General features: G+C 41.4%; 4 protein-coding genes and 1 non-coding gene across 42 annotated transcripts in view; 3 read left to right on the top strand and 2 right to left on the bottom strand.

The window, feature by feature from the left end:
* NOL11 (nucleolar protein 11) overlaps positions 1–16,994 on the top strand; it is a 20,112-nt gene extending 3,118 nt beyond the window's left edge. The window contains exons 2-18 of the mRNA XM_086356848.1: positions 1,144–1,257; positions 1,366–1,422; positions 2,828–2,976; positions 4,658–4,715; positions 6,330–6,474; positions 7,821–8,009; positions 9,339–9,415; positions 10,569–10,692; positions 11,200–11,288; positions 11,796–11,870; positions 12,321–12,505; positions 12,622–12,747; positions 13,030–13,260; positions 13,696–13,774; positions 14,524–14,616; positions 16,247–16,354; positions 16,500–16,994. Coding sequence (XP_086212974.1) covers positions 1,144–1,257; positions 1,366–1,422; positions 2,828–2,976; positions 4,658–4,715; positions 6,330–6,474; positions 7,821–8,009; positions 9,339–9,415; positions 10,569–10,692; positions 11,200–11,288; positions 11,796–11,870; positions 12,321–12,505; positions 12,622–12,747; positions 13,030–13,260; positions 13,696–13,774; positions 14,524–14,616; positions 16,247–16,354; positions 16,500–16,616 — 2,016 coding nt within the window. The 3' untranslated portion in view covers positions 16,617–16,994. The remainder of the gene's footprint in view (positions 1–1,143; positions 1,258–1,365; positions 1,423–2,827; positions 2,977–4,657; positions 4,716–6,329; positions 6,475–7,820; positions 8,010–9,338; positions 9,416–10,568; positions 10,693–11,199; positions 11,289–11,795; positions 11,871–12,320; positions 12,506–12,621; positions 12,748–13,029; positions 13,261–13,695; positions 13,775–14,523; positions 14,617–16,246; positions 16,355–16,499) is intronic.
* Positions 16,995–64,698: 47,704 nt separating this feature from the next.
* On the top strand, positions 64,699–197,645 carry BPTF (bromodomain PHD finger transcription factor). 38 transcript variants are annotated; one of them, XM_086356849.1, is made up of 32 exons: positions 64,699–65,547; positions 105,347–106,169; positions 120,182–120,405; positions 126,277–126,486; positions 127,040–127,228; positions 133,418–133,606; positions 137,102–137,289; positions 138,788–139,143; positions 140,294–140,425; positions 148,436–148,565; positions 148,977–149,115; positions 150,856–151,035; positions 152,082–154,392; positions 158,661–158,785; positions 159,521–159,649; positions 162,059–162,209; positions 163,169–163,292; positions 166,182–166,428; positions 166,790–166,951; positions 167,169–167,320; positions 168,193–168,301; positions 172,519–172,736; positions 175,525–175,747; positions 176,473–177,410; positions 179,007–179,089; positions 179,409–179,634; positions 181,874–182,196; positions 185,020–185,193; positions 185,969–186,161; positions 187,113–187,197; positions 190,184–190,370; positions 195,498–197,645. In XM_086356849.1, exons 1-32 carry the CDS (start codon positions 64,920–64,922, stop codon positions 195,532–195,534), a joined length of 9,585 nt encoding a protein of 3,194 aa, XP_086212975.1. In that variant the 5' UTR covers positions 64,699–64,919; the 3' UTR covers positions 195,535–197,645. The 38 variants fall into 38 exon arrangements, with proteins under 38 accessions (XP_086212975.1, XP_086212993.1, XP_086212978.1 ...); XM_086356867.1 differs by having other exon boundaries at positions 176,473–176,981; XM_086356852.1 differs by having other exon boundaries at positions 163,169–163,211.
* Positions 197,646–200,609: 2,964 nt separating this feature from the next.
* On the bottom strand, positions 200,610–205,651 carry C19H17orf58 (chromosome 19 C17orf58 homolog). Its single transcript, XM_086356890.1, has 4 exons — positions 205,495–205,651; positions 202,658–203,194; positions 202,232–202,423; positions 200,610–201,568 (listed from the first exon to the last, which is right to left on the bottom strand). Exons 1-4 carry the CDS (start codon positions 205,568–205,570, stop codon positions 201,378–201,380), a joined length of 996 nt encoding a protein of 331 aa, XP_086213016.1. The 5' UTR covers positions 205,571–205,651; the 3' UTR covers positions 200,610–201,377.
* A 20,772-nt stretch (positions 205,652–226,423) lies between these two features.
* On the bottom strand, positions 226,424–226,496 carry TRNAR-CCG (transfer RNA arginine (anticodon CCG)). The gene has a single exon. It is a non-coding gene; the product is annotated as a tRNA-Arg (tRNA).
* Positions 226,497–232,619: 6,123 nt separating this feature from the next.
* On the top strand, positions 232,620–242,475 carry KPNA2 (karyopherin subunit alpha 2). Its single transcript, XM_086356891.1, has 11 exons — positions 232,620–232,721; positions 234,314–234,411; positions 234,561–234,698; positions 236,438–236,526; positions 237,652–237,920; positions 238,083–238,177; positions 238,274–238,537; positions 238,724–238,957; positions 239,188–239,370; positions 240,496–240,645; positions 242,129–242,475. Exons 2-11 carry the CDS (start codon positions 234,337–234,339, stop codon positions 242,219–242,221), a joined length of 1,590 nt encoding a protein of 529 aa, XP_086213017.1. The 5' UTR covers positions 232,620–232,721; positions 234,314–234,336; the 3' UTR covers positions 242,222–242,475.
* Positions 242,476–288,358: the final 45,883 nt, after the last annotated feature.

Genomic DNA, 288,358 nt, shown 5'->3' on the forward strand with positions numbered 1-288,358 from the left:
CAAGGGGGGACCTGTGTCTCTTACGCCTCCTACCTTGGCAGGTGGATTCTTTACCCACTAGCCCCACTTGGGAAGCCCAGCACATAGCAACGTGGATGGACTTGGGGGCATTTTATTAAGTGAAATAAATCAGACAGAGAAAGGCAAACGCGATCTGATAGCACTAGGTTCTGAAAACTACAACAAACTAGTGATGATAACAAAAGAAGCAGACACAGATGCAGAGAGCGAACGAGAGGTGACCAGCGGGGAGAGGGAAGGGAGGAGGGCCAAATAGGGGTGGGGGGGGAAGAGAGAAAACTGTTCTGTATAAAATAAACTGCAGGGATAGATTGTACAATGTGGGAAATATAGCCAGTGTTTTATAATAACTGTAAGTGGAGTACAGCCTTTAAATTGCTAATTACTATATTGTATACCTGTAACTTATATAATATTGTGCAGCAATTATACCTCAATTTAAAAAGAAAGCTAGCTGCCTGCTTTGAAGTTTGGGGAACAGGTTGCCAACAGTTCCCTATACTGTTTTTTGATGCTTCTGTTGATACCATTGGTTTTTACCTGGCTGTCAAGGGGACCTTTTGTAGTTTTGCGTAGGAGTGGAGTGGCTGATTGGAATTGGCATTATTCCAGCTATCCTTACTTTGTTTCTCATGCCTCTGTTCCAAGAACACAATGAAATCAATTTTTTTAATGTACTAATATTGTTCATTATCAAAGTGTGTGGTTACTAATTTTGCATTTTGGAAACTAATATTTTCAATTTAACTACCTTTTAAAGTGTGGTAAAATACACATAACAAAATTTAATATCTTAATGACTACAAGTGCACAGTTCAGGTTATGCATTCACATTGTTGTACAATGTCATTACCATCCGTCTCCAGAACTCTTTTCATCTGACAACTGAAACTCTATACCCATTAAACTCCCATTAAATTTCCAATTCTGCCAACCCCAGACAACCATTATTCTACTTTCTGTTTAAGTGGAATCCATATAGTATTTGTCTTCTTATTTTTTAATTTAGGAGCTTTATTAAATGCTGTCATTCTAATGATTTCTTCTTTTGTTTCTATTGTAAATTTAGTTGCTTTAAAATCTGAAGCTGACTTTTTAAATATCGTATGTTCATTTCATTAGGTTTCTGATCAGAAACCCTTGGGGAGCTGGTCAGTGAAACAAGGGCAGATTATAACATGTCCAGCTGTGTGCAACTTTCAAACTGGCGAGTATATTATTGTACATGATAATAAGGTGAGTTTTCAAAACTATACATATAAACAAATGTTGATTTATTAACTGTTCATGTTGTATGTAAGTGGATATTGGAATGCTTTTTTAAATTGTATGTTTTAATTTAAGGTCTTGAGAATATGGAATAATGAAGACGTCAACCTGGATAAAGTATTTAAAGCAACAGTAAGTCTTTGGATCCAACATACTTATTTAGTTTATTGGTGAGATGGAATTATTTGTAATGTGGCAGTTATTAATCTTAAAGGGTCTGTGAACATGACATGAATGTTATAATCGTTTTTTCATTCTATTTATTGTACAGTATATCTTGGTAAAATGTCTCAATTTGAGTATGTTAGAAAATGTTATGTGTTATTTTCATATGATACTGAAGTAATTTAAATAATTAACGAATGACACATTTATAGTTATTTCCATGCACTTAAATGTTTGTGGTGTGTCCCTTGCAAGAACAAATGAACTTGATCCCTTTCTTGAAATAGGTAGAACAGACTCTGCACGTTTCATGCAGTTATACATTTTAAGAGTGGCACATAATGAAATGAAAAAGCACCATGATCAACTAACTGTGCCTTTTCTCCCAATGACCCTTCAGTATGTTAATTAACTTTTTCTTATAAAATGACGATCTTTAACTATGTTAATCTCAAAAGCTCATTCTGGTTTTAAGTGTCTAATTCTCAATATGCTGCTGCTAAGTCACTTCAGTCGTGTCCGACTCTGTGCGACCCCATAGACGGCAGCCCACCAGGCTCCCCCGTCCCTGGGATTCTCCAGGCAAGAACACTGGAGTGGGTTGCCATTTCCTTCTCCAGTGGATGAAAGTGAAAAGTGAAAGTGAAACTGCTCAGTCGTGTCCGACTCTTAGCGACCCCACGGACTGCAGCCTACCAGGCTCCTCTGCCCATGGGATTTTCCAGGCAAGAGTACTGGAGTGGGGTGCCATTGCCTTCTCCGAATTCTCAATATAATTGGCACATTTTAGAAGTGGTTCACAATGGAGCTGATACCGTTATAATGGCAGTTGTCACCTGGACCCTTGAAACTTCTAGCTAGCTATGTGTGCTGCCTGTTGGCTCCAGTCTTTTTGTTTACCCTGCAGTAACATGACCCTGAATTTTACACATTTTTTTTTTAATCCCCCGTATGGTGTTTTGGGCTTGCAGGTCAGTTTTTTACATCGTGCATGTATTTATGTATGGCATCGGTCTTTTTCTAACACCAGAACCACTTATAACTCTGCATTAATGATTTGGTTTGTACTTCTCTTCGCCTCCAATTTTGAGAGACCCAGCTTGTGAACTAACCTCCGGTATTTATAATGGAAAGATAAGCCAAAAATGAATACAAGTGATTACTTATGGGGGGAGCAGGGGAGAGAATGGGAGCAAAAGTTAGACTTCTAAATGTACTGTATGTTGTAGATTTGACTTTGGAACCATAAACAAAAGTGAATCAAAATGAGAATAAATCAGTACCTTAAAGATAAGCCTTCTCTAACTGTCCTTATTCTTTTAGGTGGCAATTGCATTGTAATAAAAATTTAAATGTTTTTATGTTCTTCTAGTTGTCCGCTGAGGTGTATAGAATACATTCAATACAGGGAACAGAACCCTTGGTGCTGTTCAAGGAAGGTGCAGTTCGTGGTTTAGAAGCTTTGCTTGCAGAGCCCCAGCAGAAAATTGAAACTGTTATCTCTGATGAAGAAGTGATTAAGTACGTTCCAATACTTACAATTTTTACTAAAGGAAAATGCACTCTGGGGATTCCAGACTCATAGCTTCCAATGCAGGAGGCAAGAGTTCGATCACTGGTTGGAGAACTAAGATCCCACAAACCTTGGGGCACAGCCAAAATTTTTTTTAAATAAAAAACAAACCAACAACAAAAAAAAAACTTGCTAAAAACCATCTGTAGAACCTTAGCCAGAATGACATCCTCCAAAAGCCTTTGGTGTGATAGCGATTGAGGAATCTCGGGCCAAACGAGTCCTGTCCTAATGACACAACTGGTCAGTCAGTTATTTGAACTTGAAGTGAGTAGTCCCGCAAGATTGGAATCTTCTGTCATATAGCCCTGACTGCAAGGTCAGAGCCCACTCCCTTGAAGAAATGGGCAGCTTGTTGTTAGTGGAATCACAGTAGTGCTTTGGAACCTCCTCTTTTCCCAAGTCTGGGATAAAACTGGGAAAATGACTCACTAAAATGATAGAAGGAAATGTCCTGATTTCATATCTTTCCAATCCCCATTCTTCCATCACATTTCTTGTTTAATTAACTTGCTGCCCCTCCAGGTGCACCTGATACAAACTAAGTATCTAAAACTCCAAGCAAAGACTTGTACGTAGTCAGTGAACGGTGTGGATCCTGACCAGTTATATCTTTTTTTTTTTTTTAAAGTCGTTCAGTCATGTCCGACTCTTTGTGACCCCATGGACTGTCCATGGAATTCTCTCTAGACCAGCATACTGGAGTGAGTAGCCTTTCTCTTCTCCAGGGGATCTTCCCAACCCAGGGATCAAACCCAGGTCTCCCGCATTGCGGGTGGATTCTTTACCAGCTGAGCCACAAGGGAAGCCCAAGAATACTGGAGTGGGTAGCCTATCCCCTTTCCAGTGTATCTTCCCGACCCAGGGATCCAACCAGGGTCTCCTGCATTGCAAGCAGATTCTTTACCAACTGAGCTATCAGGGAATCTTAGAACTAATGAATGCCTCTGACGTGTCAGCAACTGTATTTGGAGGAAATCTTTAGGAGAAAAGATACAGGTAAAAGGAATTATCTGGCGGTCCAGTGGTTAGGACTCCATGCTTTCACTGCCGTGGGCCCGGGTTCAATCCTTGGTGGGAAAACTAAGATCCCACAAGGCTTGCAGCACAGGCCTACCCGCCGCCACCCCCCCCCCCGCAAAAAAAAAAAAAAGATACAGGTAGAGAATCTGGGTTCTAATCCCCACTTTGCCAGATGGTTGTGCAACTTTGGTTTCAGGCTGTTACCCTCCCTGTGCTTCAGTTCCCAACGTCACTTGAAAAAGAAAGGTGAGATGCTAATATTTTCCTGATAACACCAGTCCTCAAAATGACCCTGAAAAAACGAGACAGGTCAGAAAAGTTAGAGAAAACACTGCGTCTGGTCTCATACGCCTTTAATTCATGCTATTATCTTTAAAGCTCTGGAAGCATTGGCAACTTGATTTAATCCAGGGATGATTAACAGAGGAATGCCTCCTGGGTTCCTGTGGTAGATATTTTGAAACACCGAATTAAGTGTATTCTGCTCTCTCTCTGGCTCTGGAAACTATTTAATTAAAAAAAAAAAAAAAAAAACTCTTAAATTTAGATGAAGATGTGTTTCTCTCAACTGGTCATTTGGCATTTTATAATTTTTCTTTTTTTTAGGTGGACAAAGTTTTTCATGGTATTTAGGCATCCTGTGCTAATTTTCATTACAGAAAAAGTAAGTGATATCTTTCATTCCTGGCCCATTTTGTGACATTTCAGAGTATGAGTATTAAAACTAAAATTGTTTTCTATATATAGGTCTTTAGTTTCTTTAGGTAGATATATTCCTAAGTATTTTATTCTTTCCGTTGCAATGGTGAATGGAATTGTTTCCTTAATTTCTCTTTCTGTTTTCTCATTATTAGTGTATAGGAATGCAAGGGATTTCTGTGTGTTGATTTTATATCCTGCAACTTTACTATAATCATTGATTAGTTCTAGTAATTTTCTGGTGGAGTCTTTAGGGTTTTCTATGTAGAGGATCATGTCATCTGCAAATAGAGTTTTACTTCTTCTTTTCCAATTTGGATTCCTTTTATTTCTTTTTCTGCTCTGATTGCTGTGGCCAAAACTTCCAAAACTATGTTGGATAGTAATGGTGAAAGTGGGCACCCTTGTCTTGTTCCTGACTTTAGAGGAAATGCTTTCAATTTTTCACCATTGAGGATAATGTTTGTTGTGGGTTTGTCATATATAGCTTTTATTATGTTGAGGTATGTTCCTTCTATTCCTGCTTTCTGGAGAGTTTTTATCATAAATGGGTGTTGAATTTTGTCAAAGGACACTAATAGATGGAGAAATATACCATGTTCATGGATTGGAAGAATCAATATAGTGAAAATGAGTATACTACCCAAAGCAATTTATAGATTCAATGCAATCCCTATCAAGCTACCAACAATATTCTTCACAGAGCTAGAACAAATAATTTCACAATTTGTATGGAAATACAAAAAACCTCGAATAGCCAAAGCGATCTTGAGAAAGAAAAATGGAACTGGAGGAATCAACCTACCTGACTTCAGGCTCTACTACAAAGCCGCAGTTATCAAGACAGTATGGTACTGGCACAAAGACAGAAATATAGATCAATGGAACAAAATAGAAAGCCCAGAGATAAATCCACGCACATATGGACACCTTGTCTTTGACAAAGGAGGCAAGAATATACAATGGATTAAAGACAATCTCTTTAACAAGTGGTGCTGGGAAATCTGGTCAACCACTTGTAAAAGAATGAAACTAGAACACTTTCTAACACCATATACAAAAATAAACTCAAAATGGATTAAAGATCTCAACGTAAGACCAGAAACTATAAAACTCCTAGAGGAGAACATAGGCAAAACACTCTCTGACATACATCACAGCAGGATCCTCTATGACCCACCTCCCAGAATATTGGAAATAAAAGCAAAAATAAACAAATGGGACCTAATTAAACTTAAAAGCTTCTGCACATCAAAGGAAACTATTAGCAAGGTGAAAAGACAGCCTTCAGAATGGGAGAAAATAATAGCAAATGAAAAAAAAAAAAACTAAAATTGGACTTCGGTATTTCTTTCAGAAGACTTTGATATCTTTAAAATACTAAAAAGCCTATAATGATCATTATTTCTATGCCTGAATTAAACATTTTTATAATGTCTAAGATTTAGTTGGAGAAGAGTTTAAGCATTCATTAAAGTAATTACAGTGGGATAACAACTGGTCTCAACATTTAAATATAGTTGGTAAAAATGGGAATATTTTTAAAATAAAATAACCTCTTTTTTTTTTTTTTTGGCAGCATGGAAACTACTTTGTTTATGTACAAAAGTTTAACTCACGTATCCTAAGCAAATACACACTTTTACTTGGTCAAGAAGAAAAATGTGTTATACAGAGTTTTAGTACATCTGTAGGTCGGAAATTCATCTCTCTAATGTCATTAAGTAAGTATTTCTTTAAACTTTCAGAGTTTATAAATAAAAGTATATTGCATGATAATATTTTCCTTTTAAGTTAGAGTCATTGGATTTTACAGTTTTCTATTGCAGTACTTGCCTTTCCATGCTTTTTAACAAGCATTTATGCCCTCGCTTTTTGCAGTTTGCCACGTGTAGTCATAGTTCTCTGCAAGTCAGTAGTTCTCTGCAGGTAATTTTTATGTCTTAAAATTTATCATAAGCAATAAGTAATAATAAAACACCAATAAAAAAGGGTAAATCACGTTTTATGGTAAGTCCAGGTTTTTTGATATATTGTAATTAGTACCTAAGGTGGGTACTCCCATTTTCTCTTTTCCAGCCTTACGGTATGGTGTGCCCGTCTTTGAACAGTGATGGAGACAGAAGGGCACTAACAGCAGTATTGGATCAGCCTGCATTTTACAGTTTCTGTTGTTGTTTTTATTGCTTTGGAATTTACCTTTACCTAATCCTCTAAAGTTTAATCTCAGTCTTGTATCTAGGGGGGAAAATGCCTTTGCAGTAATTCTCTCCATCCGCATCCTTTATGGCTTCTTTTGAAGTTGTTTTGAGAAGGTTAAGGGGGCAAGAAACAAGAGCAGTATTTAGGAAGCATTTCCTATTATCACAGTTTCAAATCTTTGTGAAGTTTTTCAATGTGCAGATTTTTACATTGGCTGTTAAGAAAAAGGCTCCTATCATTTGTCATGTCTAGAGGATCATTGGAATCTGCTTACTACCTTTGCTTAAGAGGGACAGGTTTTCTTAAAGTTTGGCTTATAGGACATATTTATTGTTGAACAGAAGTTTGTGACTTATGTTTCAGCTTTTGAACATTGAAGTAAAGGAGTCTGAACCAAAGGGTCATAAAATCTTCATATAACATAGCTAGAACCATGGGAAATCGCCAACAGCTGACCTGCAAAACCCAGCCAATTTTATAGGGTTTTCAGAGTGATGGAGTAATAAGAAATGTAATGTTATTTCAGAATGCTAATTAATTTCTAATAAGAGATATAGCCATTTACTGACTAGATTGTCTATATTCGTGGCTGTCTCCTCCTGTTTTAAGTTATTACGGATACTTAAAATTTTCATTTCATGGTATTATGCCATTTCTTACTGAGATTTTTACTATTTCTTCTTCCTCAACTTTAAGTTTGTAGTATAATCTTTATAGGAAACTGTAGAGTAATGCATTGTTACATTTGTTTATTTTTCTGGTTAAATCCTCTATCAAATTGGTAAAATCTTATAAACAACTTAGTACATCTAGCTATAATAGAACTATCCTTATCCAATAATGAGCAATAAATACTTGTTTTCAACAGGCTCTGATGGATGTGTATATGAAACCTTGATACCAATACATCCGAGCGAACCAGAAAAAAATCAGAGGTTAGTTCAGTCGCAGTTGCTCAAGTCTGTGGTGTCTGGCAGTGCTCGAAATGGTGTTGCACTCGCCATCCTGGATCAAGATCACATAGCAGTCCTGGGAGCACCACTGCCAGCTTCTAAGGGTAACTGAAATTCAGTCAGTTGAGAAGTCCTTTGGATTTTTTCCATCAAAGTGTACCTTTTAGTCTCCTCTTTCTTTTTCATTTATTTATTACCACCCAAAACCATTCTCTTCCCACTGTAGCCTCTTAATTCTTAAATAGGTCTTTGACTTCATCTTACCTTGATCAATTTCTCTAAAACATTTCCTCATATCACTCACTACCTGAATAGACATTTTTCCAAAGAAAAAATGCAGATAGCCAGTATGCACATGAAAAGATGCTCAGCATTGCTATCATCAGGAAATGCAAACCAAAATAGCAGTGAGATACCACCTCAGACCTGTCATCAGATAACACATGTTAGCAGGGATGTGGAGAAAAGGGAAGCCTCGTACTCTGTTGGTAAGAATGTAAATTGATGCAGCCCCTGTGGAAAACAGTACAGAATTTCTCAAAAAAGCTAAAAGTAGAACTACCATACGACCCAGCAACTCCACTCCTAGGTATATATCCAAAAAAAGCAAAAACTAGTTCAGAAAAAAACTTGGACCCAAATGTTCATAGAAGCATTATTTACAGTTGCCAAGATATGAAAGCAACCTAAGTGTCTGTCAACAGGTGAGTAGACAAAGAAGTGATACGTGTGTGTACATACATACATACACATATACACACAATGAAATACTACTCAGCCATTAAAAAGAGTGAAAATTTTGCCATTCACAGCAACGTGGATGGAATGGGAGGGCATTAATGAAATAAGTCAGACAAATACTGTATGACATCATTTAATGTGAAGTCTGAGAAGTACAACAAACTAGTGAAGATAAAGGAAGCGGAGTCACAGATAGAGAACAAACTAGTGGTTGCCTGTGGGGAAAGAGGGGCAGGCAAAACAGGGAGGGGAGTAAGAGGTACAGAGTACTGTGTGTGACATAACCTACAAGAATGTGTTGTACAACATGGGAATATAGCCAGTATTTTATAATAAATAAATAGTGAATCACTATATTGTACACCTGTAACTCATATAATATTGTACAGCAAGTATACTTCACTAGAAAATTAATTAAAAAAATTTATTTTCTTAGAGCAGTTTAATGCTCACAGCAAAATTGAGGGAAGGATACACAGACTCCCATATACCCCCTCCCTGCACGTGTCCACTTCTTACCATGAGATCTCACATCTTTGATTTTCTATCTTCGTTACTCGTTTTTATACTTACTAAAGTAAGACTTTTGTGTTTAACTATAACTTTCCGCCTTCCCCACCAACCCCACCCCCCACCCAGCATCATATACTTATACTTGGAAAACTTTGGAATTTGTATGTCTTACCTTATAGAATGCCTCTCTGTATGGAATACAAAATTTCAAACGCTGCAGACTTCAAAAGAGTTACCACAAGGGACCAGCGGACAAGTAAGTTTTTTCACCTTGGCTTTTTTTTTTTTTTAATTATTTTTGTGTTTGCTAAATATATTGTAAGGGAAGAGACCTCTACAGATCTAAATATTTGTCAGTTTTTGATTAAAATAAATTAAGAAATATTTTCTACCTACAAGATTATACTTAATTTGGCTATTGTTTTAACAGTTTCCTTACATTTGTCACTTTCAAAAGATAAATTAGAAGCTAATTTTAGATCAGGAGAGAACAATTACCTAGTTAATAAAACTTTTTAATCTCACTTTTGTTTGATCTTTTGCTTTCATATTTTGAACTATATCTAAGGGCTGTTACTTTGCCTAATAAATTAGTCTTTTAAATTACATGTTAAACATATCATGGAATTACATAAGAATACTTAAAAGAATTAAAGCTTAAGCTGACCAGACTAAATTATCTGAGGCAAGGGTCCCTGTCTTTCTTGTTCTTCATCATATCTCCAGTACCTAACAGGTGCTCAATAAGTACTGGTTGCCCAGTGAATAGATATTCACTCAAATCAAGATATAAGATACATGAAAATCAAGATGTAGGACATTGTTGATCATTGTAATTAGAGGATAAGGAGACTAGATTTCTCAGCAAAGAATGCTAATTTATATTTAAACAGAATTAACACTTCACACTTCTGCTATTTTAACAGACTTCACTTTTTTTTTCCAGACTTCACTTTTGATTTCATGTGAGCTTTTTATTCTTATACCTTTCTCATTTTTACAATTTTATAATTGAGATCATGAGATAGAAATAATATTAAATTCTACTTTTTTCTTTTTAGTACATCAGAACAGTTTGCTTATGTTATAGGAGCCTTCGTGAGTTTCACGTTAACAGATGTGTAGTAGTGACAATTCACTTGTTTTAAATATATGTATTGATCAGATTTTTATGAGTTGAAAGAAAATTTTCTCTAAATTATGCTCTATTCACACATGGGCAAAAGTAAGAGCTTTGTAAACCTACCTTAATTAATGAATTGAACGTGTGAGATTATTCTAGAAAGTTGCTTACCTTTGCCTTATCCTTTTCTGTCATATTAAGATTCCTTACCCCACAAAAATGGCTCTGTTGAATCAGATCTTAGAAAAAGGGTTTCTTATATTTTTGATAACTTCTGTTTTTGTAGCTCTGGTATTATGGGGAAAATCTGTTCATGCTACATGGAAAATTTCTAACTGTAGTTCCATTCAAGTGTGAAGTGTCGTCATTAGCAGGTGCTCTTGGAAAACTCAAACATAGTCAAGATCCAGGTAGGAACTTAAATGTTGTTTTATTAACTAAAGACCATCGTATAAACTTATAGTTTGATATGTAGGTTTTCACAGCTATCAGTTTGCATAATCTGCTCTTAATGTTGAAATTTGCCACTGTTCATTGAAATATCATTGGTCTAGGAAGCTACCTTGCAAACAGTCCACGTTGCAGATACTGCTGCAGGCTAAAGAGCTACACTGTGTTTTAAACAGCAGTGTTCTGACTTTAGGGGTAATGGGAAAGTCCTGCAGACAAAATCAGTGATGCCTTTTCCTCCCTGGTTTATCAGTAGCCTCATCTGTTGGCTTAATGTCGGTGGGCACATGGCCTTTAGGATATCATCATTTACTGATCTGTTATTGGTAGAATGAAATGGACTATAAAGCCTCTCTTGGATTGTGCCGGAGTGGTGGTTTTTTCAGCGTTCTTTGTTTGATTGATTGGCTGAGTAAATATCAATAGGTCAAAAAATTCCAGAAATTGTGTGTTTTGTATTTTCTTAGGCATTCATGCCACACCTCATTTTGTAAACTGGGAAACATCACAGGGATGTGGACTTGGATCTCAGAACTCAGAGCAGTCAAAGAGAATTGTAAGTTTGGTAGTTTAAATAGAAATCTTAGTACAAATGTTAAAAACCAGAAAAGGCTGAATTATTTTAATAATTGATATCTGTACTAGTTTCTTACAGCTTGTTCTTAATGATGGGGTGATTTGAAGCTTGAACCCTAACAGCCCTTATTAAAAAATGACATGTCATCTAGTAGTTTTTTAGGCATGTGTATAAGACCCAACTGTAAAAACAGACCAATTTGCAATTAGTAATAATACCTTCCTGAGCATAGTGATTTTATTTTATTTATTAAAAAGTGAAAACCTTAAACTCTTTAAGATATTTAAGTTAAAATTTGAAATAGACCCACTTTTCACTTTAAGAAAACTAAACCCTAAAAAAGTTTGTGATTAGAGCAAAAGTGTCCCAGTCTCTTTGGGACATTTATTTTTTCTTTTTTTTTCTTTGGGACATTTATTTTCTTCTAAATGTCTATTGGATCTTTTGTATCATTTTTGAGATCCTAATCAATTTACTGAATTCCAGTTAAGGAGAAGAAAAGTTGAAGTGAGTGTACAGCCAGAGGTTCCTGCCTCCACACAACTCTTAGCAACCATACAGGTAAATTTTAAAATATTAGAAATATGGAAAATCAATTCACAGTTAAAAGAAATGCCATGTACTTTTTATCTTTCTTCCTTTTGTGATCATTTTTAGAGCTATGGCTAACATTTGTCTGGTATGTTGAGGTTGTCAAAGTGATACTTTGACTCAACACCAAGCATTTTGTGAGTTTAATGTGATGGTGGTGGCCTCGTCGTATCTCATTCAATTTTGCATTAAATGTTTGTGATTTAGTTTCTTAGAAGTTTTGATGTCTAAATCCTTGTGGTTTTTATTTTTTTCTTTGCATTTTGTCTTTGTGCAGTAAATTGTCATATCAACTCCAGTTTCACAAGAATACGTGAATGCTGTTAGTGATTTAAGAAAATGCTGAGCTAGGAACTTTCAAGTACAGAGTGACATTTATTAATTGGTACCGTATTAAACTGTTTACTTTTGCCCTTCCAGAAAGATTCAGAAAAACATATCGAAGTAGAACTACGTAAGTTTTTGGCTACTAAGAGGACCCCTGACTTTCATACCATTATTGGGGATGTAATAATAGGACTTCTGGGAAGATGTAAAGCAGAGCCATCATTTTATCCCCGCAACTGTCTGATGCAGCTTGTCCAAACGCACGTGCTTTCTTACAGGTAAATATTTCTGTGGTTTCTACAGTTCTGATTTTCATACTCTGAAAAAGCCTTGTAAATTATTTGCAGTTGAGAGTTCCTTAATATATAAAAGTAATTCATGTTTTTGGTCCTAGCCTGTGCCCTGGCTTGATGGAGTTTGCCTTAGAAAAGACCGACGTGCAGATCCTACAACTCTGCCTACAGCAGTTCCCTGACATCCCTGAGTCAGTCACTTGCGCTTGCTTAAAAGTTTTCTTGAGGTAAGTTAGAAGCTGATGCTCCTTTTCTTTCACTGCCCACCCCCCCTTATTTTTTAGCCGCACCATGTGGCGTGAGGGATCTTAGTTCGCCAACCAGGGATGGAGTCCGTGCCTCCTGCAGCGGAAGCATGGCATCCTAATCACTGGGTCCCTACAGAATTCCCTTTCACTGCTTTTCTAGTCTATTGTATTTTTTGACTTCTAAAACTTTGACAATGAAAATTTTGCCAGTAAATTCAAGTATTTATAAAAATTATTTCCTGCTTTCAATTAACATGATAGCATTGGTGATGACACTCTTCAAGACACAGATATCAATATGGAGTCAGTTTCTGACTATATGGATCCTGTGCAAGATGGGGAAATGGAAGGACAAACTGCATTTCTTCAGAATGGCTTCAGTCCTGAGGAAGATAACTGTGACAGCTGTGCTCAGAAGTTGAAGGAGAAGCCTCAGGCCACAGCAGACGAGAGCACTTCGTGTCCCGTTACCACGAAAAGAGCAGCGCTCTTGTATCCTTTGAAACAGTTTGCCTCGTATCGTCTTTTTCCCAGGAATGTAATCAATACCAAGCAAAAACTAAGGGGTAATTAGATAGTTTAAGGTGGGTTTTTTTTCTTTCTTTTTTTTTTCAGATTCTGCTTGAAAATGGATTCCATTCAATGTTGTGTTTAAACAACTTACTTAAACCTTCTTATTTAAGAAGCTGTACTAAGATAGAAGCTTTGTCAGTTCTAAAAATTATCATATTGAATAAATACCAGTTATTTATAATAGTGAAGCATACAAGATGATCTCTAGTGATGAGAATGTTCCGTGATAGAGCTCTTCTAGATAAGTAGAACTTTTGTATCCATTTAGAAAAAATGTCACTGGGGAAGAGAGTTACTTGTAATTTCAGTTGAAAAGCCTTTATTTGTTGAAGATTTTCCTTTATTCCTAAGTAGAAATGCAGTTCTTCACTCAGCATACAGTGAGACGTTTCTTCTGCCTCATTTGAAGGACATCCCAGCACAGCACAGCACTGTGAGTGTTCTTACAGGTCATACAGGATTTTATTTCTGTTTTAAATGTTGCTGCTTAACAGTACCCAGCTTTTAGAGCATTCAAAAGGTTGTAGAGTTCTTTCATCTGAGTAAGAGGTTTCCCAGCCCTCAAGGTGAAAAATTGTGCCTAGGAGGCTAGAGTGATCTGGAGGAGGCAGAGGTTGACATGATTCGGGTGCCAAACTGGAAGTCTAGGTTCATCCATCTAAGTTACAGTTGAGTAGAAACTAAAAGGACTTCCCTGGTGGCCCAGATAGTAAAGAATACGCCTGGAATATGGAAGACCTGGGTTCGATTCCAGGGTTGGAAAGATCGCCTAGAGAAGGGAATGGCAATCCACTCCAGTATTCTTGGCTGCAGAATCCCCATGGACAGAGGAGCCAGGCGGGCTACAGTCTGTGGGGTTGCAAAGAGTCACACACGACTGAGCGACTAAGCACAGCAAGCACAGAAACTAAAAGGAATTGCCCAGAGAAGGAGTCTGTCTTCTCTGCTTATTATTTGCAAACAAAATAAGCTCTTCACCCACCTCTCCCAAACCAAATGAACTCCTCTTTGATGGCAGAAAGTGCATTCGATTTGTTTTTTGTGTCCTTGATGTCTATAGCATATTTATTTGATGTACAGTTAATTTCAGTAGCCTCTTAAAATTCTTTGCAGTCTCTTTGTTAGCTTTTTACAGAGAAAATTTTTCTGTGAAAGTGATTGTCTTTTTTTCCGTCTGCCCAGCTGTTTCTCCAGTATTTGTATTTCCTATATCTGAAGTGTAGTGAAAATGCTACAATGACTCTTCCTGGAACACACCCTCCAACCTTGAGCCAGGTGAGATAATCTTTTTACTTTGATCTGGTGCTGGGAAGAATGATAGATCTTTAGAACTTCAATTTCTGATTCTTTATTGTGACCCTTTTCAAGCATTTCCTCACCTTCATTGGGAGAGGGTGATAATAAGTATCCTCTGAATAATCTATTCCTAGTCCCTCTTAAAGATAAGTAATACTCAGAGTTGCTTTTAGTCTAGAAATTTTCTGTCTTTACACTAACTTATCTTTCTTGTATCTTTCTGACATAAATTAGATCATAAGGTGCAAGCTGTTCTGCAGTTCAGGTTTTTCATTCAGTACTACGCTTTGTGTATCTTGTGGATCAAGATATATACCTGCACACCATTTGATTTTATAGAAAATCTTAATTTGCTAGTCCCCTGTTGATCAGCGTTTAAACTGTTAACAGTTTTTTGCTATTGTAAATGAACCTTCAGTGAGCATCTTTATACAGATATTCTTGTATTGTATTATGTATTATGAGAGAACACCTATTGGGTTGATTCTCATTAGTGAAATTACTGGATAAAGGGTACGTGTATTTTTAGTTTTGAGCATGCCAGGCTGCCTTTCCGAAGTGTTGTGACAAGAGGTACTATGGCCACAAAGGTCCGAGACCTTACTCTTGGCCAGTCAGTAGGTAACAGATGGGTGTTTTAATTTGCATTTCTTTGGTAATGAGAAAGATAGACCATCAGTTCTTGCCCATTTATACTTCTTTTTCTGCACTGCCTAATCAGATTCTTTGTCCATTTTTCCATTGCATTTTCTGTCTTTTTCATTTTAACTTGTAAGTTATTTATTGTCTATTGAGATACTCATCTGTTTCTGTCAAAGTATTACAAATACTCGTTTCCTATCACTATCTTTTTACTTTCTTTAATGTCATTTCTACCGTAGATGAGTTTTTAATTTTCATGCCGTTAAAGTTGTTAAGCTTTTCCTTTGTGGCTTCTTTTTGGCCGTGTCATGTTTAAGGCCCTACCCACTCTGAGTATAAAAATAGCCACCGTGTGTTTTTCTGTAATACATTTATTTTCTTTTCCTGTGTTTAACTCTTTGATACATATAAAATTTATTTTGATGTAGAGGGTATATAGGGATCTGCTTTCCCCCCTCCCGCAAATGGATAATTGATTTCCTTAATGCTTTTTCATGAATGATATTTTCATGTTAACACCACCATTTGAAGATGTAGGATACTTAAGTAAGTATAAAGTAATTTTATTTTAGTTCTTGGCCTTTCATCTATAATACATGACACCCTATTTTTGCGTCATAATGTATGTAGTATATTTCAGAATAGGAGATGAATGGGTTCTTTTTTTATAGCTGCCAGTAGTTAAATCAAAAAAAATTTTTAAATAAAATATGCTCACTTTCCCTAGGATTAAATACTACTGTGGCTTTCTTTTTACTGACTTTATCTGATGGAAAATACACAATTATGCTTGTAAAATGGTAAATACGAAAGCAGAAAAGAGCCTTTTTAGATTGCTTAGAAATTCCTTCATCTCTAAACTAAAATGTTCAGACTTCTGTAAAGAAAGCTTATTTTTCTTATAACTGCTTGATATAATCATAGACTTTGTAAAATCTTAACTTCCCTTTTCACTGTTTATCTTCAGATTATGGATTGGATATGTCTACTTCTGGATGCTAATTTTACTGTTGTGGTAATGATACCAGAAGCAAAAAGGCTACTGTTAAGTCTTTACAAATTTGTGAAATCCCAGGTATGTTATTATTTTATATATACTGAATTCTGTTTGTAACCAAGAAGCATTATTATTAGTTTTTCTTGGAATAGCTCTAAGTAATTGTGGAGGGTTTATTTGTACAAGTTATGGTAAAAATTTATTTTGGAATTTTTTTCTTTAGATAAGCATTTGTTCCGAGCTCAACAAGATTGAAGTAAGTTTTCGTGAGCTACAGAAATTAAATCAAGAAAAGAATAATAGAGAATTATACTCAATTGAAGTGCTGGAACTCTTCTGATGTTACTAGTTTCCCTTCATGGACGTTTTATGAAGCTCTTTTTTGTGGATTCTTCCTCCTCAGCCAGGCAAGAGATGTGTTTTTTTGACTCTCTCTTCGATCACAAGACAGATGCATGTGAAAGCACCTAGACCATCACTGGCTGATGCTCTTAGGTGGGGCTTCAGGTTTCACGAGAGCCTCTTCTAGGTTATGGACATTGGCGGGGTGAGATCCTGAAACTTTTTAAAATACGGAACTGAGCTGCTTTTAAGTAAACTTATTTGTGTATTGATAAAAGTTTAATTTCTTACCACCTGTTTGAATAGTTCTTTTAATAAAAAAAATCACCATTGGAGAAACAGTAATTCTAGGAAAAATACAGTTTTATCAGAGTCAGAAGCTGTCTCGCGTCATCTGCATTCATGGGGGAGAGAAGAAGGCAGTTCCGTGGGCAGGCTGGGGAGGGGCCTGGTACACACATGCGCTTATCTCCTGCATCTTCTCCAGTTCTTTACCTAGTTGTACCACCGTACGTATCTAGGACTTGAACATTATCCCTCACATTACCTCTGTGATGAGATGCTGATTTTGGTTATATTGAATATTTTGACTTCCCTGGTGATACAGTGCAGGGGACATGGGTTTGATCCCTGGTCCAGGAAGATCCCACGTGCCACAGAGCACCTAAGCTGGTGTACCAAAGCTACTGAGCCTACGCTCTAGAGCCTGTGAGCCACAGGCTCATGCCGCAACTGCTGAAGCCCATGTGCCCTAGAGCCCACGCTCCACAGCAAGGAGAAGCCCACACTCTACAACTAGAGAAAGCCTGTGCACAGCAACAAAGACCTAACACAACCAAGATAAAATTAGTTAATTAAGTATATGTATTGAATATTTCTAGGTAGTAAAAATAGTCTTCTTCTCAAAAAGTTTTATAGTTTGGTTGACCATAGAATTTCCTGTTTTAACTCATTGAGTTTAGGAGAAACAAAAGATTGTATATAGAAGAAATAGAAAGTTTTGTTTCTTAAAAATAAGCTCAAATTTATTTTTCTTAAAAGTGAAATCACTTTTTCAAGTGATGGACTAAGTTTCCCGAAAACATTTCTGAGCTATGAAAGTCTCTTATTATTGAGTAAATCATTTTAAAACCTGTTTTAAACTGAAGAATTGCAATATAGGTGTGTATTTTTTAATACCTATAAATTCTAATGCATAAATATAAGTTCACATGTGGTTCTTGAGCCCATATTTCCAGAATCCTGATGGCTTAACTTAATTTTCAGTAGATAAGGGCTTCGTTTTAGGTCAGGCACTCTATATAAAGTTTAGTTAAAACTATTGAAGTTGAACAAACAGGGTCTCCCTAGTCTTTTTTTTTTTTTTTTTTTGAAGTCTGGTTGATTTACAATGTCGTATTAATTCCTTAGTCATTCTTAATTTCTCTTTGAATCCTGAGGGAAAAGCAGTACCAAAAATAACAGCATATATTAAGAGTTATGTTCTCTTAACATAGTGGGACCTTTTGCTCTGACAGTTTAAGTGATACAGAACTTCTCAGCAGAAATGAAAAATCCAAGTCTCTAAAATATTCATCCTCTTTTTTATGAACCATTTAAGAATTACAGACATCAAAGGAGTACGTCAAGGCTGTATATTGTCACCCTGCTTATTTAACTTCTATGCAGAGTACATCATGAGAAATGCTGGGCTGGAAGAAGCACAAACTGATATCAAGATTGCCAGAAATATCGATAACCTCAGATATGCAGATGACACCACCCTTATGGCAGAAAGTGAAGAGGAACTAAAAAGCCTCTTGATGAAGGTGAAAGAGGAGAGTGAAAAAGTTGGCTTAAAACTCAACATTCAGAAAACGAAGATCATGGCATCTGGTCCCATCACTTCATGGGAAATAGATGGGGAGACAGTGGAAACACTGTCAGACTTTATTTTCTTGGGCTCCAAAATCACTGCAGATGGTGACTGCAGCCATGAAATTAAAAGACGCTTACTCCTTGGAAGGAAAGTTATGACCAACCTAGATAGCATATTGAAAAGCAGAGACGTTACTTTGCCAACAAAGGTCCATCTAGTCGCTATGGTTCTTCCAGTGGTCACGTATGGATGTGAGAGTTGGACTGTGAAGAAAGCTGAGCGCTGAAGAATTGATGCCTTTGAACTGTGGTGTTGGAGAAGACTCTTGAGAGTCCCTTCCGCAAGGAGATCCAACCAGTCCATTCTGAAGGAGGTCAACCCTAGGATTTCTTTGGAAGGACTGATGCTAAAGCTGAAACTCCAGTACTTTGGCCACCTCATGCGAAGAGTTGACTCTTTGGAAAAGACTCTGATACTGGGAGGGGTTGGGGGCAGGAGGAGAAGGGGACGACAGAGGATGAGATGGCTGGATGGCATCACTGACTCAATGGACGTGAGTCTGAGTGAACTCCGGGAGTTGGTGAGGGACAGGGAGGCCTGGAGTGCTGCAATTCATGGGGTCGCAAAGAGTCAGACACGACTTAGTGACTGAACTGAACTGAACTGAGACATAAAATTGTGGGTTCCTGAACTTTACTTACTGATTCATGTTGATGTTTGGCAGAAACCAACACAATCTGTAAAGCAATCATCCTTCAATTAAAAAATAAATAAATTTTTACAAATAACAAAACTTTGAGCTTTAGAATAGCACATCCATTATGATTTAGAGATCGTTTTATGGTGGGGTAAGATTATTCAGGATATTCAGTTTTTAGATTCTGAGTTATTTATGATTTAACTTACAAGAACCCATAACAGATGAATCTCAAGTTAACTGAGAATTCTTTCAGTCAGAGAATACAACTGAAATTTATAGGTGGTATACTCTTCATGTCTCCTGAGTTAATTGTACTTGAAGACAGGTTCTGCAGTGAAACCTTACTTGCCTGGTCAGGGTTCAAACAAGTAGAGGCCTTTGAGTGAGAGAAAGATTTCCTCTGCCCTCAGACTTGGGTCTGTTTCGAAGGAGCTTCTGTATAGGGTCCTTATAAAGCCTTTATTATAAATAATTTGGGTTGTCAATATTATGGAAGCAAATAACCATTTTTTAAAATAAGTAGAACATTTTAATGGCTTTTAAATACTAGTTGCAAATTATCTTTAGGTTGACTAGTCTTAAGACTAAGTTTAGAAATTAAGGATTTTATAAAGAGTTTTTTTTTTAATTGAGGTATAATTGACAGGAGACTCTTACAGGCTGAGTTCTTCAAGGTGGGGACTATGTCTTACGCTTTATGCACCTCAGCAGAGGACCACTGGCACATAGTCAGTGTTCAGTAATGACTATTGAATACAGTTACTGAGTAATAGGTTCTGAGGGTTTGCAATATTTCCTTTTTCTGGCAAGTAAATCCTCTATGTTCACATTTAGGCAGTGTATCTTCTGCCCCTAGACTTTGATTTTTTTATAACTAAACTTTGCCTCGGATTTGTTTCTGATTATATATAGTACATCTGTGTAATTGTTTCTTGCCACACTGGGCAGCTTATGAAATCTTAGTTCCCTGACCAGGGATTGAACCCCAGCCCCAGCCGTGAAAGCACTGAGTCCTAACCACTGTCCTGCCAGAGAATTCCCAAGAATCATTCTTTAAACTTAAGTTCTCCATCTAGGAAATAGTTTTCTGCTGTAACGTATTAGTTTTTGAGGGGACTGTGAGCTAACAGGTTATCATTACTACGTAAAAGTAGATGCTTGTTTGATTTTTTGCCTCTTTAGCCTTCTTAGTAAGTCTCAGGTGACTGTAAACTGTAGTGGAGTCCATCCTGGATCGTGTAGAATTTTAAAACAAAGATGGACTTTTTTGCCCCATCTCTTCTAAACAATTTAATCCTCAAATAATTGCAAGAAAAACAATGAGTACTCCTGTATCCTTAGCCTGAATTTGCCTTTTGGTAACATTTTGCCATGTTATTAATAGTTTTATACTATATATTTTTTCCTTTTTTCCTCATTCGTTTGAGGGTTATTTCTGAACAGTTCAATCTCATAATTTAATCCAATAAATACTTAAGCTTAATCCTGTAAAACAAGAGCATTAATTTTACATAACCACAATGCAATACCAAATTCAGGAAATTAATGGTAATATAGTACTATTTAGAATGATTACAGGCCTCCTCCAGATTTCCACAATTGTCCCAGTAATGTCTTTTGTAATTGGACTTTCTTCTCCCTAAAATCCACTCAAGGGTCATGCATTGCATCTGGTCTCCATGTTTCTTTAATTTCCTTTAATCTAGAACAGTTCATAGATAATTGCATTTCTGAAGAACCTAGGCCAGTTATTTTATAGAATGTCCCTCAGTTTGTCTCGGTTCCACATGATTAGATTCAGATTAGACATTTCTGACAAGAACGCCACAGAGAAGGCACAGCTTCAGGAGGCGCTGGTGTGGGTTATCACTGGTGATGCTAAATTGGACCACTTAGTTAAGCTAGGGTTTTCCAGCTTGTCTCATTCTTGTAACCTAAGTATTTAATCCTGTTCTGGAATATTATTCTTCCCCAGTGATGGTTTTAAATCCGTGGGTAATTTTTGCTGGACTCGATTATTATTTTGGTGGTGGTTATGGTTGCAAATGTAAAAATTGTTTCGGCATCAATCTGAAGTGGAATGCTGTGTGCCACGTAACCACCATTCTTCTCTCTCCAGTCTACTTTCTAAATACGTAGATGGATGAGCAGATAAAAATGGATGGAAATATTCCACGGATGGAATAGTTATAATCACACTTGAGTATACAGTGTGTGATTACTTTTTTCACTTAATATTTTCATAAAAACATGTTTTTACATAGGTAACATGTTTTGATTCATAGAAGTTTCAGTCTCAAAAAACTAGAGCTGAGAAGGCTCACCAGTAAATTTAGTCGTAAACATTAAGTGTCTTAGCCAGTTCCCACATCTTTATTTTAGCAAAGCTGAAATGTGATTTTAGATTATACTCTTGCACTTCTTTTAATCATCATCAGTATAATTTGGGATGCGTTTTAAAGCACATACCCGCATCAGTGGAATTTTGGGGATCGCTTTCATTTGCTACAGACAAATTTCTTAAGGAGAAAACTACTCAAAATTCTGAACAGCTTTTTTGGAGAGACTGGAGTTATTTAAAAGAACCTCCCCAGAGCCTTTTCATCCCTAAGAAAGCAGTGTAATAACTGTCTCATTAGGTTCTCCTTTCAGTTTCAGGTCACATACTACTACCTAGATTAGCACAGCCAATAATTAGAATTGTGACTTTTGTGTATTAGATGTTTAGTGTATATATAATATTAATGCATTTCACATCCGCGTTGCTGTGACATTCTATGCTCAGTTTTAGAATATAAGCTTTTTATTTGTATTTTAACTTAGTAATAACATACATTTGTATACTTACCATTTAAATTTATGATAGATAACATATAAGCTACTATATATTTGATTATATAGCACTTACTGTGTGCCACCCATTGTTCTAAATGCTTTAGAAATATTAATTGATAATAGTCCTAAGCCCGCTTATCAGTCCCATGAAGTAGGATTTACTGTTGGGGAAATTGAGGCACAGACCAGTAAAGTTCCATTAGTCTAAGGGTGAAAAGAGTGATTTGAGTCAGAGAAAAAAAATGTAGTGGTGTTTATACAGGAAAAGTTAGAGAACTTGGACAACTTGTTAAGTGGAAAACCAAAAACCATACTGCCCTGGAGGGAGAGAAGGGAGGCTATGAGAGGTGCACATTGTTCCAAAAAGAAATTTTTCAAGTATTTTCCCTCTCTAATTCTGTACTTAGCAAGCAAATGACATTGATTTGCTTTCCTAGAAACAACTTGATATGAGAAGTGATGAGTTTCCTAGAATCCTCATAAATTAACAAATTGAAATTCTTCTCTAAAGCTGTAATTTCATGTTAACCTAATTATCCTTGGCTACTTTTCATTTCTGGATGAACTTGTTTGATTTGGGTTGTCAGCGCCAAATTTGTTATGCCTTGTTAGGATATGTTCAGACCACAGGGCTTACAATTCCTTCTGGTTCATTTGGATATTTTATTGCCTTATTGTTAAATGTCTTATGTTTTACGCTGTATATCAGTTAAGTTTGATCTTTTATTTTACTTTAAAATGAACTTGGATCCCAAGTACTCCCAAGTACATACTTGATGAAAAGACAGTCATGTCTGTCCCTTTGCGACCCCATGAACTGTAGCCTCTATGCATGGAATTCTCCAGGCAAGAATACTGGAGTGGGTTGCCATTCCCTTCTCCAGGGGATCTTCCTGACTTGGATTGAAACCAGGTCTCCTGCACTGCAAGCAGATTCTTTATCGTCTAAGCCACCAGGTTAGCCCACATACTCAATGAAAGCCTTTTGGATTTGCACAGACCATATGCACCATCCCTGTTTCATTACTAGGTTGGGCAGCAGCATATAAAAGACAATAGTTTACACTCCACAAATGAAATTTGTACCATTTCCCTCAGTTTGAGGTCTTCCCTAATAGCTCAGTTGGTAAAGAATCTGCCTACAATGCAGGAGACCCTGGTTCGATTCCTGGGTCTGGAAGATGCCCTGGAGAAGGGACAGGCTACCCACCATAGTATTCTTGGGTTTCCTTTGTGACTCAGCTGGTAAAGAATGCGCCTGCAATGCGGGAGACCTGGATTCAATCCCTAGGTTGGGAATATCCCCTGGAGAAGAGAAAGGCTACTCACTCTAATATTCTGGCCTAGAGAATTCCATGGACTTGTATAGTCCACGGGGTCGCAAAGAGTTGGACACAACTGAGCAACTTTCACTTTCACTTCATCAGTTTGATTGGTGCATGATTCTCTTGAAATCAAGAGGCTTAAGATTTCTGTAATTTTGGTGTAAAGTTTTTTATTTATACATTGCCTCTCAAAGAGAAATGAACAAGCAAGTATAACAGAAATACAAAATTGCGCCCAGGAAAGGTGGGTACAAATATGACAACTGGAAAAGTCAATGAATTTTTAATTTAAGCTCACAAAACTACCTGATTATAAGTTTTAAGCTTTTACTTTGTAAGTTCCTCCTCTTTTTCTTTCTTTCTTTGTATTGTGGAGAATTTCACACATATAAAAGTAGACCAAACTGTATAATTGAGTCCCATCATATATCACCCAGCTTCAACATTTATCAGTATTTTCCCAGTCTTGTTTCATCTGTGCCTCTAGTTACTTCCCCTTCTCATCCCAGCCATCAAATACTTTTCATCTCTATTTCAGTTATTAATTTATTTTATAAGTTATTTGAATCAGGAAAGTGATGTTTGCATATTTGTGACTGATGTCTCATGACTTTCAATCTGTAGATTTTCTTACTATCTCTCGTTTTTTTCTTTCTTGTGAAATTAGGTCATTTGTCCTATAGAATTTCCTGTCTGGCTTGTGTTGGTTATTTCCTCATAGTATCATTTTTCACATTTTCTTCTGAATTCATATTTCCTCCAAATTGGTATTTGGATATAAAAACTTTATGAGACTCTGGTTCCTTTGAATTGGTTTGACTGCACCCTGCAGCATGTGAGATCTTAGATCCCCACCAAGGATTTGAACCCATGCCCCCTTGCAGTAGAAGAGCAGAGTCTCAACCACTGGACTGCCAGGGAAGTCCCAGTGTATAATTTTAAATAAGCTATTGAACCATTTCAGGATACCATAATTATAAATTAATGTAAGTTTACTTCTATGACGGTAAGTATGTTTAAATTGATGTTTTCAAAAACTATATTCCCTACCATTTCAAAGGAAATTTTGTCTATACCTACACGTTTAATAAATGGTACTGTTTCCTGTTGTATTCTTGAAGCTGTGTATTTGTTTCTCTAACATAGTTTCTGTTGGCAGTGCCTGATTGCATTTTCTATAGGGTGGAATGTCTCTGAAATGTTTGTTTTCTTACCTGATCTCCTATTACAGATTTTTTACCTGGTCTCTTTTATAGATTTTTTTAGTCACTTTTTCTTCAAATCTCTGCTTTTCTTTTTTTTTTTTCTCTAATTCTGTAGTTTTTCTTAATATAAAGACAGAAGACCACAGGGAACCTTTAGATCTTTTTAAAAATAAGTATTGATATTTTAAGTTTTGTGCAAATATCCTGAAAGCCTGGGGAAAACAGTTAGGACCTTAGGTTCTGGCTAAAGGGCTTAGGCCTTCCTTGCTGAGCCCTGGTGCCAGGGCAAATTGGATTATTGTTCAGGAAGAGACACAGGATCGACCTGAGCTAGAAGCTGTTAGCAGATGAAATAGGAAGATGACACAGAGGACATGCTCATTAAATGATTACTGAAGGATTGGAGAAGACAGTTTGAGTGAGAAATATCTACAGGATGAAAGAAGAGTTCCCTCAAAACCAGATTCTAAGTAACGAACCAAGGCATTCATTGGTTAGACAAAGATGCTTGAAGTCTCTGGGGGCCTAGGGGAGATAAAAGGAACTTTACCTGAGAGGAGATTCCTCACCTGATCTCCCTGCAGGTGGGAAAGCCAACATCCATCTAGAGAGGCTCAGCCCATCTCCTTTCCCCACAGGCATCATGAGCAAACAGGTTGTATTGAAACCCCACAACTCTTAATTTAGACTTTTTTAGGGAATTATTAAACATAAAAGGCAGAAGAGTTGCCTTTTTTTAGTCAGAAAAGTGGGGAGAGATGTTGCCTTTATGTCCACAGATATTTATTGAGCACCTGCAAGGGGAATACAAAAAGTGGGAGAAAAAAATCCTGTGTTAAATGTGTTTACTATGCAGCGGGAGAGACCTCAAAGCAAAAGCAGATTACAATATGAGTTCCCCTGAAGGCTGTGTGAGTGATACTGACCAGCAGTGTTTCTGGAGTTCTAACCAAGAAGTCTACAGTCCAAACTTTGGCCTTGATGAATCAGTAAAATTTCCAAAAGATTTTGGGATCTGACATAAGGTTGCCAAGGTTTTTTTTTCTGCTCAGTTCACTTTAGTCGTGTCCGACTCTTTGCGACCCCATGGACTGCAGCACAACAGGCTTCCCTGTCCATCACCAACTCCCGAAGCTTACTCAAGCTCATGTCCATCGAGTCGGTGATGCCATCCAACCGTCTCATCCTCTGTTGTCCCCTTCTCCTCCTGCCTTCACTCTTTCCCAGTATCAGGGTCTTTTCCAATGAGTCAGTTCTTCACATCAGGTGGTCAAAGTATTGGAGTTTCAGCTTCAGCATCAGTCCTTCTGTTAGGGGAAGCACACTGACTGAAACCGCCCACCCTGGCCAGGCACCATAGTAACCATTTGCATGAGTTGTTTTACAACAGGAGGTCTTGGTAACGAACACGGAACTAATAAGCCATCACCAACCGGAAGAGTTCAGGAAAGGTCAAAAGGAGACACCACATGTCTGACCATCTCCCAGAATCCTCGCTGGCATCCATCTTGGCTGAACAAGGCACCACCAGGAAGGACTCTGAGTCAGAAAGATTGGCTAAAGACAACCCAGAAACTGATCCCATCACCATAAAACCCAAGACTGCGAGCCACGAGGCAGAGCTGTTCTCCTGGGTTCCCTTACCCTACTGCTCTCCACCCGGGTGCCCTTTCCCAGTAAAATCTCTCGCTTTGTCAGCACATGTGTCTCCTCAGGCAATTCATTTCCAAGTGTTAGACAAGAGCCCAGTTTCGGGCCCTGGCAGGGGGTCCCCCTTCTTGGAACACTTACAGTGAATATTCAGGACTGATTTCCTTTAGGATTGCCTGGTCTGATCTCCTTGCAGTCTAAGGGACTCTCAAGAGTCTCCTCCAACACCACAGTTCAAAAGCATCAATTCTTTGGTGCTCAGCTTTCTTTATAGTCCAACTCTCACATCCATACATGACTACTGGAAAAAACCATAGCCTTGACTAGATGGACCTTTGTTGGCAGTTTTTTCTGCTAATTAACCTTTAAGAAGTACTTGTTATGTTGCCCTAATTTTTCTTAATTCACCTCAGACCTGTGCTAACAGTCACAGGGTATCTCTGTTTTACAGTCATGGAAATGAACAGGTGTGGGCAGCAAAGGACGGACAGTTGTTGAAACACACCTCGTCCCTCCTCCCCACCTGTTTGAGCAAAAGTTGTCCAGTACTTGGTAGGTTCCAGGATTCCTCCTAGAGAGTTTTTGTTATCAATTAGGAAAATCCTCCACCAAACAGTACAGTGTATCCGGAGAAGGTCAAATACTTGAAAACATAACAATGTAAAAACATGAATATATGTTTCCCTTCAATTAAGACAAAAATTTGAGAAAAACAACTTTGATTTCTTCTATCTAAGTGACCTCAGTGATCAAAGCATTCATTTTTAACTTGTGCCAAGACATCCCACTTAGTTGGGTTTCTTTCTTTTTTTTTTTTTTTCCTGGCCATACCACACAGCTTACGGGATCGTAGTTCCCTGACCGGGGATTGAACCCACACCCCCTGCAGTGGAAGCATGGAGTCTTAACCACTGGACCGTCAGGGAAGACCCTTGGTTGGATTTCTTAATTGAAAGGCAAGTATCCTCTCACTTAACACCCTTAACAGGAGTTACTGGTTGTTAGGGCTGACTGACTGCAGAAGCAATAGAGATGCAAAATCCTCTGAATTCAGACCGGAGGATGCCAGCTTCTGTCTTTGCAAATGCTGAGCACTCATTCAGATGCAGACTATTCCACTTTTAGCTAGGAGCTGAGAAGTATTCGATTTACAGACCTTATTCTTGGTCACCCTTGGGGGTGGAAATCTCTTTGTTATTATGCACATAATTTAACACATATTCCCCTGGATTTAGCCTCAATCTCCTGGCTGATGACCCTCAAATTCTATCTGCATCCAGCTCTGACTTTTCTACTAATTCCCAGAGTCACATTTTCATCGCCTAATTAACATCTCAGATACCTCAAGTTTAAGATATTCAAAATAGAACTCTTGGCTTCCCTCTACATCTGCTCCCCCTGCCTGGACCTCCTGGGGACTTGGAAGCGCCCCCTCCCTCCATTTCCACTGCAGCCATCTTTCCGCATCTCCATTTCCTCTCACCCTCCCCATCGCAGGTTATCTGCCCACTTGCCCTCTGGCTTCTATCCATCCTCTCCATGGCAGTGAAGGTGATCCTACAACTAAGTCAGATGGGTTCACACTGCCCTTCACAAAGGGCAGACGTGGATGACCCTAGAAAACGTGCCACCACTTAATGTATGAAAGTGAAAGTCGCTCAGTCGGGTCTGACTCTCTGTGACTCCATGGACTATACAGTCCGTGGAATTCTCCAGGCCAGAATACTGGAGTGGGTAGCCTTTCTCTTCTCCAAGAGATCTTCCCAACCCAGGGCCAGAATGGCAAATCCATACGGACAGAAAGCAGATTAGCAGTGGCCAGAGGTGGGGGTGGGGTGGGTAGAGGGAGGAATAGAAATTCAAATTACAACGTTAAATGAATTTTACCACAATTAACAACAACAACAAAAAAAACTGTCAATGGCTTCTTAGTGCAGTCTTTAAAATCAAACTCCTTACCATAGTCCACAAAGCCCTGCATGGTGACCCCTGACTGCCCGTGCTCACATTGTGAGCCTTGCCTGCGGGCCTGCTCCGCGCAGCCTTGCCATGCCTGCCTCCACCCTCTGCTCGGGCTGCTCCCCCACCGGTGCTCTGTCGCCAGCTCCACCACGGGACTGGCTCCTTCTCCACTGTGGAGGGCCCTTATCTGCCCACCCCATCTCTGCATCAGCTCTTTGCTTCCTTCCTCACACTGATCACAGCAGTATCTACTTGTTTGCTTGTTTTTCTGTTGCCCCCATTAAACTATGTGAGCTCATGAGAACAGGACCAAGTCTGTCCTGTATTTCCAGAACCTACACAGCGCCTGGATACTGCAATCTCAAAAATTACAGAATGAATAAAAAAAACCCAGCAACTAAATTTTGAGTGTAGAATAAATGAATGAATGAAGCTCTGAATGTTAAGAATACAGGACCCTCTTTTTGAACTTTGTAATAGAGGAAAACGTGCATACTACCTATGTAAGGTCATATGGGCAGGAACTGGAGAAAGTATGTACACGTCAAGCAGGTGTTTCTCAGGAGACTAACTTGTGTTTAGGACTTGGCTAAAAGCTGCTGGTGACAGAATGTAAAATTTGGCCTGCCTCTGAGGAATGCACCACTTCAGCAGCGAGCTCCCCTCGTTTAGCACAAAGGCTCATTCAGGAAAAATTCAAGTGTTTACAGGCTTCATTTTTTTCTGCTCTCTGTCTAGATGACATGAGCTGTACTGAATGCTATGAGGAGACAAGATATTCTTACAATGAGGTAACCTAGTTTATTGACTAGAAGAATTTCATCAAAGAAAGTGTGCCTTATTGCTAGGAAAACAACTGGGTCTGTGCTGAGCAAGCAGCTTTCTCACATTCTTACCATATTTTCCCATTATGCTCTAGTTCACCCTGTGGTCTTCCATGCATTAGCTCATTTTTCCTTTTAATTAACTTCCCCAGGTGGATGTTCCCATTATTTCCACTTTGCAGATGAGGAAACTGAGATTCAGAGAGGCCAGATGACTTGGCCTAGAGTCGCAGCTTAGCTGAAGCACTAAGCCAAACATCTTCATACTCTGTTTAACTTGGAGCAAGTTATTCAGCCTCACGAAGCTCCCTTTGCTTGCTTTGTTCCAATCCAATCCCATCTACCTGGGGGATTGCTGTGCAAATTAAATGAAATGATTAATGCATAGAAAATGCCCAGCTATGGTCATAAGCCTTTAATCAGGTTTGCTATTATTGTGATTTTTTTCACTTAATGTCAGGTGATACTGCCCTTTCCAGGTAGCCTGGAGGGGAGTGAGGGCCCCTTCTCTCTGCTCTACGGCCAATTTTCCTGAAAGTCCGGAGACCTGGCCCCTGGAGATGAGGGCTGGGATCCCAGGGCCGAGGAGGCCACAAACACGGGTCCTTCCAGCCTCTCCTTACATGCTCTTCGTACCACACACGTGCTCACACACATACACATGCTCAGTACAACGGAATTTTCAGCTTGGACTAGAGAAGGGAATGTACACTGAGACCCGCAATAGCCAGAAAACTAATTCAGCCTGGCTCCGTTCCCAGGGCCAGAAGGTCCCGGGTGTCGTCCACACCAGAGTCCACACCCAGTCGCCTCTGACCAGCCACCCGGCCGCTCGGCTCTTCTCCAGGAACCACCCTCTCTCAGGGCAGGGTGTGTCTTGGCAAGACTCAAAGGGCAGGGGGTGAAAGGGCCCAGAGAAGAGAGGAAAAAAGAAAGCCCTCTCCCTGGCCCCCCACCCCCTGCCCCTCAAGATGAGCCCCTGGGACCTCAGCATTTCAGCCAAGGCTGGAGACAGAAACTGCAACGATAACGGAAAATTAAAGCAATTCTGGAGATGTAAGCAGCCCCTCAAACCCTTCTCCTCATTGTAGGTGAATGAGAATTGTCTCTGTTCTCTACTTTGTGCAGCCACAACAACCAGGTATCTTTATAAACTTTCATGTTCCCCAAAGCCTTGAGCCGCTTAATAAAGAGCAGCTGATCTTTATGCACTTGCATGCTTTTATCCCTGCAGAACACTCGCTGCCCTGTGCCCTGGGTGCTGCCCCTCGCAGTTACTGTGTACCCTGTTCTTTCACAGAAAATGGACTCAGTGATTTTATTTTTCCCTTTGGAAATCTCCAGTGAAGAGAGTAACTCTGTAGCGTTTAGATTGCTTAAAAACTGGTTCACAAAATTTTTAAAATTTTCAAGAGATATTCCCATCATGCACCTGAATTTACAATGTAACACTGTCTTCTTACTGAGTATTCCCTTGTAAAGGAATCAGTGTTTAATTACAAAAGTGAGTGGAAAGTATGAATGATTGCCCCCTCCTGACTGATACTGTTTTGCTTTAAGACCAACATATGATCTCAAGATAATTTTAATTCAGCATGTTTAAAAATATAATTTAGGTTTTCACTACCAAATACATTGCAAGGGTGTAATAAAGAGGGGGGGGCTTCCCTGGTGGTCCAATGCCTAAGATTTCACACTCCCAGCGCAGGGGACTGGATTCGTTTCCTGGTTGGGGAACTAGATCCCACATGCCTCCATTAAGACCTGGCACAGCCAAATAAATAAATAGAAATAAATATTTTAAAAAATTAAAAATAATAGAGGGAAGTGTAACCTATAAACTGAGAGACATGAAAGATGTATCAATTTAAACAAACAAACCTAAACAATATATGATGCTTATGAAACAGAAGGTTGATTTCTGATTCGATACTTGAAAATAAAAGGACTTACTTTTTTAAATTAAAAAAATTTTTTTTTTATTCTTGGCTGCAATGTGTCTTCATTGATGTGTCCTAGGGATCACATGTGCTGAAGATCATAAACTTACCGAGCTCATTCTGCAGGATGTGGGTCTCATCCCAGCATTCTTTTATTGTTTGGGGGTCTGTCTCACACTTCTGCTGTATGGCTTTGTTGCTAAGCAAGCCTGTTGGTTTTATGGTTAAGCAAACCTGCTTTCTTAAGTAATCATTAACTTACAGGAGTCTCCTGTACTTTTTCTACTTATAATCCCCTAGTGGTATTAACTGTTTAAGCACCTACTCTGTCCCTATCGCCTTGAGGAATGTAGACACTAAAAAACTCAATGAAGAAGCACGCAGGATGAGTCGAGTGACTGGTCCAGGGTAACTAACCCAACTCCAGGGCTGCATGGGGCCGGGCTGCCTCCATGGAGCCCACCCCATGAGACGGGTACTCTGAGAGACTGAAGCTCTCAGAGTCTCAGAGGGGACTCTGAGAGAATGAAGTAAATGTCAGTAAAAGAATGTATCTGTAGGGTGACGATCAAGCCACATCTCACAGGTTTCCAGGGTTAAGAGACAGCTCTGGTCCCTTGAACCACTGTGCTCAGTATGTCTTTGGAACATCACTGGAATAGGACTGTCCTTGGAACTTTGCTAGGCGTCATTCCTGCCATTGGCAGGATTCAGAGGATGATTGGCAATGTCATAAATGGTTTCAGCTTTGTCACAAAGGGGTCATCTGTGCCGCAGTGCCCTAGGGGTGCCCACCTTCATGCTACAGGCCCTCTCTGAATTCACCAAGGACAGCCTTGGCAAACTGCTGGTGGGACTGAGGATCAAATGGTTCCAAGGTGTTCTGCATGGAGGACTCTCCCAGTGGGCATTCACCCAGGCCCTTAGGCTGGAAGGAGTCATGGAACACAGATAGAGGAAACTCAAAGGCTGTGAATTTCTTTGCTGAAATTCCTTTTCTCATAGGAGTACCTTTTTCTTTCATTGCCAACAAATTTCCTTCTCACTGAGCTAGGAATAGCGGGAGGTTGGGCCAGGGGAGAGAACCTACAGGCATTGCTGATGCAATAAAGGCAGGTCCAGGATAGATGCTCTGAGGACCCCAACATGAGGGTGCTGGGCTGGGCCAAGGGCTCACAGGAATGCGGTCAAGACCACTGTGACTCCATTAGGAAGAAACAGTTTTGTGTTCATGGAGTTTGTGACTGATACCAGGGAACTGGCCTAGGTGTTGGAGGTGAGGACTAATGTGGAGTCAGCTGTAAGAAAGAAGGAACCACAGAAGATAAATTGCATCAAAAGTACGAATGGATCTGGGATTACTCCACCATCTTCACCTTACAATGTCTCCCCTGGTGCTTTCAGTTCAGTTCAATCACTTAGCCGTGTCTGACTTTTTGAGACCCCATGGACTGCACCATGCCACACTTCTCTGTCCATCAACAACTCCTGGAGCTTGCTCAAACTCATGTCCATCAAGTTGATGATGCCATCCAATGATCTCATCCTCTGTCATCCCCTTCTCCTCCTGCCTTCAATCTTGACCAGCATCAGGGTCTTTTCCAATGAGTCAGTTCTTTGCATCAGGTGGTCAAAGTATTGGAGTTTCAGCTTCAGCATCAGTCCTTCCAATGAATATTCAGGACTGATTTCCTTTAGGATTGACTGGTTTGATCTCCTTGCAGTTCAAGAGACTCTCAAGAGTCTTCTCCAACACCATAGTTCAAAAGCATCAATTCTTTGGTGCTCAGCTTTCTTTATAGTCCAACTCTCACATCCATACCTGACTACTGAAAAAACTATACTTTGACTAGACGGAGCTTTGTTGGCAAAGTAATGTCTCTGCTTTTTAATATGCTGTCTAGGTTGGTCATAGCTTTTCTTCCAAGGAGCAAGCGTCTTTTAATTTCATGGCTGCAGTCACCATCTGCAGTGATTTGGGAGCCCAAGAAAATAAAGTCTCTCACTGTTTCCATTGTTTCCTCATCTATTAGCCATAAAGTGATGCGACCAGATGCCATGATCTTAGTTATTTGAATATTGAGTTTTAAGCCAGCTTTTTCACTCTATTCTTTGACTTTCATCAAGAGGCTCTTTAGTTCTTCTTCACTTTCTGCCATAAGGGTGGTGTCATCTGATATCTATTGGAGAAGGAAATGGCAACCCACTCCAGTGTTCTTGCCTGGAGAATCCCAGGGACAGAGGAGCCTAGTGGCTGCCGTCTATGGGGTCGCACAGAGCCGGACACGACTGAAGCGACTTAGCAGCAGCATCTGATATCTGACGTTATTGATATTTCTCCCGGCAATCTTGATTCCAGCTTCTGCTTCATCCAGCCTGGCATTTCTCACGATGTACTCTGCATATAAGTTAAATAAGCAGGGTGACAATATACAGCTTTGATACTCTCCTTTCCTGATTTGGAACCAAAGAAATTCCTGATTTGGAATGCAAAGAAATAGACGAAAACAATAGAATGGGAAGGACTAGAGAGCTCTTCAAGAACATTAGAGATACCAAGGGAACATTTCATGAAAAATGGGGACAATAAAGAACAGAAACGGTATGGACCTAACAGAAGCAGAAGATATTAAAAAGAGCTGGCAAGAATACACAGAAGAACTATACAAAAAAGATCTTAATGGCCCAGATAACCACGATGGTGTGATCACTCACCTGGAGCCAGATATCCTACAGTGCTATGACCAACCTAGACAGCATATTAAAAAGCAGAGACATTACTTTGCCAACAAAAGTCCATCTAGTTAAAGCTATGGTTTTTTCAGTGGTCATGTATGGATGTGAGAGTTGGACTATAGAGAAAGCTGAGCACCAAAGAATTGATGCTTTTGAACTATGGTGTTGGAGAAGACTCTTGAGAGTCTCTTGGACTGCAAGGAGTTCAAACCAGTCAATCCTAAAGGAAATCAGTCCTGAATATTCATTGGAAGGACTGATGCTGAAGCTGAAATTCTAATACTTTGACCACCTGATGCAAAGAACTGACTCATTGGAAAAGACCCTGATGCTGGTCAAGATTGAAGGCGGGAGGAGAAGGGGATGACAGAGGATGAGATCGTTGGATGGCATCACCAACTTGATGGACTTGAGTTTGAGTAAGGTCCAGGAGTTGGTGATCGACAGGGAAGCCTGGCGTGCTGCAGTCCCTGGGGTCTCAAAGAGTCAGACACGACTGAGTGACTGAACTGAACTGACTTCTTTGCATTGATCACCGAGGAAGGCTTTCTTATCTCTCCTTTCTGTTCTTTGAAACTCTGCATTCAGATGGGTATGTCTTTTCTTTTCTCCTTTGCCTTTAGCTTCTCTTCTTTTCTCAGCCATTTGTAAGGCCTCCTCAGACAACCATTTTGCCTTTTGTATTTCTTTTTCTTGGGGATGGTCTTGATCACTGCCTCCTGTACAATGTCAGGAACCTCCATCCATAGTTCTTCAGGCACTCTATCAGATCTAATCCCTTGAATCTATTTTTCACTTCCACTGTATAATCGTAAGGGATTTGATTTAGGTCATACCTGAATGGTCTAGAGGTTTTCCCTACTTTCTTCAGTTTAAGTTTGAATTTGGCAATAAGGAGTTCATGAACTCTGGGAGTTGGTGATGGACAGGGAGGCCTGGAGTGCTGTGATTCATGGGGTTGCAAGGAGTCAGACACGACTGAGTGACTGACTGAACTAAACTGAACTGATCTGAGCCACAGTCAGCTCCCAGTCTTGTTTTTGCTGACGGTATAGCACTTCTCCATCTTCAACTACAAAGAACATAGTCAATCTGATTTCGGTGTTGACCATCTGGTGATGTCCCTGTGTAGAGTCTTCTCTTGTGTTGTTGGAAGAGGGTGTTTGCTATGACCAGTGCGTTCTCTTGGCAAAACTCTGTTAGCCTTTGTCCTGCTTCATTCTGTACTCCAAGGCCAAACTTGCCTATTACTCCAGGTATCTCTTGACTCCCTACTTTTGCATTCCAGTCCCCTATGATGAAAAGGACATCTTTTTTTGGTGTTAGTTCTAGAAGGTCTTGTAGGTCATCATAGAACTGTTCAACTTCAGCTCCAGATTGAGCCAGACCTGCCTTTGAGTGTTTGAGTGTCTCCTGCGGGAGCACGGGTCAGCAGTGGCCTGTCATGGGGACAGGGGCTCTGGCTGCAGCAGACCTGGGTCACCCAGTGTGTGGCATAAGCCCTCTTAGAGGAGGTTGCCCCGCCATAGAGCCGCTGAGCAGACGACCCACAAACTGCAGAACAATTATACCAAAGAAATTCTCGCATTTTTAAGAAAGTTCTAGGACCCGCAACAGATTTCCCAACCTGGGCACCCAGCAAACAGACTGAGAACTCTCTAGGGAACTTGACTTCGGAGGCTAGCGGGAGACTGAGCCAGACTTGCCTGTGAATGTCCAGGAGTCTAAGTGGAGATGTTGGTGGGTCAACTTGGCCTCAGGCCAAACAACAGGCACAGCCCCTCCCATCAACGGAAAATTGGATTAAAGATTTACTGTGCATGGCCCCACCTATCAGAACAAGACCCAGTTTCCCCCACAGTCAGTCCCTCCCATCAGGAAGCTTCCATAAGCCTCTTATCCTTTTCCATCAGAGGACAGACAAATGAAAACCACAATCACAGAAAACTAACCAAACTGATCACAGCCTTGTCTAACTCAATGAAACGGTGAGCCACCATGTAGGGCCACCCAAGATGGACGGGTCATGGAGAGTTCTGACAAAACGTGGTCCACTGGAAAAGGGAATGGCAATCCACTTCAGTATTCTTGCCTTAAGAACCTTGGTGCCTTACCTGTCTTCTATTCGGGTGAATAAGTCAAGTGCCTGTTGATTGGAATTTTCTGGTGTTTTTTTAAGAGAGTTTTCTTCTTGGGCTTGCAGGATCTTAGTTCTCCCATGAGGGATCGAACCTGGGCCCTTGGCAGTGAAAGCGCAGCGTCTTAACTGCAGGACCACCAAGGAATTCCCGGGATCTGCTGGTACTGCGAGGCCATTTTTCATTTAATCCACTTGTATGATTTGGAAGTCCTCTAAATCCTGTTCAAAGCATAGTCAGCAGGTTGTCAGTGGCAGCAACCCCTAGGGAGTTGGAAATGGAGAACTGCAGTCCTCACTTCTCTCCTGACCTGTATACAGACTCAGAATCTGCATTTTTAACAAGACTCTCAAAATATAGTGGACAGGTTTCTTCAGGGAGACCCTATGTGATTTAACATTGGCATTTTCATATGCAGTTGTTGTATAGTCTCTCTGGAGGACAGTTTATCAATATGCACCCAAAACCTTAACCTGTGGATATCTTTAACAGTTGCATTTCTAAGAACTTATCAGATACATATACAAAGACCTATGTGAAAAGGATGGTCATCATAGTGTTTGTTACTTACAGTAGCAACACACACACACACACACACACAAGCTAATAGCCAATAATAGAGGAGTAATAATTCATAAGAAGACATTCTATAGACCCATTAAAAATCATGTTGTATAATATCCAAATATTTTCCTATTTGGCTAGGAAAATACATATGATACATTGAGTAAAAATAAACAGGCTTCAAAACAATTTATGTAATGTGATACTGTTTATCCAAAGAAAAACTATACATGGAAAAATACTTGATTATCTCTCTTTTGTTTTTTTGTTTTAAACTTTTTATTGGAGTATAGTTGATTCACAGTGTTGTATTAGTTTCTGTCATACAGCAAGGTGAATCAGTTATATGTGTGTATATATATATCTCCACTCTGTTTTTTTTAAATCCACTCTTTTTTAGATTCTTTTCCCAATTAAGGATTATCTTTGTGCACTTCTGTTTTCTAAATATTCTGCAATGAACAGTCATGTCCTGCCATAAGATGCGATGGAAAAACACGAACAAACTTTTTGGCCAACCGAATAATGAAGAAAAGCACTATTCTCTTTAAAAAAAATAAAGGCAAAGGGAAGGAGTACAGTGTATGACAAGGAAAACTATTCCATTGACCTGGGAAACAAAAGAAAATGAGAACATGTTTCCTTTGGATGGTTGTCAATTTCCTGACATTGTTTGGATACTATGTCATGTTGGGGGCTGACTTGCGTCCCCAAGAAGACTTGTTGACACCTTAACCTCCAGTACCCTGAACATGATTTGGAATAGAAGTCTTTGGAGGTATATGAGATTAAGGTGAGGTCATACTGGATGGGCCCTAAATTCAATCACAAGTGTCCATAGAAGAAGAGACACAGATACGCATGGAGGAGGCCGTGCGAAGATTAGGTGTGTATGGAGTGGTGCGTCTACAAGCCAAGCAATGTCTAGGATTGCCAGCAACCTCTAGATGCTGAAAGAGGCATGGAAGGGTCCTCCCCTAGAGCTTTTCAGCACAGGCCTGCCAACACCTTGATTTTGCATTTCTGGCCTCCAGACCGATCAGGGAATAGTTTCTCTTAAAACTCAGACCTGACTCTGGCTGCCTGTCTTGAACACCAGTAATTCAACAGATGTTTGCTGTTGATCATGACCCTCACAGGGCTCCAGGTCTTTTCTCCAATGCCAGACCCAAGCCCACTGGGCTTCCTCTAACCTCAGGTTGCCTTTGGGAGCTTTGTTTTTGTTGTTCAGTTACCAAGTCGTGTCTGACTCTTTGCAACTCCATGGACTGCAACACGCCAGGCTTCCCTGTCCCTCACCATCTCCCAGAGTTTTCCCAAATTCATGTCCATTGAATCGGTGTTGCCATCCAGCCATCTCATCCTCTGTTGCCCTCTTCTCCTCCTTCCCTCAATCCTTCCCCACATCAGGGTCTTTTCCAATGAGTAGGCTGTTCACATCATGTGGCCAAAGTATTGGAGCTTTAGCTTCAGCATCTGTCCTTCCAACGAGTATTCAGGGTTGATTTCCTTTAAGATTAACTGGTTTGATCTACTTGCTGTCCAAGGGACTCTGAAGAGCCTTCTTCAGCACCGCAATTTGAAAGCATCAGTTCTTCAGCGCTCTGCCTTCTTTATGGTCCAGATGAACTGGCAAGGTGGCCAGCCCTTCCGCTGCTGCTGCTGCTGCTGCTGCTAAGTCGCTTCAGTCGTGTCCGACTCTGTGTGACCCCATAGGGATTCTCCAGGCAAGAACGCTGGAGTGGGTTGCCATTTCCTTCTCCAGTGCATGAAAGTGAAAAGTGAAAGTGACGTCACTCAGTCCTATCCGACTCTTCGTGACCCCATGGACTGCAGCCTACCAGGCTCCTTTGCCCATGGGATTTTCCAGGCAAGAGTACTGGAGTAGGGTGCCATTGCCTTCTCCTCCAAAATCATAAAGAAACCTAAACCCTAAATGCATGTGTTTGAGGGTTTGATCCTTGGGTCAAGGTGATCCTCTAGAGGAAAACATGGCAACCCACTCCAGTATTCTTGCCTGGAGAATCCCATGGGCAGAAAAGCCTGGTGGGCTACAGTCCATGGGGTGGCAAAGAGTTGGACATGACTGAAGCGACTTAGCACGGAACTAGGAGTTTATGGTTTAGGTGGCCAATTTATTAGGTCTCCTTAAATATTAGTCTCTGAGGGACTTCGCTGGTGGTCCAGTGGCTAAAACTGTGTGCTCCCAATGCAGAGGGCCCAGGTTCATTCCCTGAATTCCCTAGATTCTGCCTGCCTCAACTAAGAGTTCGCATGCTGCAACTAAAGATACCACAGGCCACAACAAAGAGTGAAGAGCCCGGATGCGGAAACTAAGACTGGGCACAACCGAAGAAATAAGTAAATTTTAAAAATATTTTAAAAATAAGTGTTAGTCTCTGAAACTAGATTAAAGTAGATTCTTAGCCGGAAATAAGCCATGGAGGCTAAACACTTTCTTTGTACAAGAAAAAGATGCCCCATGCAGCCTTGTCAGAAGCACAGGCATCTGTGTTGAGAGACCTGCTTGGGCCTTGATTTTCTCTCAGATCTATCTATCCATGCAGACACTTCTGTGACACACGAGGCCAGAACAAAAGCCTGGGACATCCCTGGAGGTCCAGTGGTTAATACTTCGCCTTCCAATGCGGGGGGTGAGGGTTCAATTCCTGGTCAGGAAACTAAGATCCCACACGCCTTATGGGCACAAAACCAAAATGTCAAACAGAAGCAGCACTGTAACAAATTCAAGAAAACTTTAAAAATGGCCCACATTAAAAAAAAAAAAAAAAAGCTTAAAGACAAAAGAACAGAGCCTGGAGCTCTAATTCCTTCTGAGCAGAGATACTGGGGCCTGTGGGGACCAGGCCCAGGGTCCTGGCTTCCTGACTTAGACACTTTAAACTCAGCTACAGAGGAGACTGAGTGGCCTCGTGGAGGCGTGGGGCCTGCCCGGGATCTCTGAGTGGCCCCAGGCAGAGAGCAGGCACTGGCTGGGCTGTGTGGGTTCTGTGGCACCCTCACAAGCCCTCAGCATTTCCGAGACAGCCCTGAGGTATCTGGGACCTGGTTCCAGTGAAGCTGGGGAGCACAGTGGCATCAGACAAACTGGGGTCCGCTGCGAGGGTCAGGTAAGGGGCGAGTCCCCATCCAGGGCTGATGGTGTCTGGATACAAGACAAACCTTGGGAGTACTGCTCACCGCTCTAAGCACTGACAGCTGGAGGGAGTGGCTTGGGGGATTTGCACGCTCACCATAATCTGCAGTGAGCCGACTCTCTGGAAAAGACCCTGATGCTGGGAAAGACTGAGGGCAGGAGGAAAAGGGGGCGACAGAGGATGAGATGGCTGGATGGCATCATCGACTTAATGGACACGAGTTTGAGCTAACACTGGGAGATAGTGAAGGACACCGGAGCCTGGCGTGCTGCAGTCCATGGGGTCACAAAGGGTCAGACACGACTGACCGACGGAACAACAACCATAATGTCCATTTGTCCTCCAAAAAGCCACGCAAGAAGTGTAATTTTTCCCAGGTAGCTCTCAAGACAAGCTGGCTCCCGGCTCCTTCCAACCCACTTGCTGTGCCCAAATCCCTGCTAGATAGAAATTTCAGAGCATCACTGGCTCCAGGGATTCTAGGAGACATATGTTCCTGTTAGACTAAAGCCCTATACCTGGGGAGTTACCCACTCTCTCTGAGCCTCAGTTTTTCCATTGATAAAATGGAGATATCCATTTCAGTTCACTCAGTCATGTCCCACTCTTTGTGACGCCATAGACTGCAGCACTCCAGGCTTCCCCTGTTCATTTCTTAAGGTTACCGAGAGAATCAAGTAAAAGGACTGTGTATTTTGTCAATTCTAAGACATTCTTTTTTTCATATATTATCTCTGAAGTTGAGATGCATCTTATATTCAATATACTTTATATAAAACCAACCCTTTGACTTCGCCAATTTCCCACCTCTAGAAGACCCAGTAGCGGCCCCTGCTGCCGCCACCTGCACATTTCACGCTGCCTCCGTTTCTAGAGCCACCGCTCTATCCCCAACTCAAGGACACAGAAATAAAGGGGGCGGGATCTCCAGCCCCTGACCCTCCTTGTCACCTCCCGTCTTGTCAGATTCTAAAGCTCATCTTACCTGAACCCACCTGACGAGGAGACAACCCCACAGGGACAGCAGAGAAGACAAACAGCTGGTGTCCGCATCTGTGTGTGTGTTAGTCGCTGAATCATGTCTGACTCTTTGCGACCCCCTGGGCTGTAGCCCGCCAGGCTCTTCTTGTCCATGGAATTCTCCAGGCAAGAATACTGGAGTGGGTTGCCATTTCCTTCTCCAGGGGATCTCCCCCACCCAGGGATCAAACCTAGGTCTCCCATGTTGAGGGCAGATTCTTTACCATCTGAGCCACCAGGGAAGCCCGACTCCATCTGAGCCCAGGACAGCATCCATCCATGCTGGCACCATATGGACCTAGAGTGTCCTCCTTACTCTGGATTTGACCTTCGCGTTATGGTATAAACCCACAGGCCAACCCTGCCCACAGATGTCCCCGATGCATCTACTAGCCTGACTCTAGGCTCCCAGGGTCTTGCTTGTTGAACCCATGGATCTTGTCTCCTTTGGGCAGTGCGAGTCAGTCCCAGCTCCTGACCTCCAACCTGTCTCTTTCATACATGGCGGCACCTCCAGCTGCCCATGTAGCTATAAGTCACCCAAGATCTTACCCTTAGGCATAGCCAGCTTTCTTTTGGATGCTCCAGTTCAAGCCACCATGCTTTCTGGTTCCTTCCCCTGGTTGAGCCCAACCTACTCTCCAGGGCTTTCAACAAGTTCTTCATTCTTCAGGACTCTTCCTTAGCACAGCAAAGCACTTAGTGTTCCTGGCCTCCACCCAGAAAATGCCAACTATAACCCCAAGTCATTGAGACAAGCAGAGAAAAAAGAAACTGCCCACACACCTTTCCATTACCCTCCAGGGGAGCCCTGCCGTCCCTGCTTGAGAATCACCAGAACAAAGAGAAACTATAAATGTAACATAATACTTTAAAAAAAAAAAAAAAAAAAAACACCTTTCCCAAGGCAGGAAAGATCCCCTCAGGTTCAGTATTCCAGGGTAATTTGTGTGGGCCAGACAGCATTTCTCTGCCCTTCCAGATCATTCTTCATCATTCTCCATCCTGCTCTCTGCCTCGAGGCTGACCTACATGGACCAAACAGATGGGCTCCTAGGACGCTGGCTACTGGTCGGGAGAGCCCTGGACAAGAGACCAGGGGAGGAAAAAGACTAAGATCGTCTTTTTTGTTGTTTTTCTTCTTTTTTTAGCCACACTGCAAGGTATGAGGGATTTTAGTTCCCCTACCAGGGATTGACCTTTGCCCCCAGCATTGGAAGCTCAGAGTCTTAACCACTGGACAGCCAGTGAAGACCCAGAAACAGGAAGATCAGAGTCATTTATTTCCTCGGCTCCCTCCCTAAGAGCTTGCCTTGCTCTGGCTGTCCCTCCAGGGAAGGTTCCTCACAGGACAACTTTCTGTACACAATTGTGCTTCCAGCTTCCGGGCATCTTTCATCTCGTCCCATCAGCCCAGAGGAAGTAACAGCTGGACTCTTTCCAGCCCGGGAGTACTGGGCTGCTCCTCGTGGTGTCCCTACATCCCGCCCAGCCTCGAGTAGACAGTCTGTCAGACCCCCTTGCACGGTGCTAATTTGAGCGTGCCACCTGCTTCCTGTACTCTCAGGCACTGTGTTTCTTGGCACCACCCCATCCTCAGGCTACAAATGGGGTCACAAGAAGACTAACATTCGTTTGGGTTCCACATTTACCGCTGCTGAGGAGGAAGGGCCTCCAGCCGCTTCTGTCTCACGGGGGTCTTTCCGAGCATCCTCAGACTGTGTGTGTGTGCGCTCATGCTCACCAGCAAGTGCTATCTGCTTCCTCAAGGAGTCTGCTCTTTTCTCCACCCTGTTTTTACTGACACCCACCGCCAGTGAAAAAGGTGTGGAGTCTCTTCTTGCCATGCTGTCTGATACCCACAGTCAAGATGGGCCCCGCCAACTCCACAAAATGCCCCAACCACAGCCTCCCCTTGGCACCACCCCTCCCATGGTATACCTATCGGGTTTCTACCAGAGAAGCAGAACCAGTAGGAAAGGTGTATAAAGAAATCTACTGCCAGGAATCAGCTTAGCTCTGATAAGGAGCAGGAGCTGCTGTTACAATCCACAGACAAGTTTCTGTCCTTAGGGGCCTTTCAACTGATTAAATGCAGCCCACCCAGATTATCAAGGATAATCTCAATTACTTAAACTCAATAATCACATCTACAAAATACCTTTGCAGGAGCACCTACATGAGTGTTTGGCTAAATAACTGGGTACTACAGCTTAGCCAGGTTGAGAGGTGGAAATAACCATCATGCAAGAATACCACCAGGACTTCCCAGTGGCTCAGTGGTCAAGAATCTGCCTGCAGCGCAGGAGACTCAGGTTCAATCCCTGGGTCAGGAAGATCCCCTGCAGAAGGAAATGGCAACCCACTCCAGTATTTTTGCCTGGGAAATCCCATGGACAGAGGAGCCTGGCGGGGCTACAGTCCGTGGGATGGCAAAGTCAGACACAACTGAGCAACCAAACGACAACAATGAATACCACCACCATCGATGAGCAGAAGGCCAAAGCTACCTCATGTTCTCTGACAAATTCAGCAGGCCGAAGCGTGCTGTCTTCCATGATAAGCGCACACAGACGTGGGGAGCAAGGCCACTCTCCATACTTCACCAACACGCTTTGTCACATGGACATGATGAGAGGGAACATGATTGCATCTGGTCCTATGTCTTATACACTTTATACTGGAAAAAGCTCTGCTAGATTTCTTCATATGGAGCCTAAAAACTGAGACAGTTCAAGCCAGGGATCCTGGGTTCCAGGTGGCTTGGTCAGGGACGACATGGGTAAGTGTGACAAGCACGACCTCCACATCCTACCACCTGAAGCTCACTCAGGTGCCAGGTTTGTCTGCCTGAAGCTGTCGTCCTCCAGGAGTCATTCTTTCCCAGTAGATAACTCGGGCAACGAGACTCCAGGCAGATGTACACGCCCTGGCATCCCTGCATTCCAAGCCCCCAGGGCGCCCACCACAAAGGGGAAAGAAAGCTGGAAAGGAACTCCAAATGAAAATATCACAGAAAAAGCGAGACTTGTGAACAAGTGTTGCTGCTGCTGCTGCTGCTAAGTCACTTCAGTCGTGTCTGACTCTGTGCGACCCCACAGACAGAAGCCCACCAGCCTCCCCGTCCCTGGGATTCTCCAGGCAAGAACACTGGAGTGGGTTGCCATTTCCTTCTCCAATGCATGAAAGTGAAAAGTGAAAGTGAAGTCGCTTAGTCGTGTCCGACTCTGAGCGACCCCATGGACTGCAGCCTACCAGGCTCCTCCGTCCATGGGATTTTGTAGGCAAAAGTACTGGAACGGGGTGCCATTGCCTTCTCCGGAACACGTGTTAGCCAATGAGTTTTTCTGTAAATATTTATTTATTTGGCTGGGTCTTAGTTGTGGCAGGCGGGGTCTGTAGTTGCAGCCTCTGAACTCTTAACTGTGGCGTGTGGGATCTAGTTTCCTGGCCAGGAATCGAATCGAAGTCCCCTGTAACGAGAACGCCAAGTCTTAGCCACTGAACCAGTAGGGAAGTCCCTTAGCCAATAAGTTGTTTGTTTTTGTTTTTTTTTAAGTTTCTATATTTATTTGAATGTGTTGGGTCTTAGTTGTGGCATGTAGGATCTAGTTCCCCGACAAGGGAGTAAACCAGGGTCCTCCACATTGGGAGCATGGAGTCCCAACCACAGGACCACCAGGAAGTCCTGCCAATACGTATTTTTAATCAGAGAAGAAATAATGGTGATAAGAGGGGCTATGCAACCATCGAGAAAGCAGTTTATGATGAAATGGCAAATGCTAAGGAGGACCTAAAACCAGCATGCTGTGCACAGTTGGTCGCTTCAGTCGTGTCCGACTCTTTGTAACCGCATCAACAGTACCCCACCAGGCTCCTCTATCCATGGGATTTCTCAGGCAAGAATACTGGTGTAGGGTGCCCATGCTCTCCTCTAGGGAATCTTCCTAACTCAGGGATAATGGGCTGCAAAGAAAGAGCAGAATTCTTGCAAAATAACCATGAACCAGTGGTGTCAATCCATTAAAATGTCCTTCTGCTCAACTCTCAAGCAGGGCTCCTTCTGGGAGATACCCCCAGGCCCACCCCCTGCACCCTGCCTCTCTTCTGGAGGGGTGAATGCATTCTCTCCCATCTGTTCATGGCTTAAGGGCTTAAGGAGTGCCTCTCACACCTTGAATCTTCACTTAGAATCATCATACCTAAAAACCGCTATAAAAAGATATATAATCAAGAGCTTGCAAACACACACACATACACACACATACATTAATCACATTCTTGCATATACAATTATTGTTTTTTTCTGGACGAAAGCCCAAAAAGCTGTTTGCCTTTTGGGAGAGGGGGAGGTGGTAAGGAGGAAAGATTTTACTTTTCACTTCACTTTTATCTGCAAGCTTTGAATTTTCAAACATGTTGAAATTTCTTAAAATGTAAAACGAAAATGTCCTAATATAGTATAGTTTAATTAATGTAACTTAATTTAGTGCTTGCTATAGTAGAAACACTTGCCACAGTTTTCTAAGAAGGAAAAGTAAAATACATAGGAATTGAGAAGAAAGAAGTACATATAAGTTATGAAAAACAACAGCTGGGACAACAAGGAGTTCTCCAGTGATCCAGTGGTTAGGACTCGGTGCTTTCAGTGCCATGGCCTGGGTTCAAACCCCTGGTTGGGGAACTGAGATCCGGCAAGTTGCAAGGTGCAGCCAAAAACAATAATTTTTTTTTTAATTGGGAAAATAGAAATGCCCTACATGACTAGGTTAGTTTAGAGAGCAATCTAGAAAAGATGTTTCAAACACTTTTAGTAAAACTTTTTATCCCTTGGGCTATGCATTATTAGTCAGGACTTCTTTAGTTGCCAGTGACAGAAATCCAACACAGACTGGCTGAAACAAAAGGAATTTATCCAAAGGAGCTGATTCTGGATCCAGAAGCTCAAAGCAGGGCCCTCGGGATCTGAGCTCCTTGACCGTCCCTGACTCTGCCTTTGTTCTCTGGTAGCCTTCCTCCCTTCCCTGTCCTGGAGAAGCCCTGCCAGTGCTATGCTAAGGAGAGCTGCATATCTCTAGTCCTACGAGACTCCCATTATCCACAACAATTCCCTAGAAGGACAGTAATCAGTCTGCCTAGGTCATATGCCCATCGCTGAGAAGCCTAACATTCGGGTATTGTTGTTCAGTTGCTAGATTGTGTCCGACTCTTTGCGACCTGATGAAGTGCAGCATTGCAGAGTTCCCTATCCTTCACTATCTCCTAGAGTTTGCTCAAACTCATGTCCATTGAGTCCGTGATGCCATCCAACCATCTCATCCTCTACTGCCCCCTTCTCCTCCTGCCCTCAATCTTTCCCAGCATCAGGGTCATTGCCAATGAGTTGGCTCTTTGCGTCAGATAGCCAAATATTGGAGCTTCAGCGTCAGTCCTTCCAGTGAACATACGTTCAGGTTTGGGATATTCTAATTGACAAAAACTTTGCTATGTGGTGGAGAAGGCAATGGCACCCCACTCCAGTACTCTTGCCTGGAAAATCCCGTGGGCGGAGGAGCCTGGTAGGCTGCAACCCATGGGGTTGCTCAGAGTCGGACACAACTGAGCGACTTCACTTTCACTTTTCACTTTCATGCACTGGAGAAGGAAATGGCAACCCACTCCAGTGTTCTTGCCTGGAGAATCCCAGGGACGGGGGAGCCTGGTGGGCTGCCATCTCTGGAGTCACACAGAGTCAGACACGACTGAAATGACATAGCAGCAGCAGCAGCAGCATGTTATGTGGTGACCGGACTGGTTCATTTCTTCTCAGACACAGGAGAAGACTACATTTCTCTTTCACTATCTTCCAGAGTTTGCTCAAATTCATGTCCATTGAGTTGGTAATGCTATCTAGCCATCTCATTCTCGGCTGACCCCTTCTCCTTTGACTTCAATTTTTCCCAACACAGAGTCTTTTCCAATGAATCAGCTCTTTGCATGAGGTGGCCAAAGTATTGGAGCTTTAGCTTCAGCATCAGTCCTTCCAATGAATATTCAGGACTGATTTCCTTTAGGATTGACTGTTTGATCTCCTTGCAGTCCAAGGGACTCTCAAGAATCTTCTCCAGCACCACAGTTTGAAAGCATCAATTCTTTGGTGCTCAGCCTTCTTTCTTCATGGTCCAACTTTCACATCTGTATGTGACTAACATCTGTACATGACTATTGGAAAATCCATAGCTTTGACGGTACAGACCTTTGTTGGCAAAGTGATGTCTTTGCTTTTTAATACACTGTCCAGGTTTATCATAGCTTTCCTTCCAAGAAACAAGTAGCTTTTAATTTCATGGCTGTAGTCACTGTCCACAGTGATTTTGGAGCCCAAGAGAATAAAATCCATGACTCCGTTCACTTTTCCACTTCTATTTGTCATGAAGTGATGGGACCAGATGCCATAATCTTCGTTTTTTGAATGTTGAGTTTTAAGCCAGCTTTTTCACTGTCTTCTTTCACCCACATCAAAAGATCTTTAATTTCTCTTCACTTTCTGCCATTAGAGTTCTATCACCAAAAAATAAAAGCTGACTGTGCTAAACCACTTGAGATTTGTGTTTTGTCGTTACCAATCTCCCATGAACAAATTGGCTCAAACACCCACCCCTGGGACAGGACGGGTGGGGACTTTTGCTTAAAAGCACATGACAACTCTACAGTGGAGGAGGGCATGCTCCCGGTGGAGAAGGATGAATGTCAGACAAAAACAGGAATAGATGAACACCTCAACCCAGTTATCTCACATTTGGGAATTTGTCCCTAGAAATCCAAGAGGAAACTAAAGTAATTTAAATAAGAATGTTTATTGCAGAATTTGGGGGTTGCTTTCTTTTTGGCTGCATAGCTTTCAGGATCTTAGGTCCCCAAACAGGGATCGAACTCAGGTCCCAGCAGTGAAAAGAGGCATCCTAACCACTGGATCACCAAGGAATTTCCAATTAATTTGTTTTAAGCCATCGAATCTATGGTGTTCCTGCAGCAATAGGAAGTTCATCTCTTCCCCCCAGGTGAGTGCTGTGTGGCTCCTCAGCACTTTGCACACAAAGACCTCTGTGTGCTCAGAGCCCAGCAGTTCCCAGCCAGGAGTGAGTGTCAGAACCACCTGGTAACTCTAATGTATGTGTTTGTTAATTTATAATTATGGAACATTCTGAGAACAAAAATATGTCAAAAGTCTAACAAACAGCCATGCACGTACTGGAGTGGGTAGCTGTTCCCTTCTCCAGGGGATCTTCCCAACCCAGGGATCAAACCCCGGTCTCCTGCATTGCAGGCAGATTCTTTACCAGCTGAGCCACCAGGGAAGCCCCCATGTACATTTACCACTTAAGAAACAAAAATCGAGAGCCGGGGCGCGCGGGGCTGGCGGGCGCGCGGGGGCGGCGGGCGCGGCGCTGCCAATCGCAGACAAAGGCCGCCCCAAAAAAAAAAAAAAAGAAACAAAAATCACCATATTCAGTTTATCGTTCCTACCACCCTTCCCAAATTGAAAAAAAAATGTGCAATAATTACCAATGTACCTAAGATTCTATATCTGTCTGATCACATATCTATCCATCTCCCCACCTGTCTATTCATCCATCAACCCATCTTATTTTTTATGCATGTCAAGTGTTACAAACATCCATATACTTCATCATATATGTCGTGTGTTTGCTTATGAATTTTACATTTAAAATTTTAGCTCAAACATATACAATGGAATGCATGAATATTAAATATACCCTTTGATGACCTTAACAAAGCATGTACCCATATAACCCAAACCGCTCTGGAAATGCAGAATATCACCACTCAGTCCCTTTTTCATTCAGTCCCTTCCTCATCTCCCCAGAGGTAAAAATCTATTGTGATTATTTTTTCTTACCATAGATTTATCTGCCCTAGAACTTAACAAAATTTCAGTGAAATGGCGTGTCTTTTGTATCTGGCTTCCTTTGCTTAACTTAATATTTTGGGGATTTGTTTATATTGTTACATGGATCAGCAGTTGTCCCTTTTTTACTGTAAATAGTAATCCATTGTTTGGATTACTAAACAAGAAAATCCACCAGTTTTTTAAAGTCAGTCTCCTGGACACCTGAACTATTAATATGTTCAGTTTTTGCCTATTGCAATGAAAGCTTCCATAAATGTTTTTGTACAACTGTGTGTCTGTGTGTGGTCACGTGTTTTCACTTCTCTTGGGTAAATACATAGGAATAAATTCGCTGGGTTTGAGGTCAGGTATGTGTTTAATCTTATGAGAATCTGTCACACATTTCCCCAACATCGTTGTGCTGTTTTAAACTCTCACCAAAAATATACTGGAGGAAAAAAAAAATGTACGAGAGCTCTGGTTACGCTACTAACTTCTTCAACATTTGGTGTTTTCAGTCTTGAATTTTAGCCATTTTGGTGGGAGTATAGACGTATCTCATTGTGATTTTAACATGTATTTCCCAGATGACTAAATGTCGGAGAGTACTTTTTCATGTACGTTTTGGCCATTCATATGTTTTCCCCTGTGGAATGTCTTTTAAAATCCTTGGCCTATTTTAAAAATTGAATTTAAAAAATATATAATTTATTTATTTTTGGCTGTGCTGGGTCTTCATCGCTGCGTGGGCTTTTCTCTAGTTGTGGCAAGTGGGGGCTACTCTCCAGGTACAGTGCAAAGCTTCTCATCGTGGTGGCTTTTCTTGTGTAGCACAGGCTCTAGGCTCTCAGGTTTCAATAGTTGCGGCATGTGGGTTCAGCGGGTTCAGATCCCGGGCTCTAGAACACAGCCTCGATAGTTGTGCCGTACCAGCTTCATAGCTCCAGGGCGTGCCAAACCCATGTCTCCTGAATTGGCAGACAGATTTTTTTCTCACTAGTGAGCCACCAGGGAAGCCCTATTATTGAGTTTTAAGAGTTCTTTGAATGTTCAAGATACCTCCTCTGTCAGATATATATTTTGAGAATAATTTTCACTCAGTCTGTGGCTCATCTATTCATTTTCTTAATGATGTATTTTTTTTAATGATGTATTTTGATGAGCAAAAGTTTTAAATTTGGATCAGTCTAATTTGTCTCTCTTTTATGGTTATTGCTTTCTGTGTCCTAAGAAACTTTTGCCTACACTCAAGTGATGAAAATATTTTCCTGTTTTCTTCTAGAAGCTTTATAGTTTTAGCTTTCATATTTAAGTTTAGGGTTCTTCTTGAGTAATTTTTGTGTATGGAGTGAGGTAAGTGGCGGGGAGCGGGGGGTGGGGGGGTTGCTCCCCAGGTGGCTCAGTGGTAAAGAATTGCCTGCCAGTGCAGGAGACTCAGGAGACGTGGGTTCAATCCCTGGGTCGGGAAGATCCCTGGGAGTAGGAAATGGTAACCCACCCCAGTATCCTTGCCTGGGAAATCCCATGGACAGAGGAGCCTGACAGGCTACAGTCCATAGGGTTGCAGGATAGTCAGACACAACTGAGCGACTATATTCACACGAGATAAGGGGTAGAGGTTTGCTTGTTTTCTCACCTGGAATGGATGTCCAGTTTTCCAGTAACATTTGTTGGAAACATTTTCCTTTCCCCACAGGATTGTTTTGGTGTTTTTGTTGAAAATCAAATAACCACATACATGTCTATTTGTGGCAGGAATTCTGTTTTTTTCTAAAGCTCTTCCGGTGACTCTGACGTACATCCCTAGGGTGCAAGCCTTTGGGGTCCTAAGCATTTGCTGGTGAGATGATTGGTTATTTAGAAGTTTCAAGAAATGGAAGCTGTGGTAGTTGTGTGCCTGTGTATTCTGGACCTAAGAATGTGCTGAACTGTCCGCAGATTTTACAGTGAAGGTGGGTGCTACAGTCATGTTTCCCTGTGGCAGGGAGCAGGGAGAGTTCTCTAGAGCTTGACTGATGTGTTCCACCATAAACCCAGAAGAAGGGTCCAGTGTAGAGGGCGAAGTCACCCACGTAGTCAGGGTATCCCCTTCGTCCACCATGATGATGTGATGCCCATGGGCATTAAAGGGCCTGCAGAGGGTATATTAGCCCTCAGGACCATTGCTGTCTATCCCTAGCCACAGTACCTGTGACCTCAAGAGTTCAGGGTTTCAGGGACAGTTTCCAGACTGCAGGGCCACCAAAAGTTCTTTTTTTTTCTTTTAAACCAACTCCTTTTTTAAAAAATTAATTTTATTTATTTATTTAGGCTGTGCTGGGTCTTTGTTGCTGTGCATGCGGGCTTTTCTCTAGTTGCAGTGCTTGGGCTTCTCATTGCACTGGTTTCCCTTGTTGTGGCTCCCGGGCTCTAGAGCACAGGCTCAGTAGTTGTGGCACATGGGGTCAGTTGTCCGAGGCATGTGGGACCCTCCCGGATCAGGGATTGAACCCGTGTCTCCTGCACTGCAGGCGGACGCTATCTCTGAGCCACCAGGGAAGCCCCACCAAAAGCTCTTCTGGACCATGTGCAGGATTGTGAATGACCATCAGCGGCGTGCTGAGTAGTGTCTCATCTGATCCCAGCAGGTTCCCGCTGCCTGGGCACCGATGGCGATTCAAGCGGAAGAGGACCCTGTGCATTTGTTGCCTTACCTTTGGGGAGACTAGGATCTCAGCCAGCTGTATGGTGGTCTTACAGAATTGTTTAGACCACCAGCAGCAAACCTGGAGTGGCTGCAAAGTTCTCAGGCCGTGGGGCTGTGGGCGTAGGACTTCCCTGCCTTCCCCAGCTCTTGCGACAGGATATCTGCTAAACAGTTTTATTCAGCTGGCCAATGTGAGAATCCCAGCCTTTGAAGACTGTGATGAGGCGTGAGAAGAGCCGAGTGTGTCTCAGGCACGCCTGGCTGTCAGGTGAAGGACACCCCTCCTTGAAGGCCACATGGCTGCCTAGCAGTTCCATCTTCCCCACAAGGTCACTGATGTTAGCCATCATGGATTTCTTGACATGGGGTCACAAGGGAGGAAGTCACTTAGGCTGGGGAGTCCTTGAAACAGGCTGGAACGGTTGGCTTTGAGGATGTCAGGCCAGGGTAATTTCAGGAAAGCCAAAGTAAAGTTAAAAACAAAAAGTTGTTAATCCCTGAAACCAAATACACAGCGAGGCTGGTACCTGAGGAAACTCCTCTCTTTTTAGAGGTCAAAAAAGGTGGCAAAGTATGGATGAACCACTTAGATTCTTGAGTCCCAAGAAACCCTAGATTCTAGAACTGTATGGTGGAGGATGTCCCCAACCCAGAAGCCGGGATCCTTTGCCCAGGATACACTGCCCAGAATGAACGTGACCCGGAATATCGGTCCGGGTCACAGCACCTCAGTTCTGGAGATCGGCCTGGAGGTGGCGCCCTTGCTGTTGGTCTGGAACTGCTGGACCAAGGCTTCTGCAGGTCTGGCCGAAGGATGATGTCAGGAATTCCCTGGTGGTCCAGTGGTTAGGAGTTTGAGCTTCCACTGTAGGGCGTATGCGTTCGATCCCTGGTTGGAGAAGTAAGATTTCACATGCTACTCAGTGCAGCTAAAAAAAAAAAAAAAAAAAAAGAATGAGGATACCACCCAACAGAAGAGGATGCCCAGAAACCTAGGCTGGACCTTTTCATCACCTCCTGAAGAGAGCAGGGGCATTGCCCAAGCCTAAGTCCACTGCTGTGTCTTCAAACTGCTCAAGGCTTAGCTTGAAATCTAACTCCCATTCCCTCAAATCCAGAATGATATAGACTTTAAGTACTACACTCCAGTTTCTTCATAAACGTTTGAATGTAGCTTTCCCACAAATCCTTCCGTGACACATCTGAAACATTCTTCTGGTCAAAACGCGCTTTGGGTGTTTCCAGGGCAAAGACACGTCTGACCTCTACTAAGGGAAGCGTTGCAAGTGGGACCAGGTTGAGTAGCCAGTGGTACTTTAGTCACCCCGTGCCCAGGAGCCTGGCCAGCCCCCTCCTCAGTTATGTTGAGCCCCAGTCCCCCGGTGGCTCAGATTGTAGAGAGTATGCCTGCAATGCAGGAGACCCAGGTTTAACCCCAGGGTCAAGAAGACCCCCTGGAGAAGGGCATGGCTACCCACTCCAGTATTCTTGCCTGGAGAATTCCATGTATGGAGGAACCTGGCAGACTATAATCCACAGGGTTGCAAAGAGTCAGACACAGCTGAGCAACTAACACTGCTACTATTACCAGTCCCCCAGTGGAGGGATCAGGTAGAAGACAGAAATACAGGTGGTCTGAGACCTCTTGCTACATTCCAGGTTCTGTTCATTCATTTTGGGGCCACAGTCCTAGTCAGGGGACTCAGTCTATACAAATGGGTTGAGGCATGTCTGTAAGACTAGCTTTTATTCTCTCCCTCTGTGACCTGGGTCTAGTTTTCTAAACATGGTAGAAGGTAGAGAATCAGTAAAGCAAGGTTCTGTCCTGGATGGTGGCAGCTTTAAAACTACAGTAGCCCTGGCTGAGGGCAGAGCCTCTGAAATTAGGTGCATTGTGGCCATGGCTACCCTTGAGATCAATCCAGTTAGTGTGTGTGTGGGGTGTGTGTGTGTGTGTGTGTGTGCGTGTGTGTGTTCCCAGAGCAGGGCAAAGCAGATCCTCTCCTTCCAGCCTCAGTTCTCAATCCATGGATGCACTCTCCTAGCCAAGGTGTGAGAGGCTTCCCCACCACCAGCCTCTTATTTATTTCATGCCCTCAGCATCAGCTAGCAAATGAGTCCCATGTTTCATTTACCACGTTCCTTCCCGCCCCCCAAAAAAGGTCATTTGTTTTACGATCAAGCTAACATACATTCACTTTTGAGTAAAGCAAATAAATGTTTAATAAAATTCTGAATCTCCTAAGACGTTGGCTTTATAGCCTCCTGGCCGGGAAGGCGGCATTTGTGAGGGCGAGAAGATAATGAAATGGCTGAAATTACTGAGGGTAACTTGTAATTGATCAGGAAATAAAAATTTTCCATCCCTGTGTTGCTTGGTGAAAATGACCTGTTAAGAAGACTAAATGGAGCTTTGAAAAACCTGTGCTTTTTTTTCACTTTCTGTTTACCAGGGCTGTTCAGGGAGCAGTGAGGGGCAAAAGGAGTAACTCCTATGATAGAAACCCAGTTCAGGAAAAAAAAAAAAAAAATCATGTGTAGCTTTCTCCTGCAAACTAAATTCATTTTCTACTGCCAGGCCAGCAGGGGCTGTGAATTCTTGAATGGGATGCCTGTGGTGGGGAAGGGCAGAGGCAACTCTGGATAACTGTCCTGACAAGCTAAGAAAAATGACATTGGGTGTGGTTGAAGGTTGGTAGCTAGCTGCTTCGAGGATAAATGTTTCCAGTGACTTCCGAGGACTCAGGAATAAAGGAATAAAAATCACCCTGAATATCTGAACGCATAAAAGCTATTTTCAGGAAATGCAATGCTACCTTGAAACATATGTCTCTTCCCAGTTTGTTTTATTCTTACCGTTTTGGGTTGTTGTTGTTTTTTAATCCTCTCTTTCTCTTCCTTCAGAATGAGGTAGGTAATTGATTTCTTTATCAAGATGCCGGGTGATACATTTTTCACGGCTTTCAGGGAGCACAGAAAATCTAAAACCATTGTCTGGCAGATGCAGCTTTCAGCTGCAATCATCTTTATCATCAGGTAAGCCTGCTGGCATATGTTTTTCAAATTTTATTCAGAAGCGTTGTCTTTTACTGGTCAAGTAACATTCTTTGTGATTGCGTTATCCAAAAATAAAAAAGAATTTTTAGCAATGATCGAAATAAAGCTTGTTAGATCATTTTAATGGTAATGAATTGGTTCCTGAAGATTTGATTAAAGAGGAAACTAGGTCAATTTAAGCAGAGTCCAAATGAGGCAGAAGGAAAGTCCATAGAGGGGAGGGAAAAAAGGAAGTTGTGGAACCACAGATACACTAAAAGAGAAAATTTAGAGTATAAAAATTAACCTTGCATATTTTCTCTGGAGCTGTACATAGGTAAATGTTAGAAAAGGGACTAGAAACCTTACTAATTGATAATAATAGTATTCACTGAGAGTAACTTTGTTGCTGAAAGGGTAAGGAGAACTAATTAAAGAAGACAAAGCATTATCTATACATATTTTTTCCCATTCCTTGTACCAATTATTTACTTTAAAAAAATTCACAGAGGCTTCCCTGGTGGCTCAGTGGGAAGGAATCTGCATGCCAGTGCATGAGACACAGGTTTGATCCCTGATTCAGGCAGATCCCACATGCCTCAGAGCAGCTAAGCCCATGAGCCACAACTACTGAGCCTGTGCTCTAGAGCCGGGGAGCCGCAGCTTCTGAAGCCCACGCACCCTAGGGCCCGTGCTCCACAACAAGAGAAGCCACCTCAGTGAGAAGCCCATGCACCGCGACTCGAGAAAAGCCCTCGCAGCAACTAAGACCCAGCAGAGCCAAAAATAAATCATTAAAAAAAATTTTTTTTTTAATTTTTTTGGCTGAGTTATGCAGCATGTGGGATCTTAATCTCCAACCAGAGATTGAACCTGGTCCCCTGCATTGGGAGCATAGAGTCTTAGCCACTGGACTACCAGGGAAGTCCCCAACCATTTTAACCATCTTTCAAGTGAAGAGTTCATTGGCATTAGGTACATTCACACAGTTGTGCGATCATCATCCCCGTCTCTCTCTAGAGCTTTATTATCGTTACAAACTGGAGCTCTGTCCCCACGAGACACTAACTTTCAATTTTGCTCCTCCTATAGCCCCTGACAACCACCATCCCACTTTCTGTCTCTACGAATCCGACTGTTCTAGGGAACTGAATAGCAGTTATCCTTTTGTGTCTGGCTTGTTTCACGTGGCACGTCTTCAAAGTTCATCCATGTTCCAGCATTTGTCAGCATCTCCTTCCTTTAAAAGACTGACTAATGTTCCATTGTATGGATATATCCATTCATTAGCTGATGGACATTGGGTTATTTTTACTTTTGGACAATTATGTTTGACTGCAAACATCTGTGTACATGTTTTTGCATGAACATGTTTTCAGTTCTCTTGGCTATAGACCTAGGGGTCAAATTGCCGGGTCATATGGCAACTCACGTTTAACCTTCTGAGGAGCTGCCAATGTCTTTTCACAGGGCTGCACCTTTTTACACTCTCACCAACAATATATAAGGGTTCTAATTTTCCCACATCCACCAATACTTGTTGTTTTCCTTTTTTTTTAAATAAAAATTTCAGCCATCCTAGTGGATCTCATTGTGATTTAGATTTGAATTTTATAATGTTTTGTTTAAATCAGGTTGTGTTGTGGTTGTTCAGTTGCTAAGTCGTGCCTGACCCTGCAACCCCATGGACTGTACCCCACCGGGCTCCTCTGTCCTCTACCATCTCCCAGTGTTTGCTCAGATTCATGTCCACTGAGCTGGTGATACTATCTAACCATCTCATCCTCTGCCACCCCCTTCTCCTTTTGCCTTTTATCTTTTCCCAGCATCAGGGTCTTTTCTAATGAGTCAGCTCTTTGCATCAGGTGGTCAAAGTACTAGAGCTTCAGCTTCAGCAACAGTCCTTCCAATGAATATTCAGGGTTGATTTCTTTAGGATTGCTGATTTGATCAGAACATATTAATTCTTTTCTCGTATAACTAATAAAATGACTAACAAAATAAGTGCATTGAATGTAAAGAACAAAACCTATCTAAGGCATTGTTACTGCAAACAGGAGATTATTCACTTAGGTAAAAGATTTTATGGGTTAAGTCAGAGAAGGGCTCAGGGCTGATGTAAACTACAGAGTTCTTCCTTGGGAGATGATGGGATGATAGAGAGTCAACCTCCGTGTACTTCAGTGATAATAATCAAAAACAGACTTTCTGGGAACTCATGTGACCAGGCCCTGTATTAAATGCTTTGTGTGTATTTTTTTCATTTAGTCCTTAAACCATCCTATGCAATAAGTACTATTTTTGTTTCACAGCTGAGAAAACTACAGCTTAGAGAAGTAAAAGAAAATGCAAATTACACTGTTATGTCGTGGCCTCAGGGCTGAATCCAGGCCCGACCAACTCCTGAGTATTAACACTGGACGATTCTGCGTGACTTTGCATGCACTTCTCAGTGTTCTTCTATTAACAGAATAATAAATAATTATAGGATCATAACGATTACTATTATTCCTAAGCTTCATTGTTTGCCAAGTTGTAGGCACTGTACTGGGCTCCTCGTGTGCATTCTTTTATTTAATACTCATAACCACCCTGAGATGGGTACAGTGGGGTTATCATCCCCATTTTACCTATGACAAATAGAGATCAAGAAACCTGCCCCAGATTAGAGTTGCCCCTACACATTTAGTCTTGTTACTGTTTCCCCAACATGCTGGGTAGACTCTGTCCAGAACATTCTTCGGATCTTCAGCAGATGGCTTCTTTAGTGTTCAGATTAGAACTAAAATGTTGCCTCCCCACAGAAGCCTTTTCCACCCCGCCCAAAGTAGTACTGCGTATACTTCAGGCATACAGTAGGTGCTCTGTAAATACTGAGTAAGTTAAGGCATCCATGGACCTTCTCACATCCCTAGATTTGCTTTCCTTGTTCCCGGAGTCCAGTTAGCTAGTCTGCCTGGATCAAATCCTTCCTCCCTCCCTCCCAGCCCCTGAGACGTCACCTTCCCTGAGCACATACAAGACCACCAGTCCTCACCCATCAAGATGTTCCAGTCCCTTCAATCCTGTAATAATCCTTCACTCTTAAACTACAACTGATTCTCCTCCTGCACATTCAACAACAAATCTCTCGTCTCTACTCCATTCTGCTTGGGTACGTTGGGAGGAGATACATAAGTGCATTTCTACTCTCGGGGTGTGCTTCCCCCGCTTGCAGGTGGAACAAATGTGTAAACAAGTAAATATTAAATCAACACAGTGGGAGAAATGCAAAGGAGAGACACACGTGATGACTTGGGCAACGCATACAACCAGAAATAAAGAGATACACACGCAAGGCTCAGGAGGCTCAGTGCAGCACACCTAGGCAAGCAACAGTGTGGCCCTGAACTAATCAAAATTCATCAGCAGCATATTTAAAAAGATGTAGAGTGGTGCTGGCTTCGCGTCCTGGCTTCATCATGCACTGGCTGTGGGCAAATGACATAGCCTCTGGGCTCCAATTCCTACCTAAGGAAAAGAATATCTGCTCCACAGAGGTGCTTTAATATAGAGGATTAAATGAGATAATATCTCAAAATGTATATGTTCCATCAATGATAATTTTAAGTTACTGTTGAAAAACATTTTAATACAGAAAACCCTTTTAGCACAAAGACATTCACGAAGTGTTATTTGTAATAGGAAAAAAATGGAAGAAAATTCAGAATCTTCTTGGAATATTACGAAGCCATTAAACTGTGAAAGTGTACTGTAGAATTACAGATACAAAAGCCCTAGACAGGGACTGCCCTGGAGGCCCAGTGGTTAAAACTCTGTGCCTCCCCTTCAGGGGGCACAGGTTTGATCCCTTGGTCAGGGAGCCAAGATCCCACAAGTTGCATGGCAAAAAAAAAAAAAAAAAGACAAAATTGTGTATGTGGTGTCATCTTGGCTATGTAATTATATTCCAAAAGTCCCCTGGCATCTCCAGCTTGTGGGTTTAACTCGTACCCAAATTTCTCTGCCTCATTGCCCCCACCTGCTCCTGCAGACCTTTGCAAATGTTCTAGGGGCCCTAGGGAGTAGCTAGACCAGGTCTGCTTTCCCCAGCCACTCCAGTATTCATAAGATGTCTACACTTATAGACCTAGTCATTCTTTCCAGACCTTCTCTGTTTACAGTGGGCATACCTCCATGGTGGGGTGGGGGTACCAACCACCACGTTTGCCTGGACCTGAGAGATTTCCTGGGATGCAAGACTCTTAAGTGTTAAAATTGGGAAAGTCCTTGGCAAATTGGGATAAGTTTGTGACCCCATCTTGTTGGTGATCCCACTTTGGTGACCCCAACTCAATGCCCAGAATACTTCCAAAGGTGCAAGCATTTTATTTAGGTGCCCAAATGACATTTGTTTTCTCAGCTGGAGCCAGGCTGTGTTCCTCCCTAAATGAGGACTGACGGTGAGCAGAATATTTGTGTTTAAATTCAGAGGATTTTTATCTCTGGTACTAGGGAAGTAAGTAAACTAATCAAATGATCGCTTGAGGTGATCAGAGCACAAGTTTGGACAAGAGATGATGGCTTGGAAAACATGAGCTTCTTGGGTGGTGACTGAAGTCACAGAAGTCAGGGAGAGTGTCCAGGCAATGTGTAAGTAGGACAGAAGCCTGAGGATAATGCCATTGGAGCCAGGAGGTGGAAGGAGATAAGTCCACAAAAGAAACCGAGGAGAGTGGTCAACGCAGTCAAGGAAAAGTTAGATTTGAGGTTCGCAAGTCTGGGACACAGTCCTCAATCAGCGCTTAGCTTCCATTTGGCTATGCCTCACTCCAAAGCTGGTACTGACTGAACATTTGCTACATCATCGAATAGACTTCTCTTCCATCTCTGAAATGCAAATGATTTTCCAAGGTCTATATGAGGTGTTCTTTTTTTTCTCTGCCCTGTCTTTCATAGTTTAATTTATCCTTGGGGAAGCTGTTTTCATCTCAGTGAGGCTGGCTCCCAAATTATACCTCCAGTTTCAACCTCGCGAGAGCTTGGGTCCACGTTTCAAACTGTCTCCGAGATATTTCCACCTCATTTTCCCACCAGTAAGCCAAATCCAGCCTCCTAAATAAGAAGCATCACAGGATCATAATCATAGATGCTAGCATTGGAAAGAACCATAGAGACGGTCTAATCCAGACCTGCTGAACCAGGGAGCTATGACACACACCAGTGCACAGTGAATGAGGTCTGGATGGTGGGGGACGGGGATGTTCATCCTCCCAGTCCCTACAGTGACTGGAGCCTCTGGACTCCTGTTCACTACAGCCTCATCCTCTGATGGTGTTACATGGGGCTGGCGGGTGGGGGTGGGGGTTGTTTCTGAGACTGAGCAAGAGGCCATCATTGATGGCCAGATGCAGGGCACATCATTACCTAGATAGAGATGCTGGAGGAGTTCGTGTCCCAGGTCCCCAAGAAGCAATCTGGCAGGTAGGAAGCTGTGAATAAGTGAGTGTGTGTGGTGGGGATTCTGGTGCTCACAGCTCAGAAACTCCATCTTCACATACTTCTATGTTGGATAATTTTGTCTATTTGTGGCTGATGTGCCACAAATGATGTCCAAACTGTGAAGTGACTATTGTAAAAGTGTCTGTGTCCTGTAAGTGGGGGCTTCATCATTGTTTTGAAATACTAGCTATGAACAAGTCTGATTGGATCGAAAATCCACAAGAAATTTTATCAGCACGTTTGTCAATGAAAGAAAAGGGAGAGCATTAAACATAACTTCAATATAATTTCTACTGTTGGAAATGAGTGGTTATAGAAGATGGTTTAAATTTCTTTGTATCACCTACTGCTGCAGTTTCTTGTCATTTAATGAGATCACTGTTCAAGAGTCTCAACCAGGAATGAGCTATTTAAAACACAAAGCTGAGAATATGAAATTAGATACCAGGATTCAAGTTTCTCATTTAACAAAAATATTTTTTTGTAAAGTGTTAACAAATTCTCTATTTATTGTTTTCTCCAGTATTCTTGGGCTTTCCTTGTGGCTCAGCTAGTAAAGAATCTGCCTGCAATGCGGGAGACTTGGGTTTGATCCCTGGGTTGGGAAGATCCCCTGGAGAAGGGAAAGGCTCCCCACTCCAGTATTCTGGCCTGGAGAATTCCATGGACTGTATAGTAAATGGGGTCAAAAAGAGTCGGACACAACTGAGCGACTTTCACTTGTGAATGCTATATTTTCAATTTTCATTATAATATTTTATCACACTCATTAAGCCCTTCTAATTTTCAGTGAGTGCTGTAATGTGAAAGGGTTGTAAAGCACAGATCTAATCCAGCCCCCTTAACTTGTATATGAGGAAACTGGGGCCCAGTCAGGGTGACTTGTATAAGGTCACAGAGCTAATGTCTTCCTTCCTAAACCAGCTCCTGGGCTGACTTTCTGAGTCTTAACTGCAGGTCTGTAATACATCATTCTCCAAGTTACCCAAGTCCAAGTTAAAGCACGTTCACTTCTCTGTGTTGTATCTCACCCAACCTACAGTCCCTCTCAGATGGAATTAGCCCACTTTGTGGGAGCTGACATACCAGCTACTTGCCACATTGGCCTTCAATTTGTAAAAACAGTATCTATACTGCAAAGCATGGTAAAGTGAAGCGTGATAAAATGAGATATTCCTGTATTCCCATTTTACCACCGCTCCTCTCTCAAGTCACATCCATGGCTTTATGGAAACTCCCGTGACTAGGTGACTAAGCAAGACATTTGAACTTGGTGTAACAGATGGTATCAGCTGGGAGTGGACTGCTAAAGTGTTCTAGCTGCAGTTGGAGGTGGTCTTGAAAATGGTCCTGGAAGTGGCATAAGCTGTGAGCTGTACTCTTGGGTTCTCTTTTCCTTGAGAAAGACTATACCAATTCATGGGCCCGGTGGGTAGGGACTTAGGCTGGTGACAAGGCAGTCTGGGAGAGAGGATATAGACATAGATAAACCTTTTAAAATAGACTTAGGAAGTGAGGGTAATTGCATCCTATATGAATATTTATCAAAATGTCTCCACTGCTAAAGAAGCCCTAATAAATTAGTGAACAAGATGACTGATCAGGTGGATGAAGCTCTTTCCTAGTCAACCCTAGCCTGCTTATTGGAGTCACGAGCTCATCACATGCTTCTCGACAAGGAGTATCTGACCGTTCCCACTGCAGAATGCCCGTTTTATTAATAGAAGGAATCACTATCATGTATTAATTCTATCATGGTAGGTACAGTGAGTCAACCTCATTGGAAAGGGGTCTACACTGAATTTCTTTTTTTCCCCCCTACCAGCTATGCTTTTACCATCCTCGTCTTAAATGGGTTTACTGAATACCTTATTCACCACCATGGTATCTTATACATTATGGCATCTGTCTTAGTTCAGACTGTTATCACAAATTACCATAGGCTGGGTGGCTTATTAACCACAGAAATCTATTTCTCACTATCTGGAAGCAGGAAGTCTGGGATCAGGATGCCAGTGTGTTTGGGTTCTAGCGAGAGCCCCCTTTCAGTCTGCAGACTACCTGTTTCTCATTATATCCTCACACGCAGAGATGGTGTGTGAGATGCTCTGCTCACACACAGAGCAGAGATGGGAAGCAGGCTCTATCATAATCTTATGAGGGCAATATTCCCATTCATGAGGGCTCCACCCTCACAGTCTCGCCTAATCCCAATTACCTCTCAAAGACACCATATCCTAATATATCACACTCGCGGGGAGGATTTCACCTTGCGAATTTTGTGGAGACACAGACATTTAGTCCATAACAGCATCTGACTAAGGAACTAACTTTACAGTGAAGTAAGAAACTGGCTGTCTGATCAGATTCACTGACCCCACTGTGAACCCCAACAACCAGAAGCATCTGACTTTAGGAAACCGTGGAATGACAGAGAATGCATGCCTACTGAAGCAGCTGGAAGCTAAGAGCCTGAGAGCTAGGATTCTATTTACAATAGTCCCTGGGTATCCTCAGGAAATTGGTTCTAGGACAGCTCTCCCCACACCCTCCCACCCCCAAATAACAAAATCCAAGCATGCTCAAGTCTTTATATAAAATGGCATAGTATTTCATATAACCGACACGCCTTCTCCCATATACTTTACATCATCTCTAGATCACTTATAATAATGAGAATCTATCTTAAAATATGTTTCCTCTGCAATTAGATTGTAGGCTCTGAAGGCTGTCACCATTTTAAATATCTTTGTATTTAAGTACCTAGCATTGTACTTAAAAAAAATTTATTTTTGGCTGTGCTGGGTCTTGGTTGCTGCAAGAGCGGGGGCTTCTCTCTAGTTGTGGTGTGTGGGCTTCTCATTGTGGTGACTTCTCTTGTTGCAGAGCACGGGCCCTAGGGTGCCCGGGCCTCAGCAGTTGTGGTGCACGGGCTTAGGAGCCCCAAGGCATGAGATCTTCCTGGACCAGCCATAGACCTGTGTCCCCTGTATTTTTTTTTAATAATTTATTTTGACGTTCTCTAGCTGTGGTAAGTGGGGGCTGCTCTTCATTTCAGCTCACGGGCTTCTCATTACTGGCTTCTCTTGTGGAGCTAGGCAGAGGGGCTTCATTAATTGCAGCATGTGGGCTCAGTAGTTTTGGTGCATGGGCTTAGCTATACCGTGGTTTCTAGAATCTTCCTAGACCAGGGATTGAACCCATGTCCTCTGCATTAGCAGGGGGATTCTCTTCCACTGTACCACCAGGAAAGTCCCTAGCACTGTACTTATTTATTTTACAAATGTAGTCTTTATTTTTGATTGTGCTGAATCTTCCTTGCTTTCCTGTGGGTTTCTCTAGTCCTAGCACTGTACTTTAAATAGTGCAGGATACAGGTTGCAGACTTGTAGGTTCTGGGCTATAGATGAACTGCATTCATTTTGATTAATCTGAAGTATATTTTTTTCATTGACAGTTGTCAACATTTAAAAACCAAAAGATTCGTGTGCAATGCACATGTGTAGCTTCTCTTAAAAAAATCTGAAGATCTGACCATTTCAGGCCACATTCCCAAAGCTGCCCTCTTCAAACAAAGGCACTTCCATCTGTGAAAAATCCACACCTTGCTTACTTGATTTACTTTCATTAATTACATGGTTTCTGAAGGCATATAAGTTTGCCACCCTTGTCGCTCAATGGAACTATTAATAAATTGAATAAGTGAATTTGGCCATTAATGCTTGTATGTTCATTTTCATTTCACGTATGCATTCTATCCTTCTAACTCCACTGTAATACTTCACTTGGTGGACAGAATCCTGTTAACTGTTAACACAAATCCTGTTAACACAAATCACTTCTTTGTGGTCACATGTTTCAATAAATATTAATACATTATAAAATACAGTCTGGGTCTTAGCCCCAGACCACTGCAAGTTGTCTCCCTGTTTTGGTCCCTGGTGGGTGGTGGTTTTAGTCGCTAAGTCGTGTCAAGCTCTTTGTGAGCCCATGGCCTGTAACCTGCCCGGCTCCTCTGTCCATGGGTTTCTCCAGGCAAGAATACTGGAGTGGGTTGCCATTTCCTTCTCCAGGGGAGTCTTCCTGACCCAGGGATCAAACCCGGGTCTCCTGCATTGCGGGCAGTCTTTACCAACTGAGCTACGAGAGAAGCCCAGCTTTGGTCCCGGGATGCCTAAAATTTCATCCTCATGATTCGTCCCCTGGGTTTAGCCGAGACTTTGTTACTTGTCAGGTAGAGATTAAAATTATCTCCCTATAACTCAAACATCCAACATTTTAAAGTAGGTATAAGGACAGAAGTTATCCTTTCTACAGCAAGGAAGAAATTAGAAAGCTCTTTCTGAGGTGGTCGAGTTTCTAGCTGGGACACTGGCAAAGGTGGAGGAGGCTGGAATATGGTTGCTTTCTGAAGTTTATCAAAGGCTTTTTGGGAGGGGATTTTATCCCGAGTCTCAGAGCGACCCTCCCTCAGGGTCTGGCAGCTTAGGGCGGGGCTTCTAGCACAGCGCCCCCTCCAACCCCTCCCCACCCCAGCAGCTGTCATTGGGATCAATTCCTGGACCCTCACGAGCCAAGCGTTCGGAGTTTCACAGTTCTGGGGGCTCGTCTCACAGTCCCCAGGTAACTTCCCTCCGTTGCTGGCTCTCACCTTGTCCCTTCTGTCGCTGGAGTTGCACAGCCCCTCGCCCCGCCCCGCCGCGGCGCGATACCCTCTGGCTCTCTCAGCATCATTTCCCCCAAGGGGACAAGACGGGGACAAATTTGGGGCTTCCCTGCCCTCGTCTCCTAGCCGGGGAAGAGGACACGCGGGAAGGACGCCCCGTGAGTTTAGACTCCCGAGGCCTTCGACACGGGGCACTTCGCGAGGGAGCGCCCCTCTCCTCACAGCCGCCGGCGGCCGCGGTCTAGCCAAGCCGCGCGGAGGCGCCCCGGGCTCCCCGCCCCCGACCCGGCGCTCCCGCACTCCCCCTAGCGGCCGCCGCGCGGCCTCGCTCCGTCCCAGGCTCGTCGGCGGCGCAGCTCACGTGACCGCGCTCCGGGCCTGCGGCCGCTGTCGGTTCCCCCAGTCACCGAGCGAGAGGGAAGAAACAAGATGGCGGCTGAAGGCGATCCGGAGTGGGGCCCCAGCAATTCGGATTGAGCCTTCTCCCTCCACCCGCTTCCGCCGGCCGGGCCCCTCCCGCCCGGCCCCGCGGGCCTCCCCACCCGGCCCCGGCGCCCCCCACCGCCACCCCTCCGCCCGCCCCTCCCCCCTCCGCTTTCCCTTCTCCCCCCCGCCTCAGCTCCGACATGAGGGGCCGGCGGGGCAGGCCGCCCAAGCAGCCCGCGGCTCCCGCTGCGGAGCGCTGCGCCCCGGCCCCGCCGCCGCCGCCGCCGCCGCCGCCCACGTCCGGACCCATCGGGGGGCTCCGCTCGCGGCACCGCGGCAGCAGCCGGGGCAGGTGGGCCGCCGCCCAGGCTGAGGTGGCGCCCAAGACGCGGCTGAGCTCGCCCAGGGGGGGCAGCAGTAGCCGGAGGAAGCCGCCGCCGCCGCCGCCGCCGCCGGCCCCCCCCAGCACCAGCGCCCCGGGCCGGGGGGGGCGAGGAGGCGGGGGCGGCAGGACAGGGGGCGGGGGCGGCGGCGGCCACCTGGCCCGGACCACCCCGGCCCGGAGGGCCGTCAACAAAGTGGTGTACGATGACCACGAGAGCGAAGAGGAGGAGGAGGAGGAGGACATGGTCTCGGAGGAGGAGGAGGAGGAGGAGGACGGCGACGCCGAGGAGACCCAGGATTCCGAGGACGAGGAGGAGGATGAGATGGAGGAGGACGACGATGACTCCGACTATCCGGAGGAGATGGAAGACGACGACGACGACGACGCCAGTTACTGCACGGAAAGCAGCTTCAGGAGCCATAGCACCTACAGCAGCACTCCAGGTACCCACCCAGCCCGGTTGCTGTAGACTTCTTCCCCACCTCCTCCCCCCTCCCTCCCCCTGGCTCACTCCCTCTCTGGTCTCCCCCCACCCCCACCTCCCCCCAGTCCCCAAACGGAGGGGAAATGCGACGGCCCATCAAGTGGCAAAAAACTAGATTTACAAGAGGAAAGAGGCGCATTGTTCAAAATGGAGATTGCATTGTTGCAGTTCGCAGGCCACACGCTCGCTCGCTCGCTCGCTCCCCTCAACCCCCTCTTTTTCCTCTTAAAAATGTGTGCCAGTGCAGTGTCTCCACCGGGCATAGTTGAAACTTTGGCACACACATATCCATTGCATTCATTTTTCTTCCCTTGTTTTGGTTTGGTTTTTTGGAATGAAAGAAGCTTCTTGTTTTTGCAAACCTCTTTGCATTTCTAATGTGGTTTCTTTTAGATTTTTCGTCTATAATCGGTTCCTAAAAAAAGGGAATGGAGGACTCAGACAGATTGTGCCATACAAACACACACACACACAACATGCTTCTCTTCACACCCCGAGCTGTGTGGTTTTAAAACTGTCTTAAAGAAATGGATCAGTTGGGTTAGTAGGGGAGCCTTATCTGGTCCTGTGTGTGTTTTTATTCTTGAGTGCTGATGGGCTTGTGCAACAGTTGCTGGTGAATGGCTGATTAAAAAGCAAAGAAGAAAAACCAAAGAAAACCAAAACAAATTTGCTATTTTATCTGATTCCAATATCATTTTGGTAAAATGCAAAATAAGAGACCGCAGGAACTTGCGTCTTAACTAATTTGATCCCTTTGCCTGAGAAATGCAGTTTCCTGTCACCTGTTGCAGAGACGTATGGTTGATCATGCAGACGTAATTGCTGAAGATGAACTTTTGGACCAACTTCCAAGTCACACAACAGAAGTATAGGGAAATTTAATGCAAAATGACTTTTTCTTTTCATTCTGTTTCTGAGGGTAATAAGTCCTCCCTGATTTCTCCATGGTGACTCCTGTTTTCTCACAGAGCTTCTCTACGCTGGTGCTGAGATACATTTTGTTTATTTAAAAAACACACATACACACAATGGCTGCTGTGTATTAAATTCGTAGTTGCAGTTTACTGAATTGTGAAAAAAAAAATCATAATTTATAGCAGTAACCTACAAGGTCTTTTCCTTTGTATTTTTTTAAAATCTGAACTAAATTAGAATCCAGTTTTCAGAGCATTTCCGAATTAAAGTTCATGAAGGAATAGAGTCTTACAGTGATAAAGGTGTGTCATTTGTTTTTAAAAGAGACTGGACCAGCCCTCAAATAAAAACTTCAACAAAGACAAAAAAAAGAGAGAGACTGGAATAGAAGTGGTTAAATGTAAATGTGCCTTTTTTTTTTTTTTTAATAAGTGTTTAAATACTCATTGGAGGAGTATGAGTATTAAGTCAGATGTAAGCCCATTTAGCTTGTCCTCCCAGCAAAGGAAAAAGGTAATTTCTTTTGCCTGACAGTAATATCTGCCTGTCTTTGGGGTGGAGTGAGGGAGAGCTGGCAGGAGAATGAAGAGAATCAATCAGATGTCAAGTGTGTATGTCTTGTATGTGGAAAGGACTACACATCATTCTTGCCAACTTACTTTTAGTGCATCTTTTATAGTAATGATTTCTACCTTCTGAAATCACATGTGGTCTTTTCTACCAGGAGCCCAGAACTGAAAGACTTGTGGAGAGTAAATTATACTATTGGAGGAAGTTTTCTCAGATTAGACAGAGCTAAGGCGTTTTGGCAGGGTGGTTCAGCTAACTTTAACTCCTCTTTGAAGGCTTAGCAAGTAATATTTAGGGTTGAGAGTGGTGTATATGCTGTTAAACTACAATTTTGTGGTTAGGTTTCCTTTTTTAAAAAGATCCTTATATCTTTAAGTACTTCCATGATATTTTGTTTTTTCCAATGACATTCATAGTCTACCTTGTGTATGCTTCACCTTGATGTGAAATTAAGGGTTATATATCCTTATACTAATCTTCCAGCTCCTGTAGTCCCTAGAGCAGTGCCTCGAGCACACTGCAGGTGCTCATCGAAGGTTGGTTGGACAAATGATTGTTAGTAGGTGAGAACTTGTAATAGATGAAGTTGTGCTGATTCTCCATTGGGTACCATGATTCCTAAATATTTTGGATGTGGGAAGCTAAAAAATTGGCCTAATTAGATTTTGATAGTTTGACCAGTTTATAGTAGCAGAGTTAGTGTGTTTTGAGCTGCTGTTTCATATTGCTTGCCAGGCATTTTCCTTTCTTTATTAGATGTGGTGTTAACTTGTTAGATGTTTTACTTTTGAAACATTATTTCTCAAGATTATGGTGAAAGAGATGATACATTTTACATCCTGAACTTTTAGAATATGTCCACTTGCTTGGAATAACAATTCATGATAGTGAGTTGTTTAGGCTAAGCCCTTGTTTCATTTGTTTTATTCGGTGTACTTCTAGATAAATGTGTATATGTGTGTATATGCTTTGGAAGGAAAAATGGTCTAGAACTGGTTTAAGATATCCCAGAAGTTCATAAATAAATACATTTGGTGGATTCGAATCCACCTATGTTGTCAAGACTGAAAAGAGGAATATACTTTCCTGGTAATTTAGAGTAAGTTGATTAAGTCTTGTAAACTAGAATGTTGGCTTAAGTACTAACATAAGAATAAGAAATTATACTTGATATACTTATATACTTAGTATAAGAAATTACTCATTCATCTGTTCATATATTGAGTACTTCGTAGGTAATATACCTGTTGATGCAAGGACATTGGTTGATGTTACTAGATTAGTTTTCTAAAACCAAAGATTTAAACAAGTTTTCAGTGGTGGTGAAATGTTTTCTTCTTAATGAAGAAAAAATTTAAATGGGTATGTAAGGTCCTCACATGAAAGACGTTACTATAGGGATGGCAACTTGTTAATAAAAATTTGAAATCATCTAGTTTTGCTTAAGTTTAAAGCATTTGGTTGCATAAGGCTTTTAGTATTTTTATTGTTAAAAGTTAGAATTATTTCAGACAGTAGGTTTTATGACATACTTTTGAGGTACATTGAGAAGAATTGTATAGAAAATGTTTTGCATAGGCATTTGGTAAAATTCTGACAGTAGCTTGAAATCAAGTGTTTGCTAATTCAAGAAAGTTAAGTCAGACTTTAAAACAGAGCCGTTCTTGCATTTAACTTGTGTGGGACTTATGAGAATACTTAGCTGTTAATTTTGAAATTCGGAACTTCTGGTGACTTCAGAAAATAGAAGCCCTGGTGTTGTCCTGGGAGAATTAGTGATTTATGTCCTCTAAGATTGTGACAGTTGAGATGGGTGGCACAGGTGCCATGAATGCACTGTCGATTTATCTGAAGAAGAATTTGTTACCCGTTCGACGATATTTATTCCCACCAGTTTCAAGCAAATATCTTTTCAGTATGCTTGGGATTCCTGATTGCTACCAGTGAGATAGATACAAAGTACTGTGGAGAGTTAAAGGAGGGCGGGCTCATAAGCTATATGGGGGAGTTGGTATGGATGTCTGCTTCCGGGATGGGCATGTGGCTAGTGAGGATGGGGATGTGGCCAGTGTGGATGGACATGTAGCTAGTGAGGATGGACAGAGGCAGGGAGGGAGTAGCATAAACCAGGGCACTGACTTTCAAGTGTGGGCAGTCTTAAGTAACCTCCTCTAGCAAGAGCCTGAGTATATGAATAAGAAACTGTTGGGCGGTAGTTAGAGAACCGGGCTACAGCATTTTTCCTCTCTCCCTCATCTGTTGGGTAAGGATTGGGCTAGATCAGTGGTCCTCAGTCATTTTTCATTTCTGGACCACCTGAGGGATGTGCTATATTCCTATCAGCACTATGCAAGGAGCGTGAAACAAAAGCACATTAAATCACGGATACTATTAAATCGCTGATTTAGCCAGCTCTTCCCCCTCTGCAAATTGAGAAAATTAATGGAGAGGTGACACCGGAAGCCCTTTCTTTTCTCTCCAGTCTATTTCAGATCTATTTCACTTGTGGTTATTGAGGATCAGTCAGAAGATATAGAAACAAGTGGATATGATTTCAGTGGGATGTCAGGAAATTTAGCGTTGCTTCTGTTCTGATTGAAAGAAGGCAGATAACTGGTGGGGATGTGGATGGGTTTTATAGCCCTGGATGGAAACATTAGTCCAGGAGGTACTTCAGAATTCTCCAAGCCTGGACAGCATCAGAAGTGTAGACAGAGGACTTCATCAGATAGGCCTCTGTAAGAATGGCAGCGTTTTCAATAGCAACAGGTATTCAGGATTATAAGAGGAATTAGTAAGATCTGTTTGCAGGTATCAGTACTTGAAGAGGTTAAACATGAGAATTAAAGAAAATGAGGGCCCCAGAGAGTTATTACAAAGTTGGACGACGTGATCTGTGAGTGGTAGAGAGGTATGTCCAAGGTATGCAGGGATAGATGGTCTTGTGTACCACCCAGGCCCAGAACTCTGCTGGGGTATGAGTGGAAGTGGAGCTGGGTATTGAAATGTGTGTGTGCAACAGGACTGGGGATACTAAGGCCAGGAGCTCTGGTTTCTTTCCTCAGGTCCACCGTTTCTTCCTCTTCAGGACACTGCGTCCTCCCTGTGACTGCAGATTCTTGGAGTGGGGATGTGGGGGGTGAGAAGGTGGTGGGGGTAATGGGAGACCAGTAGTCTGGGTAACAAAGACAGGGGCAGATCCTAGCAGATACCGTCTTTGCACTGGGTAGATCCCTCGTTCCCTGCTCCTTAGCGCACTCTGAGGATCTCTTCCTAGAAGTCCTGCCAGAGTACTGATGATCACCTTGATCTCTCTCCTCTGAATGCCTGCTTGTGGCACTTAGAGCCTCATCTTCATAATTTAGCACTAGCTTAGCACTGACCCTTATTTTTCTATTTTTTTTTTCATGCTTTCAGTCCTTTAAAATGATAACCCTCAGGAGGTAGAACATTTCTTAAAAAGAAAAAACTTACAGAATGCACTTGAAAAGATTGAAAGTAAAATCATACAGATGGAGTTAAAGTGCATATAGCTAAAGATAATGTTTTAATTGTTTTGTCTACTGGTATATATCAAATTCTTTTATGTATTTTTCTAGATACTAAGTTACATTACTCAAATGTTTTTTGATTGCTGAATGATTTTAAAAAATAGTAACAGTAAGAGCTAACATTTATTGGACATGTGAATTGCTGAATTATTTTCAACTAATATTGAATAAAAGTTGCATTTAAAAATACAAAAACATTTTAAAAGTTGCACTTTTTTTTTTAAATTTTGATTTTCTTCCTTTGGCTGCCACGAGTCTTAGCTGCAGCATACAGACTTCTGTGGCTACGGTGCAAAGGCTTAGTTGCTCCAAGGCATGTTTGATCTTGGACCCCTGATCAGGGATTGAACCTCTGTCTCCTGCATTCAAAGGCAGACTCTTAACCACTGAACCACCAGGGGAATCCCTAAAGGTTGCATTTTTAAAATAGCAGTTTTATTGAGATACAGAATACATAGCATAAAATTCACCTTTTAAAACAAAGGTATTATTCAGTGGTTTTTAATGTGTTCACGGAGTTGTGAATGTATCACCCCTACCTAATTCCAGAATATTTTTATCACCCCAACAAGAAACAGTGACAGTCACAGCAGTCACTCCTTGTTCTCTGCCTCCCCTGCTCCATCTCCTGGCAACCACTACTTTCATTTTCTGTTGATTTGTCTCTCATGGAAATTTCTTATGAAAAAAAATCATACAATATATAACTTCTTTCATTTAGATTAATGGTTTCAAGGTGCATGGATCTTGGAGCATGTAACAGTACTATATTTAAATAATATGCCTTTATATGGATATACCACTTTTTGTTCATCCATTCATCACTCCATGGGCATCTGAATTGTTTCCACTTTTTGGCTATAGTGAGTAACACTGCTGCTAATGTTCATGTATAGGTTTTTGTCTGGACAAGATGTGTTCATTTCTCTTGGGTATATCCTAGGAATGTTATAGCTGGACTAATTACAAATACTTTTTTTTGATACAAATACAATTTAAATAGAATCACTTTAACCAGACTTACTTTTTTTGTTTGGAATTGTTTTGAAACAGTTCTCTTAGGATGAATGAGAGCTAGTTTGTTTGTAAGTCTTCCAAAATATCTGTGATTTTTGCATTGCTTTTGGTCAGCTTGGAGAATTTATTCCAGATTTGTCAGAGAAGGAGCAGTGTAAGTGGAGTCATATTTTCACACCGTCAGTGTGAGCACGTGTGGCAGGCTTTGGAGACACCCACGTGTGTAAATAAACTCACTACGAAGTCTTAGGCTATCTTGATACATGAGAATCTCAGGATTCTAGGTAAATCTTTTATGAATGTCAAGGATCTAGAGAGGTGGCATGTAGCATAGAGATTAAAGCGTGAAGGACCTGGAACCCATCCTCATGGATGAATGAATGAACGTATGAATCCGGGCTCTGTGATGATGGGCATTTTGCTCAAGTCTTTGTACCTCACTTTCCTCTTTTGTAAAATACCGTAGTACTGGATTCAGTGTGTTGTGAGAGCCGAATGGCTTAATGTGTGTGAAACGCCTAGAACAGTGCCTGGTACTGGGTAAAGATTCAATAAATAGTAGCTATTCTTGTCTGTTGATGTGTTCCTGAATTGTAAGCTGAGATTCTGTGAAAATAGAGGAACCTTACCTACAGTGTAGCAAGGTAGTATTTTATTCTGTAGGAAAACTGTCAGTTGACTCACAGGGTAGAAAAATATTTTGAAGACCACATTTAAGTAAAAGTGCACGTTAAACTAGAGCTTTATCCCCCCCTCCTTTAAAAAGGTTATTAAACGTTTAACTTCCCCATTCAGAACATTTAGTTTACCCAACATCGGATTTATTCTAGAACTATAATAAAAAATACATTGGCTTCTGATATTTACCGTTAAAATAGAAAAAGTGCTCTTGATAATATCAGCTCTCTGGTAGTTCCTTCTCCAAGACATCTTCCTCTGCCTTTTCCTTAAACCCCAGTTTTCCAGGTTTTCAAACCAGCCCCTGGCCCTCTCACTATGTCCCTCCTTCCCCTGAGATCTCATCTGTTCTCAAGTTGTTTTTAAAAATTGCAGTGAAAAATTGTAAAACAGTGCAGTTTTATTCCTTTGGGAAAATACACATAATATAAAGATGAAAATGAAAATTATCTATAATCCCACCACCAAAGATACCCATTGGACGTGTGTGTGTGCATGTTTAATTCCATTTACTGCAACATGTTCTTAGTAATATTTTTTAGAAGTTATGACTAAGATGAAATAAACTGATTGTTTTCCCTTGATATACAGCAAACTTTTCCCATGTCTTGGTTTCTTCTTCTCTTTTTAGCCATGCCACACAGTCAGTCTGTGGGATCATAGTTCCCTGACTAGGGAGTGGACCTGGTCCCGGCAGTGAACACTAGCCTGCTGCACTGCCGGGGGGTTTCCTGAAACTTTTTTGTGCTGCTTTCTCTGTTGATTCTGTTTCTTGGGTCCTACCGCCCCCTTGGTTTACTTGTCTGTTTCAGCACAATCTCTAGTTGCTTCCTAGGAGTGGGTGCATGATAAATAAACTTGTTTTTTTTTAAAATCATTATGTATCTGAAAATGCCCTTTTCAGTTCTAATCCTTGGTAAAGAATTTGGCAGGGGGTAGGGTTCTAAATTTAAAAAAGCACTTTCACTGAAAGGTTTGCTTTGGTGTGCTCCAGCATCGAGGATTGCTGTTGTGAGGTGAAGGGCCATCCTGATTACCTCATGTCTGACCTGTTTTTATCCCTCCAAAATCACTGTGGACGGTGACTGGAGCCACAAAATTAAAAGACGTTTGCTCCTTGGAAGAAAAGTTATGACAAACGTAGACAGTGTATTAAAAAGCAGAGACATCACTTTGCCGACAGAGTTCTGTATAGTCAAAGCTATGATTTTTTCAGTAGTTTATGTACGGATATAAGAGTTGGACCATAAAGAAGGCTGAGCACTGAAGAATTAATACTTTTGAATTGTGGTGCTGGAGAAGACTCTTGAGAGTCCCTTGGACGGCAAGGAGATCAAACCAGTCAATCCTAAAGGAAATCGACCCTGAATACTCATTGGAAGGACTGATGCTGGAGCTGAAGCTCCAATACTTTGGCTACCTGATGCGGTGAGCTGACTCATTTGAAAAGACCCTGATGCTGGGAAAGATTGAAGGCAGGAGGAGAAGGGGGCGACAGGATGAGATGGTTGGATGGCATCACCGACTCAATAGATACGAGTTTGAGCAAACTCCAGGAGATAGTGAAGGACAGGGAAGCCTGGCGTGCTGCAGTCTGTGGGGTTGCAAAGAGTCAGACAAAACTTAAGTGACCGAACAGCAACAAAGCTTTTAGGCTCTTTTCATGGTCCCCAGTACTCTGAAGTTAAAGGGACTGCATATCCCTTGATGTGGCTCTTTTTCACTCATTCTGCCCGGGTACTTGGTGGGCCCTTTTAATCTGCAGACTCATACTCTTTAGTTCTGAGAAAATGTCTTTATTATTTGCTAATTTTCCCCCAAATTTGATCTGTTCTTTTGTTGAACTTCTCTTTAGTTAGATGTTAGGAATTTTAGACTGTTCATGTAAAATTTCTTATCTTTTTCAATTCTTTTTATCTGGTTGTCAATTTGGTCTGCTTTCTGGGAGATTTTCTCTTCTGAGCTTTCTATTAAATCAGTTTTTATTTCAGCTGTCAGATGTTTAATTTCTAAAAACTATTTTCTGTGTTCCTTTGCATCCTGTTTGTTTACACAGTATCTTTTGTTTCTCATTATTGATAATTTAAAAAAAATACTAAAGTGCAACTTATATATAGTAAGTTCACCATTTTTAGTGTACAGTTTTGACTCTTTAGGTTTTAGCAAATAAATAGTCATGTAACCACTACTACCATGAAATACAGAACAGTTCCATCACCTCACCTAAACTGTGCTCCAGTAGTCAACTCCTCTCCCTCACCCCAGGCCACACTGATCTATTTTCTGTCCCTGCAGTTTTGCCTTTCCCTGAATATCATATAAATAGGATTACAACCTATCTAGCTTTCTGAGTCTGGCTTCTTTTACCGAGTATAATGCATTTGAGGTTTATCCAAGATATGGCTTGTGTCTTGGTCATTCCTTTTTGTTGCCAACTAGGTATTTCATTATATGAATATACCACAGTTGGTTTATCCATTCACCCATTTAAGAACATTTGAGTTGTTAAAGGAGATCAGCCCTGGGTGTTCTTTGGAAGGACTGATGCTAAAGCTGAAACTCCAGTACTTTGGCCACCTCATGTGAAGAGTTGACTCATTGGAAGACTCTGATGCTGGGAGGGATTGGGGGCAGGAGGAGAAGGGGACGACAGAGGATGAGATGGCTGGATGGCATCACCGACTCGATGGATGTGAGTCTGAGTGAACTCTGGGAGATGGTGATGGACAGGGAGGCCTGGAGTGCTGCGATTCATGGGGTCGCAGAGAATCGGACACGACTGAGCGACTGAACTGAACTGAGTTGTTTTTAGGTTTTGGAGATTATAAATAAAACTGCTCTAAACATTCACTTAGAGGTTTTTGTGTAAACGTAAGTTTTCCTTTTTTACGGGTAAAGAGGAGTGGAATCACAGGGTTGTATGCTAAGCGTATTTTAACTTCCTAAGAAACTGCCAAACTGTTTTCTTTTTTAAAAATAATTTTTATTTATTTATTTTTGGCAGTGCTGGGCCTTCGTTACTGCTCTAGCTTTTCCTCCAGTCGCGGTGAGCGGGCGCTGCTCTTGTTCTGGAGCACAGGCTCTAGCTCAGACTTCAGTTGTTGCGGCACTCGGGCTCAGTAGCTGCAGCTCTTGAAGTCTAGAGCACAGGCTCAGGAAGTTGTGGTGCGTGGACCTAGCTGCTCTGTGGCATGTGGGATCCTCCCAGGTCAGGAATTGAACCCGTGTCCCCAGCAATGACAGGCAGACTCTTGACCACTTAGCCACCAGGGAAGCCCCAAACTCTTTTCTAGTTAAGCATTTCCAGTTAAACATTTTGCATCCTCACCAGCAATGGATGAAGGTTCTAGCCATTCTAATAGGTGTATAGTGGTATGTTTCAGGGCTTCCCTGGTGGCTCAGACGGTAAAGAATCCGCCTGCAGTGCGGGAGACCTGAGTTCAATCCCTTGGTTGTGAAGATCTGCTGGAGGAGGGCATGGCAACCCACTTCAGTATTCTTGCCTGGAAAATCCCCATGGACAGAGGAGCCTGATGGGCTACAGTCCATGGGGTCACAGAGTTATATTTCATTATGGTTTTAATTTGCATTTCCCTAATGGTAATGCTGAGCATCTTTTCACGTGCTTCTTTGCTGTGAAGAAAATCATTGGTGAAGTGTCTGCTGAAATATTTTGCCGTTTTTCACTGAGTGGTTTTCTTGTTACTAAATTTCGAAAGTTCAGCTAACATAATAATTATTTATGCTATATAGTTTCCCGAAGCTCTTTTCCTTTTTTCAGAGCATTTTCTTCGTGGATGCAACATCCCCACTTAACTAAGGACATTTATTATAGTTTTTTTTGTGTTGGGTGGAGGTCAACTGCACCTCGTGAGTTGTAGGATATTAGTTTCCCAACCAGGGATCGAACCTGGGCCCGTGGCAGTGAAGTGCCAAGTCTTAACCCCTGGACCACCAGGGAATTCTCTATTATAGGATTTTTTTTTTCCACTTTGTTTCTTTTGTTTCATCAGCCTCCGTTTTTATGTTTTAGTTTTTTCCTCTTTGACATTGGAGGCTTCTTTTCAAATGCCTCTTGACCCTCAGCTGTTCACATTTAGGAGTGAAGCGCTGGGTACACACTTTGTGGGTGCCCATGGCTTGACAGTTGGTGGGTTTCACTGTGAAGTAATGGGGCGCTGGGATCCCAGATATCAATGTTTTTGTTTTTGTGTATTTGTTTTCTCTTTCACACTTCTATTATTCTCATATGAATCTGTTTTTTGGTTTTTTTTTCCCTTTTTTGCCTGTGCCACGAAGCATGTATGATCCTAGTTCCCTGAACAGGGATCGAACCTGTGCCCCCTGCATTGGTAGCGACAAGTTTTAACGACTGGATTGCAAGCAAAGTCCTCTATTTGGTTTCTTAAGGGAAGGTTTCTTCCATCTTTTACTGGGATCTGGAAGTAGGGGTCTGAGGGTGAGTGCCAAGTACCCTGGGAAGCTGGGGGTCAGGTGGCTAGAGTTCACGGTTAGAGTAGGCACCCTTCACTAAATTTCCCTGTTAAAAACCTGAGCAATCTTTTTTTTAAATTGTGGTATAATTGATATAAGGGCTTCCCAGGTGGTACAGTGGTAAAGAATCTGCCTGCCAATGCAGGAGATGCAGGTTGGGTCCCTAGGTCAGGAAGATCCCCTGGAGTAGGAAGTGGCAACCCACTCCAGTTGCCTGAAACATTCCATGGACAGAGGAGCCTGGTGGACTGAGCATACACATGCCCATAATTGATATATAACTTAATTTTAGTTGCAGGTATACAACATAATGATTTGGTATTTCTATATATTGCCAAATGATCGCCACAGTAAGTCTAGTTAACATCTGTCAACATATCAATACATAGTTACACAACATGTTTTTCTCTTGTGATGAGAAATTTTGAGATCTACTCTGTTGCTGCTGCTGCTAAGTCACTTCAGTCGTGTCCGACTCTGTGCGACCCCATAGACGGCAGCCCACCAGGCTCCCCCATCCCTGGGATTCTCCAGGCAAGACCACTGGAGTGGGTTGCCATTTCCTTCTGCAATGCATGAAAGTGAAAAGTGAAAGTGAAGTCGCTCAGTCGAGTCCAACTCTTAGCGACCCCATGGACTGCAGCCTACTAGGCTCCTCCACCCATGGGATTTTCCAGGCAAGAGTACTGGAGTGGAGTGCCATTGCCTTCTCCTATCTCCTCTGTTAGCAGCTTTTAAATATACAATACATACACTACATACGCTTTCTTAAGCATAGTTACCATGTTGTACCATACACGTCTGTGACTTACTTGTAACTGCAAGCTTGTGTCTTTTGACTCATCTTCACCCATTTTGCCCACCCACTATCCCCTGCCTCTGGTAACCATCAGTCTGTTCTCTGTATCTATGAGCTTGTTTGTTGGCTTGTTTTTTAGTTTCCACATATAAGTGAGATCATACTGTATTTGTCTTTTTCTGTCTGACTTTATTTCACTTGGCATAATGTCTTCAGGGTCTGTCCATGTTGTCACAAATGGCAGGATTTCCTTCTTTTTTATGCCTGAATAATATTCCATATTGTGTGTGTGTACACCACATTTTCTGTGTCCATTCATCCATCAATGGACATAAAAGCTATTTCATGTCTCGATTATAAATAAAACTGCTGTAAACATTTACTTATAGCTAAAGAATAATGTTGCAGTGGACATGGAGGTGTAGATATCTTTTTGAGACAGTGATTTCTTTTTCTTGGGATGTATACTCAGAAGTGGAATTGCTGGATCATATGGTAATTCTACTTTTAATTTTTTGAGGAACTTTCATACTGTTTTCCATAGTGGCCTCACCAAGTTATATTCCCACCAGCAGTGGACAAGGGTTTCCTTTTTACCATATCCTTACCAACACTTGTTACTTCTTATCTTTTTGATAATAGCCACAATGACAGGTGTGAGGCGATGTCTCACTGTGGTTCTTTTCTCTTTGTTCTGGTATGTTTTTATCTTTTGTACTTCTTTGTTGTCAATTTACCAAGTGTTGAGAAGAAAAGGATAGTAGTTCATGTTACATATTAATTGTGTGTAAAGTGAAGTCACATTAAGTATTTCTCTACAAAACAGTTTAAAAATAGCTTAACCTAATACTTACTCAGAGTGCAAGGTAATGTGTTAAAAACCTTCATGACACCCAGTGATGGATAAATCGGCCCCTATTCCCAGGAGTTCTCAAGAGTGAATAATAACACAGTACATAAATATAAAATAACATAGGGCAGGCCATGGTAAATGCTGTAAGAAAAACAAATTAGGGAGAGAAGTCATATTCTATTTGGGAGGTCAGAAATGGGGTCAAGAGCAAGGTTAAATTTGAGATATGTCTCGAAAGTTGGGTAGGATTTCTCCAGGTGGAGATGGAACAGGAAGAGAAAAGGGAGCTGAAAGGTACCAGATGAGAGGAACGTGCACATTCAGACAAGACTGCAGATAAGTGGAGTTTATATTTTGGTCCAACTTCAATAAATGCCAGTTTGAGGAAATTGTACTTAGTAGGCAGTGGGGAGTCATTGAATGTTTTAAAGCTGGAATGTGTCATGATAAAGCTGAGCTTTTTGAAAAAGTAATCTGGCTTTGGTGTATAAAATTTTGGGGGAACAGGAGGGGGCTGATATAAAATAAGGTTCTGTCCTAAGGCTTTACCAAATAGTTAAGCTCTACTGTACAGTCATTCCTTAGTATCTGTGGGTGGTCGGCTCTAGGACCGACCCCTCACCATGATACTGAAGTCTGCTGGTGCCCAAGACTCCAGTCCTCCGATGCCGAACTCCTGGATATGGAGGGTTGAGTGTGTTTGCTGTGATTACTCGTAGTGACTAAACCTTTACCCTAATCTTAGTTCACATTCCTGATTTTTTTTTTAAGGCTTTATATGTATTCCTGATGTATTATAAATATTATATAACATGCGTGCGTGCTCAGTCGCTCAGTCATGTCCGATTCTTTGCAGTCCCATGGACTGTAGCCCACCAGGCTCCTCTGATCATGGAATTTTCCAGGCAGAAATACTGGAGTGGGTTGCCATTTCCTACTCCAAGGGATCTTTCCAACCCAGGGATTGATCCCACGTCTCCTGCATTATTCAGGCAGGTTCTTTACCACTAAGCCGCCTGGGAAGCCTCATTTATATATAACATGTATAGATACTTTATAATAAAAAATGCATTTTCACTGGCAGTGTATGAAAGTGTCTATTTCACCAGCACTGGTTATTTATAAACCAGCTTTGCATTCAGTGGGTTAAAAGCTCTCATTTGCATTTTTTTTTTTTTTAATATTACTCATAAAATCTAATACCTCTGTGGCCTCTGACACCCACATCTCTGAAGTCATGGTTTCCTTCCTGTGTTTTAACTCATGGATGAGTGACTCCTTCTTGAACCCCTCTTGGAAGTCCTATAGGCACATCTAATTCCACATGTTCCAAATAGAGTTCATGCTTTAATGACTGCTCCCGACCTCCCATTTCCTTCTCAGTTAATAATGGCACTGCCCACTGAATTGCCCAAGTCAGAAGTGAGGAAGTGACAGATTCCTCCCTGTGCCTCACCCTCCATTTGCAGGCTTGTCACCAGCTCTTGTTCAGTTTACATCTTATGTCTCTTTTAAATATCTTTCAGTTCTCTTGTCCATCCGTGCTAATGGTAACCTGAATCAGGCCTTCTTTATCCTGTACTTGGTCTCTCAAGGAACCAGCCTGCCTGCCTGGTCTCCTTTTTTCCATTCATCTCTCGTTTCCATCTTCCAGGTACATACTGCTCTGCTCTGAGACAAAGCTGACCATGTTATGCCCTTTCTTATAAATCTTCTGTGGGAAAATGAGTATGTGTGTTAGTGTATGTGGATAGTTCTGACTTGACTTTTGCTTCCTCTGCCGGCCTCATGTTCTGTTGCTTCGCTGAATTGTTCATTTATTTAAAAAATACCTGTTGAGAACCTGCTGTGTTCCAAGCACTCTGTGAGATAAAGCCGCAAACAAAGCAGATGTGGCCCCTGCCCTGAATCCACAGGGGAAGGTAGCCAGTGTATCAGTGAGAGAAGTGCTTCCAGAGGGGGCGAGTAACAGTGACTTTGTGGTGTGTGTGTATGGGGGGCTGTCACAAAAGCCTCCTTAAAGAGGTGACAGTTGAGTTCAGAATTGAAGCAGCTGGGGTAGGGGAAGGGAAAGAGGACTCTAGGCCATATGATCATTGCATGAAATAGACTGGAGGGAAAACCATGAAGGATCAGAGTGATGTGATCAGATGAGTGTTCTTCCCCCCCCCCCCCCCGCCCCCGGCTATAGGCTAGAGGATGAATTGGAGTTGGATAAGAATTAATGAAGGAAATTAGGCAGCTGAAATAAACCAGGTGATAGATTTTGTACCTTGGAGAGAAATATTAAAAAAAATACTCGGTTGGCCAAAAAGTTCATTTGGTTTTTTTCATAACATCGTACAGAAAGACCCAGACAAACTTTTTGGCCAACCCAGTAATTTAGGACTTAGAATGACACATCTCGGTGATAGACGGGTTAGATGGGGTATGGTCAAAGTTGACTTGACTTCTAAATCTCCTTTGTTTTTTTGTTCACAACTTATTTCTCTTCACCTTAAATTTGACTGTCAAGCAGTACTGAATTTCTCTGTAAAAGTTCCCCTCACACTGTGCTTCTGTGCTGTGCTCAGTTGCTCAGTATGTCTTGACTCTTTGTGACCCCGTGGACAGTAGCCCGCCAGGCTCCTCAGTCTGTGGAATTTTCCAGGCAAGAATACTGGAGTGGATTGCCATTTCCTACTCCAGGGGATCTTCCTGACCCGGGAATTGAACTTGTATGTCTTGTGTCTCGTGCGTTAGCAGGCAGATTCTTTACCATTGCACCCCCCAGGAAGGCCTCCCCTCACACACCTTCCAGTTACTCACTGCTGTGATGGTTCACTCCCAGTCAGCCATCCATAGCCTACCCAGCTTGCCTTCTCTGGTCACCATTCCCTTGTCCTTAGGCGGGACTGAGTTCTTTTATCTCTCCCCTACCCCCCCAGGACTGTATGCATTTATATATTGTTCAGTTTCCAAGTATTTGAGGGTTTTCAGAGGTGTCTTTCTTTCTGTTACTTTTTTCTAACTTAATTTCATTGTGTTCATATGACTGTACTTTTGTAAAGCATCTTTAAAGGTTTGTTTTGTGCCCCCAAATGTTGTTTGTCTAGGTGAATGTTCCAAGTGTACTTAGAAAGAAGGTGCATTCTTCTGCTGGTTGGTAGAGTGTTCCTGAAGAGTCAGGTTAGGCTGGTTGCAGTGTAAAGGTCTTCTGTATCCTTGCTAATTTTCCACCGGCCTGTTCTGTTGATTACCAAGAGAGAAATGTTGACGTCTACAATTACTGTCACAGATTTGCCTATTTCTCTCTGGAATTCTGTTAAGTTTTCATGTATTAATATTTTGAGGTTCTGTTATTAAGTCCATAAACATTTAGGGAGGATTATTCAATCCCTTCATCATTACACCTTTTTTTTTTTTTTTTTTTTTAAGTATTTATTTATTTGGCTACACGAGGTCTTAGTTGCAGCACGACAACTCTTAGTTGGGACATGTGGGATCCAGTTCCCTGAGAGGGATTGAACCCAGGCCCCCTGCATTAGGAGCACAGAGCTTAGCCACTGGACCACCAGGGAAGTCCCCATCATTTTATCTATATTTGTTAAGACATTCTGCTGAAATGGACTGTAATTATGTGGCTGTCTCCTTGGTTAGAGCCTGCGTTAGAGCAGGGAGGGTCTCATTCATCTCTCGCCTCTCAGCACCACCTCTGTCTCTAGTATGCAGTAGGCAGCACCGGTAATTGTTGAATTGCGTGTTTAAAAAAAAAAACCTGGATTCTTTTCACTCTTAGTTTTGCCCTGTCCAGTATGGCAGCCACTAGCCATGTGGGGCTATTTAAATTAAGTAAAATTCAGACTTCAGTTCTTCATTGGCACTAGCTACATTTCCCATGCCCAGGAGCACGGGATGTAGAACATTTGGGTCATTTCTTACCATCACAGAAAGTTCCCTTGGGCTGAGTGGTTTGTTGTAGTCGGTCTGCTTCTGCTAGACTGTGGGAGTTTATCCCTTTTCTTCTGGCTTTGTATTTGCTCTGAATCCTGCGTGGCCTGGGTTAGCCCCCGCACTCTGACTGTGGTTCTCTGTTAAGCCTGTCAGCAAAGCATTATTTGTCCATGTGATGGTGTTGAATTTCTGGAGTGAGATTTGGACTCGTCTTTGGGAAGATGGCATCATTTGTTGTTCTTTCTGGGAGGGAAAGAGGAGAGACAGTCAGCTAACCTTTAGTTTTAAAAAAATCTGTCATGGTCCTGAGAAAATTAAGTGAAGTCATAGATGTAAGAAGGGAAAAAAGAATTAAAATTCTTCAGAGATTTTTAGATGAGACATTTAGTTTGACAACTAAGAGAATTCCGTATTGTAAAAGTCTGAAAGTTGGTTTGTGAACTGAGTACTGAGAGGTCATCTCAGTTTGCTGCTGCTGCTGCTGCTGCTGCTGCTGCTGCTAAGTCGCTTCAGTCATGTCTGACTCTGTGTGACCCCATAGACGGCAGCCCACCAGGCTCCCCCATCCCTGGGATTCTCCAGGCAAGAACGCTGGAGTGGGTTGCCATTTCCTTCTCCAGTGCATGAAAGTAAAAAGTGAAAGTGAAGTCACTCAGTCGTGTCCGACTCTTAGTGACCCCATGGACTGCAGCCCACCAGGCTACATCCATGGGATTTTCCAGGCAAGAGTACTGGAGTAGGGTGCCATTGCCTTCAGTTGTCTGAGTTCTGTATAAAACCTCTTTCTCAGGAGTCTCTGGACAAATGACTTAACTACTTTAATAGTTTTCAAGGAAAAGACATCACTTTTGGGGTGGGATTCTTTTGTTATTAAAGTGATGTTAAATTGCAATTATGGAGCCTCAGCACATTTGCCAAGAAACCTGATGCTTAGACTCTTCTGTCCTCATGGATGTGCCCTAGAATTCATTCACTTGGGAGACTGCCTGGCCGAGTGATTCATGCTGAATGACTGTGTTCAGTAGGTGCACTTTCTGCGTTTTACTGTCATGGCTTCCTCCTTGATTTCAGTATGCTAACGTTGCCTCCTTTGAGGTCTGTTTATAGTATATCCTATTTATGGAACTTAAAAAGCATTTCAGAAACGCACACATTAATCTGTGAGGAATTTCTCATCTTGTCCTTTTTCCTTCTAATGCTTGCATGGCTATATCAAGACTTGTCTGAGGAGATAGTCTGGCATTTAAAATAGCTAATAAAATGTTAAACTTTCCTATCAGTGCAGTTTTCCCTGTTCTTCTAGACATCAGAATTCTTTCACACACTCCTTGAAGTCTTAATAAATTACCCTTTTCTCCAACTTAGGACCATAATCTGCTTTCAAAGTATTATTCAAATAATAAAAAAATTGAAAAATGATTTTACTGTAATTTCAGATACATATTTGAGCTTTTTAGTTTGAATTATCTGGGTGAAATACCTCAGATTTCTGATTCTCTGTAAACTTGGAAGATTGCCTTTATCCAGATATATTATTGTCCTTAATTATAAATAACTTGAGTTATAAATCCTCCCTGCGTTTTAGGAGAAACCTAACCGTGGGAGATTGTGTATGGCAGGGGTCACAAACTTGAATGCTGCAGAGTCCAAGTGAATTAAAGATGTGAAGTGGCCTTTTTTTTCCCCTTTACTAATAGTGCATAATTGCAATTGGTGTTAAAGTTTATTTGCCTTGAAAAGCTAGCCCTTTGGAATTTTAGGCCCTTTTTGCTTTTACAGACAGTGCTGTTCTAAATGTGCTAGAGATGTATCTTTAGTCACCCAGACTGGTGTTTCTATAAGGTAGATCCCTAAGATAAGATTGTTGGGTCGCATTTAATAGGCTGAGCCAGGTTATACTCTCATTACCTATTTGTTTTTAGACCTTCCCCAATCTGTGTTTATGTGGCTTTTAAGTGGATTTTTTCTGGAACTTACCGAAGTTTACTCAGATCTTTAGCAGGTGTTCTTGGATATAGACTAGGCCCAAAGTCCTTTCCTCATCAATTTATTGGTAAATATACTTACTTGTAATACGAGAGCCTGAGGTTTAGCTCCTGAACTATGTCTCTGACAGTTATCTGACCAAGTGGGAATGGAATTCTTTATTGCTCCTTAGCTTGAATTTGACCTTCTAGAAGCCATTCCTCTGTGACTAGATGATCCTAGTGGGCAAGGAATTGGCAAACTTTCTCTTATAAAGTGCTGGATAGTAAATATTGTGGTCTTTGTGGGCTAGACTGTTTCTGCTGTAACTACTCAACCCTGCCATTGTAGCATGATAACAACTGGAGACGAGCATGGCTGTGTTTGAATAAAACTTTATTTATAAAAACAGCCTTTGGCTGGCCAGTTTGCCAACCCCTTTCTGAGCTCTTGAGGTCCATTCATCTGTGATTTGGATAACTAGGTTAGGAAAAGACCTTTGAATTTTTAAAATACCAGTTGAAAGTCTAGTAAGAACTTCAGTTTTTAATTTTTACTTTTTATCAGGAAAGAACTACAGAAAACTTAGAAGACTCAGAAGATAGCACTAATAGTTTGGTCACTCCTTACATAACCAGCTTTGTGTGGATGTGTGTGTATTTATATGAGGAATACTTATTTGTGCATAGAAATGTACCTTTTAAAAAAAACAAAAACTAGATAATGCATAATCTTTTCCCTTATCCCATGAGATCTTAGTATGTCTTTAAATAATGTGTCTATGAAAATGTCTGCTCTCATGGAGTCATGGATTTTAAAGATCAGTTTTGTATTTAGCCACCTCTTTTCTGATTGTTTCTAATAGCTTATTTGTTGGGTTGGATTTTCCAGGAATAAAGTTGCATCATTTTCAAAAGTGAATCATGTGCATACATCTGCTATTCTTATGTTTATTTCTCCTTTTTTTTTTCCTTTTCAAATTGCATTACCTACCATCTCCAAAGCAATGTTAAATACTAGTTGAAATGAGAAGCATCTTCGTGTTCTTTCTAAATTCAATGAGACTGATGCTAATATTTCACTGTTAATTGTTACGCTATGACTTTTTTGCCTTTTGCTGTAAGCATATAGGGATATTTCATTTTGGTTTTGAATTTAAGTGCATTGTTGCTTGTGTAATGTGCTTGCAGTTTCTTCTGGTCTGTGGCTTGTGTTTCTTTCTTTTAACTGTCTAATCCATGAGCACATTTTGTCTCTCCATTAATTCAAGTCTTTGATCTCTTTCATCACTGTTTTTTTTTGTTGTTCTAATCATACTGGTCCTGTTCATATTATTCCGTTGTACCTAAATCTCTCATGAGTTTTGGTGCTATTATATCTGGTGCTTATTTTTTTTAATTTGAACGTGGGGGCTTCCCTGGTGGTTCGGTAGTTAGGACTCTGTGCGTCCAACGCAGAGGGCAGGATTTGATCCCTGATTGGAAAACTAAGATGCCGCATGCCTCATGGTACGACCAGAAGAAGAAGAATTTGAATTTCCACTTATTAATTGTTATAATAAAAATATAATTGATTTTTGTGTATTGATCTTTGTGACCTTGTTAAACTCAACTGCTAGTCTGGTAGATTTTTGCGGGGGTGGCGGTTTTCTTGGGATTTTCTACATAGGTAATCATGTAGTCTGGCAAATAGAGATGGTTTTATGTTTCCTTTTCCAAGCTGAATTTTCTTTTTTTTAATTGAAGTATAATTGATGTACAATATTGTGTTAGTTTCAGGTGTGTAGCAAAGTGATTCAGTAATCAGTATATTCAGTGTATCAATTTTTTTTTCTTTTTTATTCTTTTCCATTATAGTTATTACAAGATATTGAATGCAGTTCCCTCTGCTATACAGTAAATCCTTGTTTATTTTATGTATGATGGTGTGTGTCTGTTAATCCCATACTCCCATTTATCTCTACCCCCTTTCCCCTTTGGTCAGCATACGTTTGTTTTGTATGTCTGTTAGTCTGTTTCTGTTTGGTAAACAAGTTAATTTGTATTATTTTTTTAGATTCCACATAGAAGTGGTGTTTTATAATATTTGTCTTTCTCTGACTTAACTTCACTTAGTCTGATAAATCTCTAGGTTCATCTATGCTGCTTCAAATGGCATTGTTTCTTTTCTTTTTTTTAATGGCTGAGTAAGAATACTCTGTTGTGTATATATTACCACATCTTTATCCATTCATCTCTTGGTGGCCGTTTAAGTTGCTTAAGTCTTGGCTACTATAAAAATTGGCTTCTATTTAACTTCATATGTCAGAGTATGACTAAATGTTTAAAAAATGAAATCATTTGAGATTTGTTTTATGACTCAGAATATTGTCTGTTTAGGTGACTGTTCCATATGTACAAGGAAGGAAGATTCTGCTGCTGTTGGGTAGAGTGTTCCTCAAATGTCAATTAGGTCAGGTGTGTTGATACTGTTGTTAAAGTCTTCCATATCCTTGTGGATTTTCCATCTACTTGTTCTGTTGATTACTAAGAGAGGAGTGTTGAAATTTACAAGCATTGTCACAGATTTGTTCTCTGTCTCCTTGCAGTTTTGTATGTTTATACTTCATGTATTTTGTGATTCTGTTGTTAGATTCATAAACATTTATGGTTGTTTGCCTTCTTGATTATTTGACCTCTTTATTATTATGAAATGACCTTCTTTACTCTGGTAATAGTCTTTGCTTAAAATCTACTGCTTGATATTAATATAACAAATTCAGCTTCACTCTTTTTGAATAGAGAGTTAGCATGGTATATCTTTTTCCACCCTTGTACTTTTAAGTCTACTATGTCATATTTTAAAGGGGTTCCTTGTTTGTTTTTTAATCCAGTCTTATGACAGTGAATTTAGATTATTTACATTAAATATATTTATTTTTTTCTTTTTGGCTGCACTGCAGGGCTTGTGGGATCTTAGTTCCCCAACCAGGGATTGAACACTGGCCCTCGGCAGTGAAAGGGCTGTAGTCCTAACCATTGGACCGTGGCCCGTCAGGGAATTCCCATCTTTTTTCTTTTTCTTTTGGTTCCTCTGTTTCCTCTCTTTCCTGCCTCCTTTTTGCATTAGTTGAATATTGTCCTATTTTAATTTATTAGCTTTTTGGTTATATCTGTGCTACTTTTTTAGTGGTTCCTCTAGGAATTGCAAAATACTTACCTACTTAGTTTTTTATTCCTGTAGGTAAATAAAGTGTCAGAACCACAGAGGTTCACTTATCCTAGTCCCGTCCCCAATGCTGTCACATGTATGTCTATAGTTGGCCCTTTTTATTTATGGGGGACTGATTCCCAGGACCCCTGCAGGTAATCAACATCTCCAGATGTCAAGTCCCCTGATAAGGTGGCGCAGTACAGTCGGCCTTCTGTATCAGCCTCTGTTTACACTGAAAGCCCCACTGGACGTTGTGACAGTTTTTCGCTCTCAACCATTATACGTATTTCAAAGCGCTTAAGAGTTGAAACTACCTTTTTTTGTTTGTTTTTTAATTTGTTGCTCTTCCTTTGTTCCTGAAAGTCCAGTTTTCATTCTGGTATTATTTCTGTTTGTTTTACTATTTTTACCATTTGTTTTAAAGCAGGATTTCAGGCATCAAATTCTTGTAGTTTTTCTTTATGTGAAATGTTTTAATTTTTCCTGAATTGTTGAAGGGTATTTTTGAAGGTTATAGAATTCTGGGTTGATACTTCTGTAAGCACTTTAAAGCTGTTCCACCCTTTGCACTTATTTGAATTATTGTTCTCTTGTGCGTATTGTTGTTTTCTATTGCTGTTTGTAGGTTTTCCCTCAGCTGTATGTTCTGGGATCCTTCCATACTATGGCTTGCAGGGGCCCCCTTTGCTTGATCTGGCCAGAAAGATGTGATTTCTTTGTAGTTTCTGTAATTTGAGCCTCCCTTGAGGCAGGGGCCAGAAAGGGCGGGGGGAGTAAAATCACAAACCTGGGGTTTCCCTCTTACTCTTCAGCTCCGGGGGACCCTTTCGTCAGTCTTCTGCCCGAAAGACAGGGTTTCTCTGTGTTTTTTTCTGTTCATGTTTCTTGCCACGATCCACTGTGAGCTGCTTCTATTCCAGGAGAAAAAATAGGGAAACAAGCCTCTGCTTGTTGTTGGTTGTTGCTTCCTCTAAGTTTCGACTCTCCTAGCCAGTCCTTGTGCTTTTACCCCACCCCCCACCCCGCCCCCAGCCCCCAGTGCTTTGGTGGTTGCTTCTTCTTTACTCTGTCCAGAGGTTTTAGTTGCAGCTTGGTGGAACCCTTGGCTCTAGTGAGCTTATGCCATCTTGACTTGGCTTTGGGCCACATTCTTCTTAGGAGCTGCATGGTGTTCCCTTGTGCGGAAGTACAATATAATAGTCTTTTTATTTTAGTCAGTTCCTTATTGGTGGATGTTTAAATTATTTACAGCTTCTGGCTGTTGCAAACAGTACCAAAATGAATGTATATGTACATATGTTATATGGTGAATTCTTAGAAAGGGAATTGCTGGATTAAAAAGTATGTATTATTCTGTAATTTTTCATAGATACTTAAACATAGTATGCTTCTGGATTTTACTTGCCATTTTAAAAAAGGATTTATTTATTTTCATATTTAGCTGCACTGGGTCTTTGCTGATGCTCACGAGCTTTCTCTAGTTGCAGTGAGTGGGGGGGCTTCTCTTTGTTGCAGTGCGTGGGGGGCTTTCTCTAGTTGCTGTGAGTGAGGGGCTTCTCTTCGTTGCAGTGAGTGGGGGGCTTTCTCTAGTTGCTATGCGTGGGGGGCTTCTCTTCGTTGCAGTGGGGGGGCGTCTCATAGTGGTGGCTTCTGTTGTTGCAGAGCACAGGCTGTAGGTGTGGGGTCTTCAGTAGTTGCGACGTGTGGGCTCAGGAGTTGTGGCCCAGGGGGCTTAGTTGCCCCACGGCATGTGGGATCCTCCTGGACCACGGATTGAACCAGTGTCCCCTGCATTGCAAGGTGGATTCTTAACCACTGGACCATCAGGGAAGACCTTATTTGCCATTTTTAAAATGTATTTTAAATTTTAGTTTAATAACTATGATTGGCCCATCATTTCTTTTGTGGAAGGGAAGGTGCTTCTCTTTGTTAGGTTTTGGTGTCACTGTTATCCTGGATTTTTTAAAAAGGACTTTTAAAATATTTTCCTTTTCTGCCCTCTGAAATATATTGAAAACCATCTGAGCTGTTCTACGGATAAGAGTTCACTGACTTCTTCCTCAGTTTCTCCTATCATTATTGGTTTGTTTTCTGTTTTTTTTTTTTTTTTTTCCTATTTTTGATTTAGTTTTGGTGTTCAGTAATTCTTTGACAGTTGTCCTTACACTCAGGGTTTAGACTTCATTAGCATCATTTTAATAGCTTCCGTACCTGTGATGGTTCTCGTATATCATCACCAATTTTATTTATTGTACTCAGTCCCACCTTTAAAAATTTTTTTTAATTGGAAGAAAATTGCTTTAAATGTGTTGGTTTTTGCCGTACAACAACACAGATCAGCCATGATTATACATACATCCGCTCCCTCCCTTCCTCCTACCCCACGACTCTAGGTCGTCACAGAGCACCAGGCTGGGCTCCCTGCGTACTCCCATACCGTCTCACCAGCCATCTGTTTTACACAGGGTGGTGTATTTATGCTACCTTCTCCTTTCGTCCCGCTCTTTTCTTCCCTCACTGTGTCCAGAAGTCCATTCGCTCTATCTGCATCTCCGTTCCTTCCCTGCAGTTAGGCTCATCAATACCACTTTTCTAGGTTCCATGTATATATGTCAGTATACTATGTTTATTTTTCTCTTTCTGACTTACTTCACTCTGTATTAGAGGCTCTAAATTCATCCGCCTCACTGGAACGGACTCAGATTGTTCGTTCTTTGTCATGACCGAGCAGTGTTCCCCTGTCCGTCTGTATCACATCTTCTCTGCCGTTCGCCTGTTGATGCGCATCCAGGTTGCCTCCATGTCCTGCTGTTGGAAGTGTGCTGCTGTGAACACTGGGCGCACGTGTCTTTTCCAGTTATGGTTTTCTCAGGTATATGCCCAGTAGTGGGATTGCTGGCTCATAGTTCCCACCTTTTTTTGATGAGGTTAGTTCTGGTTGGGCCCTGTAGATTGCCTCTGACTGTGCGCTTCACTGTTCCACTTCCTCTTTGTGGACACTTGAATTTATGACCTGCGTTCACCTTTCAGTCTCCTACATCCGTTAAGGTTCAAAAAAGAAGTGTCTTAAAGGCTCTTGCTACTACTCTGTTTCTGTCTGGTTCTCCTTGGAGTTTTTATAGTTGTGCTTTATGTTGTTTGATTGTGTGATGCCAGTTTATTTTGTTTATTAATTCATGCAGCAGCTAACTCAGGAATCTACCACGGGCCAAGCACTGTCATAAGTACTAGGCCTGACAAGTTCAACAAAAATTGTCCTGGCCATTGTGGCAGTTTCAGTCTAGTGGAGGCATATGTTAATTGAATGAAACTCTTAAGAGTTGAAAATGTGATAAAATACTATGAGGGAAAAGATTTGAATGAATGAGGAGCTGGCTGCTTGAAGGAGTGGGAGGGAGTATCCTAGACAGAGAGAACAGCTGTGGGGAGGCAGAAAGCTTTGCGAGGTCCAGGAGGCCAGTGTTACTGAAGCCGAAAGGAAGGGAGGGTGGCTGAGGTTGGAGCAGTCGGCAGGGCCCACCTCACGGAGGGCCTTCTGGGTCTCAGGAAGGAGTTTGGATTGTAATCCAAGTACGGTGGGGACCACTGAAAGGCTGAAAGTTGAGGACTGACACAGTTCAGTCATATTTGCTTTTTATTAAGTTGTTCATGACTTCTATATCTTCATTGTAGACTGCATCCTTTATCATTACAAAATGTTTGTTTAATTTAAGGATTTAAAAATTTTGCTTACTATGAACAAAGCTAGTGGAGGTGATGGAATTCCAGTGGAGCTATTTCAAATCCTGAAAGATGATGCTATAAAAGTGCTGCACTCAATATGTCAGCACATTTGGAAAACTCGGCAGTGGCCACAGGACTGGAAAAGGTCAGTTTTCATTCCAATCCCGAAGAAAGGCAATGCCAAAGAATGCTCAAACTACCGCACAATTGCCCTCATCTCACACGCTTGTAAAGTAATGCTCAAAATTCTCCAAGCCAGGCTTCAGCAATACGTGAACTTCAGATGTTCAGGTGGGTTTTAGAAAAGGCAGAGGAACCAGAGATCAAATTGCCAACATCCGCTGGATCATGGAAAAAGCAATAGAGTTCCAGAAAAACATCTATTTCTGTTTTATTGACTATGCCAAAGCCTTCGACTGTGGATCACAATAAACTGGAAAATTCTGAAAGAGATGGGAATACCAGACCAACTGACCTGCCTCTTGAGAAACCTATATGCAGGTCAGGAAGCAACAGTTAGAGCTGGACATGGAACAACAGACTGGTTCCAAATAGGAAAAGGAGTACGTCAAGGCTGTATATTGTCACCCTGTTTATTTAACTTCTATGCAGAGTACATCATGAGAAAGGCTGGACTGGAAGAAGCACAAGCTGGAATCAAGATTGCTGGGAGAAATATTAATAACCTCAGATATGCAGATGACACCACCCTTATGGCAGAAAGTGAAGAGGAACTAAAAAGCCTCTTGATGAAAGTGAAAGAGGAGAGTGGAAAAGTTGGCTTAAAGCTCAACATTCAGAAAACGAAGATCATGGCATCTGGTTCCATCACTTCATGGGAAATAGATGGGGAAAGAGTGGAAACAGTGTCAGACTTTATATTTTGGGGCTCCAAAATCACTGCAGATGGTGATTGCAGCCACGAAATTAGAAGACTCTTACTCCTTGGAAAGTTATGACCAACCTAGATAGCACATTCAAAAGCAGAGACTTTGCCAACAAAGGTCTGTCTAGTCAAGGTTATGGTTTTTCCAGTAGTCATGTATGGATGTCAGAGTTGGACTGTGAAGAAAGTTGAGCGCCAAAGAATTGATGCTTTTGAACTGTGGTGTTGGAGAAGACTCTCGAGAGTCCCTTGGATTGCAAGGAAATCCAACTAGTCCAGTCTAAAGGAGATCAGTCCTGGGTGTTCTTTGGAAGGAATGATGCTAAAGCTGCAACTCCAGTACTTTGGCTACCTCATGCGAAGAGTTGACTCATTGGAAAAGACTCTGATGGTGGGAGGGATTAGGGGCAGGAGGAGAAGGGGACACCAGAGGATGAGATGGCTGGATGGCATCACTGACTCGATAGACGTGAGTCTAGGTGAACTCCGGGAGTTGGTGATGGACAGGGAGGCCTGGCGTGCTGTGATTCATGGGGTCGCAGAGTCGGACACGACTGAGCGACTGAACTGACCTGAAACTTTTATGAACCCTTTTTGTTTTCATTTTCTACCTGGGACATCCTGTTGAAAATAGCTAGTAGGGGGTTGGTTGGAAATAATGTCTCTGGGGTTATGAAGAGAGGTCTGGGTAGAGAAATGCATTTAGAAGTCATTGATATTTGGGTGGTAATTGAGTCCACTGATAATTAAGGGAAAGCAGGAGAATCTGTTGAGGACTAAACTTTGGGGAATTAAGAGAGATGTGTGGCAGAGGAACACCAGTCAGGGACAGTGAATCGTTTGGCAGAAGGAAGTTTAGAAGGGTGTTGTGGCCAAATATGTCAGATGTTTTCAGAGACAGGCTGGATAAGACAGGTGACACGTTATAGCACTTTCTGTCTCACCTGTCAGTTGGTGTTGAGTTTGCAGTTAATTTAATAACCTTATTTAATCTTAGTCTATATTTAGACTATAACATGATGCTTCCTGTTAGCTTATGTATTGAAAAAAATTAAAACAAATCATTGAAGCAGTTAAAAGTAAGAAACTGTAGAACATGTTTTCTAAACACTACATAATTTCAAATATGCAGAAAAGCTGAAAGAATAGTACAGTGAACACCCAGTATACCTTTCTCTTGAATTCACCAATTTTTTAAAAAACATTTTTGCTATATTTACTTTCTCAGTCTTTAAAATTTTTCTTTTTGCTGAACTGTTTGACAGTAAATTGCAGGCATCATGACATTTCACTTCTAGATTCTGCAGCATACTCAAGACATTTAATTTAACACAGATATAATATTCCATTTCAAATTTTCCTAATTGCCCTTTACTGCTATTTTGTCTTTTTGTTTATCCAGGATTCATTCAAGGGTCATGTGTTGCTTTTAGCTGACATCTCTTTTGTTCCTTTAATCTAAAGCTGTCCTGTCACTTTTGGAGAGGGAAAGGTTCTTTTGTGACAATGACTTTTTGTTTTTTTTGGCCACGTCGTTCAGCTTGTAGGATCTTAGTTCCCTGACCAGGAATCAAACCCAGCCCCTCAGCAGAGGAAGCATGGAGTCCTAACCACTGGGTCACCGGGGAATCCCCAACAATGACATTTCTTAATTGTCTAGGCCAGTTGTCTTCAGAGCGTCTCACTGTTTGGGTTTATCTGATTGCTTGTTATAGACTCAGTTTAGATGTTTTTGGTGGGAATTCTGTGTAAGTGATGTTGTGTTTTCCTTTGCGCGTCTCAGCAGAAGGCATGTCATCAGTTTGTCCCATTATTGACAATAAGTTTGATCACTTTGTAAAGGTTGAGTCTGCCTTTTAAAGGTTCCTTTCCCTTTGAAAGGAACAGGTAATTTATGAGGTGATACTATGGTGAGAATATCCCATTGCCCATCAGGCTCTCACCCAGTGGTTTTAGCATTCATTCAGGCCTTGCCTGAATCGGTTATTACACTCGTGATTGCATAATGATTTTTTTCTGATTTTTTCATTCTTTCATATATTAGCATTTGAAGAGCTGTCCCTTCCTTTCTTTTGAGTGTTACTGTGGACTGATAGATTCTTTTTTAATTCATTGTGAAAACTTAAGAGATTTTTATGTCATAATAGTTTTTGTGCCAGATATTTAAGAAGCAAGATTCTTTGGTAATGTTACTTATAATGTTTCTGAACTGTTCTAGAAACGTTTTATTTGGAGAAGAAACTAAAGAGGTATAATACTGTGTAAAATTTTTATTTTTCAAAGGCTAAAAGAGATTAGTAAATGAATTCTTCAACTTTTGTTGAAGCCAGAATTTCACCTTTTCTACTATAGTGAAATTTCTTGACTATACAGAAAGTAGCATATTCAGAAATGGTTGAAGAACCACTGAGTTCAGTGGTAAGTCCCACTCCAGTATCCATGGGCAGAGGAGCCTGGTGGGCTACAGTCCATGGGGTTGCAGAGTCGGACCCAACTGAGCTCATAGTGGTGCTGATTTTCAGGGGCTTCCTTGGTGGCTCAGATGGTAAAGGATCCGCCTACAATGCGGAGACCTGGGTTAGATCCCTGGGTGGGTGAGATCCCCTGGAGAAGAGAATGGCTGCCCACTCCAATATTCTTGTCTGGAGAATCCCATGGACAGAGGAGCCTGGTGGGCTGCTATCCATGGAGTAGCAAAGAGCTGGACACGACTGAACAACTAAGCATTCTATGGAAGTAAACTTCTCAAATATAAGAAACTTTCCTCTGAAAATAATTAGAAAATATTTCAGGCATTCAAATAAGTTTGAAAAATAAGATAATGTACACTCTTTAACACCCTAGCCAGATTTCGTAAATACTGACATTTGCTCCGTATTTGTTCCAGTTCTGTCTATTTTAAGAGAATATTAGAGGTTAACATTCTCTCTCCTTTTCCCTTCCTTGCTCCTCCAGAGGTATTTATTTTCCTGAAGTTGGTGTGTTTTATGCTTGTCCTGTATATGTTTATGGACTTCCCTGGTGGCTCAGACGGTAAAGAGTCTGCCTTCAATGCGGGAGACCTGGGTTTGATCCCGGGTTGGGAAGATCCCCTGGAGAAGGAACTCCAGTATTCTTGCCTGGAGAATTCCACGGACAGGGAAGCCTGGCAGTTTACAGTCCATGGCGTTGCGAACAGTCGGACACGACTGAGCAACTTCCACTTCCACTTACGTATGTTTATATGCCATTATTGTTTTATGTTTAAAATTTTTACGTAGATGGTCTTTGGGTGTTTAATTAACTTGCTTGTTTCACTTTTTAAAAAGTATTCATTGTTCGTGTTGATACACCTAGTTCATTTGTTTTTAAATACTATGTAGTATTCCATTATATTTATCCATTTCCTCCTGATGAACATTTAGGTTATTTCCAGTTTTGGGGGTGCTTCTTTAGAGCGCGTATCGTGTACTCTTATCAATTCTTAAATCTATATGTAGGTGTATATTTTTATATGGGTTTCTTTATCTGAGGCTTACATCTTTATTTCAGTTTTGATAGACTCCTTATTTTGCTGGAATTTCACAGAGAATGCTGTTAGTATTTTGCAGTTGTTTTAAAGGGAGGGACTACTGAAATGTGTTTTAGCCTTGTGTTGTTAACCCAGTGGGGTAGGGTTGTGGAGTAGTCCCTAGATACATTTCCAGACCAGGGTTCTCCAAAGAACTTTCTGTGGTGATGGAAATGTTCTGTATATGTACTGTCCAGTCTGGTAAGCCACTAACCATACATGGCTATTAAGCACTTGAAATGATGCCTTTTGTTAAAATTTTTGCTTTAGATGTCCCAACTTTCTAACTCTGTCATTGATCTCCTTTAGCTGCTATTTCTGCCACCTGCACAAAGGACTCTTGTTATTTCTCTTGCCTTTTACCTGAGAGGTTGACTCCAGTGGTTTTTTAACAATAGGGGAGAAAGTCTAATGCAGTAAAGAGCATAAGCTTAAGAGACCGGTGGACTTCTCCTTTACTGTAACTCTTAGTGGCACAGACTGTTACCTTGGACCAGTCATTCAGCCTTTCTACATGCATCTTTAAAAGGAGATGATAATAATAATATCTAGTTCATGGAGTTGATGTGGAGATAATGCATTTAAATGTGTTTATTAGCACAATTCCTCTCTCTGGCGTATAGGAAGCCCTTGTGAAAGCTAGCTGCTCCTATTTTTCCTGTTATTACTAAAATGGGAGATTAGGGAATGGAGACAAAGGAGATTCACCGGAAGAGCACAAACTTGTGAGTAATAATCTTAAAGCTAGATTGAGACACTATTCCAGATCAAAGGGAGATATCTTTGTTACTTTGGACAAATTAGTTTCATAATTTTAAAAAAAGTGTGTGTTAGTTGCTCAGTGGCGTCTAACTCTTTGCAACCCCATGGACAGTAACCTGCCAAGCTCTTCTGTTGATGGAGTCCTCCAGGCACAAATACTGGAGTGATTAGCCATTACCTTCTCCAGGGGATCTTACTGACCCAGAGATCGAACCTGGGTCTCCTGCATTGCAGGCAAGATTCTTTACTGCCTGAGCCACCAGGGGAGCCCAATTTTAAGAAGATGACTAGTAAATAGATTGTTGTTCAGTTGCTAAGTCGTGTCTGACTCTTTGCGACCTCATGGACTATAGCCCACCAGGCTCCTCTGTCCATGGGATTTCCCACGCAAGAATACTGGAGTGAGTTGCAATTTCCTTCTCCAGGGAATTTTCCTGACCCAGGGACTGAACTCCAGTCTCCTGTATTGGCAGGTGACTTCTTTACCACTGAGCCACCTGGGAAGCCCGGTAAACATATTACAGATGATTTATTTTGTTGTGCCATTCATGGTTTATGTGTAACATTAGATTAAAGAATGAGACTTGATTAGATACTGAATATTAACTTCTGTTGGAAACAAACTTCACTTACCCAGTACACCAATACTGAGTGTACATCTTTCTTCCCTCAGATAGCAGTTAGAAATAGGGAGACAACATTAACATTTTTTTCCATAGAAGCACATATATATAGAGTTACGGGGTTGAAAAGTCTGAAAATATTGTAAATATCCTTCTTAGTATTAATACAGTAAAAATGTGTAAGCCAAACTGAAACATCTGCAGTGGCATCTGGATTTTAATCTTGGCCTGACTGTACCCCTGAATCTCTACCCTTTGTAGGTAGTTTTGCTTTTGGGTATCATTTGTTGAACACTTTTTTACAGTAAAACATGGTCTGTGCTCTCAAGAAGTTAACACATGAGCTGAGGACCCGTGAGTAATTGCCTGTAGTATAAACGTGCTCATGCTATAACAGAGAGCTGTACAAAGTGTCAGAGAAGCACCGGGCCCAGAGGCCCAGAAGACGGAAAGGTAACATATGATCAGGGCCTTGAAAAAGGTCTAGGATTTCTCCCAGCTTCAGCAAATGAAGGCAATATCTATTTAAAATGTATAGACAAGTTTTTAAATGAAAACAATGGGAAATTAACAAATACAGATTGTGCCAACAGTGTATATTTAAAAAACCCAGGCGTGTAGAAAAGGACCCCAAGCAACAGTTAACACTTAAGTGTTATTGACCAGTTCTTCCAGAGAGCTCAGAGAAGAGGTGTCCCCAACCCTATCAAGTAAACTTCTATTATGGAATTCAGAGGAGTGGAAAGTGTTGCCTCAGCAACTGCCAGGTTATTTAAATAGTGTACATAAAAACATAATTCTTCTTAAGGTAATAATCTGTCACATGGGCCAGAATCCTTGTTGTTCAGTCAAGAAACTCTCTCCCTTAAGCCAGTCTGTGTTGGAAATACATTGACAGATTCCTGGTCTTTGGTTCCCCTCCCCACTCCACCCCCACTCCCCATGCAGACCACTTTCCATCCTTAGCATTTTCTCTTTGTGGTCTTATTAATGTCTTTGATTAGGCTTCAGTTTCCTTTCACACCAGTCCTCTTCTAATCGTGCCTTGGGGCGGCCTCTTAGCTTTCTTGCCTTGAGTTTCCACAAAAGCTCTACTTTTTGCTTGGTAGGGGGAATATCCAATTTCAGTAAAGCCCTAATTTTCAAACTTTACTGCACATGGGAATTATCTGGGGAGAAAGATTAAAAATACAGATTACTGAGCTTCACCCGGGGTTCTGTAAATTTGAGTTGCATTTTGATACTCTACTCTTAACAGTTTCGGTTCAGTTTAACAGTTTCGGTTCAGTTCAGTTCATTCACTCAGTCGTGTGCAACTCTTTGCGACCCCATGGCTGGCAGCACACCAGGCTTCCCTGTCTATCACCAACTCCCAGAGTTTGCTCAAACTCTTGTCTGTCAATTCGGTGATGCCATCCAACCTTCCCATCTTCTGTCATTCCCTTCTCCTGCCTTCAGTCTTTCCCAGCATCAGGGTCTTTTCCAATGAGTCAGTTCTCGTCAGGGGGCCAAAGTATTGGAACTTTAGCATCAGTCCTTACGATGAATATTCAGGACTGATTTCCTTTAGGATTGACTGGTTTGATCTCCTTGCAGTCCAAGGGACTCTGAAGAGTCTTCTCCAACACCGCAGTTCAAAAGCATCAGTTCTTCGGCACTCCGCTTTCTATATGGTCCAACACTCACATCTGTACATGACTACTGGAAAAACCATAAGTCACCTTCGCAAAGAGTCGGACGTGACTGAGCGACTTGACCTTCACCTTCACCTCACTGGAAAAACCATAGCTTTGACTAGAAGGACTTTGTTGTTAAAGTAACATCTCGGCTTTTAAATATGCTGTCTAGGTTTGTCATAGCTTTTCTTCCAAGGAGCAAGTGTCTTTTAATTTCGTGGCCGCAGTCACCCTCTGCAGTGATTTTGGAGTCCCCCAAAATAAATTCTGTCACTGTTTCCACTGTTTCCCCATCTATTTGCCATGAAGTGATGGGACTGGATGCCATGATCTTAGTTTTTTGAATGTTTAGTTTTAAGCCAGCTTTTTCACTCTCCTCTTTCATTTTCATCAAGAGGCTCTTTAGTTCCTCTTTGCTTTGTGCCACAAGGATGGGGTCATCTGCATATCTGAGGTTATTGGTATTTCTCCCAGCAATCTTGATTCCAGCTTGTGCTTCATCCAGCCTAGCATTTTGCATGATGTACTCTGCATAGAAGTTAAGTAAGCAAGGTGACGATATACAGCCTTGACGTACTCTTATCCCAGTTTGGAACCAGTCCGTTGTTCCATGTCTGGTTCTAACTGTTGCTTCCTGACTTGCATACAGATTTCTCAGGAACCAGGTAAGGTGGTCTGGTATTCCCATCTCTTGAAGAATTTTCCGCAGTTTGTTGTGGTCCACACAGTCAAAGGCTTTGGCATAGTCAATGAAACAGAAGTAGATGTTTTTCTGGAACTCTCTTGCTTTTTCAGTGATCCAGTGGATGTTGGCAATTTGATCTCTGGTTTGTCTGCCTTTTCTAAATCCAGCTTGAATATCTGGAAGTTCTCGCTCAGTTCACTCAGTACTATTGAAACCTAGCTTGGAGAATTTTGAGCATTACTTTGCTAGCGTGTGAGATGAGTGCAATTGTGCAATAGTTTGAATATTCTTTGACATTGCCTTTCTTTGGGATTGGAATGAAAATTGACCTTTTCCAGTCCTGTGGCCACTGCTGAGTTTTCTGAATTTGCTGGCATACTGAGTGCAGCACTTTCACAGCATCATCTTTTAGAATTTGAAATAGCTCAACTGGAATTCCATCACCTCTTCTAGTTTCATTTGAAGTCATGCTTCCTAAGGCCCACTTGATTTCGCACTCCAGGATGTCTGGCTCTAGGTGAGTGATCACACCATCATGGTTGTCTGGGTCTTTAAGATCTTTTTTGTATAGATCTCCTGTGCTTTCTTTAACAGTGTACCATGTGATTTTGCTGTACTTCTAGTTTTAGGATGGATAGTTTCAAGGCAGCGTCTCAAACTTTATATTTTGGCCACTCTGGACAGCATGCTGTGCTGTGCTCAGTTGTGTCCAAGTCTTTGTGGCCATGGACTGTAGGCTGCCAGGTCCTCTATCCATGGGATTTCCCAGGCAAGAATACTGGAGTTGGTTACCATTTCCTCCTCCAGGAGATCTTCCTGACCTAGGGATCGAATCCACATCTCCTGCGTCTCCTGTCTTGGCAGGTGGATTCTTTACCACTGAGCCACTAGGGAAGCCCCTGTGAGGCAGGCAGGATCCAACTAGGGATGGAACCAGTGCCCCCCTCCGTGGAAGTGCAGAGTCCTAACCACTGGATGTCAGGAAATTCCTGAGAAGTGTTTTTCAGATTGTGGGCTGCATGCAGCATGTTTTAAAAGCAGAAAAAGAATGGAATAGAAGGTATTAAAATGGGATGGAAGAGAAGATATTAGTCTAAGTGAAAGTGAAAGAAAGTGAAAGTCACTCAGTCGTATCCGACTCTTTGTGACCCCATGGACTGTATAGTCCATGGAATTCTCCAGGCCAGAATGTTGGAGTGGGTAGCTGTTCCCTTCTCCAGGGGATCTTCCCAACCCAGGGATTGAACCCAGGTCTCCCACATTTCAAGTGGTTTCTTTACCAGTTGAGCCACAAGGGAAGCCCAAGAATACTGGAGTGGGTAGCCTATCCCTTCTCCAGTGGATCTTCCTGAGCCAGGAATCAAACCAGGGTCTCCTGCATTGCAGGTGGATCTTTTACCATCTGAGCTATGAGGAAAGCTAAGGAGTAGTGCTTAAAAGACTTTACTTTGGGGCTATATACTAGATTGAGATATAAAATGTATTCTTACTTTGGGTCATGGACAAAAAGTTTGCAGACTGCCCTCTCAAGGTTATGTGTATAGCCTTAACCTGACTCGTACTGACTTGCTCCCCAAAGTGGTGGTGCCACTTTAGGGTCCCGAAGATGATATATCAATGTTTCTGTTGTTATCTGTTCTTCTCAAAAGTTTGTTTGGATGGACTTTAAGATTTTTGTCTGTTGATGAGTATGAAACAGTATCTCATTGTGGTTTTACTCTGCCTTTTCCGGATAGCTAGTGAGGTTGACGTTAATCACTTTTTTCTTTAATACAGGAAAATTAATATAATTTATCTGCTAGATATTATATCAGTGTTGCAATGGTAATGAGGATAATCTTCAGTGGTATATTATAAATACATTTCCCTGAAGAGTGGAAATGACTTGACTTGCTAATACTAGTGATTGACAGTTGAGGGGCGTAAGTGGTTTAATTTTACCAGTTTTCTCTTTATACACTATGTTCTATGCTTAAACCTGAATCTTTGAATTTGGCATAATGACCTTATATTTGTATTCATACAAGACCATCAGTAGCCATTATTATTAGCATCATTTTATTGATTTGAATATTAATATTTTTATGTATTTGCATCGATAACCTGCCCAGTATTTTTCTTAAAATATTATAGTAAAAATGTATGCATATGATGTTGAAGACTCTAAAAGGATAAAAAAAACTGGCCTTTCTTCCTTCCTTTCCTCCATTTCTCCTCCCCAGGAGCAACTATGAAAAAGAGCCTTATATGACCTCTTAGATGGATATACTATATTGCTCTTCCCTCCCTTTTTTTGTTTGTTTCTAATTTCTTTTCTCAAATGACATTCTCTCATCATTTTGTAGCTGGCTTTCTCTTCTACTTAATAACATATCTTCAAGATTTTTTATTTCAACCCATATGAATATTACCTTATTCTTTTCAACTGCTATATTGGATGCTATTATCTACATGCATTGTAATTTATGATTTAAGTATTGATGTATATTTAGGTTAAACGAAAAAACCCACAAAATACACACAAACTGTTGCGTTAAGTATTTTGTAATTATTTAAGTGCATGTGTCTGTTTATCTGTAGAATAACTTCTAGGAGGTGGAATTGCTGGGTCAAAGGGCTATGCCTTCAGATAGATTTTTGCCAAATTGCCTTCTTAACAATTGAACTTATTTAAACTCTCCCAATAATACTTCAGAATGAACTGACCAGTATTTAATGTTAACTTTGAAAAGTGCTCACATTGTTCAGTATGTATATAGTAGTAGTTTGAATAGACCCTGTTTTGTGGTTTCCAGCTAGATACTGGAGTGTAGAATTTGTGAGCCTTTTTTTGCCTTTCTCCTCTTACCTCTAAACCTAATAGAAAGCAGACATACTTTAGCTTAAGATAAAGCTAAATGAACTGTTAAATCAGAATACAGTGGTTATCCAAAATCTTGTAGAATCTGTGAAAGCTGATCCTTCAAAATTAGATGTTGGACAGTGTTTCTGTTACTGTCTAATTTACTACAGAAGAGTACTATCAACAGTCTTTTTTAGGAAAAAACATTAACTGCTCTCATTGATAGTCTTTAAATAGCAATTTTCTGAGTTTCTCATTATAAAAGATTGATATACTGTGTTAAATACTGTTTTAATCAGTTGCCTTTTCTTTTGCAAGTGACAGAAAACCAACATGTTCACTTTAAGCAAGCGACTTGCTTCAAGTCACACTTGGTTTGTGTGACTGGGAAGTTTGAGTGACAGCTTCTGCCGGTACTTTTCTCCCACTCCTGCTTCTTTTTTCTTGTCTTTGTTCCCTTCTTCCACAAGGGAGGTAAAGGTGGGTTGGCCCCAGACCACCTCTGGCCACCATCTTGGAAAGAACGAGCTTCAGAGCACTTCTCACTCAGCATCTGAATATAAAACCTCAGGCAGGACTCTAGCTGGCCCGCAGTGCCAACGACCGGGAGAAGGAATACTGTGTGTGGGGACCCCATCAGAATCAGGTGGTGTAGGGGGGAGGTAAGTCTCTAAAGAGAGTGATGCTGGCAAATGCTGCCAGTAAAAGAAGCATGCCAAATCTTTCTTAGGTCTAAGAGGTGGGTGTTCAGCTGCAGAGGTGGAATAGATACCATGAACAGGTAAATTATAAGGTAACAAATGGCTCAGAGAGGCGACAAGAATTCAGAAGAGTTTGGGGGAATTAGTCTTTTGCAGGAAATGGTACCAGAGTCAGATGTTACGGTGGCCATGTTATATTCCACACCACTTGATTTCTTGCTTCATAAGGTCACTTTTATCCATCTTTTTCTTTGTTCTCACAGCCAGACTCTGAATCCAGGTCTTTATTTTCTTGGTAGTTGCAGATGCCCTGTCTCTGATCTGTTCCCCTTGTCCTTTTCATTGTACACACTGAAACCAGAGAAGACTTTCTAGAACACTCTTCTCATGTCCCTGCCCTGCTCAGAAAGCCTGTAACAACCTTCATTACTGCCTGAATAAAGTGCTGTGCAAATGCCTACACCTAACATTTAAGGATCCCTGTGTTCTGGTCCTCGAACTACTTTTGCAACCTTTGCTTCTGCAATCCTTTGCTTGGACTCTGTTTGACAGCATTTTGCATAAACAGCCGAGAGGAACACAGGCACTATCTCTATAAGCAGGTTTGACTTGTATTTCTTCTCTTGGATTTGAGGGATTCCTCTAGGCTCAGTCTTCGCTGTAATCCCTTTCAGCTTTCTCTTATTTATACTTATGCAGCTGAGACCCAAATAATTTCCAGAAGACAGTGAAATGGACTGGATTACCATCATGATGCTTATCACTAATATGATGATTCCGTGATTTAGTTGAATCTGTGAAAATTGCATCTTTGTAGTAGATGAAAATTTGCTGAGATGAAGGAGGTTTCTTTACTTACTACGTAGGGTGGGTGCTCAGTCACTAAAAGTTGTGTCTAACTCTTTGCAGTTGTGTCTAACTCTGTAGCCTGTCAGGCTCCTCCGTCCATGGGATTTCCCAGGCAAGAATACTGGAGCGGGTTGCCATTTCCTCCTCTAGGGGATCTTCCCGACCCAGGGATCGAACCTGCATCTTCTACTTGGCAGGTGGATTCTTTACCACTGAGCCACCAGGGAAACCCCTTACTATGTAGGCTCACCTGTGAAGTCTGGCCTAGGGTGATCCCTTGACCCTTTTTCTACAGAAAGTAATGGATATAGTCTTATTTGGAAAATCTTTCCAGTGAATGAATATGGGGAGTAGTGCCTTGTATAAAAGCTCTTGGCCTTTTATATCCTTTAGTATACTTTCTTCTCCTGGTGTCCTGTACCCTTTTAGTTTGTACCTAATGAGAGTTAGCTGGACCTGAGGAGAGCTTAGGAATGGGGAACAGAAGAGGCAATCAAGAGGTGACCAGCAACCCAAAGCCATGGTTACCATAAAGCTTAATTGTGAAAAATGAATTCAGTGTTAACTGATCTTGATAAAATTAATCCTTATATTTAAAAATACATTTCTTGTTCTGTAAACATCATTGGAGAGTGTAATAATAATAATGCAGGCATAGCATTTTAAGAGAAACTTGTTTCTTCCCACAAATTTTCTTATTAAAATACTTCATAGACTTTTTCAGAGGATTGACTAAATATGCATGCTTGTTATAAACTAAGCTCTCAAATGATATATATTGGTATATTTATTTACATCCATGGGTATTCCTAGGCTGGACATCGCAGCTCATCAGTTGGCAAACAGGCACCTGCTGTTGATGAATTTATGCTGACAAATTAGAGCCTGTTGTCTGTTTCTTAAGAGAACCCCCGACCTCATTTTCTCCCAGTATTGGAACTTTGCTTGCCTTCTCTCTTCCTTCTTCCTTTCTGTCTCAGCCCTAACCTTGAGCGTCACCGTGGCACTCAGGAAGAACTTCTGGCCAAGGAAAGGGCTGCGGCACCAGTGGCCTTCCTGTCTGGTTGCTGAGAGCCGTTTCTTAGTGCAGCGGGGCACCGTGCTGCGCCTGTTCTCTTGGAGATATCTTTTTTTCACTTATATTCTCGTCAGGTCTTTCACAAATACACTGTTAACTTTTTTTTTATTGTGGTTACCTGTAAACCAGTTATCCCCTCTAGGTAATTGAGAACTGAATATAATTGCAATATGTTTTTGTACTTCTAGTTTGGGATATAATGGGAAAACTTTGCATTTAGATTTTCTACAGACTTAAAGATCAGAGCTAAATCATTGCATCTTGGTGTTCTTTGAACTTGACAGTTATTAGAAAAATAGAAGTATGACATGTCTCTTTTCGGAGATATACATCCAAACAGGAAAAACGGGAAAACCCGTAGTTTGTGGAGGTTGAGGTGTTGATTTGTAACTATACCATTTCTTTCTTTACAGGTAGGCGAAAACCAAGAGTACATCGGCCTCGCTCTCCAATATTGGAAGAAAAAGACATCCCGCCCCTTGAATTTCCCAAGTCCTCTGAGGATTTAATGGTGCCTAACGAGCATATAATGAATGTTATTGCCATTTATGAGGTACTGCGGAACTTTGGCACGGTTCTAAGGTTATCTCCTTTTCGCTTCGAGGACTTCTGTGCGGCTCTGGTGAGTCAAGAGCAGTGCACACTTATGGCAGAGATGCACGTTGTGCTTTTGAAAGCAGTCTTGCGTGAAGAAGACACTTCCAATACTACCTTTGGACCCGCCGATCTGAAAGACAGCGTGAATTCCACGCTGTATTTCATTGATGGCATGACGTGGCCAGAGGTGCTGCGGGTGTACTGTGAGAGTGACAAGGAGTACCATCACGTTCTTCCTTACCAAGAAGCGGAGGACTACCCTTACGGACCAGTGGAGAACAAAATCAAAGTTCTGCAGTTCCTAGTGGATCAGTTTCTCACCACAAACATCGCCCGTGAGGAGCTGATGTCTGAAGGGGTGATCCAGTATGACGACCACTGTCGGGTCTGTCACAAACTCGGGGATTTGCTTTGCTGCGAGACCTGCTCGGCAGTGTACCATTTGGAATGCGTGAAGCCGCCGCTCGAGGAGGTGCCGGAGGATGAGTGGCAGTGTGAAGTCTGTGTAGCACATAAGGTGCCTGGTGTGACTGACTGCGTTGCTGAAATCCAAAAAAACAAACCCTATATTCGACACGAACCTATCGGATATGACAGAAGTCGGAGGAAATACTGGTTCTTAAACCGGAGACTCATAATGTGAGTAAATCTGGTCTTAGATTTTTTTGTGTGTGTATTTAAAATTAAGCCAGCTTCCTTCATGATTGATGTAGCAGAGCTGTGCTGCCGATGTGATATAAAGTTTTGTGATTTAATACGGAGTTGTATGCGTGCGTGCTAAGTCGCTTCAATATTGTCCGACGTTTTGCAACCCAGTGGACTGTATGTAGCCTGCCAGGATCCTCTGTCCATGGGATTCTCCAGGCAAGAATACTGGAGTGGATTGCCATGTCCTTCTCCAGGGGATCTTCTCCACCCAGGGATCAAACCTGTGTGTCCTACGTCTCCTGTATTGGCAGGTTGATTCTTTACCACTAGCACCATCTGGGAAGCCCAGTGAGTTGTATAGTTTAATAACTGCTAACTTGAAGGAATATGTGCATTAAAACAAGTTTTTACAATTGTAAGGACAGAAGGGTAGATGAGAAAAAGCAAAGTACACACCATTGTATTCAATACCTAGGATGGAAAAATTAATTACTTAAAATTACTTAAAGACATTAATTACTAAATGGAAGACCACATGCCACTGTGGGCCCTTCGCCCATTAGATTCCCTGCGCCGCCCCCCGGGATAGGCTCCATCCTCACTTTAGCGTTAGGATTTTCTTGCTTCTCTTTTTAGTTTTGCTGTATCTGTACGTGAAATGGAGCAGCAAGAACAAACCGGCTGTCTCAGGAAAGATCGGTGCGGTCACACTGATTGCAACCTCCCGGAAGATAAACCCAGCAAACTCATGGTCATAGTCTTGGCTTGTGCTTTCCCGAGGGTTTTCAAGAGATTGCTTCCAGGCAGGGCGGGGGGAAGAGTGGGGGAAAGTCTGGGGAAGCAGAGGGTTGAGCTCAGTGGGGGTGATGGACAGGTTTGCAGTGTGGACTTGGTTTTGGACAGCCTGTAGAGGTATGGTCAGAGAGAGCAGGCTGCTTTGTAGTTTCAGCTTCTAAAGTTTTCAGAGCCTTCTTCAAGCTCTCAGAACTAGGTCAAAGCAGAAAATTTGTCGTGGGATGAAATGAAAGAGAGGAGAGGAGAGAGGAAACTTCATCAGCATAAGGCCAGACCGGGCCAGGTAGAGAGGAGGAGCTTAGCCAGGCCCACCCTTAGTTTTTAAAAGTGAGCGAATTTCAGAGTTTTGTGCCATTGTCGTCTTGCAGTGTTGCTGCTGAGAAATCTGAACCCATTCATTGATTCTTTGTGTCTAACCAGTTTGGAGTTACCTGGAAGCTTAATGACCCTCCCCTTTGCCTTGGTGTCTCCTGCAGCTGCAGAGTGACGCGGCCTCACGTGGGTCTGTTCTGTCCATTGTGTGTGGTGGGCACTTTCAGGCTGACGGTGGAGTCAGTTCCGAGAGCTTCCCTTGAGGACTTCCTCCTCTCCTATTCCCTGTTTCATTTTTCTTGAACTGTTGTTTTAGTGAATGTTGGACTTCCTGTTTTGGCCTTCTGATTTTATCTTTTCTCTCCAGTTTTCCTCTGTGTCTTCTTTGCAGTGTGTGGGTGTGTGTGTGCACGCATGCGTGTTGCTCAGTGTGTGTATGTGTTGCTCAGTTTTTCTGGAAGATTTTTCTGAAGATTGGTCTTCAAGCCCTAGTACTTATTTTTCCTTTCCTATCATATTTTTATTTTTTAAGAGCTCTTTTGTTCTTAAAATCATCCTCGTTTTTTAAAAATAACATGAAATCCTGGTCTTTTATTTTCTGGAAATAAAAATTTCTCTTACTTTTGAAGATATTTTTGATCGTTCTTCATATATTTTTCCCCTCTGTGCGTGGTCTCTGTTTCTTCTAGTCTGCTTCTCCCTGCTGTTTGTTTCTTCCATCCTTAGATGTCTGTTAATCTTTAGTTTTTGCTCTTGATTGATTAACATTGTAGGATTCTACAGCTGATTGGAAGTTCTGAGCAAGTGGGTAGGCTGTGTCAATTTTGAGCTTAACCTTTAGGTGATTTTTCTTCATCTTTGCTCTTGGTGATCCCCAGTGTCACTCACTATCTTTAGCCCTCCTCTTGAGCTTGTCAGGTGGTCCAGAGAGGCCTTTTTGCGTGTCCTGCGTGGAGTGAAGCATGAGGGTCTGGCTGGCTGGGTGGAGACGTGGGCTGCATTTACCATGCACGGCACAGCTTGTCAGGTGGTCCAGAGAGGCCTTTTGCGTGTCCTGCGTGGAGTGGAGCGTGAGGGTCTGGCTGGCTGGGTGGAGACATGGGCTGCATTTACCATGCACGGCACATTTACTGTGTGCTTTGCTCTTTGTTCAGCTGCTCAGTTGTGTCTGATTCTTTGCGACCACGTGGACTGCAGCACGCCAGGCGTCCCTGTCCTTCACTATCTCCTGGAGTTTGCTCAGACTCATATCCATTAAGTTGATGATGCCATCCAATCATCATCCTCTGTTGCCCCCTTTTCCTCCTGCCCTTAATCATTCCCAGCATCAGGGTCTTTTTCCAGTGAGTTGGCTCTTTGCATCAGGTGGCCAAAGTATTGGAGCTTTAGCATCAGTCCTTCCAATGAATATTCCGGGTTGATTTCCTTTAGTATTGACTGGTTGGATCTCCTTGCAGCCCAAGGGACTCCCAAGGGACTTCTCCATACCGTGTGCACAGCCACTCGGTTCCTTGGTTTTCTGTACGGTACCTTTGTTCCCGGTGTCCCCCGGTCCGGAGAACCTCAGTTTTACCTCCTGTAGTAATTAAGCCTTTAGTGGCTTAAAGTGGGTAGGTAAGTGGTCTCTAGATCTGCTCCTGAAGCAGCTGTCAAGCCCTTCTCTGTTGTCGATACTCCCTCCGCATTTCAGTGTCTTCTGAGGATTGTGATTGCTGGGTCTCAGCTCCACCCTTTATATTTCAGGTTGCACTTTCTTGGCTCTGTTAAAGGCAGTTATCACTTGTCCATTTGCTTTCCTGCTTCCAGTTTTTGTTATTTTTATTTTCTCTAATCTTTTGTTTTAAAAATTTTTTTTGGAGTATAGTTGATTAACAATTTCATGTTAGTTTCAGGTGTACCACAAAGTGAATCAGTTACACGCATACAGATACCTGCTTTTTTAAAAGTTCTTTTCCCATATGTGCCATTACAGAGTATTGAGTAGAGTTCCCTTTGCTCTACTGCGGGTCCTTATTAGTTAGCTGCTGTGTGTATAGCAGTGTACATGTGTCAGTCCCAGTCTCCAGGTTACCCCCCTCACTGTTGCTCACTGGTAACCACGCATTTGTTTTCTCCATCTGTAGTGCTGTTTCTGTTTCATAGACCAGCTCATTTGTACCCTTTATTTAGATTCCATATGTAAGCGATATCATATGGTGTTTGTTGTTCTCTGACTTACTTCACTTAGCTTAAGAGTCTCTGGTTCCACCCATGTTGCTGCAAAATGGCATATTTCGTTCTTTTTAGAAAAATATGTATTTATTTGGTTGTGTCAGGTCTTAGTTGCAGCAGTTGGGATCTTCATTACATCACGTGGGATCTTTTGTTGTGGCCCATAGGCTCAGTAGCTCTGAGGCATGTGGGATTTTAGTTCTCTGACCAGGGATCAAACCCACGTCCTCTGCATTGCAAGAGAGATTCTTAACCACTGGACTACCAGGGAAGTCCTTACTTCATTTTTTTTTTAATGGCTGAGTAATATTCCATTGTATGTATGTGCCTCATCTTCTTTATCCATTCTTCTGTGAATGGGCATCTAGATTACTTCTTTTGTCCTGGCAGTTCAGTGCTGCGGTGAACACGAGGGTGCATGTATCTTTTTAAATTATGATTATCTAGTTTCTTTATTCTTTTATGTTTAGATCTTTTTTTAAAAATGCAGACACACTTTATAATTTTATTTATTTATTTGGCTGTGCTGGGTCTTCGTTGGTGCACGGGCTTTTCTCTAGTTGCAGCAAGCAGGGGTTGCTCTCTAGTTGCCGTGTGCGGGCTTCTCATTGCGGTGGCTTCTTTTGTTGTGGGTGCACGGGCTTCAGTAGCTGCTGTTCCCAGGCTCTAGATCACAGGCTCAATCATTGTGGCCCATGCATTTAGTTACTTTGAGGCATGTAAGATCCTCCAGGACCAGGGATCAAACCTGTGTCTCCTACACTAGCAAGCCAGTTCTTTACACTGAGCCACCAGGGAAGTACTCTAAGTGTACATCTTTAAAAATATTTCTTTAGCAGTTTTAAGAGGGTTTCAAGGGCCTTCCCTGGCGGCTCAGATGGTAAGAATCTGCCTGCAACACAGGAGACCTGGGTTCAGTCCCTGGGTTGGGAAGATCCCCTGGAGGACGGCATGGCAACCCGCTCCAGCGTTCTTGCCTGGAGAATCCCGTGGACTAAGGTGCCTGGTGGGCCACAGTCCATGGGGTCACAAAGAGACACGGCTGAGCGGCTCAGCACAGCACCCAGCAAGAGGGTTTCAAGGGACAGGGAATGAGACCTGCGGATTCAGTCTGTTCCTTAATCCAGACACTGATGTGAGACACAGTGTATTATGTTTTTAAATGTTATCTTGTGTTTTTTGGGTCTATCAGTTATATTAAATTTTTACATAATTTTCTTTTTTTGCCCCTGTACCTCCCACATATCTGGTTGTGGTGTTTATTGTTCCATCTTTCTCACATTATGCTATGGAAATGGTAGCATGGAAGCTCGTGTCAGCGAGGTCATTACACATGGAGAGGTAACTGTAACCACATTCTGGTGTGAGGTTTAATGCGGTCTTTCGCTCTAAATGGAGAGTCAGTGACTGCCTTTCAGGGAGCCTGGTGCTTGTACCCTCTAGACAGCACGCGGCACAGCAGTTAACGGGCCCCATTCCCCCAGTCTCCTGTGCCTTCCCATAGGGCTCAGGGTCCTCAGGATTGCTGTGAACAAGTCAGGAAGTAAGTAAGGGGTGCTTATCCTGTGCTCCTCTTCTCCCGTTGCTCTGTTGTCTTCCCCGTCCTGCCCTTGTTGTTTGTTTCCATCCCTCCACGTGACATGTGGGATTTTAGTTTTCTGACCCAGGGGGAGCCCTTGCGCCTTACAGCAGAAGCTCGGAATCCTAACCATTGGACCAGCAGGGGATTCCCTGGGATGGTTATTAATTTATGTATTATAAAATTATGTTGTTATAGCTGTACAATTCAATAATTTTAGTAAATTAACACTGAAAGCCACACATCCCAGGAAACATTTCCTTCTGAGACAAATCCACATGGTTGGTCATTCTACATTTCAGTCATCCTGAATGAAAGTTTTCTCATATCTGTCTACAGTTAATCTCACGCCCATCCTCAGCCTTAGAAAATCACTCCTCTGCTGTTTGTATAAATTTGCCTTTTCTAAACATTTCATATAAAAAATATATAATGATGTTTTTCTTCTCAGTTCTTCCACTTAGAATAATGTGTGCGTTCAGTTTTCTAATAAGCATTTACAAATATATTTTTAAAATTAATCCTCACAACAATCCAGTAATGTAGGTACTGTTCTTGTCTGCATTTCATAGATGAAAAACTAAAACTCAAGAGAAGTTAAATAAGTTGCTCTTGGACTTGCCCGAAACTCTGTGGCTATTAGGAAGTATGACCTTAAAAAAAAACTTTTTTTTTTTCCCCAGGACCTATTTTTAAGACTCTTCTTCTTTCTTGTTTCTTTTTTTTTTTTGGCCACACCATGTGGTTTGCAGGATCTTAATTCCCTGACCAGGGATTGAACCGGGCTATGGCAGTGAGAGTCCTAAGCACTGGACCGCCAGGGAGGTCCCAAGAATATTTTCAGTAACTAACTCTATACTGTAGCCTAGTTTCTAAGCCTCATCTTGAGAAGTCTGCAACTTGTGTTGTTTTAGTTGTTAAAAGCGGTGCTTAAAGAAAAATACTGTAATGGTTTTGGCTCTGTTGAGACTGGATTTTTCTGAGATCTTATAAATTTGAAACAAAGGCATTTTTAGAAAATATGACGTTAAGTGGTGTTACAAAAAAGTTGTTTCTTGATAAATCAACATCTGTATGTAAAGTGAAGTGAAGTGAAGTTGCTCAGTCGTGTCGGACTCTTTGCGGCCCCGTGGACTGTCGCCCACCAGGCTCCTCTGTCTATGGGATTCTCCAGACGAGAATACTGGAGTGGGTTGCCATTTCCTTCTCCAGGGGATCTTCCCAACCCAGGGATCAAACCCGGGTCTCTTACATTGCAGGCAGACGCTTTATCCTCTGAGCCACCAGCAACACTCAGACAAGGAGAAGAGAAGACTCATTGAATGTGGTTAAATAAAGTGCAAACCTTTGAAATTACAGGAGTCGAAGGACTCAAGAAGGTTTCTGTGGGTGGATTTGTGATACATCAATGAGATGAAATAATCTGCTTTTCTAAATTGGACACTAACATTCTTCTGTATGTATGTTTGGCTGCATTGGGTCTTAGTTGCGGCACACAGGCTCTATTGTGCGGCATGAGGGTTTCTCTCTAGCATTGGTGCGTGGGCTTAGTTGCCCTGCAGCATGTGGGGTCTAGTTCCCTGAAGAGCGATCAAACCCTCGTCTCCTGCATTGGAAGGCAGATTCTTAACTACCTGACCACCAGGGAAGTCCCAGTGTAATATGTAATAATAATAATTTATTATTATTATTTAATAATTACATATTTGGCATTGAAACTATTCACTTACATTTATTTGTTTTAAAAGCTTTAATCATAGTCCCTCAAATTTCCTTTCTTAATGATAATAAAGTACACAAAATTTAATGGAAGATTTCAGATGAATTAGGATAGTATCTTTTTTCATGTGTTGTGACATTTTGACTATTTTCTTTGTAAAGTCCGATACAAAGATTTCAGTATCATTGTTAATGAGAGTCATTCTTTGTCAATAATTTGAATAAATGTGAAAGATTTTACATCTTTTTCAAAGTTAGATCAAAACAATTTCCATTTAAGCGCCCCCTTGTGGTAGATTATATGTGGACTCCTGATGAAAAGTTTTGAAACACTGTAAATTGCTCAGGTTATGTAGAGATTTGGTGTATGCTTTCCGGGAAAGTCCAGAAGCTTAAAATGATGAATCAGTGGACCTGTTGTCCAAGGGGTTATGTCTGAAACAAAGTCTGGGGCAGTAATCACTCGTTTTTTTTTGGCTGAGGCTTGCGGGATCTCAGTTTCCCCACCCGGGAGTGAACCCTCGCCCCCTGCGGTGGAAGCGCAGTCTTAACCTCTGGACCCCCACGGAAGTCCCAGTGAACACTTTTTCACTGTAATGCTAGTATTTTATAGACATTAAGTTTTCCTATTATTGCTTTTATTTAATAGTCATTTAAAATGTTATTTGGATAGGTTAGTGAATAAAAGTTCTTACACATGAGTTTATAGTCTACCTGAAGAACCAAGATATTGAGCAAACAATTTAGAGATCAGTTCCAGTCTGATATTTAAGAGGGCCAGTCTTTCTTAAATATTGTTTTCATTCTACCAATCCTTTGCTCTGAAATTGGGGCTTTTAATAAAGTAGGAAGTACCAGATTAGATTAGCACCTTTTCCTCTCCTTTCTGGATAAAATTACCTTGAACATAGCATTTTAAAGCTCAGCATTTTTTCACTTTCCAGAACTAATATATCCTTTTTAACCTGTACAGCTTTCTACCTGTACCTCCCCATTCCAGCCATAAGCTGCCGATTTACTGGCTGACTCAGTTGCCATCAGACCTAACACGTGTAACCCTTCTGCCCATGTCCAGTTCTGCGTATCCAGCAGCCTCTTGGACAAGCCCACATAGCAGGCGCCTCAGATGCACCATGTCTGAAGCTGATGCATCACTTGCCCGCATTAGCTGCCTTTCGCTCAGTGTTACTGTCTTAGTGATGGGATCACCATCCTGCCTGCTGCTCAAGCTAGAAACCTGGAAATGGTTTCCTGTCCTGTGTTGTTTTTTTATACCTTGTAATTATCTCTTCAGTATTGGATCTCTTTCTCTGCATTCTCACTGTCAGCATCATCTCAATTACATTAGTTGAGTTGTCTCCAAACCAGTCTGTGTGTGACTCCCCATTCCCCAGTTGTGTTTTGTGTTCCATAGTTGGACTGTTTTTAAAACAGCCCCTCTGGTCAGGTCTCCTTTACCCTCAAGCTGAAAAACTTTTCAATTACATGCTTTCATTTGCCCTTAACAGAAAGTTTGTAGATCTCTAGTTTTGTATATTCTCTAACTTTGTTGTTGTTCAGTCACTAAGTCCTGTCTGACTCTCTTGTGACCCCATGGGCTGCTTCCTGCCAGGCTCCTCTGTTCATGGAATTCTCCAGACAAGAATACTGGAGTGGGTTCCCATTTCCTTCTGTAGGGAATCTTCTGACCCAGGGATTGAACCTGCGCCTCCTACATTGCAGATTCTTTACCCGTGAGCCACCGGGGAAGCCCTATTCTCTTGCTTCCCACCACCCAAAACAAAATAAATAAAAAGCACCCAGGCAAACAAAAAAACTCAAAGCCTTTCTACTAACTTATCTTTCAAGTCAGCCTATATATGCCATTTCCTAGAGCTTTCCCCCTGAAATTCTCTCCCACTTGCACCCTGAGACAACTTTAAAAAAAAAAAAAAAACCCACACTCCACTTTAATTATTTGTTTTAAGGTAGATATCATATACTTCATAAGATGATCAAAATAGTAGCAACCCTGCATACTGCACCTACTGTATGCTGTCAGTGTTTGAAGCACTTTACATTTTTAATTTATTTAATCCTCACAGCAGCATTTTGATATATAAATACTGTCACTCCCATTTTACAGATGGAGAAGTTGAGGCATCGCAAGGTTAAATAATTTATCCGGTATGATACTTCTAGCAAGTGGCAGAATCAGAATTCAGTCCCAGGCATTCTAACCCAGAATGTGTGCTCTTAACCTGCTTGGGCTGCCTTTGGTCTCTGAATCTTGAGCTGCATTAGTTTGCTCGGACGGCTGTAACAAAGTATAGTGAGAAATTCACATTCTAATCGTTGTGGAGGCTAGAAGTCTAAAATCAAGGTGTCTGTGGGGCTGTGCTCCCTCCAGAGGCGCTAAGAAGGAATCCTTTGTTTGCCTTTTCCATCTTCTGGTACCTGAGGTGTTCCTTGGCTTATGGTAGCACAATTCCAGTTTCTGCCAACCTCTGTGTTTTTAAGATAGGCCTTTTCTGTCAAGTGGCCCAAGATTCTTCCAGCCTTTTCCCATTACCCAGTTCCTAAGCTGCTTCCACATTTTTAGGTATTTGTTCCAGCAGGACTTTGATTTCCCAGTATCCAGATCTGTTTTGGTTCCCTAGGGCTGCCGTAACCTATTGACATAAGTTGAGTTGTTTAAAGCAACAGGAATTTATTCTGTCACGATTCTGGGGCTGAGAGTTTGAAATCCACGTCAGCAGGATTGTTTCTTTCGCCTTTCTCCTAGCTTCTGGGTGGTTGCTGGCTGCCCTTGGCATTTCCCAGCTTACAGACTGGCACATCACTCAGATTTCTGCCTCTATCTTCACATCACCTTCTCCATGTGTCTCTTCGAATCTTCTCCTCTTTCAAGGATAGCAGTCATTTGATTTAGGGCTCACCCAAATCCAGGATGATTTCATCTCAAGATCCCTAGATAATTACAGGTGCAAAGACTGTATTTCCAAATAAGGTCACGTTCTGTGGTCTCAGGTGGACACGCATCTCTGTGGGGTACTAGTCAACCCACCACACTAGCGTTCCTTACTCTTAGTTTCTGTGGGTTTGTTTAGAAATGAAACTCAAAATTTAACTGTTAGTCATTAACCTCTTATCTTGCCTAAGTAGAAGCCAAACAGACTTTAAAACACAGGCATAGAATCTGGAAACTTGTGCTTAATTTGCATTTTTGGCAAATATTTTCGTTCCAGCCTGTCCTTCCCCACCAGCCTGTGAGCTCCTTGAGCTGATCAGTGACTTCACGGAAGCTGGGCCAGTTTAGGGGTGCAGAAGGAGCATTGCAGAGACAGAGCTTCTGTAGAAAACAGGTTATAACCCCATAAACAGATACACCTACAAATTGATGTATATTCCTACAGGAAAGCTGTTGTCACCTTTACAATTAGAAGAAATAATCTTGGTTATTTAAATTGTGTAAATGTGCCCAAGTACATCAGTATTAAAACAACTTTTCTTTGAAAGCATTTGCCATTATTGTTCATTCAGTTTTACTACTTTATGCTTTTGATGAATTTATCCTCCCTACAGCCTCAAGAAGAAAAAAAAAAAAAAAAGTGTTGAGTATTATCTTTGATGAGCAGAATAAAAAATAGGGCTATTTTTAGCAGGACATTGACAAAGTGTACATTTAGGGGAAGAATATCAGTGTAGTGAAAACTGGAAAACGTGCTGTGTGAGAAATGATTAAAGTATTTTATCATTTAAGATACAAAGGAAAGAAAAAAGTGGTAAAATTATAGATGTGAAAGAGTTGAAGGACTGTGTGGAGGAGGTGTTAGATTCATTTCAGAGAATTCTAGCAGAATGGGTTGATGGAAATACTAGGTATGTGTGTCTTCTCTTAAAAGGGAAAAAGCTTTTTAATAGCGGTTTCAATCTAGAATGGACTGCCACTGTTACAAAGTTGTGAATTCTCTCTTAAGATGAAAATTAAGTGTTCTCTGTTAAGATGGAAACTCTGCAAATGCCGGCATGGGCTGATTTAGTCATCCGATAGGGACCCTTTGAGTAGCTTGTGAGTTGCTTAAGTTTGTTCTCATCTCATTCTTATGCTCGTAAATTGTATTTCTACCCCCAGAATGTTTTTATGTAGACTATTTTTCTTGTTCCATTGAAATTTGTAGATATTTCTGTATCGAGAAAAAAGCAAACAGGTAAGAAAAAAATTTGATAACAGAGGAATAAAATTTATAACAGAGGAAAACTCCTTCAGATTGGTTTCTTAGAAAATGATTAGGTTGTCCCGTAACTCTTGTGCTTGGTCCAAGCTTGCTGTGTCCTTTCTGATTTGATGTGTGTGCGTGCTAAGTCACTCATTCGTGTCTGACTCTCTGCAACCCCATGGACTGTAAGCCACTAGGCTTCTCTGTCCATGGGATTTCCCAGGCAAAAATACTGGAGCAGGTAACCATTTCCAACTCCACAGGCTCTTCCTGACCCAGGGATTGAACCTGTGTCTCCTGCTTTGGCAGGTGAATTCTTACCACTGAGCCACCTGAGAATGTTTTTGTTATGGTATTGCCTTTGGAAAGCTTTTTATTTATTTATTTTTGGCTATGTCCCATGGCTTGTGTGCACCTAGTTCCCCAACCAGGGATTCAACCTGGGTCCTCAGCAGTGGAAGCACAGGGTCCTAGTGACTGGACCACCAGGGCATTCCCTGTTAATCTTTTCGTTAGCAGATTCTGACATCTTTAGCATTTTAAATTGCAGTAGACCATTGTTTTCATTCAGTCATAAGAAGTCAGTAAAAATACCTATTGTAAAGTAAAATCCAGAGCAGCTTAAAAAAATGATTTTCAGAGATTTTTGTGAAAAGCCTCTATCAGAGATATAGATCCTATGTCGGTAGATGCCTATTTGAAAAAGCAAAGCTAGGTAACGGGGACCCTTTATTAAACCTTTTTTCTTAAAAATTTTTGTTAAGTTTGATATCCTTTTATTTATCCATGATTTAATATATCCTTTCTTCAAAACTATTGAATGTCTCATTCCTGGAGTTCTACATTTTAATTTATTTACTACCTTACCTTATTATTGTTACTACTAGTAACAATAATATTTTCTATTTATTGGTCATTATGGCTCAGACAATAAAGAATCCGTCTGCAGTGCAGAAGACACAAGAGACTTGGATTTGATTCCTGGGTCGGGAAGATCCCCTGAAGTAGGAAATGGCAATCCACTCAAGTATTCTTGCCTTGAAAATTCCATGGATGGAGGAGCCTGGCGATGTACAGTCCATGGGGTTGCAAAGAGTCGGACACGACTGAGCCACTAACACTGCACTTGTCAATGATGTTCCAGGCACTATAACACTTAACTCTAATAAGATGCCTTATCAGAATACCTTTATTTGCTTTATAATATCTCACAGTGACCCTCAAGACAGGTCCTGTTATCCCCATGTGCCAGTGAGGTGAATAAAACGGCTCAGACACTCAGAGAGGTTGTGTCTTGTCCACGTTCACATATCATAAGCGACTGAGCTCATTTAAAGCCAGATCTTTCTTAAAGTCCTCTTTTTTCAGCTCCATCAGTTTGCCTTTGAGCAAGTAGAAAAGTTAGACTTGTTCTTGTCAGCTACTTCATACATACTCCTGATTAAAAAAAATTTTTTAATTGAAGCATGATTGCTTTACAATATTGTGTCGGTTTCCGCGTACATCAACATGAATCAGCCACGAGTGTCCATATGTCCCCTTCCTCCTGAACCCCGCTCCCATCTCCCTCTCCATCCCACCCCTGTAGGCCGTCACAGCACTGAGTTGAGCTCCCTGTGTGACACAGCAGATTCCCACTTGCTGTCTGTCTTGCATCTGGTAATTATGTGTTTCTGTGCTATTCTTTCAATTCGTCCCACCCTCAATGAACTTATACAGAAATTGTGGTACGTATATACAATGGAATATTGCTCAGCTATAAAAAAGGAGCACATTTGAGTCAGTCCTAATGAGGTGGATGAACCTAGAGCCTATTATACAGAGTAAATAAGTCAGAAAGAGAAAGACAAGTATTGTATATTAATGCATGCCTATGGAATCCTGAATTCTTTTGAATGAGAGAAGAACTACCATCACATATGTTTCTTAAAAGTCTGGCGCTAGACATTAATTTGCCTTGTGTTTTTAATCAGTGACTATTCGTGTGCAAGTGTCTGCCTCCATTGCAAGTGAATGGCATCTTTAGAAAGATTTAAGCAGGACAGGAAGCTGCTCTGGTCTTTTCCAGTTTGAGCTTTGATTGTCCACAGGCAAGGAAAGCGATGAGATGTTGTCACTCAATTGAGATGATTCCTTCAAGGACCAAAATTTAACAAAGCATTTCCACCATTTTGGTGGAAATGTTTCTAAACTGTAGTATAACATGATCCTGCTCTGTACCTGTCAGGTACTGAACAGAGTTTAAATATTTCTGTTTAAAGTTCTCTGCATGCTATTGTTACAAGTGATGGTCTTAATGTTGATTGAAGTGTCACCAAGACCATCCTCCACCAAGTACTCACACACTCTGAGTTTTAAGGTCCTATTTCTGAGTGTCATGTTTTTAGAAATCTTTCTTTGTTGCTGTATTCTTCTCTTCCCACTACTACAAGCTACATTTATCTACATTTACTATATTTTATCCTAAGCTGTTGTGGGCTAGGTTCGGTTCAGTTCAGTTGGTCAATCATGTCCAACTCTTTGTGACCCCATGGACCTCCCTGTCCATCGCCAACTCCCGGAATTTACTCAAACTCATGTCCATTGAGTCGGTGATGCCATCCAGCCATCTCATCCTCTGTCGTCCCCTTCTCCTCCTGCCCCCAATCCCTCCCAGCATCAGGGTCTTTTCCAATGAGTCAGTTCTTCACATCAGGTGGCCAAAGTATTGGAGCTTCAGCTTCAGCATCAGTCCTTCCAATGAATATTCAGGACTGATTTCCTTTAGGATGGGCTGATTGGATCTCCTTGCAGTCCAGGGGACTCTCAAAAGAGTTCTCCAACACCACAGTTCAAAAGCATCAATTCTTCGGCGCTCAGCTTTCTTTATAGTCCAACTCTCACATCCATACATGACCACTGGAAAAACCATAGCTTTGACTAAATGGACCTTTGTTGGCAAAGGAATGTCTCTGCTTTTTAATATGCTGTCTATGTTGGGCTAGGACATCAAAATAGAAGTTCAAGTAAAATGAGTACCTTGAATTTGAATGAAACTTGACGATCTCTTGTGAATAAGTGTTAATAAATTGAACTTTAGTGTGCAGTCTTTGTGTTATGTATTTTAACTTTCACTGAATAGATAAAATTGTCAGATAAGTGCCATTATGTCTAACATATAAAGTGTTTTTGTGCTTTTTCTTAAACAGAGAAGAAGATACAGAAAATGAAAATGAAAAGAAAATTTGGTACTACAGCACAAAGGTCCAACTTGCAGAATTAATTGACTGTCTAGACAAAGATTACTGGGAGGCAGAGCTCTGCAAAATTCTAGAAGAAATGCGTGAAGAAATCCACCGGCACATGGACATAACTGAAGACCTGACCAATAAAGCTCGGGGTAGTAACAAATCCTTTCTGGCGGCAGCTAATGGTGAGTGGGAAATTCTTCTCATTTTACTTTTTGTTAGATTTTACTTTTTGAGATAAACTCTAGGTATGAAATAACTACAAAATTTAAAAATGTATTAAAATTTTCAAGTATGACTATTTTACTTTAATTCTTTATAATATTTTCCCAATAGAACCTTGTTCATCCTAATTTAAATTAGAGACCCTGTACATTTTAGTGTTTGGTACCGTGTCTTACTCGTTACTGATATTCCACAAATTATATTTGTTTTTTAATTCACAAATTTTATTAATAAACCTTTTAGGGAGTCCTGTTTTTAATTATGAGAAATGGTGTTCCTTTAAAATTTACTCTTTGGCTTCTTTTTTTTTTTTTTTTAACTCTCAATTTTAGAATAATTTTAGAGTTACAGAAAAGTTGCTAAGATAGCATGGAGGGTTTTTCGCATACCCTGCGGTAGACTTCCCTTATTATCAGCATCTTACATCCTGGCTCAGCTGGTGAAGAATCTGCCTGCAATGCAGGAGACCTGGGTTTGATCCCTGGGTTGGGAAGATCCCCTGGAGAAGGGAAAGGCTACCCACTCCAGTATTCTGGCCTGGAAAATTCCATGGACTGTATAGTTCACGGGATCGCAGAGAGTCAGACACAACTGAGCGACTTTCACATTAGTGTGGTGTGTTTGTCATCACTAATGAACCATTGTTGATATATTTAATAACTTATATCTATACTTTATTCAGATTTCCTCAGTTCTTATCTAACGTCCTTTTTCTGTCTCATGATCCCTTCCAGGACACCACACTCTATTTAGTCATCCTGTCTCTCTAGGATGTCACAGGTTTTCAGATTTTCCTTATTATTGATGACCTGGACAGGTTTTGAGGATTGCTGGCCAGGGACTTAAAAGAGTGCCCTCAACATGGATTTGTCTTGTGTTCTTCTTAGAGTTAGCCTTGTGTTGTGTATTTGGGGAGGAAGACCACAAAGATGAAGTGCCCTCCTCGTCATCTTATCCAGAGTACCTGCCACCAGCATGATTTATCACCAGTGATATTAACTTGGGTCATCTGATTGAGGCAGTATTTGTCTGGTTTCTCTCTTGTAAAATTACTCCTCCCACCCATACTATGGTTTAGGGGAGAGAGTCACTGTGCATAGCCCACTTAGGCCATCGGGAATCACAGTCCACCTCCTTGAGGGAGCATTGATCTACATACGTTATCTGGATTCCTGCACAGATTTGTGTATTCTTATTTATTTATTCAGTCGTGTATATCAGGACTCATGGATATATATTTTACACTTTGCGTCATATTTTGATTGCTGCTGCTGCTGCTAAGTCGCTTCAGTCATGTCCGACTCTGTGTGACCCCAGAGACGGCAGCCCACCAGGCTCCCTCGTGCCTGGGATTCTCCAGGCAAGAACACTGGAGTGGGTTGCCATTTCCTTCTCCAATGCATGAAAGTGAAAAGTGAAGGTGAAGTCACTCAGTCGTGTCCATCTCTTTGTGACCCCATGGACTGCAGCCTACCAGGCTCCTCCATCCATGGGATTTCCAGGCAAGAGTACTGGAGTGGGGTGCCATTGCCTTCTCTGATTTTGATTACTACCTTATTTATTTTGCTGCTCAGTGTTTTTATTTTTATTCCCTGCTTTGTAACAAATAATGAATTATATGACATTTTAAAAAAGTAAATAGTACAGGGACTTCCCTGTACTTCTTCAAAAACTAGTAGATTTAGTTAACAAGAGTTATATTTATTCATATCTGGTAGTTGAAAGTATCTTTTATCATCAGATCTGGGTTTTTTTAATGTGTATTTTTTTCCATCAGATAAGTTTTACTCATCAGAATTCTTTGGGGAGGTTGATAATTGTACTAATATAATTAAGAGGATTACTTCCCCTCTTAATTTCCTTTTATGGATCCCAGCATTGCAATTGACAAATCCCTTTTTACTCTCTTGCAGTCTCAGCTTTTAGTATAGTAATAATGAGCCATGCTGTCCCCTAAAAAGCAATGTGGAATGTGTTTTTATCAGGTGTTGAATTAGAAATATTTTCTAGAGTGAACTCATCTGTGTACAAAATTATATATATAGTAGTATCATCTTAATCATGGGCTTCCCTGGTGGCTCAGTCGGTGAAGAGTACTCCTGCAGTGCAGGAGACCCAGGTTCAATCCCTGGGTCAGGAGGAATCCCCTGGAGAAGGGAATAGCTACCCACTCCAGTATTCTTGCCTGGAGAATTCCATGGACAGAGGAGCCTGGCAGCTACAGTCCATGGGGTCGAAAGAGTTGGACATGACTGAGCGAGTAACACTTCCTCATCTTAAGTAAAGAACAAAGCCAATATAGAAATGGATAATTAAAATGTTTAGTGGTCTGACTGGGGGGAATGTCAAACTGAAAATGAATTTGTGGAGGAATTGGTTACTTTCATTTGAATTACCGTGTGATGGAGCACTACACATTGGAGAATGTATGAGGTACCATGCCAAAACAGTACCTGGGTTATTGAGGTACTTAAATTCTCTTCCTCTGAATAATCAACTGGGTGAATAATCAGCTTTTATCACTAAAAAATAACTAATTAGCATAGTAGGATTATAGTTACTTTCTGTTTTATATTTTTCAAATTTCCTACAATAAGCATGTTATATTTCATGTAATTCAGCCTGTGATGTACTTTTAAAAATCAGTTAAACCTTTTGTAATAATCAGAAATAGAGCTTTGAGCATTAGGGTGCAATATATTCTTAGAGATATGTGGCCACACCTTGTGGACAGCTACCCTCTTAGTACAGCTGAATTTAATTTAAATAAGGTAAAGTGTACCTTGAATTTAATGGTGAGATCTAGACAACAAGTGACATTTTTCTTCTCTTTTTTCTCCCCCCTTCCCCTTTTTTTTGCTAAGGTACAACCAACCTGGTACTAAAGGTGGAGGGATTCACAAGAATTGAAAATTGATGGGGAAGAGAAGGGGAAACTAACATTTTTGAGTACCTACTGTGGGCCAGGTGTTCATCTAGATGTTATACAAGCCTTTAATCCTCTCAGCAACTTTCTAAGGAATGTATTGGCAATGAATTAAACATTCAGATAGAAGAATTTCCTATTAAAACACCGATCTGCCACCATTATCTTTATTTGCTCTCTCTGGGAACCAAAATCTTGGCTATAATAGTTTAGGAGCATCCAGTCCAGGTAAATACCTAAAATAATATCTAGTGGTGTTCTTTAATTGGGGGTTTTATGAGATTAAAGAAAACAGACTACTGGGCTCCTGAAATAGCCAAGAATAATTTACAGTATCTTATCAATGATCTCAGAATCCCAGCTTATCCTTATGACTTTTCTTTTTTAACCTCACAAATAGCATAAATCCTTTCACATTTTCATCTCTCTGGTTGTTATATACATATATGTCCACTTCAGGAGAGTTTAATTCAGTTTTTTGGTGGGGTTTTTTTTTTTCTGAATATTTTTTCTGTTTTTTTCCCTTCATATTTTTGAAATTGTCAAATATACAGAAAGTTAAAAGAATTATCCAGTACATAAGCCTACCATCTAGATTCTAAAATTTATTATATATTTGTAACTGTAAATAGTTTGTTTTATCATATACCCTTTTGGTGATTGTGTTTTGTAATGCTTTATTCTGCTTGTTTGAAAGAAGTTTATTTTTGGAATAAATTTTTTTTCTGAGAGGAGATGACTTTTAATATTTGGTAGGTTAATTCTATTTAATTTTGAAATATTCCTGCAAAGTATAGACTACTATACATGTTTATTGAGGATGCATATTTATTACAGATCAGATACAACCTAGACCAATTATTTCTTCTGTCACCCCCTTAATGTTTTTTTTTTCCCCTCCCCACTTTTTTGGTGTGTTTCTTTTAAGGCTGTGAGTACTGTAGGTCTTGAGCTGAAAATACAGACATATACACTGATAATTATTTGTATACTTGATCGAGTGGATAACAGGATAGACTATTAAAATTAGAACCTTTATAGAAAGGTTGACCTTTGGTCATCCTACCTGTGCTTTCTACCTAATTTAGGTGATCTGATTTATAGTTGTTTTTTTTTTAACTCTATCCTCATTATGTGGCAGGGTGGAAGTTGGTTGAATGTGTAACAGTTTGATCAGGATGGAGCTATATTTTAAAGTAAGAAATAATATGGCTCTAAGAAAAGCAGGTAATTGGTGAATAAATTTTTTTTCCAAATAAAAAGTTCTTTTCACAGTAATTGAGATACTTCCATTGTTTAGTGTATATAGCGCAAGTAAATGCATTAGGGTTAATAGGAACTGAAAGCAGTGTAGATGTATAGATAGGTAACAGGATATAAGGAAATGATGTAAAAAAAGGATCCTGGGGTGATGGTGAAGACGGAAAATATATGTATTAGAATTTCTTCTGTTTGAAATTGTCCTATAGCTGACTTAGATGTTTCTATAATCACTGACTTAGAATTCTTATAGGATTTAGGAGCAGCGAAGGTGAGAGAAAGAGAGTAAGGAATTAACTCCAGCCATCTCAAAGATAATCTTTTAAGCAGAGAGGTCAGTGTTTTTCAGTGATGACTTTACAAGGTTTTTCTAATCCTAGGAAACCTACAATTTAGGAAACACGGATGAAAATGAAGGTAGAGAACATTTAAAGAAAGGAAATGTAAACAAAGAAATTTAAAAATCCCAAAAGAGGTACCATGGGTGCCCAGCTTTGGCGTTAATGTTTCTTCTTGTTCACAAACACTATTTCTCATGGGAGTACAGTTTAGCAATTCTGAAACTGGTTTACTGTGAATAATAGGGTTAACCAAATAAATAGATAAATTGTAATGAAAGCAACTTCTGTCAGACAGTGAATTTACAAAAAAACAGCAGATCCATGCTTGAATGAACCACACACGTACTCCCCGCTACACACAGACAGATACAGAAATAATTAAGATGTATATATACGTAGGTTAATATACGTATATACATTCCCTGGGTCTGTGGTGAGGAGAGAAGCAGTGACACCCCACTAGTAAGAAGAACACATAGTGCCTAGATCACGACTTCTAAATCTCTTTCTCCAGTTTAAAAAAAGTCAAGATTCCTTGAGAGGTGGTATATTCTAGGGCTGGGACAGAGAACACCCAAGGTGAGCCTGGAGCATCTTGTAGTGTTGGAAAGTAAGGAAGGAGGGAAGGGAAGTGTGTTTAAAGGATACAGGACTCCCCTGGAAAAGCTCCCAGTGGCCAAAAGCTGGACCAGTTTGAGCAGCAAAGTAAAACACGATAGTGTTGTATTATGATGTAAAGAACGTCAGTATCCAGGGATCTGTGTTGCTGTTCCTTGTGGTCTGCACCCGTGTTATGGTCTCACTGCACCAAGGTTGAGAGGAAATTAGAGCCATTAGGCGTTAGTGACGTTCAGAAAGCTATGGGATTTCAGATAGAAATGTTTAATGGGCCTTTGTTTTCTTATTTTACGGTGGAGGACCGAAGGTTAAGTAGCCTGCCCAGCTCACGCAGTTAAGGCAGGTCTGTACTAGGTCATGGGTCTCTAGGTTTTTGTCACCGTACCACACTGCACAGACTGTGGGTCTGTGTCAGCTTACAGTTTTTCTTATATGGCAGAGGATATTACAGTAATCTGTAGCAATCTCAATTTTAAAAGACTGTTTTCTAGCTGTGAAGATAACCAAATTGGTCAAGTTCTCTTAGGTATCAAACTGTTACTGGTAATCTCGATCCTTGTTTCAGAGTTCTTAATGCGTTTAACAAATTTATCTTTTAATAGCTTGTATTGAAACTCTTAAGTAACACTTGTAGTACCTTATACTTGGTAATATAGAAACACAATTTTTTATTTGTTTTATTATAGAAGAAATTTTGGAATCCATAAGAGCCAAAAAGGGAGACATTGATATTGTTAAAAGCCCAGAAGAAATAGACAAGGACAAGAATGAGACTGAGACTAGTAACTCCAAAGATGCTGAGAAAAGCAGAGAGGAATTTGAAGACCAGATTGTTGAAAAAGACAGTGATGACAAAACACCAGATGACGTCGATCCCGAGCAAGGAAAATCTGAGGGTAAAGACATTACTTGGTTAAAAAGAATATTTCATCAGTGTTATTTAGGAAATCTCCAATTTTACTTGCAAAATGAAAATGAGGTGTTTTTTTTTTATTACAAACAACTATTTAATTTTACATTTCTAAAGAGATTAGTATATCCTTCCTCCTTATAACATGTATAACCATTGTAATGAGTTTTATATATTGGTGGATTTGCTATGATTTTATATCCACATCTCTATACTTCTTAATAAGGTACGATTTCCCTATGAGATTTGTTGGTGAAAAATCACTGTTTTTCTATCAGAATATACACTTTTGGGTGATAAAAAATGTTCCTTCTTATGTTGACTACTTAAACATTCTTAATAATACCAAATATTCTTAAATACCCTTTGGATTACCTGCTGCAAAAATATCCCAGAATCTAATTGCTTCAGTATGGCCATTGAATAGAAGCCAGGTTTTTTGGTGCTCATTCATTTTCAGTAGATGACTGAATGTGGCCATTTGTCCTCGAGCAATTTTAAAGGGTATCGTTAAAGTTTTGTTGTGCATTTTACTGTAGAGCCAACAGAAGTTGGGGATAAAGGTAACTCTGTGTCAGCAAATCTTGGCGACAACACAACAAATGCTTCTTCCGAAGAGACTGTTCCCTCTGAAGGGAGGAGTCCCATGGGGTGTGTCTCAGAAACCCACGATAGCAGCAACATGGCAGAGAAGAAGGTGGCATCTGAGCTCCCCCAGGACGTGCCAGGTACAGAGGGCAGTGTATCAATGCCTCTGTAATGGGGGGAAGTCCTTCCCTTGAGTAGTGAGAGCTGAATGTCACCTAAAACCTTAAAGTATGTGTTCATCATGCTGCTTGCTTACATCAGTGCCATCCCTGACCACTAAATTGTCACCTAACATTGGGAGTTTGACAGATGTTCCTGCATTTAGTGCTTGAAACTCATCATAATCTTCATGCTTTTTTAAAGTTCATTTAGCTGTTTTTGTTTAATAGACTTATTTGTATATTTTATCACCAGACCATAGTGGCAGATATTTTGGTTTTAAGTACTCACATGCTAATGGCTCAGTGTTGAATGATTTGACCGTTCCAGTTCTGTATGTACTAACAGATTAATTTTATGTTTGCATGTGGTCATGTAAGTTTCTTTTTAACAACATTTCAAACCATAATATTGTAATAGAAAACCATTGTCATGTATTTTGATATGAAAATGTGAGTTAACCAGTAATACTTTAAGCTTATTAAAATTAATACTCAGAGTAAGTTATATCACATCAAGAATGTTGTTATGCCTTTCCTTTTGCCTTTTTTAAAAAAGAAAAAATTTTATCATAGGAGCTTGATGTATTTTTTTTAATGTATTTTTTTAAGAAGGCAAATTAGAAAATTAGATGAGCAAAACAAGAAAATACTGGTGATCCTATGGAAAGTCAGTAATTGTAGTTAATACTGTGATGGAAACCCTGAAAGAGTTCTTTTGTAGTCCTTCTGGTGGAAATGTAGGGATGGCTTATTGTGATTTGAACTTGCAGTTCCCTGGTGACTAAGGATGTTGAACTCCTTTAGTGTGTGTGTGCATGTACGTGTGACTGTGCGCACACGTGCTTCTGTGTGTGTGTGTCGTTTGGATACCTTCTGTTTTGAAGTGCCTATCAGTTCTTTTGTTCATTTTCCATGACGTGGTTTCTTTTTTTGTCTGTGGTTATTGCATAGACTGGGCTAGGTTCAGTCCCTCTTCTCTGTCCTGACTGGAAGCAAAAGTTTCTACATTGATTTTTTAAATAATGTTGACCCAATCTCATATTCCTGGAATAAATACAACTTTGTTGTGACATATTTTTGTTCTTAAATATTGTTGCATTCCATTTTTAATATTTTAGAATTTTTGCATCAGCTTTCATGAATGAAATTGACATGTAGTTCTCCTTTTCTGATAATGTCTATGTCAGGATTTGATGCCGAGATTACATTGGCCTTATAAAATGAATTTTTATTTTACAATTTCCCACTTTTCCTTTTGTCTGCAAGGGTTTCTGTGGGTGGGTGTTGTTTATTCCTTAAATGTTTGCTAAAGTCTTTTGGTCCTGGAGTTTTCATTGTGGGAAAGTTATTGTAGATTTCATTTCTTTGGCAGATAGTGAAGTATTCATGTTTTCTGTTGATTTCTTGTGTCAATTTTCTTAAGTTTTATTTTTCTAAGAATATACCATTTCATTTAAATTTTAAATTTTACTGACATGATAACTGTTTTTAAGTGTCTATAGCATCTGTAGTGATGTTCCCTTTTTTCAATCCAGAAATTGGTTAATCATTTCATGAGACTATTAATTTTTATGAGTCTTTTAAAAAAATAACTTTGGGATTCCTTTTAATTTCTTTTCATTCTTGTGAGTTATTTCTCCCTGCCTTTTTTCCCTGTTAACCATTCTATTGAGTTACAATTGATACACAAAAAGCCGTACATATTTAATGTGTACAACTTGATGAGTTTGGAGATAAAGATGTACCTGTGAAACCATCACTGTAATCTGTGGCATAAACATCTGTCACCTCCAAAAGTTTCTCATACACTCTTTATTAAAATTTTTTCTTCTCACTTAATGGATGCTTTTATAACTTGCTGTCATCAAGGCTATACATTTCCCTCTGTATACTGCTGTAGCTTCATTTCACTAACTTTAATATGTTATTTTGTCTTTATCATTCAGTTTAAAATACTTTCTGATTTCTGTTATATATTTTTTTAATCCATTGCTTATTTATAAATCTGTTGTTTAGCACCCAGACATTTAGAGATTTGCTAGTTATATTTTTGTTATTGATTTCTGGTTTGACAAACTGGAGTCAGAGAACATTCTGTGCATGATTTAAGATTTGCTGAGGCTTGTTTTGTGGTCCCAACATTTGGTTAATATTGATAAACTATCTCCTATACACTTGAAAGAAAGTGTTACTCACTCAGTCAGGTGTTAGACACTCTGTCGTGTCACTCAGGCTCTTTGCAACACCCTGGACTGTAACCCGCCAGGCTCCTCTGTCCACGGTTCTCCAGGCAAGAATGCTGGAGTGGATTGCCATTTCCTCCTCCAATATGCACTTGAGACATATATTTTTAGTTTTGGGGTACTGTACAGAACAGTTAGGTCAGGGTTTTCAATTGTGTTGTTCATGTCTGTGTTTTTGCTATTTCCTTCCCTCTCTGCAAGATACTTTTAAGTTACTTTTTTTAATGTGTTGCCTTTTTATCTTTCAAATGTTTTTAGTTTTGCATTATATAGTTTGAGCCTGTTATTAGGTGCACATAATTTTTATTGTTGAATTAACTTTATCTTTGTGAAATACCCTTTATTGTTAATAATGTTACTAAATACAGTAGCTTTCTTTTGATTAGCATTTGTATTGGATATCTTTTCTAGAATAGAAAGATACTTAAAAATAACCTGAGAATTTAAACTCTTTAAATACATCTACTTTAGAATTTTTTAGAAATACATACATACACATAAATATATAGATATATGCGTATGTATATTTATTTATTTCCAGCTGTATTTTGTCACGTCTTGTCAGCACTGTCATTGTCTTACGCTAGATGACATTATGCAAAGGAAGAATTACAAATCTGTGATCTAAAAACTAAAGGCATGAAACATAAGAAAAATGGACAGATTTCATGATTTCAAGTTGGGTATGGTCAGTGATTAGAAAGATTTTATGTAGCTGAGACTGAAGTTTAATCTGAGGTTTGGACTGTATTTTGAGAGAGGTTTGTAGACATCACTTTAAAAAGTTAATCTCTGAATATCTATTCCTCAGATCCTCCCGCCACCGCCCTGCCCCCACCCTCCACCCCGCATCTCTACTCCAAACATTTCACTTCAGCTCATGAAAATGGTTATGTTGCCAAAAATGATGCCTTATAGCAAGTATACTGTTTATTATTCAGCATAACTCCTTTGTAGTTAACAAAAAGCTCAATTTCAGAGTTATACTTTTGTTCTGGATTTTAGATTAGAAACTTTTTATACCAGAGTGTCAATTTTTTCAGTTTATAAGAGAAGAGAGGGGCATGTCTTTCTAGTATCTTAACCTCAAATGTACTACAGAGAATTTGTATTCAAATCTATAATGCAGACAGCATTTGTTTTTATTTAAGTTATGCCTCTAGATTTAATGCCTGGGACTAAGAAGATAGTAGCAATAGATAAAACTGGCTTTATATCCATAACTATGTAAACTGCTTTGAAAATGTTTCCGTAGACATATTGGAACTCTAGCAACTATAAAGTTGAATAATAAGAACATTTTATTTAATCTGTTTCTTTTGGGATAAAGATAGTACTTTGCTTTAGGTTTTGATTTTATTATCAGGAAATTAGTGGATAGAAGAGGCTGCTGATACTGGATGCTGAACTGATGTATTATGGGTTTACCTCATTGAGTTGATTAATAATAGCTTTTGGAGGTTCTGCAGCAAAATGTTACTCTTTTGTTTCTTTTTTTTTTTTAACATGTTTGGTTTTAGTTTCTAGTCTGGTTGAAGGAGAGGACAATTGGTGGGTAATAAACCACCTTTGTGGTGTCTTAAAGCAAATGCTTGAGATTTCTTTAATCTTATAGCCTAATGAAGTAAAGTGGTCAAGAGTTCTAGAACCATTGAAAAACAAAGTCAGAATTCTAAACTGAAATGGAGGAGAACTTGGGAATTAACTTGGGACATTAACTTGGGACAAGTTAACAAAAGTGCTGTGTGTTATGAGTTACAGGAGTCCTCAGCTCATTAGCACCTTGAAAGTTTAAACAGATAAATTCTGAGCTCAGTCTTTTCAGGATCAAAATATCTGGGGATAGGATTGATTGCCTATTCTTTTATAATGTACACTCTCTGTAGGATTTTTTGGTGGGTAGTGTTAGGAAATACATATTTCAGAAAAGAAAAAGACCAATTCACGTTGACATTTCAAATTCAGATTGATGATTGCATAGTTGTTTTTTTTTAACACTTGTATCTTTTTCTTTATACTGAGTGGCTTAGTTCCTAACAACAGTAGCTTAATTATATATTTGCTTTATCCTGATTCAGATGTTACTTAATAATTATATATTATTATTACATTATAATTATCAATATACTGATATGCATTTATAACAGTAATACAAAGAAATGTTTTAAACAGCATAGAATTTCATAATACCAATGTTACTGCTCACAGTAAGATTTCGTAATGGCATTTAAGGTTTTTTCAGCTTTTCATCTTTGTACCATATTTCCAGTAAGACTGTATAGTCAAAATTCTGTATTCCAAAGTCACTTGAAATGATTTTTTTCTCTGTGCAGTTATGCCAACAACTTGATGCACAGTTAGACTTTTTTTGTTTCCATTGGTTTTCACTTTTTAGGGGTTGCATTTCTAACTAAATACAAAACATTTATGTGATTCCAAAGTCCAGCTGTGTGTAACTATATCTGTTCAGAGAATTTTCACTTTCATTCCTTCCCTCTGTAGGTAACCATGTCCTTCCTTTCCCTTATAGGTAGCCATTTTTATTAATTTTTCGTTAGTGATTTTTTTTTTTGGTATAGAAAGGAAAAATATATCCATAAATTCATATTACTCTCCTTTTCTTACATGATGTTGGCATACTCTAAGTGCTCTTATGCGTATTTCTTTATACATTTAATCTTGAGATCAGTTTGTATGTGGATATAATGATCCCCTCAGTCCTTGTTATGGTACATGGTATTTTACTGTATGTTCCATCTTTTATTCAGCCAGTACCGTATTGATGGGCATTTGCTTTTTCTGGTCTTTTGCCATTATAGTGCTACAGTGAATACCTCTGCAAATAAGCAGTGTAGTGTTTCTGCCCGTGAATTTTGGGATAGATTTATAGACGTGGGATTGCTAGGTTAAGAGTAGTCGCAACTGTAATTTTTCTGGGTATCGTCAATTCCCTTCCATCCACTTGGCACCCTTTTGCCACTCCCACAGCAGTGTGTGCAGTACCTCTTAAGCTCCTGCCTCTCTACCTGAGCATAGCATGAGACTTGAATTTTTGGCCCATTTGGTAGCTGGGAGGTAGTTTCTCCATACAGTTTTATTTTGCATTTCTTTTAGTTTTAATTAAATGAGCCTATTTCCATGTTTAAAGGCCATTTTCATTTCTTTTGTCACTGTTCATATAGTTTTCCCATTTTTCTATGAGGTTGTTGGTTTTTTCCTTCAAGACGAAGTTTAGGAACTCATAATATATTACAGATAGTCTTTGTGATACACTGTCAGTCACTTTCAGGTGACTGGTATAAAAGCTACCTTAATAGTGGCAAAATGAAATACACAAGGAGGCTCTAGATTTTTGAACTACCAGGAAACATTTAAGTTCAAGGCTTTCAGTTCATGGTAGTGTTCATTTTGGTCTTTCAGCAACTACACTCTTATTGATACTGTTAGGTTCTTAAAATTAACAATCACTTAAGCATTACCTTGTAGTTAAATTTGGGGGTATAGAATTCAGGCAGGAAAACCTTAGAGATAAGTAATCCTGTTTAATTCCATTTAGAATACTGTTTGAAGGCTTTTTGAAAAGTAAGAATATAAATTTCTGATTTTGAGGGATTTTCTGCACTAAATTACTTCTGCAGTATCTGGCACATCATAACATAAATTCTGTGAGATAGTTATATCACTTGACTCTGACAGATGGTCTTTGTACTGTGTATTGAGTTAATGCTGAGAGACTTAAAAGACACTTCACAGGGTGTTATTTACAAATTTCTTTTCATACATTGCATTATTCATACATGAGCAGCTTTTTCTTTTTAAAATCTGGCTTTGTAATGCAACCCTAAAACAATTAAATGTCTTTTCTGACAATTAGTTATTTTTGATGTGATTTCCAATTTAAAAATCAGATATTCTATTTTTCTAGAAGAACCTAACAAGACATGTGACAGCAGTAACCCTAGTGCCACCACTGCCTCCATCCAGCCTAACCTGGAGCACAGTAACAGCAGCAGTGAGCTAAGCTCTTCCCAGAGCGAGCCTGCCAAGGCAGCCGATGACCCTGAAAATGGAGAAAGAGAGTCCCATACACCTGTCTCTATTCAAGAAGAGATAGGTAAGGATACACTTCATACAGCGAAAGGAACTTTTTTTTTTTAATTTTTAATTTTTTAAAATACAAGTTTGATGGGGGTGGGAAGATTTGGATTTTCTTTCTTTTTTTTTTTTTTTTTTTTTAAGCATAAGTAACACTTGGACTCAGTGCTTTTGTTTTTAAAAAACAAACATATAGGAAAAAAAATTCATCTATTTCACACCCTCTCCCCAAAGGTAACCACCATTAATTGGAATTGTATCTTTCTCTGTGTAGTTACATTTATGTATGTATGCTTAGAAAAAACACTTTTTTTTTTTAATATATAAACGGAATCATTCTGCACGTATTGTCTGCATCTTGCTTTTTTCACTCAGTAATACATGTAGGGGTTCTTTTCATGTAATAAATTGAATTTATTCTTTTTAACTGCTGCGTGATATGCCACAGTACAGATGAACCATAATTCATTTACTGTTTCTCTATTAATGGACATCTAGGCTGTTAACAGTTTTTTCCTTATTACAACTAGTGGTGCTTTTTAACATCCTCAACATGTATCTTTGTCTACTTATGTAAGTATTTCTGGCAGTGTAGGTACAGTAAGTGGAATTGCTGGATCATATGGTAGGTACATTTTTAAAATAGTGATGGCTATTGCTTAATTGTACATTAAAAGAAATGTATACTAATAATTTACATATATATGTATTTCTTCACATTTTCACCTTTTGCATTTTGGCCAGTGGTATTTCATGAAAAAATTTGCATATCTCTGCTTACTAATGTGGTTGAATTTCTTTTCATGTGTTTGCTGAACTTTCTGTGAATTGCTTATTCATGTCTTTTGCTCACTTTTTCCTCTTGACTTTTGATATTCCCCAATGAGTTTTAGGAACGCTTTATGTATTTTGGGTATTGATTTTTTATTTTACCTCTATACTTAAATAGGCATTGCTTGTTTTGTACAGAAAGTTTTTACGTTTTTTTATGCATTTAAATCTATCTTTTTCTTTAGGATTTCTCTGGATTTTGTGTCTTGCTAAGTAAGGAAGACCATCTCTATCCCAGGAACATACATATATTTTACAGTAATTTCACCTAATACTTTATAACTTTGTCTTTAATCCTGCTGGTGTGTAATTTTGTGTATGAGATGGAAATCTATTTTAATTAAAACCTTTTCAATTGCAAGTGACCAAACTAGCTTAAACTAGCTTAAGTGAAAAGGGAATTTAATTAGCTCATGTAATTGGGAAGTCCAAGCCATCATCAGGCATAACTGGACCCCCTGGTATCAAAACTCTTTCCATTTTCCTCTTTCTGTCTCAACTTTTTGGATCTGCATATGTTTGTGTCTTAACCTCGTTCTCTCCTAATACAGACAGGCTTTTCCCAAGTGGCAGGGAAGATGGCCTCAGCGGTTTGTATTCATAAGTTTCCATGGTCTGTGACCCAAAGGCAAGGCCCCTACTTCTGCTCCAAATCAAAAGTGCTTGAGGAAGGAATTTGAGTGGCCTATTGGACATATTGTTCCCACCCTGTGGCCAGGGCAGGCAAGGTATTATGATTGATGGCTCCAGCAAAAGTATATGATTGGAGTGGGGTAGGAATGGTTTTCCAAATAAAGAGAGATGTGAAGTCAGGAAACAGTGAATATCCACAGTTCCACCCTAGCTCAGGACAAGCATGTGTATCCAAACTCAGAAGCGCTTCTGCCTAACATAATGCAAAGGTCTCACCCACAACTGAAAATTGTTTCAAAAACTTCTGTCCCCAAATTACACCTGATAACATTGTATCTAGGATTTCTGTGTATTGTGTGTACTATTTTGATTACATCTGGACGTGGCTTACCTTGATCTTACAATCCATGAGCCAGGTTATGAGTTTTAACTACCTGTAACACTCATTATCCTGATGGTGGACGGTATTCTCCAATAAACCTGGCTAGCATTTTCTGGGACATTCTCCGGGAGGATGGATATGGACAAGATGTGAGAAGAACATGGCAAGATCCCCCTGCTGGAGGCAATCCTGCTTTACCAGCCTAGGTCCACCTGTCAGGGATGGCCTGCTGGAAATTGCTGTAGGTTTGAATAATTATACATCCTGTTTGACAGGTTTGGAGTTTTTTCTGGCAGTCGTACCCCTTGTATATTGCTTGGACCCCCAGCTCGTACCTAATGCCCAGAAACTTGGCTCGGGGTACCTGAAGGTAAACCCCCTTCACTTACCCAGTTTGTCTGCCCTAGCCCTCAGGTGAGCAAAGTCTGTATAGCTCCTGCCTCTTGACATCATTAAACAAAGAGTTAGGGAGGCTAGGGTTGAGCAGCTCTGGACTCTGCCTGCAGGCTGCATCACTGTGATTCCCTCCTTTGTAACAGGGAGAATACACCTTTTTGCAGGGTGTAGTAGATAATGACCTCCACTCTTAGCCTTGTTCCCTTTCTCTGTTCCTTCAAGTGTTTCCCCCAGGGATGAATTTTCTGCCTCCTTGCCCTTATTTGCACTAAATTTAGCAAGTGGCAACAAATGGACTCTTGCCTATTGGATCCTTGGCTGTAAATTGAGTGGCTTCAGTTTAAAAAGTGCCACGCTGTTCCCTTTCTGCTTTTAGGAAGTCTGGGCTTGATTAAGTGAGGTTTAAAATGTCTTTATTGGAGAACTTCAGTGATGGTCCCAAGAAGTAGCCTCTATAGCTCAACATGACCGTGTCTTGATTTAGTCAGTGGCATTATTGTCTGCTTGGTTTTTCATTTGCGATTGCCACACTTAGTTTTTAAAAACTGAAAAAGGAAAATGAGGTCTTGTTTAACTATCTGGCCAATGGAAATCGGATAGTGATGCAATAGTTTTAGAATATATAGGAATTTTCAGCTGAAGTGAGATTCATGGAAAAGCAGAAGTTGCTCCTTGGCAGTTAAATCCATCACTTTAAAAAATTGATGTTATGAAAATATGAGAGGCCTTTACTATATTTAAAAAAAATTAATGCAGTTGATTTTCACATGTACATTGTCTGCAAACACAAATAATTACCTAGATTCCTTAGGAGAACATGCACTTTATGTTTATAAGCTTTAAAAGGTTAGGTATTTGAACAGACTTTCAGTGGAAATCTTTCTAAAATTAATTATATCCTTTTAATACAGAAATCCACATTGAATATATAAGGCAATATTTTATCAGTTTGCATTTCGAGTTATGTTTGTTCCTTGTTAACCTGTAGCAGCCCTTCCCCTTTTCTGGTAGATGACCTTTATAACAGATGACCGGGCATATTTGAATTTTCTGTAAAATAATGACTCACAGTGAAGTTCTGACATACTTTCTTTGGAGTAAAACTTTGAAGAACTAATCCATTTGCTTTGGGTATTCAAGGACTTTTTCTGTTTGTTTTCTGGATCTTAGTTGTCTACCAGATAGAATATTTGGATTAGTAAAGTATTATTACTTGTTACATATAGTCTACTTACTATTAGCAATTACTTTGGGCTTTTTGTTTGATAACAGGTGATTTCAAATCAGAGAAGTCTAATGGGGAAATAAGTGAGTCTCCTGGAGGAGGAAGAGGAGCATCTGGTTCAACTCGGATTATCACCAGGTTACGGAACCCAGACAGCAAACTGAGTCAGCTGAAGAGCCAACAGGTGGCCGCTGCAGCCCATGAAGCAAATAAATTATTTAAGGAGGGGAAAGAGGTGTGTTCTTTCTGTTTAAAACAAACATCTCTGGAATGTGAAATAATTTTTAAAATAGAAGCAGGATGTTTGTAGACATATACTTTTGAACTGTATTTTCCTGACTTCGAGAGTGTAGTGTGTAGGAAGATTAAAAGTGTTAGGTTTATATTATGATAAATGTACACCCCAGTTTCAATCCATGCCTAGAAATGCTGGACATGGATAGTATACTTTCTTATATACGGTTAGTTTTATTGTATGCAATTCTAAAGAGATAGAGGCTTCTTTTTCACATGTGGGAACAGGTAGGCTCTTTGTGGGCTTTATTAAAGGTCTGATGCTCAGATCTGACTGGAGTCACTTTAGATGAACCTGCCACTAAAGGATGGGACTTGACCTCTTGACAGCAGACAGTAGTGTGTAGAACATCATCTTAACCCTGATTCTGAATAAAAAAATTGAAGCTAAGACTCAGTATTTCTGTCCCCCAGCCAGCCATGGTGATTGAATAAGGGTCACAGTTGTGTCTTTCAGATTTGAGAATTATTTGCAGGGTAGATATTTGCAAGAATATGCAGTGTTTTTAACATCATAGAAAAGGCTTTAAAGCAGAGGTTTTCAGGCTACTTTTTCACTCTGACCCTCAGTAGGACATTTTTCATAGCCCAGTGTGCACATACGTGCTCAGTTGTGTCCAGCTCTTTATGACACCACGGACTGTAGCCCACCAGGCCCCTCTGTCAGTGGGTTTGTTCTGGAAAGAATACTAGAGTGGGTTGCCATTTCCTCCTCCTTTAGGGATTGAACCTGTGTCTCCTGCATTGCGGGTAGGTTCTTGACCGCCGAGCCACTGGGGAAGCCCTTAGCAACCTAGTACATATATTTAAAAGTTTCCTGAAATAGTATTTTACCTTACTGTGTGGGAAGCACTCTAGTATTTTCTTTTCTAGTCTATTGTATTATAGTTCATTTTTTTTAAAGCTGGATAAGGCCCACTATTGATTTCACAGGCCACTAAAGGATTGGAATCAACTATTTGAAACACTGTTTTCATATATCTATGGGCTCTTATCTAAAGCTGGAATGATAAAAGGAACAGAATAAAATACATTTTTAGGAGTGTACTTTGGAGGGGAATAGTACATGTAATGCCCTCATGCTTAAGCCTAACCCCTGTGTATTGTAAGCTTGAGATAATGACTGTTGAATGATTTATATATCACACATTGGATTTCAGGTGTATATTTGAGATATATAAAAGCACTTACTAATGTCCAACATACAACAGGCACTTTAATAAAGCTTAATTTTTTTTCTTTTTGCAGGTACATCTTGGTTGTTTAATGATAAATAATTAGCTTTCGCTTATAACTGAGCTTTTAACTTCAAAAGTGCAGTCATAAGATGTATTTTAACTTACTTTGAATGATAAATTAAAAACTGTTGAAAGACAATTGATCAGATTTATTATACATTTGACACAAATAATGGAGTCTTTTTTTATTTTCTTGGCCAGGTACTGGTAGTTAACTCTCAAGGAGAAATTTCACGGTTGAGCACCAAAAAGGAAGTGGTCATGAAGGGAAACATCAACAATTATTTCAAGTTGGGTCAAGAGGGGAAGTATCGCGTCTACCACAATCAGTACTCCACCAATTCATTTGCTTTGAATAAGCATCAGCACAGAGAAGACCATGATAAGAGAAGACATCTTGCACATAAATTCTGCCTGACTCCAGCTGGAGAGTTCAAATGGAATGGTTCTGTCCATGGGTCCAAAGTTCTTACTATATCTACCCTGAGACTGACTATCACCCAGTTGGAAAACAATATCCCTTCCTCCTTTCTTCATCCCAATTGGGCTTCGCACAGGTAAAGGAAACTAAGGTTTGTTTATTGCTGTGAATATAGTAAGTATTTATAAAATGATTATTGCAGTTGCACACTTTAAACTGTCATTTAAAAATATGTTTATATTAAAATTTTAAATAAATATTAAAAAATGTGGCTGCTCCAGGTCTTTACTGCAGCATGCAGCATGCAGCATCTTTAGTCCTGGCATGTAGGGTCTAGTTCCCTGACCAGGGATAGAACTCAGGCCCCTTGGATTGCGAGCGTAGAGCCTTGGCTGCTGGGCCACTAGGGAAATCCCTAAGCTGTCAGTATTAGTGAATTGAATGACATCAGTTTAGTCAGCAAAACACTGAGGATGTTAGGAATATGAGTGTACTTCTGTAGTTACTGAACCGAGACTTGCCTGGCAGTCCACTGGTTAAGACTCCATGCTTCTAAGGGCATGGGTTCAGTCCCTGGTCAGGGATCTATCCTGCATACCGTGCGGTATGACCAATAAATTGATTAATTAATTGATTAATTTAAAATATAAAGATAATGAACCAACACTGACATTTGGAAGATTTCTGGAAAGCAGTCTTTATTCCTGGAACCAAATGGAGTCCCAACAAAGGTGGGACATCATAGAAAGTGTAAGGATTCGGAGGACTAACTGGCCTCTGAGATTCCTCCAGTGTTCAAAATCTGTGATTCTGTGAGGTAGAAACTCCAGTAGTAGTGTGTTTTGTACTTGATTAGCCTAGAGACATACGCCTCATATATGTGCTTAGTCACTCAGTCATGTCTGACTCTCTGTGGCCCCATGGACTGTAGTCTGCCAGTCTCCTCTGTCATGGGATTTCCCAGGCAAAAATACTGGAGTGGTTAGTCACTCCCTTCTCCAGAGGATCTTCCCAACCAGGGATTGAACCCAAGTCTCCTGCATTGCAGGCAGATTGTTTACCGGCTGAGCCACCAGGGGCTCCCCTGGATAAGCCCATGGACAAAGGAGCCTGGAAGGCTACAGTCCATGGGGTCACAAAGACTTGGACATGAGTGAGCGACTAACACTTTGACATGCCTTATAAGGTAAAGTTGTCATAAATTACAACTCTGGTGCTTTTAATTTAAAGATCAACAAGATGAAATTTTGTTTTTTCCTTTTTTTCCCCCCACTTCTGAAATATAGGGCAAATTGGATCAAGGCTGTTCAGATGTGTAGCAAACCCAGAGAATTTGCATTGGCTTTAGCTATTTTGGAGTGTGCAGTTAAGCCCGTTGTGATGCTGCCGATATGGCGGGAATCTTTAGGACATACCAGGTAAGTGAATCCTGAGCCTTATGAATAATGTGTTATACCCCCTTTTGGAGTATTAGTCTATTAATAATGAAAGTCAATGTCTTTAAAAAGCCATATTAAAGATTTAACTAATCTTGACCGCAAAGAGTCGAACACAACTGAGTGACTGAACAACCTTGACCTCATTTTTCTCCTCTCTGAGGTATAACCCTGAATGAATATTAGTTCTTATTTATGATATAGGATTGTAATGAAGATCAGAAGAGATCAGGTATATACAAATGAAAAATATTTTCTAAAGTAAAAAAAACATCTTTAGGGACTTTACTGGTGGGCCAGTGGTTTAAGACTGTGCTTCCCCTGCAGGGAATTAAGATCCTGCATGCTGTAAGGCACGGCCAAAACAAAAAAGAAACTAAAACAGCAACATCAAGTGAAAGCACTTTTATTGAATAGGAAGAGTGCTCATGTTTTTTGAATATTTATTCTGGAATGTGCTGGAGATCTGATATATTTAGAAACGAGTATTTGGCCCAACATAATGTAGCTCCTAAGTAGTCTAAGAGTTACGTGACTTTAGCACCTGGCTAACAAAAAGGATAACTATTGTGATGTAACTCTACTTTGCAGCTCGAATGGATTTATTTTGTAACTTTAATTTTTAAAAGTTCTTATTATAAAAATAATATAAGCTTACAGTGAAAACCATAAATTATTATTTAATGTGATAAGTAAGACTGCTTCTGAAGAACTATGGATGGAGGTTCGTGACATTGTGCAGGAGGCACTAATCAAGACCATCCCAAAGAAAAAGAAATGCACAAGGGCAAAATGGCTGTCTAAGGAGGCCTTACAAATAGCTGTGAGAAGAAGAGAAGTGAAAGGCAAAGGAGAAAAGGAAAGATATACCCATTTGAATGCAGAGTTCCAAAGAATAGCAAGGAGAGATAAGAAAGCCTTCCTCATGGATCAGTGCAAAGAAATAGAGGAAAACAATAGAATGGGAAAGACTAGAGATCTCTTCAAGAAAATTAGGGATACCAAGGGAACATTTCATGCAAAGATGGGCACAATAAAGTACAGAAATGGTATGGATTTAACAGAAGCAGAAGATATTAAGAAGAGGTGGCAAGAATACACAGAAGAACTATACAAAAGAGATCTTAATGTCTCAGATAACCATGATGGTGTGATCACTCACCTAGAGCCAGACATACTGGAATGTGAAGTCACGTGGGCCTTAGGAAGCATCACTACGAACAAAGCTAGTGGAGGTGATGAAATTCCAGTTGAGCTATTTTAAATCCTGAAAGATGATGCTGTGAAAGTGCTGCACTCAGTATGCCAGCAAATCTGGAAAACTCAGCAGTGGCCACAGCATTGGAAAAGGTCAGTTTTCATTCCAATCCCAAAGAAAGGCAATGCCAAAGAATGCTCAAACTACCACACAATTGCACTCATCTCACACGCTAGCAAAGTAATGCTCAAAATTCTCCAAGCCAGGCTTCAGCAATACGTAAACTGTGAACTTCCAGGTGTTCAAGCTGGTTTTAGAAAAGGCAGAGGAACCAGAGATCAAATTGCCAACATCCGCTGGATCATGGAAAAAGCAAGAGAGTTCCAGAAAAACATCTATTTCTGTTTTATTGACTATGCCAAAGCCTTTGACTGTGTGGATCACAACAGACTGTGGAAAATTCCTCAAGAGATGGGAATACCAGACCACCTTACCTGCCTCCTGAGAAGTCTGTATGCAAGTCAGGAAGCAACAGTTAGAACTAGACATGGAACAACAGACTGGTTCCAGATCGAGAAAGGAGTACGTCAAGGCTATATTGTCACCCTGCTTATTTAACTTATATACAGAGTACATCATGAGAAATGCTAGGCTGGATGAAGCACAAGCTGGAATCAAGATTGCTGGGAGAGATATCAATAATCTCAGATATGCAGATGACACCACCCTTATAGCAGAAAGCGAAGAAGAACTGAAGAGCCTCTTAATGAAAGTGAGAGAGGACAGTTAAAAAGTTGGTTTAAAACTCAGCATTCAGAAAACTAAGATCATGGCCTCTGGTCCCATCACTTCATGGCAAATAGATGGGAAACAGTGACAGACTTTATTTTCTTGGCTCCAAAATCACTGCAGATGGTGACTGCAGCCATGAAATTAAAAGACGCTTGATCCTTAGAGGAAAAGTTATAACCAACCTAGATAGCATATTAAAAAGCAGAGACATTATTTTGCCAACAAAGGTCCGTCTAGTCAAAGGTGTGATTTTTCCAGTAGTCATGTATGGATGTGAGAGTTGAACTATAAAGAAAGCTGAGTACAAAGAATTGATACTTTTCAACTGTGGTGTTGGAGAAGACTCTTGAAGAGTCTCCTGGACTGCAAGGCGATCCAACCCGTCCATCCTAAAGGAAATTAGTCCTGAATATTCATTGATGGACTGATGCTGAAGCTGGAGCTCCAATACTTTGGCCACCTAATGTGAAGAACTGACTCATTGGAAAAGACCCTGATGCTGGGAAGGATTGAAGGCGGGAGGAGAAGGGGATGACAGAGGATGAGTTGGTTGGATGGCATCACCGACTCGATGGACCTGAGTTTGAGCAATCTCCGGGAGTTGGTGATGGACAGGGAAGCCTGGTGTGCTCCAGTCCATGGGGTCGCAGAGAGACACCACGGACTGAACTAAAGACTCCTCCTGCCTTCCCTGCCCCTTTGAGCCCACTCCAAAGATATAATGCTATACTTTTAAAAATATATATTTTGTGTTGCTTTTTACAGCTGTGTTTTACCTTATAATGAAAAATTTTAAAGAAAAGTAAGTATGCCTGCTAAATATTTTTTATCTGTCAAAGGTCGCTGTAAGTTTTCTGTAGTCTTCCCCACTCCTCCCCCGCCAACCTGTAATCTTACAGATACTTTTTTCCCTCTCTCCTTTCTCCCTCCTATTTTGAATGTAATTGCTGCTCCTGATATAAGCTTATACAAATGGAATGGACTTAAATTCTTCCTAGGATTAAAAATAACTTAGATACTATTACAGTTTACTAATCTTTATCAGATTATCAGGAATAAAAAAAAAGGGAGAGGTCAAAGGACAAATAACCAATATCAAGAACATTTCTGATTCTCTGTCACTGATACTGGTGATTTCAAACCTTCAGAGTCCACTGACATAGCACTCAGGCTTCCTACATCTGTAGAGAAAGCATCCTGTTGAACGCCTTGTTTTGGGTGGGAAAAGGGTTGAGAAGGAGGAGTTCCACAGGTCTCAGCCATTGGACGTAGGGCAGAGGCCAGGCTTTTAGGCACGAAAAGAATTTCTGGTTCAGTTTGAAGGATATCACTGTGCCTATCAGAGTAAGGATTTGGGCAGGACCAGATGATTTCATAAGAAAGCTTTTCAAATTTTAGGAAAACAGGTAATTCTATTTAAATTGTTCCATATGGAAAAAAGGAAATCTTGTGCATTAGTTCTGTCGGTATTATAACTTGATAAATAGGCAAATAGTTAAATGGAAAAGTAAGATCCTGTCTCACTTATTAATATTTACCATTGATTAATAATAGCAAATAGAAGTATATGCAGGAAATCTTAAAGCATTAGGAAATATACTCAGGAGTAAATTAAAAGAATAATAAATCATGACAAAATTGACTTCCTGTAGGCATGGAATGTTTGTCTGTTTTTAGGAGATTATTAATACCATGTTATCTTAAGAAGTCAGGGAAAACTTTGATTTTCTCTTTAGATGTCAGGAGGGTATTTGTTTATTAAGAAGATATGAGTTCATTATTAATTCTTGTGTTAAGTATTAAAAAATACTCAAGTAACTAGAGATAGATGAGTAATTACCCCCACCCACCCTGCTTGGTTGTAAAGATACATTTCAAACCAAACCATCATTTTTTTTATGGAACTCTTGAAGTTTTCCCATTAACATTTAGGTGGAACAAAACAAGAGAATCCCCACTGTTACTGTTAACTTTTCCTAAAAGTATTAGTTAATGCAGTTTGCCAAGAGAAGTAAAACATATAGGTAAATGTAGGGATAGTTATTTAAGTTGGTTTAATTATATACCTAATTGACTGAAAAACTGTAAAACAATATGAAAATTAAATAAGGTGGCCCCTATACTCTACAATAGGATTTATATATACGAATAGTAACCATGAGAAAAATACAGTGAGAGTTCTGAGTTAAAATAACAAATTAAAAAGTCCATTTAGTTTTGTTGCCTACTGAACTCCACCATAGCTATGGCAAAGGGATTTTTTTTCAAAGCATAAACCAATAGGGACAAGGGAAACCACAGAGAATGCAGTGCCGTGTAGCTGTGGAAGCAGTATTGCAGGTGAACAAGGGGTACCCTAACCAAGAAACGCAGATCCCAAGTCAGTGGGGAAGAACTGAGAATTTTCACCAGTCACACTACAGAACCCTTGAAAGGCACGGAAGCAGCAAGTGCAGAGCAGTCTGCTTTCTGGGCAGTGCAGCTGTTTACACCCGGTCCTGCCGGGTTCCCTGAGTGTGGAGCGTCTTCTAGCCCTTGCTGATGGCCCCACCCTGTGATTGCACCACAAGAAGCTCTTAACTTGTGAAGTGTGACCTGGAGACAAGATTATTTTTTCCTGGGGTGCTTTTTTTAATAATGACAACATTGCTCTTGCTCATGCAGCTGGTTTTATTCTTGCTACTGGGTTTTCAGGACACACATGTAGGTGCTTGTGAAACTATGAAGAAAAACAAGGAAATGATAGCACAGCACAGAAGTCAGCATAATGCCTGCCTGGGGTGGGACATTGTAGCTTAGGATGTAGTCGTTGTTGACAAGGGTATGTTTCTTAACCTGGTTACAGTTTCCGTGTTTTTAAAGATTATAATGAAGAAAATATCCAGCAATAACACAATATCTCAAACCAGGAATAAATTTAATTCAGGGCATGTGAAGAAATCATTTATATATATATATATATATATAAAGGCTACCTTGGGACTTCCTCAGCAGTCCAGCAGTTAGGACTTCACACTTCCATGGTGGGTTCAGTCCCTGGTTGGGGAACTGGGATCCACATGCCACACGGTGGCAGCACCCCCTGCCCTCAGCGCCTCCCCCACCAGAAAGAAAAGATATAAAGGGTATAATTTGAGTAAATGGAAAGAAACATCATATGCTTCCATGCAGTATACTAATTATGCTAATTTAATCTATCAAAATTAATTTTCATTTGCAATGTGAATAGTTTTCCGTTTGGAGGGTAAGGGAGACTTGACCAAAATGATGCTAGTATTTCCTCTAGAAAACTTAATGTGTAAGAAAAGGAAAACAGGTGTTACAGAAAAAGGATTAGATATTTAGAATGTGTTTTGAAGCTACAATAGTCAAAATACTTTGTCCTAGAGAAAAAGTAGAGCAATGGAATCAAACAGAGAATCCAAAAATAAACCGAAACACACATGGAAATCTACTGTGATAACTTTTCCTGTCAGACAAGGAAGGAGGGTGTGTGTGGGGAAAATATCATCCACATTCCTGCTTCAGCAAAAACATTCATCAGACAAATGAGGATTAAAAAGAAAAACAACATACTGTTAAAAACAGTAACAGAAAGCTTAAAAAGAGAGCATGGATTAATTTATATTTTTGTTGTGATACTTTCTTTTCAAACAGATATAAAACCCAGATGCCATAGATGAGTAAAGTGGATATATGTATTTAAAATTCTCAGTGGAAAAATAATATAATCAAACTCAAAAGACAGCTGAGACATTGAGGAAAAATATTTGCACCACAAATGGAAACTTTCCTTTAAAATGAAAAAGACCTTTTTTATAAATGAAATATCCATAACCTACAAGACATAGGATTTGAACAGGCATTTGGCAGCAAAATAAATGTGAAAGGCTAGTAGACATTTAAAAAAAAGGGGGGTAACTTCTCTCATAATTAAATGTAAATAAAAAACAATGGGACAGTATTTCTTCTCTCTCCGTTGGGCTAATTAGAAATTTGGTACTGACTTGAGTGAAGGTATGGGAAAGCAGGGTGACTAGAGTTGATGGCGACGTGAAGTGTGTAATTCTGCAGAGCAATTGGGCACTGTCAGCATTTTAAATACAATACTCTTTGGACTCAGCCATCCTACGAGTGGGAAACATGTTTACTAAGAAATAGGAAGACAGACGCAGCAGAGCCCCATGGACATGGGGAATAGAGTGAGGCTCATTCCGAACTTGGTGGCCCAGGGTCTCTGTGAACCGCGGACGTATGGAGGAAGCCCCTGTGCCCAGTGTGCCCCCCAGTGTGGAGCAGCCTGTGGAGGCTCAGACTACCAGCCTCCAGGGGTTTGATTCCTGGGGCCACCAGGCTGCCAGCAGTAGCCAGGATTTCTGCCCAACCACACAGAAGTGAACCCCTTCATAGCTCACCTTTCTTGCTGCTTTTTCCCATAAGGATTGTCTCAGAGGTGTTGAGAACAATAGAAACTGCTCTGGTAGAGGGAAATAGTAGGTTAGCTACAGTACTACCTCACTGGCCTGGCATCCCCAGCAAAGAAAAGCGTTTGTCTTTGGTGATGAAGATGGACCTGTTCCTCCCATGAACACCAAGACCACAGGCTGAGTGCCAGGCTTAGCTGTGTGTTCCCAGAGTGTCAGTGCACTGGTGTTCTCCCCAGACAGTGCTTCCTTTCTGGCCACCATCTGTGAAGATGGCTCAGTCACTGTGCCATACCTGGACTTTCATAGGAGTTTAAAGCTGAGCCCACAAAATCCCTGTTGAGAAATGCTGCTTGCTTGTGGCTCAGTCACTCCTGTAGTCTGGAAAGTTGAGGCTGTCTGGTTTTCCACCAAGCTGTGCCTACAGAGCTTGCCCCACTCCCTGGTTCCAGGAGTGGCTGCAAATCTATGGTATTTGAGACTAAGTTAGTCCCTGGTGAGAATTTCCTCCCTTTCCTCTTCTCCTGTCATTTGTGAGAGAATGAAGAACCTTTGCTATACTAGTTGTGTGCAGTTAACAGATTCTAGGGTCCTGTAGTTATAGGGACATGAAACTTGTTTCAAAGTGGAGATAGAAGGATTTTGGTGGAAGGATGGAGAAATAAAAAAGAATTAAATCCCCTCTTACATCTTTGTAGCACCTACCGCTCCCCCAGTTAACAAAAGAGCTCTTTCTTCTTTCCATATAGCTGTGCATTTGAAATTATCTACTTCTGGGTAGGGTATGATAAAAGCAGTTCTTCTACCACTAGGGCTTTTAGAGACAGGAGCTCCTTTGTAGATTTTGGTTAATGTTCTTTTTTATGGAAAATACTCCCATTCACAGAAATCTAGTGTAATCAACTTAAAACCTCACCACAGACTCACCCATCTCCTTACAGATAGGTGCAGTGGTATCTGATTTCCTGCCTGAAAAAAAGAGCATGGTCTATGCTGTACGCCTAATGATTATTGCCTGATTAATGTGGTCCTTCCTGCCCAACCCTTCCAGTCACCCAAAAGCAGGGTCCCTGTCTCTCTGCTAGTAGGAAGCCTAAATTCTATGTTAGTGGACCCTGTGAAGGCGCTACAGCCCCAAATGCTAAATAGAAATATTGGTTGATAAAAGTTTTGGGGCTTGTTGATCTTTTTGGGGGGAGGCAAGAAGATAATGTATCTTAGGGTTTGGAAAGATCTATGCAGTTTTCCATTGATTAAAAACTGTGTAATTGTATTTATAATATAACATCCTTTGTGTGATTATAATGTTGGTATATGCATGAAATAAATTATAAATGAGTTATTTCTTATAGAGAGGCATATGGGAAGGACAGCAGGTTTTATTTTTGCCTTTTTGTACTGTTTGATTTTCTACTATTACATAATTGTATATCTGCTTATTTTTGTGACTTTTCAGTTTTCTGGGTTGTGGAATTACAGTTAATCATTCTTTGCTTTTACCTTCCTAATCTTCAGTACTGTATTTTTATCTTTTTACTTTTTAAATGTAATTCTGTCTTTCTATTCATACATTCTTAGGTTACATAGAATGACATCAATTGAAAGAGAAGAAAAGGAGAAAGTCAAAAAAAAGGAGAAAAAACAAGAAGAGGAAGAAACAATGCAACAAGCTACATGGGTAAAATACACATTTCCAGTTAAACATCAGGTAATTTTTAGTATGATGTTATTTAAAAGTGTTAGCCATTTCTGAGACTTTGATTCTGTGACTTTGAATACTTAGTAATTTTATTTTACTTTTGATACACTCTTAATTAACATAGTTTGAATGAAGTAAATCTAGCAATTTTATAAGCATAGGTTTTTATTAGTAAAATATATGTGAGTCATCAGACCAATTTGTAGAAATTGTTATAAAATGTAAAATTGTTTTTTACATTTTTTTGTATCAGACAGGAATATTTAAGTTTCTTCAGAAATCTTTGATTCTGGGTGAAAATAAAATTGGCAAATTAATTTGCCTGACTGTTGATTTTATTTGGTAAAAATATGTAAAACCACATGTGCTTTATAAAACATTTTCATTCTTGTTTAATCAGCATGTTTTTATTTACACCAGGTTTGGAAACAAAAAGGAGAGGAATACCGAGTAACAGGATACGGTGGTTGGAGCTGGATTAGTAAAACTCATGTTTATAGGTTTGTTCCTAAATTGCCAGGCAATACCAATGTGCATTACAGAAAGTCAGTAGAAGGAGGTAAGTAACTGAAGCTGTTTTCCTGCATAATTTTTTCTGATCCACATTCTTACAAATTTGTAGTATATTGACAATATTTTGGATAAAAGTTTTTCTGAAATTCTTTCTAGAATGTGTAAAATTACTAATGTAGTTTAACAAGCTCTCATTTTTAAAATTACCTTTATTCACAGGATTTTGATACTTAGGATTCTAGCTTAAAAAGGTGAGAGAATAGAACTTGTTGAAAGAAAGAAGACCTCAGCTACTTAATTGTCTTTCTAAAATCTTAAATTCAATACTACTTAACTTCTTGAGGAATCAAATATCTGGTGACTTCAGCATTGTAACATAGAACCAAACCAGAAAGAAAGCAGTAGAGGCTTCCATAACACTGTCACGTAAAGGAGATATTAATTCAGTTTATGCCATTGGCTGATGACTTCAGAATTTAGAATCACAGAACTCTAGAGGTAAACTGTCCTTTTAGGAGACCATGTATTTTGAAACTCATGTTACATGAACAAATTATTTCATGAAGATGTTAAGGGACGTACTGACGCTCACACAGATGAAGAGTAATCGAATCCTGGCTAAAACCTGTGTCTCCTGGCTTCCGTTCCCCTTTCTGCACTCTACCTTGTCAAGTCTCCTTTGTTATCTAAGTGATTTTCAAAAGCAGATCTGTTCACTCTGCAGTATAATTTGCTGATTTATGGTGTGGTACGATTTTTGTTCGGGAAACCTGTGTTGTAGGCCAAATAAGTACACGCTTAGCTAACTGATTTGGCTTACTTGTGAATGGTTCTTGTGAAACCTAGACTGGTAGATTTTTGAAACTATTAAAGTTGTCATTGAACTACCTTTAGTAGATGCTCAATAACTATTTGCTAAATAGAAATGTTAAGTATTCACTTACTTATCTGATTATATTCGAGCTAAATGTCCATTATAATAAATTCCAAAAGATTGATTTTTTATTCTCATTTCATCGCTCTAGTTACTGTGTAGCAGTTAGAATTATGGAGAGCTTTTAATTGTGTCTGACCTGCTTTGTCCTATGTAGTGAAATCCAGATTATTGATATACAAAACATTGAGGCTTTTGCAAATTTATTTTGTATCCAATTTCCTTAGCATGGGGTTTTCTATTGTCTTAATGCTGGGCCTTTATCCAGCCAGCAGGTGCCATGTTGGTCTTGGAGCATCTTTTGAGTCTTTTCCTCCCTAATCAGTTGTCAGCAGGGGAAAAAACTTGTAGTAAATCAGATCCAAACAAGGCCACACTTTGCGTTTGTTTTTTTCTCTTTTCAGTGACACAGACTTAAATATTCTTAACCTGGGAGTCCATAGATAAACTTCAATTCTATCTAAGAATCCATTGAAATTTATTAACAAAAGCTTCTGTATGTACTTTTTCCCTAGATAGGGAATCATAGCTTTATCCAGTTCTAATATGGTTCTGTAATACAAACTATGTTAGAAACCACCGATGCAGACTTTCTGGGGTCAGTGAAGAGAGCGAAATAGTGTCCTGTGTGAAGATTCCTGACGTGCGTCTCAAGTGTAGTCTTTACTTCTATGGTTTAAGTCAGCTCAGCATGTAAGAAAGTATGTAGTATATTCGATTTTCGTTTTGTGAATTAAAAATAAGGTATAAATTGCTGGAATATACTTCATAATTTCCACTAAAGTAGGTGTATTAAAGTAAATTGCTAACATTTGACATACTTGTAATTACTATGTACTTGGTTCTTTTTAGTTAAAAATAACATGGATGAAAATATGGATGAATCGGATAGAAGGAAAAGTCCACGAAGCCCAAAAAAGATAAAAACAGAGCCTGATTCTGAGAAAGGCGAGGTAAAAGACTCTGATGCTGCAAAAGGAGCAGACCAAAGTGAAATGGACATTTCAAAGGTTACTGAGAAGAAGGATCAAGGTAAGGAGAGTCAAGTGTGGAGGGCACCTGGGGGTGATAAGAAAGCACTGGATCTAGTTGGCACAGCAGGAAAGGTACTGCTTTGTTTCTTTTCTATAACAGCATTATTGAAACATGGTTCATATGCCATATACTTCATCCACTTAGAGTGTACAGTTCACAGAGTTGTTCAGCAGTCACCACGCTCAATTTAGAGCATTCTCATCACCCCAAACAGAAACCTCATATCCACTAGCAGTTGGTCCTCTATCTTCCCTAAATCCCAATCTGCTTTCTGTCTTTATGGATTTGCCTGTGTTGGACATTCCGTATAAATGGAATCAGGTAGTATGTGCTCCTTTGTGTCTGGCTTCTTTCACTTTGCATATTTTCAGAGTTCTTCCATGTTGTGGCGTATATTAATATCAATAGTTCATTCCTTTTTATTTACACGTAATATTCTAGTGTATGAATACGTCATGTTTTGTTTATCCATTCATCAGTTGATGAACGTCTGTCTTTTTGGCTGTTAAGAATAATGGTAATAAGAACATTTGTATAGAAGTTCTTATGTGAACAAATGTCTTCATTTCTCTTGGGTAAATATGTAGGGATGGAATTGCTGAATCAAAGAAAACTGTGTTCAGCCTTTTGAGGAACTTGACTTTTGTGAACAGTTGTTTTTTAAAAACTAAAGGAGTTAGATAATGCATAAGCCTTAAGATGTTTTATAAGCCTAAAATAAATGAAATCTTACGTGAAGGTACTGGTATATGCAATAGATATCATGTACTAATTTTTTGTTGTGACATTCCATCATTTTTAGATATTGAGAATCAGAATATTTAAATATTTGGTATGTATGTGGTTTTTAACCTTTTATAAAGTTTAGCCCTGTCCATTGACCTACTTTAATCATATCAGGAACTTTTAAATATATAGCTATTTATAGTTAAGATTTTGAATAAAAGTAAGAAAAACTGGTATTTTTTTAAAATAAAAATATTATCATGAATTCCACATTTCAGGCTAAAAACTACATTTATATCAATGTCTTTGTTTCACAGATGTAAAAGAAGTTTTAGATTCTGACAATGATAAATCCTTTAAAGAAGAACCGATGGAAATAGATGATGATGTGAAAACAGAGTCCCATGTAAATTGTCAGGAAAGCTCTCAAGTAGATGTGGTCAATGTCAGTGAGGGTTTTCATCTAAGGACTAGTTATAAAAAGAAAATCAAATCATCCAAACTAGATGGACTTCTGGAAAGGAGAATTAAACAGTTTACACTGGAAGAAAAACAACGCCACGAAAAAATGAAGTTGGAGGGTGGGATTAAAGGTTCGGGAAAGACCCCTACAAGTTCTGTGAAAAGTCTGTCTGAGTCACCAGTCATAACGAAAGTAAAAGAAGGATGTCAGAGTGACTTGCTTACACAAGAACAGAGCTCTAACACAAGTAACGATAAATCCGAAGACTCAACTCGGGGATGTTCACAGAGTGATTCCTCAATTCTTGGAATCACTGACCCTGATCATACAGCAAACAAACTTTATTCAAAAGATCAAATGTTAGAGGATGTCTCCATTCAGAGTGCAGACACACACTGTCAAAAACAAAATTCTGTTCGAAATGACATGGACGAGGGTCTCTCTGACCCTGCCAGTGAAGGCCAGGAGCCCAGTAAGATGAAAACAAAAGGAACTGATTTTCTCATTGATGACCCTAAACTAGCTAGCACAGATGAAATTGGCACTTTGATCTATAAGAACAGAAAACCATTCATACAGGAAGATAATGACACCACTGTGTGTCCCTCCCAGAGCCCTTTGCTTCCATCAGTACCTAAAAGTACTGATGATAGAGATATCCCGTCTCTGTCAAAAGCAGTAGACTTTGAAGGAAAACTGGGATGTGACTCTGAATACAATAGCACTTTGGAAAATAGTTCTGATACTATGTCTGTTCAGGACAGCAGTGAAGAAGATATGATTGTTCAAAATAGCAATGAAAGTATTTCTGAACAGTTAATAACTCAAGAACAAGGTAGTGAAGGCTTTGAACCACTGAAACGTGAATTTGTTTCAGATAAGACTACTGGAAGCTGTGATGACAGGCTGCAGAGTAAGGTAAATGACGCAAATGGTAGAAAGCCAAGTCAAGATCAGAAACTAGAGGATAGACCACTTAATAAATGTATCGATCAAAACAGTCTGAAAAGTGTCACTGATAAAAAGAATAATGAAAACCGAGAGTCTGAAAAGAAAGGACAGAAAGCAAGTACCTTTCAAATAAATGGAAAAGATAATAAAGCTAAAGTATATTTGAAAGGTGAATGCTTGAGAGACATCTCTGAGAGTAAAATAGGAAGTGGTGACATTGAACCAAAGGTTAATAATATAAATAAAATTATTCCTGAAAATGATATCAAGCCTTTGACTGTTAAAGAATCTACTGTAAAGCCATTCATGAATGGTGATGTCATCATGGAAGATTTTAATGAAAAAAACAACTTGGAAACAAAATCATGTTTACTGAGGTCTTCGGATGCTGAAGGTGACTACCATGATAGCCTGGAGACACTGCCATCAACCAAAGAGTCTGAGAGTGCCCAGGCCGCCATGCCTCTGCCGTCTTGTCCAGAAGGCAGTTCATCCAATCAGGTAGAAGATATGGAAATTGACATCTCCAAAGTTAAGAAAGTTACTTCGTCCCCTGTTACTTCTGGAGAGGAATCTAACCTCAGTAATGATTTTATTGATGAAAATGGCCTGCCCACCAACAAAGATGAAAATGTCAATGGAGAACCTAAAAGAAAAACGGTCATCACAGAAGTCACCACCATGACGTCCACAGTGGCCACAGAATCAAAAACCGTAATTAAGGTAGCAAAGGGCGATAAGCAGACTGTGGTCTCTTCCACGGAAAATTGTGCCAAGTCCACTGTCACGACCACCACTACAACAGTAACCAAGCTTTCCCCGCCCTCTGCAGGCAGTGACGTGGACATCATCTCCGTGAAGGAGCAGAGCAAAACTGTGGTCACCACAACAGTGACAGACTCGCTGACCACCGCGGGAGGCACTCTGGTAACATCTATGACCGTGAGCAAAGAATATTCCACAAGAGACAAAGTGAAACTCATGAGGTTTTCAAGACCCAAAAAGACTCGTTCAGGTACAGCTCTGCCATCGTACAGAAAGTTTATCACCAAGAGCAGCAAGAAGAGCATATTTGTTTTGCCCAATGATGACCTAAAAAAATTGGCCAGAAAAGGAGGAATCCGAGAAGTCCCTTACTTTAATTACAATGCAAAACCTGCCTTGGATATATGGCCATATCCTTCTCCTAGACCAACCTTTGGTATCACTTGGAGGTATGTACTTTCAAATGCATTTGAGGGAGGGAGAAAGTTTTAGAAAAATTGTCTAATAAGAATATCTCATTTATGAGATAATAGAAACAAAACAGGGAAATATATATTTAATGGGCATGTTAGTAATGGAAATAAGATACAGAATTTTTAACTCGGCCAGCTGGTAGGTACTAAAGCTTGCTTAGGGAAAAAAAAATGTTTAAAGACTGGAAATGTAAGGGAATCTTTTAAAATGAAACTCAACTTCACTTTTCATAAGACACAAGAAATGTGTCAAACATAGTTGTTTTTGTGGTCTAACCTTCCAGATATTGCCATGTGTTTGCTTTGGGAATGAAATAATCACAGAATTAGATACTCATCAACCTTCTGGAATGTTTGTGTTTTATTGAATATTTCTATCAGATAATTCATAAAAACAGAAGACATAGGAGACATGCCTATGACTCACACAAGGTTCATCATAATGTAGAAATCTTCCTGAATGTAACTTATTTGCAATGTAAACATTTGTTTTGGAGTTCTCTGTTATTTTTGTGAAGAAAGGTAATCTGAGATTCCTTAGAGAGTTTTTTTAAACCCAGAAATAGTCTTAATTTAAAATTTTCTGGGCATTAAGCTTTGAGGATGAGTCATAAGTACAAAGAGTTGGCAGTTGTAAAATCATGTAGTTTTAAATTGGGGAAGGAGCTTAGAAATTCGTTATCTTTTTTCAGCGCGTAGTAACTTGCCTCTGGCCACAGGGGGAGTTAAGGAGCAGTGCCTGGTTTTCCTGAATCTCAGTCCAGTCCTTTATCTGCTGTATCGCATTTCACATATTTGCCCCTTGCTTTGTCCTTTTCCATGGCCTCGTCTTTTTATCTCTTCACCTTTACATCTGAAAAGGATGGAACATGAACATCAAAAACAAGGAGTTCTGTGGGACAGGCGCAGAAGCCAGGAACGGTCTTATTTGCAGTTAGTTTTCGCCTAAGATCCTGAAGTTCATGACGTCAGCAAGTTCCTGAGCAGACGCCATTTCACTTTAGGCTTCATGTCTTTGTGTCTTTAATATGGTTTCTTTAAGTTGAAATCATACTTTTTCGGTTTTCTTTATATTACAGTTAGCATTAAAAAAAGAAAGACTGTAATGAATACTCAGTATGAAGGAATTAATATGACCATAGTTGGTTTGACCAAGTTTTTTAATAACTCATCTTTTGATTTGAATTAAATATCATCACTCCATTACACATTCAATAGAGACAGCTGAAAAGTACAATTTCTCTGCAGGGCCTGCAATGAAGGATTTGCAGAATCCTGCAGGGAATCAAGGAACTCTTCATTACAGTTCATGGATTTGTAGGATTACTCTGCACTTTTCTGCTTTCTTCATTGAGAGCGGTCCCCAAATGTATCCTTGACTGTCCTGCAGGTAACTTCTTTCCCACTGGAAAAGTTACTGTGTACAAATACTTTAATTAAAGTGACCTGGCACTTGTGGAGGCCCACCTTTCTGCTCCTTTCTATTCTGAAATGGAAGGTAGGCTTGACTGGGAAGCACTGTTCTCTGAGCCAGTTCTGTTCCCATGTTGCCCAGGGCCCTTCTCTGCATGGCTGGGTGTCAGAAGCCTTGTACTGTTATGTTTTAATATGCACTGGGGGCACAGTTTGTGTCTGTTTAGTTCATTTCTCATTTTTCAATGAGAAATGAGATGGAAATACCTTCCTATACATTTGAAACAGGTATTGCCTTCAGATATATGCTAATGTCTTAATTTGCTGAGGTTGAGAGAACCATAAACCCTTCTACCTAACGGAGGCATGGGTAAAACTGTAATTATTTTTGACTTCAGAATGCATTTAAAAATATATATATATATTGCTATAAAAACCATGCATGTGAAACGCATTTTTCTACTCACACTTGAATAAAAATATGTCTGATGCTTAGAGTAGGAGCTAAGAGTGCCAAAGGCACACATGTTTGGTCTTTATTAAATTTAATGTTAAGGCTGAGCAACATTGAAAAAGTGAAACTTGTCTCATTGACTCATTAGGGCCTTTTTTTTTTCCCTCTACACTGTCCATTCCCGTACTCTCTTTTCCCCAGGCCCTTATTCTGTGTATCATGATCACTTTGACCCCATAGTGCTATTAGAAGGATCCTTCTAAAACACAGATCTATCCTGTGATTATTCTGACTAAGCTGAGCAGGCAGGTGTGTTGGGACTTCCTGGTGGGTCAGTGGTTAAGGCTGCCCATTTGCAGTGCAGGTTCCATCCCTGGTCAGGGAACTAAGATCCCACATGCTGCACAGTGCGGCCAAAAAGCTTTTAAAATAAAAATCAAGAGGACGTGTTAACTACCGCAGGGCTGGGAAGGGGAGAGTGTTTGTCACCTGTACGTCCCTTTACAACCTGTGCAGAGCTGTGTACATTTTAGAGATCTCCTTAGAGATGGTCTCTGATGTCCTTTAATTCTTCTGTTTGGTGTAGCACATTCTGGCTTCTGCCTTCCTCTCTCATGCCAGCTCCATCTCTTGCTACACCTCCACACCCCTTCCCTCCAGTCCTAGCACACCAGATGTGGTTTCTAGGAAGAAGTGTGAGCCCTCATGCACCTTCCTCCTAAGCACGTGTGTGCCCCGTTGCCTTTGGTCAGCTGCCCCCACACCCTTGTCTTTGAGACTCTAGCAAAGCTCTCATCCCCATCCCTGAGCCAAATCCGATAACCGCTTCCTTGTGCTTTCCTCTGTTAACAGCTCCTGAGGATGTAGGAAGAGATTAAAATTCATCTGTGTCCCCAGCTCCTTTTACTTATTTGAACACATAGATGACACTCAAGTGCTTTTTGGATGAATAAATGAATGAGCAGGCTCTAACGCATGGATGTGTTCCCCACCTGGTGGTGTTTCCATTGTAAAACCAGAGATACTTTCAAATTGTTTGTTGAGAGTGAGCAGAGGAGGAAGAAAGAGAAAGAGAAAAACCTCCAAATAAATATCTGATTGCTCCCGTGAGTCTGAAGTTCCCTAGGCATCTCTGTAGGGGTGTGGTCCGAAAGTGACACCTCCCCCTCGCCTACCCTATGCTTCTTAACATTTGCCCTCTAATTTAAGAGCTGTCTGTACAAGTCAGAGGGCTCACACGCTGGTAGTACAGGGAAGAAAATAATAGTACTATAGGTGGAAAAGGGAAGTTAAGAAGTAGCAGCAACTTTTTGGCTAGAGCTTTTTTTTCTCACATTGTTCATTTTTCTAACATTAAGAATGGAAAGCATTGCTTTTCAAATACAAATTGTTTTAAGATTTACCTGAACCTCCATTAGAGGAGGAAATTAATTTTGTTTCATAGTTCTTCTCTACAGTACAGTCAGTGTATTCATTTCAGTATGTGGAAATGTCAGTTAAATACCTAATGATTCAAAACCGCTAATAGAGAATTGACAGCCTAGAGCTACTTTACAATATACTGTTTTTAAGACATGATACTCATTGCAGTTGTAAATTCATTCTGGAATGCATTTTTAATATTATTTTTAAAATAATATCTAAAATGTTCGATAACTTTGTATATAGTGCTTAGGAGGAACCTGAACACAGAGATTCCCTTGTCTTCTGACTAGTAATTAATACAGTAATGTCCTTTTATTTTATTATTCATTGTATCAAAGAATTCCAAAACTATACTAATGTTGATAAAGTGATACTAGTTTTAGCAGTATTTACCGTCCAGTAGTTCCATGTTTTGCAGAACCACCATTTGAATACAAAATTTTGGTCCATCTGGAAAGCTCTTGTTGAATTTATGAGATCTTCTTTGTTTTTGTTTTGCTTTTTGAGAAAATTAAACATTTTTAGATTTGTTTCAGCAAAAATCAGTCAGTTAAGATTTTATCCTTCAGATCACTTATCACACTGCTAACATTATTTATTTCTTCATATTTATTTTCTCTCATAATTTTTCTAACACATATTTTAGAACTAGGCTAAATTTATAAAATCTGTATAAATTATTTCCATATCAGTCTTACAATGAAATGTTCTTGTTTTACAAATTTATATGGCATTTGAGGTGACTACAGCCCCTTTTTAACTTGTTAGATGCATGTCATGCCTGGGAATAAAAAAGTTCTTTTCTTAAGGGACACGTAATAACCAAAGCATTTACAAAGCCATATTATAAATATTGAAGTCACAATGAGGACAAAAGGCAGTCCTTCCGTTTAATACAGTGTGTGTATGTGTGTTTATATACATACATGGTTTTTCTGGGTTTTTCTTTCAGGTATAGACTTCAGACTGTGAAGTCCTTAGCTGGAGTGAGTCTTATGTTGCGGTTACTGTGGGCAAGTCTGAGATGGGATGACATGGCAGCTAAGGCTCCTCCAGGAGGAGGGACCACACGGACAGGTAAGGGGTTTCTTATTTTCTAACTTAAGTTTAAAAGAGAAAAATCTCTTTGATAGTTCCTTGTAAGCGTATCTGTTATTTATTAAAAGGTAGTGCTAGTATTTTTAAATGTGCTCAGTTTGCTCAGTGTCCAGCTCTTTGTGACCCCATGGACGATAGCCCACAAGGCTCTCCTCTCCATGGGATTTCCCAGGCAAGAATACTGGAGTGGGTTGCCATTTCCTTCTCCAGGGTATATTCCCAACCCAGGGATGAAGCCTGCATCTCCTGCATTGGCCAGCACTTTACCCCTGAGCCACCTGGGAAGCCCATTTTAAAAACACAGCTTTGGTAAAGTTTGGCAGCATATGCTATAAAATCTTGGGGGTAGGGGAAGGGTTTAGATTATAAGATGAATCACTAATGTGTGAGCCATTGTGAAGTTTTAGAAGTTATTTCTTATACCATACACTGGGACTCCTGGAACCCTGTGCTTGCTGCTGCTTTCCTAGGGTTTTTATTATTTTGACTGAATTTTACCACCAGGAACGAAGCTGTCCCCAAACAGCATTTTGCTCAGTTTAGAAATTTTCAGTGAGGAGGACACTCTGGTGATGGCGCTGCAGCTCTTCATTAAGCAAATGTTTCCAGAGGTTTAGTCCATGTGTGTCTTTTTTAAAGCACCAGATGTTGTACTTTTTTATTCTTTGAATATTTTGGGTGGTTATTAATACTGTGTGAATCAAATTGCCATAGAAACATCAGAAACTGAAATCACAACGACAGAAATAATTAAGAGGCGAGATGTTGGTCCTTATGGCATTCGATCTGAATATTGTATCAGGAAAATCATTTGCCCCATTGGAGTTCCAGAAGCACCAAAAGGTAAGGAGTAGAAAGAATTCTATTATTATTCACCTGTTATCCTTACCTTTTATGAATTGAAATTTGATTATAATTATTTCTTTAACTGTTTAATAGTTCATCGTCTGTAGATACTTGTGGGAGGCACCTTAAAATGCCTTTTTAACAAAAATTTATTTTTAGTTAGAGGATGATTGCTTTACAGTGTTGTGTTGGTTTCTGCTGTATGTCAGCATGAATCAGACATAGGTATACACACATCCCCTCCCTCTTGACCCTCCCTCCCACTCCATCCCACCCCTCTAGGTTGTCACAAAGCATCAGGCTGAGCTCCCTGTGCTACACAGCGACTTGCCATTAGCTGTCTGTTTTACACATGATAGTGTAAATATTTCAGTGCAACTCTCTTAGTTCATCCCACCCTCTCCTTCCCCAACGGTGTCCATAATTCTGTTCTCTATGTCAGAGTCTCCGTTTCTGCCCTGCAGTGTCGGTTTAACCCTTCATTCAACTTTTGAAAGCAATACTTTTTCATCACAGACAGTTTCATTTTTAAAATGATGTTTAAATAATAAACATAGCAAGATTCCCCTGGGCACTGTGATGTCCACAATCAACAGTGCCCAGCAGAGGAAGGTACAGATACCTCTTATAATTAAGATGTGGGGCAGTGGTTGACACCAGACCATCAGCTCCAAGATTCAAGCCTTCAAGTCTGTCTGGGTGTAGTCCTGGAGCCTGCTGCAGGATCTGACATGTAAGTGGTCAGTGAAGATGTGTGGACTCAAGGGTTCAAGCTCTTGTGTCGTACATAAGTGCTCAGTATAGAAATAACCTAACAGGCCTAAAGAGTTACTAAAGAAACACGGACAGCTACATGATAGGTACTAGGTGGCAGTTATGTAGAAGAATGGGATCCAGCCCTATTCTCAAGGAAGCAAAAGGTATGATAGTACTATACTTGAAAATCAAAACTATTAATACTAAAAAGAGTGCAGTAAGGTGTCCAGATTCAAGATCTATAATTAGACAGAAGTCAATAATTTTATTTTATATATATAGTAAAAGTGCTTAGGGAAAAATCTGTTAAGAAATGTGTAAAAAGAAAATGCTGTCTATAGGTAGAAGCTTACTATTTTATAGAAGTTAATTGTCCCCACATGTATAAATTTAATTTTTTGAAGCTTGATTGAATTAACTCAAAAGCTCATCTTGGTGAATAAATAGGAATGACTTTTTTGTTGTTTTTTTTTGTTTTTTTTTTAATTTTATTTTATTTTCAAACTCCACATAACTGCATTAGTTCTGCCAAACATCAAAATGAATCCGCCACAGGTACACATGTGTTCCCCATCCTGAACCCTCCTCCCTCCTCCCTCCCCATACCATCCCTCTGGGTCGTCCCAGTGCACCAGCCCCAAGCATCCAGCACCGCGCATCGAACCCGGACTGGCAACTCGTTTCCCACATGATATTTTACATGTTTCAGTGTCAAGGAATGACTTTTTTGAAAAGAGTACCAACGAGGCGGGTACCTGTCCTAGAAGATGATGGAATACTAGTAGAATTAAAGCAGGGCCGTCCTGGAGCACTGACGGGCAGAGGCACGCAGATGGAAGAACGTGCTCCTGGCCAGTCTCAACCTCAGCCGTCCACGCAAAGCACTGCCAGTCTTCTGAGATCACTCTTCTTTTTCACTTCGTACAGCCCAGCTCCCGCTGCTGTTTCAGTTTCCTTCTGTTGCTTGCCTGTGATTCTGCTGCTTCTCTTTTTCCTCAACATATGGGACGGTTCAGTGCTTGTCTATCCTTACTTTTCATTTTTAAAATCTTTATCATTGGAAATTATATCTATTCTTAATAGTTTCCAATCCCTCCTTTCCATTAGCAACTCTCCAGTCCCTCTTCTCGGTGCCGTGATAGGGAAATACAGATTGCCAGGGCTGCACATGTCAGAGACCCCCACAGCCCACCTGGGAGGAGAATGCCGTGCTTCTTGAAGGAAGGTGGTATCCATGCTGTGGTCTGAAGGATGATTAAGCAGCAGTCAAAGGAGGATGAAGGGAGCTAGGAATAGTGTCCAGGCAGAGGGAACAGGCTGGGTAAAGGCTCATAGGACTTTTATATCAGCGGCCAGCAAACGACGGCCCATAAGCTTTGACCCACCATCTGCTTTTGTTAGTAAAGTTTGATTGGAACACAGCCACACTTACTCGCTTACATGTATGTTGTTTTTGGCTCTTTTTATGATACAAAGGCAGTGTTGAGAAGTTGTAACAGAGACCATCTGGCCTGCATAGTCTAAAGTATTTACCATCTGTCCCTTTAAGAAAACTTTGCCAATCCTTGCTTTTCATATAAGAGAAGATGCCAGAAGTACTATAATTTTAGAAGCTATATTGCTTAGAATACTCTGGTTTCTTTTCCAAAGAAACACCTACACCTCAGAGGAAAGGCCTTCGATCAAGTGCGCTGCGGCCAAAGAGACCAGAAACGCCCAAGCAAACTGGCCCTGTTATTATCGAAACCTGGGTGGCAGAGGAAGAGCTGGAATTATGGGAGATCAGGGCATTTGCTGAAAGGTAAGGAAATGGCTTACATGTGATCAGATATTGAACATTTCTGTCACTTCAGAATTCAAGAATGAATTCTTGAATAGTTTATTCAGTATGTCCTAATTTTGATCCACATTTTGATTCTCTAGCTATGTGTAGTTTATTAAGGGCCTCTTCCTGATTTTTATGAGTTATCATCCACTTGTCAGTTGCGAAGTACCTTGATTTAATGTTTTATTTTTAAATTGAGATAATTTTATACTTTTATGACATTTAGCCAGATTTCACCTAATATTAGATTCCAGATGCCTGATAGGATACAGGCCTGCTCATTTTCTTGCACTTTGCAGATAACTGCTTTTTTTGTTTGTTCTTTCTTTTTACGTACTGAAGGTTTGTAGCCACCCTCCCTTGAGCAAGTCTGTGGGCACCGTTTCCCTGACGCCATTTGTTTACTTTGTGTCTCTGTGTCACGTTTTGGTAATTCTTAACAATACTTCGAAATTTTTCATTATTATATAATTTCTTATAATAATCTGTGATCGGTGATCTTCTTTTTTAGTTGAAGGGTAATTGCTTTACAGCGTTGTGTTGGTTTCTGCCCTGCCACAGCACGAATCAGCCATAAGTATACATACATTTCCCCTCTCCTGAACCTTACTCCCACCCCCTCCCCACTCCCCACCAGTGATCTTGGACGTTAACCACTGTACTCACCGAAGGCTCAGGTGATTATTAGCATTTTTTAACAGCAAAGTATTTTTTAAATTAAGGTATGTACGTTTTTTTAGACGTGATGCTTTTGCACACTTAATAGGCTACAGTAATAGTGTAAATATCACTTATATGCACTGGGAAATCAAAAAAATTCGTGTGACTCACTTTACTGCTATATTTATGTAATTGCGGTGGTCTGGAACCAAACCCACAATATCTCTGAGGTATGCCTGTAGTTTCTGACAAATTCCTCCTTTCTTTCCCTGCAGAGTGGAGAAAGAAAAGGCACAAGCAGTTGAGCAACAGGCTAAGGTTAGTGAACAGAAGAAGGCAGAGGACTTCAAGGCCCAAATGGAGGCTCACCTCAAACAGCAGCGATTGGCTGCCCAGCAGGTGGGGGAGTTGGTACTGTCCCACCTGGCAACGAATTGACATTTTTAGCCAAATTCATGCACGCTAAAAGCACAGTAATTATATGTTTGTGTGGTTTTGTTTTTACGTGTATCTCACACATGTATCTTAATTTCAGTACTTGAAAGTAATTCTGTGGATATACCAAGCTGTGCTTTTGCAGAAAGTGTACATATTTGAAGAACACTGAAGTCTAAGCTCTTCTTTGTTGTATTTCAATGAGTAGTTTCTTTTTTTTTTTCCTGGCTGTGTCGTGTCGTGTGACAGGATCTTAGTTTTCCAACCAGGGGTTGAACCCTCACCTCTTTCAGTGGAAGCAGAGTCTTTTTTTTTTTTTTTAACTTTTTATTTTGTATTGGGGTATGCCCGATTGACAGTTTTATGGTAGTTTCAGGTGAACAGCGAAGGGACTCAGCTGTACGTATACATGTTTCCATTCTCCCCCAAATCCCTCTCCCATCCAGGCTGCCACATAACATTGAGCAGAGTTCCATGTGGAAGCACAGAGCCTTAACCACTGGACCATTAGGAAAGTCCTGATGAGTAGCTTCTAAGGACAATTTTTCCCTGCAAAATTTTGATCTGTAAAATCTCTGTAGCCTATGAAAAAGCAAATTGTGCCTGACAACTTAGGGACCCACGTAAAAGATAATTACTGTTAAGAAGATTGTTGTTAATTATTGTTGATAATTATTGTTAAGAAGATACTATAAAAGCTTTTAGCCAAACTTGAATATATACATTTTCAGGATATAGATAAAATAGATACCATTAACTTAGTGACACAAAACTAAATTAAAAATTACATACAAAATCAGATTCTTCATTTGCTTACATTTTACCTTGTCCCTCATATTTTATAAAACATTTTTCAAGTTCTTGTATATCTTTTACTGTGGCTTACTATGGGTCATCTTTACTTAGATCACAGTTTGAGATAACAACACTTGGATCTTGTCATGTGTGTCTGTCCACTTATGGAAAGACTGGCTAGCTGTTTTGTTTTCCCTTTTATGGATGTCTTTTGTCATCCCTACGATGTAACCTGAGGTTTTGCTTTGGTGGTTGGGGTGGGCAGGGAGTCAGTTTCTATCATTTGATAACGAACTTTTCTCTGGCAATTGAAAGTCAGAACCTGAACTTGATTTATTTCCCCTGTAAGTCCCCCAGGAGCATTGTTGTCTCTGTTTCTCCCATGTGTGTCAGCTTCTGAGGTGATAGACATACATCCTGGATATAGCTTAATTGAACAGAGCAGGATATAATTAATTTATACATTACTTCAAAATCTTTATTCAGAATCTTTCTTGAAACAGGCCAGTCTTCATTTTAATATGCTTTTCAAATTTAGCAGTGAAGATGATCTTAACTTTTTTTCTTTCATGCAAAAATTAGGCAATAATGACAGCTAGAATTTAATGACAGACTTGCCTTTTTGAATATGTGTACAAACCCAGCAGATTCTGTGGACATATCAAATCTATGATTTCTTTTACCCTTGTAATTTTTTATGTAATTTTAAAAAGTTATACTTCATTTATAGTTATTACGAAATATTGGCTATATTTCCCATAGTGTACATTTCCAATATTTAAAGGCATAGACCCAGAAAATAGCTATGTGTTTAGGGGGAGGTGTTTGGTCTCCTTTTTTAAAATAAAAAATAACTAATTTAGTCAGATGAGATTTCCAAGAATCCAAAACTAAACTCCTTTTCTTCTGAGAAATGAGAAATTATGTAAAATAGCTCCCTTTATTTTCAGGCATACAGGACATGTACAAAAGTAACAGTAAAAAGACTGGGTGTGCTGTCTTTGCTGAGCTGTTTTTGATGGCAGGAAATACTTCATTGAAATTTGATCTTTGCGTGCCAGTCAGCGCCACCATATACTAGCTGTCTGACCTTAGACTAGTTTTACGAACTGAGCCTCAGTTTCCTCATCTTTAAATCATAATTTAAAGATCCAGGCATTAAATAGGATAATGAAGGTAAAGGGTCTCCCACCAGGTTTGTAGTCCATGCCATCTGTAGTTTTCACATGTGTAAACATAAGCTGTCGTGTCAGTATGCTGTCAGGAAAAGGCAGCAATCTATGGGGAAAGAAACATTGTCTTTGATAACCCTATGGTCTGAAAGATCAGATTATACCATTCTGTATAAAATACCCTTAAGGATTTTTATGTAAAAATACTTGATCTGAAGATTATAAGTCTAGAAAAATCGTTTATAATTTTCAGCTTGCTTGATTGCAGGTTTGCCAACTTGAATAGTGATATTTAAATATTGACCTGTTCTTGGGGATTTCCCTAATGGTTCAGTGTTTAAGACTCCATTCTTCCACTGCAGGGAACTTGGGTTTGATCCCTGGTCAGGGAATTAAGATTCTGTGTGTCACATGGAAAAGGCCCCCCACCCCCCCAAAAAAAATTGACTCATTCTTTATTATTGGATAAATGATCATCATGATAAAATTAAATCCTTTTACAGGCCCATCATTTGCTGTCTGTTCTAAACTCCACCACTGAGTCACACGATATCCTTGTGTCTAGTAAGATCACCCATGTCTCTTGTGTTTTCAGTCTGAAAGCTTGGAGCTTTGCACGGACTGGGAAAACATGATCATTTCAAATTTTTGTTGTGAAAAGCTACTTTTAATAAAGTTTATGTAATTTAGAGTCATAAAAGTATTGCCTTCCTCAAGAAATTAAATTCAGGTGTGAGTTTATATGAGCCCATTTTTAGAAGTAGAATATTTATAGAAGTTTGGTGCAATTTCTTAGATTAGAAGGAATTGTGACCAGACTTCTTACAGAATGGCGTTTTTATTTGAAATGATTTTTGTTCATGATTTCTCTCCCTGACTTTTCTAGAAACGATTGGAACAACAGAAGCCTACAGTGATTGCAGCTTCTACTACTTCCCCGACAAACAGCACGACTAGTACCATCTCTCCAGCACAGAAAGTCATGGTGGCCCCCATAAGTGGCTCGGTTACAACTGGAACTAAAATGGTACTAACGACTAAAGTCGGGTCTCCCGCTACAGTAACATTCCAGCAGAACAAGAACTTTCATCAAACCTTTGCCACCTGGGTTAAGCAAGGCCAGTCAAATTCAGGTACACACCTGTGGTTAAATAAAAGATTGCTTTCATTCAAGAAAAAGAAATTTCAGTCCTTTACCTACTGAAATGAAACTTTTCTTTAGAAAATTCTTTTTCTTCAGCAGCCGGTTGAGCAAACCAACTGTAACAGTAGGTTTGTTACAGATAATGTTCCTAATATTACATTAGCAAAACTCCTCTCTTACATTATTTCACTTTCAACATTTACATGGTTCACTTACTTTGAGTGGAGTGGAATGCTTTTCTTAAAAATACAAAAATGAGCCACATTTCATGCATTGGTGCCTTCCTAGAAGTCACTGCGTTGCTGGTTATTTTAAATCTGAAGCTTATCAAATGTCTTATACCCCATTAGCCACCAGCACAGCTGCCACATCTGCTACAACCATTGCCAGCACAGGTCAGACGTTCCAAATTACAGGCAATCCAGTCACTATGGCAGGAAAAGTAATTACCAAACTTCCACTTCCTGCAAACAGCAAGATTGTCGCTGTAAATGTGCCAGCAACACAAGGAGGTAAGGGAAATGTGGAGAGTTTTCACTCACATTTGCCAGATCATGCTGTTGCCATTATTTTTCATTTCCTTTTCACTGATTTCAGTCTTCGGCTCTCACATTTTATGTAGCCCACTAAAACCCCCCGCCACACCTAGTTTCTCCTCAAAAACCAAGCAGTACCTGAGGTGTTACTAAAGAAGCAGTTATTAATGACTTCTTCATCTTTTTTTTCAAGGCGTTGTTCAAGTACAGCAGAAAGTCCTGGGTATCATTCCATCAAGTACAGGTACAAGTCAGCAAACCTTTACTTCATTCCAGCCCAGGACAGCAACAGTCACCATTAGGCCCAATACCTCAGGCTCTGGAGGAACCACAACCACTTCCCAGGTAAGAGTCCTTTACAGGTTTATTTGATGTTAATAACCACATTGGTTGGAGTTTAGAATGGCCTCCTCCAGGATTAATCCAGCTCCTAATTGTTCTTTGCCTTTTACTTTATCTGTGACGAAGTATTGGTTTTTTTAAAAAATCTGTTAGTTATATTTCTAGTGAACTGTTCATTTTTAATATTTTGTTAATACCACATTAGAACAGTTTGTGACTCATAAAGATTGCTTTTCCAGGATTTTACAAAAATATTTATTAATTGAAAACAGTAGGGAACACTGGATCACCCAGGAGAATGTTCAACTAAGAAGTAGAGTGAAAAATACACTCCACAGCCCTGAAACTAGTCTATCAGCTGAGACGCATACGTATGAGATAGACCATTTCTTTGGCACTAGTATTATGAAAAAGGCTTAATGTTTTGCAGACCTGAGAACGTTCTAAACCTAACACTGAAAGTAATATGCTCCGTATGAAAGTGCTTTTGGCTTCCGATCTTGCTCCTGTGTTCTCTGGGTTACAGATAAAGATTGGAGCTCAGGGAAAATAGGACTCCTCGTTTTCCTATGAGCAACTGTGGTGGTTATAGAGCAAGCTTTCCTGGGTCTTGTTCTTTTCTTTTAGTCTGTAGGCTATTCTTGGTATCAGTGATGAGGAGTGTCGTATGATCTGATTTGAATTATATTTTCTCCCCTCAAAAGTCTGTCTGTATTCTGATGCTTCATATAATTTAATATGTAATGTCCAAGAGTGTCTGTCATTTCTATAGACATGTTTATCAATATAGAACGTTTAAAGATCTCTGTTCCTGAGTCCATCATGCTCTAGTCTTTTAAAAACATTTAATTCCTTGTCCTTTGTGTCATTTGTAGGTCATCACAGGGCCTCAGATCCGCCCTGGTATGACGGTGATTAGAACTCCACTCCAGCAGTCAACACTAGGAAAGGCAATTATTCGAACACCTGTGATGGTACAGCCAGGTATTCATCCACCCCAGCGTTATCATTTACATCTAAATAGCCAGTGTAGGAAATCTATAATATTCTGTATTTGGCACTCCACATATTAGAAAATACCAATATGAATTAAGATTTCAGAGCATACTAAATTTCTGATTTATCATGGGATGTCCCCATCGATTTTATTTCATTTCTGGCATTGTCAATAAGAGAAAAGCAGATTCAAGTATGCTTGTTTAAAATGTTCTTCAGACCTCTAGTTAATGGGATATATACATTGAAATCACTGGCATAAAGAGAATGAGCAAAGAAATCTGTCTGTGTGGTAAAGGATAGATAAAATCAAGGAAGTGGCTAAGAAGCATTTAAATGGAAAGCATGAGACAAAATTACAAAGGCAATCCCTGCCTTTTTTAATGTAAATGTTAAAGCTCCCATATTAAAAGTTGAAGCCAATAAAGACTTAGTGGAAAAACCTTTATGAGAATATACCTAAAAGCAGATTACCACAAAAGGTTTAAAAAAAAAAAAGATGGTTAAGGATACATGAAATAAAGGACAAAAAAAGGAGGGGGGGGCAGAGAGAAGACATCGATAATCCTATTAATACTGAACAAAGTCAAATTCAAAATTAAAAAAAAAAAAAAAAACCAGGACACAGAGGGTCGTTTTCTTTATTTTGGCTTAAAGCTAAAGATTGCAGTGAAGATGTAATCTTGTATCTTTAAATAAGATGTCATTGACGTATATCAAGCAAAAGCTATTTGAAATCAAGGAAGGATTAGCAGAAGCATAATAGACCAGAACCAGACTATATCAATTTTGTACCTTTAGGAATACGCATTAGTTGCAAATATTTATGAGCTGTTCCTATGAAAATGGTCTTAAAAGGAGCCATAGGTAAAACATTGATGAATTCCAAAAAGTAGAATATGTATAGGCTACGTTTTTTGTAGTGAATCTAGAAATTAATACTAAGGTATTATACTAATAACTTTTATTTGCTTGGAATTTAAAAACGTATGTTTTCAAAAGTAACTTTTATGTTAAAGAAAATGTGTCATTACAAACAGATTGCTGCTGCTACTGCTGCTAAGTCGCTTCAGTCGTGTCCGACTCTGTGCGACCCCATAGACGGCAGCCCACCAGGCTCCCCCGTCCCTGGGATTCTCCAGGCAAGAATACTGGAGTGGGTTGCCATTTCCTTCTCCTATGCATGAAAGTGAAAAGTGAACGTGAAGTCGCTCAGTCGTGTCCGACTCCTAGCGACCCCATGGACTGCAGCCTACCAGGCTCCTCCATCCATGGGATTTTCCAGGCAAGAGTACCGGAGTGGGGTGCCGTTGCCTTCTCCAACAAATGGATTATCAAATAGCAATTAAGCCAGGCTGCAAAGCTGAACTGAGAGGCAAATTCATTGATTCAACAAATATTTGAGCACCTACTCTAGGCAGTTGAAACATGTTGGTGAACAAAACAGACTCAAAAACCCATATTAAACCTTAATCAGAAGTTAGAAAAATATATAAAACGAGTCTTAAATGAAAATAGGAGGAAGTAAAATAAATACAAGTAATAATGATTATAAGGCAAAAGAGGCAAATATTAAACTCTTTTCCTTTGCAAGTCTGATCTTGACAAAAGGAAACAAAATGCTAGTTTACTAAAAGTAGGAATGAGAAAGTGCCGTAACAATAGAGTGAACTAAATCTTTTTGAATAACAAGGCATAGTTATATACTATGTTTATAAATTCCTAGTCTTTTTTAAAAAATTGTTTTGGCCATGCCACATGGTATGTGGGATCTTAGTCTCCTGACCAGGGATCAAACCCACGCCTTCCTGCAGTGGAAGCATTGGAAGCCGCTGGACCACCAGGGAAGCCCCTAAATTTCAAGTCTTAATGACTCATATCAAGGGAAGAAATTTGGAAAGTTGCCATACTACTACCTACAAAAAAGAATTCTAGACCTCATGGGTTTATAGGTAAAATTCTCTAAAATGGTTGGAAAACAATATCTTTCTTATAAGAAATAGTTTCAGGGCATAAGAGCAGGGGGTGGGTTTGATTTTTTTTTTTTCCCCCATTCATTTTACAGATTTAGCATAATTCTAGTATAAAACATGGCTTGGTATTTTTTTGAAACAGCAATCCCCTAATGCTTAAGCAAAATTTATCCCAGAGAAGAAAGTATGGTTTGTTATTTCAGTTAATACTACAATGACAATTGATGAAATTTAATATCTATTTGTGTTTAAAAATAGCTGTCAGGCAGCTAACTTAAAGGGAAGATAAAACTCATGTAAAGATGAAGAAAAGTTTATAGATGATAAGTGATAGTAGACTTGCATATGTGAATATATATAAGTGTGTCTGGTGTGTTGTTTGAAAAGCAAGGTGGCCAGTGGGGCTGGGGGGCCCAGTGAAGAGTCTTTGGAGTTGTGGTCAGAGAGATGGAGGGAGAGTGGATGTGTGCTCTGTGTGTGTGTGTCTGAGTATGTGCAGGTCAGCATATCCCTGTGGTCAGGGAGATGGAGGGAGAGTGGATGTGTGCAGTGTGTGTGTGTGTCTGTGTGTGTCTGTGTCTGAGTGTGTGCTGGTCAGCATATCCTTATTCCTACCACCATGCTCGCTAGCCTTTCCCAAAGTTGTACATTCCCAAGATGGAATAAAAAGTGTTTTAATTTTTGAATTTTCATTTCAATGATAATCTAAAAATAAATTAACACGTACATATTGGGGATCATCTGAATTACATCATATAATCAGTCAGTCCAAACCCTTTTATTCATCTGTGATTATGATGACATTGTATCAATACAAGATGATGAAATAACTTTCCACGAACTGTTCCTTGAACTTCAGTACAAGAACATAGTGTTGGGGGCCAGAAGTTCGTAAATTCAGGCGCTTGTCTACATACACTATACTATTTTTCAATTCATCTTTATGAATAAATGGATGACAGTAACCAAGAACAGTTTAGAAGAAAGAGAAAAGAAAGAAAACTTATCCTGCCAATTTTTAAAGCATATTTATAAGCCACCAGAATTCAGGAGCATGCTACCAGAGAAAACTAGCCCAGCTGAAGAATCACAGGCACTGCAATGCTGTCATACTGTTTCTGATGGCTGGAATATGTCACTTTAGTGATGGGGCTGGCAAAGGTTCAATGAAATGAGTACCCAGTGGTGGGGGGAGTATGAGTGAGTATAACCTTTCTAAAATTCAATTTAGTATTGTGTGCATACTGTGAACACAGAATCTTTGGGAGGAGTTCAATCTAAGGAAATAATTAGAAACACAAAAAAATGTATAAGCAGGGATTTCACCATGGTGTTATTTAAAAAAAAGAAAAGGGGAAAGTGTTCTAAGGGTCAAAATAGATATAATTTTATATATAATGCAGTAATATTAACCACAAATCATTAAAAGAAATATACACAGAAATATATATGTAGACACAAAAGGACAAACAGGATGCGAACATAAAACTTGAGAAATACGATGTTATTTACTAATGAATAATGAATTCAGACTTTGTAAGTATAAAACTAGCTACCAAAAATTACCATCTGATTTTTTTTTTCCAGTTTTATCAGGTTAAATGAGAAACAGTTTTTAAAGAAGATGATAGAGCTATTTCAATTAAACTTCATTCATTCTATAGATAGTTATTGAACAGTAAATATGAAAGCAGTAGTTAAGCACATTGCTGTAATATTGAGGATATAGGGGTCCTTGCCCTCTTGGTTCTCCCAGACTGGCAAGTAGCTGTAAGAAAAGCTCATTTATAAATATAATTGGCCCAGAATATTCCAGATTATATGTGTTTTATTTAAAAATTACATTAGTTAATTATGTGTTATTTTTAATTTGTATTCCTAAGGAAAGACTGCCTAATGGCATTTTTTACATATTCTCCTCCATCTTCCCTATTATCATTTTGGCTTTAGAGTCACAGGAAGAGCATTGTTTGTTTGTTTGTTTTTTGAACTCTTCTACGGAGAGCAGGAATGGGAGAGAGGTTGTCAGTGAGCTGAGTGAAAACTGACTCATTGACAGCCGGGTGGGTCCTTTGGGTATGGGTATGTGACTAAAGGCATCTGTCTGTCGGCATCCCATAAGTCTTTTTGAAAATTGAGAAAATACATTCATGCGAAGTGTTGAAAGATAAATCTCAACTCAGAGGACCACTCCGGGCACAAAAGCACTCTAATGTTTCCCTGTTTACATAGGTGCTCCTCAGCAGGTGGTGACACAGATCATCAGAGGGCAGCCTGTCTCCACTGCGATCTCTGCCCCTAGTACCGTTTCCTCCACACCTGCACAGAAAGGGTTATCTTCAGGAACATCCACTGCGAATCTGCAGCCTTCAACCTCACAGCCCCCTCGTCCCCAGCAAGGACAGGTGAAACTTACCATGGCTCAGCTCACTCAGTTAACACAGGGCCACGTAAGTAATATGACTTCCCTTTTCACTTTAGAAGTGACCTTATTTATATCTGCTGTAAGTTTTAAAACATGGACTTATTTTCAGAGGTTTAAAAATGTACTTGTTTTAAGAAATGGCTGCTTCCTAAAGTCAAAGAAAAGTACTTTTTAAAGGCAGGATGTGATACCCAACTGTCCAGAATGCTGAGATTGTGTGCTATAATAGCAAGGTGGATAACACATTGAACCACCAAAATTGTATTAGTTAACGAATTTGCTTGGGAAAAATAAATTTTGAGCACATTAAGCTGTTTTCTTGCAACACCCAGTGTTACTCTCAGTTCTTCCAGTAGTGACCCATAGGGTGAATGTGGTTGCCGTCAAAATCCTGAGAGAGAGGTTTTAAAGTTTGACAAGCTGATTTTTAAAAAATTTATATGGAAGTTCAAAGGATCCAGAATAACTCTTTAACACTTTTGAAGAAAAGGAGGATTTGCCCTATGTAGTAACCTGATATAAAGACTTTAAATTATAGTCCTTCACTAGTTAATACAGTAAGGTTCAGACACAAGGATAGGTAGACCAGCCGGCACAGAACAGTGGACGAGGACCCAGATGTGTATGTGGGCACTTGATATATGACTTGGATGGCAGTGTGGGTCATTAAAGGACAGACTTTTCAATAAAAGGTCCTGGCTTGGACCACAACCTCACTCATAAACTCAGCTCCAGGAAGATTAAAGTCCTGGCTGTGAAAGATAAGACTATAGTACTTGTTAGAAGGTAGGAAAGGCTTTCTTAAAGACAGAAAATACTCACCATAAAGGAAAAGATTTATAAATTCAACAACATTAGAAGTAAGAACTTTAGTCCATCAAACATGAAAGAGTGAAAAGAGTGAGGGGAAGGTATACATGTCGCCAGCCAAGGACCCTTCTCCAGAAATGAAGAGCTACTACTACAGATTAAGACGGGAAAAAATCCAGATAACGTGGTAGAAAATAAGAATAGACACACTTGATGAGAATAGAGGAACTCTTAAAAGTCCACAAATCCAAAAAACTGCTGAACTTTGTTAGTAATGAGGGAAATGTGTATTAAAACCATATATTAAGAGATTGGTATAAAGTAAAATGTCAGACAAAATCAAGAAAAGCAAAAACATGGAGTAGAATGAACTCTCATATACAACTGATAATAATGTAAATTGGTTTGGCCACCTTGGAAAATTCCTTAATACTTTCTAGCAAAGTTGAAGACTCAGCATGCCTCAGGTCACAGTAGGTGCCCTCCTAGGTATGTTCTCTCGAAAGGCTCTTGTTCATCTGAGCACCAGAATAATGGACACGAATATACACAGCAGCCATCGATTAGATCAGTAAAGTGGTGATGCCTTCCTACAGCAGCTGAAATGAACAAACTACCGCAATGTAGAACTACATTGTTGAGCTAAATAAAGAACAAGTAACAAACAAACATACATTATGATCTACTTGCCTGAGATTCAGAAACAGGCAGAACTAGCTACATTGTGCAGAGTTAGGGGGCTGCTGCATTGCCTTCCTGGAGGGGGCACCTAAGGGCACCCTTCATATTCTTTGTAAATAATGGTGCTCCTGAAGCCATGAGCCTGTGGCCCCGTAGAGATCTGTATACACCTCAGTGGTCACAACACGATGAAATGCAGGTACGGTATCCGCGAAGTCAGTGCTTCCCTCTAGGGCAAAAGGAAGGAGATTAAGATCAAAGCAGGTCCCATGCAGAGCTTCTTGGGTACCGGCGATGATGACCTGAATGCTGGGTTTGTAGATCTTCACTTCATAATTCTTTAAACTATGCTTTGTGTTTTATGTAGTTTTGACTGTGCACACAGGAAGTGTTTTAGAAAAGCAAGAGTGAATACAGGGCTCCTGAGTGAAAGTGCTTGGAGCTTAATAAGTGAACTTTGTAGCGTCAGTTTTGACTGTGGGAGATTTGGGGTGGATTGGTCAACACGTTTGCTTTCTAATTCTCCCTCATGCTCCTGGTGGTTGAGGATTAGTAAGTCCTGGACAGAAGTGGCAGTACACATGGAGCTGTTAGTTCCTGGTCCCCATTTTGGTGATGACTCGGACATTAGTGACCTTCCTCACGTGGTGTTTGCATCCCACGTGTAGAACGCTAAGCTTGCTGTGCTTCAGCATGCGCACACTCCATAGATCGTTTGGTACGTAGTGTAAAAACTGATAGGAGACCTGGGCTTCTCACTGTGTCTCACCTTGGACTTGCTCTCTAATTGTAGGCAAGGGACTTGAACTTACTAACTTGAGTTTCCTAATTGGTAGGAAGAGTGTAGTAATATTTTCTCTCCTTACTCCACAAAGTCACAAGTCTATTGTGAGAATCAAGTAAAGCATGTCTAAAGTATGTATGAAGATGCTTTGAACGTTATAAAATAATATGAATATAAATAAGGTGATTTAAACTCAGAATTTTGTGGAGACCTTAGTCACTTCAATGCTCTTATTTTGGAGACTGGGAGACTTAGATCCAGGTAAGTGGTGTTACTCATAGACAAATTCCTGGCTTTCCATGTGTAGAACTTGGACTGGAACTCTGGACTGTTAATTCATGTTTTTTCCACTAATACCATCAGTCTTTTAAAATAAATACTGTTCTTCTAGCTTACCTGTATTTATCTTGGTACTATTCCATAGACATTCAAATACATAGTTCCATTATTTTAAAGGATCTTTTCAACATAAAAACAGTATACTTCCAGATTGACACTTTTTGAATGCTCTTTACATGTTAGGTGTTTTTTTCTGTAGGGTGGCAATCAAGGTTTGACAGTAGTGATTCAAGGACAAGGTCAGACTACTGGGCAGTTGCAGTTGATACCTCAAGGGGTGACTATACTTCCGGGTCCAGGACAGCAGCTGATGCAAGCTGCAATGCCAAATGGTACCGTTCAGCGATTCCTCTTCACCCCACTGGCAACCACAGCTGCCACCACCAGCAGCACCACCACCACCGTCTCTACTACAGCAGCAGGTAGAACTTGGGAGTTGTCAGAAGTGCTGCTCGTTGGTGTCACAAGTTGCTGGGTGACAAAGGAGGCAAGAGGACTGGGGCTTACCTTGGGAGGATGTGCCCCAAGCTGATGAGCGTCCACAGCTGACTGGTCAGCCTCCCCAGAGCTCGACCAGGTCTCTTGCCCGGACAGACTCCGTCGCCACCCCTCCACCCCTTTAGGAAATGAGGAAAGCAGGGGGTGGTGCACAGTAGTAATGTGCCGTGGCGACTGTGCCCGCTCCTGCTCTGCCCCAGACCTGTAGTTGCTGAGTGAATCACGGACGTGCTCGCCGGGCAGATGGTCTGTCCAGCTCATAAGCTAGGACTGAGAGCTCCAAAACCGGAGCACTCTGTGAGCCTCCCCTGCAAGGTGCTGTCGTTCACTGACCCCATGCTATAGGAGAGGGATATGGGTAGCTTAGCCTGGGCCACAAGACCAGACTGATGTCCAGAGACTGCGCTTTGCTTTGGAAGCCAGCCCTCTGGAGACTTCGCAAAATGTGTGGTGGGCAGCCGTGAACATGGGGAGGGTTCCCCGATTTAGGCGAGTCCTGACCAAAGTATTTCTGGATGGAGCATTTCTAAGCCTCAGTCCTCCGTCCTGAAATGTAGAATTCTCACCTTTAGAAAATCCCCTTCAAATTCTTCTTAAACTACAGTCTTACGTTCTAGAGTCATAAGTATTTGCTCTTGCCTTTTCACAGGTACAAGTGAACAAAGACAGAGTAAATTATCATCCCCGACACAGGTGCAGCCAGCCAAAAGCCTGCCTCCAGCTCCGCCGTCGAGCGTGAGTCCTCCAGAAGCCCAGCCTCAGCCTGCGCAGCCCGCTCAACCTTCAGCTCAGCCTTCAGCTCAGCCCCAGCCCCAAACCCAGCCCCCATCCCCAGCTCAGCCTGAAACTCAGACTCAGCCTGAAGTTCAGACCCAAACAACTGTGGCCTCCCATGTCCCTCCTGAAGCACAGCCCACCCAAGCACAGTCCTCCAAACCCCAGGTTGCAGGACAGTGTCCGCCTCAGAGCAATGTCCAAGGACAGTCTCCTGCTCGCGTCCAGAGCCCACCACAGACTCGAGTACGTCCATCGACGCCATCCCAAGTGTCTCCCGGACAGCAGGCCCAGGGTCAGACTCCAGCCTCCCAACCGATTCCAATCCAGCCACATACATCTCTTCCGACACCTTCCCAGGGCCAGCCACAGTCACAACCCCAGGTACAGTCTTCAACTCAAACTCTTTCACCAGGACAAACGTTAAGTCAAGTTGCTGTTTCATCCCCGCCCCGTCCTCCGCTCCAAGTACCGCAGCCTCAGCCCCAAGTCCTGGCTGTGCCGCAGCTGCCACCACAAGTCCAGGTTCTCTCCCAGATCCAGCCGCAGGTTGTGGCTCAGATACAGGCTCAGCAAGGTGGTGTGCCCCAGCAGATCAAACTCCAGTTACCCGTTCAGATTCAGCAGAGCAGCCCTGTGCAGACTCACCACATTCAGAATGTGGTCGCAGTGCAGGCAGCCAGTGTGCAAGAGCAGTTGCAGAGGGTTCAGCAACTCAGGGATCAGCAGCAAAAGAAGAAGCAGCAACAGATAGAAATTAAGCGGGAACACACCCTCCAAGCTTCTAATCAAAGTGAAATCATTCAGAAACAGGTAAAGTTATTAAGTAAAAGCAGCATGTTCAGTAGCTTGAATGATTGTGCTGTGCATTAGACGTAGTGTTTGGTTGTGTTAGCTTGCTGTAAACGAGACACAGAAGTCATTGTCGCTTCGAGTTGGAAGCAGCACTGCATTGACCAAAACGTATCACATGACTTACAGTTTGGAACTCTGTTGTGTATAAACAGCCAGTACTTACCGGTGAAAACTACCCGTATTTTGGGAGAACTAAGATGGGAAGAATGGACATAGGAAGTTTAAGTATCTTTGAAACTTGAAGGTTTGACTAAGTTTTGAAGCCACTTGAGGCATCATGGCGATTTGTTTGAAGGTATTCGCAGTTGTCCTTCCTTAGTTTGTGTGTAGACTAAGCAGATTTTACAGACAGATTAAACTCACTTGTATTTCCAGTCATAGCTTTGTTTTAAAAAAAGAAGTGTTAAGTCCCATTACTCCATAGCAGAAATAAAAAGCAACCTTGTGCAGTAGCCTCGTAGTGAAGTTAGGCAATTTAGATGAACTAGAGTTATTCTACTTGAAGTTTCATGTATAATAAATAATATCCGACATTACTGGAGAAAGCTTTCTTTGCATCTACAGCTTGCAGTACTCTGCACTTGTCAGGAGTTTGTGTGGATTTCAAATGTTCCCAAGTCATGAGAACCCAGTTCCTGGGTCTCCCATTTACAGTCCATGAAGCTCACTCACCTTCCCTGAGCTTTATCCTCCTTAAAACTCTCTTTCCAGCCATGCAAGGCTATTGTAATGATTAAACTAGGTCATGTATGTTGAAGCACTTTTTATTTTTTATTAAAATATATTTGACATGTAGCATTGTATAAATTTAAGGTGTGTGACTTATTTGACACAGATTGTATCTTATGATTGTCATCATGGCAATAATTAACTCCTCTGTCATGTCACATAATTTCATTTCTTTTTGGTGATTGGAATAATTTAAGATCTAGTCTCTTAGCAACTTTAATGATTGTAATACTGTTGTTAGAAGCTCTCGTTAAGCAGCAGAGGGATTTTGAAGATGTATGGTAATATTCTTATAAAATTAATGTCATCTGCAGTATTTTAAAGTGCATTATTTTCCAGCTTTCAGTAGTGTATGGGCCATGAACTGAGAATTATAATGTCTCTCTTTATGCTAACTTCTGTATAAGGTGGGGATGGGCTGGAATGGGGTGATCTTTAATGCCTGGGAAGGAGAACATAACATTCAAAACATGATCATTGGAGGATGATAGCTGGGTTAAAATTACAACTGTATTCATTCTTTACTCTCAGACAAGTTAGTAAATTCTTTGTATCTCAGTATCTCATTTATAAAAATGTCCTTACCATTCAGCATTGTTACAGTGAATGAACGAGGTAATGGCAAGTGCTTCTCTCAGTGCAGGGCCCAGTACATGGTAAGCACCTGGCGCATACTGTAGCTCTAATTTTATTTGTACTATGATATAAAATCCTTAGTTTCTTTGGGAAACACATATACACGCTCAGGTTTCTACTGTTGTTACCCCTGTGCTAACTTGTAGTCGTTATAAAATACGCATTTTTGGATTTTATTCTGTCCTGAAGGTGGTGATGAAGCATAATGCTGTAATAGAACATTTAAAACAGAAAAAGACCATGACTCCAGCAGAAAGAGAAGAGAATCAAAGGTAGGGAGAAGTGTTTATACCATTACACGGGCTCTCACTGTACGTTAGTCTCTTCTCTCAAAGTGTGCGCATGAACAAACACGCACACACACACACACACACACATGCACGGGAGTTCTGAGTTTGTGTTTTATCCTGACTGGAGTTTATTAAATCAGAACACTCAGTACTAATAGATTCTTGTGACTGGTTTGAAGCACTCTTTGAAGCTCTCCAGTCCCAGAAAGTTAGTATCAACTATAGAGACATAGAAAAATTATGTCTTAAGTCTTTCAGAATAAAATGCCCAGGATTACATAGGTTGTGTATTTCTCTCTAGAATGATTGTCTGTAACCAGGTGATGAAGTATATTTTGGATAAGATAGATAAAGAAGAAAAACAGGCAGCAAAAAAACGGAAGCGAGAAGAGAGTGTGGAACAGAAACGTAGCAAACAGAATGCCAGCAAGCTCTCTGCCCTGCTCTTCAAGCACAAAGAGCAGCTCAAAGCTGAAATACTGAAAAAGAGAGCGCTGCTCGACAAAGATCTACAAATTGAAGTGCAGGTAAGAAAGTATTTTCTATCCTCCCGTGTCCAGTGTTCAGCATCAGATTTTACTCTTTTTTCCCCTTTGAAATTGTGATTAAACTTAAAATCTGAGTTTGTTTTCTAGAATTTACATTTTTGTTCCTAGAATAAGTAGTAATCAGTGGAACATGTCTTTTAAAATAAGATAGATGTTTATGTATACATGTATATTGTAATCTCTAAACTAGACACTTGGAGAGGTTTGATTAGACTTTTGATTAAAACATTTGAGGATCCTCTTGGCTGTAGTTCTTACTGTCTGCAACATAGTCTTGCCAAAAGTTGCCAGGTTTCATGAGAAAAGTAGACAGAGAAATGGTGAAATAAGGTTAAAGGAAGAATTAAGTGTGTTCATTAAATAAGGCCAGATTTCTTCCTTGACTTGTAACTGATCCTGCAGGCATGGCTAGTCCTCTGTATACTTAGAGAATTTGTTGAAAAATGAAAGATTACTCATACATATTTAAACATTTTTTTAAAAGAGAAGTAGGCTATCTAAAGCATCTCTAAAAATGTCTTGTACATTTTGAAAAGTGAGAAATATTAAATGTATTAAATTAGTAGGTCATCCTACCAATGAGCATTGCACGTAACTCTGAGACATTAGAGATCTTTGCACTGAGTCAGAAACTGGTGGTAATTCCCAGAATCACCATCATTACTCAGCATCTCTGGAAATTCTAGCTAACATGTTAAGCAAAAAAAAAAGCAAAACAGAAGATAAAATTTGTTATTGTGTATGGTATGATTATATTGAAACCCCAAAGAAAAATTATTAGAATTTAAGAGCGAGTTCAGTAAGGTAGTCACTACTAGATGAATATCGAGGTGTCACAACCATTGTCAGAGGAAACAAAAATAAAAGAGCCAATAATCTGTGGTGATCCCCCCTCAAAGATTACCATTTTAAAATAATTTCAGGATATATCTTATATATATTATTTGTAATATAGGTGTTTACATAAAACCCATTTTAATCAAAATCACACTGTAAACAGCATATATTGAACATTTTCCTGCGTTCTGCATACTATGCCGCCATTTAAAAATGCTGTTTCTACTGCAGATACCCTAGTGTACAATATTATGGTGTTGTTTCTGACACATAACAACACATGTTATGGTGTTGTTTCTGACAGTGTATTGCTAATCTAATGAGGGAGAAAAATTGTACTTAAAATATTCAGCATTATTTTAACTAATAGAATTTATTGCTAGGATGATTTCCTTTGAAGAACAGCTTTCAAATTTATGTGTACTAGTATATTTTAAAAATTATTTTTAAGCTGTTATTCTTATTGTGAAGATATGCAGTTGGTCCTTTATATCTACCTGTATATATATCATTTATGATTGCCTTCCTTGAAACAAATAGACATCATTTTTAAGAACAGTTTTAAATTTACATAGAAACTATACAGAAAGCAGACACTTCTCATATGTTAATGCTGTCATAGGAATGTTCTTGAAGGGGTGGTCAAAGTGAATACCCTTTATACTGTCTTGACAATCTTAATTTTCCTAAAATTATGTTTATAAACGTTATGTTATAAACACGTCATATTATTTAGGAAAATGAAACTCTTTTAATCATCATTTCTAAGAAGTTGTAGCGCTTAGTACCACAGGTGTGTCTATAAAATATTTCACATGGGAAAAAGTGAAGATTGTAATTTATGCAAAATTTCTTTTGAGAAAATAGCTCTCCTTCAAGTCTTAAATTCTAGACATAGAAGCACAGTACATAAGGCGTATCTGTCTCATACTCTGCTGGTCAGGCCACGTCTGGAGGGTCACATCCCGTTCATGTCCAGTATGTCCAGTCTCACTCTAAGGGGATGGAAGGAGACCAGCCGAGAAAGCAGCCAGCGTGTATGGACACTTGAAACCGCGTCCTGAGCGACGACCGCAGTGACCAGGGCAGGACCCTGGCGTGTCAGAAGGACTGTTCTTTTATACACATGCTCATCTTTCTGTCCAACCTCCTTTGAAGATAACTCGCAGCTTTCTAATTGTTGTGTAATTATCATTTTCTGTTTCTAGCTGTCTTTTGGGTTTAAGGTAAAGTAAGAACCCTCTTGTCTGGAGTTAGCAAGACTCCCTCGCCTTAGACTGAACTAGGGAACTCCTCGGACAAGGGAGGGGAAGTAAGGTCCTCTGGCCAGGGTGTTATGTAAGTCGGTTGATGGTCTGGTATTTTCTTTAATTGATGACAGGAAGAGCTCAAGAGGGACCTGAAAATTAAGAAGGAAAAAGACATGGTGCAGGCCACAGCAGTAGCTGCCACCTGCCCCGCAGCACCGCCCGCACCTCCAGCCCCTCCGCCTTCGCCTCCACCTCCGCCTCCCCCACAGCACCCGGGCCCTCTGGCCACGGCCACGACCACGCTGCCTGTGGCTTCCCAGAAAAGGAAGCGGGAAGAGGAGAGAGACTCCAACTCCAAGTCCAAGAAGAAGAAAATGATCTCTACTACCTCAAAGGAAACTAAGAAGGACACAAAGCTTTACTGTATCTGTAAAACGCCTTACGATGAATCTAAGTGAGTAGATCTTTCTGAGCTCTAGTTTATTCTCTTAAAAGTGTAGCTAAGTGTCCAGTTTTGAAGAAAATGAGGATATCAGTAGCAGTGTAAATGAAAATAGTTAAACATAAGGGTAATGATACTTCATTTGTGGTCTTGCATCTGATATTCTTAACCTTGACACTAGAATAAAAATTTATGTTTTTTTTTTCCCCCACGTGTTCATGATTCATGTTTGTCCTTCATCATATTCTTTTCTGTCAAAAATAAGCTTTCTGTTGCTCCTTTGCTTTCTCCTTTTCTCTCTGGATCAATTCCAGATCAGTCAGTAATGCTCTCTGAAGAAAGAGTGTGTTACTATCACCGCCCAAAGTTGACATCATCCTTTCTGGAATCTTCACAAGCCCATGATTACATCCAACCCTAGAGACAACCTAGATTCAAATGGTGGAAAGGGCTTTGAGTTGGAATGGTTCGGAATTTTTATCATTTAATTGCAATTAATTCTATCTTTCTGCAATAGAATACTGTAACCTAATATTTTTGTCCAAGTTCCCACTTTCTTATTGGGGACAGAAGTCAGAAAAATACAAAAAGGAGTTCTTTCACTCATTCCTCAAGAATGACACTCAAAAATTTGATAAGCACGGCAACTGGAAGCTGTTTTTGATAGTTGTGACTTGTATTTGGTTATATATACAAGATTTTAGAGACATTAATTCATAAATGTGGTTACACTTTTTTTTCTATCATTTTTATCACTCAGCTAGGTATTTAGCTTCCATTTTCAACATTCGTATGCAGGCCAACGTTTTAAAACCAAAATTAACAGCAGTATTAATTTTACAATACCCAAAAGTTTGATTATGCTAAAAAGTGTGATCATTTAGAATTAGGAATGCTTAATGTCTACTGTAAGTAGATGCCTAATCCATTTATAAAATAAAATTGTCTCTTTAGTGATGTTTAAGTTGTAACATTGGAACTATTTTAGTGATGCTGTTTAAATTATAATCCGTTTGGAAGTGCTAAATCAAAACTTTTTGTTGGTAACTTTAGCTGTGTGTTGAATTAAACGCAGATCAGTATAGGCATCTTCACTTTTCATTGTCTTACTTTATGAGAAATTAGATGTGATATAAAAAGTAGAACCCTATTAACTGATTTTCCCCATGGTTCAATACACGTGTGCCTCCCTTTAGGCAAATTATACTAAATGATTTATAGAACAAAACAACATGATATACTTTCTTTACAAAAAGCTCTGCTTATGGATTTTCCTTAAATAACAAGACACTTTGGCCTATTTAAAATATTCAGATCATAGAAATTCATTTCACACACAACTTTTAAATTGCATAAAATGCGGCACACGTACATATGTTCATTGTATTGAGATCGTTATTTTGTGGATATTTCATATTTTTTACTTTCTTTCATTATTAACATTTCAGTATACCAGGTTCATTCATTCCCTGTTCTAGCTGGGGAGAGTTTTAAGGAGTATTCTGTGAGCTCTTATACCAAACTAGGCTGGTTTGGGAATCTAGTGAGAAAGACTAAAACCTGAAATTCAAGTCCTGAGCTTACTTCCAGAACACGCAGCACACCGCCTGGTGAAGGCAGCATACAGAAACACCCCAGGGCCTCCACCTGCAGCAGTGAAAAGCATGTGAGGGTTGTAATTCAGAAGGAAAAAGGTGGTGGTAATAGGACCCACCACACAACTGTCTGTTACTCCCTGATGTTCAAAAGCAGGTTAGTTGGAAGCTTGAGGACTATTTCGATTCCTCTAGGTGAATCTGCCAAGAAATACATTGGGTAGAACCAGGGGTGTCAGCAAGGCCAGTCTCATTCCCTGCAGTTCACACTCATCCTTGCTGTGACTCTGACCAGGCATTCCTCCAGAGCACCCGTCAGCACTGAAGATACACTGTGTTTGTCATAGAGATAGTCTCCACTATGCTGTTTGGGATCTTAAACGACAAAGGCCTCGAGGTTGACTGACTGTGGTTACCCACGGTGACACACTCATATGGCCCCATCTTGTAGACCCTTTTGTTTTTAGATTAACAATCCATATATCACTCTCCACACAGTGTATCCTGGTTTTGAACTGAAGTAGTTTCTCACCAGCTAATTAACCTGGCCGCTCTCCACATTGTCACACACATTCTAACTGAAAAACTGACCCATGTCATAATCTTACTACAGATAAATTCCAATATTTATTTAGAAAACTTGGTAGACTTCCTACATGTACCTTTTTTAATTTTCTTCTTCATATCACATTTTGACCATTTTATCTTCTGCCCCTGGCTGAACTCCTGCATGTTCCTTGTAGTGTAACTTCTCCTCGGTGTTTGCGCTTTGCTTTGTTTTCAAATTTAAATCGTGAGATACATTTTCAAACCTATCTAAGAAATAGCCCCGACTTTGAAATGGCTTCTGTGGCATAGGTTTGACAGATGTAAGTCTTTGATTCTTTGGCTTTGGTTTTTGTGCCTGTGACGGTTTTACACACATTCATTAAGAGGGAGACATTACCATCGGTGTGTTGTTTATTTTTTCAAATCCCAGTGTGTTTTTTTTAAAGACCCGCATTTCACTCAACAGTGTATTTGTTGAAATGGATGTGAGCGACTTTTATGTTTCCACATTTGATACAGCGTCAAATGCTGCAGTTTGTCAGGGTTAGAATGGCTGGATTCAGGATGTTTAGCTGACTCATTGCAGAAAGTTACCCTGTAAGAACGTGAATCAGGACAGGGAAGACAGATTTACGTACCATGCAGCTCAAAATGACAACTACATTGTCATTTTCATTGTGAATGCTTTTAGGTTCTATATTGGCTGTGATCTTTGTACTAACTGGTATCATGGAGAATGTGTTGGCATCACAGAAAAGGAGGCTAAGAAAATGGATGTGTACATCTGTAATGATTGTAAACGGGCACAAGAGGGCAACAGTGAGGAATTGTACTGTATCTGCAGAACACCTTATGATGAGTCACAGTGAGTTCTGATAAGAGCATCATATTTAATAATTTAGGAAGCCAAACTGCTCTGACTGGTTACTTATTTTATTTTAAAATAAAAAGCAAGATACTTTTCTGCATATATGATACACTTACATTACAAATTCCTTTCCAATTTTTTTTTTCTCTTCTTCCCTCTTTACCTCCCCTTCAAACTTTATGCTGCTTCATAGTGAATGTTTGAGATGCATTGGGGAAAATGTGGTTTAACGGTAGACTTGATTCTTCAATATGTAATGCAGAAATTAATGAGATTAAAATAGCCTGACTTGTTTGGACTTTTATCAGTGTTTTGAAATGGTGCTTTATCGCAGGTTAGTAAAACACTAATTCGGGAATAAGCTCTGAGACTCTGTTATTAGCGTTTAGGATTTTGAACTCCCAGTTGGGTGGCCAGTACCAGCTTCCCATTTGATACGGTATTAGTTGAAAGATTTTTGTCTTTATTTTGTTTTGAGCTTTAAAGTCAATTAAATGTTCTCCTTTTTTTTTTTTTTTTTATCATATTGGTTCTCCAATTTTGACAGTGTTCTTAAACCTTTAATGCTTGTTCTTAACATCGGAAATACTAAATTAACACATTGGAATGTCAATCTTCAGAAGTATTAAAATAATTATAATACTGAAACTATTTTATATCCCAGGGTTAGAATATTTTCAGATGCATGTTTCATTATTATTTTTTTAAAGTAAATTATAAGTCATGTCATCCCATCTGTTTTGAACTCACATTTCCATTTCGGATCTTGCAGATTTTATATCGGCTGTGACCGGTGTCAGAATTGGTACCATGGGCGCTGCGTTGGCATCTTGCAGAGTGAGGCAGAGCTCATTGACGAGTACGTCTGTCCACAGTGCCAGTCAACAGAGGATGCCATGACGGTGCTCACGCCGCTCACAGAGAAAGATTATGAGGGTCTGAAGAGGGTGCTGCGTTCTTTGCAGGTGAGAAGCCACTCTCTGTGCAGCATTTAAAGATGAAGTCAACCAGCATGACCTAGGAAACACTTCTGGGGTTTGACCTTTCCAATCTTCAAGGACCTGATTATTTACCGACTCCCCACTGAAGTGCTCCACAGAACTCAGTCCTCCACATGCCATTGTCATGAGGTTTACCAGATCCACAGGCTAGCTCAGCTGTTGTTTAGCTAATGCTCATGTTTAAAATGACTGATTTTTTTTTTAGCCTAAATTTTATTTTTAAAGGAAACTACCTTACTGTTAATACCATCGATTGAAAAGCAATTTGATTAAATTCTAGTGAGATACAAATGCTTATCTAAAGCTTTGAGGCAAAGCCTTCCTTCTCTTACTAAAAATAAAAAGGAGGTGGGGGTGCCTTATACGATTGGCAAGTATTAGAGATGTATTCCAGACATAGTGCTAGGTCAACACTGTCTCCTGTGTCGTTATAATCAGAATCATTGAAAGAACTAAAGCAACAGTAGTCTCATCATGTGGTTGCATCTTACTTAACTTCATCCCTCTGCCACATCCTTCGCCCGCAGAGGTAACCATTCCCCACTTAGAACCCCTCCCACTCCAGTTTAATAGATGGGATTGCAGTGGCAGCATCACTGAGTTGGCAGGTCATCAGGTAGGGACCAGAGGACAGATTCCTTGACTTCTAAGCTAGTGCTCCACCATTCCCTCTCAAGGCAAGGTCCCAGGCCTCTGAGCACCATTATTACAGAGCATGTTCATCTGAGATCATTTGTAACTGGAGCAAAAGTCGTCCCAAGTATAAATAATTTCATCCATCAAGTTTAAAACTGACTCTCCAAGTTTAAAGGCTGACTGATACAGTAACTCAGATACAGTAACTCAGATGGGAAGCTTAGGTGAAATTTTTATTTCTACCTGACAGTAATGATGCCTTTTTTCTCATCAATATAGGCCCATAAGATGGCCTGGCCTTTCCTTGAACCAGTGGATCCTAACGACGCACCAGATTATTACGGTGTTATTAAGGAACCTATGGGTAAGTGCTTGAGTTGAACTTGAAGTTTTTTCAGAAGTCTAAGCAGCTATTTCATTTTTCATCCATGCAACTGATAAATCATGAGGCTGTGTTAAGCAGGACTGGTGGGAGTCTAAACTGGTATAGTCAGTGGTAGGATAAGTGGGGAGTACATGTTATAGTTCAAGGCTATATAGCTTTGGACCCAGCAATTTCATCCCTTAGGATTTATATATGCACACATGTTGTTCATCCCAGCAGTGTTTATAATTGCAAAAGTACTGAAAATGAAATAAATGACCATCAGGAGAGGAGAAGCCAAAAAGGATGAGCAGAATACTCTGTAGCTGTATAAGGAGTGAAATCCTTGAATAGATTGAGGTCTTTTTGAACCTCTCATCTTTCCTGTCCCCTCTTCCTCATCTTTTCCTGAAGGAGAACAAAGGTAGAAATCCAAGAAAATATGGCCTCATTGCCCAGAAAATGAAAATAGTAATAAGGAACAGCTGCAAGTGACTATATTAAGATGAACAGCTACAGGTGATGATTATATTAAAAATAGTTTATCTGCAAAAGAAGTTATAGAAGTTAGAACATACGTAAAAGCTTCCAGAACTGCCAAAAGATTCATTCTAGCTGATGAAAATATTCCAAGAGCAGCTAAGCCTTTTTGATGCATGCACTTTTTCTCTCACATTTTGGTATGTTCTTTGTGTGTGTGTGTGTGTGTGTGTGTAAATTGAAATCATATATATTTAAAAGGAAAAAATTGAGATCATGTAGTAAATGTGTCTGGCATTCATCTTCCTGTCATTAATCTTCATATATCTTCATTAATCTTCAGTAACAATTTTAATGGCTTTATATGGTCTGTAAATTGACTATGCCTTAACTTATTTAACCACAGTTCTTTTCTTGAAGAGCTAGAATGTTTTCCTTTTTTTTAATGCCAGCCAGATAAATAGCGTTTTATGTAGGAATGTACATAAAGATAATACAGGTCTCCCAAATATACTGTTGAAAGAAAAATGAAAGTTACAGAGTATTTGCTAGGTTTTAAGCCATAAGCAAGTGTGTTTTCTCGGGATACGTACATGTATTTAAAGGTGCATAGAAAATGTCTGGACAAACAGTGACTAACTTGAAAATAGTTTCTTTTAGGGGTATGAAGGAGCCAACAAGGTCAGCAGCTTTTATTTTCTTAAATGGAGTTATATATATGGATCATCATGTTTTATAACATATTTTATAAACTTGTCAGTCAGTGGCTTTGTCACATCAGCTGTGGTATAGACCCAGACTGTTTTTAATTGTATGAAGTTAAGATTATTTATTTAATCACCTCCCCCAAAATGGATTTTTTTTTGGTTGTATGCAATTTTTGCTTCTATAAATGACACTTCTTTAAAACATCTTTGTGCATCTGCATTGTTCTTGTTTGCTTTCTTAGTAAAAATTTCTAGAATCAGAATTTCTCTGTCAGAGGGTATGTATACTTTTTTAGGCTTCTGATAAGTATTTTCAAATTATGCCTCAGCAGGTTGAACCATTTTCCACTGATGGCATATATCTGTACCCTTTTCTCTGCACCCCTGAAGACACTGAGCATTATCACTCTTGAGAACATTTTTTCTTTGCATATATTTATTTCAAAATGATAGGTTTGAGGTGCAAACGCAGATGTTACAGAAATGTAGGGAGTAAAATGTAAATTACCACCACTCTCATCCTCCTTTAAACGTAGCCTGTGTTAATAGTCTGATATTAGGACTTTTAGTTTCTGCTAATTTGGACAAAAGAAGGACTCTCTGTTTTTGCCTGTCTTCAGTAACTAGTGATGTTCTTACTGTTTGAACTTTTTCTCTGTGAGCTTCCTATTTATATATTTTGCCATTTTGTTCTTGAGGTATTCATACTCTTGTCAGTGTTATTTAAGGGGTAGTTATATTCTAAGGATATTTTAAGTTTTATGGTAATTTTTGGTCATAGATAGTTTTTAACATTTTTTAATTCAAATCTATTAATCATTATGAATTCTACTTTTGGAGTTGTATTTTCAGCCTTTTTCCCTACCCCAGATATGTAAAGACTTACCTATATATTCTCCCAATACTTTTTTAAAGGAATATCAAATTAAATTGAAATCATAAAATGTCCAGACCCTACTCACATACTTTGTTACAGCTACTCAATCAGTGATTGTCTGGAACTTTAAAAAACTCTGACTATGGTGCTATCCTGGTGGGCTGTGTTAAGCATTCACTCTTCCTGTATAGCTTACATAACCTGCCCAAAATGATGTGCCCAAATTTTGTTTGGAATTTTATCAGACTGGCTCCTTTTTTACAGTTGTTCCTGTTTATACTTTTTCCCCTACCTGCATACGCTGGAACTATCAAAGATGTGTATGTGTGTGTATTAAAATATATGTATAACGTAAACTTGCCATTTTAACTACTTTTATATGCGTGGTTCAGTGATTGACTACATTCCTTTTTGTCCTTAAATTTTAATCCACCTAGGTTACTTTGGCATATAGTATGAGATAGAATTTTTCTTCAAATATAGGTAGGCAGTTGCTCCAACCCAATTTATTAATGAATTCTTCCTTTCTCTGCTTACTTGAAATGACATCCTCAACATTTGTAAAATTCATATGCTGAATACAGTCAGGTCTGTTCCTGTTTCGAATTCAGTTCCATTAATGTTTGTATCATCTTGGACAGTGCCACACTTTTCATTATCACAGTTTTATGATTTTTTTAAATTCTCATAGATTGTCTTCTCCCATTGCTTTTATTGTTCAAATATTTCTTAGATACTCTTGAGCTTTTATTTTTTGAATGAACTTCAAAATTATTTTCTCACTTCTGAAATAATTATTGAGATTTAGTTTTGAAATTGTGTTTATCTGTCAGTCCTATTCTTGTTTGTCAGAACTGCAGGCAGTATTCACATTGGAATGACCTTAAGGTTTTGAAAATCTTTTACATTTTGTGTTTTTAAGACCTTGCCACCATGGAAGAAAGAGTACAAAGAAGATATTATGAAAAGCTGACGGAATTTGTAGCAGATATGACCAAAATTTTTGATAATTGTCGTTACTACAATCCAAGTGACTCTCCTTTTTACCAGTGTGCAGAAGTTCTTGAATCATTCTTTGTACAGAAATTGAAAGGATTCAAGGCTAGCAGGTAAGCAGGGGTGTTCAGTGCTCTGAATCAGTTCAACTCCTAATGAGAAATGGCTAGATTTGTGTGTGATCTACTTAAAATTAGAGCCACTTTCTAAAATTCAAAAAACATTTATCAAATGCTTAAAGAATGTAAGATGTCTTAAATGCCACGGGGCACATACAAAGATAGCAGTAAGAGTTCTTGCTCTCACTAAGTTTACAAAAGTATAAAAATATCTGTTCTGTAGGATAGAGTAAGAGGAAGACCATAAAGAGGGGATCTTAGCACGTTCTCCTTAATTTATGTTTGTGATGTCTTTGAAATCATGAATAATTTTATTTTTCTGGATTTTTTTCCTCGGGCAAAACTAGACTTTAATTCCACAGACTTTTTCTTTGAACCTGGGAAAGTTGCTCAGTCATGTCCAACGACTCTTTGCGACCCCATAGATTATACAGTCCATGGAATTCTCCAGACCAGAATACTGGAGTGGGTAGCTGTTCCCTTCTCCAGGGGGTCTTCCCAACCCAGAGATCGAATCCAGGTCTCCCACACTGCAGGTCATTCTTTACCAGCTGAGCCACCAGGAAAGCCCCTTTGAATCTATAGTAACATATAAAAAGCATTGAACAGCTTCGTGTGGTATTCAGGTGCTTTGACCTCATCCCTTCTGTTTCTGACCTTCAGTACCTGCTCCTTCCAAGCCCATGACTTTCTTCTTCCCAACAGAGGCCCATTTTCCTTTTCTTTGAGAACGGCCACCAGTCTAGTCCTGGGATTCATTGTTCACTGTCTCCCATCCACCAGCCCACTAGTTTGATCCTTCCTAAGTAGTCAGAGGATCTACCTTCCCTGGGTAACTCTTGGCTAGGCTAGGGCCTAGGCACCTGTATTATCTAGTGAACTCCCAAGGGACTCTGCATACCAAAGTGTAAGAATCTCTAGTCATTTTTCTCTTAGGAGAATCTTCTGGGTGTTTTGTTTCTCTCCTTCTCCTGTAACAAGGTAGATTGAGACCTGTACTTTAGTCAGTGTATTTAAAGTTAAGGATAGGCACAACCCAGTCACCTTCTCAACAAAAGACTCACAAACTTTATGCAAGGCAGGATGAAAAGCAGTAGGGAGGCTTTGTGGACCACGAACCAAGAGAGTTAAAGAATCTCTAAAACCTTCCTGCTTTTACTGTTGCCTATGAACCCATTAGCTGGAAAACTTAAGTGGAAGAGGACTTACTGAATATGACAGAGTCCCCAGGAAAATAATAATAAAGGAATAAAAAGAGATAAATTCAGAGTGGTGAGAAGAGTATGGGAGAAGTCAGTCAGCTGATGAGATTTCAGCAAATCATGAAATACAGCAGACAGAAGGCCACTGACTGATGGAGGCAAGAAGGCCGCAGCCAGACTCCTGCAGCAGGCTCCTCGGCAGACGCGACAGCCTGCTGACTGGTAGGACCCCAGACAGCCTTCAACATACAGAGTCTGAAACAGGATCGAAGGCGAGAGAGTAGGAAGAGAGAAGCGTTAGCTGAAGATCTGTATCCAGGCTGCTGCTGCTGCTGCTAAGTCACTTCAGTCGTGTCCGACTCTGTGCGACCCCATAGACGGCAGCCCACCAGGCTCCCCTGTCCCTGGGATTCTCAGGCAAGAACACTGGAGTGGGTTGCCATTTCCTTCTCCAACGTATCCAGGCTAGTCACCCTCATTGACCCCTGTGCAGACCTTGTAGGAGGCCTGAAAAACTGGAAGAACACTGGATTTTTCTCCAGAGAAACAGAATAAACCATCAGCAGAGAGCTAGAGTAGACAGAAGAGAATGGGACCCAGAGGAAAATCCCCTGATCCCTGAAGGATTGGCTCCCCTTATTCTAACACTGGGGCTCTCAACAGGGTAATTTGCTTACCCTCAGCCTACAAGGGATAGTTAGCAATACCTGGAGACACTGCTGTTTGTCACACTTGGAGGTGGTAAGTGGTACTGACATCTAATAGGTAGAGGCTGGAGATGCTGCTGAACATCCCACACTTGGATCGGACATTGCAGCCTTTACAGCAAAGAATTACCCAGCTCCAGAATGTCAGTGGTGCTGAGATTGAAAACTCTGATCTAAAGCAAAGCCCACCAGTTAGTAAGCTGCATACATATGCACAGGGTTCTCCAGGCACCCATCAAGTTTGTGAACTTACTCTTAAGTGGGAACAGACAGTTACGGATAGCCAGACATGTAAGGAAAGCCTGCAGTGCCAAGGTGAAAGGTTAGGGTGTAACAACAACAAAAAAAAAGATTCCAGAGAAGTCAAAGGAGAACCTTAAAAAACAAAGCAAGCCTCTAAATCATGTCCCAAGAGAAATTTTAGAAGATACTGCATCTGTAAAATGGTGAACAGGATATTAGAAATAAAGAATAATCTGAAAAAAAAACAGTAACTAGAAATTTTACAAACTTACTGCACACATTGAATCAAGGCACTCTCAATGTAAAGAACAAAAAGACAAGGAGGTGAAAAATATGAAGAAAAAAGTGTTATGGAATATCCAGTATTCACTTAATGGAAATTTCAGAAATAACAGAGAAGACAGAGGAGAGGAAATTATCAGAGGACTACTAAGAAAAAGTTCCTGAGCTGGTGAGATGCAGACAATTTTGTATCTAAGCAAAACTGTTCGTTCAGCAAATGGTTGCTGAGCCACTGCTATGCATCAGATATTGAATATAGCGGCTTGCCATGGAGCTCTTGTTCTGTGGGGCAGGGAGGTGGAGCTGGGTGGGAGGTGTGGAGGGATGAGAATGGTTGGTAAACGTGTAAGCCAGCCAGACAAGTGGGAAGAGGTCCATTCCACGTTTCCGTAACTGGTCCATTCCACATATATCCATAACTGAAATCTCCAGATGCCAGGGATAGAAGAAGCTCTATCTGAAAGCTTCTAAGGAGATTAAAATTCCTGTAAAGTGATAGGAGTCAGACTGGTATCAGACTTTTCTCTGACGACACAGAACTCTAGAGAGTAATGGAAGAATATAATCAGTTGGAGGGAAAATGAAACCTGCGTCCAGCCAAACAGTCACACGTAGGGGCGGAATAAGTGTATTTTCAGGTCATATAAGGACTCAGAAAGAGCTTCTTTCCCTTGCGTCCTTTCTTAGCAAGTTATTTTAAGATGTGCATTAACAAAAAAAGAAGAAGCAAATCAAAAAAACGAAAGACCTTGGATTTCAAGAAAGCTAAGAGAATGACTGACCCAGAGTGGCATTTGTACAGCAGGCCCATGCAGCTGGCACTGCAAATTGAAGCAGGAGAATGGAGCACTCCCAGGAGGGATGTGTCTGGAGGGAAAAAATGATTCATACATTAGATAACTTAAGAATGTAAGTGGAGGGGGGGGTGATGAAAGGCAATCAGAAACTCCATGAAAGGAAAAAAGTTGTATAGGTTACTAAGAATGCCCTCTTAGGGAAAGAGTAGGTGCTACAGAGAAAAATATTTATATAGTCACAATAATGTAAATGGCACATTGATTTCCAACTTTTATAATCAGTCTGCAGACAAAGCGTGGAAAGATTTAAATTACTGAGAAATAAAACTTGTACTCAAGAAGGGAGAAGGGAAAATGGTTACATAAGCCGCTCAGTTCTCATTTGCCATAACAATTTAAACAATGCAAAGTTGATAAAGTAAGAAATAGCAGTGTAAGAAATCTCCCTACCCAAGAACTGAAAGTTCCAAGGAATTCTCAGGCAGCCCAGACTTTAGGTTGAAACTTACTATAAGCCCTCTGTGCTTTGTGCTTCCTACCTTACGTAGTTTACACTCCAGCTGAATTTCTGAAACTGCTTTTTTTTTTTTTAATTGAAAAGGCTTTAGTTTACCCTTTGGTGGAAGCTGGGAGATTTGAATCCCAGCCGAGTAGGGGTGGCAGCAGCTGCTGATGAGGTGGGCCTGCTACAAAAGTAGAGAATTGGGGGAAGGAGAGGAGACATAAAGGCTGGGTCTTCACAGTGAAGGGACCACTCAGAAGTGCTTGCCCCCAAGTACTTTCTATAGCTATTTAATTATATTCTAGCTTATATGATCTTTATTGAAGAACACAGAAGTCAACTGAGGACTCTGCCCAAGTCTTGCTTATGTTAAAAAAAAAATGTGAAGTGGTATTAGGGAACTTTTGTTGAGTTTAGGGCAGAATGAAACATATATGTAGCCAATCTTTGAAATTTTATTTATTTATGGATTTCCAGTGTTTCCTTTGCCATATTTTCCCCATTTTTAATTTGCAATCTCCAGCATTATTTTCGTTAACTGTTCTTTGTTACAATTCATCATTTTTATCATCCGTGTTCTTTCTTTTCTTACAGATTGTGATATCTTTAGTCTGAATTTTTAACTGGAATCAGAACTGGATGTTGGGGTCACTCTTTCTTTTATTGTACCACGTGATTACCTAATTCAGAATTGCCCCCCAGAGTTCAGATTAGTTAATATAATTTTTTAATGTTTAAAAAAAAAAAAGATGTATAGTAGTAAACAGTTTATTCTAGCAGCCATGTTGAACAATGTATTTAAGAATTGTAAACTCCTGGAAGACTGTATTTATATACACTATTGGCAATAGTACATACTTGATAACTGTACAGTAATTTGGTTTACTAACAAAAGTTGTTAATAAAACTGTGAAACTAGAAAGGAGACTTTCTGAACTTTAATAGAAAAAACTGTGATTTTAATACTGTTATTTCTCTCCTTTTAGTATTATTTTCCTTCATACTTCCCAACTCAATGTAAATAAGCACACACACGCATAGGTATCCACATCTTTTACCACAATGGTAATGCTTTTGTAAATGTTTCTATTTGTCCCTTTGGCTAAAAATGTTGTATTGGACAAATATATATATATATATTATATATATATTCCTTTTTAAAAAATATTGGCTTTTTCCACTGAATTATCATGTTTAGTGTACCATGAAAAATTTTAATATTATAGGTTACTTGTTTAATTTCTTGTTTTCATATATTTGCTTGCCAAGGGTGAATGAAAGAACATGGCTGCTTTCCCCAGACAGACTGACCTTGGCATCCACATAAAGCATCATTGTTTTAAAAAATGAAGGGTGCTTAATTGTTCCCTTTTTTCTGTATTCTGTAGGTCTCATAACAACAAACTGCAGTCTACAGCTTCTTAAAGTTCAGCGTGTTAACCTAACATAAAACACAGCAAGAATCTGGTTGTCTGAACTATTTTAAAATTAAGGAGCCAGATGTTTTTAGTCAGGTTATCCTGACAAGACTTGACCTAAACTTCGTTTTTATTGGTCATAACAGTCCAATTATATTCTTGGCCAATTTTGTCCAACGGACAAGGGAAAAGCAAAGTCAACGACACCATTATCTTGTCAAGATCAAATGGTTTTACTATTGTGGCAGAAGCGGGAAAACTTTGTTTATTGAAAAAAAAGAAAGCAAGAAAAAAAAAAAAGATAATATGGGGTCAAGTGTAACTCCATGGAAATGCCACGTCTGCTCTTCAGTGAAGAAGCTGGTTTAGAGTCTCGCAGAAAACTTTCGACTGTATTTATTTATTGTTGCAAAAAAGACGCTTTTTTATTGCTGCCCTCATTTGTCAGCTAATTATTTTTTCTTATAAAATCCAGCCCCAGTTACATGTAATCCATTCTGTATCTTATCATGATTCCTGTAGGTAAAAGTACAAGACGACCTCTAGATGTCTTTTCTTTCTATGAAAGGAGCTGCTATGTACACATGTGCACACACACACACACACACACACACAACTGGGAATCAACAATGAGTTTATTGTTCATAGTAGATAAAAATTAAGCTTGCATAAAGGTTGGGCTGAGTGTCCTGGACTACAGACTCTGTTGCCTTGAATATAACAGAACAATTTGTCATTTACTCTGCACCAGGCTAAAATGAGTAAAATCTATTTGAAGGTATCTTGTTTGTAAACATTTGTCAGATTCTAATTTTTTTTCTTTTTGTATTAAAATTCAACTATGGATGTATATGAAACAAAATAAATGGAGATCATTTTTCTCCCACAGATGGTGTCTTTGAATGTGCGCTAATGATTCTCCGTAAGCCTTTTGAGGGGAAAGGGAGGGCTACAAGGTAGAAAAATAAAAAGGCAGAAGGATCTGATTGTACCTGGATTTCTCCAGGGCAGTAGTGCTCCTAAATTTTACAATTCCCAGCCCACTGTCATCATGTCAAAGAAAAATATTCAACGGTGCTAATCCTGTTGCATCAATTGATCAGACTGATTAAAAAAAAAAAAGATAATGTGACAAAATACACGTTGCCTTCGTCTGTACGTTTTACGATACCAGGCAGACTACCCTTTACAGACTGCTACTGATATTTTATGAAGGGCATTTTTTTTTTTAATGACTTCATCCTTTCTGTATTGGTTGGTTGGTTGAGTTGTTTGGGGTTTTTTCCCACGTAAGAAAAAGTAGTGTAAGCAGTAGGGGGAAAAGGGAAACCTCAGAGGAAGGTGTAGTTTGCATGTTTTTCCTTTCAGTGTTTTAATCTTACACGTCGTATTTCTACATTGTCATAATCGCTTCTGTGAGATCTGCCATAGTTGGTTTATGCAGCTTTGCAAAAATTTTACTAGATTTTGCACTAATTCATATTAGCTTTGTCCTACCAGGTTCTGGAATTTTATCTAATAGTTGTTTTTTAAGTTTCCTCTGTTTAATATCACCCTGCTATGCAAAACCTTCCCAGACCTTAGTTTCTTAAAAGAAAGACGTTACTACAGTTCCCAATTATTTCTTATTACAGGCTCAGGTGTACAAGTTATTCTGGGTTAATGTTATCTAATGAAGCCCATTCCTTTTTGTACATAAAAATGTCACTTTTACTTACAAACTAAAAGAGACTAATTGTTCAACATTGAAAACATGGAAACAAAGTTTTTGCTTAAAATATTAACATGGAAGTAGTCAAACATAGGTTATTTTGTCCTTTTGCTTTTCAAAAAAATGTTACATATTGTATGCACTGTGCTGATGCAAGAATCCTACATTTTAATGAATTATGAAATTATTTTGCATCTCATCACGTCACAGTATTTCTGTACTATTTATTCATATATATATAGATATAGATGGGCTTAATCACTTAAAACGTTGCGGCAAGAACTTTCCTATCTGTAGGCAATAGATGGCTATGTTTTTAACAGATTGTGGCAAATTTAAACGGCAATTCTTTTTGTACGTAATAGGACATTTCATCCTAGAAAAATAAAGTAATGTTTTTGACGTTGGATTTGGTGCAGTTCCTAATGAAACAGTGGTTGGTTGGTTGGTTAATATATTTTCTGTAGATGTTGACATTGCCAAATTGTACAAAAATGGTAAATTTTGTGGGAATCCTTGGACCAGGAAGATGTTAATTTCATAAGTGTATTTAATAGTATAAAGCCTCTTGTGATTTCTATCACCATATAAATACATAGACATTTTATAGTTTTATCAATTACAGAGCTTTAGTCTTTGAAAAGTAATTTTTGGGAAAACACGCCTTCTTATATACACATAATGAGTTTCAAAAGCTGCTTTTCTATGAGTATTTGATAAGCTTCTGCTACTCAATAAAGTATATATAATACAACTATTTTGCTTTCAATAATCCAAGTGCTAGAATGCACATTTGTTATACTGTTAGGGTTTTTCTACCCAGCCTTTGGACTTGTGTGTGTGTATACATATAGATATATGTTTACTTTGCATCAACAATTTCCTTGGCTAGAAGTATTTTCAATGCTTGTTATATTTCATCAGCCAAGTTCACAATCCTTAAAACCATTTCATAAAAAGTATTTTCATAATATTGGTAAGGTTTTTTTTTCTCCTACCCAAACTCTGCAGGATTTGTATTTTAGTTAATGTCCTGTGGCAGTTAAAAAGTGAACTTTCAGAGATATTTTCTAAAGTAAAACAATTACTTTTTTATATTTCAAGTGGCCTAGAGTGTTATTAAAGAGATGCTGAGATTTGCTGTTGTTTGTAATCTACCTTCCTGGAATCTGCAAATAAAAAGTTCTTTCCCTGTTTCTGTTCATTTGTTAGGCAAACTCCCTACATCTTTGTGTTTCTGATACTACAGAGCCAGCGTGATGACCTCTTAAATCTACACACGTAGCTTCATGACTGAGGCCATTACCCATGAGGGTCAGATTTCGTCCTTAAAATGAAAATGGTGGCCTCTCAGGAACAAAGTAATGTCTTACAAGTACTTGGGGAAAGGTTTTTAGTGAATTGAACACAAAGTACTTTTGGATACTTGGAATAAGATACCACAAAAGACATTTCTTAGAAGATCACACCCCTCTTGGTCCGATTTGGACCAGATTCAACTAAAGAAATAAGTGCTATAGTTTTAAAATGATAAAGTCCACCTGAAATTGAAGTTACCTGTTGTAGACAGTGAGTCAGGTTCTGGTAGTGGTGGTTGTCCACCACTTTGCAACCCCATGGAACCCATGCCTGCCCACGCTCCTCTGTCCATGGGATATCTTAGGCAAGAATCCTAGGAGGGGTTGCCATTTCCTTCTCCAGGGAATCTTCCCAACCCAGGGATTGAACCCACGTCTGCTTGGCAGGTGGATTCTTTACCACTGAGCCACCTGGGAAGGGCCAGGTCAGTTTTTAGGTGTTTGCAAATACCTGTGTTTGATGAACCTTAAAAATTATTTTGAGAAAAACAAATAGTACCAAGTGATGTCTTTAAGAGTTAAAAGCTAGTACAAAAGTGTGTATGTTTTATGAACCTTTCCCTATCAAAAGACAAACACTTTTTTTCTGCTTGAGCTCCAACAGTTTAATTGAAGGAGGAATGTTTTGAGTTCCTCTTGAAGGCAACAGAGTATGGTGCCCAAGATCCTTTAGTCTCTGGAGCACAAACCAAGGTACTAAGAAAAATCGTATCAACAGGACAGAAGGGTTCGGAACTACAGTAAATTTGCAAGTTAAAATTTTCCATAAAATTCAAAGATTGTGTCCAAAGTACTGACTAATATTGAGATTCTTCGTAAACTTTTTTGCCTAACCTGGAATTACCAGTCTGTTCTTCACTGCCTCCCGTCCATATCCCCACACAGACCACTTTTCGACCTCACCTGAGCCTCACTTGTCTTTCACTGCAAACTTGGTCTTGAATGATTGCCTTGGTTTTAACAAGGCAGTTTTTAAAAAGTTGACATGCTTGTGCTTGCCACATTAACCATGTGACCTCTAAGTGACTTGTGTGTGATTTCAAAACCTCTCAAACTATTAACAGTCTAATCAAACCCTAACCCTCAGTCTTATATAAAAGTGATTTTTCCCCCCTCTCTTTTAAACCAGAGCTATTTATAATACTTCCCTTTATACTCTAACATCTGACCATCCAACTAATCATCTATTTGGTCACATTGTAATCTTCCCCACCATGTTTCTCCGGATCACCACTTAGCCATTTGACATTTACAAGTTTAGCTTTGGTTTTTGTGACTGGTGCTACTTCTGTCTTAATTTCTGTCCTAAAGAAAACTAATCCAGAAGCTCTTCATTCACTGCATACTATAATCTGTCAATGGTTCATGTAATAATGCAGTGGATTCCCAAGAGGCAATTCTAGGATAATTTTTAATAAGCTTGGGCAAAACTCATTCTCAGCAAACTCTCTAAAAATCCTTTAGTTAATGCTTTACCACAGAATAGTCAGAGCCTCTCGACTTTTTGCCTCATTTGGGACAAATAAGGTAACAGTATCTTATCACAGGCAGATATGTTTTAGGCTGTATAGTCACTGTGCTGTCCTGACATCCTGTGTGTACATGATGCCTCTTTGAGGCCATTACAGACTGACATAGCTTGAACTCCAGTGCATCTCCTTGGAAACCAAATGTGCTGTTTTTCTCTTCAGTGCAGTTATTTTTCTTTAGGCAGTCACCTTCAAGGATTATCAGTGTCTCTGTTCACAGTTTCAAATTAACTAAAGCACAGCTTGGTCTTCTGGGGGGAAAAAAAAAACAGTTAATGTCTTTGTGGGCTCAGGTATAAAATCAATAATAAATTCAGTTCGTGATTAAATATTTTTCAAGCTAGCTGGAAAACGTTTACGATTCACATGCTTGCAAGCCATCATTAAATACTGGTTCCAGGGTTTGGGGAGTGAGTTTGAGAAATGCTTTTTGCCCAAACCTTCTGGGGCTCAATGAGGCTAAAAAAACCAGGTGCATCCAAGATCTGATTTCACAGCAAGATTTACTGCTTTACAAACACAAACATGATACTTGGTCTTAATAGAAAAATGACATCAGATACACTCAGAATATGTTTGGCATTGGGATAGCTGCCAATATGGCAAAAAACATAGGATTTTAGAACCTGGGAGGCGGGAAAATACACTGTATCTTGTATTTTGGTACATCAGGAACACCTGTTTGCTTGACATAAGACCTTCGGTACTCTTTAAGTGGAAAACTTCAATACTTGTCTTGGGCTCCAACTTTAGTGTTTGATCTAAATGTGATCTAAATGACATTTAATACGTCTGACTAGTGCATTTACTGTTATGTACAGAATTTAAAATGTGATGGTTTTAGTATAAAATCTGGTTTGATACATGATACAAACTACTTGGAATTGTATATTTAAGATCAAGCAAATGTTTTTGTGAACTATTTCTACTGAAGAATGTATTTAAATTAAAATAATTAAAAATAAACAACATGAAGCAGTGATCTGTTAACTGGACAGGTCAGTGAGCTGAGCTTGTGTGAAGACTGGCACACCAGTTGAATAACCCCGCCATGGAGCTCAGAAGCATAACCATTTAAGAAGCCTTTTGTAAATAAGACAGTGACTTCAAGATGAGAGTTGGGACTTTCAAATAGTTCCTAAAGGGACTATGTGCCCTTTCTAAAGGAAAATCCCATTATATGATGATAAGGCCTTTCCTGTCTTGTTGCAGAATTTAAGTTTCAGATCCAGAAATGCCCAGCTGGTGTGTTTCAGATGCACTGGGCGTGAATTGCCCCTTGCACTTGCCCATCCCTTTTTCGGTTAAATCTTTTCACGTAGCTGCTGCTGCTCCTGAGTAGTCCATCTCCTGGGCGAAGGCGCCCTCTCAGGATCTGAAGCAGAGCTGTAGGGAGCTGCCTTCTCTTATGGTAGATGTGGCCCATCACAATATACCTGCTGCCTGAAAAAGGAAAAAAAAAAAAAAGCCAAAATATAAAGGTATAGTTATCTTTCAAGTGCCATGTAACAAGAAAACGTAACACCTTTAAGACATGCCTATAGCTTGAATCTACGATCTTGTTGCACTTGCTGAATCTCAGACATTCAGATCTCAAGACAACAGGTGGAAACAGCTGAGTGACCTTTACAATCAGATTCTCAGGCTGTTAGTAGCCAACACTAGGAACAAAGGTTCCACTCACAACAGTACCAGCAAGATTTTACAGAGCACATTTCTAGAAAGACGTAGGAGTAGGCATTACTCGCCCCCCGCCCCCGCAAAGACGACTATAAACAGTTTAAACAGCCCCTTAGGCATGCCTTCTGGCAACTGTGTTCGATCATTCACTCCACTTGTCAACAAATAGTGACTTGCTTTGTGCCAACGCGCGCAGTTCCCATCCTTAACCAGAGGAGCCGGGAGGGGGTGTTCGCTGATGGAATTTAAATCACAGAGTGGCCGAAGTGATACTTGTCTAAATTCTATTCATTTTAGAATACCCTTCCCCGCCCCCCCAAAAAAATGGTACTGAGATGACCGATAGGGGCCGAACTGTGGCATATACACGTTACAAAGTGGCATAAAGTGCATATTCAAAATGGTCCCTTCGGTCAGTTTCAATACCTGGCTTAAACTCTGGACATGGCTTATTGCAACTAGAGGAGTCTAGGGCTAGTATGTGGACTCGGAAGAAAAACCCGTCCGGAGTGATGTACAGGCGGTTCATCTTGTACAGCCCGTCTCGGTCCACCAGGAGAGTCACCAGCCGGATCCCTGTGCCGAGGACGTCTACATCATGCACGATTCCGTTCAACGCTGCTTTCAAAAAACAGAGTTTGGAGAAATGCATAGCGCTCACATCCTCTTTTCTCCCCCCAGTGGGTTTCTTACAAATCTCTGGGTCTTGAAAGACCGAGTGGGTGGGTTTCTCTAGGGTTTGGTTTAGGGGCCCCGGGCCACAGCCCGGCGCTCTTGGCTCGGAAAGGCTCGCTCGCCCCGTGGCCTGAGCTCGGTCGCCCGGGCCCGGGAGGAGCTGCGGGCGGGACTCACCGAACTCGCTGGCGCAATAGGACTCGCGCTCGTCCAAGTCCGCCCTGCAGGCGCGCGCACAGGGCTCGGCGCCGGGCTCGGCGTCCTCCCCCTGCAGCGTGCCGAGGTGCGGCGGCGGCGCGGGCGCGGGTTCCGGGGGCGGCGCGGCGGCGCGCGGCCGGTTGGGGTGGGCGGGGCCGGCGGGGATCTCGGCGGCGCGCGCGGAAGGCCGCACTGCGGGGAGGCGCGGGGCCCGGGCGCGCGCGCGCCGCGGGGAATCCCCCAGCGCCGGCTGGCGGCGCGGTGACGCGCGGTTCTCGGCCTGCGCCAGACGCGGGCTCGGCGGGCCGGCGGGTGCGCGCGCGGCTTCCCGGAAGCCCGCCCGGTTCTCCGCGGGCGGCGGGGGCTTCCGGCGCCTCAGGTCTGACCAGGCACGGGGAGCGGCTTCGGCCGCGCGCGGCCGCCGCGGGGCCTCGGGGACTGGCTGCGCCCGGGGTCCAGGCATCTCCGCACTCGGGCCTTCGCCCGGGTCGGGCTTCCGGCTGTGGGGCGGCGAGGCTGTAGGGAGAGAAGAGGAGAGGCCGGGGAGGCCATTAGAGGAGGAGAGGCCGGGGAGGCTGAGAGGAGAGGGCAGGGGAGGGGGCTGGTCCAGAGGAGGGGGGCAAAGAGGAGACTGTGAGGGGAGGGAAGGGGAGGGGGGAAGGGGAGAGGCCGAGAAGAAGGGAGAGAGGCCGAGAGGAGGGGAGGCGAGGTGAGGCCGGGGAGACTGAGGAAGGAGATGAGGCTGCGGAGGGGAGCGGAGGACAGGCTGACGTGGGGCGGGGGAGGGAGGAGATGGACAATGTTAACAGAGCCATACACCTGCGAGCGGGGACCTGGAAATGAAGTGAAGAGAACCGGAGGGGGGGAGGAAGGCGCCCCCCAATTAGGAGAGGAAAGACGCCCCAGCTTCTGATGAGCACGGGTTTCCTAGGCCTCACAGGAAGACCCAGATGAGGGTCTCGCCCTGTGAGAATGAGGACAACTAAGAACATTTTTCTCACCACATGGGAAAATTTCATTTTGTTAAGGACCCTGTCTAAATCAATAGCTTTTAAAATTACAACAACCTATTTGTTCTAGGACTAAACACAACTCACAACTCTGGTTAAATAACAAACTCTTTTTGCCCTTTCTTTAATATATATATAAACATCCGCCTTTCTGCTATGTACAGTTTGTTGAGAAAGTACCGAGAGCAAACCCCAGGGGGAAAGGTCTCATATTACAGGTTCTCCTAATTGTTTAAGCGCCCCTGACAACAGAACTATTTGGTTTTCCCATCCGTGTTTACACTGTCATCTTGGTCTCCGCAGAATCGAGCATTTGTGAGTGGATTTTTATCTGGCTTCTTGGACACCGCTTATTAGTAAACCACAGCTTAGAAAGACGTTTAAAGCGTGGCTGGGAGGCAGAAGCCCCCGGTTAAGTGTGACACACATCCCTTACATGTCCCCCTCCCCCCGCCCCGCATCATTTTCGTGGTAGAGAAAAAGCTCCTAAATGGCATGGCATGAAAACAAATTTTTGAAATTATTAGTGATTTTCCCCCAGCTCTGCAGGCAGGTTGTGAGCAAACTTCAGCCAGCTTAGAAGCTGGGCAACTTTCCATGCCCAGTTACACAATATCACCTCCCCCTTTTGCCTGGGTCCCGGTGCCCTCCAGGCGGGCACAAGAGCCTGTCTTTATTTTTTCTATTGTGTTAACGGCTGGTTTTCAGTATTTCTCTCCTCTGGCATCGAAATGCTTGGCCTGCCCCCTTTGCAGTTCTTGCAACACTTCATTTAAAGTAATTTATCTTGCCAAATTGACAATCTTCATTTCAAGTGATTTATCTTGCCAAATTGACAATCTCCCTTAAAATCAGCTTTCAGCCAGCAATAATCGCCGGTTACAGTTCATGTTTTTGCAGAGAGGTTGATTCTGACTCATTATGTTCAACGTTGCCCATACACAGCTGAATAAAGTTCTGGTGGATATCCAATTCCTGACTGTCAACTGTTGACCTCACAACTGCTTCCCCATTGATATCACCATCTGTTGTCATGGGAAAGATTGTCTGATATTTGGGTTAAATGCCACTGAAGTCACTCAATTTCCATGTGGAAAAATAACCCAAAGTAAATTGCCCTGCGAGGTGCGGAAGCTATTTTTCCCGGAGATAGTGAATGGAACAGAACATCTAAATAAAAGCCAAACAAAAACACCTCTCCGCAGAGAACCTCTTGTTTCTTCATTCCCAGTATTTTCCATCTCATGCATGAAACTGTGTGTATATGTTTTGTGTGTTTTAAAGACTCAGGTGTCCCAAGGCAATTGGTTGGGGCTGCAGGGAGAGGGAAGAGAGGTCCGATTTCGGCTCCCTCCGCCCCCAGCCGCGGCGGGGCGCACCCAGCGCCTGAGATCGCCGGCGGGACGCGGACCCGGGCGCAGGGCGGACCCCGAGCTCCTGGGGCGCCCGCCGCCCGCCGCGTCCCGCGAGCCCGGCCCGCAAGGCTTCCGAAAGGCGCGCCACGACCCCTTTTGACACTTTCTCTCCTCTGTGATGGAGCAACTACTTAACATGCAAAGTTTACTCCAGCCTGCCAGGCTCGCTCGAGATCATTTCAGTAGCTGAACAACTGGCTTCATTCCGAAAAGGCTGCCAAGACACACACGATCTTGGGGACACATTTTGCTCCTTTCAAACACGAACACGGACCTGGAGTCTCTGGTCAGCCCTGACCCCTTTCTCGTCCCTCCCTTCGTCGCGCGCTCTCCGCACCTCGCCCCCGGATTCCAGCCCCTCTCCCAGGGCTCAGCGTTTCATCGATCTTACCTTTTCTCTCCGCCACTGGGGCTTCGGGAGAAGATCCAACGATCAAACAGAGGAGCCAGAAAGCTCTAGCTGTCATGTTTGTAGACACGGTTCCCAGGCTCTAAAACTGAGCCTGGGCTTTTGCTCTTTCTCTCCCCCCACCCCTTCTCCACACCCCCACCCCCGTTCATGCTAATGAGGGGCAGCCTTTGGGGAAACGGGAATCACTCACTGAACAGACCATTGGAACAAAACCGAGCTGCAAGGATTTCTCCCACCTCCTAAGGGGGAAGAGCACGTGGCCTCTCAAAGTTGTCCCTGGGAACGTCTGTCCTGCGATCTGCGGGCAATGAGAACATCGAATCCGACACTTTAAACCCGTGTGGGCTTGCGGGCTGGGGCTGGGTGGAGGAGCGTGTAGGGCGGCAACACCAAAAAAGGGTGTTGAGGGGCTGAGGGACTGCGTGTGGGAGAATGAGTGATAAGGAGATTTTTCTAGATTAAGCCAACAACAAATAGGCAAATTAGAGCCTAAGACAGTTTGGGCTTGTGGAAGGGAGGAGATTCCAGGTGACAGAAAATTCATCCCAGAATGAGTCATGGATTCTGAGATGAACTAAGTCACTACATCCTGGGTTTGATTACATTATATATGTAATATTTATATTCTAGAATCAGAAAGGCCCAAACGCCCTCATAAAATATTAATAGCTTTTCTTCTCTCTCTCTCCTCCTTCCCCTAATTGAAATTGGTATCTAGTTGGCTAGATTCATCAAGTCTTTTAGCCACCAGGTGCTAGAGGATGGTGGTGGTGGTGGTTTAGTCACTAAGTCGTGCCTGACTCTTGCAACCCCATGGACTATATAGCCCACCAGGCTCCTGTGTCCATGAGATTTCCCAGGCAAGAATACTGGAGTGGGTTGGAGTGGGTTGCCATTTCCTTCTTCAGGGAGTGTTCCCAACCCAGGGATGGAACCCGCATCTCAAATCCATGTCTCCTGCATTGCAGGTGGACTCTCTACCTCTCAGCCACCAGGGACAGTGAAAAATCCTCCTCAGCTCTCTGTTGATGGCTCACCTCCTCAAGAAAGGTGGGTTTTGTGTTTTTTCTTTCTAAGAAAAACTCACTCACTACTTGGTCTGAATTCTTTTTTTTTTTTTTTTAATATTTATTTAGCTACACTGAATCTAGTTGCAGCATACAGGATCTTTTGATCTTCGTTGTGACATGTGGGTTCTCTTTTAGTTGAGGCATGTGGGATCTAGTTCCCTGACCAGGGATGGAACCTGGGCCCCCTGTATTGGGAGCTCGGAGTCCTAGCTACTGGACCACCAGGGAAGTCCCATTGGGTCTGAATTCTTGAATGGCTCTGTAAATTCATCCTGAGCTAAGAACCCTATCTCTCAGATTGAACTGAAACAGCATTCACCAAAGAGGGAAGTAAGCTCACTATAGTAAACCCACAACTTTCCCGATGTGTATCTCATTTCAACAGCTTCACATCCAAGAGGAAGGGGAAGTATGTTGAGATGAAGGCATTTTTATCTTAAGCACGTGAGCCAACAGTGAGATGCAGCTGTTTAAAAAGTTTTGCTGCATTAATATCTTATGTCTCAAAAATAATAGTGCTAATGAATGTCAGATTCACTGGTGCAGGGCGGGGTGGATATCATGTTTTCAAGAAAGACATGGACAGCTAGAAGGAAAACAGTAGGGTGCTAAGAGGGTTGGACTCCATCATGGTCAAGTTCTTTGGGAAGAACTGAGGATAGGCAGGGTAGGCAAACAAAAACACTTTTTATATTTGGGGAAAGAACTGGTAGGTAGAAGTTATGAAGTGACAGGTTTAATTTTGGTTTAAGAAAGACTATTCTAACAACTGAGATCTCCAAGAAAGGGCTGCTTTCAAGGGTTGTAACAATAAGGTCCTGGCCACTGGGGATGTCCAAAGAGAACATGATTCAGGGATACTGTAGAACAGGTTCCTAGATTAGGTGTGTTGTGGATTGAGGGGTAGAGTAGATAAATGAGCTCTAAGGAGGAGTTGCCTGTCTGGTCACAGGCTGACAATATGTTGGAGGGGGTCACTGTATCTGAAGACTGGTCCTCAAATTTCCTCAGTTTGAAACTCACTTTTGTCAACAGATCAGATTTGTGGAACCAACTCATGTTAACCAAACTCATAAAAAGCAGATGTATAAACCAGAATATTGCTTATTGTTTTGTAATAGGGAGGATATAGCAAAGGTGAGTCAGAGGTCTAATTATTAATCAGAAGTTTCCCTGTTGAGAACTAAATCAAACTGCAGTTGAAGATGGGCTCGTCTTTCCTCATTCAAGTTTTAGAGGAGCAAATTCTCTGTTTCCTCCAAAGGAGTATATCTCTTCAATCACTACAAGTCTTACGTACATCAGAGTCAGTGTTTCCAGATTCTGGCCAAGATCAAAAAAACACTGTGAACTTTGTGCTTTGGGTTTACAATTTTGGGGGTGGGGAGGGGGCAGGTGTGCCAGGTCTTAGTTGTAGCGTGCGGAATCTCCCATCTTCACTGTGGCATCTGGAATCTTTTAGTTGCATGTGTGATATCTAGTTGCAGCATCTGGGCTCTAGTTCCCAACCAGGGATTGAACCCGAGTCCCCTGAATTGGGAGCTTGGAGTCTTAGCCACTGGACCACCAGAGAAGTTCCTGGGGGTTATAATTTACAGATGTCATTAGATTCTTTTCTTCCACACACTCTTTCTTTAAGTTAAGTGGAATAAAATTAATTAGGCTTAAGCTTTCTCAGTTACAACCACATCTCAGACATAGTTGCCTGAGATTATGTTCAAGTCACCCAGATCCAATTTGGGGTGTTCCCGAAACTCTTCTGTTTCAGGAATGTTGTGAATGAATGCCCTGAAGCCCACACCCTGAAATGTAGAGGCAGAGAGCTGACCAGAAGTCTCCTGGAGGCTCCTGGGGTGGCACCAGCCTGGAAGAACTTGCCAGGGTCCAAGGCTGGGTCTTGGGCAGCACACCACTTGCAGGCGCAGAAGCCATATTCATGGTGGAAAGCGCAAAGAGCTCCAAGAGACTGAACTATGTAAGCCAGAATGCCACTTTATTAATTTACAAAAGATGACTCAGGCAGACCTGCAGTCTCGTGTCAGCCTGGCTAGCATTTTCTTTCTATAAACAAGTCACCTGCGAAGCCAAATTATCATCAGGGTGGTTGGTAATATAAACCAGGGTACAAGGATTTCGTTATATGATTGGAATGTTTAAAAGTATTGGTTTCTCACAGTGTATAATGTCCATCTCTCCATGCCCATCTTCCATGTGTCAGATGAAAGAATCTAAAACCCTAATTGCCTTCCTCTCCCCTGCCAGTCTCTGGCATTTTGAGTGTATCTTTCCGCTTTGCAAATATTTGTTGAGCATCTACTGTGTGTTGAATAATAAAGAATTTGTGCCAGGTTCCTGGTACGGAGCTTCTAACTCTTGGAATTTCCCAAGTGAAGGAAACGTCTTAATTATCCATGAGCTTCCTGGATCACACCTGAGTTTATGCTAATGAGTGGACTCTTGGAGGGCCCCTTGATAACTTAGGGCTGGAATATGACCATCAGAAACACCAGCCATGCAATTAGAGGGTTGGGACTTTGAGCCAGCCTGACCTCCAGGGAGCAGAGGCTGGAGATTGGGTTCAATCAGATGGTCAGTGTTTTAATCCATCATGCCTGCTGAATGCAGTGACAACTCAGTGGGGCTTCTTGGTCAATGACCACGCTGATGTGCTAGGGAGCGGCGCAGTCTGCTCCATGGAGAGGCAACCCCAAAGCTATGCATTTGGGACCTTTCTAGATCTTGCCCTATGTATCTCTTCATTTGATTGGTACTGCTCTGTATCCTCTCTAATGATCATAAGTTATAGCACTTTCCTGAGTTATTATAGAGAATTATCAAATCTGAGAGGAATCATGGGAACCCCCTAGGTTTGTACGCATCTGTCTGAAATAAGGGCAGTTTTGTTCTGGATCATCTGCCCTTTAATTAATGAGGTCTGCACCAACTCTGGATGGTTTCTGTCAGACCTGAATGGCAGCCCACCACTCGGTTTCAAACACCGTGTACCACGGGAATTCCCTGGCCATCCACTGGTTAGGACTTGGTGCTTTCACTGCTGGGGGCCAGGTTCAATCCCTGGTTGGGGAGCTGAGAACCCGCAAGCCTTATGGCACGGCCAAGAAAAAAAAACCCACTATGTTCCAGGCGTTTTAGAAGCCAGAAATACCCACCACCATCATCATTTTTCAAAAAGAATATAGTACTATTGCTTTGGTTCCCATTTGGTAAGGGCTTCCCTGGTGGCTCAGAATCTGCCTGCAATGCTGGTGACCTGGGTTTGATCCCTGGGTTGGGAAGATCCCCTGGAGAAGGGAATGGCAACCCACTCCAGTATTCCTTCCTGGAGAATCCTCATGGACAAAGGAGCCATGGGGTCAAAAAGAGACATAATGAGCACCTAACACTTTTCACCAGATAGACCCAGGAGGGCAGGCATTGTAGGCTGAAACAACAGCACAAGCAAAGCCATGGGGGTACAAGAGAGCATGTGAGTCTGTTGCTGCTGCTGCTAAGTCGCTTCAGTCGTGTCCGACTCTGTGTGACCCCATAGACGGCAGCCCACCAGGCTCTGCCGTCCCTGGGATTCTCCAGGCAAGAATACTGGAGTGGACTGCCATTTCCTTCTCCAATGCATGAAAGTAAAAAGTGAAAATGAAGTCACTCAGTCGTGTCCAACTCTTAGCGACCCCATGGACTGCAGCCTTCCAGGCTCCTCTGTCCATGGGATTTTCCAGGCAAGAGTACTGGAGTGGGTTGCCATTGCCTTCTCTGGCATGTGAGTCTACCCAGGCCCCAAAGCATGGCAGCTTCTTAGGAGGGAACCCTGATGGGGGACGTTGCTGAGAATCTTGATGACTATAGACGAACATTCCTCAGGCAATGGTAACTAGCTGCTTTATGTATTTAATTTTAGTTTTTGGCTGCTGCTGTGCACGTGGGATCTTAGTTCCCTGACCAGGGGTTGAACCTGGGCTATGGCAGTGAAAGCACCCAGTCCTATCCACTGGACCGCCAGGGAATTCCCTAAATAGCTGCTTTTAAATCTTTATTTTGTTTTCCTATCACTGTCCATTATTGTAATGAAAAATTTGGAAAATAAAGAGTAGATACAAGAATTACTACCATCACCCTCAACAACCACTGCAATAATCCCATGTTTTCCTTCCAGGCTCTTTCTCAGATACCATTTTCACACAGATGCCTTCAGTGGACGAACGCTATTTTGGATCCTGTGTTGTTCACATGACACCATGACAAGGGCACGTTACTATTTCACCTGTTGTGTATACAACTTTGTATTTAGCTTTTATTCGATGAAAATTAAAATACTATTGGGACTTCCCTGGTGGTCCAGAGGTTAAGACTGGCCCTTCCAAGACGGAGGCTGTAAGTCTGATCCCAGGTTGGGGTACTAAGATCTCACATGCACAGCATAGCCAGATATGTTTTTTTTTTTTTTTTACAAATTAAAATATATTACACACTCTTTGTAGATTTGCAATCTCCTAAATGCATAATATGTTCTCACTTAGACAAATCATCACTTGTACATTTTAGACTGTTTTTAATTTTTGCTGTTGTAAACGTTCTGTGCCCCATTAACAAAGGAATGAATGTATTGAGACATACTGAAATACTGCTGCTGCTACTGCTGCTGCTAAGTCGCTTCAGTCGTGTCCGACTCTGTGCAACCCCATAGACGGCAGCCTACCAGGCTCCTCCGTCCATGGGATTTTCTAGGCAAAAGTACTGGAGTGGGGTGCCATTGCCTTCTCCACTGAAATACTGTACAGCAGCATTTCTCCACCTGCCATTTTTGACATATTGAGCAAGATAATTCTTTGTTGTGCATTCTTCACCAATATCTCTGGCTTTATCTACTGAATACCAGTAGTGCCTCCCCACCTCCAGTTGTGACAACCTAAACTGTCTCCAGACATTGCCAGATGTCTCTTGGAGACAGAATTGTAAACCATATTCAGTGCTAGACAGCAATGAAAATAAATGAGCTACAACTACAAAAGCAAAATATAGATGAATCTCATAAACGTGGTATCAAGTAAAAGGAGTCTGACACAAAAGGCTATATGCTAAGGACTTCCCTGGTGGCCCAGTGGTGGAGACTCTACGCTTCCAGTGCAGGGGGCTTGGGTTTCATCTCTGATTGGGGAACTGAGATGCTACATGCCAAGATGCATGGCCAAAAAAAAAAAAAAAAACTCTTTATAGTGTAATTTCATTTAATTTCTCTACACTCACAAATAGACAAAGTTAATTTATGGTGTTAAAAGTCAGGCTGTGCTTATCCTGGGGATAGGTAATGACTAGAAAGAATATCTGAGTGGGTGGGGGGATGAGTTCTTTGGTGTTGAAGTTTTATCTATTAATTTCTCATATCTTAAATGACAAATATTACTGTTTGTATAGTAGAATCTATTGGTTATTTTTTTGTTATGCCTTCCATCCCTTTATAAAAGTCTTTAAAATCTATATTATTGCTGTTCAGTCACTCAGTAGTGTCCGACTCTTTGCGATCCCCTGGACTGCAGCATGCCAGGCTTCCCAGTCCTTCATGATCTCCCAGAGCTTGCTCAAACTCATGTCCATCGAGTCGGTGATGCCATCCAACCTTCTCATCCTCTGTCATTCCCTTCTCCTCCTGCCTTCAATGTTTCCCAGAAATCAGGGTCTTTTCCAATGAGTCGGCTCTTTGCATCACGTGGCCAAAGTATTGGGGCTTCAGCATCAGTCCTTCCAATGAATATTCGGGACTGATTTCCTTTAGGATGGACTGGTTGGATCTCCTTGCAGTCCAAGGGACTCTCAAGAGTCTTCTCCAAAAAAAAAAAAAGAGTCTTCTCCAACACCACAGTTCAAAAGCATCAATTCTTCGGCACTTAGGCACTCAGCTTTCTTTATAATCCAGCTATCACATCCATACATGACTACTGGAAAAACCATAGCCTTGACTAGACGGACCTTTGTTGGCAAAGTAATGTCTCTGCTTTAAATATGCTGTCTAGGTAGGTCATAGTTTTTCTTCCAAGGAGCAAGCGTCTTTTAGTTTCATGGCTGCTGTCATCTCTAGTGATTTTGGAGCCCAAGAAAATAAAGCCTGTCACTGTTTCTATTGTTTCCCCATCTATTTGCCATGAAGTGATGGGATCAGATGCCATGATCTTCGTTTTGTGCATGTTGAGTTTTAAGCCAGCTTTTTCACTCTCCTTTTTCACTTTCGTCAAGAGGCTCTTTAGTTCCTCTTCGCTTTCTGCCATAAGGATGATGTCATCTGCATATCTGAGGTTATTGTATATGATTAGTACATATTCATAGCAGAATAACTAGCTATAACAGATAAAAAGAGAAAAAATCAACTAAGTCCTGTTGCCTAGAAAAAACTACTCTAAATATATATTTTTTTTCTTTTAAATATTTTTATGGGTCAATTTCCAGATGTTTTTCCTACATATATGTGCACATGTAAATATTTCTTTCTATAAAAATGGGGTCATGGTATGTATATATTTTATGACATGATTTAAAATTTTTTAATGATATGGTAAGGTCTTTTCATTTCAATAAATATAAGATTCCATAATCATTTATTTTATTTTTCCTTAGCCATGCCCCAAGGCATGTGGGATCTTGTTCCCCAACCAAGGATCAAACCCGAACCTCCTAAATTGGAAGCTCAGAGTCTTATTTATTGGATGACCAGGGCTGTCCCTCCATGATCATTTTTAATGACTGAATTCCTAGACTATTATATTGCTGAGTCAAAAAATATGATAATTTCAATATTTTTGCTACATATTGCTGAATTATTCCCCAGATATGTATCAGTTTACACTGACCATCCACAGTGTAGCTCTGTAATAATATTTCTCCACACTGGAGATATCCAGTTATCATTATTTTTTACCAAATCATCATTATTTGATATCTTTGCTGTTCTGAACAGTTTGTTAAGATTTCTCTTTTTAAAAAAGTTTACAATTTTTTTTGTTAGTAATATTGCACATTTTTTTTCATAGATTTATTGGCTATTTGGATTTCTTTTGTTAATGACCTGTTCATATTCTTTGTCTATGTATTGGAATGATCAGACTTTCATTTATGATTTAAAGAACTGTTCATAGCTTCAGAATTTTCACCCTTTGTTCATTATATATATTGTAAATATCTCCTCATATAATTTTGTTTGATTTTAAGCTTTTCACTGATTTTTTTGACCATAGAACTTTTAAATTTTCTGTAGTAAAATCCATCAATCTTTTGTTTAAATTTCCCTGGTGTCTTTTTGGATCTTGCTCAGAAAGGCTTTTTTTAAATCAAAATTATATATATATTTTAGTTCAGTTCAGTTCAGTCACTCAGTCATGTCCAACGCTTTGCGACCCCATGGACTGCAGCACACCAGGCTTCCGTGTCCATCACTAACACCCGGAGTTTACTCAAACTGATGTTCATTGAGTCAGTGATGCCATCCAACCATCTCATCCTTTGTCATCCCCTTCTCCTCCTGCATCAGGGTTTTTACAAAGGAGTCAGCTCTTCGCATCAGGTGGTCAAAGTATTGGAGTTTCAGCTTCAACATCAGTCCTTCCAATAGGACTGATTTCCTTTACGACGGACTGGTTGGATCTCTCTGCAGTCCAAGGGACTCTCAAGAGTCTTCTCCAAAACCACAGTTCAAAACCATCAATTCTTCGGTGCTCAGCTTTCTTTATAGTCCAACTCTCACATCCATACCTGACTACTGGAAAAACCATAGCTTTGACTAGATGGACCTTTGTCGGCAAAGTAATGTCTCTGCTTTTTAATATGCCGTCTAGGTTGGTTACAACTTTCCTTCCAAGGAGTAAGCATCTTTTACTTTCATGGCTGCAGTCACCATCTGCAGTGATTTTGGAGCCCCAAAATATAAAGTCTGTCACTGTTTCCACTGTTTCCCCATCTATTTTCCATGAAGTGATGGGACCAGATGCCATCATCTTCCTTTTGTGCATGTTGAGTTGTAAGCCAACTTCTTCACTCTCCTCTTTCACTTTCATCAAGAGGCTCTTTAGTTCTTCTTCACTTTCTGCCATAAGGCTGAAAGTGTCATCTGCATATCTGAGGTTTTTGATATTTCTCCCACCATTGTTGATTCCAGCTTGTGCTTCAACCAGCCCAGTGTTTCTCATGATGTACTCTGCATATAAGTTAAATAAGCACGGTGACAGTATACAGTCTTGACATACTCCTTTCCCTATTTTGTACCAGTCTGTCTTTCCATGTCCAGTTCTAACTGTTGCTTCTTGACCTGCAAACAGATTTCTCAGGAGGCAGGTCAGGTGGTCTGATATTCCCATCTCTTGAGGAATTTTCCACAGTCTGTTGTGATCCACACAGTAAAAGGCTTTGACATAGTCAATAAAGAAGAAATAGATGTTTTTCTGGAACTCTCTTGCTTTTCCAATGATCCAGCAGATGTTGGCAATTTGATCTCTGGTTCCTCTGCCTTTTCTAAAACCAGCTTGAACATCTGCAAGTTCACCGTTCACGTACTGTTGAAGCCTGGCTTGGAGAATTCTGAGCATTACTTCACTAGCGTGTGAGATGAGTGCGATTGTGTGGTAGTTTGAGCATTCTTTGGCATTGCCTTTCTTTGGGATTGGAATGAAAACTGACCTTTTCCAGTCCCATGGTCACTGCTGAGTTATCCAAATTTGCTGGCATGTTGAGTGCAGCACTTTCACAGCATCATCTTTCAGGATTTGAAATAGCTCAACTGGAACTCCATCATCTCCACTAGCTTTGTTCGTAGTGATGCTTCCTAAGGCCAACTTGACTTCGAATTCCAGGATGTCTGGTTCTAGGTGAGTGATCACACCATTGTGATTATTTGGGTCATGAAGATCTTTTCTAGATGGACCTTTGTCGGCAAAGTAATGTCTCTGCTTTTTAATATAAGGTCCAGGTTGGTCATAGCTTTTCTTCCAAGGAGCAAGTGTCTTTTAATTTCGTGGCTGCAGTCCCCATCTGCAGTGATTTTGGAGCCTAAGAAAATAAAGCCTGTCACTGTTTCCATTGTTTCCCCATCTATTTGCCATGAAGTGATAGGACCGGATGCCATGATCTTTGTTTTCTGAATGTTGAACTTTAAGCCAACTTTTTCACTCTCTTTCACTTTCACCAAGAGGATCTTTAGTTCTTTGCTTTATGCCATAATGATGGTCCCGGCAATCTTGATTCTAGTTTGTGCTTCATCCAGCCCGGCATTTCGCATGATGTACTCTGCATAGAAGTTAAATAAACAGGGTGACAACATACAGCTTTGACGTACTCCTTTCCCAACTTGAAACCAGTCCATTGTGGTTCTAACCATTGCTTCTTGACCTGAATATAGATTTCTCAAGAGGCAGGTAAGGTGCTCTGGTATTCCCATCTCTTTAAGAATTTTTTACAGCTTGTTGTGACCCACACAGTCAAAGGCTTTGACATAGTCAATAAAGAAAAAGTTTTTCTGGAACTCTTTTGCTTTTTTGATGATCCAGTGGATGTTGGCATTTGACTTCTGGTTCCTCTGCCTTTTCTAAAACCAGCTTGAACATCTGGAAGTTCACAGTTCACATACCGTTGAAACCTGGCTTGGAGAATTTCGAGTATTACTTTGTTAGAGTGTGAGATGAGTGCAATTGTGTGGTAGTTTGAACATTCTTTGGCATTGCCTTTCTTTGGGATTGGAATGAAAACTGACCTTTTCCAGTCCTGTGGTCACTACTGAGTTTTCCAAATTTGCTGGTATATTGAGTGCAGCATATAAAGATCATTAACTTCTAATAAATGTAGGTCTCTTTCTGGACTTTCTTCTCTGTTATTTCATCTGTTTATTTTGGTGCCTACAATGGGACATTATTATAATGATCTTATAATATAGCTCTATTTTCAAAAATTGTTTTGACTGTTATAGTTTTTCTTTTTCCCAAGTGAACTTCAAGGTTATTCTGCTAAATTGAAAAAAAAAAAAATGACCCTGGGATTTCTCTGGCAATCCAGCAGTTAAGACCCCATGTTTCTACTGCAGAGGTCACAGGTTTGATCCTTAATCTGGGAACTAAGATTCTGCATGACTCACAGTGTGGCCAAAAAAAAATAAATAAATAACCAACACAATTTGCATTAAATTAAAATTCCACTAAATACATAGATTTGTAAAGGAATTGGCAACTGTCATGTATTATCTTTGTAGTCATGAAAATCGAATATCTCCTCATTTTTTAACCTCTTCTCTCTGTTAGAATATTATCATTTTCTTCACCTAAGCGCTAACCATCTCCTGGGTAATATAAAAAGATCTTTTTTCCTTTATATTTTCTAACTGGTTTTGGTAGGTGTATAGAAAGGGTACTGATTATACCTGATCATATATATATATATATACACTGATATATATCGATATTTACTGCTTATGTCCCAATTTGTATATATACAAAAATATTTCAAACTGTTTGCCATAGATTCCCTTGGGTTTTCTCAGGAGAAAACTGTAAAATTTTGAAGTAGTGGTATTTTGCCTCTTCCTCTCAAATATTTGTAAAACTTTCATATTGCATTGATGAGAACTTCAGTTCAGTTCAATTCAGTCGCTCAGTCATGTCTGACTCTTTGCGACCCCATGAATTGCAGCACACCAGGCCTCCCTGTCCATCACCAACTCCCAGAGTTCACTCAGACTCACGTCCATGGAGTCAGTGATGCCATCCAGCCATTTCATCCTCTGTCGTCCCCTTCTCCTCCTGCCCCCAATCCCTCTCAGCATCAGAGTCTTTTCCAATGAGTCAACTCTTCGCATGAGGTGGCCAAAGTACTGAAGTTTCAGCTTTAGCATCATTCCTTCCAAAGAAATCCCAGGGCTGATCTCCTTCAGAATGGACTGGTTGGATCTCCTTGCAGTCCAAGGGACTCTCAAGAGTCTTCTCCAACACCACAGTTCAAAAGCATCAGTTCTTCGGCGCTCAGCCTTCTGCACAGTCCAACTCTCACATCCATACATGACCACAGGAAAAACCATAGCCTTGACTAGACAAACCTTTGTTGGCAAAGTAATGTCTCTGCTTTTGAATATGCTGTCTAGGTTGGTCATAACTTTCCTTCCAAGAAGCAAGTGTCTTTTACTTTCATGGCTGCAATCACCATCCACAGTGATTTTGGAGCCCTCCAAAATAAAGTGTGACACTGTTTCCACTGTTTCCCCATCTATTTCCCATGAAGTGATGGGACCTGTGATGAGAACTTCACGAGCTATTAAATAATCTCAATCATAGTCATCGTCTTTGCATTATAAGTAGTTCTCATTTTCAGGGAACACCTCAAGTATTTCACTTTCAAATGAGTAAAATTTCACTTTAGTTCAGGGATGTCCACACCATTTCAGCTTGGAAATCTGACAGACACCCCTCTTCTTTTATTGCTTTCTTAATACTACTGATCTGATTGTGTCTTCCACGTACTTTACCTTCTCACTCGTCGTTTTTATCTCTTTATCTTTTTCCTTTTCATTCTGATTTCATTTTCAGTAACATCAACTATATGTTTGGCTGTGCCTCGAATGTATGATTTCTTAGTTCTCTGACTAGGGATAGAACCCATGCCCCCTGCTGTGGAAGCACAGAGTCTTATATACTGGACTGCCAGGGAAGTCTCCTAGTTGGTTCTTTTTCTGTTGTTCACCCTGTTGTTCTTTCAACCCAGTCTACTCCCTGCTTGTAATTTCCTGATTCACAAGAACAATTGCTTCTTGTTCTTTTTTGAAAAATATCTGTTCCTTGAAATTTTCTTTGGGATTCTTTGTCATCTTTATTTGAGGTATATCTTCCTCTGAGCATTTTTAAGGGGGAATTTAATAGAAGGAGTTCCCTGCTGGTCCACAGATTCCAGCACTTTCACTGCCAGGACCCAGGTTTACTCCCTGGTTAAGGAACTAGGATCCTGCAAGCCATGCAGCACAGCCAAAAAAAAGATAGAAAAAAGAAAGCTATTTTTTAAAAACAAATGCATTCCATTGTTTTTATATATATATAATTTTAATGTATTTATTTGTTCTTGGCTACACTGGGTCTTCATTGCTTTACATAGCCTTTCTCTAGTTGTGACAAGTGGGTGCTACTCGATGACGGTGTGCAGGCTTCTCATTGCAGAAGCCTCACTTACTGGGGCACACGGGCTGTAGGCAGATGGGCTTCAGTAGTTGCGGCTTGTGGACTCTAGGGTAGGGGCCCTGTGGTTGTAGTGCTCAGGGTTAGTTGCTCCACAGGCAGCACATGGAATCCTTTTGGACCATCGACAGAAGCGGTGTTCCCTGCATTGGCAGGCAGATTCCCATCCTCTGTGCCACCAGGGAAGTCCAAAAGACAGCTATTGAGAATAATATAATGAATACCTGCATAAGCATGGCCCAGTTTTATCAAACCTTAATAATTTTTCCATATTTGCTTCTTTTTCAATGCTTAAAAATTACAGATATCATTGGTGGTGGCCAGTCTCCTGGATGACTGGCCTCTAGTGACCCCTGCTTCTCTGTGTTCACACCTTGTGTAGTCCCCCTGCACTGTATGTCCCCTGTAGATGTAGCGGGACTGGTCTGAGTGGCCCATAGCATATGGAAGAAGTGATAATAAACGCTTCCAAGTCTAGGTTACAAAAAGACTGAACTCTCACCTCTTTCTGTTTTCATCACATAATTTTATTTCTTCTTAGCATGCCCCTCCTTCTTCACTCTCAAAATCTCATCCTTTCTCTTAGATCATTTCCCCTGAGGGAAGCCAGATGCTGTAATGTTATCAGACAGTCCAAAGAGGCCCATGGCCAGGAAGCCACTGAAGTCCTCAGCCAACAGCCAGTGAGAAGCTGAGGTCTGCCAACAGCTGGCAAGTGAACATGAAGTCAGATCCTCTCCCAGTTGAGCCTCCAGATAAGACTGCAGCCCCAGCCCAGAGCTTGACTGGTCTCCTCCTGAGGGACCTGAACCATCTGGTAAACCATTCCCAGATTCCTGGGGCAGAGGAAGTATGAGTAATAAGTGTTTATTGTTTTAAGCTGCTAAATTCTGGGGTAATTCATTTTGCAGTAGTAGGTAACTAATACAGGGTTGAAGGCCCCTTAGGCTCCTCCCTAATCCAATTTCTTTTCCTTCCCAGGGATAATCTTTATGCTGAACTGGGGGTCTCTACCATTCTCCTGAATGTTTTTCCTATTATGACTATGCTAGCTGCCACTGTAAAAAGATATCATCAATTAATGTTGAGGAGTTTAAAAAATTATAATTCTAAGTTTTGCTACATTCCATAAAATATGCACTTGTAGTTCAATAACAGAGAAGGCAATGGCACCCCACTCCAGTACTCTTGCCTGGAAAATGCCATGGATGGAGGAGCCTAGTGGGCTGCAGTCCATGGGGTCGTGAAGAGTCAGACAGGACGGAGCGACTTCACTTTCACTTTTCACTTTCATGCATTGGAGAAGGAAATGGCAACCCACTCTAGTGTTCTTGCCTGGAGAATCCCAGGGACGGGGGAGCCTGGTGGGCTGCCGTCTATGGGATCGCACAGAGTTGGACATGACTGAAGCGACTTAGCAGCAGCAGCAGTTCAATAAATGATCTCTGAAATGAATGATAATAAAGTTGGGGAACTTTTCCTTTTTTAATGTGGGAATTGCCTAGTCTAATGTTATAATGAAACGTAAAAGAAAATCTATTGTTAATAATAGCTTGCACCTACTGAACACTGTTCCAAGTATTAAATCTTTGTATAAAATATTTTTTATAAATCTTTGTACAAACATATGAGCTTTTACTTTTATTATCCCAGATTAGGGATAAGAGAAAAGTTAAGTACCTTGCCCGGGGTTATACAGCTAGTAATCAATGGATACCAAAACCATTAGCTACTATCAGTCCGTAGAAATTAAAAAGAAGGGGAAAGATACAATTAACATAAACGCAGCTGTTAGAGGCCTCCTCTGCAAATGACCATGAGGTCTAAGTGGATCATCATAACTGCCTTCTTCCATCATTTATTCTGTGCTTCTACCCTCCGTTGGGCAAGGCTCAGTGCTTGGTAGGGAGACTCAAAACTTTATTCCTGTAAGACTTGTGTTCTCGGCAGTTCTGTCGTTATTGGATTGCTGTACTTTCCCATTAACTGAGTCTTTGGGACAAGAGCACACTAAGATGTACCTCCCGTGAGTCCTTGGATTCCTCTTTCCTCCACTAAGTAGCAGAGCCATTTGCCCCTTGGTAATCACATCATTCACGGGACTGTCAGAGCTGGGGCTGCTGTAACCAAGTACCACAGCCTGAGTGGCTTATACAACAGACATTTGTTTCTCACAGTCCTGGGGCTGGAACTCTGAGATCAGGGTGTCAGTGTGGCTGGATTCTGGTGAGAGCTCTCTTCCTGGCTCACAGATGGCTGCCTTCTTGCTGTATTCTCACACGAGAGAGAGAGAGCGCAGCAGAGAGATGGAGAAAGGGCGCCAGACACTTCTCCTTCTCATAAGGACACTGATCCATCACGGGGCTCCACCCTCGTGACCTCATCTGAAAGCCTCACCTCCCCATAGGGTAACACTGTGACTTTCACCAGTCGATTTGGGGGTAACATAAATATTCAGCTCATAAAACTGACACCCCCTCCCCTTCTCCGCCTGTTGATTCAGCAGCCTGGGGGTCCCAGATGGTCAAGGGGCAGCCTCATCTCCAGTTGAATGGAGCCATAATAGTGTCTCCTGGCCTAAACATCTCTCCACTGGTCACTAGGACCTCTGGACCCACTGAGCCTCTGCCAAGGAAAGCAAAAAAAACGAAATAAATCTTCCAGTGAATCATTAGCAGTCATAGTGGGAGAAGCCACCCCTACCTCCTCTCCTTAGTTCCTGGACCGGCGCATCCTGGCAATGTCTAAGTCCAGGAATGGTAGTGCTAACAGAAGCCCTGCAAGCAAGGAAGGCAAATCCAGACCCAGAACACGTGTCTGTCCCTGTGAGGACCGGCTGCTGTCCGCACATCCCAGACTCACTGCAAACAAGAGATTATTGTTTTGCCTCTCAGGATGCGACCCTCCCCTTGAAGAAGCGCCCTCTGCTGGCCTTTCCTAAGATCTGCGGCCACGGGCATGCTCTTGTAATTGGCATCTATCAGTCTTGGTTCCTTACGCTTTTATTTGAGGAACCTTTCTCCTTTTATTTGAGGAGTTGAGATGCCTCCTGGTTTCATTGATGGAGGTGTTTGTGGTTCCGCTTCTCATCCCCCTTGTGCTTTTGTAGGATTTCTGAGAGAAGTGGAGAAAAGTGGCAACCGTACTGTAATCTGGTAAAATTTTAAAATATGACAATTCCGAATGTTGATATTATTGGATTGTATTTTAATATTAATCCTGGTGTACTTTCTGACATTCTTATATGAGTTTGGAAAATTTGGCTGGATATAATACTAATATTTATCGCTTGACCCACTCCTCACTTTGCCTGAAATTGTGTGCATGAATGCTCAGCTGTGTCCAACTCTTTGGGACCCCGTGGACTGCAGCCCGCCAGGCTCCTCTGTCCATAGAGTTTTCCAGGCAAGACTACTGGAGTGGGTTGCCATTTCCTACTCCAGGGAATCTTCCCGACCCAGGGATCAAACCTGCATCTCTTGTGTCTACTGCATTGACAGGTGGATTGCTTACCATTGAGCCACCTGGGAAGCCCTTGCCCCTGAGATTGCTTGGGGACAAAGAAAAAAATGATTAAAATGGGGACAATTAGAAAGGCCCTAATATGTTTTTCATGAGGTATATCAATAATATAGTCATACCATCCCTCTTTCTCAAGCCTCTAAGGCAATTCTTAGATGAGGAGCCAGCTCATTCTTTGTTATGGGGCTGTCCTGTGTGCTGTAAGATGGCAAGGTCACCATGTCTGCCAAGGAACCTCAGAAGGCTAGGTGAGTATTAGCTGCAATACCTGCCGCCCCAGTCTTAGTCAGTGATGGAAAAACCATCTCAGAACTGTCTCAATTGGCCATTTATGTTTGATAGTATGAGACTGGTTGATGATAAGCAATGCATCGTAAAACTTTCAGATGGAAAAGAGAATGTTTTGTGGACCATTTGTTTTTGGGTATCTGTGTGTGGCAGTTTTAAGTTGTTAGTTCTTAAAATCTTTTAAATGGCAACAACTGGACCAAAAATCTGTCAGAGAATTTTGAGACTCATTAAAACCAAATTCAATGAGAGGATAAAAAAAAAAAAAAACCAACAGTCTTCATCACCTAAAATCAACAGTGACCATGGACTATGGAAAACTCAAAATAAAATGTGCAACGTTTGCGCTGAGGAAAGGTGCCGATGTTTTGTGTGGCTAGTTGGTATGCAAGCCTCTTTTTAAGAAATTACCTCTTCCCCTTAATGGGAAGAATTGATGGGAGGGTGATTCCTCTGTGGCCCCATGAATCAACAGGAGAAAGTTGGGCCACTTGTAAGCTTTTCCCGGGAAGCTTGATTCTGGAGCAAGTGACCCTGGGATGATGAAAGCCATCAGAGGCACCTTTCGCAAGTCTAGCTGCATGGCAAGTGGCAAGGATGGCAGCAGTGGTGGCCTCTTGGCAGGTGGCTGGCCCTGGGAGTCACTGTGCTTCCAGCTTCTTCTTTTGGGGGGCCTTTGGTGTGTCCTTTGAGTCTTGCTGGCCCCCACAACTGGTCCTCCAGTTTTTCCCACCCCCGTTTAGTAAGCACCCCCCTTCCCCATGGCTTTCCAATGAGTTCTCTTTTGCTTTGCTCAGGTTGGGCTGGTTTGTTTTCATTGTTAGAAACAAGAAGGAATTAGCAAAGGAGACTGAGAAGCTGATTGGACAACTGAGAAAAAGGAGATTTTTCTGGAAGCCTGTGAAAAAACGGTTTGTTTCAGGAAGGAACTGGCCAAGAGTTTCAAACTTCAGGGCAAAGTCAAGCAAGAGAAGGAGTGAAAGATATCTCTTAAACTTGCCAATTCAGAGGTCAGTATCTGGGAGGAATGTGTCCAGCGACAGGGGAGCAAGGAGTACCTGCCAGGTGGAAGGAAGGAAACCCTGGGTGTGCAGGAGCTGCCCTGAGGCAGCTTGGCTGTGTGGAGGGAGGTGCCATGGTACCACCTGTCTGCCAGGTGCCCAGGACCAAGGGTGAGCTTTTAAAGAATAGAGAAACTGTAGAATGTTCGGGGGCTCAAAGGAAAGCCGGGAGAAGGAAACTAAAGTTATAGACAGGGTGGGGGGGTGGAATTAATGGGCTTACACCTTTTAAATGTTTACTAAGTGTGGTGGTTCAGACGGTAAAGAATCTGCTTGTCATGCAGGGGACCCAGGGATTGAACCTGGGTTGGGAAGATCCCCTGGAGAAGGGAACAGCTACCCACTCCAGTACTCTGGCCTGGAGAATTCCATGGACTGTATGGTCCATGGGGTTGCAAAGAGTCGGACACGACTGAGCGACTTTCACTTTCACATCACCAATACTCTTGCCTGGAGAATTCCATGGACAGAGGAGCCTGGGGGGCTATACAGTCCATGGGGTCGCAAAGACTTGGACCCCACTCACAGTTTGTTTTTTTCACTCTAGTATGAGACAAGTTTCCTGAGGAGAAGGGGGTTCAAAGCAAAATCAAAGGGAAGGAATGGCTTGGGACTGGAGGAGGGACATCCTCTCCATGTGAGACAAAAAAGGGAAGAAATGGGGGAGATGGTGGAGGTGAGGGAAGGCGAAAACGTCGAACTTGCATTGAATGACTTGAATCCGGGGTGTTCAGTAGGCATTGACTTCAGCTGGGATGAACTATGGTGAGTGAGTCACAAAAACACCTGCCAGAGAGAAGGCCCGGGGCTGAGACGAGAGGTTGGCGGAGGTGGGGGAGTCGAGTGAGCTCGCTGGAGGCCTGAGCAGGCCAGTCAGAAGCCCAAAGCATGGAGAGCCTGTGAGGAGTTAGTCTTGCCCAGCCCTCAGGCTGAGGGTTGTGTGTCAGAGCAATCTTGCCTTGGGACCAGGGAGACAGTGTCGCTGTCCGTTGTCCCCAGATGCTTCCCACAGGTGGAAAGTGGAGACAAGGAAATTCTAATTTTTTAAGGACCTACTGTAGCAAGGACCTAATGTGGCCACCAACTCTGAGGCACCAGGAATGGAGCTGGAAATCATGCCCTGGGCTTATTCATTTGTTAGTCTGTTCTGGCTTTTAAATTTAGCACCATCTTGCTAATCTTAAAAGGGGGCGGTGGGTGGTGGTGGTAAAGGTATCAGCTAAAATTTCCCATTGATTGTTTAGCTTTTTTTCTTGAATAAATGTTTAATTTTGGAATAATTTCAGATTTAATGTTAATAATTTCATAAAGCTTGCAAAGAGGGCTCCCATATACCCTTCAGTCAGTTTCCCCTAATGCTACCATCTTATATTACCATGTACCTTTGTCACAATTAAGAAATCAACATTGGTATAAATCACTGCAGATGGTGACTACAGCCATGAAATTAAGACACTTGCTCCTTGGAAGAAAAGCTATGACAAACATAGACAGCACATTAAAAAGCAGAGACATTACTTTGCAAACAAAGGTCCATCTAGTCAAAGCTATGGTTTTTCAGTAGTCACATATGGATCTGAGAGTTGGACTATAAAGAAAGCTGAGCACTGAAGAATTGATGCTTTTGAACTGTGGTGTTGGAGAAGACTCTTGAGAGTCCCTTAGACTGCAAGGAGATCAAACCAGTCCATCCTAAAGGAAATCAACTCTGAATATTCATTGGAAGGACTGATGCTGAGGCTGGAGCTCCAATACTTTGGCCACCTGATGAGAAGAACTGACTCATTAGAAAAGACCCTGATGCTGGGCAAGACTGAAGGCAGGAGGAAAAGGGGACGACAGAAGATGAGATGGTTGGATGGCATCACTGTCTCAATAGACATGAGTTTGAGCAAGCTCCAGGAGTTGGTGATGGACAGGGAAGCCTGGTGTGCTGCAGTCCATGGGGTTGAAAAGAGTCAGACGTGACTGAACTGAACTGATAATTGTGCGTAGCTAAATTGCAGAATCTACTCAGATTCCACTGGTTTTCCCCCTACCGTCCTTTATCTGTCTCAGGCTCAAACCCAGGATCCCCACATAGCATTTATTATTTGTTTTTTCAAAAGTAGGACTTAACTCTGTGCTATTTCTCTTGTACAAGTTTTACAAGAAGAGTTTGAACTTTTCAAGATTGTCAGCCGAACCAGTCTGGAAAGCTTAAACTCTGATTACATTTCTTTTATTACACTAATTTGCAAATCAAATACACACACACACACAAACCTTACGTTTCAACCACAGGTTGCTGTTCATTGTACTTTAAGGACAAAAACCATAAATTATATTATATTTGTATGTTTTAACAGTTTCTTATAAATTCTCCTTAGTTCTAGAAATGTTTGCAGCCAGCACAATTGGATCTGCTCACACACGCCTTGGGATAAGGATGGGGAGGCAGTTTTCCATGTGTGCCTGCCCATGATGAAATGCATTTTTAAAAGACAGAAAAAGAGATGATGCCATCTATCCAGCTAGCATTTGGTGTTTCCTAAGGCTTTTTTCTTTAAAAGATGAATATAAACTAGGCAAGAGTAAATGCTTCTCTTTTGGGCCACATCTTAGTTTTCTCTTGCAAGGTCTCAATTGCACTACAGCTGAGAATGCATTTCCGATTTGTAAATACAACAGCCGTGGAGATCGCAGCAGAGAAAGCGAAATCACGACATTTCAAAATCTACTTTTGTGCCCATCATTGCTTTTCTCTCCACCAAAACTAATCTTGGTGCGACCCAGATGGGACTCGAACCCACAATCCCCAGCTCCGGAGGCTGATGCCTTATCCATTAGGCCACTGGGTCACCACAGGATCCGGGTTCTCACACCGTCCTCTTACGTGATGCCATCATCGTGCCCCGCCCCCGCGCTTTGTGGCCTCACGTCAGGCTGCTTGCGATTTGGGAATCGCCGCCAGTGGCTGCAGCACGCGCCTGCGCCTTCGGCCTGGCCCGCCGCCCTAGCCTCTAGGCGCATGCGCATGAGCTACCTCGGCGCCGCCGCGCTGTCCTGGTACTGCTCGGCAGGCACGCCGGCGGGTCTGGGTATCTGTGGGAGGGGCGTGCTTTTCCTTAGGTTCTTTTCGGGAAGGGTCTCAGTCTTGACTGTATACTAGACGCTCTTGGGGGGAACTTTAAACAAAATTCCAATGCATGGCCTCCCCCACCCCCGTTCTAATTGTTTACCCGGGCAGGCCCAGGCCTCTGCATTTCGGCATGTCTGCCGCCTTCCTCTAGCGTGAGGTCCCCACAGCCTTCCCGTCCCTAACAGTCTCCCCCTTCTCCTTTGCCTCGTTTGTTCTATATATGTTAATTGGATAACTTTTTATGTGCTGGGAACTGTCGGGGGTTTCCAGGGTGAACAGGCTTTTCTTTAAATCTGCCCCGCTGCTCCACTCACCTACATCCATATTTCTCCCCATCTCTTCTTTCCCTCCAGATTAAAGAGAAAATAAACAAGGTCCCTACATACAAAATAATGCGAATTTTGTTTTTATCTTAAAACTAGATGTTGGATAAAGATTTAGAGATTTTATGGTTCCATGCATAATACCTTTTTGCTTGTTGCACGTAAATGTGCTGCTTTTATTTTTTTTTATACACTTCTTTCTTTTTAGACACATAATACCTGTTCACTGTAAAATTGTTTAAATAAAAAGAAATAAATAAATAAAATTGTTTAAATAGGGGTGAGCCAAGCAAAGAAAATTGAAACTGACTATAATTTTAGTGTTCAGAGTCAACCACTGTTAACATTTTGGTGTGTTTTTTTCCAATTTTATGTGTCTGTTTGTCATGTCAGTTTTACTACCTGTGGATCCTGAGTCATCCAGGAAATACTTTTCACAGACACTAGGACATTATCAGTGAATAATAACTAATCACACAGCAACGATGGTGCAGACGCGATGCTAAGTAGAACTGCCACATTATTGAGTCCAGGCAGTCAGACTAAGCTAGTAATAATAGTTAGGCTTCACCTTTGTGCAGTGGAGGGGGCGTGGTTGTTGGCTAGCTTCACTTAAGAACATCTTTGATAGTCAGTTCAGTTTAGTTCAGTCGCTCAATCATGTCCGACTCTTTGCGACCCCATGGACTGCAAAATGCCAAGCCTCCCTGTCCATCACTCAAACTCATGTCCATTGAGTCGGTGATGCCATCCAACCTTCTCCTCCTCTGTTGTCCCCCTCTCCTGTCTTCAATCTTTCCCAGCATCAGGGTCTTTTCTAATGAGTCAGTTCTTCTCATCAGGTGGCCAAAGTATTGGAGTTTCAGCTTCAACATCAGTCCTTCCAGTGAACATTCAGGACTGATTTCCTTTAGAATGGACTGGTTGGATCTCCTTGCAGTCCAAGGGACTCTCAAGGGTCTTGTCCAATACCACAGTTCAAAACCATCAATTCTTCTGCACTCAGCTTTCTTTATAGTCCACAACTCTCACACCCATACATGACCACTGAAAAAAACAGCTTTGACTAGATGGACCTTTGTTGGCAAAGTAATGTCTCTGCTTTTTAATATGTTGTCTAGTTTGGTCATAACTTTTCTTCCAAGGAGCAAGCGTCTTTTAATTTCATGGCTGCACCATCTGCGGTGATTTGAAGTCCAAGAAAATAAAGTTTGTCACTGTTTCTACTGTTTCCCCATCTATCTGCCATGAAGTGATGGGACCAGATGCCATGATCTTAGTTTTCTGAATGTTGAGTTTTAAGCCAACTTTTTCACTCTCCTCTTTCACTTTCATCAAGAGACTCTTTAGTTCTTCCTCGCTTTCTGCCGTAAGAGTGGTGTCATCTGATATCTGAGGTTTTTGATATTTCTCCCACCATTGTTGATTCCAGCTTGTGCTTCATCCAGCCCAGTGTTTCTCATGATGTACTCTGTATATAAATTAAATAAGCATGGTGACAATATACAGCATTGACGTACTCCTTTCCCTATTTTGTACCAGTCTGTTGTTCCATGTCCAGTTCTAACTGTTGCTTCCTGACCTGCATACAGATTTCTCAAGAGGCAGGTCAGGTGGTCTGGTATTGCCATCTCTTTAAGAATTTTCCACAATTTGTGGTGATCCACACAGTCAAAGGCTTTGGCATAGTCAGTAAAACAGAAGTAGATGTTTTTCTGGAACTCTTGCTTTTGTGATGATCCAACGGATGTTGGCAATTTCATCTCTGGTTCCTCTGCCTTTTCTAAATCCAGCTTGAACATCTGGAAGTTCACGGTTCACGTACTGTTGAAGCCTGGCTTGGAGAATTCTGAGCATTACTTTACTAGCATGTGAGATGAGTACAGTTGTGTGGTAATTTGATCATTCTTTGGTATTGGAATGAAAACTGACCTTTTCCAGTCCTGTGGCCACTGCTGAGTTTTCCAAATTTGCTGGCATATTGAGTGCAGCACTTTCATAGCATCATCTTTCAGGATTTGAAATAGCTCAACTGGAGTTCCACCACCTCCACTAGCTTTGTTCGTAGTGATGCTTCCTAAGGCCCACTTGACTGCATTCCAGGTTGTCTGGCTTTAGGTGAGTGATCACACCATTGTGGTTATCTGGCTCATGAAGATCTTTTTTGTATAGTTCTTCTGTGTATTCTTGCCACCTCTTCTTAATATCTTCTGCTTCTGTTAGGTCCATACCATTTCTGTCCTTTACTGTGTCCATCTTTGCATGGAATGTTCCCTTGGTATCTCTAATTTTCTTGAACAGATCTCTAGTCTTTCCCATTCTATTGTTTTCCTCTATTTCTGATCCTTCCTCTGATCATTGAGGAAGGCTTTCTTATCTCTCCTTGCTATTCTTTGGAACTCTGTATTCAAATGGGTATATCTCTCCTTTTCTCCTTTGCCTTTAGCTTCTCTTCTTTTCACAGCTATTTGTAAGGCCTCCTCAAACAACCATTTTGCCTTTTTGCATTTCTTTTTCTTAGGGATGGTCTTTATCCCTGCCTTCTGTACAATGTCATGAACCTCCGTCCATAGTTCTTCAAGCTAATCTCTGAAGATCTAATCTAATCCCCTATCAGATCTAATCCCCTGAATCTATTTCTCACTTCCACTGTATAATCGTAAGGGATTTAATTTAGGTCATACCTGAATGGTCCAGTGGTTTTCCCTACTTTCTTCAATTTAAGTCTGAATTTGGCAATAAGGCGGAGAAGGCAATGGCACCCCACTCCAGTACTCTTGCCTGGAAAATCCCATGGACGGAGGAGCCTGGTGGGTTGTAGTCCATGGGGTCGCTGAGTCGGACTGAACGACTTCCCTTTCACTTTTCACTTTCATGCATTGGAGAAGGAAATGGCAACCCACTCCAGTGTTCTTGCCTGGAGAATCCCAGGGATGGGGGAGCCTGGTGGGCTTCTGTCTATAGGGTCGTGCAGAGTTGGACACGACTGAAGTGACTTAGTAGTAGCAGTTGGCAATAAGGAGCTCATGATCTGAGCCACAGTCAGCTCCTGGTCTTGTTTTTGCTGACTGTATAGAGCTTCTCCATCTTTGTCTGCAAAGAATATAGTCAGTCTGATTTCAGTGTTGACCATCTGGTGATGTCCATGTGTAGAGTCTTCTCTTGTGTTGTTGGAAGAGGGGATACTATAAGAATTATTTTAAATCCCAACCCTTGAATACATGTTTTTAATATTTTATGTGACAAAATGGGAATTATGCATAAATCACTTCTACCAGATAAACAAAATTCAGTGCATGTCTCTTGAGGAAACATTTTGTGCGGTGTTTGAGTTGCGGGCTAAACTAGTTGCCTTTTGGATGGAACACAGTTCTTACTTGAAAGAATGACTGACGGACTATGATTATTCAGACTTGGCCACACTTGAGTTTGCTTCTCTGGTTCAGCATCATTCTCAGGCTCACATCATTATAGCACACAGTCCATTGGAAGAGAGGGGATATCTCACAAAAGTCTCAGTAAATATTTTACTGTATTCTGTTACATCTTCATCAGCAAACCAGTTCCTGTGTCTGGGGGATGGAATGGGATTGGTTTAGGCCACACTAGGCCCTCTCCTGAATCTCCATCCCAACTACAATAGGAAGATTTGAGGGGGTGGGGTCTGTGCTTTCCCAGGGCAAGGTATCTGTCAAAGGCAACTTTCACTGTTGACATTTTACTTCTCTTTCAGGTTGTTTTCAAGTGCAAGTACAGAATAGTGGTCAGAGAGCATGGATCCTGGAAGGACAGGGCCTGGGTTTGAGTCCTGTCTCTGCCATTTACTCCTGTGTGAATGTGGACAAGTTACTTAACCACCCACTCTTCTCTTCTGTGAAATGGAACAGATAATAATGCTACCTCACAGAGTTGTGGAGATTAAATGTATTCATAAAGATAAAAAACTTAGAACACTTCTGGGCACATAGTACCCAATATTTATTTGTAAGCAAAAGAAGACCCACTATAGCTAGCTTAAACAACAAAGGAAGTGTACTGGATGATGTATTTGCAAAGTCATATAATTGCAGCCTTTTGAGGTAAGGCAGGGTATTGATCAAAGTTTTCATGCTTTCTCTCCAATTGTCTTACTGGATTTCTAGGATTCGCATCTCTCAGTTGAGAACAGAGCCTGCTTTCCTACCTCTCATCATTAAACAAAAGGCATAGGCTTCCCAACTGAATGAATTTAGGTCACATGACTGCCCCTGAGCCATTCACAGTAGCCCAGAGAATGCCCTGTAGAGACTGGTTTAGAGGTGAAATCCTACCACCTTGTGCATTTAGGCGGGTAAGATTATGCTGATTGGTTATGTGGGAGTAGAATGAACCTCCATGACTGCCATTACTGCTACACAATGAGTGAGGCTGGCAAAAATGCCTGCAGGAGGGACAAAGTTCATTGTTTGAATTCATAGTAAAAAAGAAAAAGCCAATACAGCTTTTCTTAAAAATACCCTTCTCAGAATACAGAAAAGCTGCTGATAACTATCACTGATGCTTTTTTTAAATTACAAGAAAATGCAAACATTTTATTTGAAATATATAAAATATAGCATACATCATAACTATAACAATGGATGAGTTGAACACAGATTATAAATAAATAACCGCATATAAGCTCAATTGTCTTGAATTTGATGATTATGGTGTGGTAATAGAATGTCCTTATTCTTAAAACACAAGCTGAAATATTTAGGGGTAAACGGACATGATTTCTCAAACTTACTCTCAAATGGTTCAAAAAGTAATATGTAAAAGCCATGTATATATAAATAGAGATACACGCGCGCTTGTGTATACATATACATATATGTGTATACACATCAAAATAGTAAATTAACATTTAACAAATATGGATAAAGATTTGCAGTTCTTTTGTATTTGAAATGATTAAAAACAAGACTGGAGAAGCAGGCATTAATCTTTTGTTAACATAGTTCTGCCTTCTATGCAGTCTTTTATGACACAAGTTAATAACAGGAACAACTAAAAAATGCAGCACATATCTGCCTTACCCCTCCCCTCCATGATGGCCAGAGACCCCGGCCAAGTTCTGAGTCCTATCGGGAAAAATGCATAGCAATATATTTCTTTATTAAGATTTTTAAAGAGAATTATTTTGGGAATCATTTGTGGTACTTAGTTAAGGCAAACATTCAGGAAAACGACCAGCCACCACACAGCGTTAAACGCATGCAAAGAGCTAACCCTCCGACCAAGATGGACAGGGAACCGGCCCTGCGCACTGCATGCCGGGATCTGGAGTTTTTCTTCTCCGCACTGCAAGGCTCTCGGGGATCGCGCGGCCGCTCCCTTATCTCGCGATGCTATCCTATCTTCTTCTGGGCCCTCTGACCCCCTCCCCAGCTAACGTGTTTTTCAAATCCACCAATGGGCGTATAGCGTAAGCTCGAACCAGCCAATCGGAATGCGGAGCCACCGGGAAATTTAAATCGCGCCGGCCGGCTGCACGAGCCACACCGTCCTCGGGCTGACCGTGGTGGACGTTTAGAGGCAGCAGATCCCGCAGCTTGTGCGCCGCGCACCGCCTCCGGTGGACGCTTGAGCCTCCTGTGTAGGTACGAACTGAGGTCGCAGTGCAGCTGGAGCGGCAAAGGCTGGTCCGTAGGCCGCTCTCGGATTGCTGGAGGCGGGAGACGAGTCTCGGGGTAGACGCCCGGCCAGGCTTTGGCCTCTCTGGTCGATGAGGCCTCGGGGGCGTAGTTCGTTGACGAAACGGGTGTTTCACTGTGGATGCGAGTGCATGGGCTTCAGTGCCCGTGGCCTTGCGAACCGCTGCAGTCGCTTTTGAGTAAGAATTAAGAGTCAGGCCCGAGGACGAAAGCCTCGGTAGGGGGCCCGGCGCCTCTGGCTCCTCCTCCGCGGGTTCCCGCTGCTGCTTCCCTGAAATGGGGGTGGGGAAGGGGGTAGGGGAGGGGACTGGAGATGGAGGTGGCAGTTGGAAGTGCAATCTCTTAATTTGTAAGCCTTGGGTTGGCTGTGTCACAATTTCGTAAAAGAACAGAATGGAATTAAAGATAGCCACTTTGAAGGAGGACTTTTGTGATATTTTGGGAGATTGCTCTTAAGTAGGTGAGTTTGAGTGGAACGCAGCTGATACAGCCTCATTTAATGCATTCACTCAGAATTTCTGGAAATGAAAATGTGCGAGATGCTGAACTGCGTCGCAGGTGTTCAGGGTGGGCAGGAAATTTTATGAAAGTTTATACAAATTTCAGGTTTTTAAAAATTTTCAAACGTGCAGAATGTATCTGTTTTGGCCATTTAAAGCCTCGGAGCCTCGGAGAAGGCAATGGCACCCCACTCCAGTACTCCTGCCTGGAAAATCCCATGGACCGAGGAGCCTGGTGGGCTGCAGTCCATGGGGTCGCTAAGAGTCGGACATGACTGGGCGACTTCACTTTCACTTTTATGCATTGGAAAAGGAAATGGCAACCCACTCCAGTGTTCTTGCCTGGAGAATCCCAGGGACGGGGGAGCCTGGTGGGCTGCTGTCTGTGGGGTCGCACAGAGTAGGACACCACTGAAGCGACTTAGCAGCAGCAGCAGCAGAGCCTCCAGAAGATCTGAATTTGTGGCCCGTACGACATAGATTTTAACTGTAACCTTATTTCCCCTACGTTGTCTTCAGTTAACTATTCATGGATCCTATATAGAGTCTAGAGCCACGCTGTGCAGTGTGGTTGTCACCAAACGCATGTGGCTGGTCTAAACTGAGTTAATGCCGTAAGCGTAAAGTACCTGCAAGATCTCAAAGAATTAGTATGAAAAAAGAATGCAAAATAGTTCAGTAATTTTTTGATGTGTTGAAATGAGAAAATAGATATTGGAGTAAATAAAATATATTATTGAAGTTAATTTCATTTGTTCCTTTTTGCTTTTAACAATCGTGGCTACTAGGAAGCTTAAATTTATACAGCTTGCATTATATTTCTGGTGGACAGTACTGCTCCTGGAAGCCTCAGCCGTTCAGAGGGGAGGGGCCAAATATAGTTTGGCCAAAACTCCTTTTCCATAGTGCTGAAAAAGGAAGTTCCTCCTCTAGTATGGAAATACGAATTGAACGTGTATTTGGTAATTCCCTTAATGCTTATGTTATTGCCAAACAAAGTAATAAAAAGGAAATTTTTTTCTCTCCCTCATCTTGCAGCTTTCTCCCTTTGTCTCATAATCATGTCCACCAATGAGAATGCTAATTCACCAGCTCCCCGCCTTAACAGATTCAAAAACAAGGGGAAAGACAGTACAGTGAGTACCTTCTGTTGTTTTCCTAGTATTTTTTAAATGGGAAGGTATTTGGGAAGGGCGTCAAAACTTTGAGTGAATTTGAAAAATTGTCCTCACTTGGCAACTAACACTGATGTAATAGGTGAGATGATATGTTATCTTTTCTCAAGGAAATGAGGCGTCGCCGAATAGAAGTTAATGTGGAGCTAAGGAAAGCTAAGAAGGATGACCAGATGCTGAAAAGGAGAAATGTCAGCTCTTTTCCTGATGATGCTACTTCTCCACTGCAGGAAAACCGCAACAACCAGGTGAGGATATTTTAGCTTATGAATTATGGTAAACCCAGAAAATCAAAATGAGGCCTTTCTGAGATATTTAAATAACATGTCTTAGCTTTGTGGGTTTTAAGTGTCAAATGTGAAGATGTGTTTTTGTGTGCTCCTGGTCGGTAATTCTGACGGGTTATCTTTTCCCCGCCATCCTCTGTAATCTGTGGAGGCTGATTCCCAGGTTGTCTTTAGCTCTGATCTACCCTTCAAGTTTCCCTGCTTTTCCAGTTGCCAGCTTTTACTTTGAGTTGGCCATTCAAGTGTTCAGTGAAAGTTAGTATGTCCAGAACCAACTTTTTTTTCCCTGTCTTTTTCTTTCTCTTTCTCTCACTTTCCCTTTCCCCCTCCCTCTCTTTTTTTGTACTTGTCACCAGCTTTTTTCAGGTCTTTTTCCTCAGCTGTCTCTTGATTTTCTTTCTGTGCCACATACTGTTTACCTAAAAGTTTTCTTAAAATACTGCTTAAAACATCTTAGAAACTTTATGATTTTAAATCCTTTTTTAAAGGTTTTTTTGAAATTAGACCCATCTTAGAGTTCTACTCATGGAGACTTCATGATTTTATCAGAGTGAATGATTGAGTGAAAGTCACTCAGTCGTGTTCAGCTCTTTGCAACCCCATGGACTATACAGTCCATGGAAGCCAGAATACTCAAGTGGGTAGTCATGCTCTTCTCCGGGGATCTTCCCAAGCCAGGGATTGAACCCAGGTCTCCCATATTGCAGGTGGATTCTTTACCAGCTGAGCCACCAGGGAAACCCCATCCTGGATTTTTAAATTTATCTTTCATCTTTTAAAAATATTGGGCAATTTCCTGCTTTTTTCCCCCACATTATGCTTTCCTTCAGTTCTCCTCATTTTATCAGTGTTCTTTCCCCCCTACCCACACTGAATTCCACCTGTGTTCTGTTTTTCAAGTTTTATAGTCAAATCCCATCTTCTCTTTATAACACTTCTAGGTCATCCTAACAGGAAAAATGCTCCCTTCCCAGAATTCCTGTAGCACCCCATTCTGCACCACAAATGGAGAGTAAATTCTGTATGGTGCTATATACAGTGTTTTATATATATAATCATTTGTTCTATGGTTGTTCAGATTTTACATTTTCCTTGTTGTAAGGTTTTAGGGAGAATGTGATACTGTCTTTTTGAGTTAACTGTAGCTTGGTTCTCAAATACTACAGTTACCTCCAATCTGTAGTCACTACCTGTAATGTTTTTTTTTGTTTGTTTGTTTGTTTTGTTTTTTTACTTTATGTGAAGAGCCAACTCACTGGAAATGTAGTCACTACCTGTAATGTTTATGTGTGGTACACCACTGGCGAAATGCATGGATAACAGCCTTAGCTCTGCAGATTCCCCGCACATGGCCTCTGACTCGATCCCTTTTGCCCTAAAAGCATATCTGAATACAAGTGATTGAGACTAATGTAGGAATAACCTTCACAGTGCTCTAGTCCATTTTTTTAACCTATTCACAGCTACTTTTTTTAGTGACTAGATGCTGGGATACTTCATCACTTAAGACATCATTTAGTCATGACACCAAATTTGAGGATTGTTTTATATATTAAATAATGAATATTTAACAGGTGAATTTAAATGTGGGACAAACTTTTAGTAACTGATTATAAACATAGAAATGTCTTCATGTTTGGATTGCATTGTATTTAATCTTAAAAATGATAATTTGAAAATTAATTTCCCTGTTCTTGTAGGGCACTGTAAATTGGTCTGTTGATGATATTGTCAAAGGCATAAATAGCAACAATTTGGAAAGCCAGCTCCAAGCTACTCAAGCTGCTAGGTAAGTCTTGTCTTCTGTAGCATGAGTAAACTAAGAAATCAGCCTTTTTACATTTTGCGATGGCAGGTGGTGCATAGAGTAAAGGTTAAGCCAGGCCTAGGCGAATTTTCCGGAGAAGGCAATGACACCCCACTCCAGTACTCCTGCCTGGAAAATCCCATGGATGGAGGAGCCTTGTAGGCTGCAGTCCATGGGGTCGAGAAGAGTCGGACAGGACGGAGCAACTTCACTTTCACTTTTCACTTTCATGCATTGGAGAAGGAAATAGCAACCCACTCCAGTGTTCTTGCCTGGAGAATCCCAGGGATGGGGGAGCCTGGTGGGCTGCCGTCTATGGGGTCGCACAGAGTCGGACACGACTGAAGCGACTTAGCAGCAGCAGGCCAGTTTTCATTATAATCTTTGCTAATCTAAAATTTTCTGTAGTTGCCTAAAATTACATCTACCTCCAGTGATAATTTTTTGACATACTTAAGAAATGTTTTTTTGTCACTGGCATTTCAAGTCAGTGTCAGGAAAGTGGGATTAGCACACTCATTTAGAATGGTTCATCCATTTAGGAAATAAATATATTCTATTTATTAGACTCTTCCCACCCGCCATACATAACTATCTGTGACATCCATATTATAAGGGTTGATGATCTCTGCAGCCTCACAGCGGGGAGAAGCAGGTCCCATTGGCAGAAGATCAGGGAAACGTGTGTCCCCACTGCTGGCCAGAGTAATGCGGGCTAATGGACTGTGATGCTGTCGTACTGGCCAAGTGTTTAAGAAGTGGCAAGATCTAAAATAGATTTCTGCAGAGAGAAGGGTTCTGCGTCATTGGTAATATTTCAGTTTTGGAAAAAGTAGTTTAAGACACTACCTGTGGTAGCACCATGCAAACAGTCTGCTCAGTTTCTCTTAAATTCCAGGATATCTCAGCATTTAGTCTTCACTGTAAAAGGTTACTTAAAGTTCTAAACTCTTGGATTAAGATGCATTTTAAATTGTGTTTTTTATATGAACTTGTTTGGTCTCGAGTTGGCATTTTAAATTGTTGTGTTCCCCCCCCCCGCCCCCCCGTATGAACTTGTTTGGTTAATCACCTTCAACTTTTGTTTCTCTTTTTGCTTACCCATAGGAAACTGCTTTCTAGGGAAAAGCAGCCCCCTATTGACAACATAATCCGGGCTGGTTTGATTCCAAAATTTGTGTCCTTCTTGGGAAGAACTGATTGTAGTCCCATTCAGTTCGAATCTGCTTGGGCCCTCACTAACATTGCTTCTGGGACATCAGAACAGACCAAGGCTGTGGTAGACGGAGGCGCTATCCCAGCATTCATTTCTCTGTTGGCATCTCCCCATGCTCACATCAGTGAACAAGCTGTATGGGCTCTAGGAAACATTGCAGGTACTTGGATTTGAAATTGACTGAATGTCTCCAGTCATACTGAGGTTGGCAGAAGTGTCTTAGTGTATTTGTTGCATCAAGACACTGGTGTACTCAGTAACTGAAATTAATGGCGCTAGACAGGTAGTCATGGTTAACTTAGCCGCTGTCTTTTTTTTTAAGGTGATGGTTCAGTTTTCCGAGACTTGGTTATCAAGTATGGTGCAGTTGATCCGCTACTGGCACTTCTGGCTGTCCCTGATATGTCATCTCTAGCAGTAAGTTACTTACCATACGTCAACGTTTCTCACTGATTCTCATTTTTCTACCCCCCTTAGAAAACAGCACTTCATTGCGTTTTTCTTTCCCCCCAGTGTGGTTACTTACGTAATCTTACCTGGACGCTTTCAAATCTTTGTCGCAACAAGAATCCTGCACCCCCCTTAGAGGCTATTGAGCAGATTCTTCCTACTTTAGTACGTCTCCTGCATCACGATGATCCAGAAGTATTAGCTGATACCTGCTGGGCTATTTCCTACCTTACTGATGGTCCAAATGAACGGATTGAAATGGTTGTGAAAACTGGTGTTGTACCCCAACTTGTGAAGCTTTTAGGAGCTACTGAATTGCCAATTGTGGTAAGTTGATTTTCAAATGAGAATATAAAGTATAAGGAGCACAATCAGTTGGTATCAATATTGACATTGTATATTTTAGGCCATAATGAGCCTCTTACCTGTCAAAACTTTTAGGGTGTAGAGATTTTGAGTACTGCTGGAGTAGATAAAAGATAACTGCCAGCGTCAACTTTTTTTTCCTTTCAGACTCCTGCGCTCAGAGCCATAGGAAATATTGTCACTGGGACAGATGAACAAACACAGGTTGTAATAGATGCAGGAGCACTTGCCGTGTTTCCCAGCCTGCTGACAAACTCCAAAACTAATATTCAGAAGGAAGCTACGTGGACAATGTCAAACATCACAGCTGGCCGCCAGGACCAGATACAACAAGTTGTGAATCATGGATTAGTCCCATTCCTTGTTGGCCTTCTCTCAAAGGTACTATAGCCTTAGGACTTAATGGGCAGGCACTTGGTAGAGTTGTACTTCTTAAGATTCTTAATGTACTAATGCTAGGTTCTATTTAACAGTCCTTTGCTAGATAATAGTGACCTTTTTACTTTAGCTTGGATAGAACCAATTGGAAGTCTTAATCACTTTCTTCTAAAACAGTAGTTTTGGAATCTTATGGCCATTCTGAAATAAACCTGTTTCTTTATGTTAATTAGGCAGACTTTAAGACACAAAAGGAAGCCGCATGGGCTGTGAACAACTATACAAGTGGCGGAACTGTTGAGCAGATTGTGTACCTTGTTCATTGCGGCATAATAGAGCCGTTGATGAACCTCCTCACTGCAAAGGATACCAAAATTGTTCTGGTTATTCTGGATGCCGTTTCAAATATCTTTCGGGTAAGGCTTAACAAGACGGCATTTGTTTGAATTTGGACTCGATAATTGGTGTACCATTTAGATGATGGAGTGAGGGGCAGCTGAGTTTACTCAGTTAACCACAGAATCAGAAAACCTGTTTATGTGGGCCACACTCTTGATAAAAGATGTGGCAAAGGATTATGAGAGAGAGAAAGGAGATGACAGATGCATGATGTGACCTGAATTGAGGCCAGGTACGTAGATGAACGCTGTTCATACACATTTATCTTGTCAGGCATTAGTTCCCCTAATTTCATACTAAACTTTGGTGAAGTTAAATTTGAATGACCTGGTTAATTATATTTTTCTTTTGGTTCCATTCCCAATTGATCAAAGTGTGATAGCACATGGCACTTGATCGTAGTGTTTAATGGGTTTAATGGTTGCTTGGTCCCACCGAACAACTTTAAACCTCTGAGTATGGAAATTTTTACATAATCAAAGTTGAGTTTATAGTAATGATCCCTAATGTATATATCACCTAGCTTAAATAATTTGTCAACATTTGGCCTCTCTTTCTCCTCACCCTTTTATTTTGAAGCAAGTCAGTTATTTCATTTTTAAATATTTATGTCTCTCCTGAAAGTTGAGGACTTTAAAAACATAGCTAGCCATGATCATCATTTGTGTATATACCTAATAGATTCTTGATATCAACAAATAGTCCAGTTAGGGGAATTTCTTTTTACATACCTTAGGTTATTACCCTTGAACAGTGGTTCTCTTGCTTGATTTCCATACACCTTGGGATTGTCTGGGGTGCTTTTATACCAGTAATTTTCTATTCCCATCACAGACCAGTGGGCCTGGATATAGTGTTGTGTTTTAAGTTACCCAAGTGATTTTGATACACAGGAAAGGTTGAGAACTATAGTAACATCTTCATGGCTGAAAGCTACAAAAGTAGCTGCGAAGAGCGAGTACAGATCTGATTCCTTTGAATTGTTAAAAATGTGCAGTTGCATTTTATCTCATAGGGTTGTGAAGGAACTGCTAAGTGTGTGTTTCTGTCTGATATATATTGATAGTCAAACATAGACATTGTTTTCTTCATTAAAAGAGTTCATTCAAAGTTTAGTCTTCTAAACGTGGACTTTTTTTCAGGCTGCTGAGAAACTAGGTGAGACTGAGAAACTTGGTATAATGATTGAGGAATGTGGAGGTTTGGACAAAATCGAAGCTCTGCAAAACCATGAAAACGAGTCTGTGTACAAAGCGTCATTAAACTTGATTGAGAAGTATTTCTCTGTAGAGGTGAGTAAACTGGTGGTATTGATAGCTGGGAAGGTTAAGCCCCTAAGATATTTTTTCCTCATACTTTCTTAATGAGTCTTGATAAACATAGTAAAATATCAGCATAAGTATGCTATTGCATATAACATACATGTTTGTTCCTCTAATGTTTTGCTTGATAATAATACCATCTTTTAACTTGAAATATTAAAAAGTCACCAGTTTACTTTGGAATGAATAACCTCACGAATCTTAGAATGAGAGTCAGTTTGTGTAGGAGTTGGAGAAGTGGGCCAACCCCACAGCCATCCTCTGGCCTAATAGGCTGTTTTCTTCTTGACTACTGAAGAGTGACAGGTTAAGGAAATCTCTTTTTCTGTTATTGTAGTAGCATTTTAAAAAGTAACTTATTTTTGTCTGTGATGGGTCTTTGTTGCTATGCAAGGGCTTTGTCTAGTTGTAGCGAGAGGAAGCTACCCTCTAGTTGCGGTGTGCAGGCTTCTCATCACGGTGGCCTCCTGTTGCGGAGCACAGGCTCCAGGCCGTAAGGGCTTCAGTAGTTGTGGCTCGTGGGCTTCGTTGCCCCACAGCACGTGGGGTCTTCTCCGACCAGGGATCGAACCCATGTCCCTTGCGTTAGCAGGCAGATTCTTATCCACTGGACCACCATAATTATGGGAAGTCCCATAATTTTTTATTGAAGTATAGTTGATTTATAGTGTGTTTAATTACTACTATACAGTGAAGTGATTCAGTTACACATACGTATATTCTTTTCCATTATGGTTTATCATAGGATATTGAATATAATTCTTTGTTATACAGTAGGACCTTGTTAATCCATTCTGTATATAAAAATTTACATTTGCTAACCTCGACCTGCTAACGCCATCTCTTCCCCCAATCTCCTCCCACTTGGCAACCACCTGTCTGTTTTCTATGTCCATGACTATGTTTCTGTTTGGTAGATAGGTTCAATTGTGTTATATTTTAGATTCCACATATAAGTGATATGTCGCTCTGATGACTTACTTCACTTAGTATGATAACCTCTAGTTGCATCCCTGTTACAGTAGCATTTCTTAACCTCTTCAGAACCTTCCCCTCTCAGGCAAACTTCAGTAGCCCTCCCTCCACTATTTGAGTTATTAAAATATGGTTCAAGATTAAAAGTGAAATATGCAGATGAAGACCTTAAGAGTGAATACTTACAGGTGTTGTGCTAAGTGAAATGAGTCAGACAGAGTAAGACACATACCATAAGATTTCTCTTGTATGTGGGATGTTTGAGGCGGGGGAAAAACAACACGTCAGCTCATAGAACAGATGGGTGGTTGCCAGAGGTTGAGGGTGGGAGAAATGAGTAAACTTTTTTTGTTTTTGTTTTCAGCTTAAATAAATTGAGATAAAAGAGTAAAGTGTAAATATAGATTGTTAGGCAGCTACCTCTTAGAAATGTGCCAAATTTATGGGATTATATTGTTTTGTTTTTAAATATTTGCAGGAAGAGGAAGATCAAAACGTTGTGCCAGAAACTACCTCTGAAGGCTACACATTCCGAGTGCAGGACGGCTCCGCTGGGACCTTCAGCTTTTAGCTGCGCACCCGAGGTTGACGCTGTTCGTTGTGCACTATGTTTGGTATAAGTTTGTCTCACTGTTTCTCTACTAAGAACTCTTTTTAAATGTGGTTTGTTATTGTAGCACTTTTTACAACAAAACTATACTTGAACAGTTCCAAACTGTACATACTGTATGAAGCTTCTCCTCTCAATGGGTTTCTTGTTTCTATGTGGAATTTCATATCTTGCAGTGTCCTGTAAATAAAGATTAAATTCCACCCTTTTCTTTACGTCACCATGCCAATGTGTTACTTTCTAATGTAGAGCTCTCACAGGTTGCGAACGAAAGGGAGTTGAACTGAACCCATGTGACTGCACTGGGGTGTATCTGGTGGCAGGCAGCACTTGATGTAAGGTCTGTCATGTCATCAAGGATACAGAATTGATAGCTTCCTGTCTGCTTCTGAATTCTGGCTTTGCTCTAGGCTGCTTCCCCGTTTGGTTGGTGAGAAATGGCCCTTGGAATGTCATGGGACATTTTTCACTGGACAAGTTTTTCACCAAAGAACAAATAAAATTTCCCAGAACCCCTCAGCCAGTGTCTTTTTAAGTCATACTGGCCACTGGGATAAAAATCTTAAATTTAATCTTAAATTTCTCCCGGAGTCACAAGTGGAATTCATTCCTCCCAATGTTCAAGGCTGAAAGTGAGTTCAAGGCTGCACCTGGGAAAATTTGACTGGTAAGGGGTGGGGTCCACGTATTGAGTCTGGTCCTTGTAATTCCCAGGTGCCGTCTGGGTTGTGAAAGCCACCACGTTAGCAGAAAAGGAAGGGGTCGGGTAGAGTCTTAACTACAGTATCCCAGAAGTCTTAGGAAAGCAAAAGGCATCTCTAATCTACTACTGTCAGTTTCCACTTTGTGGATTATTGGAACAAGGAGCAAATGCTTCATGGAGATAAAAGCTATGATGGCGGGCATGGGGTGGAAGACTCAAGTTGAACACAATTTATGACCTACTGTATTCAGTAAGACAAGATAGTTCTTCGAGTCGGTTGTATAATGCAAGGAATTGCCATTTACTTCTCAGTGGGTCCAAGCCCTTCCCCTGTTCATCGACATATACGTTTTGCCTTTTGTAGGTAACAGGGTTTTTTAAAGTTCTCTTCTCAAAGGTGGTCATCTTGTTGGGGAGCAGAAACGCTTCAGCTGATGTGTATTTAAAACACCTCCAACAGCCGAATTCTTAACACGGAACATGAAACCTGTTACAGGTGTTCCTCTTAAGTGCAGGGCACCTTGTTTGGAGCCCTAGTGTTTTCTCAGCTTTCTCTGTGCAGTCTTCAGGCAGGAGGACAGAAGTAACCAGACTGGAGCTCTGTCCTCCCTTCCCTGCCTAAGTCTTGCTCCACTCCCCTTTTCCCTCCCCTTCCCACAATGTGAATCCCTTCTTAGTTGCTGCATCCGAAAGTCTTTAGCCTGAGAAAATGTGGAGATGAGCCTGCACATCCGAGGCTTTCACTGTAAGGTAGGTGGAGCTTTACGGTTTTAAAGGCACTAGTGTAACACACATTGATAGGAGTATGAGGCCCGGATTTGTTAGCGTGAAGGCATGACTTGGTGAAGTCATGGACAGGAGACAGCTGCTTTCCAAAAATACATTTTCATGTTTTAGATAAAATTCCTAACATGCTAGTTTCCTTGAAAATCCAGAGAGGCATTTGTATGTTTTTATTGAACTTAACTAGATAAAATCTAATGCCTTTTGAGTTTTTATATTCAGCTTGATTTTAAGAAGTGACAAAACAGCCCCCAAATTTTCTCTCCTGCATTAAATGATAATTTCTAAATTATGGGCTTCCCAGGTGGCTCCGTGGTAAAGAATCCACCTGCCAATGAAGGAGACTCCATTCAATCCCTGGGTCAGGAAGATACCCTGGCTTGGGAAATGGCAACCAACTCCAGTATTCTTGCCTGGGAAACTATGGGCAGACGTGTCTGATAGGCTACAGTCCATGGGGTCGCAGGGTTAGACACACCTGAGTGAGCATGCATGTGTAAATTGCATTAACATACTGCATTTTTAAGCTGCTAGCAGTTTTAAATCTCATCTAAGATTTTAATAAACCATCACTGCCTATGATGACTTCATTTTTGTATTGTCGTAAGGAAGATGGGAAAGCAAAGTTTCAAATATCAAAGTAAAAACTGCTGATACTTATTTTGCTTGTTGAAAAATCTTTAAAAAGTTAACAGGAAAAGATTGAACATCAGTGCTAAGTATTTCCTGAGTGTTTTTTAAATTAGTTTTTTATTGTAGTATAGTTGCTTTACAATGTTGTATTTGTTTCTGCTATACTTCCTGGAGTATTGATTCTTTAAATTGCCAATGTATCTTGGCTGTAAAATCCTATCAAGCAACTTGACTATTTTTAGAATAAGTTAGGAAATAAACTACGAGCAAAGCTAGAGGAGGTGGTGGAACTCCAGTTGAGCTATTTCAAATCCTAAGAGATGATGCTGTGAAAGTGCTGCACTCAATATGCCAGCGAATTTGGAAAACTCAGCAGTGCCCACAGGACTGGAAAAGGTCAGTTTTCATTCCAATCCCAAAGAAAGGCAATGCCAAAGAATGCTCAAAAAATTGCTCTCATCTCACATGCGAGTAAAATAATGCTCAGAATTCTCCAAGCCAGGCTTCAACAGTACGTGAACCGTGAACTTCCAGATGTTCAAGCTGGTTTTAGAAAAGGCAGAGGAACCAGAGATCAAATTGCCAACATCCTCTGGATCATCGAAGAAGCAAGAGTTCCAGAAAAACATCTGATTTCTGCTTTATTGGCTATGCCAAAGCCTTTGATTGTGTGGATCACCACAAACTGGAAAATACTAGACCACCTGACCTGCCTCCTAAGAAATCTGTCAGGAAGCAACAATTAGAACTGGACATGGAACAACAGACTGGTTCCAAATAGGGAAAGGAGTACATCAAGGCTGTATATTGTCACTGTGCTTATTTATCTTATATTCAGAGTACATAATGAGAAACACTGGGCTGGATGAAGCACAAACTGGAATCAAGATTGCAGGGAGGAATATCAATAACCTCAGATGTGCAGATGACACCATCCTTATGGTGGAAAGCGAAGAACTAAAGAGCCTCTTAATGAAAGTGAAAGAGGAGAGTGAAAAAGTTGGCTTAAAATTCAACATTCAGAAAACTAAGATCATGGCATCTGGTCCTACCACTTCATGGCAAATAGATGGGGAAACAGTGGAAACTGACAGACTTTAGGGGCTCCAGAATCACCGCAGGTGGTGACTGCAGCCATGAAATTAAAAGACGCTTGCTCCTTGGAAGAAAAGCTACAACCAACCTAGACAGCATATTAAAAAGCAGACATTGCAGACAAAGGTCCATCTAGTCTAAGCTATGGTTTTTTCAGTAGTCATGTATGGATGTGAGAGTTGAACTATAAAGAAAGCTGAGTGCAAAGAATTGATGCTTTTGAACTGTGGTGTTGGAGAAGACTTGAGAGTCCCTTGGACTGCAGGGAGATCCAGCCAGTCCATCCTAAAGGAAATCAGTCCTGAGTATTCACTGGAAGGACTGATGTTGAAGCTGAAACAATAAACTTTCGCCACCTGATGCAAAGAGCTGACTCATTTGTAAAAACCCTGATGCTGGGAAAGATTGAAGGCAGGAGGAGAAGGGGATGACAGAGGATGAGATGGTTGGATGGCATCACCGACTCAAGGCACGTGAGTTTGAGTAAACTCTGGGGGTTCATGATTGACAGGGAGGCCTGGCATGCCACAGTCCATGGAGTTGCAAACAGTTGGACACAACTGAGCAACTGAACTGAACTGAGGAAATAAACATTTGTTTTCTCAAGAGTGTTTGTTTTCTTCTCCTCATCCTCTACCTTTCTGTGACTGCCTTATGCCTGAAAAGAAATTCTGGATAATTCTTGTTACAGTACATCCTTGTTAAATAGGATTTTTGCTTCGGCATTAGGCGTCTTAAATTGCTCTTATTTATTTTGCACTTTTCAGAACCAAGTCAATTAAAACCAAAATTGTGCTCATCAAAGTGGCATGTTCCTTTCCATTATAAATAGCAGTTTTTGTTTGTATGGGCAGTTGGGAACCTTGTGAGCCACAGGACCCCAAGTTCAGAAGGCCATTAAGGGAGGTGTAGCTGGCTGCTCCTTCCCTCCCTCCACCCTTGCTGAAGCTTGCCAAGACCCAGCTGGCTGATTTTGCAAAGCCCTTGAAATATGTCATTAATGGTGCTTGCTTTTGAGATTGGGCTGTTGACCTAATTTGTGATGAACAAAACCTGGCCAAATCATGCTGTGCTCCCCTCCCCGCAGGGAAAGTGTTCGTGAAAAGTGTTTAGCAACATCACCGATTTAAATAACCTCAGCTAATAAAGATGATAGAAAACACTCCAGCTATCAAGTAGGATTTTTTGAGGACAGAAGAGCAATTTAATTTTGAACATTTGTATGTTAAATGGCATGTTGTTGGCATCGTTTGAAAGCAGAATTCTGGTGTCTATAAACGCCCAGTTCCTCCTAAATATTTGGGACAGTTTCATAACACTGTGTAGGAGTTGTACACAGCAAACCCTCTTAAATTGATCAGTTTGTGCATTCCTCTCAGGCTTTTCACAATAAAAAATGTCTCCCTATCCTAGTTCCTAGAGTGGTGCAATGGAATGGACTATTAATTAGGAGCCAGATCAGCCTAAGTTAAAATCTGTCTCTACTGTATTAGTGAACGTCCTTTGGGTTATCTGTGTAGCCCACAATCCCTCGTGGGCTGTACCCTGCAATAGGTTACCATATAATGTCTGATTACCATATAATATCAGTATGCTAGGTAAATATTGTAGTCATAGAACAGCTATTCCCCACTTTTTTTTTTTTTTATGTAATTATTTTCTGTTTTGGCTGCACCACACAGCGTGTGGGTTCTTGGTTCCTTCACCAGGGATGGAACCCACACCGCCTGCATGAGAAGCATGGAGTCTTAACCACTGGATTACCAGCGAAGTCCCTATTCCCAACCTTTAACAACAAAGGTTTCTTTGCTGTTCTTCCACAGACCTCTATTTTGATATTTACCTCCTCAGTTCAGTTCAGTTCAGTTCAGTCTCTCATTCGTGTCCGACTCTTTGCAACCCCATGAATCACAGCACGCCAGGCCTCCCTGTCCTTCACCAACTACCGGAGTTCACTCAGACTCCTGTCCATTGAGTTGGTGATGCCATCCAGCCATCTCATCCTGTGTCATCCCCTTCTCCTGCCTTCAGTCTTTCCAAGCATCAGGGGTCTTTACTAGTGAGTTGGCTCTTCATATCAAGTGGCCAACCAGTGGAGCTTCAGCTTCAGCATCAATCCTTCTAATGAATTTTAAGTGTTGATTTCCTTTAGGATTTACTGGTTTGATCTTGCCGTCCAGAGTCTTCATCAGCACAATAGATGGAAAGCATCAGTTCTTCGGCGCTCAGGCTTTGTGGTCCAACTCTCACATCTGTACATGACTACTGGAAAATCCATGACTTTAACTATATGGACCTTTGCTGACAAAGTGATATCTCAGCTTTTTAATATGCTGTGTAGGTTTGTCATAGCAAGTGTCTTTTAATTTCATGGCTTCAGTCACCATCTGCAGTGATTTTGGAGCCCAAGAAAATAAAATCTGACAACATATAGGCCTTTTACTTGTGATACGAAGCTGCTTAGGTGAGCAAACATTTTACCAAGAAACAATCAAACAAAGCTGTGTTTTCTACTCTGAATGAGGTTGAATGTTTAGAACTTGAACAGATTCAGGTAGGGATGTGTGTTTGTTAGTTTCCCAGTCATGTCTGACTTTTGCAACCCGGTGGACTGTAGCCCATCGGGCTCCTCTGTCCATGGAATTCTCCAGGCAAGAGTACTGGAGTAGGTTGCCATTCCCTTCTGCAGGGGATCTTCCCAACCCAGGGATTGAACCCAGGTCTCTTGCCTTGCAGGCAGATTCTTTACCATCTGAGTCACCAGGGAAGCCCTCAGGGAGAGAGATTGGAAGCTTAGTCATAAAAACAAAGGAATTTGAGAAAGAATTGGATGACTCAGAAAACTTTGAATTCATTCAAAATGAATGAAAAAGGATAATAGAAATACATAAATATTAGTAGGCTGTTCCAACTGTAGTTATGAAAGACATGATTTTTTAGCAAAACTGTTGGATTACAAGAGAAATGTGGAAAAATACATAGAAATGAGAAGACCTTTAAAAACTGGCTTAAACCACATTTTTAGATGACCAGTGACTATCCCCACTCTTAATTTTTGTACATCTTTTCAAACAATTTCTTTTTTTTTTTTCAAACAATTTCTCTGTCACATCAAGGAAACATTAACTTAGTGAATGTGAAACTTGTTTCTTCTTGGTAACTTTGTAAAATAACCTTTTCTTATGTTACAGAGGTAATCCTAATTTTGGAAAATTTTAAAAACCCACCACCACAAAGATTAAAATAGCCTAAAATCTCACCATTAGATTGTATATTTTTTCATAGATAGGAATTCTTTTTCAAGTTAGTTTTAATTTTATTAGAAAAGAATACAAGGAAAAATATGACCACAAGATGTTTACTTAGTAGTAACATGTGCATAATTAAACACAGGAACAGTTTGGATTTTTTTTGATTTACGATATTAGTTTCAGCTCTACAACTAATAGTACAGTAGTGATTGAAGATTTTTATAGATGATACTCCATTTATAGTTATTATAAAATATTGGCTATATTCCCTGTACTGTACAACATAATCTTGTTACTTCTTTATTTTATACATAGTATTAATACTTTGTAGAGATAGAAAGTTTTAATCGGAATAACCTGAGATCCAGGATAGGTCTTTAGAGGCCCATGAACCCCTGAAATTATATGCAAAATTTACTGTTAAATACAGGAATATAAGCTTTTCTGAGAAAGGGGCTCATATGTTGATGAAAACTGGGTTCTAAAAGGCGTAGCCACCCTCAAAACATTACACACTTCAGGTGTAGTTCTCTCCAATTTATTTTCTACACAGCTGAGGTGCACTTTATTTTTTTAATGTCATTGGAGCCAGCTTCACGCAGTTGTTTAAGACCTCAGGCCAAGAATTCAGCTGTAATTTGACTAAAGAACTCAAGTTGAATGGGAGTTTTAACTGCTGTCCCTGAAAGATGGCATTTGGCGGACATTCATTCCAAAAGTGTGATGAAGCACAGGAAGAATGTGGTGCCTTTGTCCCCTGAAAGAGAAGATGGCAGGGCTTTGCATTTCTCTCTTTGGCCTCAAGTTCGGCTTCTCTGCAGGCCCCAGAGGGTGGGCGGTAACAAAGTACTGTTTGGCTCCCCATCCTCTTGCTGACAGCCAGGTCTCTGAGAGGCGAATCAGACACTTCCCAGTGTTGGATCCCCCGGCTCGACCGCCAGGGATGGCTCCTAACTGTTCTCAAGGAAGCAGGGAACTTGCCTGGCCTTCACCAGCTTCATCAGAGCTGTCATTCTCTTTAGAAATTGGCGTTGTTTCTAGGCCTTGGGCTTTGCTTTGGAGCTAACAACTGCCATTTCCCCCTGGTATTTCTGCTGTGGTCATCATGCCTGCCCTTCTCCTAGGAGGTTGGGGGAATTTGCTAGCCAAAGTCAGACAGCTGGCTCCCAGATGGCTCTCCATCCCATGACCCCACGAACATCCCAACATTGATTTGCTCAGGAGGCTTAAACTCAGCTAGCGGGGCAGGATGCCTGCGGACCCCCACCCTGAGAGATTTATGGGCTCAGGCCTTGGAGGGAGCAAATCTCTAGAGGTGGGCTGGGGCCACTCAGTTGCCTTTTGTTGCACGTTCTAGAATTCTGCCCAACACAGAAGAGGCTGACCTCATTCTTATCCCACCCGGAGATTAAGTGGGGATAACTAGATAACTAGCAAGTTATTACTGACAATGCTAAATTACCTGGCAAAGAAAGTTGTTCTCTCTGTCTCTCTCCACATACACACACACATACTACGAGAGTTCTCTTCGAGGGCACGTTCTTTTGGACACTTCGTATGACATCAAAATGATCTAACAAGATTGTCATCTCCAATTCCCAGAATGAGAGTATTCATCCCATTCAGGTGGAAATGAGCAACAGAGCCCAAATAGTTTCTGGTGGCGAAGAATTTCTTCGGCGTCTATTTCCTGGAGATAACGCAGAGAATGCTAGCAGGTTTCTAACATACTTCAGCTGTTCAGGAAATACTTTAAATAATTTCCTGCTCTAGAGACTAGGAGGAGAGCCAGAAAGTTGGAAAGTATTACTCTCTTTCTTTACGGTCACAAAGGCACTTCCCAGGGACTCCTTCACTATTCACACACACATGCTCCTAGGAGCTCTTTTCTGGCTTCCCTGGTCTTTTTATGCGGGAATGTTCTTTTTTAAAAGAGTGTGGCGAGAATCCTAGTAACTTGGACTTCCCGTAGCATCCTGGCCTGTGCTTCCTAAGGAACTTGACAAATATGAACTAATTAAGCTTGGAAAGCCCCCACGAGAGTCCTCCCAGCCGTTGTTGAAATGCGGCCAGCTCTGTCTGAGGTGGAGCCGCCGCTGTGTTTGCCCTGCACAGCAACAATTCAAACAGTGGAGAGGGCGGAAAGCCAACTGCCTAACGCAACTGAAACTGCAAGGAAGCAGCGAGTGAGGCAGCACATAATGAATTGCCGCTTTGATTTGCTTTCTGCTGCATTCAGTGGGGTTCAGGTATTGGTGTTGAAATTGTGTCATTTAGACTTTTGAATGTGATTTCAGGTAACTGAAAAAAAAATTTTAACCAGTTGAATTTTTATCTAAAGCAATGGTGCTGGATGGAAGGTGATTTTGCAACCCCCAAGGGAACATTTGGAGTGTCACTTCTTAGGGAGAGGGATGCTATGGGCAACTAAGTAGGTAGAGGTCTAGGATCCGACTGAACATACTGTATGTAACTCACAGAATAGACCCCCACAATAAAGAATGATCTTGCCCAAAATGTCAGTAGTGCTGAGGTTTTAAAAGCCTGGCCTAAAGGTTCAAAGTGACTCAGTGTTGGCTTGGGTCCTCTGTTAAGTCCCACATCTTAACGGTGGGGACCTTTCAGCGCATTCAGATCTAGGATCTAAGCTTCTGGGAGCATCCTGGATTCCTGGGCTGGTCCTGCCGGTGATGACAGTCTCCCAAACATAGGGTGTTGAAGACACACCCTGGGAATCAGGTACCTTGTGAATCTTGTAAGCGATCCTTGTGGAAAAGGGACCCTTTTTTTTTTTTCACTTCTGATTGGGCCCCAGGGCTTCGAGGTCCTGTTTTTCTTGCAGTGAATAAGCCATTCTGTTTCTCCGACAGGGCCTATTCAGCAAGCAGCTATTTCTTTTCTCTTTCCTCAAGGCCCAGCTGCCAGGGAGTCCCAGGCTGTCGCTGTTTGGCCATCAGCAAGAGACAACCACAGGGAAGTTCGGCCAATAGCCGGAGACAAGGGGAATTTTACCTCAGTCTTTCTTTTTGCAAACTTAAGAACTGGGAATTCCCTGGCAGTCCAGTGGTAAGGACTCTGCATTTTCACTGCTGAGGGCATGGGTTCGATTCCTGGTCAGGCAACTAAAAACAATAATAAGAACTTAAAAACTCTCCTTCATGGAGAAAACCTTGGAAATGTTCCTCTCACCCAGGGAGCCCCCCTAGACATCCCCACGGGATCCCTCCCTCCTCTCTGCCACCCCCTTTGGCCTCCTCCTGATGACACCTTCACCAAGCTGTGTCTCCCTCATTGCTTGGGGAATAGATGTCCCTCCATCCTGCTACCATGGGCAGCCCAAGGGCAGCATCCAAGTTGTGGCGCCCCCTGGGTTCCCCTAGGGCCCAGTCCTGGACACTGGCCCACCCAAGCTCCAGGTAGACATTTAATGATTCAGCTCAGATCTCACAATAGGGGCTATGTTGTTGTTCAGAGGCTAAGTCACGTCCGAGTCTTTTTGACCCCATGGGCTGCAGGGTTCCCTGTCCTCCACTGTCTCCCAAAGTTTGCCCAAACTCACATCCATTGAGTGGGTGATGCCATAGAGCCTTTTCATCCTCTGTCGCCACCTTCTCCTCCTGCCGTGGATCTTTCCCAGCATCAGGTGCTATGGATGTCCGAACACTTGCTCCAAAAGCCAGGCAGCCTATGGCTTCAGGGGCCATGGTGAGCCCTGCTGTTTGTCAGGTGGGTCAGAAGGGCTTTTAAAAGTGACCTGACCTGATAACCTGAATGGTCTAGTGGTTTTCTCTACTTTCTTCAATTTAAGTCTGAATTTGGCAATAAGGAGTTCATGATCTGAGCCACAGTCAGCTCCCAGTCTTGTTTTTGCTGACTGTATAGAGCTTCTCCATCTTTGGCTGCCAAGGATATAATCAATTTGATTTTGATATTGACCATCTGGTGATGTCCATGTAGAGTCTTCTCTTGTGTTGTTGGAGGAGGGTGTTTGCTATGACCCATGTGTTATCTTGGCAAAACTCTATTAGCCTTTGCCCTGCTTCATTCTATACTCCAAGGCCAAATTTGCCTGTTACTCCAGTATTTCTTGACTTCTTACTTTTGCCTTCCAGTCCCCTATAATGAAAAGGACATCTTTTTTGGGTGTTAATCCTAGAAGGTCTTGTAGGTCTTCATAGAACCGTTCAGCTTCTTCAGCATTACTGGTCGGGGCATAGACTTGGATTTCCATGATATTGAATGGTTTGCCTTGGAAACAAACAGAGATCATTCTGTCATTTTTGAGATTGCATCCAAGTACTGCATTTTGGACTCTCTTGATGACTGTGATGGCTACTCGATTTCTTCTAAGGGATTCTTGCCCACAGCAGTAGATATGATGGTCATCTGAGGTAAATTCACCCATTGCCATTCACTTCATAGAAAATAGATGGGGAAACAAAGGAAACAGTGACAGACTTAATTTTGGGGGGCTCCAAAATCACTGCAGATGGTGACTGCAGCTGTGAAATTAAAAGACGCTTGCTCCTTGGCAGAAAAGTTATGGCCAACCTAGACAGCATATTAAAAAGCAGAGACATTACTTTGCCGACAAAGGTCCATCTAGTCAAAGCTATGGTTTTTCCAGTAGTCCTGTACGGATGTGAGGGTTGGACTATATAGAAAGCTGAGCACCGAAGAATTGATGCTTTTGAACTGTGGTGTTGAAGACTCTTGAGAGTCCCTTGGACTGCAAGGAGATCCAACCAGTCTATCCTAAAGGAAAGCAGTCTTGAATATTCATTGGAAGGACTGATGCTGAAGCTGAAACACCAATACTTTGGCCACCTGATTGGAAGAACTGACTTATTGGCAAAGACCCTCATGCTGGGAAAGACTGAAGGTGGGAAGAGAAGGGGATGACAGAGGATGAGATGTTTGGATGGCATCAGTGACTCAATGGACATGAGTTTGAGTAAACTCCAAGAGTTGGTGATGGACAGGAAGGCCTGGCGTGCTGCAGTCCATGGGGTCGCAAATAGTCAGACACGACTGAGCAACTGAACTGACTGACTGAACTGACCTGATGATTGTCTTAATTTCCTGTTTCCTAGGGCTGTGGTTAAGAAATACCACAAACTGGGGGACTTAAAGAACAGAGATTTATTGTCTTAAGTTCTGGTGGCCACAAGTCTGAGGTCAAGGTGTCAGTGGGTTGGTTACTTCTGAGGACTGTGAGGAAAGGAGCTGTACCAAACCTCTGTCCTTCGAGCATAGATGGATGGTCACCTTCTGCCTGCATCACTTCACGTCATCATCCCTCCATGCATGTCTGTCTCTGGGTCCAAACTTTCCCATTTTAAAGGACTCCATTCAGGAACCCCCCGTAGTCCTGTGGTTAGGTTTCTGTGCTTTCACTGCTAAGGGCCTGGGTTCAATTCCTGGCTAGGGAACTAAGATCCCACAAGCTGCGTGGTACAGTCAAAATAAATAAACAACAACAATAAAAACAAAAGGACTCTATTCATATTGGATTAGTTCCCACTTTAATGACCTCAGTTTAACCTGATTATCTCTGTAAAGACCATCGTTGTTGTTCCAGTCGCTAAGTTGTGTCTGAATCTTTGTGACCCCATGGACTGCAGAATGCCAGGCTTCCCTGTCCTTCACCGTCTCCCAGAGTTTGCTCAGATTCATGTCCATTGAGTTGTGATGCCATCCAACCTCTCATCCTCTGCCGTCCTTTTCTCCTTTTGCCTTCAATCTTTCCCAGTATCAGGGTCTTTTCCAATGAGTAGGCTCTTTGCATCAGGTGGCCAAAGTATTGGAGCTTCAGTTTCAGCATCAGTCCTTCCAATGAATATTTTAGATAGATTTCCTTTAGAACTGACTGGTTTGATCTCCCTGTAGTCCAAGGAACTCTCAAGAATCTTCTCCAGCACCACAATTCAAAAGCATCAATTTTCTGTGCTCAGCCTTCTTTATGGTCCAACTCTCATATCCAAACATGACTACTGGAAAAATCATCAGGCTTCCCAGGTGGTGCTAGTGGTAAAGAACCCACCTGCCAATGCAGGAGACATAATGAGACATGGGTTCAATCTCTGGGTTGGGAAGATTCCCTAGAGGAGGGCCTGGCAACCCCTCCAGTATTCTTGCATGAGGAATCCGATGGACAGAGGAGCCTTGAGGGCTATAGTCCATAGGGTCGCAAGAGTTGGACACGACTGAGGTGACTTAGCACACAGCACATACAGATCTTTGTTGGCAAAGCGATATCTCGGCTTTTCAATACGCTGTCTAGTTTTGTCATTGCTTTCTTTCCAAGGTGTCTTTTAATTTCATGGCTGCAGTCACCATCCACAGTGATTTTGGAGCCCAAAGAAATAAAAATCTGTCACTGTTTCCACTTGTTCCCCTTCTATTCACCATGTTATGATGGGACTGGGTGCCACGATCTTAGTTTTTTGAATGTTGAGTTTTAAGTCAGATTTTTCACTCTCCTCCTTCACCCTCATCAAGAGGCTTTTTCTTTCCTCTTCACATCCTGCCATTAGAGTAGTATCATCTGCATATCTGAGGTTGTTGATATTTCTCCCAGCAATCTTCATTCCAGCTTGTGATTTATCCAGCCCAACATTTCCCTTGATGTACTTTGCATAGAAGTTAAATAAGTAGGGTAACAGTATACAGCCTTGTCATACTCCTTTCCCAATTTTGAACCAGTTCATTGTTCCATGTCTGGTTCTAATTTTTACTTCTTGGCTTACATACAGGATTCTCAGGAGACAGATAAGATGCTCTAGTATTCCCATCTCTTTAAGAATTTTCCAATTTGTTGTTATCCACACAGTCAAAGGCATTAACATAGACAATGAAGCAGAAGTAGATGCTTCTCTGGAATTCCTTTGCTTTCTCTATGATCCAATGAATGTTGAAAATTTAATCTTTGGTTCCTCTGCCTTTTCTAAATCCAGCTTTTACATCTGGAAGTTCTCGGTTCATGTACTGCTGAAGCCTAGCTTGAAAGATTTTGAGTATAAACTTGCTACCATGTGAATTTAGTGCAACTGTGCGGTAGTTTGAACATCCTTTGGCATTGCCCTTCTTTGGGATTGGAATGAAAACACCTTTTCCAGTCCTGTGACTACTGCTGAGTTTTCCAAATTTGCTGGCATATTGAGTACAGCACTTTCACAGCATCATCTTTTGGGATTTGAAATAGTTCAGCTGGAATTCCATCATCACCATTAGCTTTGTTTGTAGTAATGCTTCCTAACGCATACTTGGCTTCACCCTCCAGGATGTCTGGCTCCAGGTGAGCGACCACACTATTGTGGTTATCCAAGTCATTGAGACCTTTCTTGTATAGTTTTTCTGTGTATTCTTGCCATCTCTTTTTAATCTCTTCTGCTTCTGTTAGGTCTCTGGCCATTTCTGTCCTTTATCGTGCCCATCCTTGCATGAAATATTCCCTTGATATCTCCAATTTTCTTGAAGAGATTTCTAGTCTTTCCTGTTCTATTGCTTTCCTCTATTTCTCTGCACTGTTCACTTAAGAAGGTTTTATTATCTCTCCTTGTTATCCTCTGGAACTTTGCGGTCAGTTGGTATATCTTTCCATTTCTACCTTGCCTTTTGCTTCTCTTCTTTTCTCAGCTATTTGTAAAGCCTCCTCAGACAACCACTTTGCCTGCTTCCATTTCTTTTTGTTTGGGATGATTTTGGTAACTGCGTCCTGTATAATGCTGTGAACATCCATCCATAGTTCTTCAGGCACCCTGTCTACTATATCTAATCTCTTGAATCTATTCATCATCTCTACTGTGTAAGTATAAAGGATTTGATTTAGGTTATACCTGAATGGCCTAGAGGTTTTCCTGTTTTCTTTCATTTATGCCTGAATTTTGCAATAAGGAGCTCATAATCTGAGCCACAGTCAGCTCCAGGTCTTGTTTTTGCTGACTGTATTGTGTTTCTTCATCTTTGACTGCAAAGAATACAATCAATCTGATTTTGTATATTGACCATCTGTTGATATTCACATGTAGAGTCTTCTCTTGTGTTGTTGGAAGAGGCTGTTTGCTATGACCAGTGTGTTCTCTTGACAAAACTCTGTTAGCCTTTGCCCTGCTTCATTTTGTACTCCAAGGCCAAACTTGCCTGTCTCTCCAGGTATCTCTTGACTTCCTACTTTTGCATTTCAATTCCCTATGATCAAAAGAATATCCTTTTTTGGTGTTTGTTCTAGAAGATCTTGTTGGTCTTCATAAAACTGGTCAACTTCAGCTTCTTCAGCATTAGTGGTTGAGGCATAGACTTGGATTACGGTGATATTGAATTGTTTGCCTTGGAAACGAACTGAGATCATTGTTGTGTTTGAGATTGCACACAAGTACTGCATTTTGGATTCTTTTATTGACTAAAAGGGCTACTCCATTTCTTCTAAGGGATTCTTGCCCACAGTAGTAGATGTAATGGTCATCTGAATTAAATTCACCCATTCCTGCCCATTTTAGTTCACTGATTCTGAGGTGTTGATGTTTACTCTTGCCATCTCCTGTTTGACCATGTCCAGGTTACCTTGATTCATGGACCTAACATTCCAGGTTCCTGTGCAATATTGTTCTTTACAGTATTGGACTTTACTTTCACCATCAGACACATCCACAACTGAACATCATTTCCACTATGTCCCTGCCTCTTCATTCTTTCTGGAGCTATTAGTAATTGCCCTCCACTCTTTCCCAGTAGCATACTGGACACCTTCTGTCCTGCGGGGCTCATCTTCCGGTGTCATATCTTTTTGCCTTTTTATACTCTTCATGTGGTTCTCTGTGGCAAGCATACTTGAGTGGCTTGCCATTCCCTCCTCCAGTGAACCATGCTTTGTTAGAACTCTTGACTATGACCCATCCGTCTTGGGTGGCCCTGCATGACTTGGCTCATAGCTTCATTGAGTTATGTAAGCCCCTTTGCCACGAGAAAGCCATGGTCCATGAAGCGTTATGTATAAAGACCATATTTCCAAATAAAATCACATTTTGAGGTCCTGGGGGTTAGAACTTCAACACACCATTTTTTGGGGGTGTGAAATAAGTCAACCCATAACAAAACTAAATGCTGTCCCTCATCTGGGATTGGACCCTTAGCCGGGGGAAATTTACATTAAAGGGATTATTGAGGCCATTGGAAACATTTGAATCTGGCCTCCTGGTTGGATGATGCTGTGTTGCTAGACAGAGGCGGGCGGTGATAGTGCCGGGAGGCAATGGACCAGGATGCAGAAAGTAGAGGATGAATCTGGGAAACAGAAAAACATGAAAGCAATTTGTCTTTAAAGGATAAAACTCAAGCCGGTGCCAATGAAAAGAACATTTCTCCCTTTCTTCTCCCCGTTCCCCTGCTGCTGCTGCTGCTGCTGCTAAGTCACTTTAGTCATGTCCGACTCTTCACGACCCCATGGACTGCAGCCCACCAGGCTCCCCCGTCCATGGGATTCTCCAGGCAAGAGTACTGGAGTGGGGTGCCATCGCCTTCACTGCCGTCCCCCTAAGAGAGAGTAACACTAGGGCAGCAAGTCCCCCTCCAGTCTATGCCGAAGCCAGAAGGGTTTATTTTTTGGCGAACCTTGCTTGCTCTTACAACGGTTTCCCCAAGATTGCTCCTTTTCGTTTGTCTTTTTTAACTTTGACTTCTATTTTGTATTGGAGTATAGTTGATTTGAAATGGTGCGTTAGTTTCAGGCACACAGTTCCACGCACATCCATTCTTTCTCAGATTCTCCTTTCATGTAGGTGATTATAGGATATTGAGTAGAGTTCCCTGTACAGTAGGTCCTTGTTGATTATCTGTTTTATATGTGGTTGTGTGTATGTTAATCCCAACATCTTAATTTATCCCTCCCCTCACTGACTTTTCCCTTTGGTAACTGCAAGTTTGTCTTTGAGTCTGTGATTCTGTTTTATAAATAAGTTCATTTGTATCATTTTAAAAGATTTTTTTTTTTTTGGCTGTACATGTGGCATGTGGGATTTTAGCTCCCTGACCAGAGATTAAATTTTGTGCCCTTTGCAGTTGAAGTGTGGAGTCTTAACCACTGGGGACTGCCAGGGAAGTCCTTGTATCATTTTTTTAGATTCCACATATAAGTGATATCATATTTGTCTGTCTGACCTCGTTCGCTTAGTCCGACAATCTCTGGGTTCATCCGTGTTGCTGCTTGTTGTTCAGTCACTCAGTCATGTCCGACTCTTTGTGACCCCGTGGACTGCAGCACACCAGGCTTCCCTGTCCTTCACCATCTCCTGGAGCTGGCTCAGACTCATGTCCACTGAGTCGGTGACGCCATCCAACCATCTCGTCCCTTCTCTTCCTGCCTTCAATCTTTCCCAGCATCAGGGTCTTTTCCAATGAGTCGGCTCTTTGCATCAGGTGCTCAAAGTATTGGAGCTTCAGCTTCATCAGTCCTTTCAATGAATATTCTGTGTTGATGTTTCCGCAAATAGCATTATTTCATTCTTTTTTTATGGCCATGTAGTATTCCATTGTATATATATATATATATATATACACACACACGTATACACTAGTATATAGTATGTATATATATACATACTATATCTTCTTTATCCATTCATCTGTCGATGGACACTTATGTTGCTTCATTTGTCCCTATTTGATTTTATTGAGGTAAGTATACCCACAGTAATATGTGTAAAATGCTCTAATCTTAAGCATATTACTCAATGCATTTTTACCTATGGACACACCCAGGTCACCAGCATCTGGATAAGGGTATGGGACATTTCCAGGACCCCAGAAGTTTCCTTAAGGTCCCTCTCTAGTCAATCACCTACTAATCTCCCCCCCCCGCCTCCACCTGCTCTGCAACCTTAGCCGCCATCCCCACTCCCCAGCTGCCAGAGGCAACCACTAGTGTGACTTCAACCACAGAGGGGTCTTTTGAAAACACAAATCACAGTCTATCCCTCCTCTGCTTCATGTCTCCAGTGGCTTCACGTCACACTTAGAATGAAACTCACTATAGCCTGTAAGGCCTGTGAACTGGCTCCCCCAGTGTCTGCCTCTTATGCTTTCCTGAGCTCACTGTGTGCCAGCTAGCCTGGCCTTCCCTCTAGTCCTCAGACTCTAACCCTGTAGCTGCCACAGGACCTTTGCTGGTGCTGTTCCCTCTTTCTGCGGTAATCTCCCCACATATATAGCTACCCAACCAGGGATTGAATCTGAGCCCCCTGCATTGGGAGCATGGAGTCTTAGCCACTGGACTGCCAGGGCTAATATTTGCCCTTGGGTTCCTTTTTTGTCACCCTCCACATACCTGGTAAATAGTAAGGAACCAAACAGCATTGCCAATTCAATGGACACGAACTTGGGCAAACTCTGGGAGATGGTGAGGGACAGGAGGCCTAGTGGGCTGCGGTCCATGGAGTCGCAGAGTCAGACACGACTTGGCAACTGAACAACAACAAGGAACCAGATGCCTAGTCAAGCTTTAATTCAATCCATCCCACCCAGACTCCATCAGCTCTGTTCTAATCTTCTAATTAAAGGGGCTGCTTATCCCACCAGATACATCAACACTGCCCCACCCACCAGGACCCTCCTCCCCAGTCACCCCATGCCTCACCCACAGCAGCAGAAAACCAGCCTCTGTGGCTGACAACTTTTACTGTAAATTTTTAAAGTTTTAACAGGAAGAAAATAAACCTGCCTCCCCACCAGGCAAAGGTATCTGAATCACCGATGTGAAGAACAAAACGTTCCTAAAACTCTGGAGGTGGAACCTACCCCAGATCTAGAGCTGACAGATTCTTTTGGTTTGATGTAAGAAAGTGAGAAAAAAATGCTTTCCTTATGATGGTCTAGAGTCAGAGAGAGTGGAAGTTATTGGTTAAAAAAAATCCCTCAAACCAATGTATTTTTTTCTCCTGGTGGATTAATATTATGCATGTTGAAAATGTAAACACAAGGTGTGGGGTTTGTTATGAAAAGCAACACAGGAGACACTGAGTTCTGTGTGTTATCCGGTAGGGATGGAAGCTGGTCGTTTCCTCCCAACTGGAGAAACCGCCACAGGGAGGCAGTAGAGCCTAGTGGTTAAGAGCGTGGGCTCTGGAAACCAGGCAGACACCGTACCTGTGTGACCTCCAGAAAGTTCCTCAACTGCTCTGTGCCTCACTGTCCAACTCAGCCAAATGGGGATGAAGCTAGTATCAAACTCCTAGGGATGTTTTAAGAGTGAATAGACAAACAGCTCAATAAGTAAGCTCTTGATTACTGTTTTAAAATGCAGGAGTTGAGGGAGGCAAGCTTCAAATAGATAAATGAATAGGTAGTTTTTTTTTGTTTTTTTTTGAGAGCACAATATATTTAAGGCTGTGCAAAATGGTCTAAAATGAAAGTGTTAGTCACTCAGTCTGTCTGACTCTTTGTGACCCCATGGACTGTAGCCCACCAGGCTCCTCTGTCCATGGAATTCTCCAGGCAAGAATATTGGAGTGGGTAGCCATTCCCTTCTCCAGGGGATCTTTCCAACCTAGGGATTGAACCCAGGTCTCCTGCACTGCAGGTGAATTCCTTATCATCTGAGCCACCAAGGAAGCCCCCCCCCCCCGAATCATCTAAACAATTTCTCAAAGGCCTGGTCCCATCCTCACCTACAATCACATCCCATTGTAATCATGAAGCAAATTTCAACAGCTGCTTCAAAGAACCCTTGGCCCTCCAAGTGTTATTCTTCTAGCTCTTCCTTGTCATGCAGACGCTGTGTAATTTATTCCATTTCACTTTTGAGTGTGACAGGCTTTCCCTTAGCCTTTGGTTGAGTGTATACATACACACAACGAAATGATATATATTCTAGAATTACTTTCTTAGTATATAACAATCGTATTGTGGAATGGAGTATATTATTATATTTAGAAATTATGTGTAAAATGTATCTTTGGTTTTTATTATGAATTTTTTTTAAAATTTAGGGTTTCACAGAGAGGGGGAAGCCTGCTTTCTTCTGCTCTTTTTCTTGTTTCAAGGTTTCGAAGAAAGTGCTCAAAGGAAAAGATTTCAATGTTGTGTGTTAATGACACTGAGCTGTGTCCAAGTTTCAGGGGAGTGATTAAATCGTGGCTGGTAGTTAAGTGGGTGATGGTTTGAGAGACTTGTACAATTTTGGAAGGAGGAGAGGGGTTAAGTGGGTATATTGAATTTAGATTTAATCACCTGATTGAATTGTGGTTTCATCTGTAGATTGTCCGGCTGGAGTGGATTATATATAGGAGTGGATTAGTTGTTGATGGAATATCAGATTCCTCACTTGTTTGTTTCATTTCTGTGCCTGTGTATGTGGGGGACGGGGCAGGGGGGTTGGCCATGCCTCTCAGTATATGGGATCTTAGTTCCCCAACCAAGGACTGAACCTGTGCCCCCTGAAGTGGAAACATAGAGTCCTAACCACTGGAGCACCAGGGAATCCCCTGTATTCCTCACCTGTGAAAGGGAGAGAGAGAAACCAAGTGAGTGACTGCCTCTCTCTCCCCTAGTCTCCTTGGTAAAGCAGAGCTGAGCTTGAACCCTGGCAATTTCTGAGCTGCAGGAGGAATTATTTAGGGCTGGAGAGGTTTCCATGAGCGCTAACACTCATCAAAGCACTGAGTGAGCACTTCAACCATGGGCCAGGTACTATACTAAGTACACCCTTTACATGCTGGAACCTCTCAGGGAGCCTCACCGCACTCTGTAAGGTGGGGAGTGTCTATGAGCCCTTTCAACAAGTATGAGAACTGAGGCACAAGGTAGGCAAACGGTTTGCGAAGGTGTAAGCAGCTTCTCTGGTTTCACCTTCTTCTCCAGAGGACCAAGGAAGGTGGTGTCCAGAACTGAAGCCCTTTTGCTCTGCAGACCTGGTTCCTGGCCGGAGCTCTTAGCCATGGATGAGGGTCCCATCGAGGCTGAGTGGCTCCCAGGGAACACCCAGGAGGGCAACCAGAGAAGCTGATTGCAGCCAGAAAAGAGGTAATATCCTTTCTATATGTCTGAGGTCAACAGCGTGGGAGGCGAGACCAGGCTCGGAAGCTGAGACCTCCATGGAGCACTGGCAGGGATGCGGGCCTCAGAATGAATCAGCTCTCTTCTGGCAGCCGCCAATTTTTGAAGAGGAAAGAACTAATGCTGGGCAGAGAAAGAGCCAAAACTGGATGTTTTAAGAGATGTTCTCCTGATGTGCGTTTCTTCAGCTCAACAGCTATTCTTTGAGTCTTTAACAGAAGTCTAGGAGGGAAAATAGCATCTATACCCTGACAGGCATGGTCTCTCTCAATTCGCACAACCGTGTGGGTCACAGGGACAAGGATTCCCCCTTTACAGAGGAAGAAACTGAAGCTCAGAAAGGTTAAGGAATCTTCATAGAGTCACGCAGCTAACCAATAGTAAAACTGGAAAGTGAAATGTCCTTTGTCCTCTGTCCCATACGGTGTGTGCGTGTACATGTGCTCAGTCGTGTCCAGCTCTTTACGACCCCCATGGACTGTAGCCCGCCAGGCTCCTCTGTCCATAGAGTTTTCCAGGCAAGAATACTGGAGCAGGTTGCCATTTCCTACTCCTCATACTCTCAGGAATGGTACTGATTGCTGGGGTACGAAGCCAGAGAGAGAAAGTCCTTTCCCCACTCCCCCACCCACCACTAAGAATTTTATTATCCAATAGAAAAGACTGGTAACCAGATGACCAATGGGAATGGTAGACACTGATGGAGAGCTTCCTGGGGCTGACTGTGCCTTATAACCAGCGACTCTAGTAGGCTTACTGTGGCCTGGTGAGGAGGAAAATTGTTGTTCCCGTTTTCCAGATGGGGAAACTGGGGCTCAGAGAGGTTAACTGGGGCTCAAGATTCCAGGGCAAGCAGTTGTGCCTTCCCAGCCAAGGGAGGCACCTTGGGAAGCAGAGACAAGCCCTGTGGGTGGAGGTGATTACATTTGGTGTGTGCGCAGCTCCAGCCTCACTCCCGGCCCGAAATGAGTCATCGGCAAGTCATAGAACCAGCCCCTCTGGACACACAGCGAGGCTGTTTTGTGCATTAGGCAAAGCTGGACCTGGATGATGGGCTTCTAAGTGAAGAAGACAGCCTCATTCCAACCACGGCCCCTCGGCAGGCCCTGGGGAGCTGGCCAGGCCCGGTGCCCCGCGGAAGAGGTGATGCTGTGCCCTCGTGTCCAAGCTCCAGGTTCGGCCAAGTCCGCTGGGCTTCCTCCAGCTCAGAAACCCATTTGCTTTTCCCCTTCAATGTGAACCAGATGTGGAGTTCCTCACACTGAAGGGCAGAAGCCACTCCGGGGACCCCTCAGCACCTGGGGAGGGGGCATATCAGAAGGAGCAGCTGGCCACCCAGCCCCGGCCCCTCTCCCCAGCTCCCCTCACTCGCACATCCCAGGCCTCACCCTGGCACCCCCTGCATCTTCCCTCCCCACCAACAGGAAATGACATTGGACAGATCTCAGAAGTCCATATGTCCTGGACCGTCTCTCTAGGAATTTTCTGGGCCTCTAGTTTGCTCTATGTGTCATATCCTTTCCACTCAAAGCTATTTTTTTTTTTAATAGAAAAAATGAAACAGGAAAAGAGACTGAGCGTCCTTCTAGCCTGAGAGCTTCCTTACCCGCTCATGGTCTTGGGCAAGTAATTTATTTATGTCTACGTGGACTTGTGGATTCAGTGTGTTACAGTTTGTGACTCTCATTAATTATTTTGATAATTAAGTCATTCCTGATTTGACTGGTGGGAGCCCTTTCAAGCTAGTCACCATGTCCTTTTGGCCATGACCTGTTATTCTTTGAGCTTTCTAGCACAAGATGTACCAGGCTCGTCTTGTATTTTCCTGTCTCAACCCTGGAATCAGCTATTTCTCCAAGGAACGTGGTTGATTTTAGTGGAAATGGTATTTAGAAGTCAAGATCTTGATGCTGAGTGTGCTCATTGCTACCAGGGCAAGACCTCCCAGTCTCTCTGAGCAGAATGAGGGAGGGAATGTCGGTATGTACACATACAACGTGACACACAGAGAATCATTTGTATCTTTATTTATTTATTATTTTAAAAACCAGTAAAGTCCGTGTAACATAACATTTATCATCTTACCCATTTTTCCATAAATTTTATTTTTTTAAAAGTCTTTATTGAGTTTGTTAGAATAGTTTCTGTTTTATGTGTTGGTTTTTTGGCCATGAGGCAGTGGGATCTTAGTTCCCCAACCAGGGATTGAATCCTATCCTGCATTGGAAGGTGAAGTCCTAACCACTGGACCATCAGGGAAGTCCCCATCTTAGCCATTTTTAAGTATACCATTTGGTGGCCTTAAGTACGTTCATGGGATTTCCAGGTGGCTCAGTGGTAAAGAATTTGCCTGCCAAGCAGGAGAGTTGGGTTTGACTTCTGGGTGGGAAAGAGCCCCTGGAGAAGGAAATGGCAACCCACTCTAGTATTCTTGCCCAGGAAATCTCATGGACAGAGGAGCCTGGCAGACTACAGCCCATGGGGTCGCAAAAGAGCTGGACATGACGTAGTGACTAAACACCAACAACAAAGTATGTTCACATTGTTGTCCAACCATCACCATCGTACATCCACATCTTGCAAAACTGAAACTCGACCTATTAAATACTCATCTCTATAATGATTTGTGTATCTGTCTGTATATACTAAAAGCCATGAGCTCACCCTGATGTGTCTGATTCTCATTCACCATCACAGGGTTCATCCTAGCCTTCTCCCTTCCAGGCTGTCGCTGTCTTCAACAGCCATACTTTCCTCTCACTGTTGACCTCTGACCCCTCATTCCAGGCCACTTGGGGTGGACACTCTTCCCACCCTGCTTGGGCTCTGATTCCATATGTCACATTCCCTCCTATGTGGGCATGCACTCTGAGTCACCATGACTCCCTACCTCTTTCCAGAGTGGATGCCCACCTTGCTCTGTCCCAACTAAGTTTAGGACTGAATTGTTTTGGAAAGGAAGAGGAAGGAAAAAGGGATTTGAAGAGGAAGAATTATTAGTCCCATGATTTAAAAACAAACCTACAGACTTTATTCAGATCTCACCAGTTCTACTCACAGCCTTTTTTCATCCCAGCATCTAACCAGGTACCACGTTGCCCTGAGTTGTCAAGTCTCCTTTCGTTCAGTTCAGTTCAGTCACTCAGTCATGTCTGACTCTTTGTGACCCCATGAATCACAGCACGCCAGGCCTCCCTGTCCATCACCAACTCCAGGAGTTCACTCAGACTCACGTCCATCAAGTCAGTGATGCCATCCAGCCATCTCATCCTCTGTCGTCCCCTTCTCCTCCTGCCCCCAATCCCTCCCAGCATCAGAGTCTTTTCCAATGAGTCAACTCTTCGCATGAGGTGGCCAAAGTACTGGAGTTTCAGCTTTAGCATCATTCCTTCCAAAGAACACCCAGGACTGATCTTCTTTAGAATGGACTGGTTGGGTCTCCTTGCAGTCCAAGGGACTCTCAAGAGTCTTCTCCAACACCACAGTTCAAAAGCATCAATTCTTCGGCACTCAGCTTTCTTCACAGTCCAACTCTCACATCCATACATGACCATTGGAAAAACCATAGCCTTGACTAGACGGACCTTTGTTGGCAAAGCAATGTCTCTGCTTTTGAATATGCTATCTAGGTTGGTCATAACTTTCCTTCCAAGGAGTAAGCGTCTTTTAATTTCATGGCTGCAGTCACCATCTGCAGTGATTTTGGTCTCCTCCAATTTGTGATGGTTTCTCAGTTTATCCTTTTCCTTTGTCTTCGACACTTTCAAAGAGTCCACTCAGACATTTTGTATCAGTTCAGTTCAGTCACTCAGTCTTGTCTGACTCTTTGCAACTCCATGGACTGCATCATGCCAGGCTTCCCTGTCCATCACCAACTCCTGGAGCTTGCTCAAACTCATGTCCATCAAGTCGGTGATGCCATCTCATCCTCTGTCATCCCCATCTCCTCCTGCCTTCAATTTGGGCTCATTAGATGTTTTCTCATGATTAAGATTGGCAATGTAGATTTTGGGAAAGAACACCTACGAGGTGGTGTGCCCTTCTGATTATAGCTTATCCTGGGATGTGTGATATCCACCTGTACTAGTTACATTTTTTTGAGGATTTTTTTTTTTTTTATGTGGACCATTTTTTAAGTCTTTATTGAATTTGTTACGATATTGCTTCAGTTTTATGTTTTGGCTCTTTGGCCACAAGACATAGGATTTTAGCTTGCCAATCAGAGATTGAACCCACACGCCCTGCATTGGAAGGCAGTCTTAACCACTGGACTGCCAGGGAAGTCCCTTTTAGTTACCATTTTAAAGATGGAGATTCCAAAGCTGTCTCTTGCCTAAAGTCACACAGCCAACAAATGGTGGAGGGAGGATTTGAAACTGAGCCATTCTGAACTTTGTGCCACTTCCTTTGTTGGGGAGGAAGAACTGGCCAGTGAGAGAGATAAAAAGAGGCCTCTAGTGTTGAAGTGAAGGGTGGGATGTGGGGAGACCTCATGTCCATATTAGGTCCGTCAGCCAGGGTGATTCACCACCCATGGTCTCTGCCTCACAGCCCTGTCCAGTCTTGTCTTAAATTTCCTGTGTCCGGTGCAAGAGGCAATGAGGGCTCCTCTTTAAATAGATATGGCAAGATCGTCGCATGCCCATTAAATGGGGCTGTCTGGTCTTTTCATCCTGGCACTAGAAGCACAGATAATCTGATAATTCAAGAAAGATGCATTTTCCACGAGGGTTCAAGTGATGCAAGAATCCTATAACCGAACCAGCTAATAGTCACAAGGCTCTCTGTTCCCCTTCAAATTTCCTGCCTGCACTCTGGGCCTTTCCCTGTGGGATGCCTACAGAGGAGGCTTTCCTTTGCCCACTCTTAACCTCTTTGCCTATCAGTTATCACCAAAGTCTCTATCACTGCCTCAGAAACTCCAGAACATCTGAAGTTTCAGAGTAGAAGCTCTAAACATGTCTGCTGGGCAGTGGTCAACCAGCATATGTGTTTCGTTTGGTCCTCACTTAATTTAAGAAGTTTAAAATTAGTTTACAACATGAAAAAAATCAGGAGTTCATCATAAAAGTCTGGATTTTGGCTTCTCCTGAAAAATCAGATGAGGCAATAAACGGTCTACATTCTTCCCTGGCAGCAAGTGGCTGGAGCTGAGCGTGGTGCACACACTCCATTTCACTCTGCTCCTTACCACTCTCTGCTGCTCACAACCCTCAACCTCAGTCACTTGTATTTGTCTGGATTTTATAGTTGGTTTACCCTGTTGCTCTAGTTTCTGCTCTACCGCAACGTGAATCACTTATACACATACATATATGTGTTTTAGCTTCTGTTCCCATATAGGTCATGGCAGAGTGTTGAATAGAATTCCTTGTGAAATACAGTAGGTCCTTATTAATTACCTGTTACATATATAATAGCTCAGTTGGTAAAGAATCCACCTGCAATGCAGGAGACCCTGGTTCGATCCCTGGATTGGGAAGATCCTCTGGAGAAGGGAAAGGCTACCCACTCCAGTATTCTGGTCTGGAGAATTCCATGGGCTGTATCGTCGATGGTATCGCAAAGAGTCGGACACGACGGATCGACTTTCACTTTCACGTATATGTCAATACCAGTCTGCCGGTTTATTCTCCTACCCTGGTTTCCCCTTGGCAACAATAAGTTTGTCTTCTACATCTGTGACTATTTCTGATTTGTAAATAGGTTCATTTGTACTGTTTTTATACTTTTATTTTGGTTGTACCTCATGACATGTGGACATCCCCAACCGGGGATCAAACCTGTGCCCCCTGCCATGGAAGCAGACCACTGCAGCACTAGGAAAACCCATGTATCATTTTTTAAAATTCCACATATAAGCGACGTCATACGCTATTTTTCTTTCTCTGTCTGACTTACTTCACTCAGTAAGTAAGGTCCATCCTCTAGGTCCATCCTGCCTGACTTCTGAAGACATCTGAGTCCACAACCCCTTACAGTTCATTTATTCACTCAACAAATATTCCCTGAGCTCCTACTCCTACTCAGGCCAAGTTCTGTTGGAGGCCCCCCGATCGTCAGCACACACACTAATGATTCTGGAACCGTATGGTTAGTCCCCCCCAATAAACCCTGCTGATGAGAGCTTTGAAGCGGGGGCTCCTAGCTCAGTCCGGAGGGAGCTGATGAGGCATACTACAGGAGACACATATACCTTTAAAGAGCCAGTCACTTTCTAAGTGAGGTTTATGGAGGAAAGCTGCCCCCTTTACTCTGGAAGCCCTGAAGCTAGTCTGAGCCACCTGCCTATCTGGACTTGTCATGTAGCTTACTCTTCAATGGCTTCATCTCTCTGCTAGTTCTTTCTCTCTTTTTTGGCCACACCCCATGGCTTGTGAGCTCTTAGTACCCCAACCAGGGATTGAACCTGGGCCCCAGCAGTGAGAGTACCGCATCCTAATCACTGGACCACCGGGGAATTCCCAATTCTCATCACCTCTTTATAGAGTAGGATTTTCTGCATTTACCTTAGGAGGCTTCATCTCTCTGCTAATTCTTTCTCTCTTTTTTTGGTCACACCCCATGGCTTGTGAGCTCTTAGTACCCCAACCAGGGATTGAACCTGGGCCCCAGCAGTGAGAGTACCGCATCCTAATCACTGGACCACCGGGGAATTCCCAATTCTCATCGCCTCTTTATAGAGTAGGATTTTCTGCATTTACCTTAGGAACCCGGCTGCAGCTCAGCGGGGTTCCTAGCACGTGAGAAGGATGTGTAGAATGCTCAGCTGTGGTGCGAGATGGCATCAGAGCTGGAATGATCTATTGTGTGAATGACGGAGGCTCTGTTCTTTGGAGTTTTTTATGGATTAGGAGGTTACTTGAGGCAGGCAGGGAAAAGGGCAAAAGTCTTGGAGTCAGACAGATTTGGTTTAAGCCCTGGTTTTGCCACTTCCCTACTGTGTGATTGTGTGTCGTTACTGACACTCTCTGAGCATCTGTTTCTTCCTGTCTAAAATGGACCAATAGTGTTTATTCATAAAGTTACTGTCAATATCATTTTAATGTATGGAAGGGATTCCCAAGTTGCTCAGTGGTAAAGAATCCTCCTGCCAATACAGGAGACGTGGGCTCGAACTCTGGGTTGGGAAGATCCTCTGGAGAAGGAAATGGCAACCCACTCCAGTATTCTTGCCTGGGAAATCTCATGGACAATGGATCCTGGTGGGCTACAGTCTATAGGGTCTCAAAGAGCTGTGCGTGACTGAGCACGCACACGCAGGCATATATGCACAGAGTGTATGTAAAGTTGCAAGAGCAGTGCTGTGAACATGATGCTGAATGGGTACTCATCATCTTTGGAAAAAAAAACATACGTTCCTTTTTTGGAGAGTGTATAATTCTATGACATTTTCTGTGCAGATTCAAGTAACTATCATCAAGATCTGAATACAGAGCTATTCCATCACCAATAAGAAACTTTTTCATGTTATTCCTTAGTGGTCACACCTCCCCCCAGCCCTAACCCCTGGCAACCCCTGGCACTGATCTATTTATTCCCTGTCATGATAATTTTGCCACTTCAGGAATCAAAGAATATGTAACTTTTTTGAAATCAACACTTTAAAAAGAGCAATCTTACTTTTTTTGGGGGGGTGGGGTGGGGGGCCATGCTGCACGGCTTGCAGGATCTTAGTTCCCCAACCAGGGATCAAACCTGTGCCTTCCTGGAGTAGAAGTGTGGAGTCCTGACCACTGGACTGCCAGGGAATTCCTGAAAAGAGCTATTTTAAAATATAAATCTATAATAGGCAAAAAGGAGCAAAGCCTTCCTTAAGGGCAGGGCTTAATCTTTTTTCTCTTTTTCCAACTTTATTCAAGTATTATTGACAAATTATAATTGTGTGTATTTAAGGTGTGCCTGTGATGATTTGATATATGTAGGAGCTATGAGATGAGTACTGCAATCAAGACAACCATAACAGCCATCTCCAGCATTGTACATCTCCAGTATGTACACTTTGGAGATTGGCTTTTTTTCAGTCAGCACAAAGCCCTAAGATGCCCTCAAGTGGTTTCATGTATCAGTAGCTCATTCCTTTTGATTGCTGAGCAGTATTCCATCGTATGACTGGCCCACAACTTGTTTATCCATTCACCTGTTGAAGGACATTTGCTTGTATCCAGTTTTTGATTTGTGATGGTTAATTGTGTGTGTGTGTGTATGATGGTTAATTTTATGTATCAACTTGACTGGATCACATGGTGCTCAGCTATTTGGTCAAATTTGATTCTGATTGTTTTGGGAGGGTGTTTTAGATGAGTTTAACAATTAAATTGGTAGACTCAATGAAGCAGATTGCTCTTCTTAGTGTGGGTGGTCCTCATTCAATCAGCTGAAGGCCTGAACAGAACAAAAAGACTGATTTTCCCCCAAATAAAGGGAATCCTCCTACCTGACTGCCTTGAACTGAGATATCGGTTTTTCTTCCCTTTACACTCAAATTGAAACATCGGCTCTTTCTGGGTTTCAGGCCTTTGGACTCAGAGGAACTACATCATTGGTTTTCTTCCATCTCCAGGTCGCCGACTCCGAAACTTTGACCTTGTCAGCCTCCATGATCATGTGAGCCAATTCCTTATGAGAAATCTCCCTCTCCCTTAACCTCTCTCTCAACCTCTCTCTCTACTGGTTCTGGTTCTCTGAAGAATTCTGACTAATACAGGACTATTACAAATAAAACTGCTGTAAACATTGGTATAGAGGACTTTGTATGAGCACACATTTTCCTTTCTCGGGGATAAATTCCCAGGAGTGCTATTGCCGAATCTCATGGTAAGTGTATATTTAACTTTATAAGAAACTGCCAAAGCATTTCCTAGAATGGCCTTGCCATTTTTACCTTCCCCCTGTTCATCATTTTTATTATTTTATGACACTAGTTAAATTCGTTCAATTTGAAATGGGCTGACATTTTGAAGGCTGGCCATGCAAGGATTTTTGCCCACTTGTCTTATAAATCGCAGCTATCACATGCATCCTTGTTTTAAACTTTCTATTTACTAGCCAAGCACAGAGGTCTGCTGGGTTAGAGATTTGAAATAACAAACCTGGCTGCCTCAGATTTTCTTGGCTGGCACCAGGTCTTGCCAGGCCTTTGAATCAGCTGGGTGCAGGAAAGGGTCACCAGGAAACTCAGGCTGCCGGACCCGACAGGAAGCGTGGGATGAAGCTTACTCTGGGTCTGGCTCGTGGTCAGCCTGGCTGGGGCCTGAGGCTTCCAGGCCGGCTCAGTGTACACTGTCAGGAAACAGCCCCAGCTCTTTAAATCACTCCACCCCTGAAAAATAAATTCATAAACAAGGAAGCGCTGAGCTCCTTCCTTTGAGAAATAGCATCTTATAGCCGGGAAGAAAATCCACTTGCAGAACAGCTATGACCATGTGTCTCTCAGGCTCCATACATTCACAAATCAGTGACTGTGGCTTTGGGGCTTCTTTTCCTGGAGAAGACTAGTCTGGAGTTGTATACGGATGCTTGGTACCATGAACTTCTCCCTGCTACCCTCCTTGCATGCCTCCCCCTGAGTTCATTTGTCCAGAATTATTTTATTTTATTTTATTTATTTTTGGCTGCACCCTGCAGCATGTGGGATCCTAGTTCCCTGACCAGGAATTGAACCTGTGCCCCATGCAGTGGAAGCAGAGTCCCAACCACTGGACCATCCGGGAATTTTTGTCCAGAAGTATTTCTCTTGCCTGTGGTTATGATGGTCTTAGGCTATAATTTTAACATATTGCATTTTGGTATTGATAGATTCAATCAGACATCACAGCTGTATGAACCTTTATAGTCATGTATTGTCTTGATGGAGGCTTCCAATAACCATATGGCCTAGACAGGTCAACTCAACTCCATTTTATTAGGAATTTCTCAAGACTAGGACTGCGATTCTGGCTTCCCTGGTGGTTCAGATGGTAAAGAATCTGTTCCCAGTGCAGGAGACCTGGGGTTCCATCCCTGGGTCAGGAAGATCCCCTAGAGGAAGGCATGGCAACCCATTCCAGTATTCTAGCCAGGAAAATTCCATGGACAGAGGAACCAGGAGGGCTACAAGTTCATGGGGTTGAAAAGAGATGGACACAACTGAGCAACTGACACTTTCCACTTTTCAGGACTGAGATTCACAGCTATTCAGGCACTTGGGGTTTCTAGGTAACGCGAGTGGTAAAGAACCTACCTGCCAATGCAGGAGACATAAGAGATGCAAGTTCGATCCCTGGGTCAGGAAGATCCCCTGGAGCAGGGCATGGCAACCCACTCCAGTATTCTTGCCTGGAGAATTCTGTGGACAGAGGAGCCTGGTGGGCTACAGTCCATGGGGTCGAAAAGAGTCATACACGACTGAAGCAACTTAGCACACAAGGCTCTTTCCATAGGTCCCATTGTTAGTGGTGGAGCAAGAAACCAGGGACTCAGGGCTGGTTCAGAATTGTGCCCCTCACACTGAAGCCTGGAGCTCTACACATGGCCCTTGAACCTTGAAATGTGGCTTGTTCTCACTGAGATGCGTGGCAAGAGCAAAATACACATCAGCTCTTGACTTAGTGTGAAAAAGGAATGAAAGTACAATATGTCATTACTGATTTTTTATATTATTTACAAGCTGAGATGGTATTTTGTATATGCTGGGTTACACAGATACTTTGTAAAAAATAAGTCCTCCCCCCTCAGTCTTTTTTTTAACATGATTGTTAGAAATGTAAGATTACACATGTCTCACATTGTACTTCTACTGGACAGCGCTGCTCTAGACCACATCACAGGCATTTTTTCTTAATAGAGGAGAGTTTTAGACATATGATGTCATTATCTTGTAAAAGAGTATTCATCCCCAGTGTCTGCTTTCTGGAAAGCATTTATGAAGATTTTTCCTCACCGTCTTGAAGGTCACTCGGCTTTGATAAATGTGGGGGGAAGGGGGTTTGTCTCCAAACCACTCCTGAATGGTTATCCTCTTTCTTTGGGTTCAGATTTTGTGTTTTTAAAAGGTATTTATTTTTGGCTGTGCAGGATCTTTGGTGCTGTGTGGGCTTTTCTCTCTTGGAGGAGAGCGAGAGCTGCTCCCTAGCTGTAGTACACCGGCCTCTTCTGTTGAGGAGTACGTGCTCTAGGGAGTGCAGGCTTCCATACCTGCACCCCTGGGCTCAGTAGTTGTGGCTCCCGGGCTCTGAGAGCACAGGGCTTAATAGCTGTTCATGGGCTCAATTACTCTGTGGCCTGTGGGATCTTCCCGGATTAGGGATTAAACCCATGTCTCCTGCATTGGCAGGCGGATTCTTTACCACTGAGCCATCAGGGAGCCCCAGGTTTTTTAAATTGCAGTAGAATGTGCATAACATGACATTTACCATCTTCACCACTTTTAAGTGTTCAATTCATTGGCATTAACTGCATTCACAACATGTACAACCATTACCACTTATCCATTTCCATAACTTCCTTTTATTATCTCAGGATAGGGAGCTCTACTCAGCGCTTTGTGTTAACCTAAATGAGAAGAAAAGCCAAAAAAGAGGGGATATGTGCATGTGTGTGTGTGTGCGTGCGTGTGTGTGTGTCTATAGCAGATCCACTTTGCCATACAGCAGAAACTAATACAGCATTGTAAAGCAACTATACTCCAATAAAATTGGATTTAAAACTTTAAAAATAATAAAAATTTGAAAGCAGATTAAAATTTGAAGAACTCTGAAATGTTTTCCAAAGTGGCTGCACTATTTTACATCCTCCCTAGCAATGTGTGAGCGTTCCAGCCTTTCCATATCCTCACCAACACCTCTTATTATCCCTCTATTTGACTGTAGCCATCTAGCGGGTGTGACGTGGTATCTCATTGTGGTTTTGACCTGCATCTTCCTAATGACTATTGATGCTGAGTGTATTTTTTCGTGTGCTTATTGGCCACTGGTATCTCTTCTTTGGAGAAATGTCCGTTCAGGTCCTTCACACACATTCTAGTTAGATATTTTTTTGTCATTTTATTGTTGAGTTGTAAGAGTTCTTTGTATATTTTGCATTCCAGGCCCTTATCTGATACATAATTTGCGAATATTTTCTCTCATTCTGTGGGTTTTCTTTTCACTTTCTTGATAGTATCCTTAGAAGGACAAAATTTTAAATTAAAAAAAGTCCAGTTTATCTATTTTTAACATTATTGCTATGCTTTTGATGTCATATCTCAGAAATCACTGTCTAATCCAAAGTCACAAAGATTTATGTCTATGTCTAGGAATGTTATAGCTTTAGCTCTTACAGTCAACTCTTTGATCCATTTAAAAAAATTTTATATATGATGTGTGGTAGGAGATTCATTGGAAAAGACCCTGATGCTGGGAAAGATTGAAGGCAGGAGGAGAAGGGGACGACAGAGGATGAGATGGTTGATGGCCTCACCGACTCGATGGACATGAGTTTGAGCAAGCTCTGGGAGTTGGTGATGGACAGGGAGGCCTGGTGTGCTGCAGTCCATGGGGTTGAAAAAAGCCAGACAACACCGAGGGACTAAACTGAACTGAAGTGAGGAGATTCAGTTTTATTTTTTTGCATGTGGATATCCATTTATAGAAAAGATTAATCTTTCCTTCATGGACACTCTTTTTTTTTTTTTTTTTTTGGCCACAGCACACAGCATGTGGGATCTTAGTTCCCCTACTCATGATGAACCTGTGCCCCCGGCAGTGGAACCCTGGAGTCTTAACGACTGGACCACCTGGGAAGTCCCTGTCTGGGCACTCTTGTTGAAAGTCAATTGACCATAAGTGTAAGGTTTATTTCTGGACTCTCAATTCTGTTCCGTTGATCTGTATGTCTATCCTTATGCCAGTAGGACACTGCCTTGATTACTGTAGCTTTGTAGTAAGTTTCAGAATTGGGAGGTCTTTGTTCTTTTTTTAGGATTATTTTGGCTACTCTGTGTCCCTTCTATTTCTCTGTGAATCTTCCAGACAGCTTGTCAATTTCTGCAAAAGAGGGCTCCATTTAAAAAAAATTGTTAAACATTTCAAGCAAAGTTCAGAATTTATTATAGTATTCTCTGCACCTGCTATCTAAGTGACTTTTAACATTTTGCTATATTTGCTTTCAAATTTTTATTTATTTTTAAGGCAATGAGGCATCAGATCAGATCAGATCAGTCGCTCAGTCTTGTCCGACTCTTTGCGACCCCATGAATTGCAGCACACCAGGCCTCCCTGTCCATCACCAACTCCCGGAGTTCACTGAGACTCACGTCCATTGAGTCAGTGATGCCATCCAGCCATCTCATCTTCTGTTGTCCCCTTTTCCTCCTGCCCCCAATCCCTCCCAGCATCAGAGTCTTTTCCAATGAGTCAACTCTTCGCATGAGGTGGCCAAAGTACTGGAGTTTCAGCTTTAGCATCATTCCTTCCAAAGAAATCCCAGGGCTGCTCTCCTTCAGAATGGACTGGTTGGATCTCCTTGCAGTCCAAGGGACTCTCAAGAGTCTTCTCCAACACCATAGTTCAAAAGCATCAATTCTTCAGCGCTCAGCCTTCTTCACAGTCCAACTCTCACATCCATACATGACCACAGGAAAATCCATAGCCTTGACTAGACGAACCTTTGTTGGCAAAGTAATGTCTCTGCTTTTGAATATGCTATCTAGGTTGGCACTCATCTCACATGCTAGTAAAGTAATGCTCAAGATTCTCCAAGCCAGGCTTCAGCAATATGTGAACCGTGAACTTCCTGATGTTCAAGCTGGTTTTAGAAAAGGCAGAGGAACCAGAGATCAAATTGCCAACATCTGCTGGATCATGGAAAAAAGCAAGAGAATTCCAGAAAAACATCTATTTCTGCTTTATTGACTATGCCAAAGCCTTTGACTGTGTGGATCACAATAAACTGTGGAAAAATCTTCAAGAGATGGGAATACCAGACCACCTGATCTGCCTCTTCAGAAATCTGTATGCAGGTCAGGAAGCAACAGTTAGAACTGGACATGGAACAACAGACTGGTTCCAAATAGGAAAAGGAGTACATCAAAGCTGTATATTGTCACCCTGTTTATTTACCTTATATGCAGAGTACATCATGAGAAACGCTGGACTGGAAGAAACACAAGCTGGAATCAAGATTGCCGGGAGAAATATCAATAACCTCAGATATGCAGATGACACCACCCTTATGGTATAAAGTGGAGAGGAACTAAAAAGCCTCTTGATGAAAGTGAAAGTGGAGAGTGAAAAAGTTGGCTTAAAGCTCAACATTCAGAAAATGAAGATCATGGCATCCGATCCCACCACTTCATGGGAAATAGATGGGGAAACAGTGGAAACAGTGTCAGACTTTATTTTTCAGGGCTCCAAAATCACTGCAGATGGTGACTGCAGCCATGAAATTAAAAGACACTTACTCCTTGGAAGGAAAGTTATGACCAACCTAGATAACATATTCAAAAGCAGAGACATTACTTTGCCAACAAAGGTCCGTCTAGTCAAGGCTATGGTTTTTCCAGTGGTCATGTATGGATGTGAGAGTTGGACTGTGAAGAAAGCTGAGCACCGAAGAATTGATGCTTTTGAACTGTGGTGTTGGAGAAGACTCTTGAGAGTCCCTTGGACTGCAAGGAGATCCAACCAGTCCATCCTAAAGGAGATCAGTCCTGGGTGTTCATTGGAAGGACTGATGCTGAAGCTGAAACTCCAATACTTTGGCCACTTCATGCGAAGAGTTGACTCATTGGAAAAGACTCTGATGCTGGGAGGGATTGGGGGCAGGAGGAGAAGGGGATGACAGAGGATGAGATGGCTGGATGGCATCACCAACTCGATGGACATGAGTTTGGGTAAACTCTGGGAGTTAGTGATGGACAGGGAGGCCTGGCATGCTGCAATTCATGGGGTCACAAAGAGTCGGACATGACTGAGTGACTGAACTGAACTGAACTGATCTGAGTTGGTTTATAATGTTCTATTAATTTCAGGAGTACAGCATAGTGAATCTGTTTTACATATACATATATCCACTCATATTTAGATTCTTTTCCCATATAGGTCATCACAGAGTATTGAGTGGAGTTCCCTGTGCTATAAACTAGGTTCTTATTTGTTGTTCAGTTGCTAAATTGTGTCTGACTCTTTGCAACCCAATGGACTGCAACATGCCAGGCTCCCTTGTCCTTCACTATCTCCCAGGGGTTGCTCAAATTCGTGTCCTTATTAGTTATCTAGTTTATATATAGTAGTGTGTATATGTCAATCCCAGTCTTCCAATTTATCCCTTTCTCTCCAACTCTTGACATTTTTTTGTGTTTTTTTTTTGGTAGTGGCTGTGCGGCATGTAGGATCTCAGTTCCCCGATCAGGGATCAAACCTGTGCCCCTGTGGTGGAAGTGTGGAGTCTTAACCACTGAATCACCAAGGAAGTTTTAGTGTTTTAAGGAACCTCCATACTGTTCTCCAGGGCTTTCCTGGTGGCTCAGACAGTAAAGAATCTGCCTGCATTGTGGGAGACCTGGGTTTGATTCTTGGGTTGGGAAGATCCCCAGGAGGAGGGCATGGCAACCGACTCCAGTATTCTTGCCTGGAGAATCCCATGGACAGAGGAGCCTGGTGGGCTACAGTCCATGGGGTCACAAGGAGTTGGGTATGCCTGAGTGACTAAGCACACACACACCGTTCTTCATAGTGGCCGCACCACTTTACGTTCCCATCAACAGGGTAGGAGGGTTCCTTTTTCTCCACACCCTCTCCAGTATTTGATATTTGTAGGCTTTTTAATGATGGCCATCCTGACCGGTGTGAGGTGATACGTCATTGTAGTTTTGATTTGCATTTCTCTAATAATTAGTAACGTTCAGCAACTTTTCACATGTCTATTGGTCATCTGTATGTCTTGTTTGTAGAAACGTCTAATAGGTCTTCTGCCCATTTTTTGATTGGGTTGCACTTTTTTTTGGTCTTTTAAACTTTTTTTATTGAAGTGTAGTTGATTTATAATCTTGTACCCATCTCTACTGTATGTGTGTGTGTGTGTGTGTGTGTGTGTATATATATATATATATATATATATATATTCTTTCTTTTATATTCTTTTCCATTATGGCTTATCCCAGGAGATTGGATATAGTTCTTTGTTGTTTTGTTACTGAGTTGTATGAGCTATTCGTATATTTTGGAAATTAAGCCCTGGTCAGTTGCATCGCTTATAAATATTTTCTCCAATTCTGTAGGTTGTCTTTTTATTTCATTTATGGTTTTTTCTGTTGTGCAAAAGCTTATAAGTTTGATTAGGTCCCATTTGTTTATTTTTCCTATTATTTCTATTGCCTTGGGAGACTGACTTAGAAAAACATTGGTACGACTTGTGTCAGAGAATGTTTTGCTTATGTTCTCTTCTAGGAGTTTTATGGTGTCATGTCATAAGTCTGTATGCTTTGAGTCTATACTTGTGTACAGTGTGAGGGAGTGTTCTAACTTCATTGGTTTACATGCAGCTGTCCAACTTGCTCAACACCACTTGCTGAAGAAACTGTCTTTTCTCCACTGTATATTCTTGCCTTCTTTGTCATAGGTTAATTGACCATAGGTATGTGGGTTTATTCCCCACAAACTTCTGGTCACCAGTTTTCCAGTCTTGTACTTACTAAGCCCCTGACCAGTCAGCCAATCCATTAGCCACTGCCCATGAGTCAGTGTGGATCCATATCACAGGTCACCTTTCATTCCACACAAAGTGGACAAACCAGTTGTTTGGTCTGAAGTTCGGCCCGTTGGGAAGGTTTTCCTTCACCACTGTCATTCAGGGCCATGCCTGAGTGGGATGCGGTTGTCATTGACCTCACATAATGCCCGCCTGCAGTATGAACTCAGCCAGAAACCAGTTGATCTACTGGTTCTTCCTCCTCCTCTGCTAACTTGTCATAAGGAAATTGCTGCAAGCCCATAGGTGTAGGGTTGAGGGAAAGATGGTGAAACAGCAGGAGCTCCTTGTCACCTGCTCGTACCGTCGCTTGTGCTTTCCGGATCCTCGGACCCGGATCCAGGTTCACCAGCACGACTGCTGATGGAATATTGGAGCGCTGCCTCGAGTGCGACTCGGTGGCCTGCGTTCAGGTGTTGACTCTCAACCTGGCCCAGAAGCAAACCAGAGGCTGCTTTTCAGATGGAGAATAGTGACTGGCAGAAGAAGGCAAGACTTTTCTCCTACTGGGGCTTGTTGGTGCCCCAGAGAATATCTCTGTGGGCCAGAGGCATTTCTGATCCCATTAGGTGTGCTGAGTCATAAGACCCAAAGGCAGAGCAGTCTACAGTGTGGCCTGGACTGTGGGAGAGCTTTCTTATTCTAAGCCCCACCAAGGCAGGCAGACTTCAGGTCACCCAGAGCAGCATGCCCACATGTGATACATGCCATCTCTGAAATTCAGAGGTCCACCAGGGTTGCATCTTTTTCTTGGGCAACGCAAAGTGCATCTCTTACTTTAGAAGGGATCTTCTCACATACCCTAGACTGTGAGAATTTCACAATATGGTAGGTTTTGAAAGGCCATGGTGTTTATCGTCCACCCTCTGCAATGCATTGGTTTACTTAGATATCTAAGATGATTAGTACTTGTAACTCATCCACGTCATGAACCAATGTGATGTTTTTTAGGTTATCAAGATTATCACAGCTTTCTGGACTAGATTATGATGAGAGAAAGGAGAGCTAAGGGAACCCTAAGGCAGAACAGTCAAGACCATCTCTACTGGCCCCTGCCTCCAGTTTTCTTTCCTTCTGGGGATGGGGGAACAGCCAAGACCATCTCTACTGGCCCCTGCCTCCAGTTTTCTTTCCTTCTGGGGATGGGGGGAAAGTGCTTTCTGTTGAGCAGCTCTGTATTGTGTGTGTGCGTGCTGAGTTGCCTAAGTTGTATCCGCCTCTTTGCAGCCCCATGGACTGCAGCCCAGCAGGCTCTTCTGCCCATGGGATTCTCCAGGCAAGAATACTGGAGTGGGTTGCCATTTCCTCCTAAAGGGGATCTTCCTGCCCAGAGATCAAACCCACGTCTCCTGCATCTCCTGCATTGTCAGGCAGATTCTTTACCACTAGCACCGCCTGGGAAGCCTATGTATTAAAGTGCCTAGAATTGTGCCATAGCTGGTACCTGATTATATCTGGGTCAATCTCCTGACATTCTCCATGACCACTTGGGGTTTTCCACTATTCAAACAAGTATGTTACAGGGGCTGTCCTTGCATCTTTCAGGTTTTTGATGGCTTTGATTTGGCATCCTGGTGGCGCACTGGGTGGAGTAACAAAGACAGAAAGAGTGTGAATTTCTGACAGCTAAGGGCTGCTAACAGAAATTTCTCTGCTAGCTTCTTGAAATCACTGTTCTTTTGGTTCTCTGTCACAGCAGCCACATTCATTTCCTATTTAATATACCATTCAGTATATATTGACTTAATCTTATGATTTAAAGTTTTCTTTTACATGTGATTATTTTGAACAGTTATAAGCAACGAGAAGCAGCCATGGGTCAAGTGTGGACTCAAAGCAGACCGCTCCCAGGCAGTGACTGATGAAGTGTAGAGCTGTATTAAAAGCCTGGACACTGGAGTCAAGACAGCCCTGGGTTCAAATTCAGATTTAGCTAATCCCTGCCTGTGGTCCTGGGGTGAAGAATTTAACTTCATGGGTCTCGGTGCTGTTTCTGCATTTGTATGTTTTGTTTTCTGGGTTTTGTTCTTGGCCATACTGCATGGCTTGCAGGGTCTCAGTTCCCTGACCAGGGATTGAACCTGGAGCCTGGCAATAAAAGCATGAAGTCCTAACCACTGGGCCACCAGGGAATTCCCTCAGTCTTCTTATCTGTAAAATGCTGTGATAACTAAGTCTTCTGGCAGTATTCAGTGGCCTAGAACAGCGCTTTAGCAAACAGGAGCTGCCTGCCTCTGCCCTCTGTCGCTAGGAATTCGCCTCGCTCTCTGCTTTTCCTTCCTCCCATGCTGTTCTCACTCTCCTGTACTTGCTTTTACTTATTTATTTGGCTGTGCCGGGTCTTAGTTGTGGCAGGTGGGATCTTCAGTCGTGGCATTTGAACCCTTAGTTGTGGCACATGGCATCTAGTTCCCAGAGCAGGGATCGAACCCAGGCCCCTTGCGTGGAGCGTGGAGTCTTAGCCACCAGGACCACCAGGAAGAGATCCCTCCTGTGCATTGCTTACTTTCCCTTTCTGGGTTGCTTCTGCCTGAAGCAAGACTCCTATGACCAGCTGGTGTGTTTTATCTACTATTGCCTTCAGAAAGCCCAGGAATTCTTCCTGGCCAACCTGTTATTTATTCTCCCTTCTTCTGCAATGATACTGCTTCAGCTCGCTAAGAGATTCTCTCTCTTTCTTTCTCTCTTCACGGGATCATGCACTGCAGAGAAATCCCTGTGGGAGACTGTGAGCAAGCCTGACTCTGTGACCTGCCAGGCCATCCCTTTGGTGTAACCAGCCCCTTTCTCTTACTTTCTCTTCCCTCTGTCCCTGTCAGTCAGTAGAGCACACGTGGAAGGGGAGCCTGATGGGCCAGGGCTGTCTTAGACCTTCAATACATCAGATCTTGAAGGAAGGCCACCCAGTCTTCTCTGTGTTTCTCTGGGGGGCTTGTTCCTGGGAGTTGCAGTACATGTTTGATACTTCCTCGGAGAATGTATGCCAAAAAGGAAATAAATAAGGGAGGACAGATCCCCTGTGGTCCAGTGGCTAGAATTCCTTGCTCCTAATGCAGGGGTCTCGGGTTCGATCCCTGGTCAGGGAACCAGATCCCACACGCCACAGCTAAGACCCAGTGCAACCAAATAAATAAATAAATTTCTTTTTTAAAAAAAGAAAGAGAAAAAGAAAGAACAGAGAGAAAAGGGAACAGGCACCAAAATGTCACTTATCCCATGAGGGAGCCAAGGCTCGGCTCTGAGTCCCTCGATCGACAGAGGGGAGCCCGGCTTCCTGTGGTGGCCTCAATTCTCAGGCACGGGTTCCACCCCAGCCCTGAAGGTCCCAGATCACCTCTCCTCTCCCTGAGAACTTGACTTTTGCGCAGCCACATAAAGGTGACCAGTGTCTGGTGGCTTGACGGGACAGACTTGCAGGGACTTCCTGCCTTTTGATGCATGCCATTCCTGTGAGCTGGGCTGGGCCTCTGAAGACGAGAGGACCCTTTCGACTTCCTGAGTGTCTCAACATTTAGACTCTTGGGGTTTGTGGTCAGAGACACTGGCATGAACATTGTGTTTCTACAAAGTGTGACTTCTGGGCCCTCAAGTTAACAAGCAAAGCTTTGTGCAAGCCACCCCCTAACCAAACTGACCCAGAGGGTCTGAAAGGCCCTTGACCTTGCTGCCTTTCATGGGTGGATGAGCGAATGGTAAGCTGGCTCTGGGGGGATGAGGGCAACTGACTGGCAGGGGGTTGGGGGGGTGGCAGGGTGACAGTATGACTGTCTGCGACGCTGTCCCCTGCCCTCTGCCCTGCACCTTGGAGCTCCCTCCAGATGTCACCAGGGATTTCTCCAGCCTAGCTAATTGCTAAGGACCTGACATAGGTCACTGCGTTCTAATCCTCTTCCCACTTTCAGATGAGGAAACTGAGGCTCAGCGAGATGAAGCCATTTCATGAGAGGACAAATCAGAGAGTCTGGGGAGAGGTCGCGGCTGGCTTCAGATGCATGACGCCTCTGCAGAGCAGGGAACAGTCAGTGTCCTCAGAGGGTCGCCTTCTGGGTGGCTAGTTCTCCTCTGCCTCCAAGGCATCGATCTCCTGTCCTGGAGATTGTTTGCAGGGTGGACATGGGACCTAAGGAGGCCTGGTCGAAACTCAGAGAATGTGCCTTCCAGAAACTTCCAAACTGACCTTTGTGGAACTGTGAAAAGGGGATCTCTAGCAACTCGGTCAAACTGGACCATGTCTCCCCGCACCCCTCCTGATTCTGGGAATAGGGTGACTAACCCTCCCTGGTTTTCTTGGGACTCTTCTGGCTTTAAAATTCAAAGTCTCATGTCCTGGGAAAAACCCTCATTCTCAGACAAACCAGTGGAGCTGTTCACTCTACCAGGAAGATCGTTACTTTGCTTTCCCTCTCCAGCTTCTAGAAAGGAAAAAGTGAGGTTGGAATAAGGTGAGGGGAAATTACAGGAAGGGAAAACTCAAGACAGACTCGAGGTGTTTTCCCACCTTTCTGGCTGTCACACAGAGCTCAGACATAAGATGGACCAGTTTCTACTACATGTGACCGAAAGCTGGGATGGTGTGCTCCTCCTATGTGAACGTTTAGCAGAGAATTTAGCAGAATGGATGCCTGCTTTGGGGCCCATGCGTGCGTGCTAAGTCGATTCAGTCTTGTCCAACTCTTTGTGACCCTATAGACTATAGCATGCCAGGCTCCTCTGCCCATGGGATTCTCCAGGCAAGAATACTGGAGTGGGTTGCCATGCCTTCCTCCAGGGGATCTTCCTGACTCACGGATCAAATCCGCGTCTCTTGCTTCTGTACTGGCAGGCAGTTTCTTTAACATGACACCACCTTGGAAGGCCCCACTTTGGGGCCCACCTCCAGGCTACTCCCAAGATGACTTCATGTCTTCCATCAAGGAGGACCTCTTTCTTTCTCAGTTTACAGGAAGCACCTAGAAAAATGTGGATGTATATATATTGACGTGAAAAGATGCTCATGACAAACTGCTTAAGTACAAAAGCAGGTTGCAGAATGCTTTGCACCATATGAGCTCTTTCCTGTAAATAAATGCATTAGAAGCAGCCTGCCAGGATGATACCTCCTGCTGTCTTTAACCTCATATCAAAGACAAGCTTAAAGATGCTTGCTTTGATATTCAGAGTAGAACTAAAAAAATATCGCAGCTTTTATTACAATAATCATAATGCTCATAATAACATTCCAAGCTTTGAGCTGCTCACTGCATTTCACCATAAACACAAGTCCCAGAGCTTGTCTGGAGATATCTGTGGTCATGCCAAGTTTTCTTGCTTTTTCTGTTCTTCTGGAAACTGAAATTAATGCATTTGCCCTTTCCTATGCTGAGCACTTTGTTTGTGATTCTTAAACAGCCAAGCTGGTTTTCATCAGAAGTTTCCTGGTACGGGTTTTATGATATTAATGCCCTTTGGCCAAAATGCAGAGTCCAAATTTTGGAGCCCACCAGGGCAGAACTGAGGTGAGGAGTCTGCAGGAACTGTTTCTCTCTCTTCTGGCTGCCAAACAAGACATCAGGCCACAGCTTCCATGGTCTTGAGGCTGGAACACCTCCGTAAAGCTGGGAGACTCCTCTGCTGGGGCGCCTGAGCATGGGGGCCCAGGACTCATTCAGGCCAAGTCAGCTTCCTCGACCACTCCGGGGGGAGATACAGAAAGCAGGTTTCCTAGAGATCCTTGGGCAGTGGGCTTCTAGATGGTCTAATCTCCTACCTCAAACCAAGATTAGTAAAACCACTTGCTAGAAAGCTACTCTTGGGACTTCCCTGGCAGTCCAGTAGTTAAGACTCCATACTTCCACTGCAGGGGGCATGGGTTCAATCCCTGGTCAGGGAACTAAGATCCTGCATGCCATGTGGTATGTTAAAAAAAATAAAAAGCTACTCCTTTTGACAGTTCCTACAGAGCCTTAACCCAGACATCCTCTCCTCTCTCTGCCACTGAGTTATACCTCCCTCCAGGCGGCAAACACAGTACCAAGACTTGCTGCCTCGTCAAGTGTTCACTTCCTCACTCATATCGTCCCCAGGAAGACACTGGCACAGAAGCGGGTTAATCGCACAGCCCACTGGAGCTGGCTGGGGGCTTGGCATCAGCGTCCTGATCGACCTTCAGCCACCAGTCACTCAAGCTGAGAACCGTGAAGAAGGAAACACCTGTTCTCCCTTCTTAGGGATGGGCTGCGCATTCCCCAAGACACAGAGTGAGTCACCGCAGGACCATGGAGCGGAATTTACTCACCCCCCAGGAATGGACCCTTGGAAGGCTCCAGAATGACTAGCCTCAAGTGTTCTGTCTCAGGCACAGGGCATTTCCCTCCCCCCACCCCAACCACGTCTGCAGTCACTTCCTCTCTGGACACATCCTGTTTCTGAGAGCAGGCGACTTGCCAGGCAGATCGCAGCCTCTGCTGCTGGGAGCAGACGGGCGGAGACATCCTTCCTCTGATTTCTAGTACCTAATCCCATCTTCCTTCCCAGTCAGAGATATCGATCAGCATCTCCGCTTTTCCCAGGTCCCTGCACGCCAGGAAGGGATAGTAGATAGAGAAGGAACGTGTTTCTATTGGTGACTCCAACTCAATGGAGACGCTTAGAACCACCTCTGGTTTGTTATCAGCCTCACAGGCACATGGTAGTCAAGAAAGGACCTGTGGCAAGAATAATTTCCATCCATCCATTCCCTCCGACTGGGGTTTCCGTGGTAACTCAGCTGGTCAAGAATCTGCCTGCAATAGCAGGGACCCTGGTTCAATTCCTGGGTTGGGAAGATCGCCTGGAGAAGGGATAGGCTATCCACTCCAGTATTCTTGGGCTTCCCTGGTGGCTCAGCTGGTAAAGAATCCACCCACAATGCAGGAGAGCTGGGTTCGATTCCTGGGTTGGGAAGATCCTGTGGAGAAGGGAATGGCTACCCACTCCAGTATTCGGGCCTGGAGAATTCCATGAACTATATAGTTCATGGGGTGGCAAAGAATTACACACGACTAATCAACTTTCACTTTCATTCCCTCCAACAAAAAATCTTTATTGAGCACCTACTATGCTGTTGGTTGATTGTTGTTTAGTCACCAAGTCTGGTCTGATTCTTTTGAGGCTCCATGGACTGTAGCCTGCCAGGCTTCTCTGTCCATGGGATTTCCCAGGCAAGAATACTGGAGTGGAGTGTCATTTCCTTCTCCAGGGGATTTTCCCAACACAGGGATTGAACCCACGTCTCCTGCATTGGCAGGTGGATTCTGAACCGCTGAGCCACGAGGGAAGCCCCTACCTACTGTGACCCAAGACTTATTCTAGATGCCAGACTATGGAGGTAAACAAAACATAAAAAGCACTGTCTTTGTATACACTGCTGTATTTAAAATAACCAACAAGGACCTACTGTATAGCATGTGGAACTCTGATCAATATTACATGGCAGCCTGGATGCGAGGGGGTCTGGGGAGAATGGATACATGTATATGTATGGCTGAGGCCCTTCGCTGTTTACCTGAAACTATCACAATGTTGCTTGTTAGTTGACTATGTTTTTGTGTGTTAGTCACACAGTCATTTCTGACTCTTTACGACCCCATGGACTGTAGCCCGCCAGACTCCTCTGTCCGCAGAATTCTCCAGGTAAGAATACTGCAGTGGGTTGCCATTCCCTTCTCCAGGGGATCTTCTCGACCGAGGGTTTGAACCGGGTCTCCTGCACTGCAGGCAGATCCTTTACTGTCTGAGACCCTGAGGAACCCCTTGATTGAGTATACTCCAATACAAAATAAAATGTTTTTTTTTTTTTTTAAATAATCGATGTCCTCATGGCAATTACGTATGATCCGCTGGCAGGGACAGCTGATAAACAAGATAAAACGTATAAAAACTTATGGCATGTAAGATAGCGATAAATGCTAAGCGGAGAAAACAAAGCTGGGAAAGCAAATATGAAATGTTGAGTGTGATGGGAAGCGTGAAACGGTCATCAAGGGGTCTGGCGAAGTCTTTGCTGCAAAAGGAAGTTTTAAGTAAAGAATGGACGGAGGCAACGGAGTCATCAGTTTGGGGCAAGAGCGTTCCAGGCAGAGGGAGCAGCAGGTGTGAGGGCTGAAAAGTGGAAGTGGGCCTGGACTATTTGGCAAATGGGGGAAAGGCCAGGGTGACTGCAGTGGAGTGAGAAGCGGAGAAGCACAGGAGCTGAAGTCGGAGAGGTAGAAGGAGCCAACCTGTGAGTGGTGGTATGGACTTTGGTTGTCACTTTTATATGGGAGGGCTTCCCAGGTGGCACTAGGGGTAAAGAAACTGCCTGCCAATGCAGGAGACATAAGAGATGCAGGTTCGATCCCTAGGTCGGGAAGATCCCCTGGAGAAGGAAATGGCAACCCACTCCAGTTTTCTTGCCTTGGAGAATCCCATGGACAGAGGAGCCTGGTGGGCTACAGTCGATAGGGTTGCAGAGTCGGACACAACTGAAGCAACTTAGCATAACGACTGATATGGGAAACCACAGGAGAGTTGTTTAATAATTTTATTTATGTATTTTTGGCTGCGCTGGGTCTTCACTGCTGCTCAGGCTTTTCTCTCATCGTGGTGAGCAGGGGCTGCTGTCTAGCTGCTGTAGCTTCTCTCGTTTCGGAGCACAGGCTCTGGGGCGCACGGGCTTCGGTAGTTGCGGCTCCCAGGCTCTAGAGCACAGGCTCAATAGTTGTGGTGCACGGACTTAGTTGCTCCAAGGAATGTGGGTCTCCCCAGATCAGGAGTCAAACCTGTGTCCCTTGGATTGGCAGGTGGATTCTTTACCACTGAGCCACTAGGGAAATCCCCATGGGAGAGCTTTAATAGAGGGGTGACAAAACCACTTAGATGGGG

This window comes from Bos grunniens, chromosome 19 (assembly GCF_055505025.1).
Source record: "Bos grunniens cultivar Pamir isolate PY7600 chromosome 19, Bosgru_T2T1.0, whole genome shotgun sequence".
Classification (NCBI taxonomy): domain Eukaryota; kingdom Metazoa; phylum Chordata; class Mammalia; order Artiodactyla; family Bovidae; genus Bos; species Bos grunniens.

Coding starts and splice junctions, on each gene's coding strand:
- BPTF (XM_086356849.1), top strand. CDS start 64,920: ATGAGGGGCCGGCGGGGCAGGCCGCCCAAGCAGCCCGCGGCTCCCGCT. Junction 106,170..120,181: donor TTAAACCGGAGACTCATAAT/GTGAGTAAATCT, acceptor TTTCTTAAACAG/AGAAGAAGATACAGAAAATG. Junction 126,487..127,039: donor CGAGCAAGGAAAATCTGAGG/GTAAAGACATTA, acceptor ATTTTACTGTAG/AGCCAACAGAAGTTGGGGAT.
- KPNA2 (XM_086356891.1), top strand. CDS start 234,337: ATGTCCACCAATGAGAATGCTAATTCACCAGCTCCCCGCCTTAACAGA. Junction 238,178..238,273: donor CTGATATGTCATCTCTAGCA/GTAAGTTACTTA, acceptor CTTTCCCCCCAG/TGTGGTTACTTACGTAATCT. Junction 239,371..240,495: donor CCGTTTCAAATATCTTTCGG/GTAAGGCTTAAC, acceptor ACTTTTTTTCAG/GCTGCTGAGAAACTAGGTGA.
- C19H17orf58 (XM_086356890.1), bottom strand. CDS start 205,570: ATGACAGCTAGAGCTTTCTGGCTCCTCTGTTTGATCGTTGGATCTTCT. Junction 202,424..202,657: donor CTATTGCGCCAGCGAGTTCG/GTGAGTCCCGCC, acceptor TTTTGAAAGCAG/CGTTGAACGGAATCGTGCAT. Junction 201,569..202,231: donor ATGTCCAGAGTTTAAGCCAG/GTATTGAAACTG, acceptor TTCCTTTTTCAG/GCAGCAGGTATATTGTGATG.